This window comes from Cynocephalus volans, chromosome 16 (genome assembly GCF_027409185.1).
Source record: "Cynocephalus volans isolate mCynVol1 chromosome 16, mCynVol1.pri, whole genome shotgun sequence".
NCBI lineage: Eukaryota > Metazoa > Chordata > Mammalia > Dermoptera > Cynocephalidae > Cynocephalus > Cynocephalus volans.
Window position 1 is genome coordinate 41,351,849 of NC_084475.1, and position 288,358 is coordinate 41,640,206.

The window sequence follows — 288,358 nt, forward strand, 5'->3', positions numbered from 1 at the left end:
CTCTAAATCTCCTGCTCTCTGTCCATACTTTCATCATCTCCCTCCTGCATTCTTATGGTAGTTTGAGGTCTTTCCACTTCCATCCATGTCCCTTCCAAGCATTCTTCTATACGGCCTTTGAGTTACCTCTCTAATCATATTTCTTGTCATGTTATTCACTGCTTACAGCTTATCACCCCCTGAATAAAGTCTTTTCTTCTGCATGAGATACATGACCTTTCATGATCTGGCTCCTGCTTTCCTCTATTGCCTCAGATCCTGTCATTTCCTGCCATTTTCCCAAACTATAGGAAATTTCCAATATGCATCCAGCCTCTGTGGCTTTTCTCTAACCATTATCACCGCCTGGAATTCCCTCCTCAGCCTACCTTGTCCCATGAACCCACACCTACTTTCTTTTAGCCAAATCTATATTTGCTCTGAATGTGTCCCTCCTTTTTGAAAAGTCTTCGCTGGCCTCCTCTAAGACACCAAAGAACATCTCTAGAATCCCTTTGCTTTTGTACACATACCTATTATAGCAGTTATCAAAATATATTACAGTTGTCTGTTTGTAGGTCTGTTTCCCATATAATCTATGGTTTTAGAGACAGGCCAGACCCTTCCAGCTGCCAGTCCTAGCTGTTTAATAAATACTTGTGGAATGAGTGATTAAATAAGTGGACAGCATACATTTCTAACAGCAACACAGCACTACAAGGTCCTCAACTGGGAAAAGTGTTTACTATTCAGAAATTATTTATAGCCCATATTTAAATAAATATCAAAAAACACATTGGCTAACTCTCAAGTTCAACTGTCTTCTTTTTTACTGAAACATAATATACATATCAAAAGTGAACACATTGTAAGCTATAGTCCAATAAATTTTCACAAATGAACATAGTGTGGTAACTACCACCCAGACCAAGAGAAAGAGCATTATGCTCCCTGAAGCATCCTTAGTGTTTTTCCCGTCACATCCCCCAAAGATAACCACCATGTCAACCTCTAACATTCTAGATTAGTTTTGCCTTAATTATATGTTTTGAACTTTTAATAAATGAAATTACATTGTGGAGCCCAACTACCTCCTGACTTTTCTTTTTTCTACCAGATTTTTTTGGAACCACCAAATTTACTGAATTTGTATAGAAGTGTTTTCACCATTTATAAATAATCTATTTCACCTAAGCAATTTAATTCATTTCACAAGTTTCACATCACAAGGCTTGGCTACCAATATCGGATATCACTTTTCTGTAACAATTTCTCAGCCAGCATCTTTAGGTACCAGCACTCATCACAAACACATTTTTTTTATGTTTAAAAAAAACTTTTAGTTTTAAAAATAGTTTTAGATTCATAGAAAAGTTGTGAAGCTAGTGCAGAGTCCCCATAAACCCTTCACCCAGTTCCCCCTATTATCAGCATGAGTTTGGTTCATTTGTCACAATTAAAGAACCAATGTTGACACAATATTATTAACTAAAGTCCACACTTTGTTCCTTTCATTTTTACCTAATGTCCTTTTTCTGTTCCATGATCCCACGCAGGACATCATATGACATTTAGTCATCAATACTCAGGCTCCTCTTGGCCATGACAGTTTCTCAGACTGTCCTTGTTTTTAATGAGCTTGAAAGTTTTGAGGAAGACTGGTCAGATAATTTACAGATTGTCCATCAACTGAAATTTATCTGATATTTTTCTCATGATTAGACAGGAGTTGTGGGGTTTTAGAGGAAGACCACAGAAGTAAAGCATCATTCTCGTCACATTGTATCAAGGACACATACTATCAACACAACTGATCACTGTTGATGAAAACCTTCCTCCCTGGCTGAGGCAGTGTTTGTCAGGATTCTCCACAGTAAAATTGCTCTTATTCTCCAATTTGGTACCCAAATATGGTACTCTTTAGAAGAAAGTCACTATGTGAGGCCAACACTTTAACTAATTGGGAATTATGCTCCACTTCCTGAAGGGTGCAGTTTTACATAAACTGTTTGAAATTCTTCTGCATAGAAGATTATTTGTCTATTCTCCCCCATTTGTGTATTTATTCAATTATTTATTTCCACCAGTATGGACTCAAGATTATTTATTTTCTACTTTGGATTATAATCAAATACTATGTTATTTATTTTGTTGCTCAAAGTATGTTTGATGATGAGATGCTGCAGGCTGTCTTGTATATTCCCTGCCGTCCCTTAGAAATAACCATTTCTCCAGGGAGCCCTCTTACCACAAACACTTTTAAGTCAGGCATCACCTGCAGCTGAGCAGCCAATGCACATTTTCTACTGTTGAGTTCTAAAAGTCTAGGAATGTCTAAAATTTTCATCATTAGTATTTTTCCATGAATAATCACCACCTTTCATTAGCAGCATCTGAGAGAGGAGACAATCCATTTCTCCTCTACTCAGAAAAACTCCTTGCCCTACTCCAGGATGTCAATTGAGGTAAGCCCATCTTCAGAGAAATCTAGGACTCTTTAGCATGCCATCTGTTTGGCAATCTCTCGAGATGATTTTCTCTGCCTGATTTCTCTGAAGTGAGAGGCATTAACTTTGCCTCCATGCTCACTTCATCTGCTTTAATTTATCGTCTTAACAACAACCCATTTCCCTGAGTTTTTTCTTCTTTTTCACACCACTGTCTTGCAATTATTCAATAAAAACCAGAAAGGCCAACAGTTTCTTTTTCTATTTTCCTGCTTTATAAAAGAGCTCTTTGCACAATCTACTGGACTTGAAACTACTTATAAGAAAGAGAAGGAAAGAAATACTCTTTACTTTATGATTTTCCTATGTTCTTTTCTTCTGTCGAAAACAGAAAAATGTTTTTAGATTTCTATACTTGTATTTGCTTGGGATTTTTAGAAATATTTCTTTGTTTGATGTACTTTAACTTTTAAAAAGTCACCATGTACACTGCGCAGTTTGTTTTTTTAAGTAGTGACTATGGGCTTTTCTGTGACCAGCTCTTGGGTCTCATAAATCGCCGGTATCATATTAACTATCTTGTCACCATATTACCTGAATTAAATTTATTGAGGATTTTCATAAATTTTTCATTAAAATGTGCATCAATTGCATCCAAAGCATACAATATTGAAAAATACTATCACTTTAATCCACTCTTCATCTCTCCCTATTTTCCAATTACAATTTGAATGTCTCCTCTCCCAAGTCTTTCCAAATTTGCTTCAGATAATCCCTTTAAATTTGTTTTTCTACTTGGCAATTCTACTCATTCATATAGACTTAAATTAAGTTTAATTAAATAATTGTTTTTTTCTGATGGTTCTTGAGGTTAAGAACCTATCCTATAGAATCTCACATTCCCATAAATGAACACTTACCACTATAAATTCAACACATTAGATGTTTTGCTAAAAAGACTCTTGTTAAGTACTTAGTTTGCTGTTCCAATATAGAATAAAATAATTATAATCTACAAATACTATGCCTACATTAAAATGACAATTGAAATCACAGGCCATAAGTTCTAGCAGTATTTGATGAAAACCTTAGAGTGAAATGTGACACAAGCAGCTATGAGAATTTAAAGTACATAGAGTTAGCTTTTGTTGAGAAAGATAAGGGAGAAAACCTAGAATATGTACATGTCAATCACCATAACATTTAAGGTAAATTTATACTTCATTTCATCATCATGAAGTTGAATTTCTGTCTAAATCTGTTTACTAAAAGAAGTATTTAGGGTTTTTCTTATTAGTGGAACTGTATTTTTTTTTTTAAATCTACTTTACCTATGTATGTGGTACTTACTAGACACTCAATAAATATTAATTTTGTCCTCCACTCTCATTTAGAAATTGCTTAGATCAATGTTCTCTTTACTTTCTTCCATGAAATACTAATATCGCAGGATATATTAATAGATATTTCCTGAAAAAAATGTTTCTGTGATGAAATAGACCTGGGAAATGCTAGATGAAATAGGGTTTAACTGCTCTTTGTTCTACAGAATTTCTCAGGGTTTTTAATATTTGAACATGCATTGCAATGCTCCAAGATAGGGATTCCCCCAAATCATTTGGCCACAGAACACTTTTCTTCCAGGAACACCTATTAACATCCCCAGACCAAATTTTGGGAAGTGCTAGATTAATATAAAGAGCAAGGGAGAGAGAAATTTAAAGTGGCTGGTGGGGAATGATGACGCTGTTCATAGCAACCGGAAGCAGGAGAGGCGAATTTGGAAGGAAGATGACTTCAGTATTGAACATAATGAGTTTCCTTTTCTGCTTGGTGGAGATAAGCAGTTCATATGAGACTCAAACTCAGGAGAGAGGTCAGGACTTATTGATTACTATTGATTAGAAGGCCTCCACCACACGTCCCAGCACTCTGATCCATTACAATCACTTGGGAGATAGGTCACAAGTAGCCTTTTACCAATACTAGTTAAAATACCATTTGAAAAAAAGATATTTTGGGGGCCAGCCCCGTGGCTCACTCAGGAGAGTGCAGCGCTGGTAGAACTGAGGCCACGGGTTTGGATCCTATATAGGGATGGCTGGTGAGCTCACTGGCTGAGCGTGGTGCAGACAACACCATGCTGAGGGTTGTGATCCCCTTACTGGTCAGAAATAAACAAAATAAATAAATAAATAAATAATAAAAAGATATCATTTTTCAAAGAAAATAAAGGGTTTTATAGACTTTTATCTTTGTAATGAAATGAAGAAAATTTCTTTTATCAATAACTGGTGAGTGATGACTTTGATAAGTCCACTAAGGTAGAAGCTGGGCTTCCAAGTCCTCAAATTAACAGTAGTAGACAGAGCTTCCTTGCATGATAAAAGAAAAAGGACGTGAATTCACTCCTGAAATAGAAAAGGGGAGAGAGCTATGTATATTCAAATGTGAGGTGTATTAGTCCATTTCTGATGCTTATAACAAAAATACCTGGAACTGAGTAATATGTAAGAAAACAAAATTTATTGCTTATAGTTTCTGAGGCGGGAAGTCCAAAGTCCAGGGAACACATCTGGTAAAGGTCTTCTTTGGTGGTGGCTTCAGTGACACAAGGTATCACTTTGCGAGACTGTAGAATTAGAGAGAGAGAGGGAGCTCCTCACACGCTTTCCTTTCAGAGCCGTCAGAACCATGCCCATGACCAGCACTAAACCATCAACTTAATCACCTCTTTAATGCCCCATCTTTCAGTTTCTATAATAGGATTTCCCACCCTCAACAGTTACAGTGGAGGTTAAGTTTTGGGGGGACTTTCAATCCGAAGCATTCCGCCCCTGGCCCCCCAAAACTCATGTCCTTTTCATATATAAATACATTCATTTTATCCCCAAAGTCTTAATTTGTTTCAACTCAAAGGTCCAAAGTCCCATCTGCAAAATCAAAACAAGTTATCTACTTCCAAGATGCAATGATGGGACAAACATAGGGTACATATTCCCATTCAAAAAGGTACAAATAGGCCAAAAGAATGGCATAACAGGTCCTAAACAACTCTGAAACCCAGCAGGGCAGGCACTGAATTTTGAAGCTGGCAAATCATGTACCTTGACTCCATGTTTGACATTCTCTGCAAACTGGTATGCGGGTTGGATCCCCAAGTCCTCGGGCTGCTCCACTTCTATGGCTTTCCTGGTCTGAGGCCATGCTTCGGCTCTCTCAGGCTGGCTTTGCATGCTGGTAGCACCACAATTCTGAGGTCTCCATGGCAGTCTCACCTCTACAGCTCCATTAGGCATGGCATTGATGGGATTTCTCTGCCACAACTCTGACCCCATGTTTTCCACTCAGCACTGCTCTAGTGAAGGCTCTATGCAGTGACTCCACCCCTACAACAGATCTCTCCCTGGGTCCCCAGGCTTTTCCAAACATCCTTTGAAATTGGGATGGAGCCTCCCAAGTCTTCACAGCTCTGGCATTCTGCCAGCCTGCAGACTTAACACCACGTGGATGCTGCCAAGGTTTCTGGCCTGCATATTCCAAAGCTGCAGGTCCAACCACACCTGGGGCCAATTTAGCCACAGCTGGAGCAGCCAAAGCAGCTGGGGTTCTGGTATGGGGAGCAGCATCCCAAGGTAGCCCTGCACAGAGAGCCTGTGCAGGGTGCCTCAGGGCTATTCCCCAGACAATTCTGTCTCCCTAGGCCCCTGGGCATGTAATGGAAGATGCAGCCTCCCAGATCTCTGAAATGCCTTCATGGTTTTTGGTTTTTGGTTTTCCCCTTCTCTTGATAATCCCTTTTCTGTACTAGTCTCCTTAGCAAATGGTCACTGGGCTGCACCAGTGCATTTTTCTCCTGAAAATGCTCTCTTCTTCTCTACCATGACCAGACTGCAAACTTTGCAAATTTTTACACTTTGCTTTCCTTTTAACTATAAATTCTGGCTTTACATCATGCCTTTACAGTCATAATTCAGCGTAGGCTGTTGCAGGTAGCCATGGGGCTTCCTGAATATTTTGCTTAGAAATTTCTTGTCCCAAATACCCTGATTCAGCATCTTTAAGTTCCACATTACACAAAACTTTGGGGCATAAACAGAATGTAGCCAGGTTCCTTGCCAGTTCATAGCAAGGGTGATCTTTGCCCGTTTCCAAAAATCTCCTGCTCATTTCTTTATGAGACCTCCTTAGTATGTTCTTTACTGTCCATATTTCTATCAGCATTCTGCTCACCACCATTTAACCAGTATCTAAGAAGTTTCAAACTTTTCTTGGTTTTCTTGTCTTCTAAACTACCACAAGCATCTATGCTTTTTCTAGCCTGCTCCTGCAAATTCTTCCAGCCTCTTCTCAACCCCCAGTTCCAAAGCCGCTTCTACAGTTTCAAGTATTTGTTATAAGCAACACCCCACTTCCCTAGTACCAATTTTCTGTATTAGTCCATTTCTGTTGCTTATAACAAAATATCTGGAACTGGGAAATTGGTAAAGAAACAATAGAAGCAGGTGTGCACCACCCAAGTGGAAGGAGACTGGTGGGTGATTTGGAGGGGCAGGGTCAGAGGATGTTGAATACCCCCCACCCTGGCTCCAGCCTGTAGCACCCCCTCCAACTATAGCAACCTACCCTTGCCTGGGGAGCACCAGAGTCTCTGGTTTCCCATTAATGAGAGGAGAGAGGGAAGGCAGGTCATGAGGACATGGGGCTTACATGCTAGAATGCGTGACAGGCAGAATCCTCCTGGCACCCTGAAGCCCCTCCAGCCTAGCTTTCCCTCATCAAGCCTCCAGGAGGCAACCAGCCACTGCCTATCCCCAGTAACAAGTACATTTTCAAAAAACAATGTACTCAGTATGGTTTGGATTTTTTAAAAAACAAAACAAAACAATGTTTTGTTTTTGCAGAGAGACAATAGCATCTGTTTGCATGAAGAAAAGGCGGTCAACATCTGGGTGACCCCTATGGTGGACTTTGATGATTTCCTATCCAACATCTGTTTGCCATTTTCTTCCTTCCCACCTTGCCTCAGGTAACCACCCAAGAGCATCCAGAGGAAGCTAATGCCTTTCATGGCTCAGAAGGAGATTCTGGTTTGTGTAAGCTAAGTGTGGCATTCTCCTTGCCAGGATTGCTCTAGTAATGTGCACGTGAACCAGAACTGGCCACCAAGACCATACTGAGGCTTCTGGAAAAAGTTTCCCAGATCCTGAGAAACTTTAGAGGAGACAACTACACTCCTTCCTCTGGACATTTTCATGTCTGGACGTGAGGCCTGGAACAGCTTCACCTGTCATGCAGCCAGTTTGAGGAGGGCAGAGGCAGGAGAATCCCAGAGCCCAGACAGCACACTGGGGCCTGCCTACCTCTGGATGTCTTTATACGAGATCTTAAGGTGATCTTTGCTCAAACCAGTTTAAGAATTTTGTTTCTTGCAGAAAAAAAGTATGCAAACTAACGCACACATATAATAACGCCACTGTCAGTACCGACATTCAGAAAAGCTTTCCTAGGTGGGAGAGAAAGAAGTGTAGTTAAACCCAGACCAGCGTAAATATTTTATAATCTGTAGTCAATCTAATCTATTTCATACATTTGCAAAATTTGTGACTGTCATGTGTCATACCCACCCTTCCCCACCCCAGCCACACAAAAAAGAGTTCTGTGCACTGCTGTATTAGGATTCTCAGAAAAACAGATCATTAGGATGTAAATACAAGCGGTCTTCAAAAAGTTCATGGAAATTTCATATTATTTTTTAATTCTATTTTTCCACGAACGTTTTGAAGTACCCTTATATATAAAACATATATAAAACACAGAAAGAGAGATTTATTTTAAGGAATTAGTTCATGTAATTATGGAGGCTGGCAAGTCCAAAATCTGCAAGGTGTGCTGGTGGACTGGAGACCCATGAAGAGCCAGAGGCAATGTTGCAGTTGAAGTTGAAGGCCACCTGTTGCAGAACTCCCTCTTGCTCGGGGAAGTTGGTCTTTTGTTCTACTAAGGCCTTCAACTGACTGGTTGAGGCCCACCCACATTATGGAGGGAAATCTGCTTTACTTAAAGTTCACCAATTTAAATGTAACCCTCATCCAAAACCATCCTCATAGAAACATCCAGAATAATGTTTGACCAAATATCTGGCCACCATGGCCCAGTGAAGTTGACACACAAAATTGACCATTACAACCATTGTTTTATTTCCTAACAGTTTCTTGGGACCTCATCACACTCTGGGCACATCCAAGGCACTATGTCATACATGTGACTAGTTTCCTTCATGGGTGTTAAATTGTAAATAAAAGAATGGCATCACAGTTCTATGTAAAGGTGACAGCTGAACCCAAGACATTGTATACAGGGAGCAGGGCAAAGGCCAACCCTGGGAAATACCTAGATAATTAGAGGTAGGAGAAGGAAAACAAGGCAGTGACAGAGCACCTGGAAATGGGAGGGCAGCTCATCATGGCTCACAGAAGGAGTCTGAGAGTCAATGTTGCCAATGCATGAGAAATCAAGGTGTCAATGTCCAAAAGACAACTTTGGGACTAGATCTCTAACAGGTCATCTGTTTAGGTGTCCAGTGAGGAGAGAGATAGCATATTCAGTATGAGCTATGTGAGAAGCATTTAATAAAGGTACTACTAAAAGAGTGTGGGAGGTAAGAAAGAAGCAGGGAATCAATGAAGGATAATGCAGAACCCGGGCACTATTAAGAAGGGGCAAAGAGTGCACATGTTGGAGAAGTATTTGCCTCCCCTAGGTCAGAAGGAACTTGGGGAAGAGAAGAGGCTCCTGGAACCCAAAGATGGAGAGGACAGACCAACAGGAGCTGTGACCTTCTGTCAAGGGATGCATCAACCCAGTCCAGAGGGAACAGGGCAGGGAAAGACTCTACCCTCACTCTCCTCCCTACATCTCCTGCTGGTGCTCCCTTTGCCTAAACCAAAGGAAGCCAGAGTCGGGTTGCCTGAAAAAATATAAGACACACAGTGATATTCAAATTTCAGAGAAACATAAGTATTTATATGGTAGGGAACACATTTATACCAAAACATCATCCATTTATCTGAAATTCCAATTTATCCTGTATTTTTATTTGCTAAATCTGGCAACTCTAAGCCAGAGGGCAATGGAGTCTACTGAAGTGCTTCGAAGGCACAGCCTGTTGGGGTACAGAAGGGCAATATGGGACAGCGAGCACAGATGAATGCAGAGCCAGATGGGAAGACACAGTGGGCAGTCGGTGCAGACAGCAAGTGCAGTCCAGTGTGAGGAAGTGACGGTAGCTGGATGGAGTAGCAGGATTCATGGGTGGGAGTGGATAAGTGGTTTGGCAAGACCCAGAAGGGACCACCCAAGAGCACATTTGGAGCAGCCAGGGCCCTTTTCCTCTGACTTGATGGACGTCACCTATTTTTCTCTGCTTGGTGTCCTGGATGCTCTTTAGAAAACATTCTAGAAGGATAAAGATTTAGAAAGTAAAAATTGTAGTCAGACGATACTTTTAAGATTTCAAATTTAACTTTTAAACAGAGTGCTCATTTGTATTACAAACTCAGGAGAATAGAATCACCCTCTTTTTCTCACCATCTTTTTCTCTAGAATCTCTAATCAGAGTTGAGTTACTACATATTTTTTTATCATTCATCTGTTCCTTGCATTGCTGTACACCAAGACTGTAGACTGCTTGCCTTCTCTTGTCACAAATCACACTACTGGGCCAACTTCTACACTTTCTAAGAACTAGATAGTATTGTTAATATACATTAAGCTGTTATAAAGAGAATATAAATTTTAAAAATTATAATTTTGTCTGGAACATGGAAATCGATGCCCACCGTTAATTTTTTTCATTTTCATTGCAGTTCTACAGAGTATCTATTTGCATAGTTAATACTTGATATCATCTGTGGTACTGTAAATAGGCACACCATGGGTAAACCAAACTTGAATGTCATTCACACATCTCATTCTGGTTATTTATTTCAGCATTTTATTTTATTTTTTTTTTTTGGCTTGTTTTCATTCATTGGTTCAGCTGCTGTCCACCCCATATGGGATAGGAAATTGTCTTGTAAGAAAAATGTAGGGCTGAGCCCGTGGCGCACTTGGTAGAGTGCTGCGCTGGGAGCGCGGTGACGCTCCCGCCGCGGGTTCGGATCCTATATAGGACTGACCAGTGCACTCACTGGCTGAGTGCCGGTCACGAAAAAAACGACAAAAAAAAAAAGAAAAGAAAAGAAAAATGTAAAGAATTTGTGTTCAGAGGACTACACACAAATGATGCAGTTCTGTCCCTTATTCATAATATTTCTCAAGCCCATAAAATAAATGAAAGACACCATGAGTAGGGATAAAGTGAGCCATCATCCATGACCTTCAGAGAACTTATAGAACAATTGTATACTCTAAAATAAGAAATCCCAGTGAGGAGGGCTGGAGACAAACACCAAGAAGCAAATTATATCACTTTAAGTATTTATTCCCAAACATATAATTCAGCACTGTCATTCTCCAAGTTCATGGTCGCCATGGGCACTTGAGATAACCAAATCTGTATAAGAACTGTGGACCCAAGAAAGATGGTGTGTACAATGCTTATTTTTGGTGAAGCATGTCCTCAAAATAATTTTCCTCTTAGCTCTTCTTTATTGCCCTCTTTTCCACCCTCAGTCTCACCTGCTGCTTGCATCACACCTACTGTGCTACATTGTTCAATGTCCACTGTCTCCTGATCATGAGCAGTGTTTGTTCTGATTGATGCTCTGGCTAGGGAGCCATCATTATTTTACTTTAAGGAGGATTTCAGCCAAATGGATGGGTACTCTGGCAAACTCAGGCTTGCCGTACAGAATGTAAAATTTTCTTAGGCCAATTTTGCCAACTCCTTTCATTTCTCAAGATTACCACTGGAGTTCTTAGTAAAACAAACTTGATAATTATCTGAATCTCTTTAGCCAAGGCCATTCTGATCATACGGATTGCATTTTATCAATTACCCATGCATTTGCTCATACCAGCATATGATTATGACAGACATCTTTATGCTAATTCCTTCAGCATTTTTGAGTGCCCACTGTGTTTTAGACACTGATAGTTCCCTGATGAATTGACATGATTTCCACTCTCCAAGAACTCATGTGAAATGGCCATAAGACAACCAGATAAGTGTCACGAAAGAGAGACATGCAAAAAGCACAAATGGGAGGGAGAAACTAAGTCTGGACTTAAAGAGAGAACTAGGGAACATTTCAGAGGGTGGAGTATTTCTTAAAATAGTAAAAAATGTATAGTTTGCAAATATTTTCTCCCATTCTGTAGATTGTCATTTCAGCCTGTTGACTGTTTCCTTTGTTGTGCACAATCTTTTTAGTTTGATATAATCCCATCTGTTTACTTTTTCTTTTGTTGCTTGTGCTTTGGGGCTCTTATTCATAAAGTCTTTACATAGTCCTATCTCCTGAAGTGTTTTCCCTATGTTTTCCAGTAATAGTTTTATAGTTTCGGGTCTTATACTTAAGTCTTTAATCCAGTCTGAGTTGATTTCAGTCTATGGTGAGAGGTGCAGGTCTAGTTTCATTCTTCTGCATATGGATGTCCAGTTTTCCCAGCAGATTTATTGGTGAGGCAGTCTTTTTACCAATGTATGTTCTTGTTTCCTTTGTCAAAGATCAGTTGGCTGTAAATCTGTGGATTGATTTCTGGGTTTTCTATTCTGTTTCATTGGTCCAAGTGCCTATTTTTATGACAGTACCATGCTGTTTGGGTTACTATAGCTTTGTAGTATAATTTAAAGTCAGGTTTAATTTTTTGGTTGTTCAGGATTGCTCTGGCTATTTGGGTCTTTCATTGTTCCATATGAATTTTAGGATTGCTTTTTCTCTTTCTGTGAAGAACATCATTGGTATTTTGATGGGGATTGCATGGAATCTAGTGAATCTGTAGATCACTTTAGGTAGTATGGACATTTTTACAACATTGATTCTTCCGATCCAAGAGTATGGAATATCTTTCCATCTTTTTGTGTCTTCTTTAATTTCTTGCAGTAGTGATTTGTAGTTCTCATTCTGCAAACGAGATCATAGAGATCTTTCACCTCCTTGGTTAAATGGATTGCTGGGTATTTTATTTTTTTGGTGACTATTGTAAATGGGCTTACTTTCTTGATTTCTCTTTCTGTTATTCATTATTGGAGAATATAAACACAACTGATTTGGGGGTGTTGATTGTATATCCTGCAACATTACTGAAATTATTAATCAGCCCTAAGAATTTTTTGGTAGAGTCTTTAGGTTTTTCTATAAATAGGATCATGTCATCTGCAAACAGGGACAGTTTGACTTCATCTTTTCCTGTCTAGATGTCCTTTATTTCTTTCTCTCACCCGATTGCTGTAGCTAGTACTTCCAGCACTATGTTAAATAAAAGTTGTAAGAGTGGGCATCCTTGTCTTGTTCCCATTGTTAAGAGAAAAGTTCAGTTTTTCCCCATCATGATGGGTAAAAACTTATGGTATTCATGATGGTATTGGTAGTGGGCTTGTCATAATTGGCTTTTATTGTGTTGAGACATTTTCCTTTTATACCTAATTGGCTGAGAGCCTTTACCATAAAGGGATGTTGAATTTTGTCAAATGCTTTTTATGCATTTATTGAGGTAATCATATGACTTTAGTCCTTGATTTTTTTTGATATGGTGTATCACATTTATTGACTTGTATACATTGAACCTAAAGAATGGAAGAAAGGGCCAGCCCTGTGGGTTCGGATCCTATATGGGGATGGCTGGTGTGCTCACTGGCTGAGCGAGGTATGGACCACACTGTGCCAAGGGTTACGATCCCCTTACCGGTTGGAGAAAAAAAAAAAAGAATGGAAGAAAATATTTGCAAGCTATACATTCAACAAGGGATTAACATCCAGAATATAAAAGGAGTTCAAACAACTATACAATAAAAAAAAAAAAAAAAACCCACATGGCTGAATAGACATTTTTCTAAGGAAGACATACGAATGGCCAACATATACTTAAAAAAAGCTCTACATCACTAATCATCAGGGAAATGTAAATTGAAACCACATTGAGATATCATCTCACTCTAGTTAGACTGGCCATAACCAAAAAGACTGAGAATAATAAATGCTAGTGAGGACAGGGAGAAAAGGTAACTCTCCTACACTGTTGGTGGGACTGTAAATTAGTACAGCCACTATGAAAAACGGTACGAAGGTTTCTCAAACAACTACAGATAGAACTACCATATGATCCAGCAATCCCTCTTCTAGGTACATACCCAAAGGAATGGAAATCATCATGTTGAAGGGATACCTGCACTCCCATGTTTATTGCAGCTCTGTTTACAATAGCCAAGATATGGAACCAACCTAAATGTCCATTGACTGATGACTGGATAAGGAAAATGTGGCATATAGACACTATGGAATACTACTCAGACATAAAAAAGAATGAAATTCTGCCATTTGCAGCAACATGGATGAAGCTGGAGAAAATTATGCTAACTGAAATAAGCCAGGCACAGAGGGAAAAATACCACACGTCCTCACTCATAAATGGGAGCTAAGAGAGGAAGAAGGAAGGAAGGAAAGAAAGACCACAGTAGTGCATTGGACTTGCAGAGGGAGAGAACATACCAAGGGTTGCTGGGGGTGGGGAGAAAAGGGAAAGGGAGAGGGAGTCCGAGGAGAGCTTGGATGGGGGGCACAAAGAATAATTGTAATTTGTGGTAATGGACATGCTGATAGTATTGATTTGATCATCACATCTTGGGCACAGGTATGATGGTCAGCTTTGTACCCCATGAATATGCATAATAAATAATAAAAAAAGAAAATATAGAAAAAAATAGTAAAAACTGGTCACCATTCTATGTTTTGAGCCTCTTTGGATTCGGCACCCTAATGTCTTTAATACTTTAATTCTGGTTTATAAAAATAATGGTCAAAAAAAGCCATGGAAAACAAGGCTTTCACATGAATGTGACATCAAGCAGAAAGTGGTCAGACTATGAAAGAAGTACAGTGCTGGCCTTCTTTTGGGAGGATTGGGGTGGGCCACAGATTGTGTGGCCATTTGACAAACTGGCCACAGTATAAGACACCAGAAAGTCACATGCTAAATGAACAGTGTCTCCTTAATCACTGAGAGTTGAATCACACTGCCTCAACAGTGCAGACATTAGAGAGTACTGGGCTTGTTTTCAGGGGATCTCAGTTCTAATTCTAGCAAGTCATTTCAGCAATTGGAGGCTGAAATGCCAAAGAAAAGTAATAAAAATCATATGTACACATATGCGTATACATACACAAACGCACACACACATGCCACACATATACAAAACTGTGATGATGGTATGTTGTAAATATACTAAAAGTACTGGCACATGCTGATTCGAATAAGGCTCAGAACAAGCTACTTCAAAATACGGCACCAGGCATACTGAGTACTTTAAGCTGATTTTAAGCTCCTGAGAAAAGCACAGGAGTAGGTAGGTCCCTCTGACCTTCTCTCACCCTTCTCCCCTGAAGCAGATCATTAAACCCAGAAAGAATTTTCTGACCCTACCCTGAAGCAGGTCTGAAGACTCTCATTTGAGAGGTGCCCTCTCTATACCAGGAGGAAAGGAGCATCCTTATCTCTGAAGGTAAAGAGTCACAGAGAAGAATCGGAACAAACAGATCTTGCAAAGTTCCCCCCAGTTTATTACTATTAGATCAGACCCCCTTTGTCCACTTATATTTCTCCACAACGATCCACTTGTTCATCAGACTTATCATAAAAAATACACATTTTTCTTCTTGTCATTATTTCCTTATGAAATCTCCCATGTCACACAAAACTTATCAAAGAAATTTGTCATGCTTTTCTCCTGTTTTTGTCAGTTTGATTTTCAGATCGAGCCAGGGACCTTAAAAGGGTTTAGAAAAGCCTTTTCTCCCCTATAGTTCCCAGCTCTGTTAACTGACTCAACACATGTAAATTCTGCATGCTGGCCATTGACCTTTAAGACACTCAAGTCTGGCTCCTTACCCATGTCACTGTTGCTTCCCCCAACTTCCAAACCTGGACAACTTGGCTCCAGGGTATATGTAAACCTTCTGAAAAGTTAGGCAATATTTGGGGTAGATGGTACTGTCTTACCATCTGTCAAATTCAAGGTCTGACTTGCTCTCTAAGCTAGGCTACAAAACAATGGCAAGGTGACAATTTAGCTCAGTCACAGCATTTAAGTTCCGATCCCAACAATAAGTCTTTCCCAGCCAGAAAATTAATGGCAAGACAGCAAGTTAGTTCTGGTGCATCGTTTAAGTGGTGGTGGTTGCTATAAATCCTCCACAGATTGGAAAACAACTACAGGCCACAGATAATGTTCTGATATTGAGCAGTAAAGATCTAACACCACCAAAGAATACCTGCATGTATGGCCTGATTGTACTGCCTTTTGGCCTGAGAGAAGAATAGCATTTTGTATATATTCCACCAAAGCAGCTTAGAACCACACCCTAGATAATCATGGCAAACCTTTCACAACCTGAAAAATGTTGAAAGCAACCATTCCTATTTTTTTTTATTAAATTTTGCACACACACACACACACAACCCTGCAAAAGCTGGATGAGGTGGCGTCTCCTCAAATGCGCAAGCATCAACATAAAGCCACAAAGATTGAGAAAGAACAGAGAAATATGACACCACCAAAAGAAACCAACAAACCTCCAGCAATGGACCCAGAAGACTGGCAGATTTATGAAGTGTCTGAAAGAGAATTCAGAATAATCCTCTCAAAGAAGTTCAAGGAATCACAAAAAAATACAGGTAGGATCTGCTCTGATCATTTCATTGCAAAGAGATAGAACTTCCAGGACACGAGGAGATAGAAATAAGTCAATAGGTTTTTTTTCCTTGTTCCTTTATTCTGTACTTACACTATTTCCAGCTCTCTGGCAAAGGAGGGACTGTTCGCATTTTCCAGCTGTCCAGGACTGCTGAATGGAGGGTTCACTTTGTCTTTGGAGTGGAGAGGACCTTGCCCTAACCCGAAACTAAGCTCCATGAGTGCCACAATGACTGGAGCAAGACTGGTGGGCCTGAAGTCACACAAAAGCATCAAATTATGTTACCAATTTAAGATAAATGTGAAGGGTCCCTCTCTATTCTCTAACAGAAAATTACACAGAAGAAAGCATGATTCAGTACATAGAGGTATTTCTCATACAATGTGTGCAACTGTGCAGTGGTAGACTGTAAAAACAGACACAAATTGCCCCTCCTTCTATCCAAGCTCTGGTAGAGCCCACCCTACGACTTGCTCTGGCCAGCCTTAAGTAAACATGAAACAGGTAGACATTTAAAAAGCCCTTACACATGGAGGCTTTCCCCACTCACTGCTCCTGGGAACCCTGCCACCTCCACAGTGTCAGCAAGACCTGCCTCTTCCCCCACATGATGAACAACACATGGCCAGGGCATCCTTGACTTCCCAACTGACTGTGAGTCAACTGCAAACCATGAGAGCGAGACCATCCTAGACTATCCAGCTCCAACCCAACTAGCCCACACTAGAAAATCCACCCAGCTAACCCACAATACAAGGAGCAGCATTTGTTGTTTTAAGTCAATATGTTTCCAACTGGTTAGAAAAATCTAGTTAATAAAACTACATATTCTCTTTCTTGGTTGCAATATATAAATACATCACATATTATATATGTGTGAGTATATATACGAGGGGTCTTTAAAAAGTTTGTGGAAAAATTTTTATCATTTAAAAATTAATTCACTGTTTCTTATTTATCATTATACAATGTCGTTGATTTTCGTGGCCCTTTATCAATTCCTCACTTTTCCCCCTCCCTCTCTGTATTATCTTTTAATTCTATTTTTCCACGAACTTTTTGAGGTACCATCGTGTGTGTGTACACATACAGACACACATGCATACACACACACTTTGTCTTCTGGAAATGGGCACACATACCTTAATATTAACTTATTAAATATTCTGTTTCTTTATTTGATCTTCTTCCAAAAGGAAAGAAAAACTTTTATTACACAGTGATGTCACAATGTTTTCCAATGTTCTCCCGTAACAAGAGTATTTGACACTTTTTTAGGCAAAAGGTCTAGATTTCATTAGATTGTCAAAGGAGTTCATAAGCACAACATGTTAAGATTCGCTGCATAAAGGGGACATTTTAGCATGTGGGTAGAGTGCTAGAAAATGAGATGAGCTTGATTTCTGGAGAGCAAGTCTAAGTTACTAAACTGACAAATGGAAAGTAGAACTATGTGATGAAAAATTAAAGAATACATTTCCCCAGCACTTTATGAATAATCTTAACAATCTTTTATTGACTTACTGTCACCATTATTATCATTATCATTATCAAAAATATTGGCTGGCCAGTTAGCTCAGTTGGTTAGAACACAGCTTATAATACTAAGGTCACGGGTTCAGATTCCTGTACCAGCCAGCCGCAAAAAATAAATTAAAAAATAAGTAATAAAAATATTGATTAAACACATACACGTGCATTATAAATTTTCACATGGCAGCTCTTGCCTCCATGGTCTTCCAGGATTCTCTTCATTTTCAAATATTCCATTGCTTTGTAACAGAAATTCCAATGTTTGTATTCTAAATGAAATCTTCTAGACTGCTTCTCAAGCCCAAAACAAAAATCTCTCTTTTTTCAGATTGTATCCCAATTTTTTAAAAAAACAATGTTACAAACGGTCGTGATCTTAAAAGATAAATAAATATAGGCAAAGGATCTGAAAGAAGATTTCTACAAAAAAGATATAAAAGTGGCGAATAAATACATGGAAAGATGCTTATCATCAGCCACCAGGAAAATACAAATCAAAACCACGAGACATCAATTCACACTTACTAGGATGGCAATAACCAAAACAATGTTAACACCAAGGTTAAGGGTTCAGATCTCTATCACCACCTGCAAAAAGAAAGAAAGAAAGACAGAAAAGAAAAAAAATAACAAATGTTGGCAAGAATATGGAGAAACTGGAAGCTTCATATATTGCTGGTGGGAATGTAAAATGGTAAAACTACTTTAGAAAATAGTTTGATAGTTCCTCAAAATGTTAAACATAGAGTTACCATATGATGTAACAATTCCACTCATAACTATATGCCCAAGAGAAATGAAAATGCGTGTTCACACAAAAACTCACACATGAATGTTCATAGCAGCACGTTACTAATAACAACCAAAAGGTGGAAACAACCCAAATGCCCATAAACTGCTGAATGGATAAATTATGGTATATCCCTACAATGGAATATTATTCATCCAAAAGAGGAATGAAGTACTAACATATGCTACAACTTGGGATGAACCTTGAAAATATTACAATAAGTAAAAGAAACCAGTCACAAAAGACCACATATTGATAACATTCCAGTTACAGAAAATAGCCAAAATGGGCAAATCTGTACAGACAGAAATTAGATTAGTGATCACCTAGGACTGAGGAGACTGGGAGGGAATGAGGAATGACTGCTGATGGATATGGGTTTCTTTTTAGGGTGATGAAAATGTTCTAAATTGATTGAGTTGATGACAGCATAACTGTGAATACTCGTATACTAAGAACCATTAATATATACACTTTAAAAGGGTAAACTTTACGGTACGTGAATCACGCTTCAGTAAAGCTTTTACGATTTTTTATGAAGTTTGTGATCTTAATATTTGTGTTAGATTTTGTTTGGGTTATCCACATTGATTTACAATGGTTGCCTTATGCTTGTTCTCGGGTATTTGGAATGGGCTTCCAGCTATCTGCAAACTGACCTGATGCTCTTTCTGAAATAAAGTTAGCTGGTGGTCTGCACATCTTTTTGTTGTTGATTTGTTTTGTTGTTTTTTTATTATTTTAATACAGTGATACATTTTATATCCCTTTGGCTTGTATAAATATTTTACAATTAAAAGTTATAGTTACACTATTTGTTAAAAATGAGTAGAACATATTTCTCTCCCATGTATTTTTTTTTTTTCTTTTTAGGCTTTTAAGATTTTTTGTTGTTGTTTTATTGAAACTTAATCAATTGTACATATCTTTGGGGTACAGAGTTACATGTCAATACCAGTGATGGTCTACACATCTTTAAGAAAGATTTTTCCTGCTGCTCTATTCTTGATAGTGGCAGTGCCAGGCACTTCCATGGCCTTTTCCAGCCTGCCCCCTACACTCTGTGTCCCACAGGAAGGACTTTATCATTTCTCCTCAGGGTCTTTACAAATCTGGAATTTTTCTGTCCCTCTGGCATGACTTCCCTTTCTCAATAAACCACTGAACTGGTTGGGCACTGCCTCTTGTCTTGACGTGGCAGCTCCATATCCTAGGGCTTGGGTCTGGTATCCTCACTTTCTGTCTCCTCTCAAATGGATTCCCAGCATAAACCAGTTGCGATTTCTCTATATTTCTAAAGTGAAGTCCTTGTCCCACTCCCTGTCTCTATTTTCTATATCATCTACCTTGGGACCTTGATTCCACTTGAACTCAACCAGATTTGCTATACCCCGACTATTAGGATGCAGCCTCTGCCTTCATCATTCTAATCCCAGTCGCCAGAGCTGCCAATACACCATCCTTTTACCATCCCTTCCCCTTTGCCTTACAACTTATCATTTCACATTTGCCTCACCTCTCCTTAGGTCAGGGGTCACAATGCCTTTGTAGATGAGTGGAGTTTACCGGGGGGATTTGTAGTAAAATGATAAACTTAGCCTCCATCTAAGAGAACCTCTCCTCCCTTATAACCCTGGTGATTGTTGCTATGTAAAAATGTGGACTGATGTTGCAAGAACTGTCAATTGGTCAAGAAAATGGAAATCCAGATTTTTAAGTAAAATATCTTAATTTACAAGGCTTGGCTCAATTTTTTAAAATTAATTAAAAAAAATACTTTGCAACTAAATAGAATTTATCTGTAGGCCAAATTTAACTCAAAGACCACCACTGTGATATAGCTGCTTAAGATCTTCTCAACCAACCTCTCATTCTCCCAGCAGTTTGCACTCTGCCACCGGGCTCATACCCACAGTTCTGACACAGCAATGTGTAAAGACCAAAAGAAAAATATAGTAAAAGTGGAATGCAATGCAGGTTTAGGTGAAGAGATAGATATAGACCTCACTAACTTCATAAACACAGAAGAGATAGTGTTATTTAGGGGTCTCAGGTGGAATTCTGTAAAGTACACATGTGGACCAGTCGGGACACAGCGTGGGCACTTCCCACAGAGGACATTCTCCAGTGATCAAATCCAGGCTCCAGTTTTTCTTGTTTGAAATGGTCTTTGACACTGGTAAGAACAACCACTGAAGTAGTTATCTAAAGAATACTTTTACCTAAAAGACCTAGTTTTCAGAGTAATGTTGTAGAGTTCACAAGAGTCCAGTATTCACTCATTCACTCACTGAAGGCAACTGAATATTTGGCCTGAGCAAACTGTTGCTATAATCTTTATTTCAATGCATCATTTTACTTGAATAGTTTAAGTGCAATCTCTCTTATTTCATTTTCCTTCTAACCCAAACCAAAACTGATTTCTAAGTTGATGCTTCATGGCAGACCTAGGTCATTTATACAAAATGTGATATTAGTCATTATGACAGTATGGAATTTCTACTAAAGTAGGTCAATTATACCTTATTTTTTAGGTACCAGGCAGTGTTCAAAGGTAATGTTGTAGCCATTAAAACGTTTCCTCATAAAAAGAAATTATCAAACGATGAGTAGCTTGACATCCAGATTTGCATACTTCAAACAGCTTTGAACCACATATGCTAATGAGTGTTAGGAATGATTAAATGTGAATTTACAAATTCTGTGGAAGGAAAGGTAATCCTAGGTAGGTATACGCTAGAACAGGCAAAATATAAAGAATTAACATTATGAAGATAATATATATTTTATGTATATGTAATACACATATATATGCATAGATAATATACATATTTGTGTGTATATACAGTCATACAATTTAAAGCAGCAAGAAGGTATGGAAAGAAAGAAATTACAGAAAGAAAAGAAAAAAATATTCTGCTGATGAATGCTTACCTGGCATATCACATTTTCTTTATTAAGTATTATCTCTCCCCTCACAAAGCTTATAGCCTTTTCCATATTTTGTCAATCAAGAATTGGAGTCAGTGCTCAATTAGCATGTATCATGAAATGCTATTTTATGAATTAAAAATAATAATAATAATGACCATAAATAAAGTCTAGGTTGACCAAATAACTAAACCCATCATCAGAAGAAAGGAAAGCTCAAATGCACCTCAAAGATCAACCAGAATATGCTATTTATATAACCATAGACAACTGCTATGGACTGAATTGTATCCTTCCCAAATTCATATGTTGAAGCCCTAACCCCCAATATGACCATCTGGAGATAGGGTCTTTAGGAGGTAATTAAGGTTAAATGAGATCATAAGGGTGGGGTTCTAATCCAATAGCACTGTAGCCTTATAAGAAAAAAAAGAAAAGAAAATCTTCCCACCCCATCCCTGCAAACCAAGAAGGGAACCCTCACCAGAAACCAAACCCTGCCAGAACCTTGATCTTGGACATTTCAGCCTCCAAAACAGTGAGAAAATAAATTTCTGTTGTTTACGTCATCCATATTTTGTTACGGCAGCCCCAGGTACAAATACAGCAATCTATTTAAACCTCCTGGACCTCTGTCTGCTCACGTGTAAAATAGGAGGGTGAGTCAAAACAATTGCTAGTATTTCTTCCAAATCTAACACTAGATGACTATATTTCCCCTCAAACTCCTGAAATTTTACTAAGATTCTGTCTGCATCTCTGCTATTTCATATGCACAAATGATCTAATCTTGAATAAGGAAAAACATCATACTGAATAAATAATTCACAGTGCAATTAGCCACCATAGATAAATCAAAGTCTATAAAGGGACACACCCCTCCTCCCCCAAAAACCACACATGCACATTCAACATTATTATGGGCCAGTATTGCCCAAGCTTCAGCCATTTGAGTTTTATGTCACATCTGAGTACCACCTATATTTTTATTCACTTAACACTTGTCTTTAAATGGAATTTAAGTTGGTTAACTTTTTTTAATGAGCCATACCCTAAGCAATCATAATCTTGATTGTGCTGGTTTCATGCATTTTAAAAATAATAATTAAAAGAGGTGCACAGTCCATAAAATAAAATAAAATTCAAACACATACCATCTAGAATTGTGTGGTATACCCTCAGTGGTACACGTACTAAATTTTGGACAATACCAAAGCAGCTTATGAAAAGAATATAAATACTGGTCTAGAATGTAAGATTTTGTGTTTAAAGGAACTGACAATAGTAAAACTTCCATTGCATTTATTAAGGGAGAAGATAATTAACTTTTACATCCATTATTATTTTATTAGTCAGAGAATCCGACTCCACATGTTAGTTGCAAAAGGGGACAATAGGACCATTGGTCAACAAGTGGAGTTTTTGTTTTACATTTGAATTAGCATAAATCCCACTTTCATCATGCCAAGTGTTGATGCCAAATCTTTTGGAACCATTTAGATCTGTGAACTGAGAATGGCATTTTCTGTATACTATTAAATAATCATCTTGACAGGGATAGCCCTATGGGGAGAAAAAAGAGAAATAACATTGAATGACAGAAATATATAAAAAGGGGTGATCTCTAAAAGTTTAATATATTATTCTTATGATTAATTATTTTATGATTATGATTTATAATTAAAAGATTAATTTTCAATAATTGATGAATTTGGTCTCAAATGACAAATGCCTCAATAAAAAAAATGGCTATCACATGAATAAGCACTTCAAATACCGGAAGATGAATATAGTTAATGGTTGTTTTGTTTATAAAACTGAAAAGATAAGTTATTATACACATAAAAGTTTTCTAAACCATAAATACACAGGATTAAAAACAATTTCAATTTTATGATCATATAAATAAGACCAAAACAACTACAATTAACTACCATTCAACAACTTTTTTTGTTAATTTGTTATAATCATTCCAAAGTATAATACCTTGGGTTATAGTTTTAATAATTGCTACCAAGTCATATCTTCCACAACAATGGAAGCCCAGCTCTAAGATTCATTCCTATAAGAATTTACCTCATCATAACCTATTATAGTGCTTAAGATGTTTATCCTTAGGCTACTTCATAAAAGCTTCATTGCAATAAAACAGCACTATCATTGACCATTTCCCAAAGGAAATATCGATTCTTTCAGATTACACCAGGGGTGATAGTAGACAAGGAGCATAAAGCCTTTTAACTGATTATCTAATTTCTGCTTTAAATTGGTTCTAATTTTAAAGCAGTAGGACATTATTGAAATTAAATCACCAAAGCTATAAAACAACGAAAGAACACCAAAATAGTTCTAATCTTAGATTGGTTTTGTCGAAAAAAATTGAAAAACTTAACCATATGCTCAACCATAATAGTTTCTATTTACGTAAAGTCCCTATTTACATACTGGATGTTTATATCTTTTGATCCATAACTATTTTCTGAAGTATGAATTATTACTCCTACTTTACGTATAAAAAAAGACAATTTACTTAAAATCCCAGAAGGAGAGAATTTAAAGAAAGCCAATAATGGGTGACTAAGGCAGTACTACAAACTAGGTCTGTCTGACTTTAAAACCCACCATCCCTCTAAACCTTCATGAAACTCTTAATAATTAAGAGATGAAAAGAAATGTAACCTATAAAATCATAAAGCTAGATAATACCTGTATCACTATTCTATACAAGGCGTCTTCAAAAAGATCATGGGAAGATTCATATTCATACCCCTATATAGTCTGGGTTTTTGCTTTTGTCATTGGGTGCTATTTCTCTGGGCTTTTTTGCTGTTTGGCCGGTCCATCAGTCAGTCAGATAGAGAGGTCCTTTAAATGAGATTTGAGCTTCACCGGCCCAAACTGTCTCCTCAGGTGAAGGCAAGATCTCCTCATTTCTACCCTTGCACAGTCAACCAGAAGAAAGCTTCGAATGCAAGGCCGATGTGTTCCTTTGGCACCTCATAGGAGGATTTATTTTTATGAGGTGAGTGAAAGGATGAAATGTGGTGTTTTAGGAAAATGATTCTGGCAAGAGAAGTACTAAAGACTAGAGGTGAAAAGGACTAGATTCCAGAACTGTAGTTTGAATTGTATCTCAATAACTCACATGTCACCAGTTGAGGGGTGGATAAACAAATCTGGCCGATACATACAGTGAAATATTTGGCAACAAAAGAAATAAAATACTGATCCATGCTACAACATGGATGAACCTGGAAAACATTATGCTAAGTGAAAGAAGCTAAACTAAAAGACCACATATTGTATGATTTCTTATATGAAATGTACAGAACGGGCAAATCCACAGAGAAGGAAAAGTAGCGTAGTGGTTGCCAGGGAAAGGAAGGATGCGGAGGAAGGGGAGTTACTGTTGATGGGAAAGGGGTTTCTTTTTGGGGAGATGAAGATAACCTGAAATTGATTGTGGTGGTGATTGTACAACCTCATGGATATACTAAAAACCACTGAATTGCACACTTTAAGGAATGGATTTTATAGAATGTGGACTATATCTCAGTAAAGCTGTTATTAAAAAAAAGAATGAATGCATTGGGGGGAGCAATTCAGAAGTTAGAAAAACTAGTTAAGAGACTGTTGCCTGTGAACTTGTTACACTGAGTGCCTCCCATTATCACTGGTAATTGGTAAACTAGCTCTAAAAAAACAAACAAAAATTGATTTGTAACACGTGCCTGTTTCTGTCATGGAAATACTCCCACTGTGGCTGTCTTCATTCAAGTTCCAGAGTAAGGTCAGTGAACGCTGAAGTAGGAAGATGAGCATAATTAGCTCATGCAAACTGTTAGGAGCAGGCTCCAGTTCAGCCCTGAACCCCCTTCTTCCAGTTCCCAAAGTGTAGCAACCACGCAGTTTGAGTAGGATTGACTCCAGTCTCAGGTCTATGGGCAGAATCTAATCAGCCTAAGACAATCAGGAGAATTTCACCCCACCCTCAATGAAAGCAACGGGTTCAGTCTGAGGCTTGTGAATTGAATTCATCCAAACATAGTAAAGCCGAGGACTCTTGCTCAGTGATTGGGTGAAAGAAGCTCTTTGTCCACCATTGGACATAAAAATCTAGCCTAGGTTGCTGATGGCAGATCTACTCCAACCAGTCTAGCATAAAACCAACACCATAAAAGACAGACTTGAGAGTCAGTAAGAAACACATGGCATTGCTGTATCAACCCTTTCCTGAAGCCTGACTTTTCGAAAAACGTAAAGCAATAAATTGCTTTTATTGTCTGATCCAGGTTGAGCTGGGTTTTGTGCATCTTACTAAAAGCATCCTAACTAATGTATGCCTGAATAATTGCAATATTGGAACACTGAGGTACTTAGAGTTAGAGCAAGGATATGGGTCAAAACCAAGAGAGCAGGACATATACGAAAATGTACAAGTGAAGGCAACAGTAAATTTGTGACTAAGCATAGAACCAGGAATCAGACGGATGCAAATATGGAATAGGTGAACAAAGCAGGTATTCAAATATTGGAACAAATTATTAGGAACCTAATGGATATAATTATTATAAGAAAGCAGAGCAAGTATGCTTTTCAAAGTTTAATAAAAAGGCATGAAATAAATTAGAAAAAAAGCAGATGCACCAAGGATAACCTTAAAAGACCTTAATAATGACTGCAGCCCAGACCCAAGGCAAAACTGAGAAGGTGGGAGTCCTGTACTCCAAGTAATTTGGTGTACCACTCAAACCAATAATTTGGTAATAATTTGAAAATTATTATTGGTATGTTTTCCCCTTTCAGTGTGTGTAACTACCCATTTGCCCAAGAGGAGATTAAAATTTGTTGAGAAAAATACCAACCAAAGAGCAAAGTAATATCAGCTTCTAATATGCAAAGTAGGATTTTTCAGCCAGACGACAGCCACGTAATTCAAATCACAGTCTTGAGGACTTAAAAATATCAATGATCAAACCTAGAAGTCTCGATGATAGAATTCTCCAAATGTGTAGGGAAAATACCCTTTACCATCAAGGCTCACAGAAGAGTTGGAATGGAGAGAAGGCTGAAAGGGAAGAGTCTGTCTATCTGGGGAACTGTGGGAAGGGAAAAATAAGGGGAAAGGAAAGCTGGACAACAGAAAGAGCCAGCATATTTCCATTTCCCAATTTTCCCATCGCTGGGCTTTAGTCAGGCAGAGTCCCTTTGACCTGAACAGAGAGAAGTGCATTAGATAAATGAAAATAATGGCAGGAAGACACAGGGGGTCTCCTGGACCCCATCCTGTTGAGAACTATTGAAATAGATCACTTCTCAGACTGCCCTTTCATCTTCCCAGCATGGTCAGGCAGAGGGAGTCTCTAAGATTCATCAGTCCTAAGCCACTGCTGGTATCCTGTGATAAAATAAGATCCTGAAGTAGCTACAAGTCTGAAGAAGGGGCTACTAACAGGGGCTGCAGAGCTGAACATTGAAACTGGTACTGAACAGGTGTCACAGAAAGCTTCTGGATGTTCTGTGGGAGTGGAGATGAGACAGAGTCATCCCTGTCATGCCTTATGGGCTCCAACTGAGCCTAGAGAGAAAGAGAAAAGGGCTGCCAGTTACAACATCCACATACTTTAGCCACTAGTACCAGCAAGAAAAAGAGCAACCAGGTAAACTAGGGATATCACCCCCAGAGACCAGAAAAGGCAGAGAACTCCACAGATGAAACCCTATTCTGTCCCCCTGGCATAGGGATGCTAAGTCACATCCCTCTCTCCATATATCTGGATACCATCTTAGGGAGAGTTGTCATTACTATGGCTGTATAACAAACCACCCTGCACATAGTAGTGTTAAAAAAATAGCCATTTATTATGTCTCCAGATTCTTTGGGTCAGGAATTTGGATAGGGTAAAGCAAAGACAGCATTTCTTTGTTCCACAATGTCTGGGGTCTCAGCTGAGACAACTTGAAAGTTGGGGTTGGGTTGAGGGCTAGCAGCTGGAAACATCTCTCTTTTCAACTGGTAGTTGATACTGGCTGTCTGCTGGGATCTTGGCTGGGGATGTTGGCTGGAACAACCACACAGGTGCTCTCTGTGTGCTTGCTTGGGCTTCCTCACAGCATGGTGACTGGGTTTTGAGAATGAGCATCCCACAAAGTGAACCAGAAGGAAGTGTATTGCTTGTTATCACCTAGTCTCAAAAGTCACATAGCATCACTTCCACCAGAGTTTCAGTTTACCCAGATTCTAGGGGAGGTGACACAGATACTACCTCAATGGAAGAGGGAAAATATCACATTGTAAGAGCATGTAGGATGGGAGAACAAGTTGTAGCCATTTCAGAAAATACAATTTTTTCTTCTCTTTTCAGGTAAAAAGAAGGGTATTTTGAGATCCCCACACACAGTTGTATTCATGGCTATGATTTATTATAGTAAAAGCATACAAAGCAAAATCAGCAGAGAAAAGGCACATGGACTGAAGTTCAGAGGAAACCAGGTGCAAACTTCCAAGAGTCCTTTCCTAGGGGAATCACACTGGATGAGTGTAATACCCCCAACAATGAGTTGTGAAGTCCTGTCTACTGGGAAAGCTCATTAGAGACTTACTGCCCAGGGTTTTTATTGGGGCTGGTTACATAGGCATCCTCTGCCCAGCATGTAACAAAATTCCAGCCTCCCAGAATGAAAGCAGGTGTTCAGCATAAACCATATTGTTGGCACAAACAGTTAGGCACAGTGAGCCACTCTAATCAGGAAATTCTTATCCTGAAAGCCAAGATTTTAGATGCCAGCCAAGGGCCAACCTCGTAAGCAGGCCTTTTAGAGGACAGTAATCTCAGTTCTGCTACGTTAGCTCTTTTCTACACACAGGGAGTGGGGGAGGATCTCTGCGAAAGTGAGAGATTTTTTTCAAGAGATATTTAAACACTTTCCATTGGAACTATTTAAATTATGGAATTAGACTAAGCTTTAAATGGATTGAAGAGTTAGTGTTTTCTCACTGATAGTGGGCTTGGGAAAAAGGACAGTTATCAGTTAGATACAGTTCCTTTGTACACGTGAGTTACAGACAGTTGTTACATTTTCAAGACTCTAACATAATATTTAAGTCTTTGTTGAACATTTTTTTAGAGCGGATGGGAAAAAGTGTTTAGAAATTGTGTATAGAAACATATTTGTGAATCACCACACAATGTTGTTGCCTGGTTTTGCAAGCTTTTTCTGAACCCTTCAGGTAGGTGAAGGTAACCAGAAGAATTTGCCTGAGGTATGGAATAGATGGGCATTAGCATGCAATGGCTTATGCAGAACCAGATTGAAGGAGACATTTCACAGGAAGAACTTACAGGACTTCCACAGCTAACTGAGGATAAAAAACCAAAGATGATTCATAGCTTCAAACCTGGTTGGCTAGGAGGGTTACACCACCACTAAAAAGAGTAATAAAAGACATAGGAGAGGACATGTTTGGGGGAAAATGATGAATCACATTTTATACATTTTTCATTTGAGATAATATCAGTAAAAAAAAAAAAAAATGTTTATTTGGAAGGTGATGCTGTGGGCCAGATGGCCTGGAGAGAAGTCAGTGTCCTATGCACAGCAGTGATTATTGGCAGGAAAAAACAGCTATAAAGAACATTACTGGGACCACGGATGACATCTGAATATAGACTGCAGATTACATAATTGTACTGTATCAATTTTCCTGATGTTGAAAACTGTATCATATCTACGCGTCCTTGTTCTTAGGAAATACACATTGAACTATTAGGGGTAAAGGGGCATGATGTCTTCAGTCTGCTCTCATATGGCAAACAACTGGTGCTTCTCCATAATGATTATATGAGAGCTCTCTGTGCAATTCTTGGAACTTTCCTGTAGGTTTGAAATTATACAGTGATAAAAATTTACCCCCAAAAATGATGGTGCAGAGCCAGGGGAGTGGATGAATTCTCTGGATTGTATAAAATGAGAGGAGCCAGGCTCTGGAGCCCTAATGTTGGGGATGCCATGGTCGGGTCCATAAAGAAGCCATGAAGAACAGAGGAGAGAGAATCACCATGTCATAGGTTCTGAAGTGGGGGAGGATGAAGAATGTGGTGGTGGCCAACAGTTGCCAGCTTCCAAAGAAGCATGATAGAGAGCAAGACCTGACAAAACACAACAGTATCAATCAATCTCTAGTCATCATTGAGTGTGCTGTTTTAGTGAAGGGTTGAGGAAGTTCAATAAAACATGCTGGTAGAAGGTGGGAAAGAGTATCAGAGAAAGGAATACTGAGGGCAAAACAGGCCCTGCAGAAACAGGAACCACTAAAGTTGCTGCAAGAGAATCACTTACTATAGGGGAAAACTGGCCTTTAAGAAAATTGGTTAAGAAAGCATTCTTCCTTTTGCTCTCTTCCTCTTCCTTATTTTTCTTTTTCACATCATAACAAGACAGGTTAAGATGTTACAGGTGGACCCTCTTAGTGAGTGGGTCCCTCAGTCAACCTTCCTTCATTATGAAGGACAAACAGAAAATTGTTTTACCACTTACATCAGTCAATGTATTAATACATCTTTAAATGATGAACTCTCAGATGCCCGCTCCACTTTCATCCTCATTGCCACTTGGGTGCTATATTTTTACTCTGAGCATCATTATCTCCTGTACCTTTTGTTCAGGATAAAATGACACTATCTTAGTCAATTGTATACCAAGTCCTCATCCAATTCTTCCGAATCTTCTGGCAGGCTGTTCCTCAGTTATAATTACTCTTATTTGATTTCATCCTTTGTCTTTAGGACCTTTTATTTTTTACAGTTTTATTTTTCAAGGTCATTTTCAGTTTTAGGCCTGCCTTCTGGAACATCAATAACTCTGTCTAATTTAATATTATAAGATAATTTGAAAGTAAAGTCGCAATTCCTTCATCCAGATCATCCAATAAAACACATAATGGATTATGTTGCTCCTGGCCAAATCAGTCACTGTGAAGCAACCTTGTGTCCACCATTAAAGATAGCTATTAGCCACCTGGCATTAGAACAGCAAAGACCATTCTTCCCTAGTACGTCTATAAGTATGCTCATTTTGCGTATCCCAGTTACTCTTAAAAAGGTATTTGAGACAGCAAGCTTATTTATGTGAATGTCACATTGGATGGAATGAAAGTGGATATAAAAGTAGATTGCTTGATATTTTGTTTCATTGTTTTCAGTATACACCATGTAGAAAAGTCTTTACCACTTATATACACTTGACTAAAGACCTGCCTTTCTCTAAGAAGGTTGTCTTCTTAGCACACATGCAGAGTGGTATGAGAGGCATAGAGTACTTCCCCTGCAGCCAAGTCCACCTTACCAACCCTGGAGACCCCTGGGGGATCGATCCCGCCACTCATTCTCTTCTCTTAACTTCAAATAGAAGTTTATTTCTATAGGACATTTTTTTCTTCCAATAATTGCATTACAAATATGAGTAATTGGCAAGTATAGCTATAATAAATATGTAACTAGTGGGATATATTTTAGTTATATATTTAAAAAACATTTATTACCCCTATTTATTTGACAAAATTTTAGAAAGGAAAAGTATTTGAAACAAATACAGGTATTCAACCAAAGGAAAATAGTCACGGAAAACATAAAGAAGTTTAGGCTGCGGGTATAAATGTAAATATCTATTATCATTAATGAATCCAGTCTATGACATAGGTTTCATTACAAAGAAAAATATGGAGATCTATGTGAACAAACACTTCACAGAATAAACTGACTTTTAAAGATTAATATCACAAAAACTTTAGTTATGGCCAGCATAAAAAACTAAGCAATATGCTATTTTTTCTTTCTAATACACAAATATTGATTGGTCCTATCATTTCAATCATATAAAATACAAATATTTTTCTTATTCTTCAGTCTATATTATGTGAGGACATTTGCCTCTGCCACTGTTTTATATTTATAATGGTGTGATTTAATGGGTTACATATAAATTTGAGGCCTAGGGTTATCGATTTTTACAACTTTTGTTTACAGAAGTCAAATATATTCGCTGTAGAAATTAAAGGTAATCAAAAAGAAAAAAAGTAATGAAGACATATTATGTAGTCTGGAACATTACCTAGTTAAATTCCAGCCTTAATTTTCCTGGTAAAAGTTTGGCAAAACCATACTTTCTAGATTGCATGGTTATTCATTGGGGCCAGATTTACATTGCACAACTTTTCATGCTATTATTTTTTAAAACCAAAAAAAGGAAGAAATACAAGGACTGTCTATTCTGAAATGAAAATGGAAAAGATAAGAGGGACACAGAAAGGAGTAAAGATACAAACAGAGTGCCTTAAAAAGAACTGGGAATTGTTTAGTTCAGACAAGTGATGCTTCCTATAGAATCCCCACCCTGTTCTAGTTTCACTTTCTGTCCCAGCTCTGCCCATTTTTCAGCAAGTCATTCTTTCTCTTGTCTTCTTTTTAAGGCCTCTGGCAGGCATCCCTTCCTAGAAAGCAGAAAACTTAAAGCAATGCCAGTCTTTGGGGAGTTTCTTCTATGCAAATGAGTCTAATTAAACAATAAAGGGCTCCTAACGGTGCTGCCTCCACACCCACGTCTGACTCCCAGCCAAGATGCACTTTGGTCTGGGATATGACTCAAAATATTTATCAGCCAGTCCAATTTATCTAGTCTTTCAGGGCTCAGATCAGCCAAGTGCTGACCTGGCCTTAAGAGGTGTGCTTCGTAGGCCCCACGGATATTTTACTTAGAAAAACAAAATGGCACTTTCACTTGATACTGACCAAGCAGATGGTAGCTGCATGGCTGGGAAGAGCCACTAATCTCCAAGATGCTCCCCAAAGTTCACTGAGGGTTTCGTCATTTGACTTGCAGTCTTTGGCCACACCCTACTGTCCTGCCCTCATGTAGGTTGATCTCCAACACCCATATTTTGGATCTAGCCAACATTCTTGTTTCCCATTCCTTCACCTTATCACGTCAATGGATTTGATTCCATTCTAGAAATTTCTCTCCCATGGCCACACCCTAGGCTCTGTCACTCCCCAGAACTGTCCTCCCTCTGAAATAATAAATTCCAATACACTATCCTCTTATTGATCATTACCTCCTATTCTTCAAGCTCTCTCACTCCTTCACTACTTCATATTTGTTTTTTTCTTCAATCAACATTTTCGTTCCTTGACTCTTCAACTTCCTGGGTTTACTAGTCCCTGGCTGAACTAATGCTTTTCCTTACTCATCCTGAGTGTGTTCAGTCATCTTTCTGCCATTAACCTCAGCTCACTTCTCCCTTGTCCTAAAGGCTCACGTACCCAACAGGCTGCTTTGGATCAATCCTCTAGTGTACCTTCCTTGCAACTTTTCCTGTGTTCTGGTTTTCTGGGAGATGATAAAAAAGGATTTAAGAGAAGGTATCTTTAATTGGAATTGAGAAGAGCTGTAATAAGCAACCAGCTTGAGAGGTGGAGTTCAGAAGAAACAGCTTGCAACTCTCTTCCATTTCTCCCCTTGGAAATGACTTCATTGCTTCCTAATACTCTGTATTTCCTTATGTATGGTTAGAGCTACAGGGTGATAACCTGCATTTCCTTTGTTTTCTATAATACTGTCCCACTTTATACAAATATGAATTAAGCAAGTGTAAGACACCATAATATAAAAATAAACTCTCAATTTATGCACAACATTTGAAATAATATGAATGCAAATATTTTCAGATTTCTTCAAAAACTACATTTCTAAAAATTTTATTTTATATTTTTTTATTGAACCATAATTGATTATACATATTTTGGGGGTTCAACATTGGTGTATGTTGATCAAATCAATATTATTAGCACATACATTAATACAAATCATACTTATTCTTTATGCCCCTTATCAAATTTTTCCCCATCCCCATCTCCCTCCTCCTCCCACCACTGACAGCCCTAGATTTCTTTTCTCCTTCTGGAAGAGTAATGGTTACTCTGTTGATTTGTTGCCTAGATAATCTGTCCAGTGCTGAGAGAGCTATGTGCAGGTCCTCCACTATTATCATAGCCACTTCTTCTGTCACTCTGGAATGGGCTTTGTGGAGAGGGACGTCCTCTTCTTTTCTTTGGTCTCTGCTGGTGACTCTCCTTGGGTCAGTGCATGAGTGGCTGGAGGGCCATCTGTACACTGGTTGTGGTGTCTAGACACTTTTGCAGCAGCCATGGCTATTGTGGTGGATGTAGTGGGCCACCTACATAGAAGTGGTGTTTTGGGTGTGCTCCTTGCCTGGATGTGGGAGGAGGGGTCCGTCCCCAAATCCATGCCTCAGGACCCTGGGCAGGTCCCATGGCAGCAGTAGTGTGCCTAGTTGTGGGAGGAGGAGTCGGTCCCCAGCTCCATCTGTTTTCTGATTCTAACATGTTGTTGCAGAGCAACAGGGGGAGAGAGAAAGGGGGAAGGAAATAGGGTGGGAGAAGGAGGAAGGGGGGACCTGGTTGAGGCCCATGACATCCCCCTCATTCCTGCAGGGGAGACCAGGGGGCTTCCAGTGGTGGCTTTGTTGTTGCTGGGCTGAATGCAGATGTCGGGGGAGGGGGGGATGTGGCTGAAGCCCTTAGTCCCCCACTGCCCTGGTTCAGGAGCCTGGGCTGTTTCCAGTGGCAGCTCGGTGGTCGTCACTGGGCTGGGTGCGAGTGTCAGGAGGCATGGCTGAGGCCCTCAGTCATCCACCATCCTGGTTCAGGGGCCCAGGGTGCTTTCTGTGGTGGCTCAGTGGTCATCACTGGGCTAAGTGCAGGTGTCAAGGGTGCGTGACCAAGGCCCTGGGCCACCCACCCTCCCAGTTCGAAGGCCCAGGGCACTTCCTGCAGTGGCTTGGTGGTCATCGCTGGGCTGGTTATGGATGTCCAAGGAGCGTGGCTGGGGCCCCTGTCACTCCACCTTCCCTGGCTTGGGGAACCAGGGGGATCCTGATCATTCTAGGTTTTATAAGTATTCTTTGGTGAAGTGAGATCTTTACTAGTTGATACCAAATTTTGTCTCTGGTCTGTGGGTATTTTGTTTATTCTTTCAGTTCTATGTTGGATTATTTGCTGTTCCCAGCACTTAAACTCTGCACTGAAACTAAATTGTTGTCCTTTGCTTCTAAAATGGGGGAAATTCCTGTGAGGACCAGTACTCGAGCCATGTGGTTGAGCTAAATTGCTGCTTTGCTGCTGATTCCCAGGGGAAGGCTTTTTGTGCTGCTCAGATTTTAATGGTTGACTTTGTAGGTACTTCCAGGTCTTGTGAGATCCAGTACACCTGGGTTGTGTGAAACTCTGGTCTAGACCTGCATCTTTTCAGCAAAATGCACCCCTTGCAGTTCTATGTTCCTGACCAGTATCCACAGAGTGGTCCTGCGCTGATTGGAGGGCAGATCGGCTGTCCTTGATGTGCTCCAGTGTCCCACCACTGGGCCCATCTCCCCACTGCCTGCACTCCAAACACTTCCCATAGGATGGGCTATGCAACAGTTCCTTGCAGTGACTCATGGGCCTCTGACCAGCTTCTTTTTTCAGTTGTTATGGCTCCTCACTACTATGTGGGTCCATGGGAACCCTATTAGTGGTCTTGCTGGCCTGAGGGCCCCCAACGCTCTATTCTCCCCTGCTGCCTCCAAGCAACTTCATAGGAAGGGCACAGCTGCAGCTTTTACCATCTCCTGCTCCATGTGCTCAGCAGCTCCAGCCTTGAAGCGGCCGGGGCTCTAAATGGTTGGAGCAGTTCTTTCTTTCTCTCATTGTGGCTTCTCCTTTCTTCATGCACTCTGTAGGCCTCTCCTCCTCTTCCCCTGAGCTCTAGCTGCCCCAGCTTGGCTGTCATTGCTTTTTAATAGTTGTAAACTGGTTGGTTTGTGGGAGAGAGTGATGCTAGGGACTGTCTATTCCATCATCTTGACCTGAAGCCTCCAAAAACTGCATAATTTATGCTAAGGCCACATGGAGAAGTCTCTAGCAAGTAATCAAATATTCTCCTTCCTTTGTCAATATTTTGTGAACCACACATTTGTTTATGTGCATGGTAACTTCTATGTTAAAGAGTTCAATCACTATTCTGTTATGTAACCATGCACTATTATTATAATTTACAAAATTTTTGAATCTTATAACAATGTAATATAAGGATTCATTAAATGTGGGTGTTAAAAGCAGTGTTAAAAACATACCTGAAAATCAATTACTTTGGCAGGGAAATTAGAAGTGAATGAACAAAACTCTGCAAATAAAGCCAAACAACTGCCATGGTGTGGTGTGCTGTGCTGTTAATGCAGAAACCAGCAACATGAGAAATATTAGAAATAGTGCTGAAAAAATTAAAAGCATCTATATATAACACATGGTTAAAGATTGATGTGCCCTGAGAATACATCCCACATTCTTTATATTTATTATATTTAGTCCTTTGAATTTTGTGAGTTTTTAATTAGGTGTCTTGAAACTTCCTTTTATTTAAAGATAGAGTCAAAACCCATATAAATAAGGAAATGGCCTGAAATGTATTTTTAAATAATACACTTGTTTCCTTGTGCCTTTTCTGATTATAAATGATCATGTTTGTTGCATTGGAAAATTCTAAAAAGTGTAAAGAAGAAGAAAATCCCCTAGAATCTCAGCATTCAATGACCAACCTTACAAGCATTTTGGCAGTTTCTCTGGTTTTAATTTTTTTCTACACAATTTATATAAAATATATATGTAATTTTGTATCTTAATGCTTTCTTAACCTTAAATGAAGATTTATTAAAACACTAAGAACTGTCTATGAACATTATAAAGGCTGCGCAATATCTCATCCTATGATTGTAATGTATTTAATTAATACTACTCCTAATAGTAAATATTAAGGTACTTTCCAAGTTTTGCAATTATAAATAATTCAGTGATGAGTACATTTGGATATAAATTTTATCCCTAGTTTGGATTAATTTTCTTTAGGGAAGTTTCCTAGAAAGAGAATTATTAGGTCAAATAATGTCTTGATACATATTGCCAAATTCCTTTCCAGAAAGATAAAAATAACTTATAATCAGCATGGCAACTGATAAAAGTATCCATCTTACCCCATCCTCACCGCACTGAGTATTACTATTTTTAAAAATATTGCCAATTTTATTAGCAAAAAAAACCCCAAAAACTTTTGTTTTAAATCACATTGTTTTTTATTTATTTATAAATTGGGTATTTACCCTATATTTATTAGCTAATTATATTTTCTACTTTGTAAATTGCCTTTATATGTCTTTTGCTCATTTCTCTAGAGTCATTAACATTTTTCCTGCTGATATGTATGAGTTCTTTATGTATTAAGCATATTAATCCATAAGTTATCATATTTACTGTTTTTATGGCTCAAGTGCTATTTTTTAAATAAGAAAAACTAAATAAGAATATAACATATCATAAAGGTGGTATCATGAATCTTTTACTTCCCTAAATTGGTTCTGCCACCTTTTAAAAAAATTTCTAAATATTTTCATCTCTTTCTTCTTTCAAATAATCCTCAGAATCTCAGATTCTGATAAAAAACAAAATTCACTGGGATTTTGACTGTAATTATATTAAATTTATAAATTTAATTTATAATTAGTTTTCCAGTCTCCTAAAGTGGTGGCTATTCCCCTTTTATTTGAGATTTCTGTCTCAGTTATGTCTTGGTGCATATTGAAAAAGAAGTAATATTAATAGCTTCAACTTCTTCCTGTGGTCTCCCCTGGGATGCAGTCAGATGGCAGCTGGAGCTCAAGTCCAGGCTCTGCTAAGCCGAACGTCCACGATGGCTCCCTCCTTATTAGTCACACTCGCATGGCCTCTCTCTCCAGCAGAGTAGCCTGGATTTCTTACCTGGTGGCTCAGGACTCTAGCAGGTGGAAGCAGTCTTCGTAAGGCTAGGCTTAGAACTGGCACGGGTCACTTTTACCATATTCTATTGATCAAATCAGTCACCTGGCAGCCAGATTCAAGAGGAATGTTCACCTCTTGATGGGGAAGTGGCCTGAGCAATTAGAAAGGTCTGCCATCTTTGGAGATAAACTATCACATTTTCTTTTATTGACCTTGGTAAAATTTTCCTCATAAAACTATTCTAAATTTGTGTTGCTAGAATAATATGTATGTTTTTCCCTTTGTAATTTACTAACTGGTTAGTGCTGATACTGAGAGCTACCCCTTCATTCTTGTCTCTCCCTAATCTGTCTTTCTCCTTGTCCCTTTCATTCAACAATTTTGATTGGGTGAGAAAGGCACTCTGAGATGGCAATCGAGGAGGACTCCCTGTTAATCCAAACCAGTTTGGGCCGGATAGGGAAGTTTGCACATTAGTCCTAACTTTGCCTGAAATTATATCCTCTCTGACTACACAAGGCCAATGCCTGCATCTTAATACTTAAATCTCCACTGCCAAGTGAACATAAGACATGTGACATACATGACTGCACACTGCACATGTGCGCTTATCCCCACTTGAATATGCATAGAAATACCCTAGCCCTTGTAAAATATGTACGTTCCTGTAGCTAGATCCTTAAAAGCTATAATCCCCGCCGTCTCAGGGAGCTTGGTTTAGGTGCTGAGACTGGCCTGGCTCCTGGCTTGTGTAACCCAAATAGACTCCTTTCTGTGAGACGCTCAAATCCTTGTCTTTGTGTTTCCATTGGCATTCACAATAGACATGGACTCTGCGGGTGTTTACCCATGAGAACGAGACGATGCCATCAGTGTGAAGGAAAGCTATTGTCTTATTCATTCTAATTACATCTCAGTTTAATATCTTAGTCCTCCTAAGTAGATAATTATACTATTTGAAAATAAAAATGACTTTTTCCCCTCTTCTTTATCAATAGTTAAATCTCTTGTTTCTATCTCATGTATACTGTACTGGTGAAGACTCCCAAAACAAGGCTAATCGGAAGCAGCCTTGTTATGTTTCTGTTGCATCATTTTCAAAGCACAAATATATTCAAGTTATAAAGTGGACTTTTCTTATTAACATACACATTTCCGAGACCTAAATTAAGCATCTTACTTTTATGTGTCGATGCAATACAAATGAATAGAAAGATAGGCTCTTATTCTAGACAAATTGAATCCAGGGAGAAGGCAATAAAACAAGAAGAGGAAGAAAGTGACTAATATATTTTGGACACTGCAATATTTTCTCCCTGAAATCTATAAACTTCCAAAAATAAATCATAGCCATAAAACATTCTATTAACTCCCATAAACAGTTAATATCACTAAATAACTGTAAAACATCATAAATCTCAGCAATTTCTCCTTTCATACCAAGTTCAACTATTTATACTAGGTGTAAAGAATCACTTTAAGTACATAAACATTAGAATATGTCTCTTGTACTCACACGTGGCTGATAATCATATGCTGGAACATAGTCTTCAGAGTATGTTGTCAATGCACACCTAAGAGGGATAAGTTACTGTTTGAGAAAAGAACGACTCCAGAAAGAAAGACATTTTATATGTTTGGCATATACTTTACATGAAATTAGAAAACATTTCGGGAAGGACTAGTCCTAAAAAAAATATTCAAATCCCACAACTGTTCCAGGCCCTATAATGTACCTAGGGTACTTCAAAAAGTTCATGGAAAAATAGAACTAAACGATAATACAAATCTTTCCATAAACTTTTTGAAGACCCCTCATAGTGTTACTCACCACCACCAGCAGAGTACCCCTCCTTCAATTACTTACAATTTAGCAGCACCTAGTACTGAGCTCAGGTGCTCTGCATTTTCTACTACACACTTCCTGCCTCTGAAGGCTTTTTGACCCTGTGTCCCACATTCTCTGCTTGATGATAGCTGAAGAGATAATAGAAGACAACCAGGTGGACTGAGATTACCTAGTGTCCCCAACCCACGCCCCATTAAATACAAAGAAATGCTGGATGAAATACACTACCACCCTTCCAAAGTCTACAAGCATAGTCAAGCTCAAAAGGGAAACCCTGAGGTGCAAGAAAATAAGAGGATACACATTACAATAGGAACCTATAAACTCATGCCACAAGGCTAGAGGGTAGAGTGTGAACCACACTATAGACATGGCCTTAAGTTTACTTGAGACAAAAAGCTAAACTCCTATTTATAGTGAAGAATCTGTAAAGGTTGTGTCTTCATATAAAAGAGACCAGGGAATGGGCCAGTCCCATGGCTCACTCGGGAGAGTGCGGCGCTGGTAGCACCGAGGTCACAGGTTCGGATCCTATATGGGGATGGCCCATGAGCTCACTGGCTGAGCGTGGTGCAGACAACACCAAGCCAAGGGTTAAGATCCCCTTACCAGTTTAAAAAAATAAAAATAAATAAAAATAAAAGAGACCAGGGAAACCCCAATTACCAGTCTAGAGAAACTTGCAAGAAAGTTTCTCTCTATTTGGAGCTCAGGGTGGGGGAAAAATTATTCTCCTATGGAAAATTAAAAGCCTACTTCTATTGCGGGCAATATTATGGGGCTAGATGGTCAAAGAAACACTTCTGAGTAGGGTACACCAAAAAATGCTGGATAAAAGGACATTTTAGAAAGTTTTAATGCATGACCAGGATAATGGGAAGGTAAGAGAATTCAACAAGTATGCCAAAAATAGAAGAAAGGCCACTCAGACCAGCTATTGGGTAAAGGTGCTACTGTTTACACTGGTGGTAACCACCAATTCCTGCAGGGCTCTCAGGTGTGATTTTCAGAGTAGTAGCAGCAACAACATCTGGGAACTCAATAGGAATACAAAAATTTGGCTTCCACCCCAAACTGACTGAATTAGAAACTCTGGTGTGGGGTGCAGCAATCTATATCTTTACAAGCCCTCCAGGCATTCTGAAGCACACTAAAGTTTGAGTACTGATGATTAAAAGAACAAAAATTGGAAGTATAACTTTCAAACCAGCAAATGGGATTTTTTTTAAACCAATCTAATAGAAAGCAGGAAAGGAGAATAAAAGGAATAGGGGGAAATTATTTCTGCTCACAAGACAAATTAAAACCATAAAAATAAAATTAAATATCTTAGCAATCACAATGAAATAATAGTACATAAAGTATATAATTGTATATATCTATAGGGTATAAAGAAACTTTCATATATATTCAAGGAGATGTATATAACTGATGGATCTTGGGCGTGACCAGCACCATTGTGCACACAATAAGCACAAAATAGCTTCCGGCCTTGTCTTCCACTCCAGCACCAAACCCCTCCCTGCTTCCCTTTAGGAGAAGCCTTGTGACTTCTGCAAAACAGAAACCCTTTTGCTTCCACAAGGGCACAGTTCTCCACCCTGGTTGCCCTTCCTTCATGGTATCAGCCAACCCTCGGCATGCTATATAAGCTCTTTCACGCCCACATCTGGGGCTGTGCTCCATTTTGAGGGCAGCCCCGGGCTGCCTGCCACTTTGAGCGCACCCTGGCAGATTCCTTTCCTTTAATAAAGCTTAATCAGTACCTGACATTTTGGCTCACTTTCTTTCAATAAGGATATTCATTGTAGCCTTATTTGTAGTAACGAAAATTTGGGAGCTAATGTCTTTCAGTAGGGATGTACTGAATCTATACAAATCATTTTCTTCAGAAAATATGAAGCAAATATGGTAAAAATATTAACTTATGTTGTAACCAGGTAATGGGTAGATGGATGTTTGAAGAGTATTTTATATAATGGAAATATTCCATAATCTTAAAATATATTTAAGTGTTAATAGATGACAATGAACTTGTTTCCCTACCCTCTTCTTACCCAAAGTTATGACTCAATGATAGGATTATCAGGAACCCCAGTCAAACACTGGAGAGTTGCTTTGGGCAGGCCAAACTTGCAAGTCAACATTAGTGTGTCTCTCTACTAACTTAAAGCAGGCAGAAACCTATTCCACCTATGTTTAGGCCCTTTTCCCCCTCCCAGCACAGAGTCTAATAAAAGGTAGGCAATGAAAAACACTTATTGAATAAATAAAGCAATAAAAGTAGTTTACTACATTGTGAATGCAAATAGAGGTGAAAGATTAAAACATTCAGTTATCTTTCTAAAAAGGCAATTTTGCTCAACAAAATGGAAACTTGTAGTATTGAGTGATGACTTTCAGTCAGTTATTAATAAACTGTCTGTGATTGTCTCCCCCCTTGCCCACCCACCCACTTTTTTAAATCTGAAGAACAGGGCACCCATCCTTAAGAGATAGACAGGGGATCCTAAGATGGCGGTGGCTGCGGCGGTTGGCGCGGAGTAGCTGAGGTGGAAAAGGTGGCCACTGGGCCTCAGGCAGCCGGGAAACTTGTGGACCTTCCTCTTGCCGTCTCTTAAGGGAGGACCGCTGCTGGTGGCCGGTCGTGGGGGCTGACTGCCACTTTGCCCTTGGCAGGAGAGGCTGCCTCATTTACAGGCAACAGCTTTGAAGTATGGAGCAGGAAAAGAACTGTTTCTTAGCTGCAAAAGCGAGTCTCTAAACAGGGAACACGGCGCCGGGCCGCTGTTGACGCTGCCAGGATCCCGGAGGCCGGAGAGGCGCTGAAGGCGGCCAGCTGCCCTATTGAGGATTCAAGGTTTCAGGCTGGCATAAAAGACAATTCCTGGGAGCGCCCGAGCCACGCTGCGGGACCGAGTGAGCAGCCCGAGGCGGCAGCGGCTGAGAACGGGGACGGTGACGACACAGAGGCAGAGAGGGAGCCACCCGGCCCGGCACAGCCCCGTGAGTGACCCCTGGCCCGGCACTGCCTGGGGGGCGGACGCCCTCCCGGCTTCCGCCTGCCCCACCGGGCCACTCACCGGCCCTGGGGCTGCCTCCATTTTCTCAGGTGGTGGGGGCTCCGGCCCAGCTCGCCCAAGCCTGTCCTCTTCGCCCGGCTCTGCTCCTCACTGAGCCTTCCCACTTGCTTGCCCTGGCGCGGGGCTTCCCGAGGCCTGTGGGCCGGCCTCCCCCCCACTCCCTCCATGGTTCTCTGGTGGGGCTGGTGGCGTGGGGCGTCCCTGGCCAGCATCGGGAGGGCAAGGAAGTACGGGCTAGGCCGACTGTCACTCCACCGCACCCTGGGCTCCAGCCCCCGGTAAACTTCCTGTTACCAGGGAGCAGATACCATCTCTGCGGCCACCAGTTCGGAAAAATGCCTAACCGATTTCTGGTTAGGAATGGTGTGGTCAGAGAGTTCCCAAGTTCACTTGAACCTGCTGGAGAGCTGACTGTGGGCGGGCACTGGAGTCGGTCCATGCTGGAGGGATTCAAAGGTGAACCGTGTGCTGCGGGCTCATCCCCCAAGGAGCACACACTCTGGTGTGGGAGATAAGACAAGTACATGAATAACGGCGATACCAGGAGGAAGGTGATAAGTCCCGAGAAAGATCTACACAGTGCTACAAAGGCACCCAGAGCGACCGGTCATCTGCGCCTAGCAGAAACCTGGCAGACTTCCTGGGCGAGGCGGAGCCGAGCAGGGTCTTGAAGGCCCAGCTGATAGACGAGGGTTGCAGAAGACACGTCCCAGCCCAGCCCAGTGCGCACAGAGCGGGGAGACGTCCGGCTAGGGAGGCAGAGACTAGACAGAAACCACACACCCTGTGGGGCCGCCACTGCACGATCCAGCAGCCCGGGCCAGAGCACAAGAACAGGGAGAAGTTCTGCATGGGAAGTGGAAGCTCAGCAGAGACCACACACCCTGCAGTACCACCCCGTGATCCAGCAGCCAGGCAGAGTCCAAGCTGACCAGAGAGGTGGCTCCCCGGAGAGGCCCAAGACCCGAGACAACCACACACACAAGGCACTAGAGGCCACCTGAGCAGTCACGGAGGTAGCCATATCAAATTGACAACCACAGCAACATCTTAGTTAGTCAATAGTCTCAAACCAGTGGACTGTGAAACCCCCTGCCACAATGAATAAACATCAAAAAAAAGATACCAGAAATACAAAAAACCAAGAAAGTACACCACCAAAAGTTAATAAATCTCATACTCTAGATCCTATAGAACAAGAAGCCCTTGAAATGACTGACAAGGAATTTCGAGTGATAATTCTAAGGAAACTGAATGAGATACAAGAAAACTCAGCTAGACATCATGATGAAACGAGGAAAAGTATACAGGACCTGAAAGAGGAAATGTACAAGGAAATCAATGTCCTGAAAAAAAATGTAGCAGAACTGGCCGAACTGAAGAAGTTATTCAGCGAAATAAAAAACACAACAGAGAATTTAACCAGCAGGCTTGTTGAAGTTGAAGAGAGAACCTCTCAAATTGAAGAAGGGCTGTTTGAAATAACACAAGCAGACAAAAAAAAAAAGAAAAAAGAATCAAAGACATTGAAGAAAATCTGAGAGAGATATCAGACAACCGTAGTGCTCAAATATCTGAGTCATGGGTATTCCAGAAGGGGAAGAAAACGGAGATTGCATTGAAAACGTATTCAACAAAATAGTGGCAGAAAACTTCCCAGGTATAGGAAAAATCACAGATCTTCAGATCCAAGAAGCTCAATGATCTCCAAACGTATTCAACCCAAAAAGACCTTCTCCAAGACATGTTATAGTCAAATTGGCAAAACTCAGAGACAAAGAGAGAATCTTAAAAGCTGCAAGAGAGAAGCATCAAATCACCTATAAGGGAGCCCCAATCAGGCTAACATCAGACTTTTCATCACAAACCCTAAAAGCCAGAAAGGAATGGGATGATATATTCAAAATACTAAAAGACAAAGATTGCCAGCCAAGAATACTCTACCCTGCAAGGCTATCCTTCCGAAATGAGGGGCAAATAGTATATTTCTCAGACAAACAAAAACTGTGGGAGTTATACGGGCCGGCCCGTGGCTCACTCGGGAGAGTGCGGTGCTGAAAAACTGTGGGAGTTCACTACCACACAACCACCCTTACAAGAAATCCTCAAGGGAATACTGGGTTTGGTTCCTGAAAAATAACTACCACTGCCATAAAAACCCAAGGAAAATCAAAACCCACTACTATAATAAAAATGGCATTCATGAAGAGAAAACAAACAAACAAAAATGCTATCTACAACCTAAGGAACCAACAAATACAGAAACCAAACAGTAAATCAGAAAGCAAGGAACAAAAGACACCTACGACAACCAAACAACCAATAAAATGCTAGGATTAAATCAACACCTTTCAATAACAACTCTTAATGTAAAAAGCTTAAATTCCCCAATCAAAAGACACAACTGGCTGACTGGATTAAAAAGGAGGACCCAACTATATGCTGCCTACAAGAGACCCACCTCACCCATAAAGATTCATATAGACTGAGAGTGAAAGGATGGAAAAAGATTTACCATGCAAACAGAAAAGAGAAACGAGCTGGAGTAGCTATTCTTATATCTGACAAAATAGACTTCAAACTAAAAACCATAAAAAGAGACAATGAGGGACACTACTTAATGATAAAAGGACTGATCCATCAAGAAGACATAACAATCATAAACATATACGCACCCAATGTTGGAGCAGCCAGATTTATAAAACAAACTCTAGTAGACCTAAAGAAGGAAATAGACACTAATACCATAATAGCAGGGGACCTGAACACCCCACTGTCAATATTAGACAGATCATCTAGGCAAAGAATCAGTAGAGAAACACAAGATCTAAACAATACTCTAGACCAATTGGAATTGGCAGATATCTACAGAACATTCCATCCAACAACCTCAGAATATTCATTCTTCTCATCAGCACATGGATCATTCTCCAGGATAGATCACATATTAGGTCACAAATCAAGTCTCAATAAATTCAAAAAAATTGGAATTATCCCATGTATTTTCTCAGACCACAATGGATTAAAACTAAAAATTAATAACAAACGAAACTCTGGAAACTATACAAACACATGGAAATTAAACAGCATTCTACTTAATGACATATGGGTCCAAGAAGAAATCAAGCAGGAAATCAAAAAATTTATTGAAACTAATGAAAATAATGATACATCATACCAAAACCTGTGGGATATTGCAAAAGAAGTATTAAGGGGGAAATTTATTCCATTAAATGCTCACCTCAGAATAATGGAAAGATGGCAAGTAAACAACTTAACACTTCACCTTAAAGAACTAGAAAACCAAGAACAATCCAAACCTAAAGTTAGCAGATGGAAAGAAATCATTAAGATCTGAGCAGAACTTAATGAAATTAAAACCCAAAAAACAATACAAAAGATCAATGAATCAAAAAGTTGGTTTTTGAAAAGATAAATAAAATTGACAAACCATTAGCATGGCTAACAAAAAAAAGAACAGAGAAGATTCAAATAACAAAAATTAGAAATGAAAAAGGCGATATTACAACTGATTTATCTGAAATACAAGGAATCATTCAAGATTACTATAAACAACTATACGCCAACAAATTTGAAAATCTGGAGGAAATGGATAAATTTCTGGACACACACAAGCTCCCAAAACTGAACCATGAAGATGTAGAAAATTTGAACAGACCGATAACAATAAAGGAGATTGAAGCTGTTATCAGAAGGCTCCCAACAAAGAAAAGCCCAGGACCAGATGGTTTCACAGCACAATTTTTTGACACCGATTCTTTACAAACTATTCCAAAAGATTGAAACAGACGCAAATCTCCCAAACTCATTCTATGAAGCAGACATCATCCTGATACCAAAACCAGGTAAAGATATAACCAAAAGAGAAAACTACAGGCCGATATCCTTGATGAATATAGATGCGAAAATCCTCACTAAAATACTTGCAAACAGAATACGGCAACACATACGTAAAATTATTCACCACGATCAAGTGGGATTCATCCCAGGGATGCAAGGTTGGTTCAACATACGCAAATCAATAAATGTGATACACCATATTAATAAAGTCAAACACAAGGACCATATGATCATCTCTATAGATGCTGAAAAAGCATTTGATAAAATTCAGCACTCATTCATGACAAAGACCCTCTATAAGTTAGGTATAGAGGGGAAAGTATCTCAACATAATTAAAGCCATATATGACAAACCCACTGCCGATATCATCCTGAATGGGAACAAGCTGAAAGCTTTTCCTTTAAGAACAGGCACTAGACAAGGATGCCCACTCTCACCACTCCTATTCAACACAGTGTTGGAAGTACTAGCCAGAGCAATCAGAGAAGAGAAGGAAATAAAGGGCATCCAGATTGGAAAAGATGAAGTCAAACTGTCCCTGTTTGCAGATGACATGATCCTATATATCGAACAGCCTAAAACCTCTACAAAAAAACTGTTGGAATTGATAAATGATTTCAGCACAGTAGCAGGATACAAAATCAACACACAAAAATCAGTAGCATTTCTTTTCTCCAATAGTGAACATGCAGAACGAGAAATCAAGAAAGGCTGCCCATTTACAATAGCCACCAAAAAAATAAAATACTTAGGAATTGAGTTAACCAAGGAGGTGAAAAATCTCTATAATGATAACTACAAACCACTGCTGAGAGAAATTAGAGAGGATACAAGAAGATGGAAAGATATCCCATGCTCTTGGTTTGGAAGAATCAACATAGTGAAAATGTCCATACTACCTAAAGTGATATACAAATTCAACGCAATCCCCATCAAAATTCCAAAGACATTTTTCTCAGAAATGGAAAGAACTATCCAGAAATTTATATGGAATAATAAAAGACCACGCATAGCCAAAGCAATGATGAGCAAAAAAAATAAAGCTGGAGGCATAACACTACCCAACTTTAGCTTTACTACAAAGCTATAATAACCAAAACAGTATGGTACTGGCATAAAAACAGACACACCGATCAATGGAATAAAATAGAGAATCCAGAAATCAACCCACACACTTACTGTCATCTGATCTTTGACAAAGGCACCAAGCCTATTCACTGGGGAAGGGACTGCCTCTTCAGCAAATGGTGCTGGGATAACTGGATATCCATATGCAGGAGAATGAAACTAGACCCATACCTCTCACCATATACTAAAATCAACTCAAAATGGATTAAGGATTTAAATATACACCCTGAGACAATAAAACTTCTTAAAGAAAACATAGGAGAAACACTTCAGGAAATAGGACTGGGCACAGACTTCATGAATACAACCCCAAAAGCATGGGCAACTAAAGGAAAAATAAACAAATGGGATTATATCAAACTAAAAAGCTTCTGCACAGCAAAAGAAACAATTAACAGAGTTAAAAGACAACCAACAGAGTGGGAGAAAATATTTGCAAAATATACATCTGACAAAGGATTAATATCCAGAATATATAAGGAACTCAAACAACTTTACAAGAAGAAAACAAGCAACCCAATTAAAAAATGGGCAAAAGAGCTAAGTAGGCATTTCTCTAAGGAAGATATACAAATGGCCAACAGACATATGAAAAAATGCTCAACATCACTCAGCATCTGGGAAACGCAAATCAAAACCACACTGAGATACCATCTAACCCCAGTTAGGATGGCTAAAATCCAAAAGACCCTGAACGATAAATGCTGGCGAGGTTGCGGAGAAAAAGGAACTTTCATACATTGTTGGTGGGACTGCAAAATGGTGCAGCCTCTATGGAAAATGGTATGGAGGTTCCTCAAACAATTGCAGATAGATCTACCATACGACCCAGCTATCCCACTGTTGGGAATATACCCAGAGGAATGGAAATCATCAAGTCGAAGGTATACCTGTTCCCCAATGTTCATCGCAGCACTCTTTACAATAGCCAAGAGTTGGAACCAGCCCAAATGTCCATCATCAGATGAGTGGATACGGAAAATGTGGTACATCTACACAATGGAATACTACTCAGCTATAAAAACGAATGAAATACTGCCATTTGCAACAACATGGATGGACCTTTAGAGAATTATATTAAGTGAAACAAGTCAGGCACAGAAAGAGAAATACCACATGTTCTCACTTATTGGTGGGAGCTAAAAATTAATATATAAATAGGATTTCCCTTTCTTAATAGACACCAATGGGAAAGAGAGTCACTCTTCTGTGACAGGAACCTAGGGATGTAGCATTCCCCACAACACGGAAGAAGCTGGTTCTCAGAGGGAGCAAATGAAGCCAACAGGAAGAGAATCCTGGAGGTTTTTCCAGTCCTTATTCCAGTCAACTACGAAGCAAGGCTCTTCCATGGACTTTCCCATAGAGTACTCCAGTGCTCTTTTAATAAACTCCCCTTTTTGCCCAAGATAATGTTAATTGTGTTTCTGTCATTTACAACCAAAAGAGTCCTATTACAATCAGGCAATCCTAGTCTAAGGCCATTAATCATTGTAATCATAGAACCAACTCCCCTTGCTCCAAATCCAAGCACTGTACAACATTCTGATTACAGTTTGGCTTCCTATATCATTTTCTATGGAGAGAAAATGCTTTTATTAGCCTGACTTGACTGTCTGCTATGCTTGAAATTTTTATTTCTCATCATAAATTAATTAGTTAGAATTCTGGCTTTTCTTGTGAGTTTAATGAGCACAAGTCAAACTCCATGAGTCAATAAATCCCAAAGCACAGACAAAATGGTCATCCTGCAAATGTAAAACTGGAGACCAGACACTGCTAAAGTTTCCAGGATAATGCCACACTTTACAGTGGTTGGAGGTGGGAGACCTAACTTTGACCCTTCACAACCCACAATTTGCCTCGCATGCCCTGAAGACTTGTAGTCATAAGACACTTTGTAAGGTAGAGAACTACTAATGATGTTTTGTAGATGAACAAAAAAAGGAAGTCTGATATTGAAGTTATCATTAAAGCCATGATATTAGTTAAGGCATCTATATCCGCACTAACATCATTGGTAATGCGTGTGAATCGATGACAAGATGATGTGCCCAAACCCACAGAACCACAGTCTCTTACACTTGGAAGAAAGTTATAGGTCAACTGTTTCTTTTCTGTTTTGTTTGGAGGAGGGGAAGATATTTTCTCACCCAGCTTCCTAGCAGCCAGAACAAGGGCATGGGATATATATATATTCACCAAATCAGAGAGTCCCATCTTGGAGTCTGAATCTGAGTAAGAAACTCTAAGAGGCAGGGAATTAATTTGGAATTCATCTCATCTCTGGCCACAGCAGAAGTAGCATCCATTATCAAAGACAAATCTAGCCACAGATGGCCATCAATTCTCCCTGACCCTGTACTGTAGGAGGGGAGTTGGGGAGCTTATGACCACTCTGGGAAATTGTCTCATTCATTTCTCATTCTTTTTTTTTTTTTTTGGTGGCTGGCCAGTTGGCCAGTACGGGGATCTAAACCTGTGACCTTGGTGTTATAAGGCTGCACTCTAACCAACTGAGCTCACCAGCCAGTCTTGTCTCATTCTTAATAGAGCCATCATTTTTTGAAGAAAAAAAAAAAAAAAAATCTTATATTGAGCTGATACAGATATCCCTGCCATTTATTCCTACTTCTACCTACTGAATGAAGTCACACAGACAAAACCTGACGGTTCTTCCACAGCTGCCAAACACCAGGCCTATTTTTTAGAAATCGGCTTCTAAGAATCTAGTGGGTAAGAGGCTGAGAAGAAAGATGAAATGGAGGACAATTTGAACCTGCTTTTATTCCTGATCCAAGCCAAGCACTTGCTAAGATCCCTGGCAGCTTTGCAAGCAGTTCTCTCTTCCCTTCGAGAACACAAAGATTCTAGTTTCTGCTTTGCCACTAAGCAGTCATGGAGCCTCGAGAAGGTCACTTAAACACTCTGCATCTTAACTTTCCCCATTATTATCTGCCCCATAAATATATTTACAGAATAGACTGATGGATTAATTAATTAATGAGGAATCACATTCCTTTATTATAACGGTGCTTTAATTTCCTGCTCTGTGCATGAAAATATCCACCCAAATGACACTGTATGGTAGGTGAGGAAGAATGGAATACTGGATAATGCATGTGAAAGAGTTCTGAAGGAAGGATATGGAGCACTTTATACATTTAAGCACGGAAGACAATGCAATGTAGTGGTTAATGACAGAGGTTCTGCAGTGAGACAGACCAGACAGGAGTTTAAAACCCAACTCTGGCACTTGCTAGGTAAGGAAATTTTAGAAAGTTACTTTACCCCTCTGAGCCCTTTTTAATGTGGATAGTTGCTGTATCTATCTTTAAAAAATGAAAATTAAATGAAACAAAGCATGTAAAGCCCTTAGCAGTGCCAGATACATAGTAAGTGCTCATTAATGCTAGAAGAGAAAACAAAACTGTAATGATACTAATTAAACTGTGGAAGGGCATGGTTCTCTTTGCATTCTAAAGAAGTTATTCAAGCTGCAGGGTGAAAATGATTGAAAGGGACAAGACAGGAGGTCGAGAAACCAGTTAGAAAATCTGCATTAACAATTGGGACTGGATCAGTGATTTCTCTCATGCCCCAGTCCCAAATATCCACCAGCTATCTGACATTTGCTCTTCCTCCCACTTCACCACCTCAGTGAATGGCCCCCTCACCCTCCAGCTGCCTAAGCCAGAAGCCTATGAATCAACCTTAAGTTTTCTTTGCCCCCGTAAGGAATCAATTAAGTAAATGTCAATTCCTCTTTCTTAACATGTCTAAAATCTGTACCCTTCTCTCTTCCACACCACCGTCGCTTGAGGTCAGGACCTTAATATGTCTTGCCTTGTTAAATTCAAGAGTCTCCTGGCTGCGGTCTCAGTTGTCTACCAATCTGTTCTGTTTTCTAAACACAAATCTTACCATTCCTACCCCATGACTGAAAACCTTTACTGTCACCTACATGATACGAAGTCCAAACTCCTTAACGTGGCTTCCAGGCCTTGCTTGCTTGGCCCCAACATCTCTCTCCAACTTTGGCTGTCATCACTGCAAACTTGTCCCCTATGAACTAGGCATGCCCTCCATAGGTCCCAGTCCTCCCTGCCTTTGCACGTCCTATGTTCTCTACCAAGGGTGCCCTTCCTCCTGTTGATCTACCTCACTCCAACTCACATTTAATGATTCGGCTCAAGCGTCCCTTTTACCTGGAAGCTTTTCCTAACCTTCCAAATCAGAGTTCTGTGCTCCTCTTGCATTTTAGGTTCACGTCCAGCATGTTGTAGCATGTAGGTTGGCCCATTCAACACCTATTCCAACCTCCCTTCTTCCTTGTCTTTCTCTGCTTAGAAGCTGAAAACAGTCTTGTTGCCAAGGGTGGCCATGCCATAGTCTACACAATAGATGAAGGATGAAGATCTTGGGGAGGGTTTCCCTTTACCTCTTTACTTTCTCTCTTCCTTTCTGGAATAGATTGGTGTTTGCAGGCATAGCAACCATCTCAAAACTATAAAGGTGAAAGATATACAATAAGACTTGTACAGAAGAAACAAAAAGACCCTACATCCTTCATGACAGTGTTTAGGTGCCATCCCAGTCTTGGATGCCCTATCCTTATATTTCACACCAAGTTACCAAATAAATCCCTTAACTATTCAAGCTGCTGTTAGGTTTCCTATTTCAGCCAAGCATATTCCTTACTGATACATGAGTATTGATTGGCTATTCTTCTGTCTCACATATTAGACAAATGAGCTGGCATCTTTTGTCTTTATATTCCTAGTGCCTAACTTTTCCTAGTACATAGTAGGTACTCATTAAATGGTTATGTTAATTTATTTAGATATGTGTTAATTAATTTAGATATGTGGGACAAATGTAATTTCCTCATTATTCCTTATTATTATATTTTCCTTATTATTCCTAATAATTTTTGGAAGTCATTTGAAAGAACAATATAAAGCTTATATGTTAGGGTAATAATTTAACTATTATGTGCCCCAAACAGATAAGATTAAAAATACCACCTCTGTGACTCAAAGATGCCTAGTATAGTCTATCCACTGAGACCAGCTGTAGTAGATGGAATTATGTCCCCCCAGAACTCATTGGAGCTTGAACCGTGTTCCCCCAGTTTTATGTAGAAACTTAGCCCCCACTGTGACTGTTAAGAGGGTGGGAAATCCTATTCTGGTAATTGAAAGGTGAAGCCTTAAAGAGGTGATTGGATTGTAGGACTGTGCAATAGCAAATTGATTAAAAACAGTGGACAGGGTGTGGTTCTGAGGGCTTTAAAAGAAGAGGAGAGTCTGTCTTTCCTTCTCTCTGCTCTCTCTGCTTCCACCACCTTGCAATGTGAGACCCCTGGGTCACTGTTGCCACCATCAGATGGACTTTGGACTTCCTAGCCTCAGAAAGTGTAAGCAATAGATTTCATTTTCCTTATAAATTATCCAGTTCCAAGCATTTTGTTATAAGCAACACAAATGGACTAATACACTAGCTGAAGACTTTATTTGAAGTAATGATAAATAATATTTTTATGACAACTCCATAAACTTTCAGTATTACGAAGAGTAATACCAGTAATACTGGTTCATCATTAATGTACATTGGATAAAAGTAAATGTCAGGTTTAAATATAAATTCCACAATCATGACATTTTGAAAATTTTTACCAGTCAGTTTTTGCTGTTGTTTTAAATAAAAATTTTGTATTTTAATGACATGATGTTTTGATATACATATGCATAGTAAACTGATTACTACAGTCAAACTAATTAACATATCTATCTCCTTACATAGTTACCTTTTTGAGTATGTGTGGTGAGAGCACTTAAGATCTACTCTGTCAGCAAATTTCAAATATACAATACAGTATTATTAACTAAAGTCCCCATGCTGTGCATCAGATCTCTAGAACTTATTTATCCTGCATGACTGATATTCTGTATCCTTTGACGAACATCACCCATGTCTACCACCACCCAGCCCTTGGCAACCACCACTTTACTCTCTGCTTCTATGAATTCGACTTTTTAGATTCCACATATAAATGAGACCATGCAGTATTTTTCTTTCTGTGTCTGTGTATCACTTAGTATAATGTCCTCTAGGTTCATTGATATTATTAAAAATGGCAGGATTTCCTTTTTTTCCCCCAAGTTGTAATAAAATTTTTATTTTAATTTTTCCTTAGCCTGCATGCATTTTGATTTTTAAACAATGTTCTGACTGTCATCACATCAGCCAGGTTGAAAATTGAGCTGCATCAATAAAGCCAGTTGGTCTTTTTTAATCTTTAATTTTTAAATTTATTTTTATTGTGGTAAAACACATATAACATAAGGATTGCCATTTTAAGCATTTTTAAACAATGGCATGGGATTAATTACATTCACAATGCTGTGCGACCACTACCCCTATTTCCAAAACTTTTTCTTCATCATAAACTCTGTACCCATCAAGCAATCACTGCTCATTATTCGCATTATTTCTGGTAACGCCTAATCTACTTCTGTCTCTAAAATCATTTTTCTTTTTAATTTAGTTTTTCTTAATTGACCCATAATAATTGTATATATTTATGGAGTACAATGTGATATTTGGGTACATTTATGTAGTGTGCAGCAATCATGTCAGGGTATTAAGCACATCTATTACCTTAAACATTTGTCACCTCTTTGTGTGGGGAACATTAAAAATCCTCTAAATTAGCTACCTGAAGTTATACAGTAATTTGTCGTTGGTTGTAATCTCCCTATATTGCTATAGAACACTACATCCTGTTCTTCCTATCTCTCTAAAATTTTTTATCCTTTGATCACACTTTCCCCATCCCCCATCGCCTCCTCTTACCAGTTTCTAGTAACTACCATTCTACTCTCTACTTTTGTGAGATCAAATTTTAGCTTCCATATGTAAGTGAGAACATGCAGAATTTCTCTTTCTGTGCTTGGCTTATTTCACTTAACATGATTTTCTCCAAGCTCATCCATGCTACTGCTAATGGCAGAATTTCACTCTTGTTTACGGCTGAGTAGTATTCCATTGTGTATATATACCATGTTTTCTTTATCCATTCATCCATTGATGGACATTTAGGTTGGTTCCAAATCTCAGCTATTGTGAATAGAGCTGCAATAAACATGGGGGTGCAGGTATCCCTTCCACATGTTGATTTCCTTTGCTTTGTATTTATACCCAGAATAGTAGTGGGATTGCTGTATCGTATGGTAGTTCTATCTGTAGTTGTTTGAGAAACCTCCATACTGTTTTCTATAATGCCTGTACTAATTTATATTCCCACCAGCAATGTATAAGAGTTTCCCTTTCTCCACATCCTTGCCAGCATTTGTTATTTTCTCTTTTTTCATATAGCCATTCTAATTGCGGTGAGATGATAGCTCATTGCAGTTCTGATTTGCATTTCTCTGATGCTTAGTAATGTTGACCATTTTTTCATATACCTTTTGGCCATTTGTAAGTCTTCTTTTGAGAAATGTTTATCCAGCTCCTTTGCCCAATTTTTAATCTGATTATTTGGGTTTTTTACTATTGAGTTGTTTGAGTTCCTTGTATATTCTGGATATGAATCCATTCTTTGATGCATAGTTTGCAAATATTTTCTTCCAAGCAAATATTTTCTCCCATTCTGCAGGTTGTTTCTTCATTCTGTTGGTTCTTTCCTTTCTGTGCAGCAGATTTTTAGTTTGATATAATCTCATTTGTCTATTTTTGCTTTTGTTGCCTGTGCTTTTGAGGTCTTATTCATAAAATCTTTGCTCTGTTCTATCCTGAAGCATTTCTCTGGTGCTGAAGAAATTCTAGAAGTTTTATCATTTCAGGTCTTACATTTAAGTGTTTAATCCATTTTGAGTTGATTTTTGTATATGGTGGGAGATAGGGGTCTGATTTTATTCTTCTGCATATGGATCTCCAATTTTCCCAGCACCAGTATTGAAGAGACTGTCCTTTCCCCACTGTATATTCTTGGCTCCTTTGTTGAAAATCAGTTGGTTGTGGATTTATTTCTGGATCTCTATTCTGTTCCATTGATCTATGTGTCTGTTTTGTGCCATGCTGTTTTGACTGCTATAGTTTTGTAGTATAATTTGAAATCAGGGATTTTGATGCCTCCCACTCTGTTCTTTTTGCTCAGGATTGCTTTGGCTATTCAAGGTCTTCTGTGGTTCCATATACATTTTTGGATTGTTTTTTCTATTTCTGTGAGTGTGTCATTGGTAGTTTGATGGGCATTGCATAGAATCTGTAAATTGTTTTAGGAAGTATGGTCATTTTGACAATATTAATTCTCCCAATCTGTGAACATAGGATGTCTTTCCATTTTCCATTTAAAAAAAAAAATTCTTTAATAAGTGTTTTATAGTTTTCATTGTAAGGATCTTTCACTTCCTTGGTTAGATTTATTCCTAGGTATTTTAATTTTTTTGTTGTTGTTGTATTGTAAATGGCAATGCTCTTTGATTTCACTTTCTACTAGTTTGCCGTTGGTGTATAGAAATGCTACTGATTTTTGTATGTTGATTTTGTATCCTGCCACTTTACCGAATTTGTTTATCAGGTCTAGAAGATGTTTGGTAGAGTCTTTAGTATATAAAGTCATGTCATCTGCAAACACGGACAATTTGACTTCTTCCTTTTCAATTTGGGTGCCTTTTATTGCTTTCTCTTGCCTAATTGCTCTGGCTAGGACTTACAGTACTATGCTGAATAAAAGTAGTGAAAGTGAGCATCCTTGCCTTGTCCTAGTTCTTAGGGGAAAGTTTTCAGCTTTGCCCCATTTGTTATGATGTAAGCTATGTGCTTGTCATAGATAGGCATTATTGTATTAAGGTATTGCCTTCTACACCTAATTAGTTGAGAATTTTTCATGAAAAGATGTTAAATTTTACTGAATGCTTTTTTTGCATCTATCAAGATAATCATATGGTTTTCTTTCATTCTCTAGATGCGATGTATTATATTTATTGATTTGCATATGTTAAATCATTTTGCACCCCTTAGATAAATCCCACTTGGTTGTGGTGTATAATCTTTTTGATATGCTGTTGGATTCTGTTCCCTAGTATTTTGTTGAGGATTTTTGCATTTACTTTCATCAGGGATATTGGTCTGTAGTTTTCTTTTTTTAATTGTGCCTTTGCCTGGTTTTGATGTCAGGGTAATGCTGGCCTCATAGTATGAGTTTGGAAGTATTCTATCCACTTAAATTTTTTGAAGTAGTTTAAGAAGTATTGTTATTAGTTATTCTTTAAGTGTTTGATAGAATTCAGCAGTAAAGTCATCTGGTCCTGGGTTCTTCTTTGTTGGGAGACTTTTTTTTTTTTTTTTTTTTTGTCTTTTTGTGACCGGTAAGGGGATCGCAACCCTTGGTGTGGTGTCGCCCACACCGCACTCAGCCAGTGAGCGCATCGGCCATTCCTATATAGGATCCAAACCTATGGCGGGAGCGCTGCGCTCCCTAGCGCTGCACTCTCCCGAGTGCGCCACGGGGCCGGCCCTGTTGGGAGACTTTTTGTTACTGATTCAATCTTGAAACTTGTTATCGGTCTGCTCAGGTTTTCTATTTCTTCTTTGTTCAGTCTTAGCAGGTCATATGTGTCCAGAAATTTATCCATTTCAAATTTTCAAATTTATCAGCATATAGCTATTCATAGTACTCTCTAATGATCCTTTGTATTTCAGTGGTATGAGTTGTAATGTCTCCTTTTACATTTCTGATTTTGTTTATTTGGGTCTTCTCTCTCTTTTTTTTATTTTTCTTGGTTGTCTATCTAATACCTTGTCAATTTTGTTCATCTTTTCAAAAACCAACTTTTCACTTGATTGATCTTTTTTGTTGTATTTTTAATCTCAATTATATTTATTTCTGCTCTGATTTTTATTATTTATTTTCTTCTACTGGGTTTGGTTTGTTCTTGTCTTTCTAGTTACTTGAGATGCACTGTTAGGTTGTTTATTTGAAATCTTTCTCTTTTTTTTTTTTGATGTTTGTTACTACTATAAAATTTCATTTAAATAATGTCTTGGCTGTACCCCATAGGTTTTGGTATGTTGTGTTTCTGACTTCATTTGCTTCAAGAAATGTTTTGGTTTCCTTATTAATCTCTTCTTTGACCCACTGGTCATTCAGAAGCATGTTACTTAGTTTCCATGTACTCGTATAGTTCCTTAAGTTCCTCCTGTTATTGATTTCAAGTTTTATTCCATTACAGTCAGAAAAATGCTTGATATGATTTCAATTTTTTTTAACTTGTTGACACTTGTTTTGGGCCTAATATATGATCAGTCCTGGAAAATGTTCCACGTGTTGATGAAAAGAAAGTGTATTCTGCTGCTGTTGGATGAAATGTTCTGCAAATGTCTGTTAGGTCCATCTGATCCATGGTGCCATTTAAATACAGTGTTTCTCTTCTGATATCAGTCAATGTTGATTGTCTGTCCAATGCTGAGAATGGAGTGTTAAAGTCCCTAACTATTATTATGTTGGCATCTATCTCTCCCTTTAGATATGATATTTGCTTTGTGCATTAGGGTGCCCCAGTGCTGGGTGCATATTATTTATAACTGTTAAATTCTCTTGCTGTATTGATCCCTTTAGCATTATATAATGCCCTTCCTCATTTCATAGCACAGATTTTGATTTAAAGTCTGCTTCATCTGATATAAGTATACATACTTCTGCTCACTTTTGTTTTCAATTTGAATGGAATATCTTTTTCCATTCTTTCACTTTTAGTCTATGTGTATCTTTATAGGTAAGGTGTGTTTCTTGTAGGCAGCATATGGATAGGTTTTGTTTTTTAATCCATTTAGCCAGTATATGTATTTTAATTGAGGCATTTAATCCATTTGCATTCAAGGTTATTATTGATATGTGAGGTCTTACTCCTCTCATTTTGTTGGTTGTTTTCTGATTGCTTTGTGCATCCTTTGTTCCTTTCTTTTTGTTTATCCTTGCAGTTTGGTGTTGTTCTGTATTCATAAGTTTGATTCCTTTCTCTTTCTAATTTGCATATCTACTTTACCAGTAAGTTTTATATTTTGGGGCATTTTCATAATGGTTGTTATCATTCTTTCTCTTCTAGATGGAGGACTCCCCTATGCATTTCTTGTAAGGCAGGTCTGATGGTGATGGATTCTCTTAATATTTGCTTGTCTGAGAAAGACTTTTTCTCCTTCAATTCTGAAGGATAGCTTTGCTGGGTATAATATTCCCGGCTGGTAATTTTTTACTTTTGTTATTTTCAATATATTCTCTCTCCTGGTTTGTAGGATTTCTGCTGAGAAGTCTGATAGTTTAACAGGGATTCCTTTACAAGTAACCTGATGCTTTTCTCTTGCTGTTTTTATAATTCTCTTTTTGTCTTTACCTTTTGAAAGTTTGACTATAATGTGTTTTTGAGAGAGCCTTTCTGAATCTATCTGGGGACCTTTGAGTTTCCTGGATTTGGAAGTTCCTAACTTTCACAAGACTAGGGAAGTTTTCAGCTATTAGTTTATTAGATAGGTTTTCAATATCTTTTTTGTTTTCTTCTCCTCTAGAATGCCCATAATTTGAATATTTATTCACTTAACAGTATCCCATAAATATTGTAGGCTTTGTTCATTCTTTTTTTTGTCTTCCTGTGTTATTTCAAAACTGCTATCTTCATGATCAGAAATTATTTATTCTGACTGATCTAATCTGTTGCTGAGACTCTCAGATGTTTTTTGTTTTTATTTCATTCAATGAATTCTTCAATTCTAAGATTTCTGTTTGATTTTTGTAATGGTATCTATCATTTTGCTAAATTTCCCATTCAGATCATGAATAGTTTTTCTTATTTCATTGAATCATTTGTCTGTATTCTCTTATATCTCAGTGAGTTTCCCTAAGATTATTAATTTGAATTACTTTTCAAGCAAGTCAGCAATTTCCAATTCTTTGGGATCAGTTATGGGAGCATTATTATGTTTCTTTGATGGTGTCACATTACCTTATTTTTTCACGTTTCTTGTTTCCCTGTGTTGATATTTGTGCATCAGGTGGAACAGCCACATCTTTGAGTTTTGTAGGGTGGCTTGTATGGGAAAGGACTTTCACCTAGAAATACATTTTAGTATGTTGATTGGGTAAGGCACAGTGGCTTTGTTCTGGGTGAGTGCAGTAGTGTAGACCCTGGGCAGTTTATACAGCTATAATCCACTTTCTCTATGTCTGCAAGTGACTCAGCAGCCTATGCTTGGGAGCTTTGCTACAGAGGGCTCACTGGGTTGGTTCTCAGTCCAGGGTATGCACGTGCACACTGTGGGTCAGTCATCTCAGGAGCTGGCTCAGTGGGGATGAGGTCGCTGGAATGATTCTCAGGCTGAGGGTACAGGCATGTGGCATGGCTGGTTCTCTGAGACTGGTTTGTTGGTGGCAGGGTCCCTGTGTTGATTTTCTGACTTGGGGTGGATCTGAGAGGCTGTTTCTCACCCAGATGCATGTGCATGTGGTAGCAGAAAGACTCAAGGGTGGATTTGCCAGGGCTATGACAGCTAGGTTGTTTCTCTGAATCAGGAACATAGGCAAACTTTGGCTCATGTAGATGGGTGTGAGTGTGCCAGTGGCCCATCCCCTGCACCACTTCTTGCTCTGCCAAGGGTGGGATTGCTAAGCTGCTTCCTGGGTGGTCAGTGAGGCCACTAGATGGGCCTGCCAAGAGAGGACTGGCTAGCCCCTTCTTGGTTGGTAGGTGAGATTGCTAGGCAGGTCTGTTGAGGGCACAAATGTGCTTCATTTCTGCTGGCCCAAGGACATATTTGTTAGGTTAGGCATTGTGAGCTGTTTCTCTGGGTTGGGGGCTCAGGAGCACACTACTCAGCCAACTGGCAGGGTATAGGAAGGAAGTGGAGAGTGCTGAAGGGGACCAGTCTGCCAGAGGCAGACTGATCCCATGTCCCCAGCCAGAGATCAGAGATCAGAGTGAAACAGTTCAGCAGGCCTGGGGTTGGCTTCCCAAACATGGAGGACTAGAGCCACAGCTGCTCCTGGGGCCAGGCTTTAAGCCACTGGGATCAGGGCATTGTATCCTCTTGTATGAGTGCATTGGATGATGGCAAAGCCTTAAGGTTGGGGAAGTGCAGTGGTTACTGGCCCCCAGGGCAGGGCATGCTCCCACAGTAGCCCTGGTTTCAAGACTGTGCCATACTGCATCAGCTTAAGTCACAAAGGTGGGGGGTGGGGAGTGCACAGTATGTGCTCCTGTACTGGAGCAATGCAGTGCATGTCTTGTAGGCAGCTCCTTACACTTGGTTTGAGGCTTGCAAGGGCTGTGGAATCCTACTGAAAAAGGAACTGCAGGCCTCTGTAGTGGACATGGGGTTTGGTTTCCCTGCAAGGGAAAATCCCTGCTGCACCAATCCCTGTGGTGGAGTCTTGGCAGCTGAGGCCATTCACCTCTCCTCTCTATGATGCCATCCTGGGCTTTCGTGCTCTAGAGGGATCTTGCCAGTCTTCTGTTGCACTTCTGCACTCTCCCAGAGTGCACCAATGGTTAGGTGTCTGTTAGTTGTTCTCATCCTTTCTTGTGGGAGGAATGCACTCCGGGCACTTCTAGTTAGCCATCTTGCCGCACCTCCTCTTTTGAGACCAGAATTTCCTTTTTTTAAGGCTGAATAATATTCTACTGTATATGTACATCACAATTTCTTTACACATTCATCTGTCAATGGACACTTTGGTTTATTACACATCTTGGCTATTAAGAATAATGCTACAATGAAGAAGATGGGAGTACAGACATCTCTACAAGATAGTCATTTCATTACCTTTGGATATATACTCATTAGTGGGATTGTTGGATCATATGATAGTTCTATTTTTAACTTTTTGAGGAACTTCCATAATGTTTTCCATAGTGGCTGCATCATTTTACATACCCACCACAAACAATGTACAAGGATTACAATTTCTCTACATCTTTGCCAACACTTGTCATATTTTGTCTTTTTGATAACAGTCACTCTAACAGGTATGAAATTATATCTCATTGTGGTTTTAATTTGTACTATCCTGATCATTAGTAATGTTGAGCACCTCTTCATATACCTATTGGTTGTTTGTATGTCTTCCTTGAGAAAATGTCACATTGTTTCCCATTTTTTAATCAAGTTTTTTTTGCTATTGAGTTTTATCAGTTTCTTATATATTTTGGATATTAACCCCTTATTAGAGTTTTGGCTTGCAAATGTTTTCTCCCAATTCATAGTTTGCCTTTTCCTTGGGTTGACTGTTTCCTTTACTGTGCAGAAGCTTTTTGATTTGATGTTATCCTACTTGTTTATTTTTGCTTTTGTTACCTGTGCTTTTTGTGTCCTATCCAAAAAATCATTGTCAAGACTAGTGAAGTCCCTATGTTTTCTTCTAGGAAAACATAATTTCTGGTCTTACATTTAAGTCTTTAATCCATTTTGAGTTGATAATTGTGTCACATTGTTTTATTAGCTTGTCAGGATTAGCAAAGGCAAAAACTATGCCTATAGGCCTAGTATTGGAAGAAGTAACAACATAAACATGGTATTTAGAGATAGGAAGGTTGTTTCAATTACCTATGCTGTGGCTTAAAATTTAGTAGCTTAAAAAAACAACCATTTTATTTTCTCTGATTATTCTGTGGGATGATTGGGCTCAGCTGGATGGTTTTCTGTATTATGGGAGGTCAGTTAAAGCTACAGTTATCCAGTGGCTTGACTGGATAACTTTAAGATAGCTCACTCACGTGGCTGGCAGTTTGTTTTGTCTATTGTCTAAGAACTCAGCTGGAGCTGTCAAACACAGTTCCTTTGTTCTTCTCCATGTGGTCTCTACATGTGTTTTGGGTTTCTCATGGTATATCAGCTGGGGTCCAAGAATCAGAAAGAAGCAAGTGCCAGTTCGTTTAAGGTATATACTCAGGAGTTCCAGAATATCACTTCTGCCAAATACTATTGATCAAAGCCAGTCACCAGACCAGCCCAGGTTCAGAGAGCAAGCAAATAACCTCTGCCCCTTGATGGGAGCAGCAGCATGCATGTACAGAGAGGGAAGGGATTGTTGGGGGCACCTTTGGAGACTAGCAACCACAATATGTAAATCACACAAGCCTATCTTCATAATTTTATCTTGAGAGCCTCACCAAGCACACCTGAAAGCACAAAGAAACTTGACTTTGAGCTTGGTAGATGTAACTTGAATGGTGACTCTAATGAAGTTAGATCCAACAGACTTACAGGGAACCAGGATGGTCTGCATGAGCCATCAGTCCACTGTGATGCCAAAACTTTGGATTTAACAGACACTATACCATGTGCTTTCACATAAATTTTCTTATCAAATTATTTAAACTATCATGCAAGGATAGGAATAGAGCAGGTTATTACTTCCTGCCATTAAAACAGTCATATGCTGAGGCACACAACTTAAATTACAAACCAAACTCAGGCAGGACCTGACTCTTACTGAGCTGGGACATCCATTCTTTCTTGCTCTCGGATATCAGAACTCCTAGTTCTCAGGCCTTTGGACTCTGGGACTTACACCAGTGCCCTCATAACCCCACTCCACCAAGTTCTCAGGCCTTCAGAGTTGTATTGGGAGTTACACCATCAGCTCCCCTGGTTCTCAGGTCTTCAGACTAAAACTGAGTTAGCACCACTGGCATTCCTGGTTCTAAAGTTTGTAGACAGCAGATGGTAGGGCTTGTTAGCCTCCGTAATTGCATGAGCCAATTCCCACAATAAATCTCCTCATATATATCCTATTGGTTTTGTTTTTCTGGAGATCCCTGACTAATACAGTGCTCAAGGCCTAGCTTGCCTAAATGTAGCAATTAGTATCTCCATGTTTACAGAGGAAAGTGATGTTCAGAGAACTTAAGTACATATCAGAGTTCTGCTCGTTGGCCAATCATTCAGAGGCAGCATGGAAGAGTGGCTAAGAGCATGAGCTTTGGCATTAGACTGACTCAGTTCAAATCCTTGCTCATTATCATTTGCCAGCTGTGAGAGCCTGGACATGTTACTCGACTTCTCTGTGCCTGTTTTTCTGCATTATCTGAACACAGATAATGACAGAACCAACTCACAGAGTTTTTGTAGGGAGTAATGAGTTAGCATATGTAAAACACGTAGAGTCGTTCCTGGCACATAATAAGCACCATGTAAGTATTTGCTTTTATTGCTCTTACAGTTATTAGTTATAGAAACTCAACTCAACCGCGATTAAAAAAAAAGAAAAAGAAAAATATCAGCTCACGTAGAAAGAATGCCATCAGAACTGTATTTTTCCACATCTCTGCTTAACCTCACTTACAGATCGATGCGCGCTCAGAAGCAAGATGTCCTAATTTGCAACCTGGAGCAGAAGAAGGACACCTTCCCCAAAACTCCATCCGAAAGTGTTCTCTGATCGGCCTGGTCAGAAGCATGTGCTCAACACCTGGGCTTGTGGGAGGTGGGAACGGGCAACAGAATCAGCTCGTCCATCATGTGGTCTAGTCAACTGACACACAGTGGGGGAGGGGATGTTGTTCAAAAGAAGAAAGCTGGATACGCAAAAACAAAAGGTCCTACAACAAACAAGATGGCGTATCAGAAACTGAATGCGGGCCTGTTTCACTCCCAGTCCACAGTCTTTTCACCACACCACTCTCCTCTTCATATTTTCTTTGTTGTTCTCCTCCTCATCATCATAGAACAACTTCCTAAACTTCATTTTCTTCTGGAAAAATGCTCAAAAACTGGATGCTGTATCACCAAGAGACAAGCCACCACACAAGTGCCTAAGTAGAAACGAAAGTAAAAGTCTTGCACTATACTTTGCAAAAGGGAAAGAAAAGAAAAAAACCTTCTTACTGCACATATGCAGTCCCTTTTCTCTGAAGAGTGCCAAAGGTTTTACAGATGCTAAATGCCCCAGTGAGAGGAATAAGTTGAAAGAATTTAAACTGTGGCCTAAGCTTGCTACTGCTACTCTGATGTGACCATTCTGCACACATAAGGATAAGTGCTCTATGCCAGCAATGGAAAGTTAACTACCTGAACTACTCCTTGGCCTCATTTAACTTGATCATTTACTCAACTGTATATGGCCTTCTCCTTAGAGCCATAAAATTTTAGAGCAGGAAAAGACTTCACAGATCATTTGGTTCAACCGCTTCATTTTCCAGATGGAAACAACCAGAGTCCAGAGAGCCAGCACAAGGTCACATAGCAGGTTTACTACAGGCCCAGAAGAGGAACCCAGGTTTCCTAATTTCCATACCACTTTCTGAAAAACCACACAAGGTCCAAAAAGCTACCCAGTGATCCAAAACACTATTAATTTCTTTCTTCTCACCATGTGGCTCACATCAGTGTTTGAAAGAATTCTGGAAACAAGACACATTTATCATAAAATTTCAACAATATGCAATTGTCACTACCACTAGGAGGCAATGAAACTTGGTAAAAATGACAGGATGCAGTCGTTAGTGCTGACTTTGTGTCTACCTGGGGTACTTCTCCATCCTCCAGCAGGTGTTCGGTGCTCCTGGGCTGCCCTCCAACTGACCAAGACTCCCACAGACCTGCTTCTCACACAGCAAATACTCTGTGCCAGAACTGGTTTTTCCTATCAAAAAAACTGACTTCTATGGAGCACTGTCCCAGGACCACAAATTATTGTGTGTATGTAAAGGGCTTCTGAGAAATAAGACATTAACAAAAAGTCATATTTATTCCTACATTTCCCTTTCAAATTTGGATCTGCTAGATACAGTTTTTGTTGTTTGATTTGTTGATTTGGTTTCTGGTTGTTTGTTTAATGGTCACAGAAACAGTCCAGATATTCTTACATGGAAAACCTTACTTCTTAGAATGAATTAGCTACAGTCGTCTGGTTCTATGGACAAATCATAAAATAATTTGGTATTAGATATCAGATACACAGGGGCCATCTGATAATTAGTAAGTTAGTTTTCCATGCCTCATAAAGAGGACTTCCAAATTAAGTGGAAGTTACTTAAGGATGCTTGAGAATCAGGTAGAAAGGCAAACAGGGACACTTAAAATAACTTACTAACTACATTAGTGTTCCCATACACTTTTCTTACTGCCTTTAAGGAAATATGCCTTTCATTACTATTCTGTGCCTTAACTGTCTCTCTCCATGCAATAAAAGTAATGTATGTTAGAGATTCCCTACACATGCAACTGTGTCATTGTGGGACCAAAAGAGCACTGTTGATGTCTAACAGATCTTTCAGACTCCTTGACTCTTACCCCTGTCATCATTGGCAAATGTCAATTCCCTGGAATCTCATTCATAGGAATGAATTTCATAGGAATGCAACCAACTCTCCTCAAGGGAAACAATAGCTCTCGTTATAGATGAGCTCAATCTAGCCACAAAGTCTCTAAATCTCATTTTTAAAGTTTAAGTCTTTGATATCACTTTTAGTCTCAACCCAACAGCTCCCTGTATTACAATTGTCTTCATTTATCTCAATCTGTGACATATGTGAAAGGAATTATTCACACAACCCTTTTCTCTAGTTAAAATCAGGAGTGATAAATCCAGAAACGTAAAACATTCTACTTGTTCTGATTTTCAAAATGTGTCACTGAGATGTTTGCTACCAATTTGTGGAGGAAATGTGTTGTGTCTTCTTCACATTTGTTCAGAATATGGTAGATGGGCCGTAGGTTGAGTTATGAGAAAAAGCCAAATGCCATCACAACATAACGTATGTTATCTAAAAATTAAGATAACTGCATTGGACTAATGTCTCTTAAATAACAAAGGTGTACCTTTATTCTGATTTTTTTTCCATAAGAGGTAACCTGAAGTTTAAATTTACATTATGATTACAGCCTTTTTTTTTTTTATGAGTTAAAGCACATTATTTTGGTCCATTGAACAAACTCATTCTTATTCATTGCCTTTTAAAGTTGACATTTAACTTCCACAGCTGTACAGTTGGCAAGTAGCAAAAGAAATTTTAATATTCGGGAGAGCAGATTCTAAAACACCACAGCATTCTATTGTATAAAACATCCTATAATTAGTGTACACTAAAAGAAAAATATGTACATTGAAAGAAAATTACCTGTGAAATTAGCAGAGAATGGTTGAAAGTGCTCATGTATTTATTTCCTTGCTATTACTCATAAATCAAATAAAACAAACAAGCAATTCTAGCAATTCAAACTAATAAGGGCTGATTTTCTAAAAGACCATGTCTCCTGATGTATTTACTGAAATAGAATTGAGAACAACTTTTGTTTTTACAGGCCTTGAATCCCTAAATCAAATAAAATAGAAATTAGCTATACCCCCTTCCATTATAATTTGAGTTTGACATCAGAAATAATCTATTCATTCAGGATATAACCATGGTGCATCTGCTGTAGGTCAGCCTCTCTGTTGGGCCCTGGGGACAAAGCTGTGACAGTCTCACCTTTCAAAGCACTGAATTTAGCAATAAAGACAAGAATGCAAGTAATTACAACAAAGATGAATAGGATAAAAGAAGTACACAGTGCTATGGACACCCACAAGGAGAGACCCAACCAAGCCATGGTGAGTGGGGGCAGCAGTAGCCTGGGAATGTCCTCTGGAGGAAGTGGCATATCAGATGAAACTTGATGACTTCATGAGACAGTAGGTGCTCGATCCCCCTTGGATCAGGTTTCAGGCCACTCTCCTGGGTCTCAAACTACTCCCCTAGGACTCAAGCCTGTAGCACCTATTTTTGGCACCAGCACATGGAGATCGAGACCATAGAGAGCAGACTTAGGTAATCTCAGTGGCTGAGCATGCTCAGTAAAAAGGAGTTTATCCCTTAGATGACCTAACACTGGATATGATAGAGATCACCCAGAATATATTTGAATATATTTGGTGCAAGTGATTGATCTGACCAATGAGCATGCTCCAAAGAGACCAACTGAGCATGTACAAGACTAGGTTACACAACTTGAAACCACCCACTTAGCTGAATATTCATTAGATATCATGAATATGTATAGATAGCCAAAACTATAAAAGTTGAATCCAAGAAGAAGGCAGGGCTGTTGCTCACTCTCCTGGAGCCAGCCCATACTTCACTTTTGAGGTGCATATGTCTTACTTTTTGTATCAAACTTGCCTTTAGAGCTTCTGGTCAAGATGGCAGAATAGACAGTCCCAGTGTCACTCTCTCCCACAAATCAACCAATTTACAACTATTAAAAAGACAGTCAAGCTGGGGCTGCTAGAGCTCAGTGGAAGAGAAGGAGAGACCTACAGAGTTCATGAAGGCAGGAGAAGCCACGGTGAGAGAAAGAAAGCATTGCTCCCACCATTTCGAATCCCAGCCACTTCAGGGATGGAGCTGGTGAGTGCACAGAGCAAGAGCTGGCAAAAACACAGATGTGCCCTTCCTATGAAGTTCTTGGAGGCAGCAGGGGAGAAGAGGACCTTGGTGGTCCTCAGACCAGCAAGACAACTAACAGGGTTCCTATGGATCCACATAGGGGTGAGGAGCCACAACAACTGAAAAAAGGAGCGACTCAGAGGCCAGTGAGTCATTGCAAGGGACTGGCACATGGCCCATCCCATGGGAAGTGTTTGGAGTATGGGCAGTGGGGGAGATGGGCATGCCAGAGGAACACTGGGGCACAGCGTGGACAGCTGATTTGTCCTCCAAACAGTGCAGGCCCAATTGCCCTGTTCACTCCAAGAACACAGGCACCAGCCCTTCATCCTTCAAATGGGATACTGGGGACCCTCGCATGGGAATCTGACCAGCCCAAGAGGAAAAACTAAAACACTGACACTTGGGCTTCGTTGAAAAAACGACCCACCTAGATTCCTCCAATGCAGCTCTAAGTCAACAAGCCTCGCTCATAGGCTCAGAGCTCATCTCTTAATCATGAGGAGAAAACCAAGTACTGATTATCAGACATCTGAGGAAAATGCCTGCAGCATGGAAGATGGATACCATACAAACAAATAAACAGAAACAAAAACATCTTGGAATAAATAAAAGGTATGCATGGGGAAGAATAATTTTAAAAAACAAACTATCACTAACATCCCCAGAGAGATAAGAGAAGGTGTTGCAGTCATGAAATCAAAAAAAGTCCTATAAAAACAGAAGAATTCAGAAAACAAAAAGAGAATTCAAGAGTAGGGCTGAAGAAACAGGGGAAAGTAGATAATAAAGACAAAAAGAAAATAGGAGAGAAAAGACCAAAAAAATTAGAGGACCAGGCCAAGCAACCCAATAACCAAATAAAGGATTTACAAAACAGAGAACAGAGAAAATGCAATAAATTAAGAATGAGATAAATGAAATAAATCAAGAAAATTCCCTTTAACTCATATGAGTTTATAGACTGAAAGGGTTCACCAAATGTCCAGCAGAGCATTTACTATGTATGCATCATGGTTCTAATTGTTTTACATATATTAATTTCCTTAATTTTCACAAAAACCCCTTAGTGCACAATCCAATACTTAGAATTTTGTCATGCTTGTAAGTATATTTCCACATCACTTATCAATACATTGTGAATGTTTGTCTCTAGAAAAATGAGTAGATAAAGAAATTTCTTTTTTGTAGTAACAATTCATGTTGCCACCAAAATAAATTTATTTATTTTATCAGTAAAATAGTAGTCTCTTGCTGTACAGTCAATTCTCATTGTGCACAGTAATGCACTATAAAGTTGCTGTGAACACTGAATTAGCAAATATTGAACCATCACTCTTGGGGGAAATACAGGGCTAGGTTTCTGCAAGCCTGTGATCACAACATTCTCCCCAATCAATCAATATATAACCTTGTTTTATGTGTGTTTCTGTTTAAAGACACCTTGTTTAATGTGTATTTTTGTTTTACATATATTTTCAACTCATGTCTAAATGAAGCTTATCTAACACAATGTCTTTTCTCTGAAAGGCACATCACAGCCTTCTTGCACTTAGGAACATGACATCACTTCAGAACTATGCTTGGTGGACATTTTACATAGTGAGATCACCAACAAGATGCATAAACGTTTGAAAAACATGGCACTAGGTAACTGTGAAAAGGACACTTCATAGTGTGAAAGCTGAAACAAGAAGGCAGAACATCAACTTGTTTGACCTCAGCTGAGAGTGTGCAGGTCAGATGACTCAAATTCTTTGCTGTTCTGTGCATGTCCACTAATGACCACAACAGCATTGCGAGTATTGACTTGGGGTTACAAATAAATATTAGCAACTAGGAGAATTTGCCAGTATGTACTCTACATATAATGAGGATCAACTGCTTTATTATTGTTATTATTATTATTATTATTACTACTATGCATATTGATGGAAAAAAAGTCTTTTGTTAAAGGAAAGTCTTAAAACGCCACTTCAAGGGCATTTCATTGACCTCAGCACACCTCTCAACACCTTCAGCCCTGCAAACAAACCTCCTGAATCTAGAAACATTTTGTACAATCTGCAGCAGTTTGGGGACTACTAACATTTTGCTCAGATCTGGTGGATGTCTGGTAAAGAGAGCTCCAAAGCCTGTGGCAGGCAATCCAGTGTCCCTGGAAACAAGACAACAATTTTTAGAAAATACGTCAGACTGCCATGTATATACACTTTCAAAGCAACACAAAACTAATTTGGGGCTGAATTTTTATGATGATTATTTTAAAAAGAGTTTTATGTTTGCAACTTTTACGCACTTTGCAAAATAAAACGTCACAAGTAAATGGAAATTTTAGCATATTGTCATTACTTTAACTGCATTTTTCAATAATTACAATATAAGACAAAGTCTATGTCATGAACTTTCATAGAGAAGCACTGTGCCATGTTGCAAGACTACAAATATGGCTAGGAAACTATTCCTACCCTCAAGGAACTTCCTATGTCTAGGAAACACATACATATAAATAACTAGGATGTAAGTCCAACCATTATGTAGAACATAAAATACTCAGAGGGCAACGATACAAGAGCAATTAATTCTAATTAGTGACAGCTTACCTAATTCTTACTGCATGTGAGGAAATATTTCTATGCACATTTCAGTTTATTTCACCTAAACTTCAGAACAACCCTATGAAGTGAATACTTTTATAATTCCTATTTTACAGGCAAACAAACTGAAGATTAGACACGAAATAACTTTCATAATTAAATTGTGGAGCTGGGGTTCAAATTCAGGTAGTCAGAACCCTAGGCCAGAAAAAAAGTCTAAAGAAGAAACGACATTTTAGCCCGACTCAGAATAGACTGTTGATTAGAAAACAATTAAAGGAAAGGAAACTCCAAACAAAGGGAACAGCATGAGCAGAAAGTATAGAAGCTTGAGAGAAAGGGCCTGATGTGTTCCTATAATGTGTAGTTGGGACCACTTTACCTCTTTGCTACTTACACAAATCCTTTCCTCCATGTGCATGTTCTGTAAGCAAAGGAAAGTATTAAGAATACCTTTCAATAATCCCACAGCACATTGTTTCCTCATTTAATAAGGCCTTGCTCTTTACTGTAGCCAATTCTGTGTTTAAACAAACTTGTGACATCTGTTCATGTGTTTCTGATATCCAAATCTGGGAAGATAGAAGCCACATATAAGAAAAATAAATTAATCACCAAACATAGTTACTAAAATATATTTCTACTGAAGTACATTCTGACTTTAATCATTAACGCTAGTTGACGTTAAAAAAATAAATATCTCCCAGCCGTCAACTATTTTATGGTAAATATGAAAAAATGGCAATTCCTTACCGCACATTGTTGAAGAATAAAAATGAAATTGGTCGTTTCTATGAAATGGAAAGTGCTGCATTCAACTAAACACTAACTACACCTACTTTCTATTTTCTTCTTTATCCTTCTCGGGGTTGGTATATTTTAACTTCCCTAAGTAAGAAAATGTTTGTAGCAATCACTTTGTAAATCACAAAGGACTTCAGATATCATTATTGTTGTCACTGCCCTCATCATTATTATTATCCATTCTCTGTCACAGAGGATAATTCAGTGAATTATCAAGCAATTATTACTGTGGGGGACAAACTGAATTATAAGATGCACTCAAACAAGTTGCAGAAGCATCATGGGTAGCATCTATGGGATTTTATGAACAAAATAGATGCAAAGGATTAAATATTTTCTACATACAAAACTCTAGAAGATCCTGAATCTGGAGCTTCAGAGCAGAGAACCAGAACTCACCACCAAGCGATCCGGTTACTTTCCCTGAACCTGACGACTAGGTTCCCCAGGTCTTCCAGTGAAGCCCCAGAACATGTTAATCCCATTAAATTTCCTGTTTAGAAAAGCCAGACCACTCTTCAGAAGCCTGTAAACTTCAACTGAAAGAGGGTCACAGCTATAGTCAAACACCTTCAGTCCACTTTGGGTGAGTACCAAGGCGCTGCTATAACTAGGAATCTACCCTACTTAAAACGATTTTAACCACAGTTTCTGGTCCTGGTTCCCTGGTCTACTCTATGGCTCTTTAAAATGCTTGGCCTCTCTGACCACTGCTCTCTAAGACCTCAGTCTCCTGAATCACTAGCCTCCCAGCCCAATTTCCCTGCCCTGGCCCATATACCCTTAGCACAGCTAGTCTTCCTCTTTGATTTCCAGGTTCACAAGTCAGTGGTAGGGGACCCTGTATTACACCTCATATTATATATTCTAACAACAAAAAAAGAAAAAATATCTTTGGGGAAAAAATTAGCTGCCACCATTTTGTTTGAAGGTTGATAAAAATTAGGTATGTGCTTATTATTTTCAACAGTAAAAAAAATTATTTTTTAAAATTTTATTTTATTTTGTCAATATACAATGTGGTTGATTATCGTGGCCCATTACTGAAACCTTCGCCCTCCTCCCGCTCCCGGCTCCCTCCAAACAACCTCATATCTGTTCGCTTGTCATATCAGCTTCAAGGAATTGTAATTGTTGTGTCTTCTTCCCTCCCCCCTAGTTTATTTGTGGATTTATTTATTTATTTTTAGCTCCCACAAATAAGTGAGAACATGTGATATTTCTCTTACTGTGCCTGACTCATTTCACTTAATATAATTCTCTCTAGGTCCATCCATGTTGCTGCAAATGGCAGTATTTCATTCTTTTTTATAGCAGAGTAGTATTCCATTGTGTAGATATACCACATTTTCCATATCCACTCATCTGATGATGGACATTTGGGTTGGTTCCAACTCTTAGCTATTGTAAATAGTGCTGTGATGAACATTGGAGAACAAGTATACCTTCAACTTGATGATTTCCATTCCTCTGGGTATATTCCCAGCAGTGGGATAGCTGGGTCATATGGTAGATCTACCTGCAATTCTTTGAGGAACCTCCATACCATTTTCCATAGAGGTTGCACCATTTTGCAATCCCATCAACAATGTATGAGAGTTCCTTTTTCTCCGCAACCTTGCCAGCATTTATCATTCACAGTCTTTTGGATATTAGCCATCCTAACTGGGGTGAGATGGTATCTCAGTTTGATTTTGATTTGCATTTCCTGAATGCTGAGTGATGTTGAGCATTTTTTCATATGTCTGTTGGCCATTCATATATCTTCCTTTGAAAAATGCCTATTTAGCTCTTTTGCCCATTTTTCAATTGGGTTACTTATTTTTTGTAAAGTTCTTTCAGTTCCTTGTATATTCTGGATATTAATCCTTTGTCAGATGTATATTTTGCAAATATTTTCTCCCACTCTGTTGGTTGTCTTTTAACTCTGTTAATTGTTTCTTTTCCTGTGCAGAAGCTTCTTAGTTTGATATAACACCATTTGTTTACTTTTCCCTTGGTTGCCCGTGCCTTTGGGGTCATATTCATGAAGTCTGTCCCCAGTCCTACTTCGTGAAGTGCTTCTCCTATGTTTTTTTAAGTTTTATTGTTTCAGGATGTATATTTAATTCCTTAATCCATTTTGAGTTGATTTTAGTACACAGTGAGAGGTATGGGTCTAGTTTCATTCTCCTGCATATGGATATCCAGTTATCCAAGCACCATTTGCTGAAGAGGCCGTCTCTTCCTCAGTGTATACGCTTGGTGCCTTTGTCAAAGATCAGATGGCGGTAGGTGTGTGGGTTGGTTTCTGGCTTGTCTATTCTATTCCATTGATCAGTGTGTCTGTTTTTATGCCAGTACCATACTGTTTTAGTTATTATAGCTTTATAATATAGTTTAAAGTCAGGTAGTGCTATGCCTCCAGCTTTATTTTTTTTTTGCTCAGAATTGCTTTGGCTATGCATGGTCTTTTGTTATTCCATATAAATGTCTGGATAGTTTTCTCTATTTCTCAGAAAAATGTCATTGGACTTTCGATGGAGATTGCATTGAATTCATATGTCACTTTGGGTAGTATGGACATTTTCACAATGTTGACTCTTCTAATCCAAGAGCACGAAATATCTTTCCATCTTCTTGTGTCCTCTTTAATTTCTCTCAGCAGTGGTTTGTATTTCTCATTATAGAGATTTTTTCACATCCTTGGTTAACTCTATTCCAAGTATTTTATTTTTTTGGTGGCTATTGTAAATGGGCAGGCTTTCTTGATTTCTCTTTCTGAATGTTCACTATTGGAGAATAGAAATGCTACTGATTTTTTGTGTGTTGGTTTTGTATCCTGCAACTTTCCTGAAATCATTTATCAACTCCAAGAGTTTTTTTGTAGAGGCTTTAGGCTGTTCGATATATAGGATCATGTCATCTGCAAATAGGGACAGTTTGACTTCTTCTTTTCCAATCTGAATGCCCTTTATTTCCTTCTCTTCTCTGATTGCTCTGGCTAGAACTCCCAACACTATGCTGAATAGGAGTGGTGAGAGTGGGCATCCTTATCTAGTTCCTTTCTTAAGGGAAAAGCTTTCAGCTTGTTCCCATTCAGGATGATATCGGCAGTGGGTTTATCATATATGGCTTTCATTATGCTGAGATACTTTCCATCTGTACATAACTTGTAGAGAGTCTTTATCATGAATGAGTGTTGAATTTTATCAAATGCTTTTTCAGCATCTATAGAGATGATCATATGGTCCTTGTGTTTGGTTTTATTGATATGGTGTATCACATTTATTGATTTGCCTATGTTGAAACAACCTTGTATCCCAGGGATGAATCCTACTTGATCATGGTGTATAATTTTGCATATATGCTGCTTTATTCTGTTATCTAGTATTTTATTGAGGATTTTTGCATCTATATTCATCAAGGATATTCGCCTGTAGTTTTCATTTTTGTTGTATCTTTACTTGGTTTTGGTATCAGGGTGATGTTTGCTTCATAGAATGAGTTTGGGAGAATTGTCTCTGTTTCAATCTTTTGGAATAGTTTGTAGAGAATTGGTGTCAATCCCTCTTTGAATGTTTTGTAGAATTCTGCTGTGAACCCATCTGGTCCTGGGCTTTTCTTTGTTGGGAGAATTCTGATAACAGCTTCAATCTCTTTTATTGCTATTGGTCTGTTCAGATTTTCTATATCATCTTGGTTCAGTTTTGGTAGTTTATGTGCATCCAGAAATTTATTCATTTTCTCCAGATTTTCAAATTTGTTGGCACATAGCTGTTTATAGTAGTCCCTAATGATTCCTTGTATTTCAGAGGTGTCAGTTGTAATATCACCTTTTTCATTTCTAATTTTTGTTATTTGGGTCTTCTCTCTTCTTTTTTTAGTTAGCCATGCTAATGGTTTGTCAATTTTATTTATCTTTTCAAAAACCAACTTTTTGATTTATTGATCTCTTGTATCATTTTTTGGGCTTCAATTTCATTAAGTTCTGCTTGGATCTTAATAATTTCTTTTCCTCTGCTAACTTTGGGTTTGGATTGTTCTTGTTTTTCTAGTTCTTTAAGGTGAAGTATTAGGTTGTTCACTTGCCATCTTTCCAGTCTTCTGAAGTAAGCAGTTAATGAGATAATTTTCCCCCTTAGTACTGCTTTTGCAGTATCCCACAGGTTTTGGTATGATGTATCATTGTTTTCATTAGTTTCAATAAATTTTTTGATTTCCTGTTTGATTTCTTCCTGGGCCAATATGTCATTAAGCAGAATGCTGTTTACTTTCCATGTGTTTGTACAGTTTCCAGAATTTCATTTGTTATTGATTTCTAATTTTAATCCACTGTAGTCTGAAAAAATACATGGGATAATTTCAATTTTTTTGAATTTGTTGAGACTTGATTTGTGACCTAACATGTGATCTATCCTGGAGAATGATCCATGTGCTGATAAGAAGAATGAATATTCTGAGGTTGTTGGATGGAATGTTCTGTAGATATCTGCCAAGTCCAATTGGCCTAGAGTGTTGTTTAGATCTTGTGTTTCTCTGCTGATTCTTTGCTTAGATGATCTGTCCAATATTGACAGTGGGTGGCTCAGGTTCCCCGCTATTATGGTATTAGTGTCTATTTCCTTCTTTAGGTCTAATACAGTTTGCTTTATAAACCTGGCTGCTATGACATTGGGTGCATATATATTTACGATTGTTATGTCTTCTTGATGGATCAATCCTTTTATCATTATGTAGTAGCTCTCATTATCTCCTTTTATGGCTTTTAGTTTAAAGTCTATTTTATCAGATATAAGAATAGCTACTCCAGCTCGTTTTTCATTTCTGTTTGCATGGTAAATCTTTTCCATCCTTTCACTCTTAATCTATTTGAGTCTTTATAGGTGAGGTGGGTCTCTTGAAGGCAGCATGTAGTTGGGTCCTCCTTTTTAATCCAGTCAGCCAGTCTGTGTCTTTTGATTGGGGAATTTAATCCTTTTACATTAAGAGTTGTTACTGAAAGGTGTTGATTATCTCCTAGCATTTTACTGATTTTTGTTTGGATGTCTTAAGTGTCTTTTGTTCCTTTCTTTCTGATTTACTGTTTGTTTTCTGTATTTGTTGGTTCCTTGGGTTGTAGATGAACTTTTTTCTTCTCTTCATTGTTGGCATTTTTATTTTACTAGTGGGCTTTTTGATTTTTCTTGAGTTTTTATGGCAGTCGTAGTTATTTTTCAGGTACCAAACCCAGTACTCCCTTGAGAATTTCTTGTAAGGGGGGTCATGTGGTAGTGAACTCCCGCAGTTTTTGTTTGTCTGAGAAATATACTATTTGCCCTTCATTTCAGAAGTATAGCCTTGCAGAGTAGAGTATTCTTGGCTGGCAATCTGTGTCTTTTAGTATTTGAATATATCATCCCATTCCTTTCTGGCTTTCAGGGTTTGTGATGAAAAGTCTGATGTTAGTCTGATTGGGACTCGCTTATAGGTGATTTGACGCTTCTCCCTTGCAGCTTTTACGTTTCTCTCTTTGTCTTTGAGTTTTGCCAATTTGACTATAACATGTCTTGGAGAAGGCCTTTTTGGGTTGAATACGTTTGGAGATCGTTGAGCTTCTTGGATCTGAAGATCTGTGATTTTTCCTATACCTGGGAAGTTTTCTGCCACTATTTTGTTGAATATGTTTTCAATGCAATCTCCTTTTCCCTCCCCTTCTGGAATACCCATGACTAGATATTTGAGTGCTTAAGGTTGTCTGATATCTCTCTTAGATATTCTTCAATATTTTTAATACTTTTTTTCTTTCTTTCTTTTTTTTTGTCTGCCTGTGTTATTTCAAACAGCTCATCTTCAAGGTCATAAATTCTCTCTTCTGCTTCTGCAAACCTGCTGGTTAAACTGTCTTTTGTGTTTTTTATTTTCTTGAATGAATTCTTCAGCTCAGCAAGTTCTGCTACATTCTTTTTCAGGGCATTGATTTCTTTGTACATTTCTTCTTTCAGGTCCTGTATACTTTTCCTCATTTCATCATGTTATCTAGCTGAGTTTTCTTTATCTCATTTAGTTTCCTTAGATTTATCACTTGAAATTCCTTGTCAGACATTTCAAGGGCTTCTTGTTCTATAGGATCTAGAGTTTGAGAGTTATTATCCTTTGGTGGTGTACTTTCTTGACTTTTCATATTTCTAGTATCTTTCCTTTGATGTTTAGTTATTGTAGCAGGGGATTTCACAGTCCACTGGTTCAACACTATTGTCTGGCTAGGATCCTACTGGGGTTTTGAATTTGTCATGGCTGCCTCAGTGTCTGCTTGGTTGCCCGCTGGTGCCTTGGGCACATGGTCACCATGGGACTCGGGCCTCTCCAGGAGGGCACCTCTCTGGTCAGTGCACGCTCAGCTGGGCTGGGGATGTGGTCTGGTGGTGGTGAGGCCTACCTGCTCAGTCATGCACTGGCTCCATGGGGTCCATGGTCTCCATGGGTCTTGGGCCTCTCTGGGGAGGCGCCTCTGGTCCATCAGTAAAAAATTTTAACAAATGAACCAAAACTTTGAAAATTATATGAAACAACAACAAAAAAGAAAATTATATGAAACAAAGATATTGCCAAATATGAAATAATGAGGAGTAAAAGAAAAAAGACAAAAATAGCATTAAGGTGCTTATGTTTATTGAGTGTTTATTCTGTGCTAGACACTGTATAAAGCACTTTACATACATTATTTTATTAAATACTCAAAGCAACCCTTTGAGGGTTAAGTATCAATAATGGTCTCAGAAGGAAAAGAATAATCCATGAAGAACTGAGGAGAATTTAACAAAGGATATGTTTATAAAAGTGTGGCAAGTATTAAGAAAACCAACAAACACTGAAGCACTGTGAGGACAGCAATAGTGCAGAGACACAGCGTAGAGCAGTTACTGGAACCCAGGAAAACCTACAGCTGTAAGGTAGTAGATTTCACCTGGTAATTGTGGCTTCCAGAACAGACACACAGCCACTGCCAAACCATGGCCCTGAAAGGAGGAAACCACAGGAATAAATGGCCAAGCTCACTTGCCTCCCACCTCTGATTGCCTGCTGATGTCTCTCACAGGCCAGTCCCAATAGGAAGCCAAAAGGGAAGGGAGCTCATTGATGCAATCCATAAAGGTCAGCCTCTTTGGCACAGAGAAGATTGAGAAGGGTGGAGAGTGGGTCTGGAGGGGCAAAGGAACAACACCTGGCATAATTTACTCCAGTTTAAGGAAGGAAAAACTGAGGCTGAAAGGGATTAAGTAATGTCCAGATAAACCAGCTAGAAAGTAGAAATTCTAAAATTCAAAACTCATACAATACTGAAGAGATATCTGTACCACCATGTTTATTTCAGCACTATTCATAGTAGTCAAGATATGGAATCAACCTAGGTGTCCATCAACAGATGAATGGATAAAGGAAATGTGGTATGTATACACAATGGACTACTACTCAGCCATGAAAAACAATGAAATTCTGCCATTTGCAGCAACATGGGTGAGCCTGGAAGACATTATAAGTGAAATAAGTCAGGCACAGAAAGATACATACCACATATTCTCATCCATTGTGGGAGCTAAAATAAAAAGTTGAGCTTATAGAAGTAGAGAGTAGAATTGTGGTTATTCGAGAAGGGGGAGATAGGGAGAGGTTAGTTGTGGATACAAAATTACAGCTAGATAGGAAAAATAAGTTCTAGTGGTCTACGGGAGTACTATAATTAACAATAATCTATTTTATGTTCTCAAGTGACTAAAAGAGAGGAGCTCGAAAACTGTCATCACAAAAAATGATCAATTTTTGTGGTGATGAAGATGCTAATTACCCTGATTTGATCATCACACTTCATATATATGTATCAAAATATAACTCTGTACCTCATAAATATGTACAATCAATACCCATCAATTAAAAAATAAATTATTTTAAAAACTCATGGAGTCTGACTCATTTATTCATCCATCCATCTACATCTGTGAAGTTCCAGGCATCATACTAGGTTCTAGGGCTACAGTATTAAATAAACTCCTAAAGCTGTGATTGGTTGTAGCTTACTGAGTCATAGCAAATCATGGAGATAATGTTATAACAGTAGCAATTGGCCAGACACCATTGTAAATGTCTGCACATTAAATGCTCATGACAACTCTACTATTCTCACTTTGCATATGAGGAAATAAAGACATGAAAAGTTTTAAACTCTTGACCAAAGTTACAATCTAGTAAGTAGCAGAGAGAAGAATCAAAGAGAAGCCATCTGACTCCAGAGCCCACTCTTAATCTCTGTGTTTCCTGTATCAGAGACAAAGGTTGTACTCCAGTATGAGATCTTCCTTCTTTCTCAGAATAGAATCCCCAAATTTTGGCTGGACATGTAACATTGCAGATCACATTCATAGCCTCCCTTATACTTAGATATGACCAATGACTAAGTCTGGAAAATGGGGCATGAGTGGAAGTAGTTTATACAAACTCCAGGAAAAGTCTTTTCTTTTTCTCCTCCTGCTGCATGGAATGTCAACATAATGACTGGTTCCCAGCAGCCATCTTGGGCCCTAACAAAGGGATGGCAGAGCAGAAAGCTGGAAGGAGTAGGCCTCCTATGGTCTGTGGAACTTCCATACCAGTCCTGGCCTGCTATGCTACAGACTTTTTACATGAATAAATAAAACCTTATGTGAACAGCCTCTGTTGATTTGTGGTTTCTGTTGCATGTAGGCAAACCTAATTCTACACTATCTTGATGTGAAAAATCACTTTGGTTTAGAAATGTTCATAACCTGACATAAGGGCGGGTAATTCATAAAAGAACTTCCATATGTTCCAAAGTCTTTTTGGTTTTATATGTGAATATATATATATCACAAACTGGAGATAGGCAATTTGGTATGTGAGATGGCTAAATTAACACAGCACAAACTCACAGGATAATCACTAAAATTTCCATTTAATTTGCATAATAAAATCTAGTCTGAGTCAAATGGTTATATAAAAAATATCTAATGTGTACAACAATGTGCTCATTTCAAAATATCATTCTTATTCCCTGTTTTCCTACGTATCAATTTTTTTTTAAGTCCCAATTTTTAATCTTCCAGAATGAGCTCTTTCCGTATGTGCTGCATTAAAGAAAACCCAGTAGACGTATAACCTGGTACAAGGAACAAGGTAACTGGTACAGGGAACAAGGAGGTGACATTACTTCCTTTCAAATTACACACTTGAGGGTAACCAGCCCCCTTCTGCTGAGGATAACTTACCTCCTGGCGGAATCTCTCTTGGCAAGATTCATTTTAAATGATTCACAATTGACAATTTCTTCCTGGGTTCCGTATAGGGCCCCCAGAAAGCATTCTCCTTTTATCCACATTAAAGGAAGAGCAGGTACTTCCCAAATCAAGTTTTCCCTTTGATGCCACAAGCTGCTTCCGGAACCCTCTAGCCTGCAGGCTTTTGTCAAGCATGAGTGAGAGACCCCAGTCCATCAAGTTCCCCAACCTCCAAGAAACACTGATCACATTCCCTGGCTAGTATCCTTGAGGCTCTGATCTGAGGTCTGAAGTGAAGGAAACATACTTCCACACCTTCCCTTGGGGACAAAAGGGGTGGGATTCACAGCATACACTCTCTCTTCAAATTCTAAATACTTTTGGCCAGTTCTCTTCAATTTCAATCTTTGTTTTTTAGTTTTTAACTCTTCAAGATAATGAGAGACCAAGCAGATCAAAACCAGTTACTGCCCAAATGCTTTACATGTTCTACATGAGTGTTTTGGCACTTCAGTTAGGAATAAAGAAGTTGGCATCTATTATCTTAGATCTTCAGTCATAACTAAGAAAGGCTCTTAGTTTAGCCTATTAAACAGCACTCTTACTACCAAGCGTAGCTTTTTTGCACCATTGCCAAACAAAAGTCATCATCATCAACATCAACATGTAATACCAAGACTTTGTTAATAGTCTTTATCTTTAAAAATCATCAAAAAGGTCGTTCTTGTTTCTCAGCAGTAGTTTTGCCCTTGGAAATCCTGGCTGTTTTCATGTCCAGGTTAACTCAGCAGTACCACATACAAACTCTAAAGGATCCCAGAGAGGTCCCCACAAATATAACCATTATTATTTTGAACAACTGGGACTCATAAGGTAAAATCAAAAAAATAATTTCATTGTTTATTCCCACTGCCTGTTCACTCAAGCTTTTATGGTATGGTTCTGTTCCTGCCCCTACAGGAAATAAATCTTAGACAGGTCTCATATTTTTTTCTGATCACTCTCAGATTACAAAACCATTTCTCGTCACAAAACAGTCTTGGTTAAGTAATTAATATTAGAAAAATAATCTCAAAAGGGCCTTCTAATTCTCCAGTTGTCTGAATGAAGGGAGGAACAGAGCAGGTGAAGGAATAGAAAATCTGCCAAGCCTTCTTAAATGCCATAATAGGAGAACCACTTAAACCAGGAAAAAAGAAGATGTTTGGGGACAGTGGGCTGATGAGCCAGGGTCCCCTCTTGCTTCCTGTCTCCATAGTCTCTGAGCATGGAGTTTGTGCTGCCGATTCAGCATCCTCTCCTAGAACTATTTTGGATCCCCTTTTCCATTATCAGCACAATTGCATCTGCCTTTCCTGTCTCAAGAATTCTGTATAAATTCCCCATCCCTCATCCCCCACTTCTGTCTGCATACTTCCCCGGTCTAAAGCAAGCTGTAGCTGGAGGAGGAGAAAAGCTTCTTAAGTGAAATTCATAATTTTGATGAGATATTATAATTATTGAAATGTGAACAATAGACTTTTTATTATCTGAGAGTGACCAGAAAAGTTATGAAAACTGCACAAGATTTTATCCAAGTGTAAAAAGAAAGAAAGAACTCCACAAAGCAGAATAAATAGGCAGTGGAGGCAAAGAATGCAGATGTGTGTGTGCGTGTGTGTGTGAGTGTGCATGACTTAAGTCCCATTTGTTCAATGTAACAGTTGTACCCACTTAGGCAAAGTAATATACATGAAAAATTAAAATCTAAAATCTCTAAATTAGGGCATGATTATTAATGTAGAAAGGGAGCAGCAAAGGAGAGTGATTGGATCAAAATGGCAGGTGGCTGGCTTTTGTTTCCTGTCCCAAGTCCCTAGAAATGACAAAGATACTTGCTAGAATAAATAAACCTACAATCACAGGAGAAAACAAAGAAATTATACCTGGTGGGCCAAAGTTTATACAGAATTCTTGAAACAGGAAAGGCAGATGCAATTGTGCTGATAATGGAAAAGAGGATCAAAGTATTTCTGGAGAGGATGCTGAATCAGCAGCACAAACTCCATGCTCAGAGACTATGGAGACAGGAAGCAAAAGGGGACCCTGGCTCAACAGCCCACCATCCCCAAACATCTTCTTTTCTCCTGGTTTAACTGGTTCTCCTATTATGACATTTAAAATTATTCTGTTTACAAAAAGTTGACCCATATGCCCCTTTCAGGTACTTAGATATGAATGCAAGAAGTATCTATAAGATTATACTGGTCAAAGTGCTGTGCTACTATGTCAATCACAGAAAAAAAAAATGCCTGAACCCATTAACTAAACGATAATTGAATTTCTAAGATCTGGTATAATCATGTCCTTTTATATCCCTTTTAGGGTCGTTAATTTTTGAATGTCATATTTTTATCCACTGAAACAGCTCATATTTAGGCCTATTTAGCTACTCTTAATCTATTCATAAAATGAATGCTAGCACACTTTTGTACTCTTCATTTATTTGCCATTTTAAAAGCCAGAATGACTGTGATGCTGTTAATATTAGTCTAATTTACTTGCCAATGTTGTCCTCTTAGTTCCAAAAATGGCTTGGCATTGATCTGTTAGCTGTATATGAAAACCTGTTCAATGAAATTGCTCATGTTTCCTTTGTTTCTTTATGGCTGAAAAGTTCTCACCTTCCGTGACACAGAGTCGTTTGTGCTCTTAATCCTTCTAAGTTTATGGGATTCAACATGCACCACTTCCTTGGAAGTGGTCTTTCTTTAGCCTCGCAGTGGTTCTCTCTAATATCTGTCTAACGTGCTAGGAGGGTAACATAAGTGTTTGCAAGGAATTCACTCTGGTATGGTTATGTAGCATCTAAATAAAGTCCAAATAAAATACCAAAACAAAATATTATAGTTTAGTATGTTATTACCCATAATCACTTAGACTAAGACAGTCAGGGAAACTGCAGTGGCTTGAATTACTGCTCCCCTGTGAATCTAGATCCTCCATGGCCCCATTTGGCCTCCTGAAACCTGAGTGACCTTCAGAATAAGAAAATGATTATCCCACCATTAAAACCTGTTTCCAGACTCTGCCAAAAGATGGTTTTTTTAAGACTCAGCTCGGGAGCCTCAAAGGAAGCCGTGCCTGACCTTCCCCCAACCTCCTTCAGTTCAGGTGCCCCTCACAGCGTCCTGATCTCCTTTCTATCACAGCACCCAACCTACCCTTTGCCACTGTGGTGATATGTCCCTGTTTCCCCTATGACTTGTGAGTTCCTTATGTACAAGGACCTTGTTTTGAATTCTATTTCTTACTCTAACACTTAGCATAATGCCTGGCAAAATAATAAGGCCTCAATAAATATTTGTTGAATGTAGTCCTTCTTCCTTCTTTTCTTCTTCCCTTCCTTCTTTTTTTCCTTCCTTCCTTCTACAAATATTTATTGAACACCCGTGTGCCAGGTACTTTACTAAGAACTGAGGAAACAAGAGAGAACAAAACAGACCAAAGTTCCTACTTTCATGGAGCTTGTATTCTGGTATAGAGAGGCAGACAATTAACAACTAAGTCTAAAATATGTCCAGTGATTTAAGTGTCATGAAGAAAAGTAAAGTAAGGAAAGGGGATAGAGAGGGTTGATGAGAACGGGACACACAATGGGTAACTAGCTCATTGAACAAGTGGCACTTGTGATCATAGTCATTTGGAGGAGCTAGTCCTTTCTCATGCTCCCTGATGAAATATAAAACAGGTCTCAGGACTTTTCTGGCCATTCACAGATAATATGAAGATTCTATGGCTACTTTTTCCCAAGAAGAGTCTTATTGGGTTAATAAAAATACCAGTCCCAAATAACTATCAAACTTCAAACCTAACTTAATGTTAAAGATTCTCATTCCTCCTCCTTGGGCCTGCTTTGGGCTGGCCTACCACAGCAAGAACAGGCAGTGAGGTTGGCTTCTTCTCAACTGCCCTGCTTGGACTTCTTCCCTACTTCTTCTCCTTCTGTCCCTTTGGGGGTTGAAGACAAGGGTGTGGGGACATACGGAAGGAAAAAGAGGTAAAAGCAGGAAAGGCAAAATATAATCTAGTTTGGGTTTCCTCTCGGCATATCTGTCTTTGACTCTCTCTCGCATTGACGGATGCTCAAAGCTGACTTTCTTGGGATGTTCTGGTATTCTTTGGCATCCCCTCTGGAAATACTCAATGGCATGTCCCACCATACGGGCTGCATCTAGCTGATCTTAAATGTCCTGCCTCAGCCCCTGGAAATCCAGCCATCCCCGCTCTCATCCCTATATGATATACCCTTGGGCAGGCTCTGAAACAGCTCCATGTCATCTTTCTCTTCTGCTTGGCCTGCATCTGATCCTCAAGAGCCACTCTGGGCCTGACCCTCACACATCCTTGCCCCACCTCTGGTGGACACGTAGCTGCCTCCCTCTTTCTGCTCTGCTTTTTCAGATGGATCTACCAGAGCCTCGTGTCTGTAACTTTACCAGGAACCCAAGGGGCTTTGCAGATGAGGCTTAGAATACACCCTTTCCAAAACCCTCTCTCTACTCTCAAACTCCTCTTTTGGCTTCTTGCATTTCAACCCTCATATCTTTCATGCAAGTGGGGGCCTGATGGCACATATTTTTTGAGATTCTCACATAAGGGACCTAATACTTCCCTTTGGCACATGGAACTATTGTTCTGTTCTTGGCCTTTGGGAGCCTTAGCCAAAATACAAAGAATGTCCCATTTTAAATCCTCTTATAAATAAATGATGCTCACAGTAGCCCCAGCAGCAACATTTATGGTCAAGGAGACCTTCAGTCAGCTAAACAGAAATGCTGGTGGACGCTAAAAGGAGCCACTCAGCAGCAATCTTGCAAAAAAACAAAAATGCTAAGAAGGCATTCAAGAGGGGAAACAGATAGGAATAGGTCTTGCCAGCACATGTGTGGACATAACTCAGGAAGCAGGACAGAATTTCTTACAGTTAGATGTAAGAAATCAAAGCCTCAACATATATGCAGTGAGATATATACAATATTCAAGCCAGAGCAAAGAGTAATCACGTTTATTCTCTGCAAGGAGGATGTATTGTACGGGGGTAAAAAGGCTGTTAGATTAAAAGTGGAGAAGTTTGGCACTCCAAAAGCCAGTCTGGAAAAGTATTTAAGATCTTAGACTTTAGAGCCAAAGGAGAAAAATACTTTAATTTTTAATACACTTTCTAGTTATTTGACTTTGAACAAGTGATTAAGCTTCGCTTGGCCTCAGTTTCCTCAACTATACAATCAGTGAGAGTCACATGAGGTACGTGCTTGAAGAAGAGTTGTCTAGAGCATGAAATAAGGCACTTTTAATGTAACCACCTTACTGAATTGATCCTAACGCATCAATAGGACACAATCACAAAGCAACTATTTTAATCAAATTGCTTCTTCCATCCTGCACAGACAGCTAGTCCTTCCCTTTTGCTTGATAGACATCTTAGGAAAACTTCATAGCTTTTCTTGGTCCCTTGAATCCCAGAAAGGATCTCATTCCAGTTATTAAAGTTTCCAGTCCAGTGAAATAATCAAAGCTTCTAACTATATTAGATGTGAGTTTCTCACTTGCTTTAGGCCTGGAAGCCTGCATTGGGTGGAGCCTTGCTTGTCAGGGGCTTCCCTTCCTGCCTATTTCTTCTGCTCACGGACCCCTCCCAGGTCTGGCTGATGGGAAGGGATGGGGTGAAATGGCATGGAGGTAAGTGGCCCTTGCTCTCTTGACCTGCACTGGTGTCCCTGGGCTTGGAGAACATTGGAAATTGACTCCTTCTTTCCTCGGGCACTTGTGTAATTGTTTCCAGGGATCTATCTCCAAGTGCAGCTCACTGGAAGCAGGCAAACATCTCCTGGCTGACAGAACTCCTCTACCTGAGCTTTGGGAATCTCTGATCTTGTGCTGGATTTCTTTGCACCCTCCTCCCCACTCCTACCTCAGGCAGCCTTTTTTAACAGGGCCCTGGCAGATTCTCTCCAGTGGACACCCCGGGTAGACTCACACACTCACACTTCCTCGGCCACCGCCATCCCTGCACCAAGGTCAGCTCTCTCCTTCTCTCTTTCTGCTCTGCCATATCAGGCATGGCCTCTCACATTCAGGTTCTCAGGCATGTGCCATATACCTTTGACCCTGTGTCTTCTAAATTATAGGACACACATATTAATCTTTCTGAGCGGCTCCCTTGAAACCACTCTTAAGTGGGGACTAAACTCATGACTAAATAAGTCCTCTTTCAACTCTTCAGCCCCTAGTCTTCCAGAACATAACCACTTGTACTGGTTTAACCTAGCTAAGAGTCTCTTTGCAGGTTCTGCCGAGGTGGTCTAGCCTCTTGCTTTAGGACATGTGGTTCCCACCAACTGTTAAGAACACTCTTAAAACTCTATTACAACAGAAAGAGATATTCATTCATCTTCCTGCAACATCCAGCATTACACCTGGCACGTGAAGGTATGGAGGCTCCATTCTGGTACTGCCCTCCTTCTCTTTACACCTAGGACCTTGGGTGAGTCATTTAGGATCGTAAGTTTAAGATTAGAACTAGAGCAATTATATCTTTCTTGCCAACTTTATAGCCCTGTTGTGAAGAACAAGAAACAAGATGAATGGGCCAGTGCTTTATACATAAAAAGTCTATAGAGAAAAAAAAGTAACTTACGATTAAGATATGAGAATAGCAGTTTCATCACAAAGAGTAACTCCTCTGGCTATTTTCCTTCCTATCTAATACATACTCCTAACCTAGTAGAGGAATGGCCATCAACAAAAAGACACAGAAAAGGTAAATATTACTCTTTACACATTCTCCATTAAACCTGAGTTTCGTCCACTGTAATGCATAGAATGTAGAGGAAGGAATAACTGAGGTTCCTACACCACATATTTCACTTCATCTCACTTCTTCCCACAGCCCAGAGATCAAGAACATTTTCATATAGGAATCAAAACTAAATGTTTTTTAAGGGCCAAAGACTCTAAGTGTATGCCAGGCAATGCCTGTCTTGCACAACTATCTCTTGCCCTGACCACAGCCCCATGCTCAAGAAAGCAAGGTTAAGTGGGGTTTGGGGGTACAGAGAAGGGGACTATTTAAGTTCGGCATGAGACTCAAGAGCTCCATCCATAAGCTAGCTAATAACCAATAAGGCAGCCCAATGCAAAGGGCAAGAAAGTCAGGTGGAAACTGAGGAAACCATCAGATTGCCCCAAGATTTGGGCTGTGGGGCAAGAGGAAAACAAACCAGAGAGAAACAGAGATGCCAAGAGAGACTCTCTCTCTCCCTCTGTGTGTGTGTGTGTGTGTGTGTGTGTGTGTGTGTGTGTGTGTGTGTGTGTGTCTGAGAGAGAGACAGAGAGAGCAGGGTGGGGAGGGTGATGTCTTGCTTTGAAGCTGTCTTGGTTCTTGTAAGTTTCCTGGTTCCACAACCAGGCAGCTGTAACTTTAAAATAAATCCCCATTTTTCAGGCAATTCTTATTACTCTCCGTCCATTGCAACTATAAGAGAAAGGGCAGAAACAACACTGCCATGCTAAGCTAATTTATTCTGTCACTCAGGAAAACAAGAATCTTCTAGAACAAATTTCAGTGTAGGATTATGGATCTTTTTCAGCCTGCGCTGTTTCAAAGCTTGTCTGAAACTAAAGCTGGTTTGCCCAGCTTTGGGGGGCAGAATGTGACACAAACCCAATTTTATCAGACCCCCAAGCCATCCTCTAAGGCTGAATTGAGTTTTCAGCTAGCCTCAAAGCTCCTGACACTATAGGACACAATGTGGGAGTGTTTCAGGAGTTGAGCTCCTGCCTCACACTGATTGGGAAGACACCCAAGTAGCCAAGCAGTAACCCACTCACAGCAATTCAAGCAGGAATTATTTATGCGGTGAATATCCCTTTTGTAACTGGGTTGTACAAATACTACGAAAATATGAATAGCGTGTTTTAATTACTCACAACTCTACCACCTTAAGACAAGTACAAAAGACTTGAAATCAAAGACCTGGGTTCAAACTCTCCCTCTTCCACTCCCTAGCTGTGTGACTTGGAATAAGTCACTTAACCTTCGAGAGTCTCTTTCCCCTCCTTTGTAAAGTAGAGATAATAATGCCTACTTCACTGGGTTACTATGAAGGTTAAGGGGGACATCTCACAAGATGCTGCTGCAGAAGCAACAGCAGCATCATAGCAACAGCAATGATTTCTTGAGCACATGCTATGTGCCAGGTACTGTGTTAAGCACTGTACTTGCCTTATCTCATTTAATTCCCCCATAACCTCAGGAAGGATGTACATTTTACTGGTAAAGTTGCTGAAGCACACAGTGGCTAAGTCACCTGCTTAAATAACTAACATAGCTAATGAGGGAGTGGTGCTGAAAAAACGCTCCTCCCTTTACTTTTCCATTGACTTTTTCACTACGACACAGATTCCCAGACTTAAAAAAAAGAAATTCACAGCAATTACTTACTGGGGGTTCATCGGTTCCAAGCCGCCAGTATGTTGAATTACACAGTTTTTTTACTTGTTCGGGACCCTCTATATCATAATTTTTGGGAAAAGCTTCTCTGTCGTGGTGCCTTAAGAAAAAAATTAAGAGTCCATTAAAAGATAAAGCTTATGTATCATGTATTCCATTTAAATATTTTTAATTTATCCAATAAAAATTTACCATATTTGTGGCATTATTTCCATTATAAATTTACTGGATTTGTAACACAAAAAGTGTTGCTTTGCCTCCCACGGATTTGTCACCCCTTTTCCCCTGGGTGACGGAGATGCCAAAGATTACTCAAAGCCCATCTCTTTTGAGCAGTAAGAAGCCCCAGAAAGGGGTTAATCTCCCAGAACTTCCTCAAGTATGAGGCATTTCTTCCATTTGGGAAATTAACCATGAATTGGGGTTCTCTTCCTTCATTTATTCTCCAGACCAAGAAGTTACAGTAAGAGACATAGGTGGGGTTTTGCTAAGTACAGTTTAACAAGTTTTATAATAGAAGCTGGTAACATTCAGTAAAAACAAGTCAGATGACATTCTGTTAGGCAATCAAATGATCCACTAACAAAGGCTTAATTTAGCCGACATTCCTTTTCCCTCTAGCAACTTTTTAGTAACTTTACATATCAATTAATAACTTTTCTGTCTTTGAACCAGCAGCCTTGCTGTGTTACGATTCTTATCTTGCAACAGAGATTCAATAGCCTGGGGGAAATTTCCTGTCCTTTGCAAGGTCAATATTTGAAATTGCAAGGCTTTGGAAAACCAGACCCTGTGAGGTACATTTGCTTTATGAATCCTCTACAAAAAAGTATTTTGCATTTCTTTTCAAGTAATGGCTACCTAAAAGCAACTTAGCTCATGTGATAAGACTAAAATTGTCACAAAAACAATACTTATCGAACAGCAATTATTCAGTGACTCCAATGAACTGAATCTTATTTAATAATACAAATTAGTTACTGACAGTAAATTCTAAAATAAGGCATGTTAATATCTTAGAAAAGCAACTTGCCACTTTGGAAATTCCTTCTACCATGAATTTTAATTTCAATTTTTTTCAAAATGAGACAGCAAAGTATTTCCACTAACGTTGATTTATAATCTGTACTTCCTGCTTCTGAAGAGGGTCTAAAGGAAGCTGACAATTAAACATAAGCTAGAAGAAAAATAGTTCTTAAAAATGTAGATGGAAGAAGAAAAAATATTCCAAACATCTTGACTAAAAGGGTGATTAGGAATTAGGAATAATAAGAAAAGAGAAATTTGGGGCTAGGTAGGAAAAAAGACGTGAAGTGGCTGGCAACAGAAGTAATTGTTTCATAGAGCTTTCTTAGGTGAACTAAAAGAAGCTGAGATAAAGTGCCCTTGTTAAGGGACGTCCCAACCCCTACTGACCTTAACATATGCATTCTGCTTCTGTACAAATCACTTGCTAAAATAAATGGGGGAATAAACAGAGTAGCATGGCCAACGCCATTTTAGATGGCTCTGCCATTTTAGCCTGGAAAGTCCCTATGGGGAATCCAGGATAGGGAGGGGGCTACAGGGCTAACCACAAAATTAGTTTATGTACCGCGCTGGCTTGCTTGCATTGGCTAGATTGTGTCAGGTGTGAAAAATTCCCGCCTAGCTAAAAATAAAAGCTGCCAGAGGTTTCAACTCGGGGCTGCGCACTTCGATTGGCCTGCGTAGCCCTGGGTGCCAGAAATAAACTCTTTTCCTTTTCCTATCACCGGGTTCTCGTGGGCAAACTTCTTTTACCCATCGGACGTTGGCCATAACATTTGGGGGCTCGTCCGGGATCCCTTAAGACTCTTGAGAACTGTCCTTTTGGCCCTGGGACTTTTTGGATCTCTAGGGGGCAATTCCTGAAAAGACGTTCTTCAGCCCCAGAGAAACAAACCCATGGCAGGCGCCATCGAATTTGGTGAGTCAACTCCTTGGTTGGGAAAAGGCTAGGCTGGACGCAGCCATAGACGCCTCTTTCCCTGGATCAAGTGAGACATCGTTCTGATCCGTTGGGACCTTTTTTAGGTCGTTGGAACTTTCGTTTTGACTTTAAAATCTTTTATTATATGAGTATCGTTTGTTAGTTTCGGTCTGTGTTTAAGTCCTTTTGTTCATCTAGTTTCGTTTTGTGTCATCTGCTATAAGTGTAGCTTGGCCATTTCAGCTCCACAGGACATCGTGGGACAAGGATCCTCCAGACCAACTGTCCTCCAATGTTTTCTTATGAACTTTAACACCTTCCAAGAGACTTTGGGGCCTCCGTGGACCCTGAAGACTTTGGGGCCTCCGTGGACCCCGAAGTCTTGCAAGTCCTTTGTGAAATTGATTGGCCAGCCTTCAGTGTCGCTGGCCATCAGAGGGCTCTCTTAGCCGCCTTTAGCTCAGGCTGTCAGACGGGTCATCTTCAGAAAACCCGGACACCCTGATCAGATACCTTATATTCTCATTTGGATTGATATTCTGTCTTACCCTCCTCCTTGGTTAAAAAGATGCTTTCCAGGTTTAAAGAAAAATGCTCAGCACTGAGAGATGGCCGCCATTCTCCTGACAAAGCTGCGCCCTGATTCTGCCCCTAAGCAAGTTTTATCAACCGCTTCAGAGGGGCCGACCTGACCTGCTGCCCTCCACCTTATGCAGAGGACCCCACCCAAGTGTCTAACCCACTTATCTCTCCCCCACACCCACTCTGGGGCCTCTTATCATCTCCAGAGTCCCACCCCACCAGTTTCCTCTCCTTCCTCTGCTTCCCCTTCTTCACCTTCCTCAACTGCTTCCCCTCCTGGACTCTTCCCCTTGCGTGAGGCCACAGGGGCAAATGGCCCTTTTATGGTATATGTTCCCTTTACCACCAGTGATCTTTACAACTGGAAAAACCAGAACCCTTCCTTTTCCGCTGATCCACACGGTCTCATTTCTCTGCTTGAGTCTGTCTTTTATACTCACCAGCCCACCTGGGATGATTGCCAACAATTGTTACAGACTCTGTTCACTTCTGAGGAACGTGAACGAATCTGCCGAGAGGCCCAATGGGCTGTCCTGGGCCCCAATGGTCTCCCCATGGATGACCCTGAGCGATTGGCTGCTGTTTTCCCACCCGCCGCCCTGATTGGGACCCAAATAGTAATAGAGGTAAGGAGGCTCTCGATTGGTTTCACCAGGTCCTGTTACGAGGGGTTCGAGCTGCAGCCCGAAAACCCACAAACCTATCTAAGGTTAGTGAAGTAATCCAACAGCCCGCCCAATCTCCAAGTGCATTCTTAGAGCGCATCCTAGAGGCGTACCGGATCTATACACCCATAGACCTGGAAGCACCTGAAAATCGAAGGGCAATTAATTTGGCCTTTGTAGCTCAGTCTGCACCCGATATAAAACGGAAGTTGCAGAGATTAGAGGGATTTGAGGGCAAGGTTCTTTCAGAGTTGGTAGAAATAGCCCAAAAGGTTTTCGCAAATCGCAACCCACCTGAAGATAAGCAGCTTAAAAGACTAATTAAGGTTCTGCTGGCTATACAAGGCCAACCCAAGAAACATCAGGCCTCTAAAGGAGCAGTCAACACGGGGGCAAAAAAACACCTACCGTTGGATAAAGACCAATGTGCCTACTATAAGGAAAACCAGTATCATTTCTGGTGGACACGAGGGCTACCTACTCTGTACTGAATAAACCAGAATTGCCTAGTAATAAGCCCCCCATTGCCATTCAAGGGGCCACAGGAAAAACTAAATTTTGTTCAGGGACAGAAGGGCAACTCACCGACTTAGGCAAGAACACAGTCACTCATTCGTTCATTTTAATGCCTGACTGCCTAGTGCCTTTATTGGGCAGAGATTTAACTCCACTAAGCTTGGAGCAACCTGCCACCCTTTTGGTGACACTGCCTTTGTGCAAAGAATATAAGCTCTTGCCAGAACAATTGTAGGAGGATAAAACCTTCAACTATCCAAGAATTGCTAGCTTATTACATGAAACTTGTGCCCCAGATCTGAGCTGAATCTAATCCCCCTGGGCTAGCAAGGCACCAACCTCCAATAGTGGTCCAGCTCATGGCAACTGCCACCCCCATCAGAGTAAAACAATACTCTCTTCTATTAAAGTCATGACAAGGGATAGAACCTCACATCAATAAATTAAAACAAGAAGGGATACTAGTGCCTTGCAAGTCTAGCTGGAATACTCCCCTGTTACCAGTCCAAAAGCCAGGGCACCCGACCAGGGTTGCAAGACACTCCTCTCAAGGAGGTAGAGCTAACTCTTTTCACAGATGGCAGCAGCTACATGGTTGATGGAGTCAGGTATGCAGGTGCCGCGGTGGCTACTCCTGAATGAGTACTATGGGCAGAAGCTCTCGGGTCCCAGACCTCAGCCCAGCGGGCAGAACTTGTCGCTCTCACAAAGGCCCTTCAGCTTAGTGAAGGTAAGACTGTAAATATCTACAGTGACAGTAGATATGCCTTTGCTACTGTACATGTACATGGGGCCCTCTACAAAGAAAGAAGGTTACTCACTTCAGAAGGAAAGACAATTAAAAATGTTCCTGAAATTCTTGCACTATTAGAAGCTATTTTAGCTTCCAACCAAGGTTGCAGTTATTCATTGCAAGGCACACCAAAAGGGAACAACTGTAGAAACTCAAGGAAATAAATAACTTCACTGATAAGACTGCTAAAACAGTGGCACTCCAACCAACCAGGACATCAATCATAGCACCTTTACTACCACAACCTCATTTGCCACTAAAACCTGAGTACTCTCCAGAAGATGAGAAAAAGGCTAAACCGTCAGGATACCAAAAAAATAAATAAATAACATAACATAACATAACCACTGGGTGGTATGAATCAAAGGACAAAGCCACATTGCTACCAGAAGAAATGGGTCAACGCTTGGCTCATGAAATTCACCAAGCCACCCATTTAGGGAAAACAAAGCTATTAGAATTAATTAGACAATCATTTAATTTTAATAACGCATCAAAAATTGTTGAATCATTAACTAACCGATGCCTTGCATGTACTCAAGTAAACTCTAAACAGGTCACTCATCAATGGTCTGGAGTTCAACAAACAGGTAATACTCCAGGAGAACATTGGGAAGTTGATTTCACTGAAGTTATGCCTGGAAGGTATGGATACAAATACCTGCTTGTATTAGTAGATGCATATTCTGGATGGGTCAAGGCATTTCCTACCAAGTCTGAAACAGCCTCTATAGTAGTAAAAAAATTAATCAATGAAATTTTACCCCGGTTTGGGCTACCCACAACCCTCAGGTCAGATAATGGACCTGCCTTTACGGCACAAATATCCCAACAATTGGCCAAATGTTTGGGAATAAAATGGAAGTTACATTGCGCCTACCGCCCTCAAAGTTCAGGACAGGTTGAGCACATGAACAGAACTTTAAAAAGAAACCTTGACTAAGCTTCATTTAGAAACTGGCAAAAACTGGGTAGACCTCCTTCCCTTTGCACTATTAAGGGTACGAAATTCCCCCTTTAAACAGGGATATACACCTTATGAAATTCTTTTTGGTCGCCTCCCGCCCCTATTACCCAGGGTGCCAATAGAGGCTGACCCCCAAAAGCTGCCTGCCCCTATTTTGGGGGGACTTCAAACCCTACAACAGATTTGTTCACAAATCAGAAACAAACTAAATGCTAACGCTTCCCTTCCAAAGCAGGAGCCACCCGGACATTCCTCAACCCAGGGACTTGGTGTACATAAAGAAGTTAACTGCCTCGTCCCTCCAGCACTGCTGGACTAGACCATACCCAGTGATCCTCAGCACGCCCACAGCTGTAAAGGTTGCCGGAAAGGACGCTTGGATACATTGGACTCACGTCCAACCGGCACCGAACTCAAACCCCAGCACCGACTGCTGGAGCGTCCAGACCACCGGCCTCCCAACTAAGATAAGACTAGAGAGACTTTAACATGCTTTTTAAAATTCAACCCCTAAGATAGCAATGATTTGCTATAGCTACAACAACAGGGGGGAATGTTAAGGGACGCCCCAACCCCTACTGACCTTAACATATGCATTCTGCTTCTGTACAAAATAAATGGGGGAATAAACAGAGTAGCATGGCCAACGCCATTTTAGATGGCTCTGCCATTTTAGCCTGGAAAGTCCCTATGGGGAATCCAGGATGGGGAGGGGCTACAGGGCTAACCACAAAATTAGTTTATGTACCGCGCTGGCTTGCTTGCATTGGCTAGATTGTGTCAGGTGTGAAAAATTCCCGCCTAGCTAAAAATAAAAGCTGTGAGAGGTTTCAACTCGGGGCTGCGCACTTCGATTGGCCTGCGTAGCCCTGGCTGCCAGAAATAAACTCTTTTCCTTTTCCTATCACCCGGTTCTCGTGGGCAAATTTCTTTTACCCATTGGACGTTGGCCATAACACCCTTCAGAAGGGGCCTTGCTATTAAGGATACAGGACTAGGATTGCTTAAAGGGACACTCAAGTACCCAAGAATTCATCCATCCATTCGTTTGTTTATTCTGAAAATATTTTTAAGTACCCACTATATGCCAGGCATTTTGCTAGGTGCAGGGTTGCAATGGGGAACAAGCCTGAGGGAGTCCCTGCCTTCAGTCACTTACAGTCTGGTCAGAGAGACAGACAATGAAATAAGAAAAATCCACAATGTGGTGAGTGTGGACACAAGGCTGTGGCAGCAGAACAGCTGCCTTAGCTGGGCCCCTCACTGCATTGCTGGAACAATCCCTGCCTCCCCACCCCCAAGCAAGCAGGCAGAGCTCTGTAGCAGAACACAGCAGCAGCAGCAAGGGAGCCCAGGGTGGAGCAGCAGGCAGAGTGCCCCCCACTCACCCTCTTCCTTCCTCACATCTGAGCATTGACTTTCAAAACACTAAATGCTTTTTCATAACCTACTAGCCTTTTATGAGAGTCTGACAGGAAGCTCCCACTTAAGTCCTTGGGGCAGATATTGAACAACATCAAGAACCAGGAGTGGTAGAGTGAAAGGAGTCGTGTGTTTGAGTCATTGATCAGCCAGGTCCTAGCTGTGTGACCTTAGGCAAGTCTCTTAACCTTTCTGTGCTCCTATTTCCACGTGTGTAAAATGAGGACAGAAATAATAATACCTTTTAAGATTTTTATAAGAAATAAAATGAAAAAACTAAAGGCAGAAGGTCCTTCAAATCCTGCAGAGCATTATAAATACCTATGTACAATGGACATTGAGTTTCAAAATCTGGCATACAGCAATTACAACCTTGTTTTTCCATAATTGAACTTAATTTGTCTTCAAACCTCTCATTTTGCAGGTGACAAATCCTGAATGTTGGTCAATTCTAGATTTCTTCCAGCTCTGAGGGTCTATGTGGTGTCATGGTGCCGAGAATCCATCTTGGTTCTCTTTGCTTCTCCGTGCCTGCCTCTGGGGAGTCATCCTCATTCCCCTGTGGTCTTCCATTATGGTTCCACGCAGGTCTCTGTCCTGGTCTTGCCACACACTCTTGGGTAGACTGGTGCTATGCCACAAGGGTGCCACTCTCTAGAACCCCAGAAACCTCCTGGTGTCCCTCTCTACCCACAGTTCCTGGAAACCCAGATATTATCCCTGTGATTCATTTCGCTCACACACTGAGCCTGGGGACATGAGGGAGACCCACCCTTCAACAGTTCCACAGACATTACCTTGGAAATGTGGGGGAGAGGGTGGGAGAGACAATGATAGGTCACATCTGCTCCAGAATTTCCAAGACCTTAATTCAAATTCGGGACCCCAGACAAATCCAAACATTCTCCACTTCTCTGGCCTTGTCCTGCCTCTGTCCGAGACAGTGTGGCCTGGCTCTTCATCTATTCTTCTAAATATATAGTGCTCATCTGAGACTCAAGTTTTTAAATTCCAAATCCAAGAATTTGGCTCTTTTGTTGCCTGCAGGTCATTATTCCCCAAGGCAATAAAACCAGAGCACCTCCCCATAAGCATTCAAAGAAAGGGGAAAGTATCAGTTAATATTTCAGTGTATCATCCCCAGGGCCCACCTCTTTATTAGACACTGAAGAAGGCACAGTGCCCAGGGCCCACAACACTTTTAGGGGCCCACAAGAATATTTTAATTATTTTTAAACCAGAAAAAAAAAAAAAATATATATATATATATATACACACACACACATTATATATACACATATATATAATTCAGCTTGGATTATATCTGTCTTTATACCATTGTAATCATAAACTATCAGTTTTAACTTTTTTTTAATGGAGGAAGGGGCCCATGAAGGCAAAAGTACTTAGGTACTTAGGGTCCATGAAAGTCAGAATGTGGTCTTGATTATCCCACCGTATAGTTTAAGTTTTATTATAACTAGATTCTTACAAAAGATACAGATATGTTCCTTTCATAGCAACCCTAGGTAGCAGCCAAAAGCCCAGCATTAAAGACATGAATCCATAATGAAGGTGTTTCTTTGGAGGACTGAGCTAATGTAATCGGCATTCCCTAAAGCCTTCCGGCTGCCCACACACAGTGTGCCCACAGCCTGCTAGGCTCTGAGAGATTCATTGCCAAAGAACTGCCCCTAATTCAAGAGGTTGCCAGCCTAGCAGATAGAAATATACATTTTTAAAAAGTATAAAATGTGTAAAATATACTATATAAGATATAGTAAAATATATGATAAAAATATAAAATATATATTTACTATATATAAAAATATCATTAAAATGATTAAGGCATTATAAAGAAAAGAGGAGGCCTAATTAATTCCCTGACTTTATTATATTATGTCAGGTGAACATTGGCCCATGCCTCAGTTTCCCTGAGAATCACACACTAAGAAAATAAATGAATCAGTGGCTTGAGAGTCTCAAATGAAAAATGACATATAAATGCAAAATATTATTATGTGTAATGATATTTGTGTCTATCTACATACAATATGCTTTAGTTGGCATTTTAAAATAATTTGCCCAAACTAATTGTCTTACAGCATCTTTGCGATACAAATATGTATATAAATAACCAAGGTGTAATACTATATATATTTTATATAGCCTCATTCTTCTTGCTACCTGCATTTATTCACAGTCACCACACAGCTTGCCATTATTTGTAATTTATTGCAATGAAAAAATTTTTATGAGAAAAAAATGAGTATAGCAAAATAAAATTTAGAAAGTCTCTAGAGCAGTAACTTTCAAACTCAATAAGAAAAACGTTACAACTTAATCTAGAATATGTGTATGTATTTTCATACATAAAAGTAAAACCAAAATTGACAAAACAATATTTATTCTCATATGAATTTGGATACTTTTTATTCTCTTATATATACACATACATTTTTTAATGCTGCTATTAATTCACTAAATTGAGCTCACAGTGCATTAACAGGTCAAGACCACAATTTGAAAAATACTACTCTAGACCAGTGGTTCTCATTGACTAGGGAAAGGGGTTCAATTTGCTCCCACCACTCCCTAACCCCACAGATATTTGGCAATGTCTGGAGACAGTTTTAGTTGTTGCACTTGGGCATGATGGGTTGATGCCAGCAATGCTGCTAAACTTCCTACAATACATAGGACAGCCCCCCACAGCAAAGAAATATCCAGCCCAAAATGTCAATAGTGCTGAGGTTGAGAAAGCTCTAGAAAACAGTGTCCCAGACGCTTACCTCAATGGTTCCCAAACCTGAATGCTTCATGGAGCAGCCTAACTTTCCCCCAAAATGGGTGGGACCAATATAAAGCTGCCAACTTTTTTTTTGACAAGAACGTTCAAAATAAAATAATCATCTATCACCTTTAATAAGATCTCTAACACTAAAAATCAGTAAAAACAATCTGTCTTTCAAACTAATCAATTTAGCTATGCAAAAAACTTGCTACGTTTTTACAGTTTGTATATCACCTTGTGTTAGTAAAAAATTTGTCCTTGACCAGCACTGGTCTAGCCTATAGACTGGCTTCTGCAGGCATTAATTCACCTAGACATGAATTTGGTAGGAGCTGGTCAACAATCAGCTCAAGGCTAAAGACACATGAATGTAGGTATTCCATGCTGCTGACTAAAGGAAGAGCTGTATCTTTGAGGCCAGGCATGCAGCTACAGGCTGACATTCTTTTTTTTTCTTTTTCTTTTTTTTTAATGTTTATGGCAGCTTTATTCATAATTGCCCTAAACTGGAAATACCTGAATATCCTTCAGTGGGTGAATGGATAAAGAAACTGCTACATCTATACAATGGAATACTATTCAGCAATAAAAGAAGAAACTGTTGACACATGCAACAACATGGATGAATTTCCAATGCATTACGTTAAGTGAAAGAAAGGGACATTACTCTCTGGTTATTCCCCCATGCTTTGCCTTCTCCCAGCATGTTAAATAATGAAATTTGTTATGGCTTGCTTCCTACTGCAAAAAAAAAAAAAAAAAAAATTAAAGAAGCCAGATTCAAAAGGCTGTATACAGTGTGGTTCTGAAAATGGGAGGCTATTGGGACAGAAGACAAACCAGTGGCTTCTGGTGGCTGGAGGGGAGGAGGGGTTCACGACAAAAGGGAACAAAGGAATTTTGGGTGGTAATGGAAATGTTCTATATCTTGATTATGGCAGTGGCCATACAATTGTATGTTTTTGTCAAAACCCATAGAACTATACACTAAAAAGAGTGAATTTTATTGTATATAAATTATACCTCAATGAACTTCACTTTTAAAAAAATCTTAAAGGAGCACACACGGGGTCCTAGGCAGGAGCCGATGGCAGCACAACCTCCCCCTCCCCAACTGCCTAGAAGCAGGCAAGGAGCATGCTGAAAACACCACTTCTACAAGGTTGGCTCACCACAGCCACCATCACAGCCATAGCTGCCACAAAAGCAGCTCATTGCCACAGCAGTAGCCACAGCCACTGTGCAGGAGGTCTGCCAGACACTCAACTGCATTGACACAATGAGAGTCACCAGTGGAGACCAGAAAAAGAAGAGGAAGTCTCTCTCCTCAAAGCCCACTCCAGAGTAATAGAAGAAGCAACTGCTCTACCTGATGACCAGACATTGATGTAGAGATACTAGAAATACAAAAATCCAAGAAAATATGACACCGCCAAAAGAATACAGTAATTCTCAAATACCAGACCCTATAGAGCAAGAAATCCCTAGATGACTGAAAAGGAATTCTGAGCAATAATCTTAAGGAAACACTGAGATATGAGAAGACTCAACTAGACAATATAATAAAATGAGAAAAAAAAAATCCAGGATATGAAGAAGGAAATCTGCAAAGAGATTAATACCTTAAAAAAGAAGGTAGCAGAACCCATGTAACTGAAATATTCACTCAATGAAATAAAAAACAAAATGAAGAGCTTAAGCAGCAGGCTGGAAAAAGCAGAAGAAAGAATTTCTGATCTCAAAGATAGTCTTTTCAAAATAACCCAGGTGGACAAAAAAAAAGGAAAAAAGAATTTTTAAAAATGAAGAAAATCTAAGAGAGCTAGCAGACAACCTTAGTACACAAACATTCAAATCATGGGTGTTCCACAAGTGGAGGAGAAAGGAAAAGGCATGGAAAACCTACTCAATGAAATAATAACAGAAAACTTCCCAGATATCAGGAGAGACATGGACCTCCAAATCCAGAAGACTCAAAGATCCCCACACAGATACAACCCCAAAAGATCCTCTCCGAGACACATTAGAGTCAAACTGGCGCAGCTCAAAGACAAATAGAGAATCTCAAACAAAGCAAGAGAGAAGGGTGAAGTCACTTATAAGGGAGCCTCTATCAGACTAACAGCAGACTTCTCAACAGAAACTCTACAGTTGTGTACCTTTGAAGCCAAATCTAAGCTGAGTGAGACCAAGCCTCAGGATCCAGCAACCAATCATCAGGAAATGCAGGGGATGGCAGAACATGTTAAATGACACTACTGGGAAGGAGCCAGCAAATCCAGACCTTGGGAAACTTTATGGGGTAAAGGGGAAAAAATTAGATGAAGGGGGAAACTATAGATTAAAAGAAACTTAACAGACAGATGACATACCAACCAAAGAAACCAGCAGAACTTGTTTGGATCCTGATGTAAACAAATCAATTGTAAGAAGGGTGGGGGGGAGAGAATTGGAGAAATTTAAACATGTCTAATGTTTGATTCTATTAAGGAATTATTGATATTAAAAATGTGATTATATACTGTAGTTATATCTTTTATAAAAGAGTTCTTATCTTTTAGAGACACATACTGAAATATATGCAGATGAATGCTATGATACAGGGATTTACTCAAAATAATCAAGGAGGAAGGCAGAAAGTGGGTGGGGGGTACAAATAAGATAAGATCGGCTATGATTTATTGTATATGTATTAAATTTTTCATAACAAAAAGTTTAAAAAAATAATTAACAAACTATCTCTTATTAAGATTTGTTTCAAATATCTTGGGTTTTCTATTATGCAATTTTAAGTCATTCACAAATCTCAAAAAAATAAAAATAAATTAAAATTTTTAAAATCTTATCAGTAATTACAATTTTCAAAAGTGGAGCTACTTGGCAGCCCCCCACTTTTATTTACGTATTTATGTATTTTTTATATTTTATGGGAGGAAAGCTTACAGGCTTCTTGCCAGCAGGGCCATAATTTCCTTGAGAAACAGACTTGCTTCTGCTGAGGACCTTGCTCTATCAAACCAAGAGCTAAATGCCACAACTGTTTCTTCATATGAGAAATCCTTATGTGAGACACCCTAATCACAAGTAGATGAATCTTGTTTTAACTACCCTTCTGTGAAAAAAAATAGTATGACTATGAATAGAATGAGAAATAGGGAGAGGACTGATGGGACAGAAGCTGAGCTGCAAACTGTACAAAAATGAGCTTGGAACCATGACCCTGTTGTCAAAGATGTCCCCTGGAATAATTTAAAGAGGGTTAAGGTCAATAAAGTCCAGCAGGGTAGAGGATGGCACAAGCAGGGCCCATTCTGGACAAATGCCCAACATACCCAGTTAGTATACAACTTTCAGCCACCAGTCCTTCACTCACCTGAGCCCTCTAAATCCCAGTCTTCCTATTGTAGTGTAGTCTCAAGTCTTGTCAAGGGGACTTGCTGAATCTGTTTCTGCAGCTCTTTGGGAGCTTGGAGCTTTCACCATAAGAGCTGGGTGATTCTACATCAAATCAGATCTGTAACCCCCTTGCCCCTCAATTGAGTTGCAGAACTGAACAAACTCAAGTCCAGAGCTGCAGGTCAGGCAAGGACCTGCAGCTCCCCCAGGTGGCCCCAGACCAGAGGAACCTTTGTGCCAGTCAATGGAGGACAGGGTGGGAGGGTGGAGGCAGGCCATAGGATTCTCCTCACAGGAAAGGTGACCAGGTAACACTCTAGGGTTTCTGTTGTCCCATGTTTAAGTGGGGGAAGCAAGTGGAGTTTGCAAAGAAACCAGTATCTTCATCACTGCCCCACCCTTCCCATTGTTTTATAACTGTTTGTTAATGTATCTGCCTTTTCATTAGACTGAGAGCTTCTTAGACGCAGAGGTTATTTTGTATTCATCCTTGTAATCTCAGTGCCTGACATAGTCTGACACATTGTAAATGCTCATTAAATCTTAAATGATTGATTGATTGACTGAATGAATATTCTTACATTTTGTTACTGTCATCTTAATGTAAAAGCTGAAAGCAAAGGCTTTCAAAGGTGTCCATAAAAATAAAGAGTATCCTAGTTCAGTCTGCAAAAGTGCACATAAAGAGGGAGTGATTATGCATATAGAGATGCTAGTCTTTTGCAACACTAACTTGTCTCCAGAGGAATTATAAATCTACTTGCTGAATGGGGAAAACTCTCAACATACATATGCATAACACTGATTGCAAAGGAGTTTGAATCTGAGCAATATCTGACACGAGAACAATGACAATCTGAGCCAAATTCTAGCTTACTTGACAAGAGACACATTTTCTTTGCAGATTTCAAAGATGTTAAAAATGTTTAGTTAAGATTCCAGATGGCAGAATATATTAATTTTAAATTTTAGAATTATTAATGTAGTTCACAACTACGCTGTCAGCAATTGTATTTTATGATTTGAATGTAACCCAAGTGAGAAGAGAAAGATACCTTTTCTATTAAGTTTTATAATCATCTGCTCTCTAGGACTTTAAAAGACAATTACCCTTGAGAGTCAGCTATATTCCCTAATACATTAGAAGCATAAAACCAATAGAATCTAAGACTGTAGGCCGACCCCGTGGCGCACTTGGGAGAGTGCGGCGCTGGGAGTGCAGCAGTGCTCCCACCGCGGGTTCGAATCCCATATAAGGATGGGCCGGTGCAGTGACGTGTGGCCGGTCACAAAAAAAATAAAATAAATAAAATAAAATAAAATAAACCCCAGCTCTTAAAAAAAAAAAAAAAAAAAAAAAAAAAAAGAATCTAAGACTGTAAAAAGACACTTGACGATGCTCTTTAAAGATTTCATGGGCAAATGATTTACATGCCAAAGTAGTGTTATTTAGTGGCATATACATCAAACTGACAAATGAGGACTTTTAGATGTATTTGCAGAGTCATAAAGACAACCTTATGTTCTTGGGAGAAATCGTGACATTTCAGACTTATGAAGACGGACTTTGTTTTTCAACATGTCTCATGCTGTATGTGATTTGTGCATCTATAACTTCAAAACCACAGAATTTGATGCCTAAACTGCACTCAGAAGAAAGCCATTTGGTGGAGATAAATAAGTGAAGTCATTTTCTTTTCTCAGCATATATTGAGAGGCATGTAATAAGACCCATCATTATTATAAATTTTCTTCATAGAAAATCTTCAAAACAGAAGGTCAAATGGAGAATATTGGGAGCAAACAAAAGCAATAAAGCAGTCAGAGGCTTTGTCTATCTTAATAGTTTAAATATTAAATGAATGTTGCCAGTCTGATTAACCACCAAACACATAAATGAAAACAGCTGATGGGACAAGTATTAACTAGGGTGACCCTATATATGATTATCCCACCTGGGAAAATTTTGGAGGGAAATGCAGTGCTAAGTACACCAGGAGGAGTGGTGAAAACCAGGACTGTCCTGGTCAAACCAGGATGAGAACATTCTGTCACCCTAAGTTTAGACAACTGGATCTCAATTATCTTTAAATCCTAGGGTATTTCTTAGGGTATCTTTGATCCTCCCCTCCAGAAACAGCTTATATTGGCTGGCTAAAGCCATTCTGGGTGGTGGAAGAGTATGACAAAAGAGAGAGTTTTTAAAGTGTGTTATACATTAGCATTTATTGTATTCCAAAGAACACCTTGACAGTTTACCTGGCATAGAGGGGCATGGAGATCAGTTTGCCCCTCTCCAAAACAAAAAGCAAACACCAGATTACTTGTGTAAGCTTTTAGCCCTGTAGTCCTAATATTACCCACTTAAATAATTTGAATTAATTACTCCAGAATAACATCAAATGATTTTATTATGTGAGCTTAAGGCTCATTTTAATGCACACGTCTGTGACTCCATGAGCTATGCATACTGAGTAGTAATACAAGGTTCTTTGGTTTCTGAGGAATTAACTTCACTTACATTAGAAACAAGTAAATAAGGGCTGGCTGGTTAGCTCAGTTGGTTAGAGCTTGGTGTTATAATACCAAGGTCAAGGGTTCAGCATCCCCATACCAGCCAGTGCCAAAAAAAAAAAAAAAGAAGAAACAAATAAGATTTTCTTCATAGAAAATAGAATCTAGAATTAAAACAAACTTCCATTATGAACTTCCATTTTCCCCTTTTCTTCCTAGAAATCATTTAAAAGCAGCAAAGTAAATGGAAAAATTAAAGCAAAGTAAAATTTTGACAGAACTAGAAGTTATAATCTCCAGATCATATTGCATACATGGGTTACTGAAAGCAGCCAAGATTCCAAAGCCAAGCGTAAGAAGTGCAGTCAAGAGAGTGTGGCGAGAATCACAGTCGTGAGATTGCCAAGAGGTGAGAATTTTAGAGTGTAAACCAAATTACATTTCCTGTAGTTGTGCAGATAAACTCTCACAAAGAACAATGGGAAATGCTAGGTAAAATGTATTTCTTAGCATTCCAACCCACTAAAAGTAAGAGCTGAAAATCCAGTGGGGAATTTCCAGGCCAATTTTGGATAACAAGTGAGATGAGCAGAACTCCAAAACACCAAACCTGCTGATGCCCTCAGTGTGTTTGCCGATATTGCACCTGGGCAATGTCTTCAGGCTAAGGTTCAATGACTGCAGGACTAGAGGGACAAAAGTCTAGCCCCAGAGCCCATCCTACGAGGAGAGTTTCACAAGAAAGTCTTCCATATGTGATAAACATTGGGTTCACCAATACAATTTCTCTTGCTTTCCTGGGCATACAAGAAGTTAAAATTCCCAGCCTTTGTAGTTAGTAGGGCTGTTTGACTAGTTCTGGACAATAAAACAAATATAAGCATAAATGATATGTCATTTCTGGACTAAGACAGTGAAAACAATTCTTGACTCTTTCTTCTTCCGCCAGAGCAATAGATGATTTTCCAGGTAATGGAGCCTCACTCAATCAGCCTGAGTCCTAGATTATCTATGCAGAAGAGTGCCCATCCCCCACCAAAAACCTACAGCAGACATTGCGTGAGCAGGAAAATAAACCTTTATGTAATAAGCCACTGAGATTTGACGGGCTGTTTGTTATCAAAGATTAAGCCTAGCCTAGTCTAACACAGAAATTAGTACTAGAAGTGGGGTGGGTGCTGCTGTAGCAAAAATCTACAATATATGGTGTTAGAGACAGGCAGAAGAAAATAGGAAACTGCAAAGGACAGTTGGTTACCGCAGTAAGTGCAAAGTCAAATTATGTACCTAGTAAGACTGAGAAAGAGATTAGAACAGTTTATTAGTTCTGTGCGTAAATTGCTTTTGGCTGTTTTTGCCAAGGTATTTTTAAAAAAAGAATGAGATGAATTCAGGAAATAATTGGTTGGTGTACAAGAGAAACTAAAGGGAAATAATAGATTTCAGAATTTGGGGTCCTTGAAATGTTAGAAGGGTGAACAACTTTTAGATCCCAAACAGTAAGAGAGAAAACCTAGAAAGACTTTTTTGAGGCAAAGGTCCATTAAATCTCAGTCTTGCAGCAAAGTTCATCCTGTTGTTAGAATCACCCAGTAAACTAAGTTGAATTACAGCCGTCAAAAGACAAAATTACAACAAATTTGGTTTAAAGACCTAATTCGCTTTTATTTGCTATTCTAGGATTAGGCAACACCTCATTCTACAAAACAATGAGCTGAGCAGAGGAGGCTGGTTTTATAGACAGAAAAGGGCGGAAGAAAGCAGAAACAGAAAACAAAAGCAGACTGGTGATTTCAAAGTTACTTTCCTTATAGGGTTAAAACAGAGAGCTTCCTTATTACACTGACTCGGGTTGACTAGAATCTCCTGTGTTTTGGAAAACTGGTCTGTTTGCAAGTTCAGTGGCATTTAGCACATGTGACTCCATTCTGATTTGGTATAGTCTCCTGGGGCGTAGTGCAGCAGGTTAGTCCTAAACAATGGCTCCCATAAACTTTCACAGAGCCAATATCTGATTAAGGAAATGGCCAGACAGAAAATCCTAGGGTTTCTGAGTCTCAAAGTAACATTCAGGGTGCTATGAGGAGAAAACGTAAAGAAATATAGCCAGTCTGAAAACTTTGTCTACAAAGAATTGAGGGTGAGGTTGGTTATTAGCAAGTGGAACTAACTGGATTCAAATAGATAAGAAACTTACTTTTTAAGTTCTTAAGAACTGTACTTCCAAATAAGCCAGGAGTTTGTATTTTAAAATCCTTTAACTGTTCAATATTTAAAATATCCTTGGCCTCCAAATTTCTGGGAGCAGAAAATGAACAGATTGGGCCACACTCAAGAAGGCATATTCTATAACACCTGCTGCAGGTATGGCCAAGGAGAATGATGGAAAAGGAAAGACCACACTCAGAGCAGAGCCAAGGACCACAGCGAGCAATGGGGAAGGGAAGGAAGCTGCTCCCAGAAAGCAGAATCAGGGTCTAATCATGGAATGCTCCTGATAGCAGGGTAGGGCTCCTAACAATGCCTGCTTGACAGGATTTCAGAATTACTATGGACAGATGACAGCCTTCACTCCCATCCTTCTTTCTGAGCAGGAATGCTTATTACAGTTATCCTGTCCCTGTCTCACTATTGTATATTGGGTATGGCAGGCGGAGGGGGCCCACATAATTTGTCTTTTTGCTTTATAGGCTTTTGAATCAAGAAGAGTCACAGGTAGACTTGGTAGAGAAAACATGGCACAACATGAGCAGACCCTGGACTTCTGACCTGTGACTAGATGGAATTTGGGTCATTTTCCTGAGGTAAATGGGTAAAGACAGACTACACATGGAAAGAGTGAGACCAATATTTGATGATCTGCCTATGAATGCTACTTCAAAAATGAATGGAACTTTCACAAAAATTAAGAAAAAATATTTTAATACATTTGAAAAATATAAATGATATTCTCTGACCACCATGCAAAAAACCTAGAAATTAATAACATTTCTTAAGAGATCATTCTTCAAACTGGAAATATTTAAACACTTTATCAAACAGCTCTTGAGTCAAATATCAATGCAAACTTAAATTGCTAAATTTCTCAAAAATATAGGCAAATGAAAATACCATTTATAATTATCCATAGGATATAGCTAAAGTAGTACGTAGAGAAAAATTCAAAGCTTCAAGTATTTGTATCACTTAAAAATGAAACAAGGAAAACAAATAAATGAAAGTGTAATTCAAAAACATAGAAAAAGAACAAGCAAATGAAAAGAAATCAAGATGGTAGAATAATTAAATAAGACAATTAAATGAGTTAGAAAACAAAAAAAAAGTAGAACAAAAAATAAATAAATAAACAAAATAGAAAAACTCCTACCTAAGAAATCAATAAAAAGCTCATGGGGATACAAACAAAATAGAGGAACATAATATCCATAAAATGAAATATTATTAAGTAATAAAAAGAAATGAAATACTGGTAAAAGCTACAACATGGGTGAATCTTGAAAACATTATGCTAAGTCGAAAGGACCATATATTGTATGAGTTCATTTACATGAACTATCCAGAATAGTCAAATCTATAGAGACAGAAAAATAGATCAGTTGTTGCCTAGGGCTTCAGGGCTGAGGACTGGAAGAGATTTTGGGGTAAGGGCTAAGGGGAACAGGGTTTATTTTGGGGGTAATGAAAATGTTCTAAAACTGATTGTGGTAATGGATGCACAACTCTGTGAATATACTAAAAGCCATTGAATTATACACTTTAAAAGAGTAATTTGTATGGCATGTGAATTATATCTTAATACAGTTGTTAAAAAATAAAATATAACCATCAAAATAGAAGAAATACTTTAAATCATTAAAGACTACTTTCCACAACTCTATTCCAGTATATTTGGAAGGCTAGATGACATACATAACTTCTTAAGAAAAAAAATTTATCAAAATTGCCCTCAGTAGAGACAAAAAAATTTAAACAGATGATTTCTAAGGAAGAAATAGAGAAAGTTGTCAAAGAGCAAAGAGTTATTCCCCCAAATAGTACTAGGCCCAGATGGTTTTACAGTGGGAGAAAATTTCTTACTTGTACCTGAATGTGTGGCAGGACATTTGCTGTGCCTTGACCTGCTCATCTCAGAGCCACATGGGCATGGGCTGGGCCAGTAAGACGCAGCACGTTCCATTCACCACACTGACTTTGAAGTGTAAGCACACCAGAGGTAGCCTTTCCAAATTACTTCTACTTATTATAGGATTGCCATGGGTCAAATGTGTCCCCCAAAAGTTCATGTACTGGAAACTTAATCTCCATTTAACAGTGTTAAGAGGGTGGGAAATCTGATTATGGTATTTGAAAGATGGGGTCTTTCTGAGGTGATTAGATTGTGAGGACCATGCCCTAGTGAACGGATAGTGCCATTTGTGGAGTAATGGGTTGATGGTTTAATGGGTGGTCATGGGTACGGTTCTAATAGCTTTACAAGGACAGCAAGTAAGCAGGTGAGCTCTCTTGCTCAGCCCATTTTCGACATGTGATACCCTGTGTTGCTATAGAAGAAGGACATCCATTGATGAAGGCCCTCACCAGATGTGTTCCCTGGACTTTGGACTTCCAAGCCTCCAAAACTCCAAAAGAAGTAAATTTTATTTCTTTATAAATTACTCAGTTTCAGGTATTCTCTTATAAGCAACAGAAAATGGACTAATACAAGCATTGTTTAACATCCTTGTAAAAAAAAATCCCAATTAAAAAATCATGCAATCTATCCAGACTAAATTTTTCTAATAATTCATATAATACATAAAGATTTTTTCCAACATCTGGGTAGAAGGTCACAATATCTGAACCTCTAGGAGTTTGCCTGCAATGGTCTATTGGTTGCTCTACTGGCATGCACTTCTGTAAGGAAAGCCGGTGTCATTGACCTCTGAAAGCTCAGGATTCTTATATATAATGAATGGAGAATTCCCTTTCTGAGACTTGATCTATGACTGGATCTATTAGGAGTGTTGCTGTTCACACCCTTGTTATGAATGGCCATATGCAAACTAGCTAACCTTAAGGTGTTGACCCTAGATACATGTTAGCTCAGTTGTTCCCACCCATCTGGCTGTAGGTTTATGTAAAATTGGGCATCATATCAATAGATGGATAAATGTTATTAAGATGCTATGGCCGTGGCTGGCTGGTTGGCTCAGTTGGTTAGAGCATGGTGTTGATAACACCAAGGTCTAGGGTTCAATCCCTGTACCAGCCAGCTACCAAAAAGCAAACAAACAACAAAAAATGATGCTATGTCTACTCCAAGACTAAGAGTTACAATTCTTAATTCACACACTCTACATCTCAAGATACCAGTCATTATGTGACAAAAAATGCCCACACATCTTTCCAAAGACTCTCAGGAAATGGATAGTGCTGCCCTCAGTTGAAAATGCATGTGCCATACTTTAGTTCTCCTTGTGGATCCTAGAGGCTAGGTGAACCTCCTCTTGGAAACTTTCCCTGGTCCAACAGGCCTAAGTTAAATGCCCTTCCTGGATGCTCCCAGAGCACACTGCTTACCCCTAATCATAGCACATACCACTGTGCGTTGCAATTGCTCTCTTAGCCTTCCCTAGTCCTGTCTCTGGTCACAGTAACATCTGACCTCCTAAAGGCAGGGGAGGATGTCACGGTCACTGTCAAATCGCCAACCCAGTAGAGTGCCTATGACATAGCAATAGATCCATAAATATATTTTTAATAAATGCAACTCAGAAGAGAACTCTTCATCTGGAAAGAAAAAACAAAAAAAAAGAACAGTGATTTTTTTTTTTTTTTTTAAAGCTCATTTAATGTCTCTGGTTCCTGGCTGGGTAATTCAGAGCTTTTCCAAGTGCTTAAAAAATTGTGACAAGTCATTCATTCTCATATTTTAATTGCAAAATACTCTTCCTATAACTTACTATAAAAGTAGGCTAAATTCTTTGCAATAAAATTTACTTTGCAATAAATAAATGATATTATATTAATTCTCCCATTTAATTGAACCTGGAACAATCTGATTAGGAATCTAATATCTTAGCAAAGAAACATATTATAATATTTCTGCTAATTAATTATCTTTGTAAATGCATCAAAACTTAGTTAAATCAGAATTTAAAAAATACACAGTGTAACTAATAACAATTAAAATATAATTGTATTTCAAAATGAAATTAAGGAAACAGTAATAAAAGGTTAGTGTCTATTAAAAACAATAATACTATATTCAAATTTATTCACAACTGACTTTTTCAAAGCACCACAAAAATATGTTCACCTAATCTCTACACGAGATTTCTGTTTTCTGCTCATTACATCTCAGGTCAATTTTTTTAAACTGCATTGGGTAGGTACAGGATGGGGGGGAGGAGGAGTTTATAATCAAAATAACGTCAAACAGATGAAATCCCCAATATATTAATGGGTTATGTTCTAAATTTTTGCTGTAAAACTGGGTGTTTGGCATTTGGAATTCCCTCTCCACTACAGTAGCTATCTGCAGAACTGCCAGCCCAGCAGTCCCTCTTTCTCCTGGGTAGGTTCAACTTGCTCCATGGCTACTAGAGAGCTGCCGTTTTCCCATTTGACCTTGCACAATCATATGACCGCAAACAGATAGTTGGCCCAAGGATAGACATCTGACCTGAAATTTTATTATCCAGAACTGAAAATACCTTAAAGCCAAACTTTCTTTGTGAGATGAAGATGTAAGCTATATGTTTCAGATCTGCAGCAGCCAAGTTTCCCACAGTCTTCCATGTTAAGATGAAGCAAACACACAAAGAGCAGAAGAGAGAAATGAAGTGAGACCTGGTAGCATTTACATCCTTGTTCCAGTTGTTCCTAAGGTCCATCTGTGTCCCTGCCCTTCCTCTTATCTAGTAATCAACCATCCATGAATATCATGAGTTAATGCATTCCATTTGCTTAAGCTAGTGTGAGCTGAGTATCTGTTAATTGCAACCAAAACAGTTCTGACCACATAGAAAATAGTACACACAGAAAATGGTACCTTGGGGGTGAGTTCCCAGGGCAACTCAGAGGTTTATCTAACAATTCTAGTGCTATAAAAAAAACCCCAGAGCTCTGCACCTGGGTTATCTGGGTGTCCATACACCAAACCTCTCCTCATCAAAATGTGACTAAGCTCCACAATTCTTGTCACCTCCTTCCTCAACCACGACACCTTTACCTAGAAAGAGATCATCAGTGAAGTAAAAGAAAGCTTAGTGAAAAAGTACTTGAGACTCTGTGAGAGGGAATGCTACAGCAGCATTACAAGGGTCTCCCACAGCCCGGTTAAGAGATGGTTGTAAGGGTAGGGGTTGGCTCATGTCAGAGGTACTTGTATACAGCAATGACCTTTCCTAATCCAACTGAGCCCATGTGGGGAAATGCCTCTTCTGTATACTCTGCTTTACAAGGGCTCATCTTGCACGCAAAACTGTTTTATTTTTGTAAATGCCAGTTAAGTTGAGCAAACCTTCATACAAAGGTCATAGCACAACTATCTATAACCACTAGTTTTCAGGAAAAGTGTTTTATTGGAATTTCATAAAAGAGAATACACTGAAAGAAAAATGTAGTCAGGGCAAAAGAAGGCAGGGTCTCATGGATTTCATCTTGAAAAAGTGAAAACTAAAATTCTTCCTCCCCCAAAACAATTATATTCAAAAGCATTTGTGGGTAATGTGCGTATGTTGAGGAATAAGAACGTACGACTAGGTTAAAAATAACTGTGGCGTAGGATCTACCATTATAGAACACAGACAAGAATGAAAGGGTGGTTAAACCAAATGAATGTGAATAGCATCATCCTTTTTATCCAACATAAACTAGCAATTAAAAAGATATTTTAAAAAGACTCATAATAAACCATGAAGAGTGACTCAGTCTCTGAAAGAAAAGAAGTATTATGTCTAAATTATGATCATTTAGAGAATGTATGCTTTGGGGGGAAAGCTGTAGAAAATGATATAAAATTATTTTAAGTAATTTTACTTTATTCTTATTATGAAAATAATACACATTCCCTATGGAAAACATAAAAGTTGCAAAGAGAAAAAGAGGAAAGGACAAATAATCCATAAATCCACAATCCAGTAATACACATTTCATGTTATATGGTAAGTATCAGTCTTTTTTCAATGTCTATAGACACATATTTTTCAAGCAAAGAAAGGATCCAGTATATGCTTTTGTAAAAAACTTACTTATAATGAGATTATATTTTCAAATATTAATCTTTGCACTTATCTCTTTACTAAATCCTCTTTAAAATAACCTTTGCTTTAATAAATCAGAGGCATCTGCATTTGCCTTAGGATGAATTAGGACTGCTTCACTAGAAATATGAAGAAAAATAAAACGTTGCTTATTAACTTCTGACTAACACAATGAAATTTTTGAGTCCTGAGCGAGATATTTTTCTGGAAAGTCAGGCATTATTGAGAAAAAAAAGGGCTTCTAAATTCCTTAACTTCTATTAACAACTAGAAATGGAAGCTCCCAAATACACCACAAATAGGTTATATAACTTATCTTCGAAAAAGGAAAGGACACTTTGGAAAGTGGAAGAAGGGCTCTTGGTAAGTCTCAGGCCAACAGGAATAAACTATCTCGGGCAAACCACAGCATATGCTCACCCTCTCTACAGTACATTTAGATGGAAGCAGAGTTGAGGGTCATTGGGCCAGCTGCAGGCTACCATGTTGAGAGAGGATGTACCCCTACAACAGTGGCTGCAGGGGACCAGCCTAAGTCAGAGGCTGGGGGAGGACAAGCCTGACTTTGCAAGGATCTGCAGTACCAGTGAGAGCCAAAGTGGGACTGAATCTTTATACAGAGACACCTCAACAAACCAAGAGGATTAGCTACAAATTTACCAGCAGCAGGACCAGGATGAGGTGTGCACCCCCACATAGATCTGGAGACCTCACTCCCCTACCACCAAAATATCACACAACCTCAGTCCCTCACATACACACAGATGGCATTGGGGGAAGGAGTAGAGGGAGGAGGAAGGACTCAGAAAGAGTGGGCACTGTTCCAAAAGAGATTATTTTAACCTCAGACAAGCTGTTTGAACTCAAAGAAACAGAGATCAGCTTTCATTGGCATGTTTGGCTTTTTCTCTAGTTACCAACAATTGAGAAGTTATGAGGATCAGTTTTAGAAAATAAATTTTATATATGTATCTGAGTTGTATGCAAATTTCTTACTCTGCTACCCACTAGATAGTGAATATATTTCCATGTCCTTAGTCTACTATTACATCATCTTAAATGCCCACAAGTTATTATAATTTGGAATTTCTTAAAAGTATGAATTAAGAAATAAAAATATCTCCTTGAAGTGCAAATATCATTTGTCCCTACATTAATTGAAAATCTCCTTAGTACCTGTCAGTCCCTGATGGTATGTCATGCACTGCAACTAGGAACAGCACAAGTTTGGCTCTCATTTTTAAATTCTCTACTATTCTAAACAGAAGTCTAATGTGTTATACCCTTCCATACTCACTTATACAGAGGTGATATGCTTCATGCTTCAATGTTGTCCTGTTGCATCAGGATCATGGCTGTGAAAATCACCTCTGGTTTTATTCTAGCTGGTCATTTGATAAACATTAACTGAGCACCCTCCGTGTTCTTATCCCTTGTCCCGAGGCTTGCTCTTCTCACTTCTCACTATTGACCAAAAAACCCCTTTAAAGCCTCTTCTCTTCCCAGCTCAAATTATATGCCGTATGCATGGAAACCATATAACCAGACTTGTCTTAAATATGCATGTAGTAAGAGTCAGCAAGCCTTCAACTGAGGGCCTCAGTCTATATTAAAGGTGGGAGGGCTGGTAAAAGGGGAAGCCCTTATGGATTTCAGCAAAGGGGCAGGCTGCTGCATGTGGTTACTAAAGGGGCTTTGTTTTTTTCTTTGCTTTTTATCCTAGATCTTGAGTGTGTGTTGAAGATGTAGGAAGACAGGGTTTCTGGCTAGCTAAGATCTACATAACTCTAGCCTGGTCCTCGGTGATGTGAAGTACTCTAAATACTCCCAGGTTAGTACCCAAGGAAATTATTGATTAAATACAGGAAGAATGGTACAGCAAATCAGAAAATTCAGACACTATTTTCTGCTTAAGTGCACTAATGGTGTTCTGGTGCCTGAGAAGTGGGTTCTCCTCTGAATGTGAAGTACCTTAAATACATATGACCTCCTTGTCCAAATAACACAATAGGGTGCAAATCTGAAGAGGTTTACAGAAAGATTCATTTTCCCCTTTAATTTTAATTTATTACCCTGCACATATGAAGTTCCTTACCCCACAATTTTCACCACATTTTGTTTTTCTTCCTTTTATTCCCTTTCTCTTTCTGCTTTCTTCCTATTATGGGGGATTGCAGGGAAGAGTAAAACACCCAGGCTCATTAATTTAGGGCTTAGGCAGGAAAGAAGAGTAATTGAAATTACAAATACATAAAATTAACTTGAGTCCTTAAAACTAAGTATCACCATGGAGACCAGAGCAGGAATTGTCTCCATGGAGATCTGAATGAATTTCTTTGCTCTAAATTATTATTACTTGTTACCAGATGTTAATTTGGCCAAGGAAAAGATGAGAATGAATGAATGAATGAGTGAATGAATGAATGAGTGAGTGAATGAATGAATAAGATCAAGCCTCACATTAAAGAATTTATTAAGGGCAAGTCTAAATTGTTCTGATTCTTAGTATTCCATTATTCCAATGAGTGGGAAGATATCCCAAGAGAAAATTTCCCCTCAATTCAGATTTTCTAACGAGAGCTTGATGATATGGCTCCATAATTGCTACAGGAGTGAGGAAGGAAAAGATAACTTCTAGAAAACTTATCTCTCACTCAAAAACATCAAGGTGTGATTGGAGTGATGTGGCTCTATTGACCTACCACTCCAGCTGCAAGGAAGAGATGGGAGATGGCTCTTTGGCAATTTCTTATCCCACTTATGGAACAGAGATATCCCCTAACAACCATTCTGAGTATATCACTTTATCATGGTTATCATACACAACTGTTTTTAATATGTGCAGTGAGGTCAAACAGACTTGTATTAGATGCCAGATAAAGAGAAACACAGGAAACATCCAAATGTTTAAACTATAAAGTCAGAGGTAAGTCAGAATATCTCCCAGTTACAGATTTTATGTTGTAAGTATAGGTACTGTCACTTAATTGATCAAATACTCAGTTGAGAGACCACCCAAGTGGTGTATTATAGATATTTGGTGTTCATCAATTAAAAAAAAAATCACTAATAAAATATATTAAAATTCAGTAAAAATTGTAATATATAACAGAATAGATCAATAGAAAGCAAACAATTATGACCAAAATGCATATAAACAAAGTGTTCAATGACATTATTCATTTAGAAATTTATACAATCTGAATTTTATGCAGATTTTCTAGGATAGATCTTGGTGATTGGTTGGATGGAGAAGAAAAACAAGAATCCCAGTAATACAGCCAGCTCAGAAAATGCTAGAGTTTCTCAAATTTTAAAGTTGATTCTTATCATTTGTATGTTCTATAAAGTCACAATTAGCAAACACTGAACAATTGCTCCTAGCGAAAATATAGGCTTAAGTTCCTGTGAGACTCTGGTTTATTTTTGTCAACCAATCAATACATAACCTTGTTTTACATGTGTTTCTGTTTAAAGACATCTTATTTAATCTATGTGTTGATTCACTAACATTGAACTTGCTGCCAAAAGCACTATAACTTACATCTGAATGAAGCTTATCTGACACATGTATTTTCTCTGTAAGGCACCTCACAGCCTTCTTGTGCTTGGGTACACTAGACAGCACTTTAGCACGATGCCTGGGGGCCATTTTAACAATATCATCAACAAAAAGCACAAAAATGCAAAAACATGTAGCATTAACTACACCGTGAAAGGGATGTTTACTGTATGAGAAGTGAAACAAAGAAGGTTAAGTGTCATATTATTGGATCTCAGTTGGGAACATGCACGTTGGGCGACTCAAATTTTTTTTCACCACTCTGCACATGTCTGCGAATGACCACAAAAGTGCCTCAAGTATTGATTTTGAGTTACAAATACATGTTAGCAAGTAGGTGAATTTAGAAATACCAAATCCACAAATAATGAGGATCAACTATATTTGCCAGCTACAGAGAACCACTTCTAATTTCTGTGGTGCTGCTTCCCACTATCCCATCACACTTGCCTGTTCTCTTGGGTCCATGTATGGAGCACCTATTCTTCCTCCAAAACCCTGCTCAGGAAACCACATACACACACACACACACACACACACACACCATTACCTATGCTTCTTATACTCATCTCTATTTTGTACAAATCAGATGAAACTCAATTTATTAAAATTATTCTCCTTGAGGAGGGTATTTCACTGGCCTATGAAATTCCTTGAGGTCAAAGACCATGTCCTAATACTCATACATATAAATAACCTTTACTGTGCTTACTATGTGGCAGACTATATGTTAAAAAGGGTGCTTCACATACTAATACCTCATTTAATCTTACAATAATCTTATCCTCATTTTACAGTTGCAGAAACAGAGGCCTAGAGCAGTCAAGTCACTTGCCATATCACATAGCAGTAGAGTTGGTATTCAAACCTAGAGCCCAAACTTTTAACCATTATGTTATATTGAATAAATAGTATTGGCTACCATACTATTGACTGCATACTATGTTCCAGGCATGAAGCTAAATGCTTTACACGCTTATCTCATTGAATTTGTTTTTCCATCTCTGTATTCCCAACACGTAGCAAAGTGAATGACACATAAATGCTTGCTGGGTTGAGTCTAAGTCTTCCCGTTTTCAAATTTTCTTTCTATAACAAACAGCATGAGAGCCCTCCACATTTTCAGCAGTGGCTGGAATGATTTACAGAGTTCCGCTATCTTTCTCCCCTTACCAGGTTCGTCACCTCCTTCTCATTTATGTTCTTCTGTGGTTTTGCTATTGATGTCTATAATGTTCACAGGCAACTTTTCAAAGCAATTGTAGTGCAGCAGAGAGCAGAAGCACTATCCCTTTGCAAAAGGTCTTTCTCTTTAACAATAACTTGCAGTGGTGATTTACATTACAACCCAAGTCAGAGTAACAGAACCACAGAAGAGCTAAGTGTTTTGCTTGAGGGCCATGAGGTAAGCCCTATATGAGGCTAAAAGAGGATTTTCTGTTTCTCAGCATAGCTTTGAATTCCAAATCTATATAACCTCTCATACTGAATTCAAAGTAGGCAGAGTCAGTTTTAGGGATGAGAAGTAAAAGGAAGTAAGTTTGTGGGAAAGCAGGGAGTAGGCTTTAGAAAGTTTACAAGACAGAAACTGCAGGTCTAACATACATTACATGAATAAATGGGATCTAGTAAGGCTTAGCTCTAGGGCTAGCATCAAAATCATTCATCTCCTTTCAAAAGCAAAAGTATAAAGTAGATAAAATGTGTGACTTCTTTTCATATCTCTCTTTCTGCCCACCTCCCCCAAATATTCCAAATTCTCTGAAACTAATTACTGTCAACAGTATAGCCAGGAAAGTTGACCCAAAGAAAAGAATCCTAACTGCCCTAAAAGTCCCCACTTTTCTCCCAGTTATAAGTCATGGTGTTGCTAATGGTCACTGTGACATTTAGTAAAAAAGAGAATCTCTGAATGAATTCCAAGCCCAAAACCTAAAGCACAGGAAATAAGCCAAACGCTTCCTGGGGCCAGGCAAGTACTACGTTTCTGAGTGAAGTTACTAGAGGGAGAACAAGTACCATCTTAAGGAGTGGCCAGCGCTCAGCTCCGGTACGTTCATAGCTCCCAGGAGGAATAAAATCCTCTCTTGGCATGCCTTTCAACATTTCAGGAGAAGACATACTCTGATTTTTATGTAAATTTCCTAGTTTTTAATATGGCCAACTAATTAAAAAGAAAAAATGTAAACAGTACAGGCCGAACAAACTATGTCTGTTGGTCTTACCCAGTGGGAGATGCCAGTTTGCAATCTGTGGCCAGAAGAGTCCTGGTAAGTAGCGTAGGGGATATTTAGGAACCTCTTCCAAATCACTCGGTGTGCCCTCCCACCCCCAAGAAATGACAGCCCTGGAAGCTGGTCCTCTGAACATACATCTCCCTCCTGCTGTGCCCCTGGCCTTCTAACGGGCCCTGCCTTTCATGAATAAGTACTTGTCTCAGAAACATGATTTTCAGGACTCTGCAAACACCCCCAACTCCTTCCCCTGAGTGGATGACCTCAAATCTCAGCTGTGCAGGGATTCGGCTGCAGATCTCAGGGTGAGCTGGGGAGCGGTTTCTGCAGGGCTCTCCTATCCCCTCTTAAGCTGCCCCAACTCTCACTCCCAGCCTCTCCATCTCTCCTTCCAAGGTCTGTTTTCCTTTCCTTTCTCTCTTCTCTCCTGTCCAGTTCCTCTCTCCTCTCACCTTTTTCTCTCTCCTCTTTCTTCTCTTTTCCTCTTTCTCTCCTCTTCTCCCTCCTTTCTCATTCTCTTCTGCTGCTTCCTTACTTCTCCCCTGTCCCCTCTCTACTACTCTCCTTTCCTCCCCTGTCCCACCCTTTCCCCTCTCCTCCCTACCCCAGTACCTCAAGGAGAATAATTAGCATTATTATCCCGAGAACTTCGGGGAGCTCTCTCACCAGGAATACACCAACACTGGCTTCGAGTATCTCTTGTGATGGGAGCGGAGGGTCAGGGAGCCCTTGCGCTGCAGCAGGTCCGTGGGTCCGAACTCATACCAGCGTTGCCTACTGTCGCACCAGGCCTGGCAGGAGTTGTCATGAGTCTCCATGGACGCCCTCGAGGTACAGACCTCGGAGGATTTCCCTCTACACCTGTCCTGCCCCGCACGACTACAAGGACCAAGATTCGGCGTCTCTTATCTCCTAAGCAACCTGGGGCGGGGTCAATGAAGGGGCGGATCCCTTCAAACTAATAGCCCTGGTTTCCTACACAGGGCAGTTACTAATGAGAAACTACATTTCCCAGAATGCAATGAGGGTAGCAACCATACACTACAGGCGTTCGGAGGGGGAACTGCGTCCTGGGATTTGTAGTTTCTTCCATCCACCAGCCTAATCCTCGAGGAGTGGCTGGGCGGAGTTAAGGGAAAGCGGTGGGTTCATTAAGGACTAAGGGGATAACAAAATCCCTGAGCCCGGAATGGGTCTGTTCGGGCTGTCCTTGTGGAAGTTCTTTTTACCACCTATCATCTGTTGCCACCACACCTTTTGCTTACAAGTTATTTAAATTTGACTGAAAAGGAGCAAGAGAACACCCCTTCAAACCCCAAATTACGTCACAGCTATACAGCTTTCCTACCTGCGAAAGAGGAGGAACAGAATCATCCAGCAAATCAGCTAAAAATTTTAAGGATCAAAAAGCCTGGTTCCAGTTTCAGCCGCTCTCTTAGCCTCTCTAAGCTTTTCTTAGTTTCTTCCTCTGAAAAAGGAAGGAGGGGAATGGGACAGTGGAGTGGGGTGGACACAAGAATCTGAGGTCCCTTCGGGCTATGACACTGAAAGACTACCCGTAGGTACAGTTTAGGGCTCCAGGAACTCTGCTCCCCAAGACTTGCCAAGTTCTCCTCATTGTAACTTTTGATATTTTGTGACAACACAAATCCATCACCTTATTGTATTTTCAGTTATTTGTGGGAAGATTTCAAAAAGATTATGGCATTGCCTTCAAGAAGTCATCGGAGAGATGTGTTATAGTAGGAAAGGTGCCTATTCCATTTTCGACTTTCCAAGAAAAGAATATTTAACACATCAGAATTCTCCTTCCCCACCCCAGCTGAGCAACTTAAGGGCATAAATGGACTTATTCATGGCCACCACTCTTACCAAGCTTCGTACTTAGTATATGGCATCTTTTCAGAGTGTTGAATGAATGAATATTATGCTTGATTACCTTAAATTTGCTGAGGTTTCCATTAATTTCAGAAGTGTCTTACTTTAAGAAGACCACATGTATACGAAAATTCAAACTTAAAAAGACAAATTAAGAGATAATTCACATTACAAATAAATTCTCTAGTTTACAAAAGATTTATTATAGTGCTCTGATAAACAGTAAGATGCTCTTTTGGATCAGATTTTACAAATTTGATTACACACAACTACTAAGTGCTTTTCTGTGACCTGTGTTGCACATTGTGGGCACCTGTGGTATGCTAAGGTTCCTATTTTACTGACAGCCACAGTTAAAACCAAATAAATAGCCCACCATCACCAGCTAAGTGCTAGTAAAGTGACTACTGTTTTAGCCCTTTTCTTCTTGAAGGAATGAAAAGAAAAATATGTTAACTTTAAAACAGTAAACAAGATCCATGTCGAATTCAATTCTCTCTAATCAAAGCATAGCATATTGCTGTTGCTCCAAAAATGTTACCATCACTACTATCACCTGTTTGTGTGTTTATTTTACTTGTACTTAAAGTGGTAGTGACATAATATATGTGCAACCAATATGTCAGGTCTCCACAGATGATTTAACTCAAGCATGGAAGCTGCCCAGAGCCAAGCTCTTTCCACAATGCATGAGTGTGGCAGAGATTTAAAAGTTTTTCAGCACACCACATAGTGGTAAGCTAAGAAAACAAACAAAACATAGCCTGCTATTTTAGTGTTCCATAAGCCAAGCTGACCACTTATTTGAGTTTGAGAATATGCTTTTTGTTATACTCTTTTTTTAATGTCAACTTTATAAACTTTATTGTCTTCTGTGTCTACTAAATACTTTTCAACATCCTTGGACTGGACATAGATTAATTCCCTGATATCCTCAAGTTCAGATGCATTCTATTCCCTTTGTGTACATCAGTGCGTTCTATAGAATTTTTGGTTTCTTGATTCCATATCAGTAAAATAGGAATAGAACAGCACTTATCACAGAGAGATTTTGTAAGAGTGACATAAGATAATAAATACATTTAAAGCAGATAGAACAGTGCCTAACAGATGATCGGCCCTCAATTAAATTTCAGTTACTACTGCTATTATTACATCCTGACTTTGTCTTTATCATTGGGAAAAAGTACCCTAAAATGTGGTTGTTATTTGTGTGGAGTTTCCTAAGTATACTCACTATGTTCCAACCTTTGCCTGTTTACAAGGTCTTTTGAATGAATATCTTTTTTTTTTTTTTTTTTTTTACCATATATAGAAGTTAATAGTCTGAATCAGAAAAATGTTGGCAAGATCTTTGGATATGTTATCAGTGATAACGATGGTTTTGTATTCCTATAGAATTTTTTCTCTTCAAGACAGTAAATAAGCTATATGTTTCGTAAATGTGATATCACTGATCCTCAACACACTTGACTGATTCCTATTTTCCCCAATCTTCATTAAACCAATGAAGTACAGGGCTTAAAGCAATGCTTTCTATTTATATTAATCCCTTTACAACATAATATCCTTGGGGCGAGAAAATTAGAGCTCAAGTGGATGAAACAGGACTTTTACATAGGATAAGTGCAGGCAGACTAACTCTGGAAGAGGGAATCCATCTGAGCCTACTCATTTCTTTATTAGCTTTACCAGAAGAGGTTCTCAAGAAGAACAGAGCAGGACAGCAAACCTAAAACACATGTAAACCAACCACATGTAAGTGGCCACGGGGGCAAACCTCTTCACCACCCTTTTTTCCTTCAATCTTAACAATTTCTGCTCAATTCCCAAAAAAATCCCCTGCTCAGGACCTTCCAAAGCCACCATCAGCCTGTTCTCCCCCATCATTAAAATTACTTCTCTCTACTAAATATCGTTCAATTAATCTAAGAAAAGAATTTTAAATTACTTAAAAATTAGTTTATATCATTTCTATGTTGAATCATTTATATTAAAAACTCGTATTTAAATTGTATAGCACTCAGAAGGGAAAAACTAAGTATTGGCGTCTTAATCAAGAATTGGATAGTATTCTTTTTTCTAGTTTTCTAGGTATAGGGACCTCCCATCACCCACCAAATGTACACGTATGGGTTCCCTTTTGGATATTGTATATAAAGAAGTTGGAGTCCACCTGCTATGTCCAAATGAATAAGAGGTTCTTACTTTCTTCTTCCTCCCTCTTATTTCTCTCTCTTCTCCTTCCATCCCTCCCTCTGTTTCCTTCCTCTCTTCCTCCTTTGAGAAATGATAGAGATTTTGGAGTCAGACTCTATGCTGGATACCCAAGATAATCTGGTACGATTCAAAGTTATATAAAAAATATGAAAGAAAAATAATCAGACTTAGAAACCAGAGCCAGAATTTACATGAACAAACTCATGCCTAAGGACCCAGGAACTCTCAAAGGAGTCAGCTCTGGCAAAAGCTGCAATTTTCTTTCCTTTAACTATTCATAACTACCAGTGGTTTTTTCTTGGAATGATTCTAACCTTGAATGTGGTTTCTTTATGCTTCTAATCAGGATCATGAACCAATTATGCATCCACTTGCTCTTTAACCATTATCATCAACCAGTATTTATTAAGTGCTGACATGCAACAGGCATTATTTATGGAACTCTTACTATCAGCATGGGAGATTAATTTATTAAATATTCAGTGTATAGTATTCTATAATTCAGCATTTCCCTTATTTTAATATCTAATCCAACCAATAAGTGAAATGCTTTGGAAGAACTGTCCATACTATTAAGGTAAAATTTTAATATCCAGGATTAGTAATGACACGTTCTAACATAAATGTAGATTAGGGACTTCTTTAATATCCTCTAAATTGGATATCCTTAATTATTCAAAGATATTCAAATATCTATTTTCAACACATGTCTAGGCCCTTGGTTTCCTCCTCTTCTCCTTAGTGCTGCTTTGCTTTTTGGCACCTTCACTGCTTATTAGCAGCAAGAATGAGATGATTTAGCTACCAGTTAGCAGTTCTTATGAAAGGAGTGGAGCTTGAAGTTAATTTTAATGTTGTTGGAGATTTTTTGTTCCTCATGATTTTTAATCTGAATGAAGGAACCTCCTCACTTAGGAAAGAAACTCCAAGGAAAGAGTAGGCTCCTTTCTGCTTCTGGGTGGTGCTGAGCCTTTCTCCATATACGTGACACGCCCTGTCCTCCGCTGCATAGTGAGCAGGCTGGTAAGGAACAAACTGAGAGGCTTTCTCCTGAGTGTCAGGTGTATTCAGGTCGTTTCTGGTTGTTGAGTTTGAGTGAGCCAATCACATTGCTGAGGATGCCCAGTCACTGCTCTGGGGGTAGCGGTGAGGGGGCTCAGAGAAGAAGCTAGAAAACTTCCTGACCCTGTCTTTAAAAAAAACAGTACAGAAGGAAATGAAATTTTCACTGCTTTTGGGGTTGAATTTGAAGTCATCATCTAATTGCTTTAATATAAATTAGGTTCAGGGATTTTCTAAGCAACACTAATGATTTCTAGTTGAAGTTTTTCTAATAGTAGTGACTCAGCTACCACATTCTTTTTTTTTTTTTTTTTTTTGGCCAGTACAGGGATCAAACCCTGGACCTTGGCATCATGCTCTAACCAACATGGAGCTAACTGGCCAGCCCCAGCTAGTACGCTCTTGATGACAATTGACAGAAAGCTGAGTCAAACCAGTTAGGATAATAAACAGAATTTTGGATTCATACAAGTGGAGATTCTAGGAGTACATCCGGTTTAAGCACATCTGAATCTCAAGGCTTGATGATGTCTTAGGCTTTTAAATTTTATTTATTTATTTAATTTTTTATTTGTATTTTTTGGCAGCTGTCCCATTCATGGATTGAACCCTGGACATTAGTATTATCAGCACCATGTTCTAACCGACTGTGCTAACTGACCAGCCATTTGATGATGTCTTTGGGATGCTATTTCTCTACCTCTTGGTTCTGCTTTCCTTCTTGGGTTAGCTCTCCTCAGCTAAGCCCTCCCTGAGATGGCCACTGACTTACATTGTTCCCTCATTCCCCCACAACATAAAGTGTTTCTCTTTTCTCTAGCTCTAACAAAAGTACTGGACATGATTGGCCTGACTTGACTCACATGATCTGTTCCGAAAATATCACTAGCGCCAGGCCTAGAGGTGATGTGGTACTTTCCCCAGCTAGGTATGTGTCATGGATTCCCCTCCAGAGATGATGTCCATCCCTTCTGAACAATCTAGACTGCAAGTATTAGATCAGACTAAAGGGCCTACAGGGCAAAGTAGGTTGCTATTTCCAAAATAAGGGGAAAGCATGCCTGATAGGCAAAAAACAACAGATGCTCACTGTAGTAGATGGTAATAATAAAACATCCCATCCATACATCACTTTGTGGAATACTTCCACATATACTCTCTTACTTGGCCCTCACAAAAATTATGTAGGGTATTATATTAGTCAGGGTTCTCCAGAACCAGTAGGATAGATTGATGGATAGATAAGAGGAGATTTATTATGTGAATTGGCTTGAGTGATTACAGAGACTGAGAAGTCCCAATATCTGCTGTCAGAAGCTAGAGAACCAGGAAAGCCAGTGGAGTAATTCAGTACGAGTTCAAAGGACTGAGAATCAAGGAGGGCCTGTGATGTAAGTCTCAATTCGAAGTCTCAGAAACCAGGATCTCTGGTGTCTGAGGGCAGGAGAAAATGAATGTACCAGCTTAAGAAGAGAGAGAATTTGCCCTTCCTTGGCCTTTTTGTTCTATTTCATTCTATTTAGGCCCTCAATGGATTGGATGATGCCAGCCCACATCTGTGAGCGTGGATCTTCTTTACTCAGTCTAGTGATTCAAATGCTAATTTTCTCCAGAAACACCCTCAGAGACAGACCCAGAAGTAGTGTTTTACCAGCTATCTGGTATCCCTTAGCCCAGTTAAGTCAATTCATCATCACAGTAAATATTGTCATTTCTATTTCTAAGATGAGTAAACTGAATCACATCTATTAAGAGGCAAAGCCAGTCTCACATTCTTATCTTTAGATTCCAAAGAATCTGTTTGCAGGAATCTGTCTCTAGGACTACAGGACTATTTCCTCAGCTTAGCCATTACCTCTATAACTTTTGTCTCCTCTGGATATGGTATGATTTTCCATCTATGGTAGTAGGTAGCTGGTCAATTAGTAGTATGTTTCCAAAGTTCCTCCCTTGTTAATTTCCTTTGAAATTATACAATTAAATTCCCAAAAGCTGTCATAAAATATGGTCAAATAGTTTGGGTTTCTTGTTCCTTTGGCGTGTAACTGGTATCAAATTTCCTTTTTGTCCTAAAGAACATCTGCCCTACAATTTGCTTTGCTTTTATTCTTATTGTCTCTGTGTCTAGATTAATTTTCTTTCTCTGGGTAACCCGATCCTTCTGGGGTGTATGCATTGTCCCTTGTAGGACTAGAGGGCTCCAGTCTTTCTTCCTCAGTCTTTCTTCTGTTGTTACCCTAAAATCTAGAGATTGAAAAGAGTATCTGGATTTCTCAAATACTTCAACATAAACTTTTATTCCACAGTGGAAGATTAAAAGCTTTGTTTCCCCCAAAGCTGTGATTTTAGAACAAGTATGATCTTATTTTCATGTAAAATTCTAATGAAAAAAATGACCAAGATCTCAATATCCTTTACAAAATATTCAAAAGCCTATATCCAGTTCTATCAAGAATTACAGTTTTAAGGTTAAAGGAAACTATCCTGAAATATAAATTTCATTATACAGCTCATGCTGTGTTATTCCTTCTTATTTAACAGCATCTGTTCTATTTAGTTTAAGATGAACTGAATTCCTATTTCTGACTGAACCTTATTATTATCAAAAAATGCATCATATTTTCTTCCAGTATGAGAATATTTTGCATAAAGATTAATTGCCTTTTTTTTCTTGGCATATTACAAGGAGGACTGTTTCAGAAGTAAACTATATTAATGATTATCTGATTTGCCAATTTGAAGGAATTTTTCAGTTCTATCATACAAAATTTCCTTCCACAGAAAACATAGGGGAACCACTTGAGGATGCAGAACTGGGCAAAGATTTTATGAATAAGACCTCAAAAGCACAGGCGACAAAAGAAAAAATAAACAAATAGGATTATATCAAATTAAAAAGCTTCTGTATAACAAAGGAAACAATCAACAGAGTGAAAAGACAACCTACGGAATGGGAGAAAATATTTGTAAACTACACAACTGACAAGGGATTAATATCCAGAATATACAAGGAACACAACGATAAAAAAATGAATCTGATTAAAAAATGGGCAAAGGAGCTGAAGAGACATTTCTCAAAGGAAGATATACAAATGGCCAACAGAACATGAAAAGATGCTCAACATCACTAATCATCAGGGAAATGCAAATCAAAAACATATTGAGATAACATCTCACCCCAGTTAGACTGGCTATTATCAAAAAGACAAAGAATAACAAATGCTGGTGAGGATGTGGAGAAAGGGGAACTCATCTACACTGTTGGTTGGACTGTAAATTAGTGCAGCTGTTATGAAAAATAGTATGGAAGTTCCTCAAACAACTACAGATAGAACTACTGCACAATCCAGCAATCCTGCTACTGGGTATATACCCCAAGGAATGGAAATCCTCATGTTGAAAGGATACCTGCACTCCTGTGTTTATCACAGTTGTATTTACAATAACCAAGATAAGGAACCAATCTAAATGTCCATCAATGGACAACTGGTAAGGAAAATGTGGTATATATACACAATGGACTACTCCTCAGCTGTGAAAAAGAATGAAATTCTGCCATTAGCAACAACATGGATGAGCTTGGAGAAAATTATGTTAAGTGAAATAAGCCAGGCACAGAAAGAGAAATACCACATGTCCTCGCTCAAAAGTGGGAGTTGAATAATAAATAAATAAATAAATAAACAGAGAAAAAGAGAGAGCGAGAGAGAGAGAGAGAAACAACAATTACAATAATACGTCAAATTTCAGGAGAGAACAGAACTGTGGTTACTAGAAGTGGGAAGGAGGGAGGGGAGAGAGGTTAGTGAGAAATTGGTTAATTGACAAAAGGAATGATTATGTTTTGTAATGATGAATATGGTAATTATGCTGATCTGATCATCATATATTGTACACAGGTATTGATATTCAACTCCATATCCCACAAATATATATAATCAATTATGTTTCAATAAAAAAAATTTTTTTTCCACTATAGTCAGAAAGTGGGATAAATACTACTTCCAGATGGCTACAATTTCTTACTGTATGTCTAAATATAGAGAGAGTCATGGAATAAAGTAGCCTAGAACCTGAGCACTGGGAGTGTTTAGGTTATTTGGTACAGCATCTTAGCCAAAGTGGAGATGCCAAGGATACTTATTCTGCATCCACATGAGCACAGAGAGGGAGCTTACACTTCACAAAGGCAGCCCACTCCTGTATGTAAAAGGATGAGTTCCATCTTCTGTTGAGCTGAAGTGAACCTTCTTGCTAGATTCACCTGTTGGTTTTGTTTCTGGAAGACAAAAGATAAGTCTTATTTCTCTCTTATGAGGTCCTTTCAGGTATTTGAAGAGAGTTCCCATGCCTTCTCTTTTTCCAGATAAGGTAAACAAACCTACTTGTTCTTCATCTTCATTATGGCTGACACCTTCACATGCACATCACTCTGGCCATGTACCCCTTAAAAAGTGTTACTAGGAAAAGAACACAATGTTTTACTGAAGCCAACCCTGAAGACAGTGGGCCTACTGTCTCCCATACACTTGATTCTGTACATTAATTAGCAAGGCCTAAGCAGTGAGAAAGGAAGAAAGAAAGGATGGGAGAAAGGAAGGAATATAGGAAGGAAGAGAAGGAGAGTGGGAGAAAGGGAAAATAGATTAATTGAAACAACATCAGGGAGAAATAAACAAATTCAAAATATGTATATTTGGAGGGTAATACTAGGATCAGAACTAGCACCTGGAGACTAAGCCCTGGACATCTGGTAAGGTTGGAGAGCTTATACCAAGCCTCTGCGTCAAGCCAGGGAACTTTGAAGGGGTATATGAAAATACAAATCCTATATGAAGCAAAAGATCCCTACTTTAGGCTCTCAGGATTTCCCCACACTAAATTCAACAAATGTGAGCTCACAAGAAAATATTGTTAAACATAGAAGGAAATAAGCTAGGATGAGAAAAATGAAAATAACAGATTTCAATCCCCTTCTCTTCCCAACCCAGATGTATGAATTAGACACAGAATGTGAGATAACTCTGAATGGAAAGTCTAAAGAAACATATCTTGGATTAATAAAGCAATCTGATTAAGGAATAAGACACTATCAAAAATGGTCAGAGAAACTTTCAATGTGGACATGGATGCATCAATCAGCAGTTTCCTTCTCATCGTGGAAATCTTCTGAAAGACATAGAAATGTGGAAAACAAAGATTTTAATTTTGGTGAAATTAAGAGAAAGACTCTAAAATATTCATAAAGACTGCTGAGTGATTGTTTCCTTTAGTAGTCATGTGGCAGTAAGTGGAGAGAAACCTAACAGTGACATAGTAGGCAGGATCCTAAAATCCTCTCTACCACCCCCAAAATTTCCTGCCCTAATATGAGGGAATATGAAAAAAAGGATGAATGTTATATATTAGAGACTTTTTTTTTTTTTTTTTTGTCTTTTTTCGTGACCGGCACTCAGCCAGTGAGTGCACCGGCCATTCCCATATAGGATCCGAACCCGCGGCGGGAGCGTCACTGCGCTCCCAGCGCGGCACTCTCCCGAGTGCGCCACGGGTTCGGCCCTATATTAGAGACTTTTGACTTTCACTGCTGCTTTGGGCCAAGAAAATGTTCAGCTCTCTTGTAATACATGGCGTGTTTTGTTTTGTTTTGTTTTAAATTTAAATAAATTTATTTGCAAGAAAAAAACATCTGAACATCAGGTACAGTCTGATTCACAATGATCCAAAAGTATGTCATAACTCATTCTGGGAGTACTGTTATGTGTTTTACAGGAGAAATTCCATGTGGAGCATCAGCTGAACATTTATTTGTCAAAATTCATAAAGCCATCTAACCTGATTATTACACAATAGTTAATGACCATGGTACCGCAGTAAAAACATAGTATCAAATACTCACTACTTTGGGAGTTACAAACTACAATAAGGACAATTTAGGCCCCTTTTTAAAAAATAAAAATATTTCTATTACAGATTTATTTTAAACATTTTCAGTTAGATAAGGCCTTATGTATTTTCACTCACAATAGACAATAAAAGTGCCTTAAGTATCTGTAGGTAAAATATATGACTTGTTTGAATGTTTGTAGTCTGAAGTATACTTTGTCATGTATGATTTCAAATAAGAGAATGAACCGGTGCTGTGGCAAAATCCTGGCTGATGATCCAGATTCAAATAGTTTTCACGTTTGGTTAAAAAAACTTTACATCAGAGAAAAAAGAAGCGAGGGCGTAGAGAACCATCCTTCTTTTTCAATGAAGCAGTCTAATTCCAGAGAATGGGCTTTCCATTTTGAATTTAAAGTGTGTGGTCCTGAAGTTGTGTTCTTTCCAGTCCAAGGAGCTGCCTGCACTGTGAGGCAACACATAATAGTGAAGTGAGTTAGTTGGAAAGTGTTAACTGAACTACAGAGATGGTCACTGATTAAACAAGTTCCTGGAAGTCCTTGGGCCCACCCGGAGATGAAGATGAAGGGCAGCCACAACTATCAATACAAAAGAAAAATGTGCTCACCTAACTGCACACATGGAGCTTCTAGGGGAGTTAGTTCTTGACACAGGTCCCTGGTTGTAGTTTACAATATCTGCTTTCACTACTCTATGACTGTTCTATTTCTGCTTTAATTTGATTCCAAGGATTTCAGCAGATAGAATGAATATGATGTATGCAATATCATACCTGAGATTATGTCACATTACATGACAAAGGGGATTTTGCTGATGTAATTAAGAGTACTAATCAGTTGACTATGCATTAATCAAAAGAGGAATTATCTTAGTGGTACTAATCTAATCATATGAGCTCTCTGAAAGCAAAGAGCTTTCTCTGGCTGATGGCAAAAGGGAAAGTCAGAGAGATTTGAAATACAAAATGATTCAAGATGCTATTGCTGGCTCTGAAGATGAAAGGATCATGTGAAGGACTGGAGAGTAGCCTCTAGGAGATAAGAGTGGACTGTTGAGCTAAGAGTGGACTAGCAGGAAAATGAAGTCCTCAATCCTACAACTGTAAGGAACTGAATTCTACCAACAATCAGAATGAGCTTGGAAATGATTTCCTCTCCAGATAAGAGCTCAGCCCAGCTGAAACCTTGATTTTGGCTTTATGGGACCTTAATCAAAGAACCCAGACAAGCCTGCACAGACCTCTGTCCTATAGAACTGTGAGTTAATAAATGGGTGTTGTTTTAAGTTGTTGTTGTGGTAATGTGCTATGCAGCAGTAGAAAACTAAAATAATCATATTTCAGAAACTACTACTTAAAAAAATTCCTGAAGATGATGAATTACATCTTGAGGTGCAGAAACTATCCCTAATGAGCAGCGAATGGATTGGAAAGAGAATGAGGTGAAAGTTATCAAATGGCCCCCTTATGTTGATATAGGCTGAAAAGAGTCTACTAGTTTATATACTGCAACAGTATGAACGAGCCTAGTTCCTACGATCTTTGCCAAAAGATATTTTGATTGGTATTTCCATGAATATAGAATTATGTCCTTTGTTCCATTTTAATTCTTTGACCTTGAATTATACTTGTTTGATAATAATCTTGCAACATCTACTCTTTGACTATTTGTGTTTTCCTGGTGCACTTGGCTTATTTTTTATACTTAGCCATTTAGAGTTATTTAGGATGAGGTTCATTTACAGTAGAATATAATTAATCTTTGTTTTTAATAAGGGCAGTTTAAACCAATTCCTTTGGTTGTAGTAACTTATATTTTTAAATAATGACATTTTTTTTCTTTTCAATATTTTCTTGCTTTCCTTTTATTTCTGTCCAGTCTATTGACTATGCTTTATGTGCTATATTTTCCATTAATTTTTAAAGCACACATTCTGTTTTTATTTTTCTAGTAGTTCCTATGAAGCTATTCCAACATTTTATTTAACCTGTGTTTCCCTATTTATCAAGACCAGGAATGAAATGTTACCTTTTGACATTACGTAAGATGACAGTGCTGAGAACAAGGTACAACATCAACAAAGGTTTATTTGATTAGACTGAGTTGAAATTAGTTTATTCCCCAATCTCATTTGATATTATTTGAGACACGGGATTCTCAATTTCACTTTCATTATTGTTACTTATTACTCTTTGTTGAGAGCCAACAAAATGCTACATTTTTTTATACATGTATAAAAATCAATTCAGTAGTTGACAATCAATCTCCTTTCCTCTTCAAACAAAACACAAGAGAGAAAAATTGGTTCATTTACCTTTAAGTGATTTTTGCTTCCTTCTAATCTAAACTCCCACACTGGAAATGTAGAAGTACCTCCACAATTCACAGAAAGGGTCTCTAACTGACTGCATGTGGTATCATGTCCAAGGACAATTTGGCCGTCAGAATATATCATCATAAAGCCTTTCATCAGGTTGCTGAACTTATCACTACAGCACCACAAATAGCTTTATTTGGATGACACAGTCTTATACCACCCAAATCTGAGAGTGATGGAAAGCAGTTTCAAAGACTCACACAATGGTGCATTAAGGTTTATAGATAAAATGTGATGGCTGTGAAGGTGGTTTGGGAGAAAAAACAGTTGTCAGTTCTGTTTGCCTAATATTTCCTGACCAGATTACTTTTCCAATTTCAGGATAAGCTTTATAGCTGACCTAAGGGTTTTATAGCATGAGTCTCAGAAACTTCTGGGAAACGGACCCCTATTCCAGCTCTGCAGTGCTTCATTTGACTACGTATACTTGGACCAGGATGCAGCAGTCTAGAGAGGACCAAGGGTGACAAACGGTGACTGTTCATGCCTAGGTTTGCTGTACTGTACTGTATAGCTTCCTATAACTATATTGTGTGTTGTATTGAGAGACTGAATATACAAACAATGGTCAGATCACATGTAAAAATAGAACTTGATCCTCAACCTGTAACAACCTGCTCAGGAAATCAAACAGCCCAGGAAGCTAGACTGCTGTAGTCAGACTTGTAGGAAGTCAGACTTGTAGAAAGTCAGACTGCTCTCTCTAGTGACAGTCCAGGAAGCCAAACAATGACCCATATAATAATCACCCCCAAATGGCCAGGACTTGATTATTAACTGACGGCTTCTTTAGTTTTTTCTCTCAGCCTGTCTACAGCTTCCCTGTGTAAACAGCTTCTAGTAAGAGAATACTTGAAGCCTATTTTTCCCATGCCTCTGTGTACCTTTGGGTCTCCACCAAAATGAAAGTGATGGCTGGCTCCCTTGCTACAGCAAGCTGTGAATAAATATCCTTTGCTTGTTCTCGTTTGGTTGGTCTTCATTTATTTCCATAGTATAAAGCTGAGTTTAATAAGGTGCTTCTGACTTTGATGAGGTAGTCTCTAGCACTTATTCAAACTAGCCTACTTAGAGAACAGATCCAGTGTTGTGTATATAAACCTAGATGTAAACAGAAGGACCATTTAGCCTCCAGAAGGACTGATTATGACCTTTAGTCAGATGTTATCATCTGTAACTATGCACCCTGGGATGAGGATTTCAGAAGACTGAACCTCCATCTGTCCTGAATGATGTTGCTGATCTCTGGTGTACATCATGACTGTGCTGATTTCCTTTTCTATCCTTTAGGTAATTAAATCTTGTTTGATCTATTCAAGGGCACGTGTCCAGTTTTTCCATCATCTGAGCTTACAACTGACAATGGTCAGTACAATGGTCATGTACTTCCCACTTCTCAGATTGGGTGGGTAGGGGTTATATATTTTGGAGATCAATACAGAAATTCCTGTCTTTTGTCCATGGCTAAAATTTATAAATAAATGACTGCTTATGGTAGTATTTCCTAACCGGGGGCCGGGTACCATTTAGGGGAGAAAGGACATTCTAGGCAGAGAGAGCAGCATAAAAAAAGGCGAGGAGGCAGGAACGCATAGAGCAATGTGGTGCATCTCACAGGCCTCTGAAATATGCCACATGGTTTACATCCAATTTCAAATACAGACTTCCAGCTTCTACAGGCAGAGGGATTAGAGGAAGGAAAGACTCTGAAGAGACCCTTTTTAAGACCTCTTATTCCCAGATTCTCTTGTACTAAGGAGGGCAAGCAACATCCATACAGGCTTGGCTTAGCCCCCATGACATCTCCGTCTGGATGTTGTTCTCCATTCACACTGCACAAGGACCGCAGTTACATTTGACTCTAACTGGGACTTCGACACAGTACAGATGTCCATTTGCAATCACTTGAGACTTAAATATATCAACAAATATTTTCAGAGGAAACATTAGACAAAACAATTACTTGCCAAATATGAATGTCCACTTCTTTCTCTGCACTGCCAATTCACTATTTGGCATTAATCATAGTTTGTTAATATTCATGTCATCATTTCTAATAGAGCTCCCAATTCTATCAATTTGCAATTTATCATTCAATAGCAGCAATTTTCTTGTTTTTTTTTTATCTTGTATATGTGCATTGTAGAAAACAGAAAAGAAGGAAGAAAAGAAGGAAAAAAAGAAGGAAGGAAGAAAAGAAGGAAGGAAGAAAGGAAGGGAAGGAGAGAGGAAGGGAGGGAGGGAGGAAGGGAGTGAGAGAGGAAGGGAGGGAGGGAGGAAGGAAGATCACAATTAATACAAACACCTCTGCTAATATTTTGGTATAAAACCTTCCAATATTTTATTGTTGTTTTTATCTAATTACAATGTATACACCATTTTGTAACTGTCTTTGCTCAACAATACCTTATACTGTATTCCATATTGATAAGTTTTCCATGTCATTAAACATTACACAATGTAACAGTTCATGATAAGAGAACATTTCATTGTGTGAGTAATCCACAAAATGTCCCCTACTGTTAGATATTTATTGTTTTGTTTTCTTCATTGTTATAGGAAATGCAGCCATTAATATCTTTTTCATGCATACACAATGATTTCTGTATGAAAAAAATGTAGAAATTAAATTCATGGCTTATAAGCTAAGCCCATCTTTATGACCTTTAATCTCTGTATCAAATAGCCCCCCAGAATGGCTGTAAAAATCTATACTCCCTCCAGGAGTGCCCGAGTGTGCTAACTCCCCCATATTCTCTTTGTTATGAACATTATATTTAAGAAGGTCTTCTCCTCCACCCCTTTGGTCCTTCTTTCCTTTCTACCTCTTGCCAACTGATAATACAATATACCATATTTCCGCTCAAAGAAATGTTTGTTTGCCTTATAAACATTTCACCAAAAGGCATCCCAAGAACCAGTGATACACTGAATCTGAAGAATGTGATTCAGCCTCTCTAGGATAGATCAGGGACTTTGGGGGAAAAGCAGAGTAATAGAAAAAGATCTGGGTGGGGACAATGAGAACAACGAAAATTGACCACTGGATGAGAAAGACTCTAGTGATACGTTGATACAGTGGGAGAAGTAAATCAATGTTTTGCAATATCTGGATAATATGTCCAACCCAGACTTTATCCCTGAACTCCACACATACGTTAACCACATATTTTGAGATTTTTCACTTATTTGGCTATTTTTCTCACCACCACACCACCAACATACAGTCCATTAGAAAAACCTATGCATTTTACCTTCAAAATATATTTTCGTTTGGTCCACTTTTCTTGAAATTACTGCCATTAGTGCCACCTCCCATCTGGCAACAGACCCATAATTGTTCTCCCTGCTTCTACTACAATCCATTCTCCTCGCAGCAGCCACAGAATGACAGTCACATCATGTCATCTCCCAGGTTAACATAATGGCTTCTTATGGCCCTTGCAATAAAATCTCAACTCCTTAGGTGGGTTACAAGCCCTTACACATGAATGGGATCCTGCCTACCTCTCTCCCTCTATCACTCTGCACCAACCATACTGGCATCATTTTTGATTCATAGCATGCTGGGTTCTTTTCCACATTTGAACTTTTGTTTTGCTGTTTCTCCTCCTTGGCCACTCTTCTCCTCACGTACTACATGGGCAGCTCTGCTCATCTATCATGTTTCATCCCAGAAAGAGCCTCTGTGACTACCCTATCTAAAGTTGTTCCCACGCACCAACCCATTTACTCTCCATCACACAACCATATCATTTTCCTTTGTTAGAAAACCAAAGCCACCTTTTTTTGTTTTTCTTTGCCTACTTGGTCATTGTCTTCCTCTCTAGAACGTAATCTCTTCGAGTCCAGTGACTTACTTGTCACAGACCCACTGTCTCCCCAGCACCTAGTAGAATGCCTGGAACATTGCTGATACTCAAAAAATGTTTGATATATTTTTGATACCCAAAAAATGTTTGGGAAGATATATTCATGATCAACTAAAACAATTTCTTTTCTTATACTGTAACAGGTTTTCTTGCATGCACATATAATCATTATGAGCATGACAAAGGGATTATTTGATATTTAAATTATTTTTAATTTGGTGAAAAGGAGTATGGCATTGTTTAGATATTCCAAAATCTACTTAATCGTTGTGCATTGTTATTGGAAATTTAGTTTTACCATTTTTCATTATTATAAACAATATTACCAAATATAAACTTGAAACTAATATATAATTTAAAATTACTAAAGTGGCTTTGCTAGATGACTTTGCTAAACAAAGTCTTATGTTTTATCAAATTTCACTCCAGTAATATTAAAAGAATTAATTCTCCATCAATAATGAACTAAAGGTCTTATCTATATATGGCATATCAGGTTGCATTCAGCTAAAAGGAACAGAAACCCCCAGTAGAGACTGGTTAATGAGGAAAAACAACTCATTTAACAAGAGACCAGTGGTAGAGCAGTCTTTAGAACTGCTTGCTTGATTCAATGGCTCAATAATGTCAATTTTCTTCTCTCTACTGCCCTGAGGCTGACTTCTCTCAGGCTTATAAGACAGATGAATCAGTTCTGTGCTGTAAGAGTACGTCCCAGAAAGACTATAATCAGAGGTAAAATGGATCATGTCTTCTGGTATCTCCCTAGGATGAGGAAATCGTTCCCAGAAACCGCATAACAGACTTCCCTCAGGTCTCCTTGGCTGGAAATGGATGACATGCCCTCTCCTAAGCCAATCACTGACAAGGGGGACAGGACTACCATAAATTGTTTATATCTAAGCCTTAAAACATTATAAATTTTACCCTAGAGCTAAGTCACATGGGGACTCTATCAGTTAGGAAGAAGTGGGGTGAGGTGGATCTTGGTAGACAATCAACAGAATCTGATAATATTGAGTCTTAACATTAAAAAAAAAATCTTTGACAATTTGTTTGGTGAAGAACTATTATTTAAAATTGCATTTCTTTGACTACTAGTTTGCATGAACATTCTCTGTTTTGCTAACCTTCTATTCTTTTTTAACTCCTTTGGGAGGACTCAACCCTTCTTAGTGGCAGCAAAAAGGAAAAGAAAAATAATGGAAAAGGAATCCAAGCAGTAGGGTGACATCATTACTAAGAACTCAAGCTAGTTTCCAAGAGCCACCATTTTGGGGGAATTCCCTTCACAGCTGCCAAATCCATGATTTTCCTCCAAGTACACTGATCACTCAGTAAAACAGGTGGGCCAATACAGATTCACAAGACATTCATTCTTTGCACTAACCACATATTCATTACTGGGAGAATCAAGACGACTGCATCTTCCCAAGAAGTTTCTTAAGTTTTATGAGAACTCAAGACTATTCTCTTTTGATTTCATATTATAATTTATGTCCCAGACTTCTTGCAACCTCTTTCTCACACCTTCCCTTAAGGCAGAACAAGTTATATGACACATTGCTCCAACTCCAGTTATTCTGACTTGTTTGCTTGTGGATTTTCTATTATAATATCACTAACTTGAGGAATAATTTATGCCACTGAGAATGGATTACAACAATTTAATGTAACTGAACCTTTGGCTCCATAAATTTGAACTCCAAAAAATACTCTCCAATCTCTCATCTTTATGTTTTCCTCCAAAATTTCTATTTTACTCATTAAACATACATTAACAACTAAATAATACATTTCTCTCTTTAGAAAAAGATATCCCTTTTTAACAATAATACTCATTGTCCATTTATTGGATTATTTACCATTTGCTTATTGATAAGTGGGTTATATATCAAGAATATTGAAAATATGTCACATGGATTACCAAGTCTTTTTCTTATTTTTTGTCTTTCAAACTTGATTAATGTGATATATGTATATATATGTGGGGTCTTCAAAAAGTTCATGGGAAGATTCGTTTTATCTTTTAATTCCATTTTTCCATGAACTTTTTGAAATAAATAAGTAAATCTTTTTTCCTATCAATCATTGTTTTTTTGTTTCCTCCCTTGGGTGACATGTTTAGGAAGGCCCCCCACCCTGTAATCAGGTATGTATATCATTCTTTCCAAGGATCTTAAGCCTTTTAATTTTATGATTGTCAGATTTATGTATATATTTATATACTTAGCTAAGGGAAACTGTTCAAATGCCAACAAGAAAATTATGTGGAGCAACACATCATAATGACATGAGAAATGAGGACTCTGATGCAGGGCTTTATCCTACTGGTGGCACTCTTCTCTTTCACCTTTACTCACTCTCCATGGATGACAGCATCATCACTCACGGCTACTATATTTATCCTGATGACCATCAAATCCAAATTTCCAGCCCACATGTAAAGGAATTCTCTCAGCCCAAGCGAAGTAGAAGGGAATCAAAGAAGGGCAAAGAATTGAGACCCAGGGGCAAAACAACTGAAGGGGAAAGGTGCAGTGAATGTTGTGCTGGCTCTGTCATTTCGCTCTGCTTCATCAATCTTCTGTTTGCTCTGACCAAGGTCAAAGTGATTCCAGCTTTAAGCCACTGCTGCAAGAAAGAAGGATACTATTTAGAACCATAAAATAAAGAACTGTGCAGAAGACTGAGGAAGAAAATATTATTTACGGTTTCTCCTCAAAATACGCATTAGCAGGGAAATCAGGAAATCATAACAACTAAAGAATGTGCACCTACTAAACTGTCATAACTATCATTCATGAACTGAAAGGAAGGGGAAAGGTGTTCAAGAGTCATTTCCCTCTGAGTATGTCTTAAATATCTACTTTTTACATAAACAGATTGGTACACTTCTAGCTATTAAAAGAAAAACTATCTTCTATTCAAAAATCCAAACCTACAAATCCAAAAAAGAGAGATAAGTTGGGAAGGTGAAAGGTGTTCAAGAGTCATTTCCCTCTGAGTATGTCTTAAATATCTACTTTTTACATAAACAGATTGGTACACTTCTAGCTATTAAAAGAAAAACTATCTTCTATTCAAAAATCCAAACCTACAAATCCAAAAAAGAGAGATAAGTTGGGCTTAATTTTCCAGAGAAAAGATAATGAAATTTTAAATATATTCTTACACAGTACTCTGAGGGTTTTCTTAGAAGTTGATTTAAAAGTAACAGAATTCAGGATATGGGTATTTGGGTGGCTTTGCTTTGTTTTTAAACTAATTGGTTTAGAATCTTCCATATGTTCTATGAGGAGAGGAACAGGGGCAACTGTTTTTGACAAGTTAAAGTTAAGAAAATAGACACCTCAAAAAAGTTAAAAAGGGTTGACCAAGGATACACAGCTAGAAGAGAGCAGAATTAGGACTGGCAATCAGGTTTTCATATTCTAATTTTGGTGTTCATCTTACTCCTTTTATTATAAAATTCTCATCTTTTAGGATTTATACTAAGGCTAAATAATAAGCTGATTACAAACAATTGCAATGAGCACTAAGAAAATAAAGTTGAGGAGATGAGGAAAATAACAGAAGAAACTAGTTGTCATCATACCCCTTCATTTAATCAGGGTGGATTTGAGCCAAAGAGGGATGAGCGACACTGTAAAAAACTGATGTGTAACACAAAATTCTAAAACGACTATCCTAAATCTTTTTTCAACAAACAAAATAACTATTTCTCTTAGAGGATGGCATGCCCTGTGTGTGGAACTTAACAGAAGGATGTGGGCTCTGTCATGGGTTCAAGTCCCAGCTCTGCCACTTACTGTGCAACTTTGGGCCAAGCCACCTATCTAAGCCTTGCTTTCCTTATCTAGACAATGGAAAAAAATAAAGCAGCTACCTCATAGATTTGCCGAGGATTAAACTCAATAACATATGTAAAGCATTTAGCACAGTGCTGGGCACAAGGTAAGCAGGATAATGATCTCTTTCTGTGGTTTTGTCACAATAAGGAGCACAGATAGTTCCAAGAGGCTTCATCACGGTGGCCTCCAGTTCCAGAAAATGGAATCTCATTTCTTTCCACTTTTTTGCTTAGATCAGAGAATAAAGCCTGATGTTTTATCCATGATGGTCACAGAATTTGGAGACAGAGGGAAGTGTGACTTAACTTTCTGTGTAATCTTGAGTCAGTAATTTAATCTCTTTGAGTATTACTCCTTATCTGTGAATTGAGGATACCAGTAAGATTTCACAGGGTTGTTACGAGGGCTAAATAAAATAGACACATAAGAGAAGGTATTTTTGCATAAAAGCCTCTGTAGCCTCCAAAACTCCATCCAACATCGGTTAAAATTATTCATCACTCGTCCTGCATACCTAACTATCAGCAGAGCCTCCTCCTCCTATTTTTCAAGGCTCATTTTCCTAGTACTCATCCCCAGTTCCTAGGGAAATGCTAGACTTCCTTGTTTTTATCAAAGCAGGCAACATATGATCAGCCTTTAGTTGTTCATTGGACAAAATTGCCCAGGATTCTGAAATGCCATGGCGATTCCTATTCTCTGTGCTAATCAATTTCAGCTACTGAGCAGCAGCACCAGCTCACAACGTGTGGACTCCCCAAGGTTGTAAGATCCATTTCTCATTTTAATTTGCAACCCTAGTACAGGGTCTAACATTAAGAAATAACTCTGAAAACGGTGGGTTGGATTGAACTATGAAAGCCTTGTGTGTCATGAGTAAGAATCTGGATATTTCTTTAGTTGCTCATAAAGAGCAACTGAAAGCTTTTAAGTATAGGATTGACAGGATCATTTTTGTGTATTAAAAAAATCACTCTGGACATTGTATAGAGATTAGGAGGAGGCTTGGCCTGGAGGTATGACCTGTATAACCAACATCATCAAGAAAAGGGGAAATAGGCTAAAAATTCTGCTTAATGAGTAAAGCAAGTTTAAATCTTTAAAACATTTTCATCAATATCCTTAACATTTGACTTAGTTATGTTCAATTATATAATTGACACCTAATAATCATTGAAAAATAAGAAAATACTGAGAAACAAAATAGAAAAAGCTAATTATCCACATTCCACCTCTCAGAGATATACTATTTATATTTTGGAGTACATGTATCTTTTCAGATTGTTTCTTGTATGTGTGTTGTATGTATGGAGACAGAGAAGGGAAGAAGGGGTAAAGAGAAACTCAAAGATGAAAATAAATAAAACACTAAATAAAAACACTAAAAAAAAAATCAGGAAAAAAAGTAGCCAGGGATGGAGGTAAATACATAAGGAAGAATTCTCATAGGGGATTAACAGATACAGTTGAAAGTTAAATCAAGGACCCCCAGAAGAACTAAAAGTAGATACAGTGGGAAGTGGGCCAGGGGGTGGGAATAGGATATAAATGGCAGACTTTGCTCTTCTAAAAAAATAGCTTTTAAAAGACATAATTCACACGCAATACAATTTACCCTTTTAACATATATAAATTAATGATTTTTAGAATATTCACAGTTGTGTGTCCATCACCACAATCAATTTTAGAACATTTTCATCACCCCGCGAAAAAAAAACCCATCTTCTTTAGCTATCACCCTCCAAAGCCCTCATCTCTCTCCCAACCACAGGCAACTTCTATTCTACATTCTGCCTAAATAGATTTGTGTATTCTGTATGTTTCATATAAATGAGATCGCACAATATGTGGTCCTTTGTAACTGGTCTCTTTCATAGCAAAATATTTTCAAGGTTCACCCATATTGTAGCATGAGACTTTAAAATTTTTCTGTACTAGTTTACTTGATTTTGTATGTATCATTGGCATTTATTGTTCTTATAACCTAAAAACTTAAAAAGAATAGAAAAATATATTTTACTCATATTGTTAAATACTGATGGGATAACACTTTTTACAATTTGTATTTTTCACTTAAAACTACATGGCAAATGAGTAACTAAAACATATGAAGACAGGTATTGTGCTAAGTACTTCCATGCATTGTCTTAGTTAATATGCACAATAAATCTCTGAAGTATTGTACACATTTTATAAAAGAGGAAACACATTTTATAGAAGAGGTCAGAGTTGTTAAGTTGTAGATCCTGGATTCTGAAACCAAGGAGTCTGCCTCCAGAGCCTGCATTCTTCAGAAAATAAATATAGATACCTTAACATTGTTTAAAAGTGTTAAAACTTAGAAATGTAAACCTCAACTATGTAAAATAATTCTAGTTTATGGAGCACCTTGTCTTTGAATAAACCATGATTCTTTGCATATAGTATCAATAATTTAAAAATTCAAAGCCCATGAGAGAGAAAAATTATTAGTGATTCTATATACTGCAAAAGGACTCAATGACAGGTTGTTTTTAGCTTTCCTACAGTATACTTAAGATGTATTTCAATATGTAATGGTTGATTTACATGCAACCCAGATTTTCAGAGATTATGTTATATAAAGCAAGTTACCCCTGAATTTGTATAGCTGTTCTTTTGCAAAGTACAACACTAGAAAATTAAACTGCCTTTTCCTGGCTACAGGGAGAAGCCATCCTTAGGCATACTATTTCTTAACCGCTCAAAATGGAGAGATATTCATAGATATTGAAAGCTCTCTCAAAGCAGTAATGTGTAGCCCAAAACATAAGTCAAAATATTTAGCAGTTCTGTGTGTATTCATTATTAATACATATTGTTCCTGTTAAGACTTCCCTTTTGGTAAGACTATTAGAGACTGAAGAATGAGCTGCTGTTCATGAGTGACTCCATATGCCAAAAAGAACCACGTTCGAGGGATAAAATTAAGACATATGTGGTGGTGTTCATTTTCTTCTTTTAAACTGGTCCATTTAATGGTAAATTATTGAAATACATAAACATATTTCCCCTTCATTGTATGTCTTCTTCAATAAAAAAAACTATGTAATCTGCAAAGGTAGCATAGTAATTTATATATTTTACTTTTTTTTTTTTTGTCTTTTTTTTCGTGACCGGTATTCAGCCAGTGAGTGCACCGGCCATTCCTATACAGGATCCGAACCCGAGGAGGGAGCGTCGCTGCGCTCCCAGCGCCGCACTCTCCCGAGTGCGCCACGGGCTCTGCCCTATATATTTTACTTTTTGATGGATGTTCATGAATACTCAGCTGCTTCTCTTTCAAAAGAAAAATGCAATAATAATAAGTAATAATATCATCAATTATATGCCTATATCTTTACATACAGAAGCTGAAAATGTCATTGTAGGCTTTTCCAAGGTTTTTTTTCCAACTGGTTTCTGTTAAATCTTATCAGTGAACAACAAAAGACTGAGTTATTAATTCCGGGCTCATCACCAAAGTGATGGAGTTGTCATTGCTGAGAAATGGTCAAGGGACACAATGCATACAAGACCATGTTATTAAATAAAGACATTTAGAGAACTTATACAAAGTAGGCATTCAATAACAATGCATGTTCAATGAATGAGTAAATGGATGAACAAATGAAGTAGAACCAAGATTCCTAGATCCATATTTTGGTTTTCCTTTATTCTTGAGAAAATCTATTTATTGAACATTTAAAAATTTCGGAATGTTATGTTGATCTGTGGAGCAAGTACAAAAGGTATAGTATATGCATAATGTGAATACCAGAAAGAGAAGAGAAAAAGGAACACAGGAAATGTTTGACATGATAATGGCTGATGAAGAGAGCATACCCAGGGTCCTAGGCAGGAGACAAGGGCAGCCCCCTCTGCCCAGAAGCAGGTAAGAGAGCATGCTGAGAACACCACTTCCACGTGGGTGGCCCAGCACAGCCACCACCACAGCCATGGCTGCCACAAAAGCAGCTTGACACCACAGCAGCGGCCACAGCAACACCCACCACACAGGAGGCCCACCAAACACTCAACTGTGTTGACACAAGCAGAGTCACCAGTGGAGACTGGAAAGAGAAGAGAAAGTCTCTCTCCTTAAAGCCCACTCTAGAATAAGGAAGGAGCAACTGTTCTACTACATGACCAGATATCAATGTAGGGATACTAGAAATACAAAAACCCAAGAAAATATGACACCAACAAAAGAATACAGTAATTCTCAAAGACCAGACCCTACAGAGCAGGAAAACCCGGAAATGACTGAGAAGGAATTCTGTGCAACAATCATGTATTAGTCTGTTCTTGTTGCTTACAACAAACTACTTGGAACTGGATGATTTATAAAGAAAACGAAATTTATTGCTTATAGTTTCTGAGGTGGGGAAGTCCAAAGTCCATCTTGTGGTGGAAATAGCAACCCAGGGGTCTCACATTGCAAGATGGTAGAAGCAGAGAGAACAGAGAGAGGGAAAGACAGATCCTCCTCTTCTCTTAAAGCCCTCAGAACCATGCCCCTGACCACCATTTTTAATCCATTCACTACTGCAGAGTCCTACTACCCAATCACCTATTTAAGGCTCCACCTTTCAATTACCATAATGGGATTTCCCACCCTCTTAACAGTCACAGTGGGGGCTAAGTTTCTAATACATGAAACTTGGTGGACATAATTCAAGCTTCAGTGAGTTTTGGGGGGGACATAATTCAATTCACTACAAATCTTAAGGAAACTCACTGAGATTCAAGACTCAGATAACATAATGAAATGAGAAAAAAAAATCCAGGATATGAAGAAAAAAATTTACAAAGAGATTAAATACCTTAAAAAAGAATGTAGCAGAACTCATGGAACTCAAAGAATCACTCAACAAAATAAAACACAGCTGAGCAGGCTAGAACAAGCAGAAGAAAAAAAATTTCTGATCTTGAAGATACTCTTCTCAAAATAATGCAGAAAGAGAAAAAAAGAAAAAAGAATTTTAAAAAATGAAGATCTAAGAGCTAGCAGACAACCTTAAGTGCACAAACACTCGAATCATGGATGTTCCGGAAGGGGAAAAGAAAGGAAAGGCACGGACAATCTATTCAACAAAATAATAATGGAAAACTTCCCCGGTACAGGGAGAGACAGGGACATGCGATCTAGGAGGCTCAAAGATCCCCAGATTCAACCCAAAAAGATCCTCTCCAAGACACATTAGAGTCAAACTGGCAAAGCTCAAAGACAGAGGGAGAATCTTAAAAGAAGCAAGAAAAAAGCATCAAGTCACCTATAAGGGAGCCCCTATCAGACTAACAGCAGACTTCGCAACAGAAACTCTACAGGCCAGAAGTAAATTGGATGATATATTCAATATACTAAACAAATAAACAAACAAAAAAACCCTGCCAGCCAAGAATACTATACCCTATACCCAGCAAGGCTATTCTTCAGAAATGAGGGGAAAATACTGTATTTTCCAGACAAACAAAAAGTGCAGGAGTTCGCCACCACACAATCAGCCCTACAAGAAATCCACAAGGAAGTACTGCACCTGGAATCTGAAAAATGATATTCACTCGTACAAATACACAACTAAGAACAAAACCCACTGTTAGAACAAAAATCCAAACAAGAGAAAGAAACTAAATCTTACTCTCACCACCATAAAAAACCATAATGACAATGTAATAATGCCCCTAATTTCTGACTTTAATAATTTTGGTAGATATTTTATTCCTCAAAATAGCTCATTAAATGTTTTTGTACCTTCGCTTTGTGTTTTCTTCAGAGCTTAATGTACACACAATATGCCTCATATGAGATCTTTAGAAACAAAAAGAGAAATTAAAGAAATATTAGGGCATAGAAAGAAACATGTTCAACTTTAACCTTCCTTTCCATTAGTTCTCCATATTTAGGTGTGGAAGAGTGAAGGTCAATGGCATTAAACAGAATTTCTCCTGTATCAGTAATCTTAAAATACACACACACACACACACACACACACACACACACACACACACACACACACACACACACACACACACACACACACACAAATGATGCCTCAAAATACTACATGGAGATTGTGAGTTTCTGTATTTTTCTTGCAGAACATTCCCTCTAAATGTTGGTAGGAAAGGGAACAATCTAGAAATTGAAAAAAACCAGTTTTCTCTATCCAGGCAAATCATGGGTTTCCAATGTAATATCTATCAACAAATAGCTATCTAAAATAATATTAATTGTTTTTGGACTTTTTCCTATGCTAGTTCTTGAAAGTTTGAAATGTCATCGGCTGGAAAAATTACTCATTCTAGAGACATAAAGCCTTATCTTAAAGTGAGTATTCAGAATGGACAGAGAGCTCGCTTAAAAAACCTTGTGCTAGAATTTAAAAGAACAAATCTAGATTTTTAAAAAGGTATCTTAACTTTAAAATCTATATTTGGCTGTTCATACAATTAACTACCCTTAAAAACAAAGGAATTAAATTGCATGGCATTCAGTTCCAATTCTGGTTTATAATTTAAAATGAAAAAGTCTAAGTTATGCAGTAAAAAAGTGTCAGAGAACAGTTTAAATTTTTCCAAATATAATTTCTGAAATAAAAATCTGAAATATATTTTGTTTAAACAAGTTACATCTCCTTTATTAGGATGGTACTGATTTAGAGCTTTTGATCTTTCAATCAGTGGATAAGCAAAAGTTTTCATTTGCTTGATTTCAAAAGAAAATCTTGATATGCAAATTAGGTTTGCATCTAAATAAGACTGTAGGTTGATAAGATTAATCTGCTTTAGAAAATAAGTTTCTTGGGAACAGGGTCTAGTTTATAGTCAACTTTGTCACTCCCATGGACATGCCATGCCTATAGCAGATACCGAATAAATGTTTGCTTGATTGAAATATTTCATCAAATAGATTATTTATGTAAAGTAGATGCTGTTAGCTATAAACAAACTCATCTTTTTCCTGTGCCAAGCTAAAATATTTACATAATAGTTTCAGCTACCAAATATAGAGTACTTGAAAGATATAATACCACATTGAAATTAATTCTACAATTTAAAAATGTTTATCACTAGTCAGATGGACTCTCCTTAAAAAAACAAATTTTCTTTTAAGTTTTAAAGAAGGTTGTCAAACTAATTTTTTAAATGATTTCACTCATTTTTCTTGAGAAAAATATTTATAAAATAACACTTTTCTTGTTGAAATGGAAGAGAACTGTCAGCTCTATTAGAGCCAGTAAGAAAGAACAATCCTTTCTTGATGTTGGTATTAAGTTGTAACTGTCTCATGGATTTACCTAAGGATTTTAATAGTGAAAAAAATGATTATAAGACAGCTTATATTAGTTGGTTCTATTGTTGGGGTATGGTCTAGTGGTTCAAATGTATGTCATCAATGGCAACCAGAACCCTTACTCACTCTGACACAGATATAAATATATGTGGACCCTGGGGGGCCTCCAGGCAATGTGATTAGAAGTACTCTTGGTCAAAATTAAATCTCATCAAATATTTGAGAGAAAAATATCAAACCATTTTAACTGAAACACGTTTTTAAATATTTTATGTGAACTTTCTTATAAAGAACATCTTCATAAGCACAGTATTAAATTTGCTCAAATAACACATTTTAAATAGGATTTATGAAATACAGGAAGATTTTTAAGTAAATAATACTCATGAGACTGTATGATTTTGTTAGCATTCACTAAGATTATTTCTGTGTATTAAAAAACTGGCTGTAAGCCAGCTTGCAACCTTACATTAAAAATATAAGACGCACATGAACACAACAGCTTACATGTTTAGTTCAATATTCATTTCACTGCTATAAGGCATGCTCATGTACATGTTTAAAAAATGGAAGAAAAAATTTTATAAAGTCATACTATACTCAATATTCATGATTTCTATTCATTATTACTAAACTGTAGAAACTCTTCATATTTTCTCAAAACCTTTTCCCCAAAAGTATTCTATACTCCTATGAGAGGTTTTCTGTCTGCTGATTTTCTCTTTTATTCATTTGAGAACCATGTGGACACCATTTCCATGATGCCATTTTTGCCAATCCACCATGTGACAAGCTAAGCCTCACTACATTCTCTGTAACTTGGAGAAACCACAATCACACGATACAATTTAGCATGGTAAAAATAAAGGCTTTTATAAAAGAGAAAATAGAATGCTAAAATGTCTTTGTAAGTCTATCTTACAATAAATTTTATACAAATTAACTTCCTATAAAGTAAATTATAGGGAATTAACAAGATAAAATGTAATTACAAATATCTGAGCAACACTGCATGTATTGATGGTAATTTTTGTAACTCAGCCTTAAATGGAATAATAGTATAAGAATCTCAGAATTCTACATTACAATTTTCTTTATGATGATTCATTATATCATTAATAAAATAATTTCAACATATTTTAAGAAATTTCAACATATTTTAAGAATATAAATAAATTAACATTCCTTTTTATAATATCTCACCAATAGCTAATAAATAGTTACTTGGGTTAAAAACTCTATAGTTGCTAATCACTGCTTATATTTATTATACAGCAAAGAAACATTATCTCTATTCATTTATTGCCCAAAATTCTTGCGTGATCCGAAATATTGCTAAGAATGAAAAATCTTTTCTGCAAATAAAATATGGTGTTATAATGCAGACACAAAAATTGACTTGTGTTTAGTTAATAAGTGAATTACATCTAACAAATCTAAAAACATCTCAGTAAAGGTTTTGCATACATTCTGAATAAAAATCTCTGCTGTCTTTATGTGGTGTATGTGAAGTTTCTTACAGTTAACACCTCATTTTCTTTCTTAAAGTTGAAAATTCATTAACTAGTGATTCGTGGCTTTGTGCTGAGTTTTCTTTTCATGTATACTTCAAATGAACCATTATACCTAATAACAATAGGACTTCATAAACTTGGCAAACACAGAAGAGAGTGAAGACCAAAACCAAAAAAAACCAACAAATTTAACCTGTCTATAAAATATAGTGTCCCCTAAAAACATGGAAAAAGTTAATACTTTCTTTACCTATAATGCAAAACTGCCTTTCCCATCACCACTCCTAGCATACTTCAGAGCATGGAGGCTAAGGGAGTAAAGAAAAAACATCCCTGATAACCTGAGGCCATGGGCTGGCCATAACACAGATATTTAAAAGGTTCATATCCAGGGAACCTAAACTATTAACTTGGTTTAAGGTGGTGACAGACTGGTGGTGGCTCAAGCACCTGGCAGAAGCAAAAGCAAAGCCTTTTATAAGGAAGGTACATTCATTGTAGGCATCAAAGACTCCCCCAAAATATTTCTTTAGGGATAATAAGCACACGGGGAAACAATATCATGAGCAAGAAGTAACAAAAACAAAAATTTAAGGAAAGAGAATATGCAAAGAATTCAGATATTAGAATTATATACAGCTTATAAAATAACTATGCTTACTCTATTTGACCAAAAAAAAAAAAAAAAACCCTAAAAGTATCTGCAAGAAATAGATAATTATAAGGAAATAAACCTAGCATGTTTGTAAAAGAACAACAAAGAACCTGTAAAAATATAAAAAAAGAAAAAAAATTTAAAACTCTAAGCATATTAAACATTGCTAAAAAATAATTTAGCAAAATAGAAAACAGATCATATAAAATTATCCAGAATACAGCAAAAGAGACAAAAACATGGACAATATGGAAGAAAGACTAAGAGACCATGAAGAAAGAGTGAGAAAGTCTAACATTCTTTTCATTATATTTCCAGAAGGGAAGGAAAAAGAAGAGGAGGGTACACAGACCATATTTTAAAATATATAAGCAGAGATTTTTCCAGAACTAATTAAATATACTATTTCTTTAATTCAAAAAGCCCAGTGGTTCCCAAGCAAGACAAAAAACATTAACAACAATAATAAAACCATAACTAGAAATATCATACTGAAATTATAGATTACCAAAGACAAAGGGGAAAATACTAAAATCAGCCAGAAAGAAAAACAACTGGCAGATGACTTACAAAGGAGTAATAGACTGACAGCTGACTTCTCAACAGAGAAAATATGAGCCAAAAAGACAGTGGAATATCTTCAATACGCAGAAAGAAACCGACTGCCAAACCAGAATTCTATTTTCTATACTGAAAATATCTTTCAAGAATAAAGATAAAGTTAGATGACAGCAGCAGTGAAAATATCAGAGTAAGGAATTCCAAAAATTCTTTCTCTACATAAAAGAAATGAATGAGGCATAAATTGACAGAAATTCTGAGATTTTCAGAATTCTATAAATTAACTCAATGCATGCAAAAATCCAGGGTCCATTTATTCAAGAAAAAAACACGGAATCTTGGTAAGATCAGTGAGACTTGTGCTGTTTTAACTTACTCTATCCCCTCCCTCCTTCCCAGCTATTCAGTAGCCTTGTCATGTTGAAAACCAGCAGCCTGTCAGCCACTGGGGCGGGGGTCGGGGCGGGGGTCGGGCAGAAGGGCACGGAGAATGAGGCTAAAGCTCCTTCAAAGTCAAATTCTCAGAGAATTATCATTAGTTGACCTATTGGTAGTTCCCTAGAATCCTATTCACAAGTTTGTCTTTACTTAACTCAAAGCTCATCTAGTGTAAAGTCTTCTCCTTGGGGATGTTTTGTCAAAAACAAAAGCAATTGTCAATATGACAGATGCTGGCTGAGGCCAACAATAGGCTAGCCAAAAAGATTAAAATAAAAACCTGAAAAATGAGATGTCCATAAGAGACTCTGAAAAGCTTCAAAATACTCCTGACAATCTAGAAGGCAGAGCATATGTATAGGACTGTGTGCATATTCAGGAAAAACCTGAGAAGGCTCAAACCTCTCACCTTTGGCTAACCTTGAAGCTCTGTGCAAGGAGGAAGTGAAGGCTGAGGCAGAGTTGTCAACTGCCTGGCTGAGTGCTGAAGGCAGGCCACAACATGCACATACAGCCTCTCAGAAAAAGAGTGGGAGCCTTATTGGTTCCAGACGTTTAAGGAAATCACTGTCTAATCATTACCTGACCACTAATCTAACTAAGCAGTGGCAACACATGACAACGAATACAAATTTTACCCTATCAATTCAGAAAAGTCACTAAATAAACAATCACTACAACAAAAAGAAACCAACAGCAAACCCTGAGGAGGAGAAAGAATTTGATTTCCAGAGTTTTCACATTATATATTTTAAAATATCCAAGTTTCAACAACAACAAAAATTATGACAATGCAAAGAAAGAAGAAAGTACAGCTCATACATGGGGTGGTAGTGGGGATAGTAAAGCACCGTTGTCAATGAGTAAGACCAAATGCTGGTGTTATAAGCCTGTGCTCTTACCAACTGAGTTAACTGGCCAGGCTTAGACATAGACTTTAAATTAGCTATTTTAAATATGTTCAAAGAAATTTAAGAAACAAAAACCATGCTTATAGAACTTAAGAAAAGTATGTGAACAATGTCTCACCAAATAGAAAATATCAAAAAAAAGATAGAAATTATAAAAAGGAACAAAATAGAAACTTTGGACTTGAAAAGTACAATAATGGAAATAAAAAATTCACTTCTGAACAGAAGATTTAAGTAGGCAGAGGAAAGAATCAGTAATCATGAACATAGGACAACTGGAATGATCAAGTCTAAAGAACAGAAAGATAAAAGAATAAAGAAGTGAACAAAGCCTCAGAAACCTGTTATAATCCCTATGACAACCAACAAGAATATAACTCAAAATACAAATCCAGTAAAATAAATGACAAGATATTTAAAATGTCACACTATAAGATATCTATTTAACACAAAAGAAGGCAGTAATTGAAGAATACAGGAATAAAAAGACATGACATATATAAAACAAATAGCAAAATGGAGACATAAATCATTTCTTATCAGTAGTTACATTAAATGTAAATATATTAAACTCTCCAATAGATTAAACTTTTAATCTGTAAATTACAATGCAGAAATTAGCAGAACAAATGTTTTTTAAAAAGCCATTATCCAACTATATACTGTTTACAAAACAAGTACTTCTGAATAAAAAATCAAATAGTTTGAAAATAAAAGGTTGAGTAAAGATATGCCACACAAACTATATCAAAAAGAGAACTGGAGTGGCTATACTTATACCAGAAACAAATACACTTTAGATAAAAATTGTTCCTAGAGATTAAAAAAAGGACATTTTACAAGGATAAAAGGGTCAACCCATCAAGAAGACATAGTAATTATAATTATGCATCTAACAACAAAGTCCCAAAATACATGAAGCAAAAACAGACAGAATTGAAAGAGAAATTGCAAGTTCAACAATAATAGTTGGAGAATTCAATATTTCATTTTCAATAATGAAAAGAACAACTAGGCAGAAGACAGACAAGGAAACAGAAGATTTGTACAACATTATAACATGTATGGACCTAACATATACCATAGAACACTCTACCAACAGCAAAATACATATTTTCCTCAAGAGCACATGGGACATTCCCCAGAAGAGATCATATATTAATTCACAAAACAAGCCTCAATAAATTTAAGTTACTGAGATCATACAAAGTATGTTTTCTGACCACAATGGAATAAAATTAGACATCAATACAGACAGAAATTAGGAAAATACACAAATGTGGAAATTAAACATCACATTCTTAAATAATAAATTGGTCAAAGACTCATCACAAGGGAAACTGGAAAATACTTTGAGATGAATGAAAATAAAAACACAACGTACCAAAACTTATAGGATTCAGCTAAAAGAGTACTTCAAAGGAAATTTATAGCTATAAACACCCATTAAAAAAGAAGAAAAATCTAAAATAAGTAATGTTTTGGGCTTGCTACTGGGCCCTCAGGACTGAATATTGACTATGAGACACCAAGTAATCATGTGACATGAGCCATCCATAGAGAGCTAAGACCACAATAGTGATTCACAGGACCACAAAGATCTGGCTCCAGTAGTTCCCAAAGGCAGAAACTGCATGAGTAAATGGCTCAGACACCCACAGTACTTACTCCTGAAGCATTGATACCTCTTCTTTCATCCACATCAATGGCCTAGGGAGATATTCCCTATGGTATGTGACTGAGTAAGAGAACATCTAGGTCTGGTTTCCAGATAGTTTTCCACAGTTGGTACTACCCAACAGTGGACAGCATTAGTATTATAGCCTTATTCAAGAACTGCCCTAAAGGACTGAAGAGAAGGAGATTCTTCAAGTGGGCAGAATATCTAGTTGTATATCAAGTTGTTCACTTGGACTAAAAGGATGCATGGCCAGAGGAGTAGATCTACACTGATTCACAGACAGTGGCAAATAGTTTGATTAGGTCAGGGACTTAGGCATATGAACAAATTACACAAAAATTATCAAAATTTAAAAATCAATGATAAAGAAGTTTGGGGAGGAGATATGAGGAAAGACCTCTCTAATAGGCATAAATTCTGGTATTATTGGTGTTCCATATGAATGCTCACCAAAGGGTAACCATTGCAGAAAAGGTTCTCAAAAATCAAGGGGACAAAATTCTCCAATCTATGGCTAACAGTCAGCCTCTTTTCCTCATCATGACGTTTGCCCAATAGAATCATGAAGAAAGTAGCCATAGAGATTATAACTAGGCTCAACAACATACGTTTTACCCCTCCAGAAGCTGATCTGGCTAGAATTATTGATAGGTGCCCAACCTTTCAACAGCAGAGACCAACAGGAACCAACAAGCTACCTGATGGTAGAGAATTTACAATGGACTCTTCCATCACAGAGATATCAATTTTACCTTTTCCTGCTCGAATTTCTTTTTCCACCACCACTATCCATAGGCTGGCTGAATGCCTTATTTACTATCAAGGCACTCCATTTAATATTTGTGGTAGTTGTTTTTTTCTTCTCTAAAGATAGCCAACATAGCATCTTCTATTTCATATTCTCTTCTGCAATGTGACCTTTGCACTCTTCCATGAGACTTTCTCCATCTCCATCTCGGCAAGTGTTGTAACAGGTTTGATCAATTTCAATTTGCAAAACTGGTGCCATGCCCTTAACTGGCCTGCATTCCCACCTCCTGCCTCTTGGGAACCAGCTGCCGTGTATGACTTCCTGAGACCAAGATTCTGGGAAAAGCCCTGGAAGATGAAATGCCAAGTGAAGAGAGGGGCCAAGAAGCACCAGGGTACCAGACATGTGAGTAAAGAAATAATCTTGGACATCCAGGCTAGTCGGTCCTTCAGATGACTTCAGCCTCATCCATTATCTGACTGTGACTACATGACCCTCACTAAAAACCACCCAGTGTGTCCTAATCAATCCACAGAAATGTGAGAAATAATAATGTTGTTTTAAGCCACTAAATTTGAGGTTTATTAGTTATATAACCATAGATAGTGTACATAATTTCTGACCAAGGAACTCATTTTGCAAAAGGAGAAAGGGAATAGGCTTCACTCACCCAGGCGATTCACTGATCATAATATATACTCTACCATTCTGAAGCAGATTGCTTAATAAAACAGTGGAATGACATATTAAGACTCAATTACAGTGCTAGTGGTGTAGTACACTATGGGTTGCAATACTATACTACAAGATAGATATGTAACCTGAAGCACCATCCAGTACATGATACCATATTTCTCATGACCAGAATACCAAGGGAAAGTGGCTTTTCTTACCATCACCCCTAATGGATAACTCATAAATGTTTTTTCTCACCCAAGCAAAAGAGGTGAACTGAACTGCATTGTTTGTTGGCAACTTGGTATCCCACTTTTTTCTTCTGTGGACATGTATTATAATTTTTCTGACATATTTGTCTGTTTACTTGAATATTGTCTATCTCTTCCATCAGACCGTAAGTCCCACAGAAGGGAACAAATCATGTCTGTTTTTCTCACAATTGAATACCCAGCAACCAGCACAATGTCTTATACACAGTAACACTCGTTAAAATTTAAGGAATAAATGAGTAAAACTGCTTAGAGACTAGTCCTCTCAGGGATAGTATTTAGCCTCCTCCTCCTATAAACCCAATACATCATCTTTTGCACTGTCCTTTTTACACAATGATGATTTGAAGGACTTACTATACAAATTAAAGTGCCTAAAGTTAGAAGACACCAATTGAGGAGTTATTCTTTGACTGTGCTTCCTAAAACCCAGATTATCAGTCTCTAAAAATATTATACTGCAAGTTAAGAGCATAATTCAACATTTAACAAAGTTCATCATTTCCTATGAGTAATTTTGGCCTGACATTAATTTTGACAGGTCTCAGAGGTGGCTTAAAACATGGAAACAGGAAGAAACTAAGAAGTAAGGTATATTTTTATATGAAATTTCTGAATTGAAAATTGACTTTAGAAGGGAGATGAAAGAACAGGAGGGATAAACTTGTCTTCCTTTTAGACAGCTACGGAAGGTCTCAGACTGAACCTCTTCCACAGGTAAAATGAAGCTTCTACTACCTTTCTAAGTTTTCAGTTATGATTCTTGAACCTAAGTGTACAGTTTTCATCTCTGTCATAGTCACACTGAAAAATAAGTGAAAGATAAAGCAGAATAAAACCCTAAGGATGTACTTCTATTTGGACACTTCTTTTATTTAGTCATCCATTGAAAGGCATATTACTAAGAAAATTCCTATGGGAGTTTGACATTTTCATCACATGAGAAACACTCATTGTATTATGGAGAGATATCCACCTCCCCATCTGTTTCTATATGCAGGTCCTAGATTGGCTCTATTTCTCTCTAGACATTTTCTCCTGTTCTTTTCTAAAGATCACATCATGGGTCTCTTGGGCCTCTGCGGTGGGAAGAAAGAACAGGGAAAAGGAAAAGGATGATATTTTGGAACTACCAAATGCTAACAAAAATAAAATATCCCTTACTCAGCAACAAAAACCACTTATGTAACTAGTATTCTCCTGTATCTTCATAGATTCTAACATCAGCATAAACTGATAATTTAAAGTCATCTATAATTCTCTTTAGAATGTTAAACAGAGTTTCATAGTGAAAGTTAGTTTTTAGCTTAGTCTTAAGTTACTACTATTTTAATACTGATTTACTAGTTAGTAATGATGCTTTCTTTATTCACAGAGATAAATAATAATTTGTATAGTGTTTCACAGTTTAAAGATGCTGTATTAGTTTTCTGTTGCTTATAACTGATTACCTGAAACTGGGTAGTTTATAAAGAAATAGAATTTCTTTCTTACAGTTTTGGAGGATGGGAAGTCCATGGTCAGGGAATACATCTGGTGAGGGCCTTCTTGGTGGGAATTCTCTAGTCTTGTGGTGATGCAGGCAATCACATGGTGAGAACGGGATAAGCAAGAGAGTTAATGTACTAACTTGCTCTCCTTTATGTAGCCAGCAGAACCATTGCTGATAACCCACTGAACCATTAACCCATTCATTAATGGATTAACCTATTCATTAGGACAGAGTCCTTAGGATCCAATCATGTCCTAAAGGCCCCACTTCCAAATACCATAATCAGATTTCACACCTTCTTAATACTGTTACAATGGGCATCAAGTTTCCAATACATGAAATTTTGGAGGACAAATTCAACCCATAGTAGATGCTATCACACATAATTTCTCATTTTTATTCCAGCAATTGGAATAATGAAGTGCTAGAGATATCAACTAGGTATAACAATAGATGGCATTAGCATTCATGGGTGCTTTTGTGATTTTTTAAAATAGTTTTTAAATATTTATGAAGTCTTGCATCTGGGGAAACAAACACACCAAGACAAAGTGTATACCAAATGTCCCTAAGTTTAATGTACATGACTTTTAAAATATTTTTATTAATTTATATTTTTTCAAAAGTCTTCAATAAAAACTTTAAAGATAACAATTATTTCTGTTTACTTTTAAGAATTCATAAAAAGATATCAATATTGTGGCTTCTAAACTAATATTATGTTACTTTTCTCCTATTTCTTTGGAGTAATTCTTAGATCTTAGATTTTAAGATAGTAAATAGGGATGAGGTCTGGCATACTATCAAGATATAGTCCATCACAATGGCAATATTACAATGAAGCATTTCAAATTGGGCATTTAATTTTTTAATGGAGGAAATTAGCTGTTGTTTTTGTGATAATAGCTAGTACATGGTAAGAACACATTTAGTAATATTTGAATTCTATCTTGTATAATGTTATCAGAAAATGGACTTCGAATACAAATAAATGGAGTATATAAACAACATGTCATAGTGATGTACGTAGAATAATACAGAGCAAAAGTGGAAACATTACAAGGTCATCTCCATCGCTTCACAAAAGTCACTAAAACCCTTGGTGTCCTTCCCCATACATTAGGTTTTTTGTTGTGGAAAGTTTGGAAAATCCAGAAAAGTATAAAGAACATATATTTATAGGTCTTAATTATCTCTAGTAATTCTATCAAACAGAGATATCTATGTTAACACTTTAGGTTATATACTCCCAATTATATATATGTGATTATATTTATAACACGTATAATTTGTATTGTATATATGAAATTAGGATTGTACTGTTTAGTTTTTTGGTAACTGTTTTTGTCATAACATATCTACATCTTCCCCTATTAGGCTTCTAAAATATGAAATGTGATATTTTTGGGGGGAGTGGGAGGATTGACAAAATATATTCACAACCACGTGAACAATAATAGGCATGGTCACTATAGTGGATTGAATGTCTCCCCAAACTCACCAAAGCTTGAATTGTGTCCCCCAAGTTTTATGTATTCGAAACTTGGCCCCCACTGTGACTGTTAAGAGGGTGGGAAATCCTATTATGATAATTGTAAGGTGGAGCCTTGAAGAGGTGATTGGATTGTAGGACAGTACAGCAGTGAATGGATTAAAAATGGTGGTCAGAAGAGTGGTTCTGAGGGCTTTAAAAGAAGAGGAAAGTCTGTCTATCTCTGCTCTTCCATTTCACAATGTGATACCCTGCGTCACTGAAGTCACCACCAAGACCCTCACCAGATGTGTTCCCTGGACTTTGGACTTCCAAGCCTCTGAAACTGTAAGCAATAAATTCCACTTTCTTTACAAATCACCCAGTTTCAGGTATTTTGTTAAAAGCAACAGAAACAGACTAATACAGTCACTTAAAAAAATTGAATACATCTTTAAGAAAATTAATGTGCATGAGAAGTTGGCTAGTTAACAAATGCATACTATTTCTTTATTAATACATACTTTTAAAAACTTTTCTTAAATCACAAAAATTATGTTTTGCTCTTGGCATTACTTAGAAAGTAAAATTCTCCTATGAATATACGTCCCCCTAACACTTTGGTATATATTCTTCTAGTTATAATGTAACTTTTAAATGGCTAAGTAGTATTTTATCGTATAAATTTGCCATAATTTAATCAACCCCCCATCACTGGGCATTTAAGCTATTTATCATATTTCATTATCAGCAATAAATGTGTTTTGCAGATCCCTGAACATAAATCTTATAGTCCTTCAATAAAATCATGCTAAATTGACCATACTCTATCCTACTCTTATATACATATTATTAAAGGCTCGTGAATTTCAATTCTTAAATATTAGCTTTGGAAAATAAAGGCCTTGGAAAAAATTTATATATCTGAGTGTGCTACTTTGAGCTCTGTCCCCAGACGTCAGGATTTATTTCCTCCTGCCAGTAGGAAAGCATGTAAGGTCCTGATTAAGGGAAGAGGTGGATAACTTAGTTAACTCAAACCATTTGAGAACTGGTATCACATTCTTAAAGCAGCCAGGATGTCTGAAGTTGTCCTTGGCCTTGGAATCTAAACACACATTCCATTCATTTCATTGCTTCATTCTAGAACTTGTCAGAGTTAACGTTTGTTTCATTTTACTAATTCTTCTTAAGCCTGTCCCATCTTGCTTCCTACAATTTTGTGAAACTTTGATCTCGCTTCTTTTAAAACCAGAAGGCCAATATCCACACGATAGATCCAGCCTTTACAAACATACTCACAGGGACTATTGACCACTGGGTAAATTTACATTTCTCATTCAATTAATTTTACATCCAACAGTTTTTATTTTCAGAATCATAAACCCAACTTTAAATGCGTTCACATTAAACACACCATGAGCTTGCTTTTTAAAAATGTTTTTAAAACATACATGTTTCAAGGGCGGAAGAAAAAAAGAACTGAACCCAAAGGCAGCCAGATTTTTCCATCACTGAGGGGCAAAAGATAACTTGATATATGAACATTTCAAATATGGAATTTCAAAACCTGAATGGACTAAAAATCTCGTTATTCCTACAAAGATTATTTGGAGCATGATAAATAGCTATTATGAGCAAATTCTGTCAGGGCCTTGATTTAACAGAGGTTAAAGGCTACCAAACGTGCAAAATGAAGTACACTCAAAGTAGGAAATCTAAAAAACATTTTACTTCTATTCCTTATATCCAGACGGCAAATAACTTTTCCATTACTTTCCTTCGTCTCCGTTTCATGCATTAATAACGATTTTTAAATTAATTCTTTTAAAAGGCTGGTTTCAATTTCATGAGGCTGAAATTGGGTTGAGTCATAGTACAAAAGGAGGTCACCAGCACGGTTAAATAGGGACTGACTCTGCCTACAGCGTCTCTGGACCGCCTCATCCCTCTGGCGGGGACAATAAAGCACCCAAACTCTCTCTCAAAACGTCCAGGGACTAACTGTTCAAGAGGATCTGCTCTCTCAGCAAAATGTTCCTCCAGAAGCTCTCGAGAACTTGGCCAGGGGGTTCAGGCAGGCCTCCGGTTCTTGAGGAGAGTCTGAGGACCCGCTCCCTCCTCGGCCCGAGTGCACCAAAAATTAAAAGAAAATGAGTAAAACAGTTGCCTGAGGTAACTTCGCAAACGAATCAGAGGCATTTTCTCGGACGCTTACAAACTCGGTACGGGCGAGGAGACGAACCCAGACACCTACCAGGATGCCGCCAGGCCCGGCGGGCGTCATGCCCGACCGCGGGCGGGCTGACCCGGAAGTACTCGGCGGCGGCCGCGGCGGCTGGGGCGCGGCCCAACCGGCGCACACGCGCGCGCTCCCCGCGGAACTCCCGCCGGCGGCTCGGCCCTCCCGGAGGCGCGCCCGAGCCGCCGCGGCCGCTGCCAACATGGCCGAGACGAGCGAGGAGGTGGCGGTGCTGGTGCAGCGGGTGGTGAAGGACATCACCAACGCCTTCAGGAGGAACCCGCACATGTGAGTCCCGCGCCTGGGCCGCCTGCGGTGGGTCATCGGGGGCGGGCGGGGGCGGGGCCAAGCCTCCAGCCGACCTCAGGCGGCGGGAGGACCGCGGGTCCCGGCCCACGCGCCCTTCCGAGGAGGAGGCGGGCGAGGTCGGGGCGGACCGCTGTCGGCCGCCGCGGGGCCGGCTTTCCGCTCCCAGGACGCGCTCGCGGGCCAGTCCCTGGAAGTGACCTCGGAAAATCAAAAACGGCACGACTTTGTTTCGCTCTCCCTCCCACCCTTTCCCGGGAGTTCACGAAACTTGAAAGACCTCGCCTGTAGGTCCACATCCTACGTCCATGTGAGGTACACGGGCACACACGACAATGTGGCTCTGTCTATGCTCTGTTAAACACAACTCTTTGGAGGCTCATCCCGGACGTTGGTAAGAGGGGGTTATCCATCCTCTTGTCCTGAAGGGGCCAAAACCCCTTAGTTGACTAACTAAAGGTAGTTGCAGGCTGTTTTTGACTTTCGCCTTACTTGTCACAAGGTTGTAAAGTGACTTCGATAAAGCGTTGTGTTTTGAAGGTTAACAGTGCATTCTTAAGACTGTATCTTCTAGGCACCGTGTGGGTCTGGGATAAAACGGAGGAAACCTCGACACTTTTTAGCAGAAGCTGATTCATAGTTACAGGGAGCATATTAACTCTTATTTCAAGACTTCTGCCCTCTTTAATAAGACACTACAAGACTGACACATGTATCTCTTCCTTCTTCCTTTCCATTTCACTTGGAGTACTCTAGGGAGATACCGCAAAAGTCTGTACTCTTTCTGACACTTTTCCTTTTACTATGTAACGAATGAAAAGGAAGCAATTAAAAGAGAAAGATATCTGCAACGTTATTCAAAGGAGTAAGGAAGAAGCAAGAGGTGTAGCTCCTTTCCTATCCCTCCTCCTCCCCAAAGGAAAGAAACAGACAGTTTTGTATTATTTTGATTTTATCTAATTGTTTATGGAGGTTTTTAAAAATATTTTATTTTTTAAACTGGAACACATGAATTGTTCTTTTTAAGCATTCCATCCCCTTCAGCTTTTCTGCCTTAAAGAGGTGCCAAACCTACATCTTAACAAAGTGTTCTTTTCCTCCAAGGTGATGCTTATGAAAGAATTAAGAAGCCCTCAGATGTCTTGCTCCCTTGTGGCACACAATTGGAGACCTGCAACTCTGCCTCATTAAAAACAAAATACTGCTGTCCTCAAAACACACCTGCCTCTTCTGACAGCTTCCACTTCCCTTCCCCTTAAGACTGCTGCCTTTTTCAAAATGAGAGTGTTTGGAATGATTTCCTGGCAGTAACTAGAGTGGTTGCTGGGCCTTCTAAAGAATGCTTTGGTGCCTTGTTGTATATCAGCCTTTCAATTCCTTTTTGAGAATGGGAGCCTTAGTGCAAATAAGAGACATCCTCAAAAAAAAGTTGGACAAGTGAAGGGCCTGTTTTCTCATCATTGGTGTTATTTTTCTAGAATAAATTATAGCACAGATTAGACGAATAAAAAATGCAATAATCTTCTTAGTTTCTCTTCTCTGAGGTAGACTAAAAGCGCATCATTATATTTAAAGAACAGATCAAGTGTTCATTGGCTTGGCGGGTTGACACAGTGCAGTTCGGAACCTGTCTCAATTCTTCTGGGTCACGTTTATCAAAACTCATGAAGGACTTTAATATCCCTCCCTTAACTGTATTTTTATTGTGAAATTTCATTAATATATTCTCTATCAATGTATAATTTATAATTATTTAATAAACATTTGGGTCATTCAAAATTAAAAAGTTTGAGATAAGTTGGACATTTGAAATAATTTGAAATAATGATATGTATTATGGGTCTGAAACATTTAAATAGCTTAACTCATTATTTAGTATTAGTCACCAGGTATTAGTACATAGTCCTCAAAGAAAAAATACTGTATCTTCAATAATATTACTATGCGTCTTTTAAAATGTCTTATAATTTGAGCTTTTCAAAATTGCCGATGTTTCTCCCCCTAGTCTAGAGCTTTTACTCCCCAAATAAAGAGGCCATTTTTCTAGTTAAAAGGAAAAAAAAAGTATTGTTTACTTTTAAAGTTAGTATCTAACTTTATTGTATCTAATTACACTTTCATTATTATAAAAGTTTTTCGTCCTTTACTTTTGTTTTCCTTCTTTCTTGAAATGCAAAATAGATTGCAATTTTATTAGCCAACGTTTACTCCATTAATTGTATTGACTTTGTAGAAGTATCTAGTCTAAGATGAAGTGGGTGAGATGTGGATTTTGTTACTGATAGATGTGAATAGGTTGCCATCTTAGCCTCAGTTTCCTCTTAATCTTGTGAGGCTGATGAGAACCCAGGAAAATCACCTCACACAGTGGAACTTAGTGGTTACTCAGTGAATGTTAGACTTAAGCCGAATCCCTGTGTTCCTCGCCAAAAATACATTGGCCAAATGAATGATGGACATGAAGCCCTCTGTAAACTGGAAAATACCGTATGTATTAGTCCGTTTTGTGTTGCTGTAACAGAAATACCTGAGACTGGGTAATTTTTAAAGAACAGAGGTTTGTTTGGCTTATAATTCTGGGACAGCTGCGTCTGGCGTGAGCCTCAGGCTCCTTCTGTTTATGGCGGAAAGCAGCAGGAAAGCTGCAGACAGCCGAGGGGTACAAGCAGATCACATGGCAAGAGGAAGCAAGAGAGAGAGGGGAGGTGCCAGGGTCTTTTAAACAACTAGCTCTCGTGGGAACTGATAGAGTGAGGACTCACTCAGGCTCCCTGCCCCCCAGAGAGCGCATTAATCCATTCATGAGGGATCCGCCCCTGTGACTCAAACAGCTTCCAACACTACCACATTGGGGATCAAATTTCCACGAGTTTTGGAGGGGACAACATCTAAATGTCGTTTGTATGGTTGACTCTTAGAGAATCCAGTACAACTGAAGCCTTGACCTAGGGACAGGCATACATTAATTAGCTTAATGTATAGACCCTGGGCTAATGTGGAAGACACTGTTCACAATGTAATTGGGGTCACATTGAAGTTCTCTTATCCAGCAAGTTTTTTGGTACTCTATTAAATATTTATTGAACTCTCACTGTTTATAAGGTGCTGTAGGTACTATCTTGACTCTATGGTATAGGAAGAAGTATAAAATACAGTTCTTGTACTCATGGCACTCACAGAAATTTCTGTGATGATAGAAATATTCTGTTTCTTTGCTGTTCATTATGGTAGCCAGTAGCTATATATAGCTATTGAGCACTTGAAATGTGCCCAATGAGAATGAAGAACTGAATTTTAAATTTTATTTAATATGCATAATGACCACGTGTGCCCACTGACTGCTGTATTGCACAGTGCAGGTCTTCCTAGAGACCTAAATCCTTCCTGAATGAATAGTAAATTAACCCTGCAGAGCGATTTATGGTAAAGGCTAGATTAGCACTATGGTGAGCAGGTGCTGTGCTATGAGAGTCTAATAGAAGTAGAGGGGAGGCTGGTAGGGCTAGGCCAGGGCTGTTAGTGGAGGTAGGTTTTAAGCTGAACATTGAAGTCTAGGTAGGCGATTTATAGTCTCAGAGGGAGCCAAAGATCTCCACAGGGAGGAGAGAACTGTCCAAAAGTAGCAAAATGTGATTAAGCAGGTACAGCAGGGCCAAAGTATGAAAGTCTGACTGTCTGGCTTAATTTCTTTCATTCCACTCATACATTCAGCAAAAAAGCACCTCTATTTGACAGGCACGATGAAAATCTCTGGGTATACAGGGCTAGGAGCTGGGTCTATGTAGAATGGTGAACAAACTAGATAAGGTTCTTGTCCTAATGGAACTTTAAACAAATCAACACAGATTATGAAAAGAGCCAGAAAAGGTAAGAAGGGTGCTTTGAAAGAATAATAACAGAGAGGCCTAATTTAGATGAGGTCAAGATAGTTCTTTCTGAGGAAAAAGCATTTAAATTGAGACATGAGGGATGCAGAAGTTGGCTCAGGTAAAATATACTTCCTCGGCAGTGGGTGGGACCCAGTGAAAATTTTTGAGTAAGGAAGTACTAATGAAAGGTACTTGTAGATTGTCTTCAAGTTGAACTGAAGAATAGGAAACCATAGACTCTAGTAGTCCTCTTACACTTGATTTTTATTTACTTATTTAAACTATAGCATAGTTGTAAAAGTTTGAATTTAGAGTTTGGCAGTCCTGGATTTGAACATTAGCTTGCCATCTACTGGCTGGGTAGACTTAGTCAAGATTCTTTCCTCATCTCAAAAATGGGGTTAGAAGTCCTACTTTGTAAGATTATTGTGCAGAATAACCAGTGTGTGTAAAACCTAACACAGAGCATGGCATATAATAAATAGTAAACAGTAGTAATTTGTGTAGCTTATGTAGCTGTTTTGTAAATAAGGTTAGTAATGTAATTTCAGTGATACACAAAGTTGATAGTCTGGAATTAATGAGAAAGCCTATGTGGTCTCTGAAATATCTTAATCACCAGTAAAATTTTAATTATCAATATATGAGGATCAGTTCCTTTAGATATTTTACTAACTTTCCTTCTTGGTAATTCTGGAAAGAATTCCAGTTTGGGGGGGAAAAAAGAAAAGCAAAACCAAAATACCTATTAGATTAAAAGCATAACTATTAGATTTGTACCATTTCCTGAGTCCTTGAGCTGTTTTCTGTTCAGTTGCTCTACATTACAGGGTTCAGTTTTAGTATTTGGAGACCAACGATCCCTCCCAGAAGGGAAGCTGGTTGATACTACTTTTGTGAATAATAAGTAGATCTATTCTACTTGATGATGTTTCTGAAAAGTACAGTCAAGAGAAGCTGTCTAAACATGAGGAACAAAGTCAACATCTGTGTTATATGAGCCTTAAACTTCATCTGGAAGCCAATGGATCCCCATTGTGAAGTGAGGCACTCAAAGAGATGTATCATGCTGTGTATGACCTTAGGTAAATGTGCTTGTTCTTTCTATTTGCTATGCCTTTGGAGCGGCCTGCAAAGGTAACCTAAAAAGTGATCATCGTAGTAGCTCTTTAAGAGGATTAGAACTTGATCACTGTCCCAAACCTTCATATCTTTAGAAATTCTATGACCTTCTTGGTAACGCAGGTATTAACTTGAGAACCTTGTTAAATACCAGGAAATCTAAATGGCCAGAAACTTAATAATGTAAAAGGATGAAATTTAGTGGTGGTGAAAGAGCCAGAAATTCCTCTTACAAGACTATTTTGTAAGGGAGTAACTGGAGATATGTTTGATATTTATAGCACATTTATTGCAACTATTAAAGATATCAGAATTATGTAGGAAGACATTAAATGTGAGTTGCTACGTTTTGTTTTTTTAAAAAAGATTATAGAAGAGTATTCCAATATGATCCCACTTTTATAAAATACTTAGGAAAAAAGGATGTATACCCAATCACTAACAGTGGTAGAGAGATGACAAATGACTTTTAGTTTGTTTTTTTTCCCTTAGTTTTTCAGCTTTTCTTGAGTATGAAATTAAAATTTAAATTGCCAGAAATCTAGAAGGAATTGATCTAAATCCTGTTTTGCTCTTCGCTTTGATGTCAAGGGTTTTGGGCTAAGTTTAGAAGGCTCAGATTCTTAACTTATTCACCAGAAATATGACCTTAGATAATCCCCTTAACCTCATTGGACCTCAGTTTCCTCATCTTATAAAATGAGAGACTGGAGGAATGAGGTCCCTTCCAGTTTTAAAATGACTCTGGAATCCTATTCTAAATTGTCTAAAAAAAGTGGAGTATGACCTAAGGGACTAGGCACAGAAGTCTGAAGTCAAACACACTGTTATTTGGAATCTTACTGACCTACCTATCTTTATAAAGTACATGTTATATTTTTTTAGGAAGCAGCAAAGCACTGTATCTTACGTTCAAATAACTTGAGAAAAGCTTAACATACTTTGCCTCAGCTTCCCATTGTCTATTAACTAAGGAATTTTACTGGCCGACCTCAGGCTCTTAAATAAACTAATGATAATATACTTCATCTTTGCCTAGCACTTTATATTTTACCATATTCTTCACATTGCATTATTTGGTTTTCATAACAGGAGGGGAGGGTATTATTATTATTGCTATATTTCAGATGAGGACACTGATGGCAAATGACTTGCCAAATTCACAACTGAAGTCTATAAAGACCAAAGTGACAAGATATATATATATATATACAGACATATATATATGTCCATCCAGGACTTGGACCCATGCTGGTTTTGGTACACACATGTATTAGTCCATTTTGTGTTGTTATGACAGAATACCTGAAACTGTAATTTATAAACAACAGAGGTTTATTTGGCTTAGATTCTGGGACAGCTACATCTGGAGCGGGCCTCAGGCTGCTGCTTCTAATGGCGGAAAGTGGCAGGCAGCCAGCGGGTACAAGCAGATCAAATGGCGAGAGGAAGCAAGGCAGGTGGGGAGGTGGGGGGGGGGGTGCCAGAGTCTTTTAAGCAACCAGCTCTCACAAGAACTGGTGAGATCTCACTCAGGCCCCTCTCCCCTGGGGAGAGCATTTAATCCATTCATGAAGGATTCACCCCCGTGACTCAAACTGCCACACTGGGGATCAGATTTCCATGAGTTCTGGGAGGACAATACCTCCAAACTCCATCAACACATTAGAAGAAAATCAGAAGTAATGTACTTCTGGAGGGTTAAGAAGTGATAACCTTGGAAAACTTTATTTGAATATTATCACTGAAGTACAAGGATAATCAGCCTTTCAGTAAGCAGTAATTAAGCACCTGCTATATCCGAAGCATTCTTGTTTTTTTTTTAAATGTTTCTTGGAAGAATGGTAGCCAACCAAAGAAATGTTTTTTAATTGTGCAGATGGCTCTGTCCTGTAATTTAGGCACCACATTATTAGTTGGGCATTTTATTTCTGATACAAGTAGTGAGCAAGACAGGTTTTTACATTGTGAATTTAAGTAACAAAATGTTCCCCGCAAAATCAGACCATACCTGGAAGCCAGGATTCTTTTATTCTTGCTACTGCAGTTCTTTGAAGTGTTGTATGTGGTTATTAGATCTCAGAGAACAGAATTTCCTGAAATAATTACGTTGAGTTTATTTATTTACTTGTTTTACTAATTTTAGTTTATCTTTTAGATGTTCTACTTAATATCTTTGAATGTTCAGTAAAACCTGAACACCAGAAAAATGCCAGAGATTCCATCATATATTAGTCAAGTATAGCTAGATGTGGCTAGTTGTCTTAATAGTGAATTAGATTTCAGATTAATTTCACCAAATATAAATGCAAAAGTGTATTTTGAAATACTGGACATTGACCTCAGATGTTTTGTCAGCATTGCCCCCATTCTACAGAATTCTATTTATATTACCAGAATGGCAAAGTGTAACATTTTATAACAGGTATTGGCACAACCTCCAAGTAAAACTCTTTGAATTTTGACACCACTTTGTTTTATTCATTTTTGCATTTTCAGAATCTAACAAAATACCCAGTATATTGTAGGTACTCAGAAAATGTGTGATAGTATTGACATGGTATATTGAAACACCTTTGAACCAACTGAGCCAGTTGTCAGGATAAAAAGCTTCAGGTCCCAAAATCTACTTGAGAGTTGAACTAACTTGAAAGAGTTGTTAGTGACTTGCAACCCCTCAGATACCCTTGTTTATTGATATATCCCTGTGTCACTAATGAATTGATCAGTAGAAAATAGGTTACCTCTTAACTGTCTAGTTTTGAATTTCCAGGAGAGACTTTATTTTAGATTCACAGCTTCCTACCAGTTTGTGGTGGTGGCCTAACTGAAAAAGAAAATTTTTAATAAGCTGTAATTGAACAAGTTTCCACCCTTTTGCATCTATCAAACTACTGTCTTCTTGGCAAAGGAATCCCAGGGACATAATGATGTCACACACAAACTCTGTGAACCATTTCTTTATTCTATTTCATAAAGACACATTTAAAAAAAATCTATGTAGACATTCTAAAAATATTAATTTTGACGTGGATTGAGAGATATAAATGCTACCAGAGGTGAAAATGATCAAATTCTAAAATGTATTTTGTGTTTTAACAACACTTATTAGGGTGTTTTTTTGTTGTTGTTGTTTTTAGTTCAGAAAAGTATAAAGAAGAAAAAAAATGGCCCCAATCTCATTAACAAAGCTTTTATTGATAATTTGTTTCTGCTTCACATGCATTTCGTATGTTTTATTAAACATTTATTAAACGCATTTTATTAAACACATTTATGTATTTATTAAACACATTTGTTGACATTTTTTAAAAATGGAAATAATTCATGCAAATGATTAGACAATCTTCAACACCTTCCTCACTAAAAGTTTCTTGATATCTTTCTAAGAAAATTTTTAATGCATCTATGTATCTTTTAAAGAAATTATACAAAAGGGTTTGTGCTGTACATTGTGTTCGGCAATTTGTGTTTTTTTGTTTGTTTTTTCATTTAATGTATCTTGGCAACCTCTCCATTTCCGTACCAACATATGGAGATCTACTTCATTTTTTTTTTTTAACAGCTTTATCACATGATGGGCCATATTCATTTTACCAGTCTTTATTCATAAACATTTAGATTGTTTCTAGTTTTGTTGCAGTGAATATCCTATTTGTATATTTTGGCACAGGCTAATTACTGAGCAATAAAATTGCTGGGTCAGATGGTATGTATGTTTAAAATTTTGAAAGACACTTCCCAATTGCTGTTCAAAGATAAGACCAATTTTCAGTCTCATCAACAAAGAGTGTAAGCATACTTGTTTTCCCACATACTCGCCAGTGTTAACAAACCACTCTTATTTTCTACCAGTCCAGTAAGTGAGCTAAGTAATATTTTTAAGAAAGGAAAATATGTGGGCTTTTAAAAATATTCTGTAGGATTAGAAAAATTTTGAAGGAGTTACTATTCTTATCTTTAATTCTTTTTTGTGTTTTACATATCAAGAGATGAAATTGGCCTGATCCCATGTCCTGAAGCTAGGTATAACCGGAGTCCCATAGTCCTGGTTGAAAACAAACTTGGTGTGGAGAGCTGGTGTGTCAAGTTCCTTTTACCATATGTCCACAACAAGCTCCTTTTGTACAGAACGAGAAAGCAATGGCTGAACAGAGATGGTAAGTATGAACCATACCCTCCTCCTTTGGTTTTTAGAAGCAGCATGGACTATAGTGGGAGGAGCCCTCATCTGGGCATTGGCATTTTTGGGTTCTAGTTCTGCCTCTTCCATTCACTGCTTGGGTAGGTGCTTAACCTTTCCGTCAAATGAGGAGTTTGGACTAAATCAGTAGTTTGCGAAGTTTGCATCTACAGTGATTATATGGTAGTGCCTCAAGCAGGATTTGAGGCCACCTCCTGCAACCAGAGCAATTCTGATTTTATCTGTTTATGTATTGGGGTTATTTATAAGACATTATTTGAAGAAAGCATCCTATGGCTTAAAAAAAATTTTTTTTTGACTGTCACTGAAGAGGACTCTGGTTCCTATAAGCTTAGTCTCTGATTTCTAATCCTTTAGTATTTTAGGGGCAATAGAGCTCATTTTCTTATCGAAATGAGATAACAGAGGCATGTTGAGAGTAGTAGTGCTGTGAACCAGCCCAGCAATTTATGAGTGTGCAATTGCACTGTGAATCCCAGTTGAGTTCTGGCCCCCTCTGCATTCTGTTCCTGTGCTGAAATGAGCAAAAGAAAAGCATTCCAGCATTCGCTTCTTCCATTCCTCTGAGACAGTTTTTTACTGCATCAGATCATCCCACTTTGTCTCTTAGTGTTCCCGCATATTAAGTCTCCATGTGCACAAATTCTGTTGATCCTTTTAGGCTCACTTCAGTTCTCACTTTTTGGGGGAGTCTTGTCTAAAACCATGTACTGTACTGTTTTTGTTAAGCTTCTTCCCCCTTCTCACATATAGCAGTACCTTCAGAAATGCTCACTATGCTTGGAGGCTGATTTTGAATAAGAATTTTGTTGCCTGGAGAATTTTAATTATCAGTTTGATAGCCATTGCCAGTGGCCTACTCATACCAGAAGCTGTTCTGAGCATTGTGGGGAAAAAGATGAATAATACATGCTCCCTTTATTCAAAAAACTTACGGTTGAATGACAAACAATATCTTTGGGGGAGGGAGACATGGAGCAGAGTGTTGACATCGATATGACATCCTGATTTCCTTGAATTCCTCTCAGCACTGTGCTTTAAATACTGTCATAATACGTTAATAGCACTTTTCCCTGTTTAGACCATAGAAAAGGAGTCTGATTTGAAGGTGTAATGAGAAATGTTTCTGTTTTCTGTGTGATTGTTTCATTCTCTGATACATATTTCTTAATTAGAAGGCTATGCTTAAGTTTAGGCATAGCCTAACTTTATGGCATGCCTAGGTTATGGCATAAACTTTAAGACATAAATTTTGGTGTAGACTTAACTGTAAGGGTATTTATCTGTTAGACCCTTTTAATTCTCCATTCCATCATCATGTCATAGGTTTCAGTAACACTGAGGTAGAAAGTAAAACCATATTAATTGGTCAAGTTATTTTTTGCCAAACAAAGCTGTATTGTTTGTATTCTGGTGCACAGAATGTATAATTGAGCCGATACATAACTAACTCTGGGGGAAAGATAGAATGATTATTTTGCAGAGAAGAAACAATATGAATTTTTTAAGAGTGAAAGGCTATAGTTGTTTTAAATCATTAGCTTTTGCCCATTTATGTATGCTAGCCCAACCCATCTTCTTCCTGTGGCCTTCCAAGTCCTTCTCTCCATTTCCCTGTTCCTTGTCCTTCTCCTCTTCACATAGTTTTAGTTTTGATGGGTCCAGAAGGACCCATGCTGAAGATCAGATGGTTAAGCTCATTCACACGAATAGCTGGCATTTAAACTTTGAATTCTGGTGCGATTGTGCATGTATACAGAAGCAGCATTTGATTTTATCCTAAACTGTATCCTCATAGCACTTTTCAATTTCACTTTTTTTGAGAGGAGGATTTGAGGAGAGAATAGTTTAGTGTGATGTCATATACTACTCAGGTTGTATATTGTTTATCTGTAAAAATAAGGAAGTGAATTTCTGTTTTAACAGAAAAAGATACCTGAAAATGCTAGCTAATATAGAGTTTTCTGCCAAACTTATGAAATGAGGCAGTTAGAACACAAAGGTGAATCTTGCTTTAAAAAAAAAAAAAATTTTAGAAATATTAGGAAAAAGCAGCTGTTTCATGAAAATGCTATGCCTTTAAAACCATTTTTGTAGAAAATATTATATGTAGAAGAAGAGCCAAGTGAAGAAAGCTGACAGCTTAAGAATAGTTTCAAGATGTCTGTCTGCAATGACTGATCATCCCAGAATCCTAGGCATCCGCCCATGCTAAGAATGTAGCCTGTAAATGAAGGTGACTTTATTCTTGGGTTAGATTTTTTTGTGTGTTCATGTTTTTTGACCATACTGAATTCATGTTCTCGTTAACATGTGGAATTCCTCAGATGTTTGGATAACATCCCTATTTAGTTAGTTAGAGACTGATATTTTTTAAAAGTCTGCTTTAGTAATAGCCATATTTGGATTGGAGAGGAATGATAATTCTAATTTTTGAGAAATCCATGACAGATACAAAAAGTAAGGGAGAAGACCACAGCATTGAAGTCTTGATTGGGCAGAGCTCTCTCTCACACTCTCTGTTTTCACGTGTGCCCTCCTGCCATCTTTTTTTGCTTGTCTCTCTTTCTCACAAACTCCCCTCTCAGTCCATAACTGGGCTGTCTCTTCAAAAGCCATCTTCTGCTCTCCATTTCTTTTGCTGGCCAGGCCTTCATTGTTTCTCACCTGGACAAGTGTTACTTCCTCATAACTGGTCTACCCCAGGCTCTGTGTCCATCATGCCACTAGCCAATCATTTCAAATACTTCCCAACAACACTTCTTGAAAACAGTTTGAGAGATGCTTTTCTGAAATATATACCTCTTCATCTTACTTCATGATGCCTATGGGGTTAATGTAGAGTTCACACTTCTTAGCAATGTAGAGTTCACACTTCTTAGCAGGGTATTTGAGGCTCTTCACAGTCTGTTTCCATCTTTTTTCTGTGCATTATAATCAGCATCAGTGGTTGCACATTCTCAACATGTCTACAGATACATTTTGTTTTGTCTTATATAATGTTTTAAAAATTGTTTTTAATTCGTTGGATAAATGTTTAAAATCAGGATGAAAATATGCTTTTTTGTCTTCACATGGAAGATCAGAAGGCTTGGGTTGGGTATACAAGTTTCTTTCTGCATGGCATCAATTGACTGGGGCTCATAGCCTCTACATTTCTTAACTGGGCAAGTTTGTTCCAGTTTACTGCGATATTTCTTACCTGTTAGACACTGAGACAGTGTCAGTTGCCACTTCTCATCAGGTTTGCTTTGCTGCTTTTTTGACATTCATTTAAACCCTACAAGCATTTGCTTTTGCAGCCATTTGGTATGCATTCCAGCCACAACTTACATTGTTCCATTCTTTGACTTTGCTTTGCGCTACTGCCTTACTTTCATGCTTTCGCTGAGGCCAGGCTCATGTCTTACATTGTCATCATAGGTGTGCTTGCCATGCAATACTGTGAAGCCTTTTTGACTGCTTCAGGAAGCAGTAATTATCTCTCTTTACTCTTATGGGAGTTCTTTGTTCAGACTGTTTGCTTACTAGTAACACTTGCCACACTGTATTATAGTTGATTATTTAAACAGCTTTTTTCCTGTCTGAATTGTGAGTTTGTTAGGAACAGGTATTATGGCTCATCTTTCTTTGTTTACTCGGCACCTTTGTGCGTTCCATAGACATTTATGAGATGAGTAACAGGAGTTTGGTAATTAAGAGTTTTTAGCTTAGTATAGCTATCGATTCAGTGACTGTGTACCTTAATGAATAAGACCTCTCTGGTGTTTACCACATAACTTTACCTCTAGCCTCTCTTGTGGAAGCCTGAATATATTTTGGAGGGAGAGATTAACCAATCCAAGCTGACCTTGAATTTATTTCTAGATGCATGAAAATGTTTTTCTTTTAGAGACACTTCTCGGACCTGGTGACCATTACCAGGTGACTGCTTTCCTTGGGCCTTGTCTAGAGTGCAGCGTAGCAAACCAAGCACACTGATCTTTCTCTGGCTTCTCTAGCATCCTTACGTCTTCTCCTTGTTACAGCTGGAATTTAGCTACTTTCCTGTATATAGTGTACCCTGATGCATTTTGTCCCTGTGATGTGATGATGGGTTAGTCATATATCGAGTGTGTGTGACAAAGGAGCATTTGTTTGCTGGTGTATGTTCTGGTGTTTGGAGAGAGACCTGTTTAATTTCAAGAGGCTGTAGGGATTTCAGTAGCTCATATCTTTTGGGTGAACCTGCAGAGAAAATGGTATGTGGTTGATAAAATTGACAGAGTACAATAGTTGCAGTCAGCTGTTGATTATGCATGTTTATCTTTATGTCTTTGGTTCAGTTCTGACCTGCAGAGGCAAAGTATTTGCCTATAATGCCAGAGTGGGAAGAGCAGTTTCTTTGCAGGAAGACAGACCTGGGTTCAAATTCAACTCACCAGCACACTGAAGTCAGTTAGCAGTGACATTAGACAAATTACTTAACCTCTTTCTTCCCATTTTCACACCAAAAGAATGGAATATTAATCAAGACCTCAGAGGGTTGTTGTGAGGCTCTAATTCTTTTATTATGTTTGATATTACTAACCTAGTTACTTCTTGATTGGCCGTTTCGCATTTCTGACATTCCACTTCACCCTGCCTCTTGCATCTGACTGGAATGCTTTCTAAAGGAGGTTCTGTCTGCACTTGAGTCCTGAATCAGGAAGAGTTAGCAGTGTGTCAAAAAGGAGGCGAAAAGGGCCAGTGGTTTTATGTGTTACTAGGCAGCCCTGGTGGTTGGTTAAGGCTGTTGATATATTTTTTTTTTTTTTTGTTTTTTGTTTTTTTCGTGACTGGCACTCAGCCAGTGAGTGCACTGGCCATTCCTACATAGGATCCGAACCCGCGGCGGGAGCGTCGCTACGCTCCCAGCGCCACACTCTCCCGAGTGCACCACGGGCTCAGCCCAAGGCTGTTGATATTTTAAATCCTGAGATGCTTAGACATTGAAAAGTATCTCTTTGCTCAGCAGTCACTGCTAAACCAGTTTAGGTGATTCTTTTCCTCCCTCTGGAGGCATCCATTTCCAGTGTCATTTGTGGAACTGAGCCAGGAGATACAGGCTTTGTAACAGGAATTATCATTCAGTATTTACTGTATGTTGGGTACTGTCCTAACACTTCATAGGTTTAAATCATTTAATACCCCCATGAGGTGGCACTGTTATTAACTCCATTTTACATATGAGGAAGACACTAAGGCACAGAGAGTTTAAGAACTCCCAGTAAGTGGTGGAGCTGGGCTCTGAACAAACAGCTGTTGTTGCCATCCTGGGGGGGAGACAGTCCAGTGGAGGAAGGGTTACTTTGGTCAGCTTTCCTCTGTTTACACCGTCACAAAATGTAAAGCGGGGACATAAGTATTTGTTGTGTTTATTTGTTAGTTTTTGCCTTGTGCTGCTGTACAGAAGTCACTCTCTCGTGGAGGATGAACTTGTCTTCAGTTATGGGTGGGAGGAAGAGAGTTGCATTAGAGGTACAAATAGCAACTACTGGTGGTTACACACATTTTCTTTAAATGTAGAAAGTCAGGATTCAATTTGTGTAGTAAGTCGTATAATGGCTTTCTGAAATTTCAGAGACTTTCCCATCATGCACACACCTTTACATATAGCTACTTGACTTAAGTGGGGTTTTTTGTTATTATTGCTTATTTTACAAGTTTGAAAATTTAGACAGTTTCACTATAGGAACAGCTGCCTCATTATTTTTGACTTCAATTAATGTTGAAAATATCCATTTTGGGGTTGGTAACTAGCAATGGTGTTTAGTTGAACAAATGTTTATTGAGCACTCACTGTGTGTCAGACAGCTATGGAGAAATGGAATGAATCTCATTGCTTACAACACAGGTTGATGATGTCATCCCCATTTCACAGGAAAGGAAAGAGATTAAGTTATGTAAGTAGTAAATGGAGAGCTGGGATTCAAACCTGGATGGTGTAGCTTTAAGGCCTGTGCTCTTACCACTTCTCTATACTGTGGGCAGACACGGAGCTTCTTTTGGGTAGGTGTCTTACCTTACTCATCTTCACCCAGCTCAGTACCTGGATTGTTGTAGATGCTTACAAAATTTGTTGAGTAAGTAATCTGAAGATGTATTAGGGAGGACCTTCCTCCAAAATATTTATAATCTAATTAAGAGGATAATATTATAAGGTAAGTAACAAAGTAAGATACACACAAAACGTAGAGATGACACATTTCTTCCAGCTACATAGGTCAGGAAAGCCTTTATGGGGAAAGATGCATTTAAGAATTCCTGAGAAATGAAAAATTATTATGATTTTAATATTCGGAGATGGGAAGACATTTCTGGCAGAAAGAATAGCAAGCAGGTAAATCTGAGTCATGCCCAGAGAAAAGAAGGTAGGCAGATAGGAGGCATGTTCAGAGGATGGTGGGGTTTGATTCGGGTGGAGCATAGTGTGTAAATGGAAGTAGCGGAAGGAGATTGGGACCAGGTTTTAGAATGCCTCTTTTCCTAGTACATTTCTCCAGCACCCTGTGATGTAGTCAGGCCCTGGTCCACATAATCTCTTGCAGAGCAGACTGTTGAGGTTCCATGCCTCTCTACCTTTGCTCATACTTTCCCCACAGTCTGTGCAGTGCCTTTACCACCTTATTCATTTATAATCTTCCATGAGTATTCCAGTAAGAATTAATTGCAACTTGTTTAGTGGGCCCCAAAATGTGGTATATGCTTCTACTTCATAATTATTTCCTTTTGCCTTATGTAATTATTTGTTCATATGTTCTCTCCAGCAAAAGGGTAACCATTTAGAGGGCAAGATCAGGTCATTATATCCGTTATATCCATTTTCTTAGTCTTGAGGGCAGTTTAGTCTTTGCCCGTAGTCAATATTTGGAATATTGTGGAGTTAAATGAATAGTGGTATAGAACATTATTTTTATTTTCTTGGTAAATATTAAATTAGTGCCCAAAATTATTACCACAAGTGAAAGAATGAAGAGGTTAATTAGATTATTCTTTATAGGCATATTTTGTTTATGCATGTGATGACTTGTAACAGGGAGATGGAAGTCAAAAATAAATGTGTGCTGATCCTTCCATTTTTTGCTCATTTATTGAATGTTATAGTATGTTTGGTAGTAATGAAATCATGAGCTCAAAATAAATGTTAATCTCTTATTAAGATGGTGTGAGTAATTGATTTTGTTAACTAGAATATTTAAAAATGACTATAGGATATATTTATGGCTATGTATTTTTAGATTTTAAAAAGATTATCTTTTGCTTAAACACTGAAAATCTCCTGATTATTTATTGCAAACAGACATTTCAGTTGCAGTATTATTGATTTGTCAAATGCAGTCAGACGTTGACCTTGCCATAAGCTAACTGGATGACTATGGGCAAACTGCTTAAACTTTCTAAGTCTGTTTCCCTATCTGTAGAATGGGATAAGAATATCTTGGACTGTGATTATGATAATTCAGTGAAATAATGTAAATAAAGTACCTAATACCATGCTTGGTACACAGTAATGCCAAATAATAATTGTCCGGTTCGAATCGGCAGTGATAAGTAACAAAAGGAGCCAGGCAGTGGGTTTGAGGCAGGCTTTAATGGAAGTGCTCTAGGGCGAGGTTCCGTGGCTCTCAAGGGAGTGGCTCTCAAGAGAGTGAAGCTGGGAAGTTGTGCCCAGAATAGATACAAACAGGTATTTATAGGGGAGGGCTGTTGGTGAGTTTTTTGCCCATTATCTGGTAAGGAATTGAGCCTTTCAGTTTTTGGTTCCCGCCTACCAGGGTTGACGTAATTCCGGGGAGGGGAAGGGGGAAGGGGTGGAGTTAACAAGATGGAGGCTCCATCGCTCCATTGTTGCCGCTTTCTGGGCCTCCCAATCTGGCCGGCCCAACAATAATGATTGTTTTTGTTATTTTATTTACTTGGCAGTTAATATGAGCTTAGTAGGGTTACCAAAATTTAGTATTATGCCCCTATATTAAGAATCTTAATCCTAGAATTCTCGTTTCAATTTTAGTAAACAAAGACAATATGTCTAAATTTACTGATTTTCTTCTTTTAAATGTAGCTTTATGGAGCTTATTTGAATACGTAGGCATTCTATCAAAACTATGATAGATAAATAGCTAATGAATATAAATAGGCTGTTTATAAGATGAACTTAAAGTGTTGTAAACAAAAATGAAAAAATGTTCATATTAATAAATGTAAATTAAAGATGTAACTTAAAACAGAAAAAAGAACAATTTTTTTATCTGCCACATTGATTTTTTAAAATACAATTGTATAGGTAAGAGTTACAGGAACATAAGTACACTCATGTTACTCTTGACAGTATAAATAGATACAGTTTATTTGGAGGACAATTTGAAAATGCTTAGTAGGAACCATACTTATTTTGGTATTGTTTTGACATAGTAGTTCTACCTCAGGAAATATCTTCTAAGAAAATAATCTTTAAGCCAAAAAGTCTGTTTAAAAATGTTTGTAGTAATATTATCTATTGAGGTAAAAACAGGAAGCAGCCGAAAGAATGAGGCTATATTAGTTAATATAGTTAGTGTAATTAACGTATTACAATAATTATAAATGATAGTATATTAAACTAAGGGATTGTTATGCAGCTATTAAAAATACAATACTGCAGCAATATAGGAGAGTATATGAAATAATACTGAGTGAAAAAATAGAACAAAATTGTACATTTATCATTGTTATAGCTTGTAAAAATAGGGGCAAGAAAGGATAATTTTTGCGTGGGAATGTAAATGGATTATGTTAAGTAGGCTGGATTATGAATTTTTTTTTGTTTTTTTGTTTTTTTTTCCTTTTGAAAATTTGCACATAGTCAATACTTGAGATATTTGTGGAATTAAATGAGTAGTGGTACAGATACTGTGTTTCTTTTCCTTGGTTAATATTAAATTAGTGCCAGAAACTACTAAAAGAATGAAGAGGTTCATTAGATTATTCTTTCAGCTTATTGTAAAATTGTTTCAGTGTCAACTTTTAAAACAGTTATACTTATCATAAGTAGAAGAAAGTCTTGAGGATAATCTTTATATCCCTGACAGCTTAGAACAGGGTATCTATCATTAAAATTAGTATGACATGACATATAACATTGATAGAGAGAAAATTCCTTAAAAGAAAGACAAGCTAGGCTTTAATGGATAGGACTATTTGCTTTTAATATGACTTCTCTTTATTTTAGAGTTGATAGATGTCACATGCACCCTGCTGCTTCTAAACCCAGACTTTACCACTGCATGGAACGTGAGGTATGTCATTTTCATAAGTGATAAAATGAAATTTGTCCAAATTTCTGAATAAGCCCCAAGAGTCGTTAGCTTTTTGAAAAATGAAATATAAACTTTATGTTCATGGCATCTTACACTTATTTCTTCTATCCATTCTTTAGAATATCTCCATTACAGTTCTAACACATATACTTTGCCCCTTTTCATATGTCTGTGTCTTTTCATAAACTTTCTTGCCTGAAATAGAAATTGTCGTGTTGAATTATAGTGTACTGTTTGATACTTGCGTTTATTTTCTTTCCTTTTTAGAGGGGTACGGGCAATCAGCATAATTGGTTGGATCATAATGCGTGGGTTGATATATTTGAGAAGCACTGCAGTGCATTGGAAAGTGTGTGGGATGAGGATTTAAGGCCACAAGCTTTAGTCTCAGTTTCTGACCCCTGTGGGCAAATCTCTTGAAATCTCTGACACTCAGTACTTTGGAGAGGGATCACATTTTATTAATATCTTAAGTTATTTGATTCTGAATATTACAGCTTTTAAACAAACTATTTGATAGAAATATTAAAATTTAGGCCAAATTCACTTTCTTCGTTGAAGTTTTTCCAGTTAAACAATACATATGTGGGTTTAAACAAATTGGCATTTCCTTAGACTAACACAAATTCTCTTAGAGAACAGGACACAAATTATAAATAAGTAAAAGTGAAGACCCATTGAACACTCTGAATATATTTTAAATTTTCCTGCAGGAAAGAGCATAGATTATAACTTTTTATCTATAAAGATGACTTCAATCATACTTTATTTAATTTTCTGTGTATTTTAAGCAAGATTACATTTTGGCTTAGTGTCTTATAATATCTACTTAATTTTGTATTTGAAGTGTCTTAAATAATTGATGATCAGATATTTAGGTTAAAGGGTAAGTCTTTTATGGAAAGCACTGTAGGGTTAGGGAATAAACTAATGTTTATTGAGTGGCTACTCTATGCCAAGACTGTACTACAACTTTATACATTATCTCATTTAAACCACACAATACTTGACAACATTTGTTCATTCATTCATCAAATATTTATTGATTACTATGTGCTGGGTTTTAGGCACTGGGAATAGAGCCATGAACAAAACAAAAATTCCTGTTTTTGTGGGATTTTTTTTCTAGTAGGGGAAGAAAGGCAAAAGGACATTAATAAGTAAAATATATAGTCAATCAACTGGTGGTAAGTCCTATGGAGAAAAAGTAGTAAGGGAAAGTAGGGAAGGCCAGAAGGAGGATGAGAAAAGTGGTATTGCAATTTTAAGTAGGGGACATTTGAGCAAAGACTGACATGAAGTCAGGGATCAATCCCTATGGATTCTGGAGTAAGAGCTTTCCAGGTAGAGGAACCAGCAAATGGAAAAAGCCCTCAGTCATCCCTAAAGTGTTCCTGGGTGTTCTGGGACAGCAAGGAAGCCAGCTTAGCTGTAGTAGCATGAATGAGGGACAGAGTAATAACAGATGAGGTCAGAGAGTAATGGGCCAGATCTAATAGGGTTTTGTAGATCTTCATAAGCTGTTGTAGGAACTTTGATCTTTTACTCTAAGATAGTAAGTCATTAAAGATTTTCAGGCTGAGGAGGGACAGTATCTTAGGTTTTAAAACTCTGGTTCCTGTGAGAAAAGTAGACATAGGTGTGCAGTGAGTAGTTAGGAAGTGGTCGCAGTTAATTTAGGTGAGAGATTGCTGGTGACTTGAAGAAGAGCTCTTCAGTGGAAGTGGTAAGTAGTAGTAAAATTCTGGATAGATTTTAAAGATATAGGTGATGAATTGGATGTGTTTGTGTCCTAGTAGTTGTATATTAATCTAAAATTCAGGTAAGAGGTCTGGCCCAGATAGAAATTTAGGAATTACTAGCTTATAGATACTTTTAAAACCATGAAGATCCCCAAACTGGGGTTGGGTGGGTATAGATAGAGAAGAGAAACAGTCCAAAGACTGAGCAGTGGGACAGTCCAGTTTTCTAGAGCTGCACAGTACAACACAGTAGTAGCCACTAGCCACATGTGGCTAGTGAGCCACTTGAAATATGACTAGTCTCAGTTGATATGTGCTACAAGTGTAAACTCCACATCAGATTTTGAAGACTAAGTAGAAAAGAAAGTGAAATATCTCATTAATAATCTTTATATTATTTGTTGAAATTATAACATTTTGGATACATTAAACTAAATAAAATGTATTTATACTTGTTTTTAATATAGCTGTTAGAAAATTAAAAATCACATATATGGCTCACGTTTGTGACTCACATTATATTTTTGTTGGACAGCACTGTTCTAGCGTTTGCCAGATGAGGAAGAATCAGCAAAGGAGACTTTTAGGAAGGTACTATGAATTTAACATTTGAGAGCATTCTTAAGGGTAGGGAGTGTGTCTTTTTGTTTTGTTTTATTTTTTGTTTTTATTTCCCTAACATCTAACTCCAGTGCCTGGCACATAATAGATAAGAAGTTTGCATACTGGGCACTGAAAATAAATCAAATTCAGTGAAAAATAAATGAGAGTAATAGGGAAGTGGGAATACCATTTTTACTCATGTTCTCACATTCCTTATCATTAGAGAGGAATTGAAAATCCTTCAGCAACAAATTCTTATTAGCATAATATATATACATATATACATCTGTATATACACTCACATGCTTGTATACACACACATACTATTCATGGTATATTGGATACATAGGGCAATTCAGTGTAGGAGAAAGAACTTAGTCTTAAGATCCATGGAACTTATTACTGTTTCATCAGTTAAATAGAGTTGACTTTGGGCAAAACCTTTAATTTCTCAAGAGTTTTAGTTTCTTTATCTGCTAAGTAAAAGATTGGAATTAGGTGAATTGTTATTACTCTTTGGAAACTGACTGTGTTTTGATTTTGTGTAATTTGGACTTATGAAGGGAAATTGTTCCATAAGTCTAACTTCAGTAGAGTTCCAGTCAAGATGGCGGAATAGATAGTCACTAGCGTCACTCTCTCCCACAAATCAACCAATTTACAACTATAAAAATGTAACAGCCAAGCTGGGGCTGCTGGAACTCAGGGGAAGAGGAGGAGAGACCTACAGAGTACATGAAGGGAGAAAAGCCATGATGATAAAAAGAAAAAACTGCTTGGAGCATTTTGGGCCATGGCCACTTTAAGGCTGGAACTGCTAGGCACATGGAGCAGGAGCCAGCCAAAGCCGCAACTGTGCCCTTCGGATGGAGTTGCTTGAAGGCAGCAGGGGAGAAGAGGGCCTTGGTGGCTCCCAGGACAGCAAGACCACTAATAGGGTTCCCGTGGACCCATGCAGGAGCAAGGAGCCAGAACAACTGAAAAAGAGTAGCCATTCAGAGGCCAGTCAGTCATCACAAGGGACTGACACAGGGCCTGTCCCATGGGAAGTGTTTGGAGCACAGGTGGTAGGGGAGATAGGCCCACAGGGAGAATACTGGGACACAGCAAGGACAGCCAATCTGCTCCCCAATCAGCACAGGACCACTCAGAGGAAACTGTTTGGGAATGCAAAGTTGCATGGGGTGCAGTTAGATGAAAAGATTCAGGCCCAGATTAGAGTTTCTACACAACCCAGGTGCACCCAGTCTCTGGAGAGCTGGAAGTACCTATAAAGTCAACCATTAAACCCCAAGCTGCACAAAAATTCTTCCCTAGGGAAACAGTAGTAAAGCAGCAATTTAGCTCAACAACACAACTCAAGTACGGGTTCCCACAGGAAGTTCTCCCATTTTAGAAGTAACCAAAGGACAAGAAATTAGTTCCAGCCCAGGCACACCACCAGTGCCTCGGGGCCCAACAAGGGACCCGAGGCATGGATCTGGGGACCAGACCACCTGCCCACAACCCCATGGAGCCAGGGACGCCCCCCCCCCCGCCCACAATGAGGCACACCGCCAGCACCTTGGGGCCCTGCCTGGGAGCCCGGGGTATGGAGCCGGGTACCAGAATCCCCGCCCACAACCAGGCACACCACCAGTGCCTCAGGGCCCCACCTGGGGGCCCAGGGCATGGAGCCAGGGACCAGACCCCTCTACAACCAGGCACACCACCAACACCAAGGAGCATGCCAAAAACATCACCTCCATGTGGATGGCCTACTACAGCCACCACAGTAACCACTGCTGCCACAAAAGTGGCTAGACATCACAACCACCACTCAGATGGTCTGCCAGCCACTGGAGTGCATTGACCCAAGGAGAGTCACCAGCAGAGACCAAAGAAAATAAGAGGATGTCTCTCTCCACAAAGCCCATTCCAGAGTGACAGAAGAAGCATCTGCTCTGTGATAATATTGGGGGACCTGAACACACCTTTCAGCATCAGACAGATCATCTAGGCAACAAATCAATAGAGTAACCATTACTCTTTCAGAGGGAGAGAAGAAATCCAGAGTTATCAGTGGTGGGAAGGGAGAGGGAGAGAGGGATAGGGAGAAACTGGACAAGGGGCATAAAGAATAAGTACAATTTGTAATGATATACATACTAGTAATATTTATTTGATCAACATATGTCAACATTGAATCCCAAAAATATGTATGATCAATAATGATTCAATAAAAAAATAAAATAAGGGGGAAAAAAAACCTTCTGCCCAAGAAAGGGAACCACCAACACAGTGAAGAGATAACCTATGAACTGGGAGTATGTATTTTCAAGCTATACATCTGATAAGGAGTTAGTATCCAAAATATAGAAAGAACTCAAACAGTTCAATAGCAAGAAAACAAATAACCTGACTAAAAAATGGGCAAGGGATGTGAATAGAAATTTCTTTTAAAAAAAAAAAAGTGGTCAACAGCTATATAAAAAAAGACTCAATATTACTAATCATGAGGAAAATGAAAATTAAAACCACAATAAGGTATCACATGACACCTGTTAGAATGGCTGTTATCAAAAAAATAAGAGTTTGTGAGGACATTGAGAAAAAGGGACCTTTGTACATTGTTGGTGGGAATGTAAATTAGTACAACCATTATGAAAAACTAAAAAGTAAACTACCATATGTTCTAGCAATTCCACTTCTTGATTTATCCAAAGGAAATGAAATCAATATGTCAAAGAGATATCTGCACTCTCATGTTTATTGCAGCATTATTCACAATAGCCAAAATACAGAATCAATACAGTGTCCTTCAACTGATGATTGGATTTTTTAAAATGTGTATATACACAATAGAGTACTACTCACCATGGAAAAGAATGAAATCCTGTCATTCACAGCAACATGGATGAGCCTGGAGGACATTATGTTAAGTGAAATAAGCCAGGCACAGAAAGATAAATCCTATATGTTCTCACTCATACATGAAAGCTTTAAAAAATAAAAAAAAAGTATCTCATATAAGTAGAGAGTAGAATAGTAGTTACTAGAGTCTGGGAAGGGGAGAGGGAAGGGATGGAGAGGTAGATCAATGGATACAAAATTATAGCTACAAAGGAGGAATAAGTTTTAGTGTTCTGTAGCATTGTAGGGTGACTAGTTAACAACAGTTTACTGTGTAATTTCAAATACCTAGAAGAAAGAAAGTTGAATGTTCCAAAAACAAAGAAATGACAAAAGTTTAAGGTGATGAATATGCTAATTACATTGATTTGACCATTGCACATTGTGTACATGTATCCGAATATCAAATTGAACCTTATATATATATATACAACTACTATGTGTCAATTAAAAAATCAAAAGAAATATAATCATTTCATCAGATGCAGAAAAAGCATTTGACAAAATTCAACATCCTCAATAAAACTCTCAATAAGTTAGGTACAGAGGAATGTACCGCAACATAATAAAGTCTATATAAGACAAGTCCACAGCTGACATTATACACAAGGGTGAAAAATTGAAAGCCTTTCCTCTGCTATCCAGAATAAGAAGGATGTCCACTCTCATCACTTCTATTCAACATAGGATTTGAAGTTATGGCCAAAGCAATTAGACAAGAGAAAGAAATAAAATTCATCCTAATTGGTAAGGAAGAAGTGAAATTCTTGCTGTTTGGTGACACTATGATCTTATATATAGAAAACCCTAAAGATGCCACATCAAAAAAAAAAAAAGGTTAGAACTAATAAATGAATACAATAAGGTTGCAGACTACAAAATCAACACACAAAAATTAGTAGCATTGCTATACCCTAACAATGAACTATTCAAAAAGTAAAATTAGAGAATCACCCCATTTACAATAGCTACAATAGAAACAAAATACTTGGGAATAAATTTAACCAAGGAGGTAAAAGATCTCCCCAAGGAAAACTATAAAACAGTGATGAAAGAAATTGAAGACAACACAAATAGAAAGATATCCTGTGCTTATACATGGGAAGAATTAATGTTGTCAAAATGTCTACACTACCCAAAGAAATACACAGATTTAATGTAATCCCTATCAAAGTACCAATGATATTCTTCAGAGAAATAGAAAAAAAAAACCCTAAAGTTCATATGGAACTACAAAAGACCCTGAATAGCCAAAGCAAAAAGAACAAAGCTGGAGGCATCACACTGTCTGACTTCAATATGTGCTAACAGCATGGTACTAGCATCAAAACAGACACATAGACCAATGGAACTGAATAAAGATCCCAGAATAATTCCATGCATCTACAGCCAACTAATTTTCAACAAAGGCACCAAGAACACATTAAGGAAAGGACAGTCTGTTCAATAAATGATGCTGGGAAAACTGGTATTCACATATAGGGAAATGAACACTAGACCCCTATCTCTCACCATATACCAAAATCAACTCAAATGGATTAAAGACTTAATTACAAGATCCAAAACTATGAAACTACTAGAAGAAAACATGGGAAAATGCTTCATGGCATTGGTCTGGGCAAGGATTTTTTGGTTAGAACCTCAAAAGCACAGGCCAAATAAGCAAACATAGTCAAATAGAATTACATTAAACCAGAAAGCTTCTGTACAGCAAAGGAAACAACAGAGTGAAGAGACAACATGCAGAATGGAAGAAAATATTTGTAAACTATGCATCTGACTAGGAGTTAATATACAAAATATAAAAGGAACTCAAACTCCAACAACAATAATAATAATAATCCAATTTAAAAATGGGAAAAAGATCTGAATGGACATTTCTCAAAAGAGAACATAGAAATGGTCAACAGGTATGTGAAAAAATGCTAAGCACTGCTAATCATCAGGGAAATGCAAATCAAAACCATAATATCACCTCATGCCAGTTAGAGTGGCTATTATTTAAAAATGTAATAAATGCTGTTAAGGATGTGGAAAAAGAAAACTGTTTGGGGGAGTGTAAATTAGTGCAACCATTATGAACAAGAGTATGGAGGCTCCTCGAAAAATGAAAAATAGAAGTACCATATGATCCAGCCATCCCACTACTGGGTATATATCCAAAGGAAATGAATCAGCATGTTGAAGAGATATCTGCACGCCCATGTTTACTTCAACACTACTCACAATAGCCAAGATATAGAATCAGCCTAAGTGTCCATTGGTGGGAGAATGGATTAAAAAGATATGGTATATATACACAGTGGTATACTACTCAGCCATAAGAAAGAATGAAATGACATTATTTTCAACAACGTGGATGAACCTAGATGACGTTATGTTAAGTAAAATAAGCACAGAAGGACAAATACTGCATGATCTTGCTCATATGTGAAATCTAAAAAAGCTGGTATCGTAAGTGGAGAGTAGAATAGCAGTTTCCAGAGGTTGGGGAGGGTAGTGAAGAGCGGGGTGAAGAAGAGGTTGGTCAAGGTGGACAAAGTTACAGTTAGGCAGGAGAAATAAGTTCTGGTGTTCTATTGCACAGTAAGGTGACTATAGTTAATAATGTATTATATATTTCAAAATAAGTAGAAAAGAGGATTTGAATGCTCCCATCACCAAGAAACGATGTGTTTGAGGTGATGTATATGCTAATTACCCTGATTTGATTATTACATAATGTATGCATATATCAAAACATCATACTGTCTTCCATAAATGAGTACAGTTATTATGTGTCAATAAAAAACAAAATAAAACTTTAAAAATTAAATTTTAAAAAATCTAACTTCAGTGATCTTTATAGTAGTTAATCTTACAAATTATTCTAGTAAGATGATTAGTAAAGTTTTGTCCTAGATGAGTAGAAGGGGAATGTTGATTTTTTAAAAATTTATTGTGGGTATGTATTCTAGTACATTTTGATTGGTATTAGTAAGATTGATTGACATGTGAAGACATAGAATCACGGGTACCTTTTGAGCAAAACAACAACCAACCTTGGAAGTAAACTTCTCTAACCCTGTAAGGTCACTATTACAAATCAGATACTTGGCATTTTACATTTATGTTTAATTGTTGATGTCTTCCTTCTGCAGTAACTGTGGAAAGCACAAGTGATTTTGACATATCCTCATATTTTACAAACTACTAAAAGGCTGTATAATACACCTGTAGTTCAATTTGTGGGTGTTTCAGTCTTAGGGGAAAAAATAGGGGCAAGATTAAGCTTTTGAGTTGATCACCTGTGTTTACAGTGAGTGATGCAAATGATTTAAAAATCCAGCTAGTTATTTAAAAAAATGACTTACTTTTGCTTTGAGTTTGCTGTGAGAATTGGTGAATTGATGAAAGAGATCAACTTCATAATGTCCTATTTTTTTCCATCAGTCTATGAACTTAGAGTAAGCAAAACATCTTTGAGCAACTAGAATAGCTGACAGCAAACTCCAGTGATTTATGTCATTTACTCAAGAGTCTGTTGATTTAAATTGGTTATTTTGTTTTATGCAGATTTGTTGTTTGGTTCTGACACATTGAGCTAGGAAACCTTGAGCAACTTACAGAACCTCTCCAAGACTCAGTTTTCTCATCTGTAAAACGGGGTATCAAAAATGATTTGCACCCAGATCTTAGTTTCTAACACCATTCTCTAATAAGAGGAACTGAGTTCCCTGGAGAAATGGCTGATTCTGGGACCAGGGTAGGAACTATACAAGATGAGCCTGGAGCATCTTGTAGAGCCAGAAAATAAAGAAGTGCTCAAAAAGCAGTATGGTGGGGATATGTCAAAGGGACTTGGGAACCAACTGAAAGAACCTCCAGTGGCCAAAGCTGGAATGATTTGTGCAACAAAATAAATAACATAGTATTGGATTATATCCCAAAGTATAAAATATATATCCATAGGTCCATACCAACGTGAATGAGTGAATGAATGAATAGGAGACACTAGACAAATGTCCTGTTATCTAGATAACCCCTCTCAAAGAGGTGGGGCATAACTCCCTACTCCTTAAGGGGAGCTGTGCACTGAATTAGAAAATCATAGTGACTTTCTTCTAAAAAATAGTGAAGAAAGCTGACATACACATTATCCCAGCCAGGTAATCCAGCTCACGTCATTAGTGTTAAGTAATGTTGATAGTATGTGCCTGTATTAGTCAGTTTTCTGTTGCGGATGACAGAATACCTGAAACTGAGTAACGTAGTAAGAGAAGTTTATTTCTTACATTTTTGGAGGTCAGGAAGTCCAAGGTCCAGGGGGCACATCTGGTCAGAGTATCACATAAAGAGGGCTGGGCACGAACACTTCAACATGCTCACTTGCTCTCTTCATAAAGCTCCTAGTGCCACTCCTGTGATAACCACTTATTCATTAACCTGTTAATTCATTAATGGATTAATCCATTCATGAGCACATAGCCATCATGGTTCAATCACCTCTTTAAGGCCCCACCTTTCAACACTGCCATGTTGGGAATCAAGGTCCCACATGAGCTTTGGAGGGGATGAACATTCAGACCATAGCAGTGCACCTGTTATGATCTGATCTAAATGGCACTTTACCTCTATGGTCTTTCTCCCCAAAACCCATAAGCCCAGTCTAATAATGAGAAAAACATCAAACAAAAATCTTGACCAGTACTCTCAAAACTTTATTATTTGAAAAATCTGCTATGTGGAAGACTTCATTCCTTTTCTAGTTCTACTTTTTGTTTTTTAAAAAATTTTTCACTCTACTCTTATCTTACTTTTTAAAAATGGCAGCCCTCACTTACATAAATTTCATTCCGCAGCAAGGTTGCTCATGCAGCATGGTGTTGTTCCTTACAAACCCTGCTCTCTAATCCCAGAATATAACATGCCTTTTCCTTTCCTAATTAGTTTTACCCACATCTATTTGATGACCCCCTGCTTCATTCCTTCTTCCTCTCTTAGCAATGTGCCACTTAAGTCTTTTAGTGTGAAAATAGAAGCTAGGCTTTTACAATATACCTGAAAATGAAGCCATCTCAAATTTAAGGAAGTACCCCCCTTCCCAGTAAGAAAAATCTTTAAAATTTCAGGTTAATATCAATATGTAAGCAAGGGATGTACATGAAATAAGTAAATCCCTTCTTATGATATTTATTCCAATTTATCGCATACCTTTAAAATGACATGAAATATTTTAATTTATAAATTCTTCATTTTCCTACTTACATATCATTAATCAATTTTATTCAGACTCCTTACATGACTTATTAGTATTAGTTACTTTGTCTTCCCAAGAGCCATTTTTTGGAGTTATCTAGCAATTTTCCAGAGCCCATAATATTATATCTAAGTTGTTTGTGCAACAGCACTTTTTGAATCCATGTGTGACTGGAAATTTTATCACAAGCCAGATTCCCATTTAAATACAGTAGAGCAGTAAGTTTTTTAATTGTATCTCTAGTTTATATGATTGCCATAACTTAACCACTTACCATATTTCTTTTTAAATTCACTTTAAAAAACTTTTTTACGGGCCAGCCTGTGGCTCACTCGGGAGAGTGCGGTGCTGATAAAAAACTTTTTTACAATATCCAACACCTACAGATGTTCAGTCCTGCCCCCAGAATGTTTATTAAATTGATATTAAAATTTTGCTTCATTTTTTATGATTCTATCAGGTGATCTTTTTAAGCATTCATATATACCATTAATTGAGGTTGTTTCAGGCTAAAATGTCTTTCCAAAATACTACTTTGTTGTTGGAAATAAAGAAATCAAGAGAGTGCCCATAATTTAAGGAACTTTGTAAAGACTCAGTTATAAGGTGACTTCCTCTTTTCAGAAGAAAATTTTGACTGCCTCTCTTTATATATGGATATATGAGATCAGTTTAGAACATTTGTGGAAAAATAGAATTAAAAGAGAATATGGATCTCTTCATGAACTTTTTGAAGTACCTTCAAATATGGGAATAAAGGAAGGTATTTGTAAATAAGGAGAGGCCTTACATTCAGTAAGTGGAAATTAAGCTTAATGCAATAAATTCTCTATAGTAGTGGTTTTTAAGCTTTCATGTGCATTACCTGAAGGGCTTGTTAAAATGCGGATTGGCTGCCTTAGTTTCTGATTAGTGGGTCTGGGGTGAGGCCAGAGAATCTGCATTTCTCAGAAGTTCCAGATGATGCTGATGTTGCAGTCAGGGGACTCCAGCTTGAAAAATACTGCTCTACAAAGTAGTTAAAATCATATAGAGCAATCGTTTGCCTCCTTTTACTTCATAGGTATCCCAACTTATTGTATAAACACAATGTTCTGATTTCAGAAGAAAAAGGATCCAAGACTGCAAAAGCAGTTCTCTGTTGCATTAAATGTCTTTTTAATGACAAATAGGTTTCTTGTACATTGAAAAGAATATAGTCAGTAAATCCATTCATTTAAGCGACCATAAACCTAGGAATCACTTCAGATTATTAGAGTGAAGTTACTAACCTAAAAATTATTATAAAATGAAAGTATTTATTATCATTAGTATTTTCACTAAAAAGTTATTTTCCTTATCAAATAAAAATTTAGAAATAGGGAACAAAAAAACTTAGATACAGTACATTGCTGCTGAAAATAAGCTGTATTGTGGTATTTAGGATCTAAATCCATCTAAATATGTGAAACATAAGAGTTGGGCTCTGATTTTGTTGGGTTTAAACTTCTCTAAAATAAATGAATAATCAGCCCTGCCACAGGAAGGACATTTTAAGATTAATAAATATTAGCCAATTATCTAGTTTTATTATAAAATAATAGATACATTGAGAATTAATTGGGAGTGTAATCAGTAATATCAGCTTTTTATCAAAAATGTATTTGAGAAATTAAATGTAAATTGTATTTACCTGAGAAATAGGTAGAAAGCTCCTGCAGGACATTCTTTATAATTGTATTGAAGCTTTGGTTGGGCTTGAACAGTTTTAAAAACAACAAAAACCTTCCATTGCTATTACTTCTGCTGCTTATATTTCAAAAAGGAATGGACTAGTCAGTTGCCATGCAAGTATTTCACCTGTTAATACCTCTTTTGGAAACTTACCTAAGTGGTGATAGTACAAAAGAAAGAGATCCTAAGTACAAAGCTTTTTTCCCCCAGAATTCTTTTATTGTTTTTGTTGTTGTTAAATATATAGATTTAAATACCTTTTTCAGAAAAAATATCGAAGAACAAAATAATCGTAGAAACAAAAATTGGCATCAAAGTAATTACAGTGAGTGGATAGTTCAGTTTTAGAAGAAAATAGAATACTTAAGTACTCATGAAAAAACCATAGTGTAAAATTTTTCTTAGAAACACACATGTGTCTGCTTATTCAAAGTGCAAAGAATATACTTTTAAAAATGCAGATTTTTTAATTGGTCACAATGTTTTTTTTAATGAGTGATCCATTATGCAGCAGATATTCTTTACTTTTTTTTTTCTTTTGGGTCAAAGAATTCTTTACTCCCCTTAAACTGAGAGGAAGTAACACAAGCTGTTAAACAGGTTTTTAGGTGATTGCTTGGATTTTTAAAAAATTTTTATTGTACATATTTATGAGGTACAGTGTGTTATTTTGATACATGTATGTAGTGTGTGAAATTCAAATCAGGTAATTAGCATATCCATCATCACAAACATTTATCATTTCCTTTTATTGAGAACAGTTGAACTCCTCTCTTCTAGCCATTTGGAAACATACAATAAATTATAGACATCTAGTACTACTCTAGACCACTAGAAATTATTCTTCTATCTAGACTTGATTTCGTATCCATTAACCAGTCTCTCTTTATTCATGCCCTCCCTCTCTAGACTGCCCAGCATTTAGTAACCACCGTTCTACTACTTCTATAGAAAGCTCAACTTTTTTTTTAGCTCCCACATGTGAAGGAGAATGTGCAGTATTTATCTTTCTGTGACTGACTAATTTCACTTAATATAATGACTTCCAGGCTTATCTATGTTGCTGTGAATGACAGGATCTCCAGAATTCTTTTAGAATAGCAAAAAGCTGGAAGCAACCTGAGATGTCTAACGACAGGGGAAAATGTCATTAAATTACAGCATAGCTACTGACTGAAAACTATTTGATCATTTAAAATGTTCATTACAAAGAACGATAGGTAAATTCTTAAGATATAATGAGAACAGGATATAAAATTATGTATTAAGATATAAATGCATATTGGGAAAGGCAGGAAGGACAATTCAAAAATAAATATAGTAATTTTGTTAGGGTAGTGAGTCAATTAATGATTTTTTTCCTTATATCTCTATCATATTGTGTTTGTCGCATTTCTTCATTTTTTTATTTTTGTTTTTTGTAATGAACTAGATTATATCAAATCCTGTTTAGGAAGGTAGAGCAATTCTTGATTGACATTGGATCCACCCTGCACATACTTCTATCAGGTCATGTAACTTTTGGAAATGACACCAGAAATCCCCTTTGCCCTCTCCCAAATAATTAATGTTCCATTGTTAATTTATGAACTTCTTTTTCTGCTTATTTTGACATTATGAAAATACATTCTTGATGTATGTATAAGACGTTTATGAGAATTATATATACCACTGTTTGGGGTTTTGGCTTTTTTTTTTATTCTTGGAAATTCACTTCACAATAAGGTTATATTAAAAACCATGCAGACTGTTTGTACAGAAGGATAAAGTAATTAAAAAAATTTTTTTTTTACAGGAAAGAGCTGATCCTTGCTGGCACTTTAAATCCAATTAAGGACTTACATCTGGGAAAACTGGCCTTAACTAAGTTTCCGAAGAGTCCAGAAACATGGATTCACAGGTGTGTTTAATTTACAACATGGTACTCTTACTTAGGATCCGGAATGGCTGGAAAAAGAGACACAGCATGTGAGGCAGGGTCACATTTTGGTTCAGAGCATGAATTCTAAAGTCAAGTTACCTACGTTTAAGTCTAGGGGTTATCACCCAGTACCTGAGCATTCATGGGAAAATGTTTAATCTCTTCAAGCCTCAGTTTTCTCATTTGTGAAGTGGGAATAAAAATTACACCAATCTCATAGAGTTAATGGTTGAGTTTATTTGAGATAATACATGTAAACAACTACCACAGTGGCTGGCACATATTAAATACTCAATAAATATTATCTGTTGTTATTAACTATCTGAAGCAGTTGTGGAGATGGCCTTTAGATACTCGACTATAGTGAACAACTGGGATTTTTAAATGCATTTCGTTGTGTTCCTGGTAAAGATGGTGGTGGTGATGGTTGTTAACTTACAGAGGAAGCTAAGGGCAGCTGAAGCAGAGCTAAAGTTGCTAAGACCGTAAATGCAAAGAACACTTTTAGGTAAAAAGCCTGAGACAGATAATCAGGATGCACATAAGGACTCTTAAAATCCTGGCTGTCTAGAAGCATATTCCTCTTGGACCCCATGTAACTACTCTTATTTGACCAAAATGGGATCGTGTGGGCTTGCTGGTCGGGGACAGTGGAGAAGTTACTCTGAAGAAGTCTGTTTGTGGTTTATTAAGCCACTCAAATTTGTCTTAAATCAAGGGCATTTTTAGTATCTTATGTCAGTTTCAAGGTGTCTTAGCTGTAACCTTGTCTTTGCCCAGCATTGCAAATCAGCTCCTGCCAAACCACATAGTCACTTGTATACTTATATTTTCTTCCTTACTAGAAATTTGAATAGTAGGTGTCAGAGAGGTATATGATTGTGTGTATGGATTTTAGAAATAAGTGGTGGCAGGAGAAGGGAGTATTAAATATGTGTCCATTTATTGGCTTGTCTAATTCTTTTTATAAAGCAATATTTTGTTAAATAAAATCTTCTATTATTTAAAAATGAAAAATGAGTTTTCTTACTCAATTTCCTATTTGGTTGAAAAATTTTAGTCTAAAAGACTTTCTATGAGGAAATATATGTACAAACTAAAGACATTAAATAGTTAGAAACATTTTGTTAGTGCTTTTGATTTAAACATATGCTAATGCAAATCTTAAATAGACAAAGGGAAAAATCTGGAAAAACACATTTTAAAACCTCCTTGATAGTTTAATTACATGTATTTCTTTCCAGGTTTTATGTTGTAATATAGAAATTCTGCTTAATGAAAGCTGTCAAAATGCAGCTTCTTGTTTGCAAACAAAACTATGACTTCTCTTCTAATATTTACCAGCCATTGATTAATACCCCCTCATCACCACACACACACACACACACACACACACACATACAAGCACAAAGACCAGTTGCTTTTACATTTGCTGTTCAAATGGAGTTTTTTGGAGTTGTCAGTTTGGAATTGATGACATTCTCTTTTTGACAGATCTTAAAGTTTTAGAAAGATTTTTCTTTCTCATTTGTCCTTTCCCCCCCCCTTCATCCATGCTGCTGAATTTAATTATCTTTAAAAACAGCAAAATGACAACCCCTCCCCACTTTGCAAAAAACTGGGCTTGTAGACAGGTATTATTTTGCATTGTCTGTGAACAGAAATTAAATTAAAAACAAAGAAAACTGGTTATTTTCCTCTCTAGTTTATGTTCTTTCTTCATTCTCTTTCCCACATGCTACCTTAACAGGCGATGGGTGCTACAACAGCTAATTCAGGAAACCTCCTTGCCTTCCTTTGTGATGAAAGGAAACTTGGGAACAATTCCTGTAGAAAGGACACAGCGACTAATACAAGAAGAGATGGAGGTCTGTGGTGAAGCAGCAGGGAGATACCCAAGCAACTATAATGCCTGGTCCCATCGCATCTGGGTTTTACAACACATGGCCAAGCTAGATATCAAGGTAGGGGTATTATTCAGTCTCCCTGGGCAGACTGCCTGTCTGCCCTTAAAATCTGCTAGTAGTTCATCCTCAGAAGAGCTTTAAAGAAGTAAAGTAGAGGAACTAATGATCCTGCAGCCCAAGAGGATCATGACAGCTAATACCTCTAGGGAAACCTTAGCAATTAAAAAAAAGTTTGCGTTCCCCACCAGTGCAGTTTTTGGCACTCTTAAGGCTGGTGCATTTGTAGAACAAAGGCAGGTTTAAGTAGTCGAGGAAGACTGATTATAATTCGTTTGCCCTGAAACAGAAAAGGATTATTAAGCCTTATAGAATTAGAATTGTTGTTTCTTGGTAGTCTGGTTATGTGACTTAATGTCCTGAATCAGCTGGCTGTCTTTTCAGTTTCCTCTCCTGGAAGTGGGGCAGGGACAGAAGATCTCACCCAGATGTTTCCAAACTTGGCTGAGTGTATAAGTTACTGCAGGATTCCCAAGTCCCACTCCAGGCCTACTAAATCAAAATGAGGATGAGATCCAGAGATTAGGATTTTCCACAACCTCAGGGGTTTATTTGGATGCACAGCCAGGTTGGAAACTCTCTCAGCGTAATTGGTTTAGTTTAGAAATGAGATGGAGGCTTCCACAGAATTTTAATGGCCTAGATTTATCCACAGCTTGACCACTTATTATTCATCAGTGTGTGAGCCAGATAGATATCCCATGTGCTCCTTCTTATATACTACAGTGTCTCCATTTTTTCTTCTCTTCTTTTGGTATCACAGTGCTGTAAGAGTATAGAGGTGTCTTCTAAAAATCTTCTCAGGCTTGGGGACAATGAAAAGAAGTGAAGTTGAAGGTTAAAGTGCCCCAAGTGGTGCTTTCAGATTAATGGAGGAAGCATTTTGTAATTTTAGCTTATTTCCTCCTTCTTACATCTCCCTTCCCAGGTTCCCTCTCCCCTGTTTGTTTCCTAGCTTGAGATTCCTCTAGTGTTGTGAGGCTGCTGCATAGAAAAGGAACCAGGATACCCAGTTGAGAATTTAAAAGGGGGTCTTTATTGGCCAGCCAGCGACTGTCCCTCCAAGAAAGTCTCGGAAGAGAACAGTCCTGACTTGAAGTTTAGAGGGTTTTTTAAAAGGCACATTTTTACATTAGTCACACAGTTAAAATTATCAAATAGTCACACACTTATAGTTGTCATATAGTCACACACAGACACACATACCCTCCTGGCGTGAGGAGGGGGTTTGGCGAGGCCTAGTGCAAGCTGATAACAGAAGCTGAAACAAGCCAGTTAATCACTCAGGGGCAGCTTGGGTGGGGAAGAGCAAACAAAATTCAAACTTCTCTAAGTACAGGCTAATATTTAGCTTTTAACTTCTATCAAGGGGGCTGAAGAGCTGAGGGGATTTTTAAACAATAACATTTTTAAGCAATTCAAACACTATTTAAACTTAATCAATCTATCTTGTCACACAGTAAGCAGTTTCACAGAAGCGAATTGCGTGTGTTGTAAAAATGGGGGTCACCCTATCTCATTAGGACAAATAGGAGAGTTTTTACTTCCGGGGGATTTTAAGCCCACAATTCTGGAAGAGTAGCCTTTTCCTTTCCAGTTTATGTGCCTAATCAAGTAGAAAGAGCAATGGTTTAGAATCACATTGACCTGGGTTCTGATTCCAGCCCTACTAGCTTGTATGGAAAGTAAGACTTCAATGTTTTCGTTTATAAAATAGGGACTCTGCTGCCTACCTCAGCAGATTATTGTGAGAATTATTTGAGTTAATATGAAGTACTGGGCACCTAATATAGGCTCACTAAATTTTAGTTCCTTTCTCTGCTCCCCCATAGGTAGAAAAGTTAGGTGAAATTATCTACCAGTTTGCTTGGTCAACTCAGTATAATTTATTTATGAAAAAGTACTGCAACCCTATCATTGCTAGCCAGAGTCCTGTATACTGGGTGTGGCAGTAAAGACAAAGAGCTTGCTCTAAACAAATTGAAAATTTGGTTGGGGAAGCAGACCAGCAGTTACAGAACAGAGTGACACTTGCAGGAACTGAAGGAAGCTCAGGCCACAGTGGGAGTGCAAAGAAATGGCTTTTTATCCAGACTGGACTCACTGAAAATGGTTACCAGAGGGAGCTGTGATAACATAGTCTGAGTCTGGAGAAGTGACTACAAGTTATCTGGTGGGTTATCGGGTATGTGGAGTGCTTTAGAGCCAGTCATCTCAAATCCACAACTTGATAGTGTGTGGGAGATGAGGAGGGTTGGCCATAAAAAGGATGGCAGAGTTCAGGTAAGCTGAGAGGTCTTTGTCAACTTTCCTGCCGTGATGTGGATTTTCACGTGACATTCCCATGAAATCAGGCATGAAAGACCAAGCCTGGTTACTTGAGATCATCTTATGTGAAAGATGACAACTCCTTAATGGTGTGTTGGCTCAGTTGCCTGGGTGCACTCCTGGGCTAACCTGTTGTCAGCCTTCCTTGACCTGCCAATGGGGGAACTCACTTTTCTTCCTGTCACTACCATCACTGAAGTATCTCTCACACTACAGTTTTCAGTGAAGAGTGCTGAATTTGCAAAATCTCCTTTTTATTGTTATAAGCCACTGGGCCCAGCTAGTAGAACATGTTCTACTGTGCTTTGTGTATTAGAGGAAGTAATCACAAAAATACCAGTAGTGTAGAGCAACTTCAAAGTACATAAAAAATGAGCTGGCATTTTTTTACTTAGAAAATTAAAAAGGATTTTTTAAAGTGCTGTTATCTGGTATCAGGGTATAAAAATGAGCATTGTAGAAACTGTTACAATCTTACTGAAGGGCAGCAACATGGCAGCATTTATCAGACTTTAAAAAAAAAAGGGGGAGGGATGTTATTTTTAATCTAACAGTTCTGCTTCCAGGAATTAATCCTAAAGAAATAATGGTGCATCTCAATTTAGTGGTCATACAGACCTAATTTGAATCCTGGCTCTATCACTAATTTGCTGTGTAGCCTTGAAGAAGTTCCTTAGTCTCTCTGACCTTTTCCTCATCTGTAAAGTGGGTATGATGATAATTCCTGTCTCATCAAGTGATACAAATTGAATGGGAGGGTCCACATAAAGTAGCTATCACGGTGCTGTTACTAAGTATTTGGTAAACACTGGCCATTATATTAAATCTGAAAGTTTGGGGCCGACCCCGTGGCGCACTCGGGAGAGTGCGGCACTGGGAGCACAGCGACGCTCCCGCCGCGGGTTCGGATCCTTTATGGGAATGGCCGGTGTGCTCACTGGCTGAGTACCGGTCATGAAAAAGACACAAAAAAAAAAAAAAAAAATCTGAAAGTTTGATGTATAAAAGTAGCATTTATAATAGTGAAAAACTAGAAAGAATCTCACCCTCCAATAGTGAGGGATTAGTTGCATTACAATCCATCACAAACTGGGATATTTGTTGTGACCAAAAATTACATTTAAGAAGATTATTTAAAGAAAAATATTTACAGTAGGTTAAGGATATAAAATTAAATGTGCAGTGGACCTAACATAATTTTTAATATATTTATTAGCATTGAATGAGACAACAGACTCTTGAAAGTGTTTGGAACGGTATTTGGCACATAGTAAGTGCTCAGTAGATATTTGTACATACATGCACACACAGTGTTGTTATAGATATTTTGTGTTGTATTTTGTTTAGTAAGCATGTAATAGTTTTCTAGTCATAAAAATAGAAGCTAGAGAACAAAGAATGGTTAATGGTGCTTTGGGGTGGAATTATGAGGCTAATTTTCTGTTTTATGTTCCCTATGATGTTTGCATGTTTAAATGAACATATATATATTTAAGTGAGTTTTAAAATATTCTCACTTGTGAAGGTAGGGTGGGAGAAAAACTCATAGTTGAGCAGAGTTTATTACTACTAGCCAATTAAGAGTTGATATGGTATCACAAAGGAACATTTCTCCAAAAAAGGTTTACAAATGACCAGTAAGGAAATGAAAAGATACCCAGCATCATTAGCCATTAGAGAAATGTAGATCAAAACCACAGTGAGTGAGATACCACTTCACACCAATTAGGATGGCTAAAATAAAAAGACAGACGATAACAGGTGTTGATGAGGCTGTGGAGAAATTGGAACCCTTAGATATGGCTGATAGAAATGTAAAATAGTGAGCTGTGGAAAACAGCTTGATATTTCCTCAAAAAATTAAACAGAATTTTCATGTCTGGGGGAAAAAAACTAGTTAATAATATATTGTATTCTTGGGGAAAAAGAATTACCATATATGACTCTGCAATTGCACTCCTAGGTATTATATACCCAGGAGAATTGAAAATAATGTCTATACCAAAATTTGTATTAGAATGTTTATAGCCACGTTATTCATAATAGCCAAAAATTGGTAACAACTGTCCATCATCTGAGGAATAGAAAACAAAATGTGGTATATGTAGACAGTAGAAGTTCGGCTATAAAAAAGGAATGAAGTACTGATACATGCTATAACATGGATGAATCATGAATCTTGAAAACGTTATGCTGATTGAGAGCAGCCAGATTCAAAAGGCCCCATGTGTGTATTGTGTGATCTCATTTAAATGACATGTTCAGAATATGCAAAGCAAATTAATGGGTGCCAGAGGCTGGGGAGGAAGAAGTGGGGAGTGACTCCTAATAGAAATGGGGTTATTTGGTTATTTTTTAACGTCAAAAATTGATTCTAAATTTTATTAGAAAGAATAAAGCTTCAAAGAACAGCTAAGAAATTCTTGGGAATAAATTAAGGAGCATTATACTTTATTTAAATGTCTGTTAAGACAGAGTAATTAAAATTATTGTACTTTTTCAAAAATAAACTGAGTAATGGAAGAGAATATAAACACCATAAACAAATAATAATATATAATTTGTACAGATTTCATTAAAGATGAATATGGCATTTTACATAATTAGAAAAAGAATTGTTTGTTCAATTTGTGATGTGGGTAGAATTGATTGACTTTGTAGAAAATTATTAAGTTAGGTTTTTTTATATCAAATATCAAACTGAAATCTAAGTGGAATAAAAACCTATATGAAGAAAAAAGAGACCTGGAGGACGTTGTGCTAGCCAGGCACAGAAAGACCAATATTTTATGATCTTACTTATATGTGAAGTCTAGAAAAGTTGAACTCAAAGAAGTAGAGACTAGAACAGTAGCTTCAACAGTAGGGGTTGGGGTGGGGAATGGTGAGTTGATGGTCAGAGGGTACAAAGTTTCAGATAGGATGAAGAAGTTCTAGAAATCTATTGTACAGCATAGTGATTATAGTTAAAAATAATGTATTATATGCTTAAAAATTGCTAAAAGAGTAGATCGTAAGTGTTCTCACCACAAAAAAGAAAATAACTGTGAGGTGATGGATATGTTATTTAGCTTGGTTGTGGTAATCATTTCACAATGTATACATAAAAACATCATGTTATACACCATAAATATATACAGTTTTTGTCTTTTATGCTTCGATACACCTGGGGGAAAAATAATTTAAAAAATCAAATTGTGGTAATGTATTGAGAAAAATATTTACAACATATATGACAGAGACTAATACCTTTAATATGTAAAAATCTCATACAACCCCATAAGAAAAATGACTATCACAAATATTAAATTAGACAATTTATAGAAGAATTAAGCAAAATAAGTAATTCATAAATGAAGAAACAAAGGAAAACTAAGTATATAAGAAAAAGATGTTTAGTCTTAGTGATAAATATGAATTAAAATGAAACATTTTTCACTAATTAAATTAGTGAAGATTAAAGTATTGACGAGGAATTTAGGAAAAAGGCAATTAGCACATACTTCTGATAGGAATATAAATTGAACAGCCTTTCTTATTAGAATAAAAATACTTTGACAGTATATTTCAAGAACCTTGCAAAGATTTTTCTCTTTGGTCCAGCAAGTGTACGTCTAGAAATTTCTTCTAAATAAATAATTAGATAGGTACCTAGATACATATAAAAAGGGTGTTACTTATATAAGAGTAGAACCAATTAGGGGAATGATTAAATTTTGATCTTTAAAATGAACTATTATGCAAGAGTTAAAAATTGTTATAAAGTAGTATTTAATGCCATAGGAATATGTTTGTTTGTTTATTTTTTGCGGCTGGCTGTTATGGGGGATAGGGGATCCAAACTAGTGACCTTAGTGTTATAAGGCTGCGCTCCAACCAACTGAGCTAACTGGCCAGCTCCTGTTTATAATTTAAGTAGAATAAAATTAGTACAAAAGAATATCCCAAATTTGTGTTAAAAATTAATTCTGTGTATAGGCATGCATAGAAAAAAAACTGAAAGATTGGTTATATACCAGTGTGTTAAGAGCATGGCCAATAGGGTAATGGATGATTTTTGTTTGCTATTTTATATTGTTTTATGTTGTTGTAATTTTCTACTACTTTGTATCACTTTTATAATCAGAAGAAAAACCAAATGTTATTTTTAAAAATTTGCAAGACTGGTGATGTGTATTTTCAGTAGTCTTTATTTTAAACCTATTACCTCTCTGTTTCATGGCCTTGCTTCTGTGGCTTTTTTATAGCATATTTATTCACTCATTCATTTTTTATATGGAAGATGGAAAAGAATATGGACATTTAAGATATATCATACAGAGGTCATTCATTCTGTCAGTTCCTTATATTTAAAACATGTCTTTATATAGTGTCTTTAAGGTCACTTAAAAGTAATTGCTTTTTTTTTTTTTTTAATAATCATTGCTTTTATCTATGTACCTTTTTATTCTAATAAGAAAATAACCTGATATTTTTGTCAAAATTTTCTTGTTTGGTATGTATCTTTATATGTATCTTTATATCTTAGGGAAAAGAATATAGTAGGTTTTTCTCTAAAAAGGTTTAAGAATTGTTTTTAAGAAATTAAATGGATTTTATTGAAAACCTTTTATATACATGCTATTTTTGCCTAAAAATCAAGCATAAACTTTAATTTTTATGTGTAGAAATATTTAGTAAGAAATCATCTAAAGGTTTTTTTATGTTATATAAGTTCATTTTAAATAAGTGGAGCACTCTTTTCAATCTGTATTAAGAAGCTGTACCAAAATAAAAAAGCTGCTGTATCATAGCTTAAATGTCCTGCAGGTTAGTTCTTCAAAAATGTAATAACCTTAAGATTAATTTTTTTTTTCAAGTAGAAGTTCATCTGGTGCTATTTTTGCTCACCTTTTAAAATCAAATGATCTAGTTTTCCATTTCTCAGAGACCCAGCTATAGCCTCTGGAATAAATTTAGTTGGTTATGAATAAACTCTTTAGAACTTAAAGGAAATGTTTAAAACATTTCATTGATACAACTTGACCCTCTTGGCTGAAAGTAATCTTATTCCTTTGTGTTAGTCACCTCATTCATTAAATTGCTCGTTTGTCCATTCATAAAATATTTATGTATCCACTCTGATGCCAGTGGGTACAATAGGATGGAAACATCAATTAGGACTGAATAAATATCTTAAAGCACTTGCCAAGTTTAGTGGGAATGAAGTGATGCACAAAAAATTCTTTAATATATATGGTGGAACACACAAGTACTATGGAGGTTCAGAAGAGGGAAAAGTTTCCTCTAGGGTAATAGAGAAAAGGGTATAAGAAGTGGAGAAGGATCTTGGTACAGTAGAAGGCATTTGCCTGGGCCCCTTGACAAGCAAGGAAAGGGGTCATTTGGCGTTGTGCTGTCTGTGTTGTTCACTGTTCACAAGTGTATGTCTTTTTTCCTTAGCTGGTCTGAAAATCCTCTGATGGAACGTGGAAGGCCTTCAGTGAACCTTTCACTGATCAAAATTCATTTATATTTGTTACCTGTCCAAGACACTGCCACGTAATTAATTTTTTTCATAAATGCTGCTTTTTACCATTCCATTTGAAATTCTTTAGTTTGCAGGATTGGTAGCACAAAGATTTCAACAGTTTCCTGCTGAATATCATCTATTTAGAAAACCTATTTTTTATTAATGTTAAATGAGTTTGGGATGAATAGTAAAAGTTATGAGCTCTTGAAAAATCCTGTTATTCATGCATCATGTTTTTGTGCTAAGTCCTTAGAATTTTAAGTAGTGAACAAAACATAGTCTCTGCTTTCATGGTATTTATAGTGACGAACACCGAGCCTGTTGTCGCACAGATAATAAATTCAATATAGTACATATTAATTAAATGTAAAAGAAAGTTTATATCAAAGTAACCTCTGAATTTATATTTTTCCTTCTTACATCAGCACTACTTGTAAATGAACACCCTAATGTTCATCATTATTTTAGAATTTGGTTTTTCTCTGTGTGTTCCAATCAGAATGTGATTAGTCAAGATTTAGGGAAAGAATGTCAAATAAGTCCTTAAATTTTGTGGCTTAGGAAAAAAAAATCTCCTATCACTTTATAAGGGAAAGGGGAAACTAGCATGTATTAAGCTTCCACTAAGTGACAGCACTATGCTAGACATTATATACAAAATATTGGTGAGAATGGCATTGTTCAAAAAACAAGGAACAAGTCAAAGAAATAGAGGTATTAATGGAGAAAGAAAAACCTTTGGTAGTTTCTCGTCTCACTTCCCTTTTTTCTTCCTACAAGATTCTTCTTGATGAACTATCTTCTACTAAACATTGGGCATCCATGCATGTTTCAGACCACAGTGGATTTCACTACCGCCAGTTTTTGTTAAAGTCTTTGATTAGCCAAACTGTGATAGACAGTTCTGTATTGGAGCAAAACCCTTTGAAAAGTGAGCCTGCCCTAGTTCCTCCAAAAGATGAAGTAGGAGCAGCTTCGACAGAGAAACCAAGGATAAATCTTCCCCATCTTCTAGAAGAAGAAATTGAATTCAGCACTGACCTTATTGATTCCTACCCAGGACACGAAACTCTTTGGTGTCATAGGTAAGAGAAGGGAAAATCCACTTTCTGCATGAAACTGTGCATGTCCTTATGAGTGATGCAGATGGTGTTACATCTGACTCCTTCCTTCTTGGGTAAATATGGGCATCTGATTGTGGAGCTTTACCTGAGTGAGTGAGAAAGGGTTTTTGTTACCATATCATCATTGCCATCATCATTAATATGAGGTTTCTCACACAGATCTTTGCCTGTGGCTTAAGATGGTGATATTCAACCTTGACTGTGCGACAAGATAACATGTGTTACTTCCAAAATAAAACAGAAATAAGGGGGAAAAAAAAAACTAAAACAAAAGTTTCCGGACTTCCTCCTTGGAGATCCTAAATAAGCACATCCGAGATGGAGTGCTGACATCTGTTTTTGTTTGTTTGTTTGTTTGTTTAACTCTGGCAGATAATTTGATGCACAGTCAGGATTGAGACTATTGGTTAGACCCTGAGAGTAAGGTAAGCTTTATCATTTTTCCAACCTTGATGGTCTGCAAATTAACTTACCTTAGGTATAATCTCTTGACACATTTTGTTTATTTAAATTAAAGTGTAAGAGAATTTCTTATTGAGATTGGGGGAAAGACTAGTAGGGAGGAGTAAAAGAGGGTTAGCAATCTGTTTACTTGAGTTTTGAGTACATTTGACAGTAAAGTAAATTTCATGTTGGAATGAAGTCCAGGATTGTGAATTCCCCTTTATTTTGGATCTTCCTCTATTTGGAGGCATCTCTGTCTTCATAAATACAGAGTCTGCTTCAGGCTGTAGGAGTCTGTTTGTAAACAAAAGACTTGCCTGTGCTAAGCAGGAGGGTGGCATTTTGAAAGTTTGTGTTTTTCTAAGGTTATTGAGATTTTTCCTTCTTTCTCTTGTCTAGTCTTTCTTGTAGGCTATTTGAGGAGATTTGGTCAGCTTCTGTTCCATGTCAAGTATATTCAGAAGATATAAGACAATCTCCCCTCTTTGGTACCGTTGTGAATAGAGAATTCTCTTTTTCTCTTAAAACCAGGATACTCTTACTCCATATTTTCAAGAGAGAAGATAGATCTTAACTTGCAGTTTATTTTGGTGTTACAGATTTTTGTTGCTGTTTTGTATTTAGGCATATTAATAGCAAGGCTCAGGAGATTTTTAAAAATTATATGTGTGTTTGAGAAATAGCTAGATTAATAGAGCAGAAGCTTTCCTTTGTTCTTCGTATAAGCATTAAAATTAGAGTTTGAGGGTGGGGCGAGGGGAGGAAAAAAGTTGGGATAACCTCTTATAACACAGGAGCTGCTGACTTATTGCCACGAGGCAGTTTGTCCTTTAAGTTTTGCCTTTTAAAATGGGTGTATTATATGCTTCCTGTCTACTCCAGAATATGTGAAGAAAATGAACAGAATTACCTTCTAAGGGCTTAAAGTTGCTAATATGAATGATGGGATACAACAGCTTAGAACCTGTGCAGTTTAATTTATTGTGCCCCTCACTGAATGAAAATTTTTGGACATTAGGCCATGGATCTTCATCTTTGACAAACAATTCCAGGTGATTCTAAGGGCAGGAAAACTCTCTTTAGAGGAAGAACAAGAATTGTGTCTTTTAACATGCTTTGCTTAGAGCATGTTAACATTCACACTGCATGCGGATGTTTAAGACTGTAGTGATAGATTTAGGAGAAAGTTTGGCCGGTTTGTAGATAATAAGACCAACTGCAGCAGGTCTTTTATTCTTAAAGTATTGGATGGAGGCCATGGACTAAGCCTCTAGAAGCACCATTTAATCACCTTGTTTCCGAATCCTGGTCTTCTAGGATATCAGTGGGGTTAATTTTTGTTTGGATTTGTGTTATAATTTAGAGCAGAAATTGGGCAAAGATCTGTTTTTACTTTCATGTTAAAGTTACCAGCGAATAACAACTCCAAGTTATTGTTATCATCTCAGTAAATGCTTATTGAAAAACCTTTAGGATAATATTCTTTCTTACAAAGAAACTAGTAAGCCAGGAATATAAGGCTTTCTCCAAATACCAAGAGACTTCATCATCACTGTTTTTCCTCCTTCCCCCAGCTAACTCTGGGTGGGTTATGAAGTGGGCAGTGAACTGAGTACTGTATGTTTTGAAATTATTAAATTTTTCTTGTTGCTTTTTCTGCAAAGCTTGACTTTGTCATGTGATTTTTCTTTATTTTCTTCCTCTCCCTCCTCCATCACAGGCGGCATGTTTTCTACCTTCAGCATCACTTAAATGGTAGGTTTCCTCATAGCATGACCCAGTTGACACCTGGAGACAGCCCTGGGGTGACTTTGAATGACTTGCACTTCATTCCAGCAAGCCCCCAACTGTCTCAGGCAATGGAGGTGGATGGACTGAATGACTCTAGCAAGCAAGGCTATTCCCAGGAAACCAAACGCCTGAAGCGGACCCCAGCTCCAGACTCCCTAGGCCTAGAAATGGAGCACAGGTTCATTGATCAAGTGTTGTCCACTTGCCGGAATATAGAGCAAGCCAGGTTTGCCAATGCATACAGGAAATGGCTGGTTACTTTGAGTCAGTGAAAGAGGTGGATTAGCCCTCCAGGGTTCCCCCTTTAGTGCAATATTGCTTTCCTTTCTTACTTACATAGTTGCATGTACTGTTTGCTGTTATTGGCTAACTGTATGTTCTTCACCTTTAGGTTAAAAGTTCGTAGTGAACTTTTTGTTGTATTTATTTTGTTAAGAACTGGCATTCCTTTGGGGATAAAATAATTGTATAGTTTCCTCCTGCTAAACACTGAGTCTTAAATTTTTTTCTTTTTAACTTCTCATTTTATATACTATACATGAGGCTTCTTCTCATTTGGTTCTGCTAATTGGTTAACACACACCTCAACCCACCTCAGTGCAATTGCTGTATAGACAAATTCTTTATAAACTTAAAAATTTATGTGGCAGTTCAGCTTAAGAACATTAATACAAAGGCAGAATGACTTATATAATTGTTGTTTTGAAAATCAAATGGCTAGATGGATGGATATGTGAAAATACAAACCTGCATGTGGATGTGAAAACACTGCATGTGGATGTTTAAGACTATAGTGATGGATTTAGGAGAAAGAGAAAGTTCTCTTTCTCTGTTCTACTCAAGTTATAGACTACCATAAACCAAAGTCAGAAGTACTGGAATTTATATGAAAAAATGCTTCAATATATTCCATTTTTAAAATGGTTATTTAAAAAAAAAAAAAAACAACAACTAAGAGTTTATGTAATTGCAATACTGGAAAATTATTTTTCTTACTAGTTTTGATACATTGTTTTTATCTCAAATTTGGTATATGCCAAAACACTCAACTTAGCTCTTAGAAAATCAGTTTTTTTCCTAAAACCTTGGAATGCCATTTTTAGTTATTGTTATTTTTTTCCTTCTAAATTCACTCATGAAAAATGACAGAAATATACATACAAATGTATCCATAAAAATCTTTCTTTTTAAAAATTTAAGCTATTCAGGATGCACTGGATAAACCCCCAAATTTTTGTGACGTGACTATTTAAAATAGTTTTGAAGATTAGTTCCTCAATCTTTGTTCTAAAAACTAAACAAAACATTTTGATATTGAATTTATCAGGCAGGGGTAAAGTACCAAAGTATCCACATTATAGCTGTATCTTATGTTTTCAATAACAAGGGCTGAGTTTTTCAGGTTGCTGAGGCAGGGGTGGGGAAAGGGCCAGGTACAATAATGTTTACTTTCTTATTATATTGCCCCCTTTGTAAGTGGTCTGTGTTTCTTCGTTCCACATACGTTTCTCTTTATTTTACCAGTCTGTTTCATGTTTTTTGTCACTTTCACTTTTGTGTACTGTTCCTTATTTGTCTTATTTCACAGATGTGTACTGAAGATACTCTTTTCCCTATTTGCAGTGAATTTCATGCCCCATGTAAAACACACAGACACACACGTGTGTGCACACACACAAGAAATATGAACAAGAGCTGCCCCTTTGAAAGTTCCCCTAATGATGGAAGCTGTTGTTCTGTGTGTGTGCAGAATATGAGTTACAGTAGCAGAAGTAAGTGTGACCACCATACTTTGCCTGTTCTTTCTTTTACTTGCTAGGTAATCTGTAGGGTGGGGAGAGAGATGTAGGGAAAGGCAAACCTCTCCTATCTCACTATGGAAAACCTGGACGTGAGTAAGGTGCATTGCCTTAGGGAGAAATAAATAGGTCCTTTACTTGGGCATCATGATTTTGTTGAGTGGCAGACTGTTGAACTGGATGAGACTTAGGAACACCAGAAAAATTGCCTAGCCTGGTCCCAGTAGACAGAAGTTGCTCTTTTCTCCTGGGGTAAAAATTACCCTTTTTTAGCTTTTATAGTATTTAGGTGAAAAAATATTTGCCATTATGAGCATGATTCCATAACCCTTTATGTATAAAGCTTATTTTGAATCAAATACCTCAAGGTCTATGTAAACCTCTTTAGATAAAACTATTAGTTTGTGATTTTCAGCTCCTGCGGAGGTTGGGGTGGGGAGGGAACTACACAGAGAAGACATGGGAAGTTAAACCCATTCCACTAACATATGTTGCCAAATTCTGGCCTCACTTAGTATTACCTTTTTTCAAAGCATTATTTTTAGTATCCCAAGTAATAGGGCTTCTTATGCTTTGATATGAGAGAGTGTCAGGACATGAGTGTAGACAATACCCTGTTGAAATATTAGCTAAACTTTTTGTAGTGCCCCATGCCTTTTTATACCTTCCACTGAGTATCTTGCTCATCTTTGGTGTTAACTGCCTTCATGTCATCGAAGGCTCTTAACCCACTCCTTTTTGAAGCCATTTAGTCCTTTAATATATCTTGATCTCTTGTTTTCCTAATAACGTTTTAAGTAAGGAGTGAAAATACAAATATCCAAAGGATACTGTTAGTTTTTGACTTTTGTGTGCTACTTTATGTCTAAAATTTGCATTTTTTAAGTGTTCATTCACAGAAAAGCCTAGTTTTACCCCATATGGTTGTTGTTTTCCCTAAGTGGGCATCATTTAAACTCACTAGCTGTGACATGATAATATCTCTTTGACTGGAAGCTCTCATACAGTTGAAAGGATGTGTCTATTTTAGGGGTTTCTTAGTTGTCTCATATTTTTCTATAAATATCTAGTTGTTAAAAGGAAAAGATGGTTTATATTGACACACATTCCATCAAACTTTCAGTTGAAGAACAGTAGGTCATCTTACCATCCTGTGTATCAAGAATACTACTACTGACAACCAAAAAAGCAGTAAGATCTGTAACTATCTCCATCACCAACTTCACCCCACCTTTTTTTTTCAGTATACCTATTTTGGTAATGTGTTTCCAGATTCTTTGTGCATTGCACAATGTAAAGACTCATGAAATATTTATTAAATTGATGAATGATTAACTGTTTGAAAAAGGGAAAGATAAGTCATGAGTGAGCAATGATTGAGAAATTGGTGGATTAGTGCAATGGATTGTGAATGAATGATGCTTTCTACTTTCTAGCTTTATAATAGTTAGGGAGATGTTATCACATATAGAATAAGTTCATTTAGATTTTTTTTCTTCATTTCATTATCTTGTTTTAACTTGTTAAATCCTAGCCAAGAAATGCAGCTCTCTAACTATCGATTAACTATAATATATATTAAAAATTTATAGAACTAAAGCAGCCACTTGGAATTAAGAACATGACATTCTGTTCATTTATGATATTGGGGACAGATCTTGCATGTAGAGCCAGAGCCACTTTTGGGCATCTGAAGAGATTATTTTATTTCAATGACTTGTTGATCTGTGTATGTACGTTGATAATCATGTTATGCTTCCACATCCACGTCCCCATTTGAACAGTGGACCTTTTAGATATTTCTTAAACCTGAATGAGTCATTTTTAAGCTTAAGGATTTGATACATATTAATTTCTCCTTTTTCTTTTGTAGGTTTTAGCGTTTTACTACCTCTTTAGAAACTCTGGGCCCAGACTTTCAATGATATTTCTTATTCCTATGGTACAGTTCTAATTTAAATTAAAGGCTTTATTAATTATCAATAAGATTAAATGTACATGGGTACTTCAAAAAGTTCTTGGAAAGAGTCATATTCCATTTTTCCATGAACTTTGTGAAGTACCCTCGTATACAGGTTGTCACTAAAAGCCACTTATATCTTCAGGTAAGGGCTTATGTGACAGAAGATGTGGAAACAAAAGTCTTTGGATTTTTATGGAGCAGTTTGTAAGAAAGCGTATATGATAGACTTTGTGTCATTTAGGTATGGTCAGGTCATGCCATTCGTGCCTGTTGAGTCATACATGTTTGTGTGTGCATGTAGAGGGAACTTTTAATATTGTGAATAAGTTGTCAGCCTAATAATTTTCTCATATAATACAAGATAGTATCTGACATGGGCTAAATGCAGTTTAGGAGTGCAACTACCACTTGCTGTACACAAACTGATCTCTACCTTAGTCCCCCTGAATTGTAGAAGATGCTAAAGATTTAGTTGTTAAAGGAAGTAATATGATCTTTTCTTTCTTTTTTTTTTTTTTTTTTTTTTGCAAAACTGTTCTAAGCCTACTGTTATTTTATTACTAGAAAATTGTATTTTAAAACTTTAAGGTATTAAAAGTACGCTAGGAAATTTGAACAACATTGTAACAACTGAACCTTTTGGTCTTTCGAATAAATTACTCAAATGGAACCGTGCAAACCCAAACCCTAGCACTTGATGTGCTGTGGCCTCCGCACACATAGGTATGCTCGTAAGTAGCTCCTATTTAATGGAGAAGTGTGTGGAGGCACTGGAAAGTTTAGGCAAATTTAGTGTCATGAGGCAGTGTGCAAGAAAAATCAACCCTGAGAATTCTGCTTACTGTCACACGGTGTCTTTTAAAACATAACTACACATACTGTGTTAATTCTAGTGCCTTTCTTACTTTTGGTGGGGGGCGGGGAGGCAGACAGGCAAGGTTTTGTTTAATTCTAATGGTTAGGTGGAAAACAGAGGAATGGAAGTTTTACCAAACAGTTGATTGTGACTCTTATTTATTCTCATTGCTAGACATGGTCCCATGGGGTAGTTTATCTTTCAATGAGATGCCGATGTAAGCAGGAAGTATGCTTTGATTTGTATTTCATTCAATATCATTTGTAAGCACCCTACCATGAGTGAGTTCTTTCTTCCTGACAGCTAAGGTTTTGGGGGTTGGAGGCATCACATTTAGATTATGTTGTGTGCACAATTAAAGATCAGCCAGAAACTTGTGCTGCCTGTGTTCAAAAGGAAACAATGGCACTCCGCCCTAAAATAAAGGCCAGATAGTTGTCCTAAATGAATTCTTTGCCTTACTTCCTTATCTCTCAAATTCAGGCCTAATGTAGATAGTTGAAAGGGTGAAAGAAAAATACTATTTTTCTTTCAAATATTGGAGGGAAAGAAGTAAATACTGAGATAAAATGTAAGCGAGTCATTTTATGTATTTGAGTATGGAGAGGAGAGGGATAGGAATTCCATATTTCAAGATAGCAAATAATTATTCATTGTAAATTCATAAAAATATGTAGTTAAAGATTCCAAAGTGCTTTACAGAGAACTGTTGAATAATATATTTTTAAAGGGCAGCACTATGCTGTGTTCATAGTGGAGACAGAAAACCAGTGTGTCACTTGTGGACCTGGGGTGGGAGGGAAAACCTCAGGCTCCCAACTTTGACTTCTCTACTCTCACCAGGCCATGTTAACACTGTATAACCAAACTCTGCTAAAAAAGTATAGGGCAGTAGCTTAGTCTGCTGATGAAACTTTGTGCTTCCAAGAATATTAGCTATATATAGTTGTGCTTTTTGGACAACAATATGGTTCACAAAGCTAACCCTGACATTTTATTAGTCTGCTGTTATTCCTCAGGGTGTAGTAGATTTAGTAAATTTAGGACAAAATTTTATATTCAGTGGCAAAAAAGAAAAGGCAAAAATATGCTAAATATATTACTAGCTCTTCCAATTGTAGTGTAGATAGTATTTTTTATAAAATACTTTCAGTAGCCAGTAGATTCTCTATGACTGCCTCATTGTTCACCTTGCTGCTTCAGTCCCTATGGCTCTATTATGAACATCTTCTTATGTGTGTCTTCTATGGAAATGATTTGTGTATTATATCCATGTTTGGCAGAGGTTGGGCGATTGTATTTTGTTTTAGATGCCATCTTTCTCAATTTTTAGAAATACTATTGAGGAAAATGATTACTGTTGGTTTTTGGATTGACAACTATTTTGCTTGCCAAGACTTCAGTTTCCTTGGGAGTGTTTTATGTGCAGACCTGTACATTTTCAAGACATTGCATAATCCCTTGCATGCTGTAGGAATTCAAAAGGTCAGAACTGATAAAGGCTAGAAAGGTAAAACTAGCTTATCTCTGTCTTATCATTGTCCACATTCTTAACTTCAGGAGAAATTCACCATATTGCGTAAAACACATAATCAGGTTCAAATGCACAAGACAAAGATATACAGTTGAACAACATTGCAAGTGAAATTTACAAAGGACTTTTATTTTTGCATTTGCTTAAAGTGCTCCTGTTTAAGGCAGTTTTCTTTGTTGACCAACCCTCTCCAGCAAAATTAGAAACATAACAAAAGTGCCCATTTACCCAAATTAAGCAGATATCTGTGTAAACTATATTAAGTCTTTGGTGGTTTATAAGCCATGACATTCTGGCTTTTCTTCCATACTTTTAGGGAATCAGCCTTAATTTATGTATGGCAATCACTTTCCTCAAAGTACTATGCAACATACTTTAAATTGTTTATTTTCATAGGGTGATAGATAATAAATTTGAAGTTTTTTTTAATGTCATTAGGTATACAATTTCACATGTCCAAATGTTGACTCAAACAGCAATCCCTTAGAAATGCTTATATATTATCTCCCCTCACAAAAGTCATCTTGCATTTGGAGCAGGTATTTTTTTCTTACTGGTTAAAGGTTGGTTGTAGACTGAGTGCAATCATAGTAGGTGCTCAATAAATATTTAGTTGATGATCTAACATCACACTAACAGTTTTCAGAAAGGAGACCATTGTCATCCTTTCACTGAGGAGTATATATGTAGAGTAATATATGTATGAAATTTAAAAATTATATCATTTGACATGAATTATTAGGCTTATTTAGACTGGAGTTAGACACATATAATAAAAATGTTTGTTTACAACATGGTCTGAAAATAGGAAATGTGAAAAGTTTATGTAGTATCTCCTTGTGCAAGGCACATTAATAAATGAGATTAAATGTCTTAATAAGTAAGTGGCTGAACTCTAGAGAGAACTATTAGTTTTCTACAGTCAGTTTTTGTATTGGATATCCATTACTGTCTGGTTTAGGTTTTTTTTATTTCTCTCTAAATCTTAGTTGTTTTCCAAATATCTGAAAAGTGGTAATGGTAGAATATGAAGTTACATTAGATAACCTTCTTACATGTTTTCTCAGAACGTCTTTGACATGAGGGAGAAATCTTTATGAATGGTACAGCAATTTCAGCATCTGTAAATTTGTGGCTTTCACAGCATTTTTGACAGAGTCTTCACCTAATATAAAAAGATTAAATACTTTTTAAAAAAACAAATATTCCTACCTGAGCTATAAGGAACAGTGTGTGTAGTACAGGTGTAATTGGGCATTGTCTCCTGGCAAGATTCTTGATGCATGACTGTGATGCTGGCTTCTGACTGAGGTGACCAATGTCAGTATTGTATTTTAGTGTATGTTGCTCCTTAGGAAAATAACAGAAGGTGTACTAGATTAACTTATGATTTTTGATTTGGATGATTATAAGCATGTCAAATATTTATATAGTCTACTACAAAATGTTTTTAAAAGGAGGATAGGGAGAAAAAGATAAGGTCAGATTTTTTTAATAGCTTCTAAATTTTTTTTTTTAAACCCAAGTTTCATGGACACTAGTCAGATGTTTGGTTTAACATTGAGGGGCTTTAATTTAAGGGAAAGTTTTCAGAGACTATATTCTGCTGTTAGCGTTCACCATACATGTTAATTTTACATTTCTTGAAGATTCTCCAAAAAATGTACTATTTAAGTAAGTTGCAATCATTTTTGTTTTAAGACTTTTTTTGTATGTTTAAATGGACAAGTTACATCTGTGATTGGTGGTGCAGGATCAGATCCTGGGCATTAAAGATAAGTTTGGCTAACTTATTTTACTGACGGTAGTCGTTGTCTTCACTCTGATTGCACTGCTGTGTTTCTTAAACTGTCTTCCCCAGTGTGCACTGAAGTTCCTTTAGCTCTCACCATATATTGATTGACATTTTTTAAGGACTAAATATTTTGTGAATTCTTTTTACACTTAAAATGTATACCTTACATAGGGAGAAGAATAAATTTTGCAGTAAGGTATATGCAGATGTGCTTATGATATTCAAGGAGTTAGTACCCTAGAATGCTTAAAGTATAATGCTAACTTCTATGGCTAAAATAATGACTATAGATTATCTATACCCATGCTCTTCAATAGAAATGCAGTGTGAGCCACAAAGTAATTTATAATTTTCTAGTTGCCACGTTTAAAAAAGAAACAGATGAAATTAACTTTAGTAATATATTTTATTTAACCCAATATTTAAAAGATACTATTATGTCAACATGTAATCTGTACAAAAAATTGTTAATGAGACATCTTACCTTCTTTCTTTTTCCATTCTAAGTCTTCAAAATTCAGTGTGTATTTTGCACTCACAGCACATCTCAATTCTGACTGGCTATGTTTCAGGTGCTCAGTAGGCACATGTGATTAAGGGCTACTATATTTGACAGTGCAGATTCATGGGGTACAAATTATGACTTTAAATTTGTAGATGGTGAGGTAGGCATGAAATTATGGTACTTTAAAAATTATTTTAAAATATTTAGAAAATTATCTAATAGAATTATCCACTTGTTTTCCTTCGTCTTCATTTTTAATTTGCTCTAGAAGTAGGGTCAACTTGTTCCAATTTGCCAAACATTATTTAAGGAGGAAGAAATTCCATGCCATGTAAAATACCATGATAAGCTGATTATAACAACACATTATTAACAACACATTTTTCAGTTCTGTTCACTAAATTCTGTCCCATTTCCTCAAAATAATAGCTTAAATTGCATGTTAATTGTATATCTGTACCTATTTTGATTTTATGTTATTCTTATAATGTAATGATGTATATTAACAAGCAGCTCTAGGATTCTAATCTTCCTACGCAGCTGTCTTCCAGTACTTATTGGTACACTTACTAAATTGTGATAAGTGGCAGAAACGTAGAATGAACCATTCTTTTTTCCATTAGATTTGTCTTTATCATGTGACCATGTATCAAGCCAGCTTAATTTATTGTATTTCTGTAGAATATGGAAAATACTGTTTGTCTTATCTTTGCTAAATATTTGCAATTTCTAAGTAAACTTTTCATCTCCTAAAATGAGTGGTAAGTGTGATTTTATTTTTACTTGTGGTAGTGCTTTAAACTCATCTCCAGTCTACCAGGCTGTACAATTTATTTGCTTTGAATGGTGGTAGTAGGGTAGAGTGAGCTGTCATCTAAGTGAGACCAATAATTTGATTACCTACATTTGTAGAAAGAATCTAAAATGTCACAAATTAGAGAAATTGCTTTAGAATAGTTGTCTTTAGATTGCATTAACAGTGACTAACTGACTTATGACAGTCATTAGGACTAGATATGCTTTTTCCCATATATTTCAAATGAAGGTACAGAACAGAGAATTACTTGGTTATTTCAGTGTTACATCCCGTTTTTTCAATCCCGAGTCTCACATATATATGTTATAGGCCAGATAGAGCAGAGTTACTTACACAGTATCGTACATAAATAGATTCTGAAAAGTATTTTTTGAAGTGATTACCTTTTTTACTCAGATTTAAAATATTTCAAAAGCATATCTAGTCCTAATTTATTTGTCCTGTGACTTTTTAGGCTTATATTTTAAATACTGAACTACAGGATATAGAATTTATTTTGCATCATGTCAAAGAACCACACAAAATGTTTAAAATTGCAGTAGTATTTTTGCACTGATATGCTAGGGAAAGAAGTTTGTTTACTAAAGACAGTGTTATTTGATTTAGTAAGCAAATTATTTAAGAAGTTTGACAAAAATTAATATTGGCAAATTGCTTCCCTGGGAAATTGCTTTGCTTAATAGCATGCTTCTTGAAAGATTAACAGTAATAACATGCAGGATGAAACACGAGCCAATTAAATGTATTAAATATGATAACTCTTTTATCATTGGTCTACATTTAGCATATATCACCATTTTCTGCATGGTGGAAGCTGTTTTGCTTTTGATGCTCTATTATTTAAAAAAATAATAAAAGGACAAAGAAAAAGAAGAAAAGTTATTTTTAAAAATTCATATTTAAATGGCTCCTGTCTGCTAGTAACTTACCCCAAAATGGCCAGAGAGGGCATCAACTTTGTGTAAGTTACAGTGTGCCCTTTTCTTATGAGAAGTACATTGTCATTATGTAAGTCCTGTGTGACAGTTGTAGAAATTGAAGGGCTGCTTTCCTCCCCACCTGAACTTTGAAAAAGAAAGCAGTAATTTGCATAGTATCTTTTGTTTTACAGAAAGATTCTTAGACTAATCCTGGCAGCCACAATTCTGATTTCCTTGCCTTTTCTTAACCGTATAAACAACAGGTAGCTAATGCTTCTGAATTTACACTTTTAGTATCGTAATACTCTGACAAAATACAAAAATATCTTGTGATATTTTTATGAGATAAAAATATCTTTTGAGATTCCTCATATACCTCTCACAGTAGTATAGCATGATCAGTGAGAAAGGTTTGCTTTCTGTGTAGGGGAGGAACTGGGCTGAAGTAGCCCTCCATATTTTTTTGTATTCTCATATTTCTTAAATAGCTAGTGATCTCACCAGACACATTGTTGAGAGAATACTGAAAGGTAGATGAGTAAAATGGGATTGATGCAGTACCAGTCACCCCATTTATTTTATTTTCAAGCAAATTTTGTAGTCTTACCATCTACTAAGCTTCTTTGGAGGAAAAAAAAAAAAAATCACCATTTCTCTCATTTATAACTAAGTGGGGACACATAATTGGTGACTTTGATTTAATATGAGGCTTGACGTCAGTTATCTCGTGAAAAAAAAATTAAAGCATCTTGTGGCATTTATTGTAGTAGAAAATCACAACTTGAATGTGCAACAATAGATTGAGTAAATTGATATTTTCCTACAATGGTATACTGTGCATCCATAAAAATAGATCATCATATAATTAACTGAAAACTTATAAAAAGTTAATTTTTAGAGTAGATTATAAAACAGTCTGTAAAGTAAGATTCTAATTTTATTTAAAATCCTTAAAAATTTTCCATTATGGCAGGACCAACCTTCCTACTGAACACAACACAATTAAAAATGTTAGGAAAAAATACTAAAGATATTTTTCAAAGCAAGATACATTTTTAAAAATCCACATCATACTTAAACTGCAGAATACCAATAGAAAAACATAGTCCTCACAATCTAATCACATCTTAAAGGTCCTACCTTTCAAATATCATAATCGGATTTCCCACCCTCTTGTTACAATGGGTATCAAGTTTCCAACACATGATCTTTTGGGGGACACATTCAACCCATTGCACCATTCGATGAGGAAAAAAAAAATACTCTTTTTAACAAATGAATCTGGAACAACTGGATATCTACATGAAAAAGAGTTAATATGGATGTTTACCTCACATCGTACACAAAATTTAATTCAAAGGATTAAAGACCTAAATGTAAGAGCTAAAACTATAAAATTCTCAGAAGAAAACAGGTGTAAATCTTTATGGCCTTGTATTAGGCAAAGGCTTTTTAGTTATGACACCAAAAGCACAGGTAACAAAAATAAATAAGTAAATTGGACTTCTTCAATGTTTAAGACTTTTATACCTAAAAGGACATCAAAAAAGTGAAAAGACAACCAACAGAATAGGAGAAAATATTTGCAAATCATATATCTGATAAGGGACTCATCTCCAGAATATGTCAAGAACTCTCACAACTCAATGATAAAAAGTAAATGACCCAATTAAAAAACAGGCAAAGTTTTGAACAGACATTTCTGCACAGAAGATATAGAAATGTCCAATAAGCACATGAAAAGATGCTCAGCACCATTAGTCATTAAGGAAATGCAAATCAAAACCACACTGAGATACCACTTCACATCCACTATGATGGCTATAGTAAATAAAAATAAATGTTGGTGAGGATGTGGAATTATGGGAGACTTTATTTTTCCATTTTATCCTCCCTATGATATTCATGTGTTGAAATGAAAATGTATTTAGTATTTTCTTACATATTCCCGTTTTTCAGGGTTGGATGAAAGGAAAGACTGTCAAGCAGAGTTTATTATCACCAATTAAAAGACGATATGTCATTTGAAAAAGCACAAAGGGTTATATCTCCAAATAAGGTTATAAATGGCCATAATTATCCAAATTAGACATCAGGGAGGAAGATGAACATTGTGGGGAACCATACTATAAATTTAAAATATAAATAGGAATAAATACACTTTGAGATTTTATTGAGTTGCTTAGGTCTCTGCTAAAAAAGGTAAAGGAGTATAACTAAATATGTATCAAAGTTGAAGTAACGGATTGGGGGAAAAATCTAAATCAAGGTACTGAGACCACATATGTGGCTTCTGTATTGGCCTTAGACTTGAGCAATGACACAATCTCAAGTGACTACAGGAGTGTGCATTTAGAGTAAACATGTAAGGCTGGCTAGATGTAAAACTACATGGTAAACTTCACATTTTTGCTTAGTTACAACGTCTTTTAAAATACACTGGAATTTCAGGTCTAGACATTAGCAAGATGGTGGAATAGGAATTTCCAGCATTCATCCCCACTGCAGAAACATCAATTTAAATATCTGTGCATGCATGAAAATACCTTCACAAGAGCTAAGGAAACCAGGTGAGAAATTACAGCACCTGGGTGTAGCAAAATAAGAAAAGACACACTGAAGATGATAAGAAGGACAATTTTGCATTACCTATGTCATCTTCCCCTAACCTCAGGCAGCACAGCAGGGACAGAGATAAACTACACATAGGGGATGGAGAAGGAAATTATCACTGGACTTTACCTTGGACCCCAACACCAACCTGTCCCAGTAAAATCCAGGGCTAGCAGGGCCCCCTAGCTGCAGATACCAGGTCAATACTAATGAACTGAGCCTTTAGGCGTGCCACAGTGCCAAGCCAGATACTGCAGCCCCAGGCTCCAGACCTGCATCAGCACCAGGATGGTCTTGGTGACCCTAGGCTCTGGAATACACCCGGAATGGGGATGACCCCCATGGCCCCAGGCTTCAGGCCTGTCTCAGCACCAAGCAAGCCCCTGCAGCCCTAGTTATCAAGTCAGCACCCATAGACCCAGCCTCCAGGTAATCCCCTACAGATATAGGCTCCAGGCTCACCCTGCATGAGGCCGACCCCTATGATTCCGGTTTCCAGACCAGCCCAGAGCCAGATCAACCCACATAGCTCCAGGCTTCAGGCTCACTCCAGCACCAGGTTGGCACCCCTAGCCTCAGGCACCAGGCCCACACTAGCAGACACAGGCTCCAGACCTGCCCAGTGTCAGACTGGTCCCATGCTCTAGCAGACCCAGGGTCCAGGCCTGCTCCAGCAGACCTAGTGTCAAGGCCATTCCAGTAGATCCCAACACTGGGTTGGCCTCCATAGTCCCCAGACTCCAGAACCACCCCTGAAGACCCAGGCTCCAGGCCAGTCATTATGGACTCAGAACCCAGGCCCATCCCCACAAACAAGCTCCTGACCTGCCCCAGAGCCCAGGCCAGCTCCCATGGACTCAGGCTCCAGGGCTTGTCCCAGTGGATCCAGGCACCAGGCCTGCCTGCCTGAGGACTCCAACAGCAAGCCCACCTGCAGACCACACCAGATGGTCTACCAGAATGTCTTTAAATGCATCGACACCAATACATGTTCACTAGGGTCAAGAACAATCAGAGAAACATGACACCACCAAAGGAACAAAATAAAGCACCATTAACCAACCCTAGAGAAATGAAGATTTATGAACTGTCTGACAAATAATTCAAGATAATTGTTTTAAGTAAACTCAGGAAACTTCAAGAAAATGCAGAGAAGTAATTTAATGATATCAGGAAAACAATAAAAGACCAAAATGAGAAATTTAACATTAAAATTTTTTTAAAAAATCAAATTCCGGAGCAGAAAAATACAGTGAATGAAAAGTGCAATAGAGTCAATACTCCATTGATTAGTCAATACTCTATTGATTAAGTAGAAGAAATGATTAAATAGAAGAATGAATCTATGACCTCGAAGACAGGCTATTTGAAAATACACAATCAGGTGAGGAAAAAAAAGAGATGAAGAAAGATTACAAAATTTATAGGAAAGTATCCAAAGAGCAAGTACTTGAATTATAGGAGTTTAAGAAGAGAGAGACAAAGGGATAGAAAATTTATTTAAAGAAATAATAGAAAACATTCCAAATTTGGGGAAAGATATAAATATTCAGGTAAAGGAAGGTCAAAGGTCTCCAATCAGATTCCATTCTAACAAGATTACGTTAAAACATATTATAATCAAACTGTCAAAGATCAATGACAAAGAGAGGATCCTGAAAACAAGAGAAGAGAAGCAAATTACATATAACAGAGTTCCAGTAAGGCTAGTCGTGGCTTTCTCAGCAGAAACCTTACAGGCCAGGAGAAAGTGGATGATGTGATGCTAAAGTGGTACGCAAAAAAAGAAACAAAAAAACCTGCCAACCAGAAATAACATACCTAGCAAAGCTGTTCTACAGAAATGAAGGAGAGATAGGGACTTTCCTAAACAAAAGCTGAGGGAGTTTATCACCACTGAACTGCTTTACAAGAAATGCTAGAGAGGGTTCTTCGAGTTGAAAGAAAAGGACACTAATTAGTAACACGAAAACATATGAAAGTATAAAACTCACTGGTAAAAGTAAGTTCATAGTGAAATTTGGAATCTTCTAATACTGTAATGGTGATGTGTAAATCACTTAATCTTTAGCATAAAGGTTAAAAAATATAAAACTTAAAAATACTGATAGCTACAATAATTTGTTAAGGGATATGAGATGTAAATTGTGAGATCCAAAACATAAAATAGGGGGAATGGAGTAAAAGTGTTGAGTTTTTTGATGTGATCAAAGTGAAGTTGTAATCAGCTTAAAATAGCACAGAAATAAATATATGCTTTTATGGACAATTAATTTTTGACAAAGGTGCCAAGAACAAACAATTTGGAAAAGACAATCTCTTCAATAAATGGTACTGGGAAACTGGATATCCTCATGCAGAAGAGTGAAATTAGACCCTTACCTCATACCATAAACAAAAGTCAACTAAATGGATTAAAGACTTAACTGTAAGACCCAAAACTGTAAAGCTCCTAGGAGAAAACATAAAGTAAAACCATGACATGGGTCTGGGCAATAAGTTTTTGGATATGACCTCGAAAGCACAGGCAACAAAATTGAAAATAGACAAATGGGATTACATCAAACTAAAAAACTTCTGCATAGCAAAAGAAACAATAGAGTGAAGAGAAAATCTGTTTGTTTTTTGTTTTTCTTCTAAGAATTAGCCATTGTTGTCCTTTGTTTCTATTAGTTTATCTTTTCTTGTTGGTTTGTTAAAGATCTTTTTATATAAGGGAATGTAGCCCTTTATTATGTGTTATATGCATAATTTTATAAGATTTTCTTTTGACTCGTTTGTTTTCAATTTGCGTGTATAGAAATTCTTTAATTTTAATGTAGTTGTATTGATCAGTATTTTCTTTTCTAATTTTGGGTTTGTGTCATGCTTAAAAAGAACTTCTCCACTCCAAGATTGTAAATAATATTATGTTTTCTTCAAGTATTTTTATGGTTTCATTATTTTACGTTTTTATTTTTGAAGCAAATGGAACTCATTTTGATGTAAGGAGTGAGATGGAGATCCAGCTAACTTTTTCACAAATGTCTAGTCAGTTGGCCTAATAACACTTACTAAATAATTCATCCTTTCCACACTAATGCCACATTTATGATGTACTAAATTCTCCTATATACCTGGTGTATTTCTGGGATCCATTTGCTTTGCTCCTGAGCCCAAAAGTGGTGATTTATTTTTGAGTAAACGTACTCTCAGTAGAGAAACAAAATACTGAAATTGAGCATTCCTAGATTATATGGAAACTTCCCTTTTACTAATTTATCTTTCAAAATGTCATCAGCCTTTGAAACTGTGGTTAACGTGGCTAACAAAGTCAAATTTGATATCATGCCCAAGTCACTGTGAGCATTACTCACAGTTCTTTAACTTTGTTTGTCAAAGAAAGATTAATAATGTTCCTCTCTCAGTATCCATGGACAGTGATTTCATTGTGACAAATTAATAAAACCATCAATTGAAAGTGTTGCAAATAATAAATATTGGTGACATCGAACTAAGCTATAGAACTCCTCTCAAAGATGCTCTGAGTATGAACAGATGTTTAGATTCGTATGTAGAAGTGAGTAACTAAGAATCTCTTTTTCCAGCCAGTGTATCTAACCCTGTGTAGATATACGTTGAAAACATTAAAAATAGTGCTATGGTCTGAATGTTTGTTGCCTCCAAAGCTCATGTGGAAGCTTGATTCCCAATGTGGTAGTGTCCAGAGGTGGGGCCTTTAGAAGGTGATTAGATCATGAAAGGCTGTGCCCTCCTTGCCATGTGATGCTCTGCACCACCCTGGGACTCTGCAGAGAGTCTCCACCAGGAAGAAGGCCCTCACTTGATGTGCCCTTTTGACTTTGGACTTCTCAGCCTCCAAAACTGTAAGATACAAATTCTCCTTCTTTATAAATCATCTAGTGATAAGCAATGGAAAACATACTAATACAAATAGATACAGTATTTTAGCTTAAGAGAACATTCTGAATGGGTAGAGTTCACATAGAATCAATAATATGGAGATTTGCCACAGCCTACTGTTTTGCCATTGTGTGTGTGTGTGTGTGTGTGTGTGTGTGTGTGTGTGTGTGTGTGTGTGTGTGTGTGTGTCTATGTGTGTGTGTGTCTATGTGTGTCTGTGTGTGTCTGTGTCCTATTTCTTCAGTTACCAAAGCATGAAGGAAAGGAATGTCCCTGAATCCCACTCCAGATTCCAATTTGTGGGTTTTGTGCAATGATGCACTCCTCCTATGTAACACCTGGCCCCAGGGCCAACTTACCTATTAGAGTAGGTACAATGCCTAGAGTACACAGTACTTCCAGCACTCCACAAATTTTGTTTGAAAATCAGAAGTAAAAGGAAAATAAACTTTTAGGTCAAAGAAAATGCTTTATTATATTTATATTATATTAACACATTCATCTTTATACCAATACAGTTATATTTAAAATATAATCTTTAATATTTGTTTATGGAGGAAGGGGCCCACAAAAGGGGCCTTGCCAGTTCCTCAAAAGATTTCTTGCAAAAGAAACACTAGAAGTTTGGTATATCCTCCATCTCTAGCCCCCTCCTGGAAATTCACAATTAAAACCTCATAGAAGCCCTGCAATTTAAAAACAAACAAACAAACAAAACAAAAACAACAACCTGGAAAACTTAGTTTACTCCAGAGTTCTCTGGATTTTTTGTTCCTGGAATCTTACTTTTTTCTTCAACATAACTACTGCCTCCCCTCAGAACCAGTGATCCATGGAAGAACTTGGGAAAAACTTGACTTCCTATTATATTAAGATTCAACATTGATCAAGAGGGTCTATAGCTGAAATCTCTCAAGACCCCCTTCCTTTTTTTTTTTAGCAGATTATACAGAAGGCTAAGGGATTATTCTTTGTTCTATGCAGATAGAATTAAAATGCATACCTGATGCTCTTTGAGAAGCATGCTAGCAACACAGCCCTACCTACTTGCACGGCAAGAGAATTTTATTGTTGCACAAGTTTCAGATTTATGCTACACAGCTCACTGAGACCCATTTCAATTCAGTTTACTTGATAGTTTGCAGCAGCGTGAGGATGAAAATAATTCCCAAATGGTAAGGGAGGGTAAAAAGCTGCTTTCCTGAATCCCACAACATGTTATTCCTTAACCTATCAGACCTTATTAAGAGTGACTTAAAATCTGACAGCTCTCAAAAGGTTTCTCCAGTAACAGATTTCTTGGTTCCATCTCAGTTCCTGCAGTTCCCATAACCACAGTCTATTCACTCTAGCAGTGCTCAGCTGCCTGAATGCTGAAATTAAAATGTGCTTTCAAAATTCAATCCATAGCAAAACTGACCTAACTTAGAAGCATCTCCACAGTCAGATTTAATAAAATGATAAGAGTTTGAGGTAGAAGGTAGAAGAAGAATAAATTTCTCTGAGAAATAAAAAGGAAATTGTTGTTTGTATATGTGAGTGTATGTGTATTTTTATAGTTTATGTTGACTAGTGTCCCTTTTTTAAAAGTCAGTTTTCTGTTTGACGGAAAATGTCAAAGACCCTAAGTCCTTCTTTTTCAAATTTCAGGAGGCTCATCCTTTAGGAAGATGATCTATATTCTTTTCCTGGAAGCAGACATGTTTGTCTGCCCATAGTGTTTTCAAATATATATATTTCTCACCTGGAAGAAGCTCACAAGCCTTCTGGTTAAATGAAAATCATCAAATTTAGGTGATCATAATATCTTTTAAATTAAGAAATAAAATTCCTTTTAAGGAAAAAAAAAAAAACCTGCACATTTAACTATAGACTTCTAGAAGATAAGAGAATTGATTTAATTCCTTAAACACATGTACTTATCAAAACAAACAAATGACAGCAACAACAAAAACTCCATTTGGGCAGGCCCTTTTTTGGGATATCATTTATCATAGCCAGTATACTTCACTGAAATTATTTGTTTTCAGTCCTGTAAACAAAAAGAAAAGTCCTTGAGGATAGAGCTCGTGATATATGGCTTGGACTGGACCCTTAAATGGCTACCTCAGTAGTTAGCACATGTGAGGATATTAATAAAGTTTGTGGAATAAAGATCAAAATATTTGGTGGCTTTTTAAAAATAGTATAACCTACTGGAAATGTTCAATATGGTCATGATAATCATTTTGTAATTGCTCATCCTGAATATTAATACTATGCAAGCATATAGGGAAAACTCCCAAGGAGTAGTGCTTAAATGAAATAGAATTTCAAAGAATCTCCCGTATGCTGCATGTATATTGTGTGTGCACGAGAGGGGGTGGGGGAGAGAGAGAAAGAGAGAGAGAAAGAGAAAGAGAGAGAAAGAGAGAGAAAGAAAGAATATGAATTCATCCCCCTGGGCTGACAGAGGGGATGAAGTTCTGATAAAATTGCTGACACTGATTTTATTTACTATTAAAGCCTTATCTGGCTCCTTACTTGTGAGTCAACAGACATATATAACTTTTTTCAGACACTACTGAATACTAATAAAAGTAGTAACAAAAGAAAAGGAAATCATTTTAAAGGCAAATCATTTTGATAATCTTCTTGAACAACCAAACTGGAGTAATTGGCAAGATAACTAGTAAATATGTCAATCAGCCAACAAATATTTGATGAGTACAGTCACGCATCACTTAACGATGAGGATATAGTCTGAGAAATGTATCATTGGGTAATTTTGTTGTTGTGTGAACTTCATAGAGTGTACTTACAAAAACTCAGATGGTGTAGCCTACTACATGCCTAAGCTATATAGTATAGCCTCTTCAGCATGTTACTATACTGAATACTGTAGGCAATTGTAACACGGTGGTATTTGTGTATCTAAACATATTTAAACATAGAAATGCTAATGCTTTGCACTACAATGTACGATGTCACTAGGTGATAGCAGTTCATCAGCTCCATTTCAATGTTATGAGACCATCATCAAATACATGTTGCTATTCGGCACATGACTGCACTTCCTAGGTACTCTACAATACGGCAAATGTTTGGTGGAGGAAATACCGAGGGAATATAATGACCTTGGTCACTGATCTTCAGGGCTCATGAACTACTTGGGGAGGTGGTATTAACATACTTGGAACAAAATGCCTAAAAGAAAACAGGAATAGAGCAGTGATTTTAAATAATGCTTCCATATGTCAGTGCTATTTCAGAAACAGCACCAAAGTGGTCTCCTGCCAAAAATGAATGGCAGCCAATTTTTCCTTACAAACTGAAAAAACAAAAAAATTGATTATTAGAATGTCCTGAATTTCATATTTCTATCCTAGACATCTTCCTTAAGCCATTGGTGTTTACTACCATTTATCTATTAATAAGACAGCAAAAAGATACAACTCTGTAGCAAACACATTTTGAGAAACAAAATTCTGAAATTGCTGAGCACTTAATATCACAGTTTCTTATTTTCAAGAAAATATACTCCTGATTGTAATGTTATATTTTATATAGAAACACATAGTCATGTCTTCTTCTGGTAAAATTGTCCCTGGTTTGTAGGACAAATTAAATATATTAATATTTTATGGTGTTCCTACCAGATGACCATAATATTCAGGTACTTTAGTAGGGAAACAAATTTGGAGACACCCAAGTATGTAAGTAAGTGTTTAATGGAATGAACAACCAATTTTATCCATTTTTGTCTATTTATATCCTGGTATTCCATAGAGGCTGTGAGGCCCCTAGTACTAGAAACAAATGATCAAAAAATAAGGTACCTCAATGAGAGCAACTTTAGTCTCAAAACGTTTTCTTGAAGTATGTGGTGTTTGAAATAAACTTTGAAGGATACATCAAATTTGGAAAAAAAATGCTTTAGAAATGCAAAGGAGACCTATAGTTATTTCTATGGCATCTAGTGATAATGGTGTTAATTTTTACAGCCATATTTTTAATAACATTATTTTTTTTTTCAAATTAAGGTCATCTGTACATTGTTAAAAAAAATTTTAAGGGCCGACCCTGTGGCGCACTCAGGAGAGTGCGGCACTGGGAGCGCAGCGACGCTCCCGCCGCGGGTTCGGATCCTGTATAGGAATGGCCGGTGCGCTCACTGGCTGAGTACTGGTCACGAAAAAGACAAAAAAAAAAAAAAATTTTTTTAACTACCAAAACATAGAAAGAGGAAAATAATCCTACTGCATGAGTGAACTACTAGTAACATTTTGCTATACTTTTTTTCTGTACAGTTTTTAAAGTTGTGACCATTCATACATACAATTTTGCATCCAGAGTTTTTCAGTTCAGATGTGAACTTAACTTTTTTCATGTTATTAAAAAATGTGTGGATATGGTATTATTAAAGGCTGCATAACATTTCGCTGTAAAGACATACCAATCTATACACCAATTCACTTATTGCTGCACATTTAATTTCTAGTGTTTTCACTTGTATAAGCCTGAGATGAACAAGGTAGTTGATGGATTTGTTCCCCTCTGTGCATTTCCCTCTCTTTGTGGTACCCAGATCTTGCTCTGTCTTCAGTCAGCCACGTGGCTTGGGGAGGCTTGATCCAGCTCCAGGACTGGGAGCTAACTGGTTTAAGTTAGTCTGTGTAACCCATGCCCCTGGCCATGGAGGTTCAGGGATGGGCATATAACCATTAAAGGCAATAGGTCCGCATGACGCTCTTCACTTAAAAACTTCATCTTCAGAGGCAGAATTACTACATGTGGCACCAGAATGTCTTCCAAAGTGTCAGATAAACACATTCATAGTTCAAAATTCTGGTTGGAATCATGAAAGGGTACAGTGAGTGTGATTCCAGAAAAAAGAGAGGGAGCCTGACTTGTTTGGGGAATAGAAAAAAGAAAAGAAGGGGACCTACTGTAGCCAGGACAGAATTTACGTCCAGAAAAAGTTGATGAGATAAGAATTGGCATATAAAGGCAAATTTATTAAAGTTTAGGACAGATACAATTCATAATTGTATATTTCATTCATACATTTTAAATCCTATGACAAAAATGGCCATACCATACATCAGAAAGGATGCTGGACTACCAAATGGCAGAACTGAAATCCTTAAGAAAAATCCCATTACCAAAGGTTGATGTGTGTTTGTCCTATACACAACCTCAGCTCATAAGATTTAAACTCAAGGACTGAGATAGAAAAGAAGGTAATCACTAAAGAACTCAAAATCAAGGAAAAGTACTGTTATCAGAAGAGGCCTGTCCAGTTTTGACTCTCCAGACCATATCAAAGGCTGAAAGATATAGTCACACTCTTATGCGTTTGAATGAATTTAGTAAATCCTGGAATCTTCAGGTCTTTGCTAACAAAAAGAAACCTAAATGAATAAAAGTTCATGTATCCCTGCCCTCGTACCAAGTGACAAGCAGTGCTTGTACCTGTGAGATATATTTGTAGGTACAGGGAGGCTGATTGAGTTTGGGACCTCAGAAACCACACTAAAGGAGGTTATCTATGAGTCAGTTGGAGACATACTGGAGTTTGCTATAATATGAGGCTTTAAACTGGCATGCACAGAGACTTCTGATCCACATGCTACGGTGGACAAGGCTTTAATTGAAACCCAAGTCACTTGGCACAGTGTCGATAGTATTGTTACCTGCTGCGATGGCTGGCAGGTATTTTATATACTGCCAGTATTTTATATACTGCCTTCTGAAATACTGAATAGCAGTTTTGACCCTTGTTAATAAAAGTAGGTGGATACAAATATTGGAAGTGCCTTATAAGAATATCTATAATAAACTAAAAAAATACCAATAAAGCAGGCATAGGAAATCTATAGAGTAGAACAAGACCAAAGGAAGGGATAAGACATAGATATGAATGTCATATTGATACACCCATTTCCTACAATGATCTGCAAATTTGGTTTTGAGTTTCCTGCCAGCCAGGGCACAAAGAGTAACAGGAACACTTAAGACACTGATTTGCACTATCCAGAAGGTACAGAGGTATCTGTGTTTTTTGTGGGGGGCAGGGAGGGAGGGAGTGATTTTGCGCTGTCCAGAAGATACAGAGGTATCTGTGTTTTTGTGGGGGGCAGGGACGGCATATGAATATTTGGCAACTAACTAGTTTGGGATGTCTCTAAGCTGCCGTTATATCAATTATTACTTTCCTTATATGACACTTAATACTTTGCTGAGTAACTTCATATACATTCCTTAATTTGTACAGAAATCCTGCGATATAAGTTTCGAGGGTAAGGTATTATTAAAGTAACAATGTATCTCTCACTCATGCATCTAGGAACCTTGTCTAACTGGGAATATAACAGAAAAAGTAGAAAATAAACAGAAAGAGTTCTGAGATAGCAAACCAAATGGTACCAAGTGAAATATAAATAGAAAACAGCCTCGCACTCAGAACCTGTATCCTTTTATTTAACTAGAAATTCTAACAAGGTTAGTTGATTTCTTTTCTAAAACCACAGTGGAGTAAAAGTAACGAAACAGAAATTAATACAGAGAGGCACTCTGAAAGCCCCCAAAACAGCTACATAGGAAAGCAGAGGCAACAACCAAGAACAAACAAAAGAGCAGTTACTGTAGAAACTGAAAACCCTAAACACTCACCAAGTAGGATAAGCAAGGAGGCATCACTGACCCTCCATGAATCAGTTCTTCACACAGCTACCTACCATCTTTCAGGAACTGAAATGTGATCTGGCTTGCCGCTTTCGACTCTTGAAACCGTACAGTGGCTCTGCAGGCTCATAAGATCCCCACCTAAGAGGGCCCACGCGGTCTCCTGCAGGTTCTGGCTGCCGCCTGCACTCCAGCCTCACCTCACTTCAGCCCCACATGCTTAATTAAGCCTTTTCACGTCTCCTTCTGGCCATCTGGGAGTGTCTCGCTGCTGCCTCTTCTGGGCAACCTAAAATGTTAGTTCCTTAGAGAGCCTTACCTCTGCAGTCTAGATTAGGTTTCCCTGTGCAATCTTTAGCACCCTTGCAATAGAGGACTGATAACAGTAGCACTTAGTCTGATTGTTTAATACCTATTTCCTCACCGTGTTCTGTGAGCTCTGGTGGAAAAAAGACCATGTCTGACTCATATATTCGTATATGCTGAATAAACATTTACCGAAAAAAATCAAGTAATATCACAGGACCAGCATGATACATCTTCTTGGTATATAATATTTAAATTTTACTAAAAGATATTTTTGGGAAGGGGCAAGCTATTTCTTTATTAAAGCCCCAAAAGAGATTTCATTATTGAGTGGAATGCAAAATTCATATGAATTTTAAAGCTAAAGCAAGACTTCCAGAATGCTTCAGGCTACGCCCCCAGATTTTTCTGGAGTCACTGTGCTTAAAATATGGAAACACGGCATGGTAAAAAAAAAAAAAAAAAAAATCCATTTCCCAAGAGATCTGGATAACCAGGGCTCTTCATTTTACTGGATGAGAACATGAGTATGAAAGGGCTTTGCAAACTATAAGGCTTCGTGCAAATATAACATTATTATTATTGAGAAATCTGTGTCCCAAAGAGAGGGAATGATTTAGCAACTACATCGCCAATTCCAGGTGGGGCTGGTGCCAGAACCCAGGCCTCCCGGGGCCTGTCCAGACCACTGCTTTTCATGAACGCACAGCTCTTGTTACCTGGTCCCTGCTACAAAGGGTCCCCACCCTCCCCAGCTAGAAGCCATATCTGGAACAGATGGCCGATGCCAGGCTCAAAGACACTTTAAGTTCCGATCAACCAGAACTGAGAAGCGCGTAGGAAAACCAAGCCTAGGATCTCCCGGCATCATCATCCAGAGGCTTTCTGCTCTCCCTGGCAGGACGGGGCAGTTCCCCTGGAGGGTTGCAAACCCGGCCAGCTTCGCTCTGGCCAGAGCCCCCACAGCTGTCCCCCTTGCGGCGACAACGCAGGACTGCAGCGCGTTCCGGAGACACCGTCAATCTCCTTTTTGGAAGCGCAGGCAGTATTCAAGTGGCTTGGGAAGCGGGAAAGCTCGGGAGTAACTAAGGAGAGCGAACGCGCTGCAGGGTGCCGGCTTGGTGGTCCTGCAGCGTGGCCGGTTCCTACTCGCTGAGGTTGGCCACAGCTGCTGGTTAAGAAACCAGGTCCCCCTCAGGCTGCCGGCGAGAGCGGGGAGGTCCCCGTCAGTCCCCCGGGGGATGCTGCCGCGTTTCCCCCTTCGTACAGCTGGCCGGGAGCCAGAAGAAGCTCAGCGCGGGCCGGACCCGCACGCTCCCGGGCGCCGGGGCTGGGGCTCCCGGCCGGCGGCCCGCGGAGGGCGGAGGACGCCGGCGCCTGCGCCGCGCGCGCACGCGGGTGGGCGTGGGAGGCAGGGGCGCCGCTAGCACGCGGCGTGCGCGCGCTCCCCCCGCGCCCTCCCTCGCAGGGCGGCCCGGCTCGGCCCCGGCGCGCGTCACGAGGGGCGAGCGACCGGCGGGAGGGCGGGGGGTGGGGCCGGGGACCAGAGGGGTCCGAGCGGCGGCTGCGGAGCCCTAGCCGGAGCTGGGCGAGGGTGGCTGCGGTCCCGGCGGCGGTGGCGGCGGTGGCAGCGGGAGAAGATGGTGGCGCTGGAGGTAGGAGCGGCTGGAGCAGAGCTTTATTCCCAGGCTGGGCACCGACGCTGTCATTAGCGCCGCCTGCTCCCCCGGGCCCGCGGACCCAGCTGTCAGGCAAGGTACCACCGCCGGAGAGAGGTGGGTGAGCGGGGGGTGCCCGGCGCTGCTGCCGCCCCCGACGGAGCCCCGGTCCTCGCCGCAGGGCGCCCCTGGGCGCGAGAGGAGCTGCCTGGAACAATAGTGCGGATGAGTGGGGACAGCAGGCGACATCCAGGGGGCAGTGCCTTGAGCCACCGAGCCAGCGAGGCGGGGGCAGGGGGCGCTGGGGCAGAGACGCCTGGTGTCCGGGGCGCGCTGAGATACCGGGGCTTTAGAGGCAGCGGGCGGGCCTGATGACAGCCACGGCAGGAATGTGTGTTTAAAAGGTACAGCCAAGGGGAGGGGGGTGGCGGGCCAGAGGTGTTGGGGATGACACTTCCAGGAATCCCTGCTAGGCTCCTGCATCTCTCGGCTGACTCTCCAGGAGAAAGACTGTGACGCTGGAACCGGTGAGGTGGGCAGGATGCACTTGGTGTGTGGAGTGTGGACGGAGGCAGCGGGGTAGTGGCGGGTTTGTAAAAGCCGCGCGTGTGTGTGTGTGTGTGTGTGTACACGCGTGTAATTGCATCCACGCTCCCCACGCTGCGCTCCAAACCCGGAGATCTGCCGGTGCCCTGGCTCGATGTCACCAGCTGAGACTGTGGGACGGTGTTTGATATTTTGACCCTGCAACTCTGAGTACAGTCTCTCTTCTGCTCCTGAGTGTGGATGGCCCAGTGCAGGGATTCTCACTTCTCCTTTCTCTGCCCTCATGAAACAGGGATGTGGAAGTGGGCATGTCGCTTTGGGGCACATGGCAGGGAAATTGGATAATGGTTACACTTTCTGGGCTTGCTGATGTCCCCAGTATTGAAGGGAGCGTCCATCGTGTGACATTTCTCCTCTCCTCATCCCCTGTTCAGTGAGGGTCTTGGACTCCCTGACTCTGCAGTTTCTATTGTTTATCTGTCGTCTGACCTGAAGGAGGAGGGTGTTTAAATGGTCATGTTCCTCTCCCTGTCCCCACAACTTTGAATGCCAACTAGACCTTCTCCTTCCACATTTAACCACTGAAAACCTTATGGCTGAAGGATGGGGCGTCTTTGTGTTGGTTCTTTTGAAATGAACTCTGGATGTGTACAGAGAAATAGATAGAGGTAGTCTTTTAAAAAGAAGAAAAAGATCATACTGAGAAATGCCTGATGCTTCCTCTGTTAGCATCACACAGCCAGGGCGTTTTCCTTAGAAAACAGGATACTTTATTTCCACTGCTGGTGAAATCCACTTTCCCAGCTTTCACAATGGCTAGGTGGTGCCGTGTATCATTTGGGAACTGAAATATCCCAAGACGCATGATGATAGGGTTCCAGGCGTGTTAAGTTACCTGCTTTCCTACCCAGTGTAGCCCACTGGTAGAGATTTTGGAAAATGTCAGGCTGGCAGTAACTCACCCAGTGGGAGCCAGGACACATATGCATCCAGAGTCTATAGCTGTTTAATTGTCTCTGCGTAATAAAGATAGGCTTGTGTAGGGTTGGGTAAAGAGAGATAGGAAGGGAGATGGCATACTCGTGCGTGTGTCCATGGCAGTGTGACTCCTTGGTGTCTGTATTTCTTCTGCGGTATTGATAGGAATGAATGTACCTTTACACTTAATATCTTGATACTTCGTTGTTAAAATGTTGTATGACTAGATTAACCTGCTTAGGACATGTTTTAGTCATAGCCCCTTAAATTCTACTGCATTGCTGTCAGAATCCAAACTGGCTGCCCTGGTCCTCTTTGAAAAGCCTGTAGCAGTCATAGCTATACAGGTAAATACACAACATGTTGGCACCAGAGGTTTCTTTTTTTCTTTTTGAAAAATTTTTATTTTGTTTTTTGGCAAGGTTGCATGATATTGTCATTACGCTGAAAATGATAGAACTAGGGCTATACACATACGTGTTTTTCTTCCCATTTATTGTCTCTTCATTAATGAAGACCAGGTGCTCTTGAAACTGTCAACGTAAAGTAAATTTCTCCATGTCCTTCAAGTTAAACCTTCTAAAATTTTAATGTGAGGTTGTTGGATCTCATCCAAGATTTAAGGATAGATTTATAAAAATGAATTTTGAATATTAGTTCTTTATTCTCTTATTAGTTCTGCCAAATCTCTTTCTGAGAAAAGTACTTACAGAATTTAAAAGCCATTCTAGGAGGTTTTGCTAAAAAAAATAAATTAAAAAAAAAAGTTATTATCTTTATATTTGCAAGAGAAACCAGAGATGTAAATGTCTTACAAGAAGTTTAAGAAAATTAGGAATGACCAAGGTAAATAAACTGCTTAGAGAGAGAGGAATTATTCAGCAGCACAATTGATGATTCGGGAATTAGTGATTTCCTTTTTAATGTCAATGTGATTTTTCCCCCCTGCTCTGGTAAGTTCTTTAAACGTGATAATTCTTAAAATGCAATACCTGGCTTTTCTAAAGATTGGACTGGTAAGGTTAGTGATACAGTCTGAATCCTGTAATTCAGTCTGGTAAACAATTGTACCTTTTGCTGTAGCCTGCAGCAAGCCATTTGTTTTGCATGAATGCCTTTCCTTCACTTAAAGTAACATTAATGCTTTTCTTTTCCATTATTGGGCCTCTTAAAGAAGTGTGTTTTTTCCCAAAGACTTGGGAGTATAAAACGTTTGAAAAATGACTTGTGGGGCCAAAAGGAATAAACTATGGTACCATGGGGAGATAGGACTTTTATCCTAGGAGGAAGAAGTAATTGTTGCTAAAATCCGAAGTTGACACTCTGGATTACAATCATTAATTTACAAATATTTAATTGCCTGCTATGTCTCAGGTACTGTGTATTTTTGGATAGGGGTTAGGGAATGTCGAGAGGGTTGGAGATTGGAGAACTGATGAGATTTAGATCCTGCCCAGAGGAAGTTTGTGGTCTAGAAGGAGAAAAGAGGCATGCATGTAACTAACCATAAAAATGGTGAAAAATGATTAAGTGCTGAAAAGTGGTATTTCTGCAGTGCTGTGGGAGTTCACAGGATAGAAAAATGACTTCTAACGGAAGAATCAGGGAAGGTTACATGGAAGATAGAGCATTTGCACTGGGATTATACAGGTGGCATTTGGGCTGGCAGAAAAGGTAGGACATGCTTGGGGGAGGAACAGGGTAGCAAAGGCCTAGTGGTGGGAAGGTGTGTACCTGCACAGGAACAGAGAATGGTGTGCTTTGGCTAGAATGCTGGCAAGGCCAAGGGATGTAATGAGAGATAGAACAAGAAAGAGGTTCCTTGGAGGTTATGGAGCACCTTGTATGCCAAGCTAAAGAGTGTGGATTTTATTCGGTAAGTACTGGGGAGCCATGGGAGGCTTCTGAGAGGAGGAGGTTGGAAGGATCAGAGCTGTGCTTTAGGGCAATAATCTTGTAGCATTCTGTTGGACAGAATGATATGAGAAAAGTCTGGCAGCAGGGAGACCAGATAGCCCCTATTGCCAAATTGGGGGAAAGAAGAAATGAGTGAAGAGGAGGGGATGGACCTAAGATATGGTGTGGAAGGATCTGAGGAACTTGAACACTGGCTGGAAATAGGGAGAGGGGGAGCGAGGAAGTCAAAGGTCATTGTCAGGCTCAGCTGAGAGAATGGCTGTGTTGTTGTTAGAAAGAAGATTCAAAGGAGGATGAGGAAGAGGGGGAAACAGTTTCATTTTGGGCATGACGGGTTTGCCCAAGTGAAGGGACTAGAATGCAGGCATAGAGCTTCAGAGAGAGGTTAGAGCTACAAAGAATGATTGGAAGTCATCTACTTAGGAGCAATTCTGATGTCCAGGAATCATCAATAAAGAAAACGGAGAGAAAAGCAGCAAAGGGTAAAGGTAGGATCCTTGAGAAATATCTATATGTTGGAGGGGAAAAGAGAAAAAAGAGGGCAAGAACCATATTAAAGAAGAGACAGTTGGAGAAAAATTGTGGGAGTAGAATAGTCCAGTGTTGTGGAAGCTGGGAAGGGTGAAGGGAGTCCCTGTCACTCTTGCAGTGTGGCCCACGGGTGAGGGTCCCTGTCACTGTTGTGGTGTGCCCCACGGGTGAGGGTCCAGCGCAGTCAAAGCCGTTGAATTCGACTCTGGCTTTCTTTGGTTATCTTGGAGATGGGTGGACGCAGCAGTCAAGGGGTTGGGGCCGGGGGAGGGAATGAAAATGGAAAGCAGCGAACACAGACCTCCTTGAGCCTATTCTATAAGCTGAGAAGAATCCATCGAGGGGAAGAGACTGGACATGGAAAGGAGAGGCTACACTGGTGGAATGAAGTCTTCAAGAAGATGGGAGGAGACTGTACGAAGGCAAAGGACTCCCTTGAGACAGAAGCATGGGGATTTTGAGGTGAAAAGAAAGGTATTTGGCCACAGTCTTTAAAATCAAAAGAAAAGTGGGCAGGTTGAGGCCAGGAGTCGAATGACGAAGACTTGTGTGCGCTGTGGAAATCTAGCAGTGAGTCGATGAGGAGTGAATGAGAGATTATCACCCGACTGTGAGGGCCTCCTGCGTTGGAAGAGCTTGAATTTGTAGTGGAAACAATTAGCCCTATGGAAGTGGTTTCACAACTACGTAGGTAATTTTTGTGATAGTGAGCATTTAATGTTACTAAATGTAGCAGAACTGCCCTTAAACTCAATGAAAAGAAAGGAAGGTTTCCCTTTAAAAATTATCTGAATAAAGGACTCAAACTGAAGTTATTTCCTGTGAATATTCTCTCTCTCTCTCTCGGGGATCTCTGAGTTAAATAATCAAAGCTTATAATAAAATAATGGGAAAAACATAAGTGTTTTAAAAAAGATGAGCTTTCCCTATCTATGATGGCAAGATGTGGATTTACACTGAAGTGTAAAGTCATCTTTTCAAAAGAAAAATCAAATATAGCACCTCACTCAACACTATATCTATCATAAGCACTCAATATAAATTTGTCACATGAATACATGAATAAATTTTTTTCTAGTAACCTAGGTATAGTATCTAAGATCTAAAATTTCAGTATTTCTTATTTACACAGTAAACATTGAATGAGTTGTATTCTATGCCTTGTACAATATGGTAGAATAGAAACTATTTTATTTATTCATACCTGCTACATATGTTGAAGCTTTACTAAAAATCCCACTTTTTTAACAAAATAATTTTGCACCTTTTAGACCTTGAGTTGTGGGGTTGTATCATGATTCCAGATAAGTTTATGAAACTTCAGCTGTGAGAGTGATGATTTTAATGATTTTGAAGTTCAAATGATGACGTTTATTTGTTCTTTTAACAAGTATTCATTGAATACCTTCTCTGGGCCAGACACAATTCTAGGTGCAAGGGATACAGCAGGGGAAAAAAAAGGTCCCCGATATCATAGAGCTTTTAGAGGGAAGAGATTAAAAATAAGTAAGCAAATACATAATATGTCAGGTGGGGTTAAGTGCTGTGAAGAAGAATAAAACTGGGAAGGCAATAGAACGTGATAATGTAGGGGTGATGTTATTTTATATAGGGTCAACAGAGAGAGCTCACAGATGGAGAGGAGTGAGCTATGCAGATATTTGAGAGAAGGGACTTCTAGGCAGTGAGACTATCAAGAGCAAAGGGCCTGAGATGGGAATGTGTTTGGCATGATCAAGGGACATCAAGGAAGCCTTCACGGGTTTCCTTGGTTCACCTGGACATGTGGTATCACACCCAATAGATGAAGAGGTCACTTAGGAATTCACAATGAAATACTTTGCCTTTTGCTATTGAATCAGTCCCCCATTACACCGAATCACCATGTACTATATTTGGACTGACCTGTGAATCAGTGCTGGGTTTATAAAAAGACAGATGTCCTCAATAAAACATATTTAAGTTAGAAAACTTGAAGAGTGATTCTGTCTGGGTAGTGATGAATGACTAGTCAGTTGTAAGTAGTCCCTCTCCTTAGAACTGCCACATCACTCATCTGTGGTCTGAAACTTCTTTAAATATCGGGTTTCTTTTCCTCCTCCATGTTTCATGTCCCATTCTCAAGTGTAAGGTCCTTGAGGCTAGAACGGTGTTTTGTTCATCTGGGTATACCCTATAATACACAGAAAGACTCTTTGCATTAGTAAGGGATTATCAAATACTTACTGAAAGGAATAGATGAGGCATTTCCAAAGATTTAAGAAATTCAGGTGTAAAGAAATAGGATGAAGCTCTTTTGCCATAACTTCTGCAGACAGCTAGCTGTTTTTCAAAGAGGATGCAAAATTGCCACATGCTGCTGAAGTGGTTTATGCATGTAGACCCTGAAAGAAGGACTTGGGTCCAGATAGTTTATTTAGGAGGTGAGCCCAAGAAGCACAAGTGAGAGAGTGGACAAAATGAGACAGGGCAGGGAAGAAAGCCAGTAAGAGGTGGGTTAATGAGCAGGTTACCACTGTGGGCAATTGAGGCTTGGCTTTGTCATGTGGACTGCACCTTAGAATTGTCCACCAAGCAATGGACAGACTCCAGTATTTACCCATCGTTTCCCCTGGGGGCATTAAATTCTAGCACTTTGCTAGAGCAAGCTCCAGAGGCACCAGAGAAAGCCCTTGAGTAGAGAAGCAGAGAGGCGGAGAGCCAGCGGGAGGTGGGAAGCTTTCAGTGTATGTGGGAACTGTCCATCAAAGCTGCAGGTGAACTCAGAAGTGACATGGGCCTCTGTTCCAGATGCAACAAATATCATAAAGGATTTGTTAACAGGTAAGAGTTGGTTTGATAGCAGTTATTGGTATTTTAATTTAGGAATTTTAGTGTACTGCAACAACTGCCTTAAGTTCGGTTCTCTCACAGGCCAACTATTGACAACCCTCAGTTATCTGAGATGCAGATTACCATATATGCCCATGTATAAGGTACCCTCAATTGTAAGGTGGTCCCCAATTTTCCAATGAGGTTTTTAAAAAAGTTTTTATGTAAATTTGAACATGCATGTATATTCTAGGAGTATGGGTAATGAGTGAAGTGTCTATTTAGATTTTACTTATTAATTTACCTGCATATATTTAAAATAACATGGTTTAAAATTATCAATTAAGAAATATGACATTCTTCTACTCTCACATTTTATGAAATCATTTATTCAAATATTTCACATGCATCTTTGACTTCAGAGTCTTTGTCATCATTAGGCCACTTTTGGCATATTCATTTCTGTCTAACTTGTTTGCCATATGGTACTTCTTGAATTTCTGTGTGATGTTGCCACTATAAACTTTATTCCAAACCCTGTGTGCCCATTCACATAACTCAGGAACATTTGTTTCTTTCCTTTCTTCCTATGTATTTATATATATGAATATTCAGATATATAGGAATATATGCAGAATACATTGGTATATGGTAAAGAATATATATATAGGAATGAATATATATAATATAATTAATTTCTATATATATATATTCCTATATATATATTCTTCCTGCATATTCATAATCTCCACAAGCCAGCATTTCTGTATGGCTGTTACAGGACATCCAATACAGACAATTGCAAAGCCCCTCCCCAGGATTATTTACTTAAATTGTTGTTAAAATCTTGGCCTCCTTTACTTATTCAGTCATTTAGCTTATTTCAATCACGATCTCCTATCTTGTATTGACTGTGGTTGTTTTAGGCTATCTTCTCCAAATAGTTCTCAAATAACCTCCCTCTGAAACTCACATCCCCTTTTTATTAAATCTGCAGTCTTGCCAGGTAATATGTTTTTGACATGGTTTCTCCCTTTAAAATGAATTGCCATCATATCCAGCATTAATGAATTGCTTGATTTTCAATTCCTGTTATCTTGGAGGTAACAGTTTTTCTGCTTTTTGGCATTCAGAAGAACGTGATTAAGAGAATGCACCATCATATGGGAGACGTTGTGAGCATTCAAACATAAAGCAACTTTCTCTTTTCTGAAGTACATTTTTTGGGGGAACAGATATCTCATCTTATTTTTGTATATGTAAAGTGATCGTGGGAGATTGTCAAGGTATGGTGGTAAAACTATCCCTGCCCAATAAATTTCCTCTTCAGCCTCCTCTTCTGTTTCATGGTGGATTGATTAGTGTACAATTAGTGTGAAAAATATAGCAGTGGTTTATTTTAGAAAGGAGTTGATTGACCATTATTCCAAATAATGTAACCATTTATGTTTCTGACTTTTGATAAATTTTGTATCTCGAAATCAATTCTGTATTAACTGACAGGCACACCTTATTTTAAAGAAGCAAACTTGACAATGCATGCATAAATCCTTTTCCCCTATAAATTATAGCATATTTCAAATGTAGAGGAAGAGGTTTTCATTTAAAGAAATTCCACTTAACAGGAATAATTACCCGCTAATTTGGCTATTCAGTGAATTTGGGTTTTTATTCTGGATTTTATTAAAGTGGATCATACACTACTGCAGTGGCTTTTAAATATTTTTGACCATGATTCCTAGTGAGAATACCATTTACACAACAGCCTCGTTATATAGATGAGTGTGTGTAAGTGCACGTACACACACACACACACACACACATCACTGAAGCAAGTTTCACTCAACATACTTGTCCTTTGCTATGTGTAATGCACTCATATTTTCTATCCTATTCTGCTCTTTTCTATGTTTGCAACCCACTAAACTGATTTCAGCACTGAGTCTTAACATCCAGTTTTAAAAATTCTGCTGTATTGTATTATATCCCTCAGAAGCGTGCTTGTTTTCCTATAGTATGAACTCTTATAGTATGAACTAATTTCATGTCAGAAGGTTTTTTGTTTGTTTGTTTCAGAACATTAGTATCTTGGGATATTTGGTGGTATGGGTATACAATGTCACAAAAAGTGAAAATTTATTTTTCAGTAGACATTTCCCAAATAAGAAATTATTGGTGTGGAAAATGGAAAGTGGGATAAGACGAGTGGATTTGTTCTTACATCTCATGGCTCTCCTGGGCTGTGTGGACTGTGCTGGTCACCAGGCCTGGCCTCACCTCGTTGCTGGGCTGACTCCTCGTGGGTCTGGCTACCCTCTCCTCACAGTCCTTTCCTGCCTCTCTTTCTTCTTGCCCCTTTCCCTCACCACTGCTCCCTAGCCTGGAGTTCTGGATGTTCAGTTCAATTACTTAATTCTACCTTTCAACCTATTATATTTCTTCCCAGGCATGAAAATAGTTTTTACACCCACTTCTCTACCAAATAACTTGAAAATACAAGAATCATTTTTCCCTGAGCTAATGCCTGGGGGAGTTTTGTCCTAAAGGAGCTAGAAATTGTTCCACAGATGGAATGTTTCCATAGTGTTGGGTCATGTGAAAGTCTAACTGACTCTTATGTTTAGGTATAGTTGTGTCCTTTATGGCTCTCTAGTTTTCTAATATAAGTACATATCAATTTCTTTTTTAAAAGCTCAACAGCTTCCCATCCAGTGACTAAAAACAAGTTAACATTACAACTACAAAGTGCCAGGCATTGCCCTAAGTACTGTGCACAACTCACTCATTACTTTTCATCATGATCTTATTTACCTTTCATAACCACATCAGGAGAGAGCTTACATTGCAGGTGGGACTTTGAGGCTCTCAGTGACTAAAGAACAAGACAGAGGGGATTTGCCTTAGGTCCAGGGATAGGAACAGGCCTGATAGCTTCTGTTCCCAAAGTCCCCTCTGTCCCCTGGGCCCAGCAGCAACCTCCCACCCTACCTGCCCCAGCCGGACTCTTTTATATCTGATGCCCTCTTCCCACTTGGGATGTCGCTGTGTGTTACTGTTGTACTGACATCTCTACAGTCTCGGTACCATGGGGTGGAAAGGGCTCAGGATGAGCTGGAATATGGTGCTGCCATAATTAGCCACCATCAGTGAACAAGTCTCCAGACTGGGCTGAACCTCAACTTCCCCAATTGTAAAAGGGGACATGATGACACCTGCCTTTCCCATCTCTTCTCATACAGAGCCAGTGGGAGGGTAAAATGAGATATAAAGGGCTATAGAAAAGTAAGGTAGATGTGTCACTTCCTTCATAACAACATTGACGAAGTGATTCCCTAGTCCTATTCCCTAGCGTTTCCTTCCTCTAAACCAGGGGTTGGCAAACTTTTTCTGTATAGGGCCAGATAGTAAACAGGTTTTGCAGGCCCTACATGTCTCTGTCGCAGCTTCTCAACTCTGCTGTTGTAGTGCAAAAGCAGCTGTGGGCAATATGTAAACTAATGAGTGTGGCTGTATTCCAATAAAAGTTTATTTATGGACACAGAAATTTGAATTTCATGTCATTTTTATATGTCACAAAATTTTGACTTGTCTTTTGGTTTTTTCCAACCATTTAAAAACATAGAAACCATTCTTAGCTCCTGAGCAGTACAAAAACAAGTAGTGGACTGGATTTGTCCCATGGCTCTCAGTTTGCAGACCCCTGGTCTACACTCCCACATCATCCTGCACCACTCTGGACTCCAGCAGCTCTTGTTCTTTTCTCTCTCTCTCTCTTGTCCTTCCAAAATGTACACCCGCCCACCCACAGTTTTTTCATTTCCCTTAACACTGGGAAGGATAATAATATATATACGAGGGCACTTCAAAACGTGTGTGGAAAAGTATAATTTAAAGATACTATGAATCTTTCCATGAACTTTTTGAACTACCCTCATATAATATGCCCATACTGATAGATATACTATATGCTGAGTAAATGGGGATAAGAAAATCTGTTGCTCTTCTCAGTATCCTTTTTTTTTTTTTTTTTTATTTAAAATAAATTCTATCCTGTAGTAAGCCATTGGGAATGATTGTGTTAACATTTTATGATTAAATTTAAGGGCTTTGAGATTCTTGCCTTAAAGTCACCACCCCCCCAACCTCTGCTATTAACCATAAAAGGAAAAGAATGTCAGGAAAGAAAAAAAGGGAGAAACAAACAGACAAAACAAAACCAACATTTCAGCATGGAAAGGGCTTATTAGAGAATAACTAAAGTGGCCAAGCATTTAGCTTTGGTCCCTTGGGCTTTCTGACATTATAGAGAACTCTGGACCAGCTGAAGTGCTTTTGTGCCTCCGCTGCCAGCAGCCCTGCATTTTGCTATGCTTTCCCAAAACTTTAACACAGGGTTTCAGAACTCTGTGCATTTGGGTATAAATAAAGAGGACCTAGTAGAATGTACTTTGTCCTTTTATCTGTATTTCCCCAATCTGTGTCATGTACAGGAGGAACCACGGGCCTCTCTCTGAAGAGCAAAATCTTGAACACAGCTTCTGTTTTACTTCTTAATAAGTATGGGCTTGGAAGTTGAATTATTAGGAAACATATAAATGTTAAATATTCTCAAAATGAAGTGGACAGAATCTGGGTGCTGGAATTTTAGCGGGGTGTGTATGTGCATATGCTGTTATTCCAAATATTCTATGATGAATATGTTACTCTATAATAAGGAAATTGTGTGTGTATTTAAGGGATGGGAAGAAAGGAATATACAGTACTAGAAAATAGGGACCAAAATCATTAATGGTATGTACTCCTTATTAAAGTTTGTTAAGGAAAAGAATAATTCAGGCAACTTTCCAGGAAGTACTTAACTATTTTAGGCTGCTAAAACATTAATTTGCTGTAATCTGGAAAAAAGATCCATGGCACATGTAAAATAAATCATAAAGTGTCCTTTTGACTCGGCATGAATTGTTACTGCTATGATAGACAAGATCTAGTCTTGAAGGCTGAATGTTAAGCCAGTGTTAAAAGTGCATATTACATTTAAGTCATGTGCGGTATTTGAAGCCTGCTTGGGAAGAGGAGGAGGATGAGAGGCTCAGGATTTTGTTCCCTATTATGTCTAAGCTGCTCAATGTGAGACACAACATAGTACTTACTAGCAGTTCAAAGATTGTTTTCAAAATTACTCTTGGTGGATGGATGCAGAGGGGGCGGGGGAGGGGGAGGGCAGGCTTAGGGAGAGCTGCATGGTGATGGGAGGTAGTTATCCATCTGTCTCCAGCTTCTTATGTGGACTGAGGCTCCCCTTGATGGAGTAAAGAGAGTGTGCTTATGAAGCAGATGATTCCGGTTTCATTTGTTATGTTGTGTCAGCAGTGAATCTTACCTTTTCTTCTTTCTGTGTGATTTTCCCCGTTCTCACCACCCTCTCCTCTTTCTTCCACTTTGAAATTACAGTGGACTTGTTTACATCTTGTTGTTTATTTTGATTGCTCCCTTCCATGCTGGAGGTTTTCAGCAAATGTCTGGTTATCGTTGACTGTCCGTTTATACGTAGGACTGTGACACTGAAGCTGGCCAGAAGGTGTATATTAGCTGGCATGGCTGGTGGATGTCTTAGGTCAGACTCCACAGAAACAGACACCAAGAAGAGGGTTCATGTGAATGTGTGCTGCTTTGTTAAGGAGTTGCTCCCTGGGGGAAACTGGGAAGGGAAGGGGAAGAAGTCGAGCAAGGTCGTGATCTCAGAGTGCCGCAGAGGGTGATCTCAGCCTGGTCCCTGGGGTGGGAGTGGGGGGAGCTCTGGAGTGTAGTCAGCCTCAGAGTTGCCTCTGCCTGAGTCGATGGGGTTGGCATTTCAGGCTCCATACCTGTTGGAGCATTGGTTAAGGGCCCCCAGAGAGGGGGCCATAAATTCTCAAGTAATTTTGGCTCTCCACATGACAGTTCTCTAGTTCACCATCTCTAGTTCTTCTCTCACAGCTTCCTCTTAACAGACTTGCCTTCTCTTCTCCATTGGAGTAAAGTCTTGGGCAGTTCCCTTTGATTTCCCAGTTATTGAAAAATCAATCCGGCCTATCAATCACATAATACAGTCCAGTGTGATAATAAAAATTCCAAACTCCTGTCAAATTTTTGATTTTTAAAAATTGCAATATAACTCAAATACAACAAATAGCAGAAATATCAAGTGTATGGTTTGTTGAATTTTCACATAGCTGAAAACCCATGTAACTAACACTTGGATCAAGATAGAGAACACTTCCCACCCCCAAGAGGCTCCCTAATGCTCCTTCTCAGCCAATATCAACCTCTATCCCAAAGGCAAATACTACTTTGACCCCTTTCACCATAGAACAGTTTTGCCTGTTTCTAACTTCATACAGTATGTAATCTTTTGTGTCTGACTTCATTGTTCAATATTATTTTAGAGATCCATCCATGTTTTGAATGTCAGTAGCTCATTTCTTTTTATTGCTATTTAGTAATCCAATGTGTGAATATACTGAGTTTATCCATTCTTCTGTTGAAGGACATTTAGGTTGTTTCACTGTGAACATTCTTGTAGGTTTATTTTGGTGCACATATACACTGATTTCTGTAGGGCATATACTCAGGAGTGGAATTACTGGGTCATAAGATAGGCATATATTTAGCTTTAGAGATACTGTCAAACAGTTTTCCAGGGTGGTTTTACCAATTTACTTTCCCACCAGCAGTTTAGGATAGTCAGTGCTGTTCCATGGCTGGGTCAGGACCTGGTATCTAACCATCTGTTTAGCTCTAGCCATTCTCGTAAGTGTGTAGTGGAGTTAAGCTTGTCTCATTTGCAATCTCACCTCCTCCAGCTCAAGCAGGCTGCTTCTGTGGGGCCCACATTACGACCACAGAATATGCACACCCTTGTTCCATTGGCAGTAAAAGTGCCTTTCGTGTTCTCCAAACACAGCCCACCCCATCTCTTTGCCCTGCTATCTCTAAGTAGGCTTTAGATTTCTTCCAGCAAGAGTCAGATACCAACCCCTGGGTCTCATAAACTCCAGAGGACCTGTGTCAAGCTGGAGTTCCTCTCGAAGCCTTCTTTACTTGGTAAGTGAGTCTCTTCGGGCTGCCATAACAAAACACCACAGACCAGGTGGCTTAAACAACAGAAATGTATTGTCTTACAGTGCTGGTGGCTAGAAGTCCAAGATAAAGGTGTCGGCAGGTCTGGTTTCTCCTGAAGCCTCTCTCCTTGGCTTGCAGATGGCTGCTGCCTTCTTGCTGTGTCCTCACATGGTCTTTCCTCTGTGTGCCCATGCCTGGTGTCTCTTCCTATTCTTACAAGGACACCAGTCATATTAGATTAAGGACCGACCCTTATGACTTCATTTTACTTTAATTGCCCCTTGGTAGGCCCTAGCTTCAAATATAATGGCTTTGGGGTTTAGGACTTCAATATGTGAATTTAGGGGAGGACACAATTCAGTCCATAATACTTGGTTTGGTGTGTATGTGGGCAGAGCCCTCTGCCAGCTCTCCAACAACACATGAAGTAATCAACTGGAAGTCAATTTTGTTAAATCAAAGTACAATCAGCCATGATTTAAATTACTAGCTGGGAAGATTTTTATTTTATCATAAAAGTAAAACACATGCAGTAAAGTGCATAAAGTGTACAAATCCAAAATATACAGCTTGATGAATTTTACATATGTATAAACCAATGTAAACACCACCCAAATCAAGATACAGAACATTGCCAGCACCCTGTAAGATTCTCTCACATTCCTTCCCAGTCTACCCAGAGGTAACCACTATTGTGACTTGTACCTTTATTGATTAGTTTTGATGATTTTTAAACTTCATATGAAGAGAATCATATAAACATTCTTTTTTGCCCAGATTCTTTTACCTGTTATAGTATCTGTGAGATATATTCATTCCTGTTATTACACGCATCAGTTTGTTCATTCTCCTTGATATATGATATTCAGTTGTATAAACACACAATAATTCGTTTATCCATTCTCTTGTTGATAGACATTTGGATTATTTCAGTTTTTCACTATCATGAACAATGCTACTATGAACACTCTTGCATATATTTTTCTGTCTTCATTCATATTACTTGGGTATGTAAGAATGGAATTCCTTGGTCATAGGGATAGGCATGTGTCTAGTTGGAAACATTTTAGTCAAACTTTTTATAATAAGTACCTTTCTGTTTGATGTAATCTTAGCATGTATTCTTCACAGCTCAAGGATAGATGTAGGTATACATGCTTTGCTTTAATACAGTGATTTGTTTTTGTTGATTTATTTTTTATTTTATTTTATCATCCAGCTCAGTTGACCGAATGTGATTTTGTTACTTTATATAACAAAGGTAAACAAGGCATACACTTGTGAATTCACTGGATACTGAACAGGGTATTCATGCATATTTGAGGAATATTTTTGTTATACTCAAAATAACAAAGAGAAGCCAACAGCCGTCCACTAACAGGCATTTTGCATGTTTTATCTGGATCAACAAGTTTATGCATTCAGAAAATTTTCATTAAAAATAGTTTTATGTATAACAGAACAATCCAGTGCATATTTTAAATTTAACATATTAGTTTTAAACATTAATTGAGTTCCATTTTAACCAAAATATAACAGTTTTAGCCAGAATGCTGTAAAGCACTTTTTAAAAACATCTTATAATACAGGTTGGGTATCCCTTATCCAAAATGCTTGGGACCAGAAGTGTTTTGCATTTTGACTTTTCTTTGGGTTTTGGAATGTTTACATTCATACTTACCGGTTGGGTATCCCTAATCCAAAAATCCAAAATGCTCTAATGAATATGTTTTTGAGCGTCATGTTGGTGATCCAAAAAGTTCCAGATTTTGGAGTATTTGGGATTTTGGGTTTTTATAGTAGGGATGCTCAACTTATAATAAAATGGCAAACATTTGGTAATGCTTATTATAAGCAACATAAAACACTGGTCAAAGCACTTAATATACATTAACTTGTTTAGTCTTCACAAATAACTCATTTAATTATCCTCACTTTACTGATGAGGGCACTGAGGCATAGAGAGGTTAAGTGACTTGCCCGAAGTGGCATAGTCAGGTGACAGAACCAGGATTTAAATGCAGGTAACAAGGGTCCAGAGTCTGTGTACATATAACCATTGTACCACACTGCCTTTTAACTAAGTCTTTCACCTTCCTGTTTATTCATGGGGGAGGAGGCTCTAGGACAGAGCATTCCTGCTTTCTCATTTCTTAGACATTTTCTCAGTTTAGATTGCACCTATAGCAGTTAAAATATTATTACTTTAATAGATTCCATTAATCAGATGCTTAAAAGATGCCAACCTGCTGTTACCATCCTCAGAAATCATATTAAAACAATACTACCCTCCCCCTCATTTTAAAGCCTGGAGGTCATATTGGGGAGATCTGTTAGGGGGAGAGATTAGATGTTCCTCCAGATCCTATGAGACCCTGAAAAACTGACCTTATGTGGCGAAAGGATGATCCTGAGCAAGTTAGGTCTTAACCACTGTAATCTGAGTCCTGACTCCTTTCTCCTCAGTTGTTGTATTAGTCCTTTTTGTGTTGCTATAACAGAATACCTGAGACTGGGTGATTTATAAAGAAAATGAAGTTTATTGCTCACAGTTTCTGAGGCTAAGAAAGAAAATGAAGTTTATTGCTCACAGTTTCTGAGGCTGAGAAGTCCAAAGTCCATCTGGTGGTGGTGACAGTGACCCAGGGGTCTCACATTGCAAGATGGTAGAAGCAGAGACAGCAGAGAGAGCAGACAGAGAGACAGACTCTCCTCTTCTTTTAAAGCCCTCAGAACCATGCCCTTGACCATCATTTTTAATCTGTTCACTATGGCATTGTCCTACAATCCAATCACCTCTTCAAGGCTCCACCTTTCGATTACCGTGATAGCATTTCCCACCCTCTTAACAGTCACAGTGGAGGCTAATACATAAAATTTTAGGGGACATAATTTAAGCATCATAATTCAAGGAGTTTTGGGGGGACAGGGGTTGTGTTCATTCTAAACATTTATCTCTCAGTTGTGTTCATTCCGAAGGTATTTACTCTGCATCGACAGTATGCCAATTCTGTGGTAGGCCCTGGGGATTGTCGGGAACAGAGCCCATAGAGCCCCTTTCCTCAGGGAGCTTAAGTGTCGAGCCCCAGAGACAGGCACTTACACAAACCACACAAGTGCCATTACCCACTGAGTGCTGTGGAGGAGAAGTGGGGGTGCTATCGTGTGGCAGGGAGACCTGATCCTGTCGGAGCTCAGTCAGGAAGTGCTTCTCAGTGGGAAAGTGACTGCAGGCAGAAGGTAGAGGGTACGCCAAGGTCCTGGGAAGGGGAAGGATCTCTGGAAGGGATAGTGGGGTCAGCCTGCTGGAGACTAAGCCAGGGCCTGGTCAGGCAGGAACTCTTGGTCACCTTAGGGATTTTGCTCATTATTCTGAAAGCAATAGGAAGCAATTTTAGCATTTCAAGTAAAAACAAGATCAGATTTGTGCTTTTCTGTGATCCTAGATTGGAAAGAAGGCAAAAGAGAAGATGTGTTTACACTTTTCAAAACGGAAGGTGATACCTTCTCGTTAAGAAGCTATTACAGAGCTCCAAAGCGGGAGGTAGTTGTATGGAATACAACTGGCAGAGCACTGGAGAGAAATGGACAGATTGGGAAGATATTTAGCAGGTAAAGCCGTCAGGATTGGGAATGGATTGGGTATGGGAGGTCAGCAAATAACAGGCATCAAAGATGACTCCCAGGTTCTGTTTTGTGCTGCTGGAGAGATGACGTTGCCAGTCACTCACATGAACGATGGAAAGTGGAATCCCACTCGATTCGGGGTGGGCGGACAGGAGGCAGAGAAGACATTGACTTCATTGTGTCTGTTGGACCCACAATGAGGACTGCAATATGGGCCCTTGGATATAGGCTCTAAAACTCTAAGGAGAGTTCTGGATTATGCTAATCAAGCGTCATAGATTTGTAAATTAGATTCAGTAATTCTTGTGGATGCTTTGAGCTTTGGTAGATCAAGTGCTTTAAGAAGGCAGCATGGATGCAGGATAGAGCAGGGAACCAGGAGTTAGAATAATTGGATTTGCCCTTGTTCAAAGCTTCAGACCTTCTCTGAAAGGCATCTGGGGCTCACCTCGGAGTCCTAAAACTGTAGAGCTCTATAATAGCTGGGTGGTCTATGCTGTTACATTGAAAATCTCTGTATGGCTCTAAAAATAATGATTTTTGCCCACTGTGAAGTGAATAAATAGGTTGAAAAGAAAGGGCTTTAGATATGGTTTACCAATTTTTAAGGATTTGATCAGTTTTTATCTTTAACGTAGGGGAGTGGTATGTGTAAGATGTTTATAAATGAGTTTACATGTAAACTTGGCTAATAGTAACATTTACAGTATCAACTGCTGATTCCTTGGAAAGGTGACTTCTATGTCCAGTGCTTTCGGTGTGTCAGGGCAGCTTATTCAAGTGCTCCTTGTATCTTCACTGTGAAGTTAAATCCATTTATATATTCTGACCCAGTATCTAGGATAGTTTTATTCCTAACCCTCCCTCATCTCCCTTTGATGCCCCCCGAGGACACTGCTCTTGGTGAGAAAGGATAGAATCTAGTGGTCAGGGGCTGTGAGGAGCTAGCACAGAGGCCACTGAAGCATGCTCTTCACTTCCTGGCAGGTGACCAGCCTTTCATTGTCCAGACACTTAAACAGGGGCATCTGAGATACCTTCCAGCTCTGACCCAGAGCGCAGAGGGGAGCTACAGTGTGGCCTAGTGTGGGCAGCAACATCTGGAATTTGCTAGCCACATAGTTCCTGGCCTTCAAGCCCCAGCTTTATGAATCCATTGTCCAATCCCTCGAGAGGCCAGACACCAAAACCCCAGTCAACAGTCTACCCATTTCATTAAATAAAAGGACTAATCAGAGCTTCCCTGTTCATTAAGCATTTTTAATTTGATTTCCTAAAAAAGTGCTGTTAGGAACATTCTAGCTGAAGATTTTTAGATACTCAGTAGGATTCTATTTTTGTATATTTTTGTGTGCTCTTGTCTTTACATTTCTTTAGCATATGTTCTGGTGTGTTAGAGAAGTAACTTTTAAGAATGGGTTGTTTGATGAGGTTTGCTTTTCTGTTTAACGGAATATTTATCTTAAACTATTGCTTTTATGACCTTGAATTATAACTTCAGAATAAATTGGAGGAAAATATAGTCAGGAAACCTGAGAAAGAAGTGATTGACTTTGTTATTGTCTACCCTGAAAGCTGTCAGATAGAGATTATGTATAATAATTGGAATTTGGCTGGCTATTTTGCTGTGGTTTTTAAAGCACTTGCCATATCCAGCTACTTTGCAAAATGCTGATAAACTCTTGGGAAGATGGGTGTGTTTTATGGCTTGATTTTAAGTGTAGCGATTTATGAAACTTAGATACTGTATCCGAGGGATACAAGGAGTAATAAAATAACAGAGGTAGGACTGCTGATTAGAGATTCCATGATTTGCTTTCTTTTCATATATTTTGTGAAGGGAAAGATCAAAATCAATGGATAAGCTTTCTAGGCTTGAACAGTGTTTGTTTTCTTCACAAAAAACAGCTTTAATCCCATTGAAATGACTTGCTGCTAATGAAACCTCAGGATCCGGCTTCAGATACTTTATTTGGTGATCAAGGTTTTATGCTGCTGTTACTAAGGCACCGGACCCTGGTAGCGGGGTTCTGAATATTAACTGTGATGCATTTCCCAAGGAGGCAGTGTAGAGACTGCAAACAAGGTCAGCAGCATGTCAGGGAGCTGTGTGTCTTCTCCCCAGAATTAAGATTGAGAAGAGCCACCCACCAGCCTGTGTTCCCCTGTCCCAGGACTTATTCATGGAGGGCACTGAGAAGCCTAAGGAAATAGTGCTAATCACAGGTCCCAGGGTGTGTCTGGAACCACCAAGTCACTTCCCTCAATTCCCCCCAACTTTGGGAGAAATAAAACACAGGAGACAAATGGAGCTCTGTTACTGATAAAGCCAGTTGGAAACTGTGACTTAGGTGTGCAGCCCCGAAGGACTGTCCCCAAGGAATTAGGGTCACTCATGCTGTCCACCCTGGCACAGGAGTAGAGCAGACAGGTATGCACCCTCCCCTCTTTTGCCCTGTTTGCAGACAGGGGAAAAGAGGGGAGGGAAGCATTGAAGCTGGCATGCCCAGGACTTCCTCCCAAACCGTCCATGAGGAGGGGTGAATGTTGAGGAGTGGAGTGACAGTGGGTGGGGCTAGAGCGTTACTCCTTACAGGAACACAGACTGTGGCAAGGAAGTTGCTCCTAAAATGTTCCAACAGAGATGGGAAGTAATGATCAGCATACCTGCAGAAGAAAACAGATGTGTTTCTATATGTTTTAAAAATTTTTTATCATGCAAGAATGACAGGTGCACAGTAGAAAATTTATCAACTGTATATAAGCCAACTGAAGGCAATCAATATCACTCATCACCCCCTAGCACAAGATAATGGCTGTTAATATTTTGGTATAATCTTTTCCTTTCCATATAACAAAAAGACAGCATACACACTATTTTGTATCCTGCCTCTTTTAAAAAATTTAATATCATAGATAAGTTTTACTGAATCTAGAAAATGATTCCTGAGTGCTTATCAAAATAAAGCTTTTCCTGTTTACAGCTTGCCTATATGTCAGAGGACTTACTTTCAACTGGTTGTAGATTGGTGAATGGATATACACATGTGGTATTTAAAGTAAAATAAAACATTCATGGCATTAATGTGGATCAGTTAGCGTTCTTAGATACAAGCAACAGAAAGTGATTCCAGCTAACAAAGCAAAAAAGTGACTGGGCAGCTGGAGAATTGGGAGAATCAGAGAGCCCAGATGAGGCTGAGCTTCCTGGGATAGCACCCAGTGCCAAACCCAGAACTGGTCTGACGAGAAAATGCCACCTCTGCTGAGCTTTCCAGGCCACACGACTTCCATGCCAGGGCCTTAACTGAATCACAGTGGCTGGCCCCACATCATGAAAGCCACCCCTGTGTCAAATCCTCAGCTGCACGGCCACTGCCTCTCCTGCCATCACTGAAGACAGAGTGAGCTCCCTCCTCCTCTTTTACATCCAGAGCTCCTGAGGCCACCTCTGTGCAGAGCTACCTGGTTGGCAGAGTTCAGGGTCCCCTCAGCCTCTTCTCTAGCTGCAAGGGAAACTAGGCAAACAAGTAACTAGTTCTTGTCTATTGCTTTGCGGAAGCAATCTTGCCTCGCCTAACCTGGACTCATAAAATGGTGAACTTGCCAAACACAGAACACAGTTCAGGCAGTGGGTAGCCAAGTGAAAGAAAAATGTTTTGCTTGTCATGTTGTTATGAGATCTTGACTTAACTGATGTTTTCAAATAACTGAGCAACTTCGTGTCCTGATCATGTTAGGGAAATTGACTTCAATTCTTTCGGCTCATGTGGCTTGGACAAGGTGGTCTTTCTTACCTGCCTATCCCATAGGCCAGTAAGGACCAAATAAGATGAAAATGCTTTGGAAACAGTAATGAACATATAAGTTACAGTTTTTCAACCCCTTGACCAATTCCTTCGTATCTCCTTTCCTTTCCAACCTCCATCTGAAACTGTTATTTTGAGGATTACCATGGATCTCCAAATAAACAATCCAGTGACTTCTGGTTTGACTCCTTGGCAGCATCTGACACCTCTCCCACCCTTGTCCCCCTATTTCCATCCCCATACATATTCCTAGTCACTTGCCAAAGTGTATAGCTTCTTTCCCCTGTGTTATTTTCTGAGGCTGTCATTTCCTATTCAGACCCTCGTCCTCTTTTATCCTGAACAATCACAGTCACTGTCATTCTACTCACTACTACCAGGCATCTTCTTGAAGCACATCTCTCATTACCTTTCCCTGCACAGAAACCACCGATGGCTCCCGACTACTCACAGAATAGAGTTTGCTTCAAAGGGGCTTCACCCCTAGGACCCAGTGTTACTTCACAGTTCTCAACAGACGCCCCCAACTTCCTCATCTCAAACCAGTTACTTGTGGTCTCCCAAACACGCCCACCTCCAGGCTTTGCTCACAATGTTCCTGGACTGCCCTCCCCTCCTCCGTCTGTCACAACATCAAAACATTCTCCACTCTTCTATTCCTAAACCTCTGTTCTATCTACACTTGTTTCTCCTTTTTCATTCCGTTTTTTTGGAATCTTCTCTCTTTTCTCTTGTTCAGTCTTGGCAGATGTCTCTCTTGTTAAACCTGTTTGAAGGACCAGCTTTTGCTTTTGTTATTGTAGTTCTCTAATTTATTGATTTCTATGTTAATTATTTCCTTCCTTTTGTTTCTTTCAGTTTGCTCTATTTTCATTTTTCCAACTTTTGGATTTGAATGTTTAGCTTATTTATTTTTAAAATTTGTTTCCTGATAAATGTATTTAAAGTGATAAATTTTCTTCTAAATATTGATTTAGCTGCATCTCCAAATGTTTTAACATGTAATGTTTATATTCTAATTCAGATCCAGATATTTCTCCTCTGCATTCTTAAGGCCTTTTCTTAATATTCTACTTCCTCACACCTGCCTTTTCACGCATACAGGATCTGTTTCACTGCACTCTCCTTGACTTTGAGAATTTCTTTTCCTCTTAGTACCCTTCTTATACTCTCCCTTATGAATTATCTGTGTGGATGTTTTAATCCCTGCACTAAAGTCTGTTCTTTGGCATGCGTAGGGACTGTGTACTGTTCATTGCTTCTGCTCTAGCCCCTAGTACAGTACAATAGTAGGTGCTCACAATTAATAAATTGTCTGGAGCAGAGGTTTTTGTTTTTAGCTCCCATGTACTGAATGACCAATCAGTAAATCTCAATCCACATGCATTAAGCATCTTCTGTTTATAAGTCACTGTGCAAAGTCCTGTGGGTGGGTTTAGAGAAGTTTAAACACTCAAGGTCCCATCTAAGCCATGGCCAAACTGGAAAGAGAACAGGGTTGCAGGACCTCTGTAGGGCTTCTTAGAGATGGAACTCTGTAGTGAGAGCATTTGGGTCTTATGGATAGGGAAAGCCAGACTGCAGCCAGAATGTGATTGAGTTAAAGAAGAATTGAGTTGAGCCTCTTATTAAGAGGTAACAAGTAGAATTTTGGGGAATGGGAAGAAATAGAGTCAGCATTGAAAGAATACAAAATACTGGCCTAGGCATGGTGGGAAATGCCCCACCATGGGACATTATCAGTGGGGATAAATAGACTGTGATAGTGGTCATTCAATTAGTAGACATGTAAAACAGGCATGTAAAAATTAATTAACACTTTATTCAATAAATATTTATAGAAGTCTACTCTGTGCCTGATACTGAGGTCCTGGCAATACAGTAGGGAACATAACAGTTCTCAGGGTCATGACACTTACATTCTTGGGGGGAAAAGCAGTAAACAGATTAACAAGTAAAAGCATATCATGTCAGGTTTTTACAATGCTCTGAGGAAAAATAAAGCAGAGTAACAGCACTGAGTGTGGCACAGGAGTTGCTATTTTCTATTTGGTGGTCAGGGAAGGCCCGGTGAAGTGAGGGAGCAAGCCCTGGAAATATCTGTGGGAAGAGCCTTCTGGGTGATGGGAACAGCAAATGCAGAGGCCCTGAGGCAGGAGCGTGCTTGGAGCCCGTGGGTAATAGCAAGAAGCTGAGAAAGTGCAATGGTATGAAAGGTGGTAGTCAGTTCAGCTCAGGTAGGGTCTCGTAGGCCAGGACGCTGATCATTTCTTTCCTGCTTCATAACCCCTTTCTAGGGAGTTGTCCCCTAAGTCAGCTGCTGCTCACTGGATATTGGGCCTTGGGATATGAGCTCTGTGTCCATGGCTGAATGAGCCTCAGGATGAATCAATCAGGTTCCTTCTCCTGAGAGTTTGGATGTGAGACTTTATAAAGTGATAGGCCAGGCACGGTGGGTTGGGGCTGGCCATGTTTGGCTCACATAGGGAAGTAGCCTGGAACAAGAAAGGGGAAGAGGAATGAGGCAGACATGAGGGGAAAGAAACAGATATGAGAGCCCATGGGGCCTTGAGGAGGAGAGATGTGCCAATTCCCGGTCCCAAACCTTCCTGAGACCCAGCTGTACTTCCTGCTCTTGCATTCCGTAAAATTTCCACATCCTTGTTAGTAAATTCACACGTACTTAAGCCTGCTTGAGGGAGCTCTTGTTTCTTTCAACCAAGTGGTCACTGACTCAGACACCACTCTGTGCCAGGTGAGAGGTACGGAAAAGAGGCTGTTGACATTGAGTGGGGAGAGGTCACTGGGCCTGGTCAGGTGACCTTATAGGGAGCTCTTGGGTCTTAGGAATGCGATGGCTGTTGGCACCTAGGGAAGTATTTTCAGTTGTCTTAATGCTTACTTTGCAACTGACTGTTATCCTTTTCTTTTTTTTTTTTAACAAAAACGAAGGTATAATTTACATACAATGAAATTCATCTTTTTAAAGTGAATTTTAAAGTTTGACTTTTGACAGACCTCCACACAATGAAGATACAGAACGTTTACATCATCCCAAAAAGTTCCCTCGTGTCCCTTTGTAGTCAATCTTGTCCCCTTCCCCTCAGCCCCTGGCAACCACTGATCTGTTTTCTGTCCCTATAGTTTTGCTGTTTTTAGAATTTCATAGAAATGAAATCATACAGTAATATAGCCTTTTGCATCTTACTTTTTTCATTTAGCATAATACTTTTGAGATTAATCCTTATCGTTGAGTGGATCAGTTTGCTTGTTTTTATTGCCAAGTAGTGTCCATTACATGGGTGTACCACAATTTGTTTATACATTTACTACTTAATTTGCACTTTGGCTGTTTTCCATTTTTTACTATTATGAATAAAGCTGCTATTAATATTTACATGAGGTCTTTGTATAGACGTTTGTTTTGGGTTTTGGGGGGTAAAGCCTTAGAAGTGGGATTGCTGGATCATATGTAAGTACTATATATGTTTAATTTGATAAGAAACTGCCTATGTTAGTAGTCAAGGTTCTCCAGAGAAACAGAATGAGCAGGATGTGTGTGTGTATGTGTGTGTGCATGTGTGTGTGCGTGTGTGTGTGCGTGTGTGTGTGTGTGTGTGTGTGTGTGTGTGTGTGTGTGTGTGTGTGTACAGAGAGAAAGAGAGAGATTGATAGATTGATTTAGTGTAAGGAATTGGCTGACATGATTGTGGAGGCTTGGTAAGTCCAAAACCTTCAGGGCAGACTGGCAGGCTAAATACCCAGGAAAGAGTTGCAATTTGAGTTCAAAGGCAGTCTCCAGGCAGAATTCCTTCTTGCTTGGGGGAGGTCAGTCTTCGTTCTACTAAGGCCTTCAACTGATTGTATGGGGCCCACCTACATCATGGTGGATAATCTGCTTTACTCAAAGTCTAACATTTAAATATGAATCTTATCTGAAAAATACCTTCACAGAAATATCCAGAATAATTTTTGACCAAATATCTGGGCACCATGGCTCAGCCAATTTAATACATAAAATTAACTATCACACTGCCAAGTTGTTTTCCAAAGGGACTGTACTTTTTTATTTTCCACCAGCAGTATATGAAAATTCCATTTCCTCTGCATCTTTCAATTTTGGTCTTTTTAGCGTTAGCCGTGCGAGCTAGGTTATAGAGCTAACACACTGCATTTCCCTAATGGTTGATGAACGTGAATATCTTTTCATGTACTTATTGGCCAGTCATATGTTTTCTTTAGTAAAGTGTCTGTTCAGATCTTTTGCTTATATTTTTGTGGATTGTCATCTTATTATTGGGTTGTAAGAGTTATTTATATATTCCAGGTACATGTCCTTTATCACATGTGTGTAGTGCAAATATTATCTCCTAGTCAATGACTCCTCTCATTTTCTTAACAGTGTCTTTTGAAGGATAAAAGTTTTTAATTTTGATTAATCCCAAATTATTAGGTTTTTCTTTTATAGTTTGTGTATTTTTGTGTCCTATGTAAGAAATCTTCACCTAGCCCAAGTTCACAAAGATTTTTCTCCTATGTCTTCTTCTAGAAGTTTTATAATTTTAGCTCTGACATTTTGATCTCTGACCCAATTCAAGTTAATTTTTGTATAGAGTGAGGGGAAAGATCAAAGTGCTCTTTTTTTCATATATGAATATGCGGTTGTTCCAGTACCATATTTTGAAAAGATTATCCTTTCCACATTGAATTATCACTTTTGTTGAAAATCAATTAACCATATATGGTGGGTCTATTTCTGAGCTCTGTTTTGTTCCATTGACTTGTATGTCTATCCTATGTCAATACTACACTATCTTGATTACTGTAGCTTTATACTAAGTCCTGAAATCAGGCAGTATGAGTCTTCCAACTTTGTATTTCCATAAATATTTTAAAATCAGGTCCTTGGCATTTCCATATAATTTTTAGAATCCACTTGTCAGTTTCTACAGAAAAGTCTGCTGGGATTTTGATTGGTATTATGTTGAATCTGTAGATCATTTGGGGGATAATTGACATCTTAACAATATTGAGTCTTCCAACCCATTAACATGGTATATCTCTCTATTTATTTAGTTCTTCTTTAATTTCTCTCAGCAATGTTTTGTAGTTTTCAATGGACATATTTTGTTAAATTTATCCCTAAGTATGTCATGTTTTTGGTATTTTCTCTTTAATTTCAACTTCCAGTTGTTTATTGCTAGCATGTGAGAATGAAATTTATTTTTGTATATTGATCTTGTATCTCGAGATCTTGCTAAATACAGTTATTTGTTTTATAACTTTGGTATATTTGTTGGAATTTTCTGTGTAGATGATTATGACATCTGTGAATAAGGAAATTTTACTTCTTTCTTTATTTCTTTTTTTCTTGCCCTATACTGGCTAGGACAATCAGTACTGAATAGAATTGGTGAGAGAAGAATATTCATCAATATTGAGTAAAAGTGACAGAGATCATTTCTCTTTGTTAAGTATAGTGTAAGCTATAGATAGGGGCTTTTTGGTTATTTTTTGTAGCTGCCCTTTATCAAGTTCCCTTGTGTTCCTAGTTTGAGAGTTTTTATTATGAGTGGGAGTTGAATTTTTGAAATGCTTTTCCTGTATGTATTGAAATGATTATATAGTGGTTTTTAAAAATATAGCCTTAGGAAAGGTACTTCTTCTTTTCTAAAAAATGGGGATAATTACCTCTTCCTATGGTTGTTATTGCAATGCATACAATGTTCAGCATAGAACCTGGCATCTGGTAAGAAATAAAGAAATGTTGACTCTTCACAATATTATTATATACATTAGATAATTTTTAAAAATTTTATTGAATCATAATTGTTTATACATATTTTGGGGGTTCAATGTTGATATATGTTAGGTATTTTTAAAGTTTTCCAAATTTTAACTTTTACTTTTTTTTTTTTTTTTTTTTTGTGACCGGTAAGGGGATCGCAACCCTTGGCTTGGTGTCGTCCGCACCGCACTCAGCCAGTGAGCGCACCGGCCATCCCTATATAGGATCCAAACCCGTGGCGGGAGCGCTGCTGCACTCCCAGCACCGCACTCTCCCAAGTGAGCCACAGGGTCGGCCCTTAACTTTTACTTTTAATCAAACTTTTGGAAATTATATGACTCTCAGCAATTCAGAACTTCTTCTAAGGGGTACTTTTGCCCCAGATGAGTATTATTGTCCTCAGTTTTCCAGATTTTGCTTTATTTCTCAAGTGTGAGGGCTCACACTATTTTATGATATCCCCATCATAAAATGCTGTATTCTAGAATTATAATGGTTTCTTAGTAATTTTTTAAAGCAACTTTTTTTTTGTTTACATGTGCCTATAGCATGTGTGAGTATATATGTGTGAGTGTAGTGGTTTTAGGAGTTGTACATGTGCAAAATAGATTGACATAAAATCTGAATAAACTTATTTTCATTAATATTTCTGTTATTTCTCTCTTCCCTTTGAAATTTATTTGTTGGGGGGAAAATGTCGATTTTCATGTAGGATGTCCCAGTCTGGATTTTGTTGATTGTCCCCTGTGGTGTTATTTAACATGCTCTCTCTTCTCTGAATTTTGTATAAATTGGTAGACCGATCTAGAGGCTTCATCTGACTCAGTTTTGATTATTTTTGGCAAAATTATTTCATGAATGGTTTTTCTAGATCTATTAATTAGTGGTGATTTTAAAATGGCATCCTAGTTTTGCCATTCCCTCATTTTTTAGGTAGACTATGTCTATAAAGAGAAATTTCCATTCTCAACTATCTGGTTACCCTGAAGTATAATTCATACTAACAAGGCAGAATAAATCCTTGATTCTACCTCTTTGTCTACCAGTTTTCAAAATAAGGAGTTAGTTTGCTCACATCCTCCAGATGTAATTAATGAGGAGGAGTTTTATTGTTACTATCGAATTTAGTGCAATGAATTTAAACACATCTGATGTGCTTTAATCCTTTCTAGTTTAGCCAGTAGGAGACTATTAAAGTTGGCTCCTAAATCCTTCTGATGTACTCCTAGTAGTCTTTGATAGCTCCCTACCTTCTGGTGTGATAGGATGTTCCAGGTTCATCTTTTATATTTCCTGCTTCAGACCTGGCATCAGCTATTTCCTCTAAGAACCCTTATTTCTTTATACATTACCCAGTTTCATGTATTCTGTTATAAGCAAAAGAATCAGACTAATACAGAGAGACCCCAATCCATTGAGACTACTGAGTTGCACATTATTTCTAGGCCAATTTTAAAGGGCAGAGTTAGGAAATATGTATTTTTTTAAAGACAAAATGTATCAAGAGTTCATACTAACCCTTCCTATTCAAATTCAGTATGACAGGATTATAACTCCCTTTTAAAAGAGGAAAATTCACATAGACTCATGTAACTCCCATGATCTGCAGACCTCAGTTGAGAATAAAAAATAAAAATAAAGCTATAAAAAAGTCTTGTAATTGTAAACTCTCCATGAAAAATAGAAGCTTTCATATTTCTGCCTAATAAGATAATTTAGCGCAAGTGATAGGAGCAGAGGATTGGACAAGCACAGAAATCAAAACCTATGTAGATTGTCCCACAGTTGTAGTGGCCCTGAGAATGGGGCATGGATCCTCCTGTTTGAGAAGTCCTGTCCCAGTCTATATCTCTGTGTTGTTCTCTTGTGATTGCATCAACGGTTACACCTTGTATCTTTTTTCCATTAACCTTCTGAATGGGCACTGAATGCAAAAGATCTGAATGTAAAAGATTTTTACATCTGAATGTAAAAGATTTTTCATATCTTTGCTTAGATGGACACCAAGATTGCCTTTTCTTAGCCAACATTTAATGTGGCTTTTAATCATTTCAGAATCTTTTGCTGACTTGAAACCTGAATGATTCTTAACTATGTAAGCATGCACATACCTGCATGTGCACATACATGCATATACCCCAACCAACTGTTTAATCTCATACACATAAACAAAGAGAGGACCAGGAGCAAGGGCTTTTATTCATTTTACAAAATACTCACTTGAGCTCCTTTTGTCCATAAAGCTAGATCCCCTAGTGTGTTTGAAATATGATTCTCTGTTCAAAAATCTGATTTGTACACAGCTCTTCAGCAACATATCTCTTGAGTAAATAAACTTACAGTTCATCAGTTGTGTTGTGTTTCAGAAGAAACAACATCATTTTCAAAGGCTGCTAATGCTACTCAGTTGTGGATTCTAAAAGAAGGCATTCATGGTAATGTTATGACTTATGAATTATGTGTCACATTTGAACAATGAGGTCATCCTGATTTTCCTGGTTTTTCTTTCTTTCTGTTTTGTCCTGCCTCTCTTTTTCCTATGTTGATTATCTCCTATCTGGACCAATGTTTGGACATTATCCATTTTCCTGCTAAAATTTAACTTCAGCATTTATTGTTCATAATTGTGATTTTTGAAAAAATACCATGGTAGTTTCGAAGATCTTGCTCTTACGTGTTTTGAGTTCATATTAATTTGACAAAAGGTGCTATATATGACCAACACAACTTCTTTGCATTAGAATTTCTCCTTATTAGAACTGTCTCTTAGCTTGGGTCTCCTATGCCATGGTACTGAAATATGCTTTGTCCATTTTATTTACTTGGGCTGATGTTTTATCGCAGCCGATGGCATTTAAGCAGCCCATGGACATTTATTGAATAACTTTCTCATATAGAGTATGACCTAAAGATGCAGTTAATGATTAATTCAGATTGTGAAGCTGAAAGCTGATGCTTGTGTCACCTTCTAAAATTAAGCTTCTGGTTATAATTAAGAGCTGAAGCCCTGGGCGTTCAGTATTACTGATGGCTTGATTGCTAACGGGGAGAGCTCCAGCATGTTTCTTTTAACTCCAGGTCTGCTAGGCCAGCTTGGAAAAGGTGAGGTAGCATTAGAGAAACTTGCATTTGAACTTGTTCTGAAGGGCATGGCAACAAATGCATCAGTGGATTGAATGTGGATGGGGAGGAAACTCTTTGATTATTTGAGAGATGGAGTACCAGCAAGTTCTCTCATCCTGCAAGTTGTCAGAGGAAATAACATTTACCTGAACAGAAGGTCAGTGAGGACAGCAAATGCTGAGGGGGATTAGAGGCCCTCACTCTGCCCTCCCAGTGTTGCCCAGCTGCAATGACAAAAGAGTTTGAAGTGGAGTGCTTTGGGAGAGAGCCTCAGCCTTCTGGCTCAACTGCTGTTTTTCACTTACGTAAAATATTCAAGGGTTACTTTTCCTTTATGTTTTGTATATCTATGCATCACTAACCTTGACCTATGTATCAGTCTGGGTTCCAGCAGGAAACAGTCAGGTAATTTAGAAGGGTTTAATGAAGGGACTATATAAAACCATATGTTCAGGACTAAGTAAAAGAGCAAGAGGTGGTGAAGCTTCCTGGGGCTGGCATCAGTGGGGTGCCTTTACCCCTGCTAGGCTGGAGGATTATCCACGCCTGGAGAGAGGAGTGTAGCTGTAGGGAGGGCAGCCTGGCAGGAGCTGTGGCCTTTGGGGGAGGCCACCCAACTGTGGTGACCCAGCAGAGAGGAAGCTAGAGGAATAGATATCCAGAACTCACTTTCTTCCTTCTCTCCTATTTCCTGCCAATGCCTCTCATTGGCTGAACCCAACCAGAAGCCAGAGGACAAGGAAGCCCATTGAAACAGAAGGTCATCCTCCTGAAACACAAATTAGAGGGACAGGAGATCCAGGCAAATTGAAAATATCCAAGGACATCTCCTTCCTATACAAATGTGGATTGCTTTATACAGGAAAATGACAAGTATGGACAAGTCATTCAGATATCTGATTTCAAGTGAGAACTCCAAGGATATTGGACTAATGACAGTAGTAGTTGTCATCATTGGTGCTGTTTTCATATTTACTGGGAGCTTACCTTGTGCCAGGAACCATCCTAAATACTTCATCTATATTAACTCGTTCAGTTTGCCAAACAAGTCCATGAGACAGGTACTATAATTAGTCCCATGTCACAGCTGAGAGAGTTGAGGCCTAGGGAGCTTAGGTCCTCTGCACAGTCTTACAGCTCAGAAGTGGGAGAGGCAAGGTTGAAATCCAGGCTCTAGTGCTATGTTCCGACCCCACACTTCCTCTCATTCAATGCAGTTGAGGGGAGGATCTTGGAGTGTTCAGTAATGATTAATATTTGCTTCCGGTTGGTAATTAGATATTTTAAGAGATTTGATGTGTTTGAAATCTCTTCCCACACTTAAGAATTTTAGGTTCATAAGGCAAAAAAAGTTAATTTGTTTGTGGACCATTAACAGTGACTCAACCCAGAACAGTTTAATGATACCTTTTATTTCTCTCCCCTTTAATGTTATTTTTCTTTCCTCCATCATTCAGACAAAAGGTGCTTTTTCTGAGCCTTAGGAGGCCAGTAACAACAGCATAGCATCTACGAAGTACCGGCCATTAGCCAGAGAACTTGAGAAGGATGTTATTTAATCTTCATAATAGCCTTGAAAGGCAGCTGTTAAAATCCCTATTTTACAGGTGAGAGACTGAGTCCTGGAGACAGGGTGTCTTGCCCAAGCCTAGGCAGGTTTCACTTGCTCTGAGGCTCTCTCCTCCACCATAGTGTCCTTTCGAAAGTAAGTGACTTGCCCTGCATCAGGGCCATCAAGGCTGATGGATAAGCTTACATTTATTCACGGGTCATTCCTAAGAAGAGAAGCTGAGGAGAGGCCAGAGATGCAGGAGAAAATAAAGACAGCTGTAGTGTCATAGAGAGAGGAGACCATTTCCAGAAAGAGAGCATGGTCATTTATGCCAAAGGCAGCAGAAAGTCAAATTAGTTAAGGAGAACTGTCCCTTGCATTTGAACGTGTGGAGCTCATTGGTGACTTTCAAGAGCAGTGTGAGGGAGGGATCCAGGTACAGTGAACTGCAGAGTACGTGGGAGGGCCAGGAGCTGGAGGCGGTATGTCTGGACTCTCCCTTGCAGAAACTCAGCTAGGAAGGAAGGAAGGAAGAAATGGAGTGGGAAGCAGGAGGGTAGGGTGGTTCTTTTTTTTAAGATAGGTGATATAGAACATGTTTGAGACTATGAGCAGGGTCCATAGACAAGGAGAGGATAACAGTGTAGCAGAGAGTGGAAGCTGCTGAGGATCCAGGCAGGCCTGCAGGACTTAATTCTGCATAGTCTGGCCCCTGCCCACATCATTATGCCATCACTCCACTTTTCTTTCCATTCTTCCATGCCAAACTCTGTCCTGTTCTTAGTGCCTTTGCATTCGTGTTTCCCTCTCCCAGGCATGCTCTGCCCCCAGACTTTGGTATGTCTCGCCCCTCCTTGACATGAAGATCTCAGTTAAAATGTCACCCTCAGAAAGGATTTTCCTAGGCGAAAGGATTTTCCTAGCCCCTCCGCCTAACGCAGTCCCCTCCAGTTGCTCCATCTCATAACCCTGTGGATCCCCCTTCAGTACACATTTCCTCCTTAAGTCTGCTCGGATGTCACTTTCTTTTTGGTGCCGACTCTGGCTACCACCATTAGAATTATGACCCACTGACCCTCCATATACACACTTCAATCACGTTTATCCTGCTCTTCATTTTTTAATATAGCACAAATCACCTTTAACACCTACTTATTAGTATTTATATAAATTACCTACTTATTATGATTCGTGTTATTGCCTGTCTCCCCTGGTGGAATGTGATCTCCAGGAGGGTCGAAATATATATCTGCTTTGTTCACTGGTGTATTTCAAGCACCGGAACACTGCCTAGCAGGGAGTAGGACCTTACTAATATTTTCATTTGAATTGACTTCATTCTGCTATCTGAAATTACCTTGCTTGGTTCTTTGCTTGCTTGTTAATTATTTGTCCCCCAACTAGGTTGCAAGCAGGGACCTTGTCAGTCTTATTTCCTGCTGTAACCCCAGCACCAGAACTGTGCCAATACGTAGTAGTGCTCAGTGAATGTATGTTGAGTAATTGATGGTTACATCCCGTAATTGACTGAACTCCCAGACTTTAGACCTTTGGCCCACCTTAAGTACAGCTGATCCAACACTCTCAACCTGGACTATCAGTTTCCAGACCTTTCCCATGGTTTGTTCTTCTGGAAATTTCTGGAACTTCAACATCTGCAACAACACAAAATATGGATTCTGACTCCATATTATGCAGGTTGTTGTCATCTTTATGTAGGTGACATATGTCTGTTTTTACTTCATGTGAACTCAGTGTCTGTAGATGTTTAATAAATATTGCTCAAAAAGTAAGCTTGATCATGAACTATTAGCACTAGAAGGAATCTTAGAGGTTATTTAAACCTGTAGCATATATCATGGTTGACATCAGGAGTGGCTCATATCAACATCAGCTGTCTAATCATAACATGAAGTAAAAATTCAACTAAGAACTAAGTATTTCAACTGTTAGCTAGTTAATATGAGGGTTCTTCAAAAAGTTCATGGAAGGATTAGTATTATCTCTTAATCCAATTTTTTCACAAACTTTTTGAAGTACCCTTGTATTGTCATTAATGAAATACTTCATAGTGGCATCAGACAACTGAAGGGGAGGACTGAAGGAATCCTGAATATATACTGGATATGTTTAAAAGTTATAATTGGTTTCTATTCAGACTTTAGCTTCCCTTATTATAGGGGTCACATATTCTGAAGTTACCTCTTGTATAGTTTTATATGAGCAATGTTATGTGGTTAATTTTTAAAGTTGTCGTTCTATTAAAAAAACTGAATAAATTGTTGAAAGTCTAAGAAATGTAATTAAGAGTTAACATAGGAGATTAGCACATGAAGTATTTTACAGCCTGTAAAAACACCTTCAGTGTAGAAGGTCACATTAGGCATTTTTTTCTTTTTAATTCACTTTTATTCCAGGACTATTATATGAGCTCACAGGTATAGAGATTTAATGGAAACTTCATTGCAAAAACATGAACTATAGGCAGATGAAGACAAATTGATTGTCTCTCACTGTTCTGCATTTCCAGGGATTTTAAGTAAAGCTACTTAGAAGTTTCCTGTATAGTATAATAAGATTTCAGAACATGTCACTATACCCATTATTTTTCATTATCTGCTTAAGAAGTTCCTCTGGTTAATAAGCTTTCCATCGTGGAACCCGGAACATCTAAGAAGCTAATAGAAATCCTTTGGAATGGTTGTCACAGCACTCAGCTGGATCTGACCGATCTGAATGTTTTTTCCTGTGTTTATTTGCAGAGGAGGAGAGTTAGCAAAGAACACTGCAGCCAAACTTAGACTGACTTTGACTCACTTTGAGGATGGGAAGAATGGACTTGTGACCCTCATTTCTTCCCTCAGTGTATTAGTTTTCTGTTTCTGCATAACAGATTACCACAAACTTAGCAGCTTAAAGCAACACACTTTTCTAATCCCACAGTGTCCATGGGGCAGGAGTCTGAGCATGGCTCAATGTCTCCTAAGACTGTGATCAATGTGTCTGCCAGGTCATGTTCTTATCTGGGGGCCTGACAAGGGAAGAATCTGCTTCCATGCTCATTCATGTTGTTGGCAGAATTTGTTTCCTTGGGGCCATATGATTGAGGACTCAGTGTTTTTGCTAGTTGTAGACTGGTGTCCACTCTCAGCAATTTGCCATGTGGACCTCTCATGTCACCAAGCCACCAAGGGGACTCACTCCAGCTACTAAACCAGAGTCTTATATATAGCCATGGGAGTGACGTCGTATCGCCTTTGCTCTATGCTGTTTGTTAGAGGCAAGTCACACACCACACCTGCACCCACAGGGAGGGGGTTACACAAAGGCATGAACAGGAGAAATTGGGCCATTGGGGTCACCTTGGAGTCCGAGTGATTGATGGTTACATCCCCTAATTGACTGTGCCCAGGTTTCTCATTCCCCCACCAGTACTTTTGCCTTTTAGCTATCACATCATATCTTTTGCTAAAGTCACTGGTGACAAAAAAGGGAGGAATTTGGGCCTTTTTTTTTTTCCTAGTTGTGGGACTAGTTTGTGTTCTGTTCTCAAGCTTCTTTGTGTGTATGGGCTCTCTCTTGGTCACTCTGAGTCTGAGAGAGAGCCCCTGAAGACAGTGGAGGGGAAACAGAGAATTTGCTCTTGAGGAAGTTTGGTTTCAGAGTTTTTGAGTAACTGTCATCTGTGTTTCATTTGGTATTGTGGTGCTACGGCAAGGCTAATATCTGGAATTCTGTCAACATCACCAATTGTAGCGCTCTTAATCCTGTTCATGACGCCAATCGTCTAGCTACATGACCATGCTAACTGTCAGGCTCTTATACCTGCCAGTAATCCTGCCCCAACTGGGCCGATTGTTGAGCTAGGGCTGGGTCTGGAGCTCTCAGACCCCTCAAGCCCTTTCACAGACTGGGTCACAAACTCCTCATATGCCAGGCTGGGTCACCAGACCCCTTCATGCAGGTCTATGAGCTAGGTAACTGGCCAAAAGGTCCTTGGAGCTGTAGGTCTGAAAGCATGGCTGCACAAGGCAGCCCGAGGCAGACGCCCGCCCGCCTGCTTCACTCAAACTCTCTCTCTCTCTCTCTCTCTCCTCCACCCTCTACCTCTTTCTCTGTCTGTCTGTCTGTCTCTCTCTCTCTCTCTGAAGAACACAGGAATAGCAACAAAACTAAAAAGATACATTGGCGCACATGTGCACTAACTCCACACACACACACACACACACACACACACACACACACACGCAATTTGCTTACAAAGAATGTGCTAAAACCATACCCAACTGACCTGAGGCCAGGGCCCTGACCAAACTATTCTATTTTTCCAACAGGTATTAACACTTTCCACTTGGATTCTCATTATGTCACCCAGGAAAGTCATTTAGGTTATAACAACAAATTGACACCTCGATGGCACATACATTGTCAAGGGAATTCTACAGTCAGGGTGGGAGCAGGTCCAGATAAATTCAACGAGCATGTCCCACCCACAAATTTTCTATTTTTGCTATGAAATTAGAAAGTCTGCCCTCCTATGCAAGCCAGCTAAGGAAGGATATATTCCCCAGAGATCTAGTTAATGGAAGAAATGTTTTTCAGAATCTAACTGAGAGAGAAGGAAAAATAGAAACCCCAGGGTGAATCTTACTGCTTTGAATTATAATGAACCTAAAGATAGTGTTTTTTGATAGCCAACCCCCCCCCTAAAAAGCCCTTCACAGTTGAAAAAAATATTGAATTTTTGAGATATTTGAAAAATTCTCTCATATTTAGAGTGCTTATATTTGTGGTAATTATTAGGTAGCGTGTTTCTGTTTATATTCTCACTAATGACTTGCTTTGGAAATGCTTTAAGAAATGCCCACAGAGTGCATTAGTTTAAGAATAAGAATAGGTCAGAGTGTGTCACATTGTATGGAGGGTTTTGAATAGTGACTGGAAGGCACTTTTAAGCATTGACAGCCAGAATTACTGAAGTAGAAATCTGCAAAAATAAAGACATTATTTTAAATGGTAACTCTGAATTTATCCAAGTTTATGTCCCACCCTCACGCCCCCCCCCCCACCATAAGTGCTGTTTTTTCCCCACTAGCATCAGGATTATAAGCTTTGGAGACTTACAGGCTGAACTTAGTAGGTAAATAAGTATGAGAAGAGACACCATTGGCTTTTATGGATAGCAATATGCCTTAGGGTGTGAACATTAAATCATAATATTTCTTCGTTTCTTGGGTTTTAAAAGCATATATCCTGATTCCATTCTCTCCAGGAGGTTTGGCCAAGTCAATTTGTGTAAACTGACAGAAGTGCCAGGTGCTTCTCAGAAATCTGTTGACAGATAAACAGGGCAGCACGTTTCATTTTTCCTATTTTATATTTTTCAGGAGATGTTCATTTATGTAGTTTAGATTACATTACTTTCTTAGTCTTGTGTATTACAATAAAAACTGAGAATCCTAGTCTTTAATGGGAAGGGTGGGATAGCATATTAAAATGGAGAATATTGACTTAAATTTTATTTACTGGATCCCCACTATTGGCTTTTATATCATCCTTTAAAACTACCAATAGCTCCTGATGTACATTTGTCAAAAAGCAGTTTATTCCCATGCAATAGAAAGACCTCTATGGCCCAAATCTGAGCCAGAACAGCTGCTCTTTACTTTTTGGTAGATGCTTATGGCTGAAGCCCAGTTTATCTTCAGCATAACCACATCCATCACTGATATGCTTGGTGTTCTTCGCTGACCTTGTCAGCTTGTGAACTATATTTAGAACCTACCAATTGGTTCTAGAAAAATAGTAACCTCATCTAAAGCCTTGGACAAAAATTTGACATGACCCATACTTAACAAATTGTTTTTTCCAAGACCTCGAATGACATTTAAATGGTAAAGTTTGAGTCTCCCCCCATATCCAAGTTAATCCCCTTATCAAGTAACTCAGATAAAACCTTTTCAGATGATATGGGTAGCATTGGATATACTGCCCCAATAATGTGCTTGAGAATTAATCTGCTGAATTTATTACCAGAGATTAATTTGGGCAGTGATGAAACTCAGGCCAATGACATATGTTACATTCTTGTACATTCTAGGTGATGATTACTGTACATTGAGTCAACCTCTCATACTCACTGGGATATGTTTACAGATTTTAATAGCACTTCTGTAATAATAATGATTAATGTTAAATTTTATAAAGAACAAATGAAAAGTTTGAATTATGTTTTAACTAAATTAGCCTCAGCAGAGGACAGTGATTTAAACTAACTAATTGGGTCTGTGAGTAAAGCATCTCTAAGCCCAATTAAAGCTTAAGCCCTAAGATTCCTCAAAGACAACATTAATCAAACAACCTCAGCATTTCTCATGTTCACTGATATAACAAATATTTGTGACCCTACTATGTGCTGGGAACAGTTCTAGGCAGTGAGAATACCTCAATGGTCAACACAGACAAGATCTCTATTCATACGGAGCTTACATTCCATTTGAGAAAAAAGATAATAAGCAAAAATGTAAATGTTCAAGGAAACTATCAGCTGGATATAAGTCCTATGCAGAGAATTGATTAGGGCAGCATGATAAAGAGTGATTGAACAGCTACTTTACATCGGGTCGTCCAGGAAAGTCTCATTGAAAAAGTACAAACTTTAAACGGAGATCCCAGTGTCAAAAAAGAGCAGCCCTGGGAAAGATAGGGGCAAAAATATTCCAGATGGAACAGCTATTACAAGATTGTTGTGTTTAAGGACAGGTAGAAGGCTTTTGTGGCTATAGTGCACTAAGGAAGGGAAAGGTGGTAACGTCCCTAGAATGTAAGCTCCATGAAGGCAGTACGGAGGCAAGAAACCTGTTAGGAGGCTATTGCTGTGGGCTGGCTGTTAGCTATTACGTATCTGTAACAAAGACTGGCCATGGCCTATTTCACTAGGAAAAACTTGGAAAAAAATGTCCCAGTTTGACAGTGGAGAAAGAGAATTTGATGCATTTTAAATTTATTGCTGCTGTCTGTCTAAACACAATGTTGCATCTGAGTTTCTCTGCATTTGTGAAAACTTGAACTGCTTTGTTGTAAGGTCTTTGCCGAAGAACCAAGCTTTGGTCGTATTGTTCTAATTTTGTTGCAAAGACTGATGTAATTTCCTGGAAATTTGACTTCAGTGGATTGCTCTCTAAAATTCAGAACATATCTTAATCTTCATATGAAGCTGATCTAGTTCAGGTGAGAGTGTGCAACCAGTCCTTTTCACCTCCTGGCACCTCTCCTGAGCTCTGCGGGTTGTGGTGGGGTGGCCGTATTCAACTTCTGGTCAGACAGCAGCAGGGACTGAGCAAGGCCCCTCCTGCTCTCAAAGGAAACTGCTGTTTGGTGGGCACTTTCTTTAATAATTAATAAGGGAAGAGAATTAAAGAAATTATTGGAACTATAAAAATTGTTAAAAAATTGAATGTGTTTTTCACTTGGGATCTTGCTTTGGTTTGAGCAAATTGTTTTACACAGTAAGAACAAACTTATTTGCTCTACAGTGTGTGGGATTTTTTAATCTTAAGCATACCCTGTCCTTCATTTTGCTGATCTTATGCAGTGTGGTCACCCATTTAAAAATTCATGCTGTTCTTTATCAAATTTAGAGGGCGTTTGATTTTTACTGAAAACTGACTCGTTCTGCACAGCATCCTAATTTGGGCCCCCAGGAACTTTTTATTTCATGTCCAGAATCCCTCAGAAGCAGTTTGCCTGCATGTTCTAAATATAGGTTATAAAGGAGTAAAAATGAAAAAAAAATGGATTATGATGATTTATGTTTTGCATTTTATATTGCTTTACACTTCTAAAAATGCATTCACACCTACCTCATGTATATCCCTGTGAGAGGTGTCACAACACACAAAGAGAGAATTAGACACTAAAGTGACCCACTCAAGGTCACAAAGCTAAAAATAACAAAACTGGCCACCAGTTTTGTCTCAAACATTGTGAAGTGTTGGGAATATGTTCCCCAGTGTTGGGGCCAACTGCGTGCATCCGAATGGCCAGGGGTGACTGTTAGAATGCTGGTTCCAGGGCCCCATCTCAAACTTCTTGAATCAGACTCCCTAGGTTTGGAGTCCAGGAATTTGCATTTTTAAAGCACCCACTCTCCCACTGACTTTTATGTATGTTAAAATTGAGAACAGGTGGTATAAAGAACAATTAGATCTAGGCAGGGTCAGCCCTTGGCAAAACTGTGAGGTCAGGGAAGAGTTTCTGTGACCCATCCACCTTGTGCCCTAAATCTTGTTCTTCCCTTTGTGACTTCATGCTTGCCTCTGTTGTCTTTTATCAGACCCCCTCTGAGAAGAGTATATGCAGAAGCTCAGATTACCATTCCTCCATAGGATTTCTGCCTTTTAACAGAGACCAAGTCTTAAGCAAAAAGAAAGAAAAAGTCTATTGGAGAAGTGAAGGAGGCCTTTGGGAACAGAGGAAAATGAGGCCCTCCTTGAACCTACAGAACCACCTTCATGTCGTCTATTTCACTGTAGCCTCCGGACAGTTCTGTGAACAGAACTAGAGTAAAATGAAACACAGAGACTCCCAGCACTCCCCTACAAGATGCATGTTCCAAAACAAGAGTAGGTTGCTAGTGTAGGTTTTGGTGGGGTGCTTACAAGCCACTCTTGAACTTGCTGTTGTCCAGACTTTTAAAGCACAATTTTGCCATTGGAGCAAATGATCATGTCAGACATTGGCCTTTTGTTATAAAGCCTGAGCCTTATCTTTCTAATGGGACCCCTGGATAGTCTTTGGAGAGGACCCTGGCTCTGCCAAGGGTGTGGACACTTGAGTTATGAGGTCATTGTTGCTGATTCTGTTGCTGCCTGTGCTAATCACGAAGACAACACATGCCGTTTCTATGGGCTGTCATTGCCAAAACCACAGCTGACAATGAGTTACTTTCCAAACATTAGAAGGGTTTATTGTGAGAAGCTAAGAAATCATACTTCTCATCCCTACTGAAACTTCCAGGGAGAATTCTTTATCTTAACAGGAATTTAGTTCACGGGCTCTGGATAGATTGTTCTTGGTCATTCAGAACACATTGCAAGAAGATTCCCAAGGACTACTTGGAATAAAAGGTATGAAAACAGGCTTTGGTTTAATTTGCACTAACCTTAGATGTTCTTGTTACTGAATGACTTCACAGGCCAGAAGCATCTTTCAACAACACTTTATGTCTGCAAAAGGAAGAACCCATGAAACCTAGCCAGAGCCTAGCTGCTCTTGTAATGAACTCAACAGACATGCCCACATGTAATCCCTTTGGATATTAAGCCCCGAGTGTGAGATTCATTTCTTTGTTTCTCTTTCTAGAGATGATTTGGCTGGAGGAGACGTGTGTGGCATGTGTGAGCTTTGTTCTGCCTCTCACTCTGAGATGTGTGGCAAGTGGGCTCATTCTGCTGGGTCTTAGTTTCTTCATCTTTGACAGGAAGGGAGTGGACTGAATCAGTGGATTCCAAATGTGAATGGCATTCCCAGATGCCTGGGACCCATGCCAGATCTACTGAGACAGAATCCCAGAGTCTGGGCCCTGCAAATCTGTTTTTTGAAAAGCTCCCCAGGTGATTCGGGTCTTCAGGTTTGATGGCCACTTTGTCAGATGATCGTCAAGACCCCTCTGGCTCATAGGTACTAGGAGGCAACATCTATCTTGTTTCTCAGGTTGCCATTTGGGACAATAGAACATGGTTTGCTGCTAATCATAGCCAACATTAGCTTCCAATTAATTGCTTCATTTTTGCCAAATGTCATGGTTTATTCACTAGCAGAAAGCAGATTAAAAATCATAAAACATTTGCCTAAGAAGCCCGCTGAGCCTATTTCATTCATATTGTCCTATAATATTCGTGAAGAGTTATAATGGTGGCCAGTACACATTTAGTGCACCAGTCCTCCTCTTCTAAGTACTTCATGTATATATGAACTTCTTTGATTCCCATAACCACTATCATGGGCTATTATATCTATTTTACATATATGGAAACTGAGGCACAGAGGGAATAAATAACTTGCCCATGGTCCCACAGTTAATAAATAGTGGGGCCAGGACTTGAACCTGAGCAGTCTGACTCAAGAGCCATGCATTCAGCCCCTGTGCTATAACACAGATAAGAATTTGTTGCTGGCTTTTCTGCTTTTACTCTGGATTTCTAGGTTGGTTGACTGGAAGGGTGGTTGGGCATTAATTAAGATAGGTCAGCAGAGTGACCACAGGTTTGTCAGGGAAGGATCCATTTGGAAAGTTGAGTTTGAGATATATCATGGACATTGTGAAAAGTTGAGTGTCACACTCAGAAGAGAAAACATGGCTAGAAAAGCAGAGTGGGAAACTATTAGAGCAGACAGCATGACATGGGTAAGGAGCAAAATATTAAGTGCCAGGAGTATCAAAGAGAACAACCCTGGGAGTTGCCTCCCCTCTGGTCCAGGTGGGAGAGCAGCCAGGTAAGGGAGAGAAACAGTCAGAGAAGTAAGAGGAAAACTAGGAGATGCAATTTCAGGAAACCAAGGGGACACGAAGATTTTCTCAAAGTAAGGAAAGTTAAACCGTGTCAACTGGTGTGGTAGCAAATAAGTGGAAAACTAGAGAGAGATGGTAGAAATTGGGCAGCTAGGACATCATTGGTAGCTTTTCAGAAGGAATTTCAGTGATATTGAAGTACCAGATGACAAGGTAATGAAATAGTATCCACTTGCTGTATTTAATTTAATTCATGTAATCTTACATGAAGTGATACCTGTGGAGTTAACACTTTAAGAGAATCCCACTTGCATGAAGATGACTAGATCGTCAGGTAGTTGGCACCTTTAAAGTTTCAATATCTTTAGTTAAACTCATGTTGCTGGTGATGATAATAACTACCATTTGGTGAATGCTTGCTTTGTGACAATCACTGATCTTTACCAAAAGTCCCGTCCATCCCCATTTTACAGATCAGGACACTAAAGCACTGAGAGGTTATATAACTTGCCCAATGTCCCACAGGTAGCAGAAGGCAGAGCCCAGATTCATTCCCAGCTCACGAGCCTTTGGACTTAATCCCCCTGTGTCCTGCCTCGTTCTGCCACCATTCGCTGCTGCAGGTTCAGGCTCCTTCTGCATTTCTGGAGCCTCTCTGTTGTTTGCCTGTGCAGCTCCCTGGTGTGGCCACACTGACCTGAGCCTGCACACTTTAACACCTCCCCCACTGGTGTTTCCATGTGGAGATGGAGTAGGGATAAATGACTGGGACAGGGCCCTATAGCTACTTTCTGACCCCTGGGTTTTCCCCTTGCCAGCCATAGAAGGCAGAGGTGGTGCACTGTCTCACTTACAAACAGTCTCTGGGGACAGGCTGTCATTCTTACTGCCACACTGGGTACCACCCATTTTCTTAGCTTGGTGTCTACCTTACCCCCTCTCATTTTCTTGCTGAAGACTGGTAATGCCAATTTACAGGGGGAAGATGGGGCTAGAATGTATGTCAGATGTTGCCCTGGCTTAGAGAATAACAGTGATAATAATAACAATGATAATAAACCCACCAGGCCATCCTCAGGAGAAACTGGACACTGCCAGTGCTCACTGCCAGATCTAATTTGGTGAGAGAGGTCGAGACAATGCTGGTAACTAGTGCCTAGTTTTCCAGAGACAGATGGGGCTTTGAGACCAAGATGTCAAAAGAAGACTATTTTCAGATCAGTATTTCATTGCATGTTTTCGAGTATTGGGAATCTTTTTTTTTCTTTCTAGTGTTCTAGAGATTCCAGGCAACTTTTCACACAAAAACATGAAATAAGAATTTTTATTTTCATCACAAAATTTTGTTGGCTATACAAACATGGAATGGAAAAATTTCTGTTTCTATCATCGAGCAGAACGCAATATATGTGTGTGTCTGTTGCGTGTGCAGGGGCAGCCGAGTGCTTCTGTCCACGTGCATTAAGTAGGTCAGACCACATCCATTAATATCCAGAATTTAAGAGATGACTGTATGTCAGGCTCAAAGTTTTTCATAAAGCAGGTTTTATTGTGTAAGGGATTAAAGTTCCACCTTGGTTTTTCTGTTTGTCCAGTCTAAGCACAGAGGAGAAGGGGAGGGAGCCTTGGTTTTAATAACTGAGAGATTTCTCTTGTGCTTTTTGTATGGCCCTTGATTGGTGGCAGAGCTCATCCATGTACAGAATTTAGTTTGTCTCACAACACCCACGTGAGATAGGCAGGAGAAATATTATCTGTTCTTTATGGCTGAGAAAATGGAGATTCAGAGAGGTTAAGCAATTTGCACAAGGTCACACAGCTAGTGAATAGTAGGGCTGAAATAGCAAATGTGTTTGTGGTATTTATGAGTCTCATATTTCCTTCCCAAATTTATAGAGATTCTTCCAGTTGCTTCACTGGAAAGCCTTCACAAATGACTGTTGTGTAATCACTCAGAGAGTATATGTTTCTAAGTAACGTGTGTGTTATGGGCTCATTTTCATGAGTGTAATTTCTTTTTTTATGACTTCCAAAGATATTTATTTCCTTCCCTTCACTACTACATGAATAATTCCTTGAGAGTAGGCACTAAGACTTGAATTTCCTTTGAATTGCCTCAAAACAATAAATATTGTGCTTGTTTCAGTAAATGTTGATGTAGTTTTGAGGTCCTCTGTACTACCCAAGTAGCATAAAACCCCCTTATGTCAAAGGAAAAAGAATGTTTTAGTTACATGCCATATGCTGAATACTTTGTTAGCTGCTCCGCACACTGCGTCTCAATGAACTTTCACACAGCCCATGGAGTAGACAGACATTATTATACCTGTTTTGGAGATATGAAGTTTGGAGAGGTTGAGAGGCTTACCTAAGTTCCCCCAGCTAATAGGTGGCAGGATTAGGATATGAACCCAGCTCTTCTGGCTCCAACACATTTATACCTTTTCCTCTACGTAATATACCACTGAAAACAAAGGCTGAAAATATTTTGCTAAGAATTTCTTATGATACGTCTTGAGCCCTGTCCTCTCTCTGTGTCAGGAAACCCACTCTCCACCTCGCTCCTGCATCCGGCCTGAGGCTGGATCCCACACCTTTCTCAACCTGGATCTGCCCTATCTGTCACCCTTGTCTGCTTCTAATTGTCACAACCTTCTGATTTTTCTTAACCCAAATCAGCCTTAGTTGAGCAACTGGTGATCTTGACTTCCTTCCTACCTTCATTTCACTTCTCTCTTTCTGTGGAAAGTATCATGTCCTTTCTCATAACAATTATTCAACTACCTGCCTTAACCTCCTTCCATATTCTGTGCTTTTAGGAGGTTGGAACTTATCCTACTTATCATTTAATCACTGCAGCGGCTAGAACAGTGTCTCTTGCACATAGTGAGAATATGCTAAATGTTGAGAGAATGGAATTGAGTTGAGAGAAGCTGAATAGTTTCTAGAAAAGTAGCTGGTTTCAGTGGCTTATGTCAGCAGACATTGAAGAGTCTGAGAAGTTCTGGGGATGCTCCACAAAGCTATTGTCTATGTCTGTGTGCTTGTCAAAGAGCCTGAGCTCTGTCCCATTTCTATGGACCTGTACCTAAACAACTAGTCCAAGGATGATAAATATGTAGCATGCCTGCTGCCATTACCCATCCCACACCTGAGGCAAATTTCACTGTTCAATCATGGTGCTGTTCCCACACAGCGTTCCAAACAGACAGTACCAAGCAATTAAGGTTGACATTTAAGAAAATATATTTGCTACTCTGGTGTTAGTCTACCTAAGGATGTGTGTATGTGTGAGAGTGTGTGTGTGTGTGTGTGTGTGTGTGTGTGTGTGTGTGTTTAAGCTTGACAGTAAAGCACTGGGAGACCAGAGTTTTAGCATTGCTAGCTTTAAGTATGGCAGTAAACACCCAGACTTGATCTTCTGATTAGCAAGAAAGCAAAATTTAAAAGGAGGTATATTTCCACAACAATGCAAATGTACTTAATGCCACTGAATTGTACACCTAAAAACATTTAAAATGGTTAATTTTATATTATGCACATGTTAGCACAGTATTTTTTAAAATAATGTATAAAACCCAAATATTTGGTGTTGACAATTGTACAGCTGAACAGTAGGGGTGGATAGAAGTTTGGGGGAAGTGGAAGTGTAGTCCCCATTTCTTCTCCATGATATTCTCATAGTCTCAACAATTTCCCATGCCCACAGCAAATATGTATTATTATCTGGGGTGAATTTATTATTAAACTAAATTTCTGGCTCTTAAGATAGAGCTGTACAGAGAATAGTCAATAAGTATTTGTTGATGATGGTAATGATCAAATTTAGGCTAAACACACACACTCAATTGGATTAGCCATTATTGGTTAACCAGGATAGATAACGTTGCTCAGTCAGTTTCTGTGCTGTGCCATCGTGGTAGTGTATAAGCTTCTCCTCCATCTGAATTTAGGCTCATGTAAGTTAACCACTAGAATATGAATATTATGGGTTTTTTATTAAGCATCATCTCCCCACCCCACTCCCCAGTATGGAACCCAGCAAGTATTAGTGTAAGCATTTCACAAAAGTTGTTGAATGAATAAGTAGAATTAACATCTGATTTGTTTTTATATTCATTACAGTGCCCAGCCCAGTCTATCACACATGGTTTTTGGTTAAACTGATGTTTTAGATCAAGAGCAGGTCCTGTACCACATTAGGTATCACCTAGTTGCACATAATAAGAGATAATTAAAAACTAATGATTGTTATTAGATTACGTCTATGTGAGGAAAGTGGAGACAGAATGGTCAGGCTCCCTCACCTCATAACCAACTGAGCATGACTCAGCATGTCTGTTGTAAATACGTTATGTAAGAGCAGTATAACTGCGCATGTGCACACATGTGTTCCTTGGCTATCTGACTCTAACATAAAAGACAATGGCTCTGACCCACTGCAGGGGAAGGAGCAGAGTGGGGGGGGGTGGGGGGTTTGAGCTCACATCCAAATAAAGCATGTCAACCTTGCCAATGGCTCCCAGAATCTTTTTCCAACTACCTAGCTCACGACCTGCACAGGACGGGTTTGAAGGGTCTGTGACCCAGTCCCACAGTCTAGAAAATATTAAAACTAATAAGGTGGCACAAGGGCAGAAAAAAGCCACATCTGCTATGGAAGAGGGACAGAGAGAGAGAGAAACATCAGAAAATTGGGGCTCAAAGTTGAGAAAATATACTTGATGGGAATGGGACCAAAATCCAGGTTCTCAGCGTGGGTGCTCTTTAACTCAAATTGCTTTACATAACCGAGTGTAATTACCCTCTAGATCTTTATCACCACTTCCAAAGAGAAGAGAACGCAAAGGGGGCCTCTTGAAGATAATGGTGTTTATGGATGTTTCTGTGCCCTCTCTCTCGTGTGTATGTTGGAGTAGCATGTTGGGACAAGTGTCTTCGTGGAGGCCAGTGCCTTTCCCTTCCTGACCTGTCATCACTCTTCATCTCTCCATTTCCTGTCCAGCCCTGTTGGCATCTGAGTGATCACAGTGAGTACAGGTCAGAGTTCTGCTCTCTGCAACACCAAGGGCCCTTTTCCTTTTGAGTAATTTGATGATGGTATAGATTCAAAACTTCCTTTCAATTGAAGAAAAAAAAGAGTAAAGATCAAGATGTACTTAATCTGGTGTGGGCAAATTAATTTATCACTGTAGCAGTTTCCACCTTGGTAAACACTTCTATTTTTTAATACTGAGTTTGCAGCCAACAGTATTCATCACGGTAATTAAAAGGATTCTGTGATTCCTTTTCCAAATATAGTACTAAGTGTTCTTAGGGGAATACCACTGCTTATAAAAAGGGTGAGTTGTAAGGTAGTTTACACTATCACGCACTTCCAATTTAGTACATATGATAACCTGTTGTGATCAGAGTAATCTAAAAATAGCAGATGTGGCCTGTTTCCACCCTATGCCACCTTGTTAGCTCTAATATTTTCTAGGCATAATCTAATAATAATAACTAACATTTATTTAGTTCTTATTATATGGCAGACACTGTGCTAAGTGCTTTACATGCACAACTTCACAAAAACCCTATGAGAGAGCTACTGGTAATATCCCCATTTTACAGCTAAGGAAACTAAGGCTTAACCAACTTAAGAAACTTGTCCAGGGTCAAACAGCTTATAAGAGCCCTGCAATTCCAGCCCACGCAGTCTGACTCTAAACATTTGTTAGTCCTACCTCCTTAAGCCGTTGGTCAGCTCAAACAGACCAGTTTTTGTGCCATTGATGTTTTACTTTGGTAAGTCAAAAGTTAACACAAAACACTTAGGAGGAGCATAAGAAAGTATGTGGTTTTATTTAAGGATGGGTACTACAGTGTGTTATTTCAGACGTGTAGGGTAAAGCTTAGCTTCAAAGGTCTGAGGCACCTTGAATTAAAGCTATAAATGTGTCACCAGTTTAGTAGTAATGGGGGTGCTGCCGTCTCTGCCTGTCTTTATTCAGCCCAAGAGATGATCACAGATAAACTTAAGGCCAAACTTTTCATTTTTGAAGCAAATAAAATTCTGCTGTGATTATAGGGGTTTCTTTAATAGAACTTCTGCTGTGTTTTTTTAGAAACAAATGGGATAGTGTAATTTTATTTTTTTAATGGATCCATTTACCTTCAGGACAGGAAATATTCTTTTCATCTGCTGTGTTATCACTTGCTTTCCTGCCCTGTCACTGCCATGCGTTGCTTCTTTTAGGAAGCCAGAGAGTAGTGTAAGGACTTTAACTGGAGAGACCTAGGTTCAAAAACCAACTTTCCCACTCACTCACTACTGTGTAAGCTTTAACTTCTATGAGCAGCAATTTCTTATCTGTAAAAAAAGTAAGTAATGCAAAAAAGTGTACTTCATAGAGTATAAACTGAGCAACAGATGTCAAGCTCCTATCCTGGTGGCTGCTGGCCTGCAGCAGGTGCTAACATAATACATTCCGGTCCCTCCTCTCTTCTCATCCTTTTCTCTTACTCAGTTGCACCGCCATTTGCTGGTGTTGGATTTTGTTAATGAAAAGCAATTTTTTGCTAGTGAACAGAGGGCAAGAAGCCCTCTTTGGCTGCACTCGTGTTCTTGAGGAAGACTAGTGCATTTGCTTGCATACCAATGCTTTTTTTCAGAGTGTCTTGGATATAAAATACAGTGAGGGTGAGAGTAGATTCTTTTTGTATGTGTCATACAGTTGTTAAGCCTGTTGGAAGGACTCTGCCTGTACTCTTTCTTCAGGTTCCAGGAGACTGCAGACCATGAATATATTCTTATGGTTTTACATATTCTTATGGTTGAAATTCTCTGAGAATTCTCCATGCATTCACTCAGTCATTAATTCATTGGATAAATATATATTGAGTGCGTACTATGTGCTAGGTACTCTGCTAAGTGCTGGGAATATGTTGACCACAGTCAACAAGACAGATCTTCATCCCTGACCTTATGGAACTTAGAATTCTAGTAAAATTCATTTGATGATTTTAAAACAAGTTTAGTATGAGCATGCTCTAGACTCTCAGGTTGACCACCTTGAAACTTAATGCTGCTTTGAGGTTTTAGTGCCCACACACCATGACGTGCGTAGCTGTGGGTGCCCTGGCATCAAATAGTTTTTCTTTAGTAGTCAGCGGTTCAAAGGACAGAGGTGAATATAACTATAAATGATATCCTCCAGCCAAAGCAAAGCTGCATGACAATATGGGGCAGAGTTTGTGACAATGAAAGCTGCATATAGAGCCTGAACGGGAAAATGTGGTCAGAGAGTTGAGTCATCACACGACATACAACAGAATAATGAGGCCAGACTCGAAAGAACCAGGCTGCAGCGTGGAATCTAATTTCATACATATCAGATTAATTAATGTGGTTCATTTGGATTTTATTGGCTTTGTGTGTTTCTTTGTATTATCCGTTACAGATTTGTACTGATTTTACAGCTATGTAAGTACTTGAAACATAAGGTATTTATAGCCTTAAAATACTTTTTTTTTTAGATAGCCCTGGGGGGGAGGCCTGAGATCATTTTTTTACTGTAAAGGAGGTCAGTACCTTTATTCAAGGGCAGAAACCTTGTTCCAGAGAAAGGTTCTCTACAGATAAAATTCCTTCTAAATATGAACATAAGCAAAAGCTAGTTATATCCTTGATTTATCAGGAATTCTTTTTAAAAGACTATGAAGAAAGTACCTTTTGTTTTTACCTAAAAATCATTCTCTTTTATGTTTTGTAGTTCTGAGCTGTTGTTTTTATGTTAGTCATGAATAAATTGTCATGTGTTTAAGTATTTCTCATTAATTCTTTTAAAAGAAAAAAATTAAACCAACCCCTTTCTTTCTCTCCATCCCTCTCCACCTGCATGTGTGCACGTGCATGCACACATGCACACTCATGTCACCTTGCAGCCTCTTCTGATTAACATATACTCATCCGGCCTTTATTTTGGACCCGTCCTCACTATACATTGCTTGGTGCAGAATCGCAGGATTTGTTTTAAAGAAGCGTTTAGTATTAAATGTAATTTGAGCCTGTCTGAGGAGTAATCAAGAGCAATTGTAAGAGATTATCTCTTTATAATGATTAGCATTTTCTGCTATGTGATATAGCAGCATATGATCTCTTCTCTCCTTCAGATTCTAGGTTCTAGGTCAGGGTTGAGGAAGCAGCTCTCCATCCGGACCCAGTGTGATGCCCATTGTAGGATGACTGCACATCTATCTTCATTTGTCTGGCACTGTCCGGGTTTATGTCTGCTGTCTCAGCTTAATTGTTAATGGCGTCCCCTTTGACTCTCAAGATATCTCATTTGGATGATAAATTATAAGGTCACTCTAGTTAGACAAAACACTTTGGCCTTATGGACCTACTAGGGCCAAACAAAGAAGTTGTTTCACAGACTCAATTACTAATTCTCTCTCTTCACTTACTCCTAACTGTAGACCTGTGTTTGAATTTGTATAATTGAGAAATGTTGATATATAAAGATATGGTGATATTCATGTACTTTTTGTAATGTCTCTCTTAGGGATTACATCAAGTTTATAATAGAAATGGAAGGGATCGGTTACTTTGGAGCAGTGATTATCTTAGCTTCAGCAAAACTTTTTACAATGTGAGCTGGTCAGGACATTTCACACCCTGGAAGTTAAAGCCTGCAAATCCTGTGACAATGAACGTCTAGGATTTATGCACATTCTTCCTTCAAAAAATTAAAAGCAAAATTGCATTATTGTGTTCTGCCTTAAAGAAATGTATGAATGACTGGGACTCATGTTTTGGGTGTAACCTGCTTTTTTGGATGATGATTTTTGCCTTTGTCAGAAACTTATTATTGTGGAGTTAAATCTGAGGCCTTAAGCAGTGATAGAGCTCAGATGGTGGTTTGTGGCATGAGGCATGTGGACACAGATGAGAAGGAAAACACTTCTGATTGTTCTGGAGCTAACTCCCAGGCCATGCTTCACCTCCAGCCTCTTGCTCTTTAGCTGTTTGTTTGATCCATACAACCCTCCCAGAGAGCAGGAGGAAGAAAGAAGGGGGAAATTCCCACATATTAGTTTTCTAGAAAAAGTCTTTCAATAAGAAAGATGATCTTATCAAATGAGATCATCATTGTTTTGCATATTTTCATGGTATCTTGTGCATGTGTGTGCACGCTCATGCATAGGTGTTATCTTTTCTGCTTGCCAGACTAAGCCTATTCTATTATATGCATTTCCATATCACTAAATATGTAATATTTTTAATTTTGTGAAATGCATGCAGGAGAAAAATTTCATTAGGACAGACTCATAGACTATTTTGTTCACCAGTCTGTCCCCCAGTGCTTAAAGCAGTGCATGTACCAAGAAGGTGCTCAAAAATAAGAAGAATAAATGAGTGTCACAGGGATAGGAAGTAGACTCATTTTTGCCAGGGACTGGGGGAAAGAAGAATGGGAGTGGTTGCTAATGGGTACAGGATTTCTTTTAGGGGTGATGAATATATGCTGGAATGAGATAGTGAAATGAAAACGGGCTAGAATAAAGAATGATTTCAGGCCTCCCCAGGGCGATCCAAAAAAAATATTTTAAGGCTATAAATACCTTATGTTTCAAGTACTTACAGAGCTATAAAATCAGTATAAAATCAGTAATAGGTACAGGATTTTTTGGGGGGGTGTTGCAAATGTGCTGGAATGAGATAGTGGTGATGCTTGCACCTTGTGAGCATATTTAAAAACCTCTGAATTGTACATTTTAAAAGAATTAGTTTTATAGAACATTAATCCTATCTCATGTTTTAGTTGCAAAAAAATGAATCGATGAATAAATTACATGCCTTACACATTGTCATAGTTTCTACTTAATAAATATCTTTTGGATGAATAAGTGATTCTTTTTCTATACCAAAATAGTCTAAGTAGTGTTTCTCTCAAAGCATGGTGGGTGTGTCACTAGTTGTATGGCTTGGTAATTATCTGGAAATTTGGGGTTTACTGTGGAGCCTGAGTACTGTTTGAGATTAGAGGTAGTTGGAAAATGTAGTTGAGTCTCTTGGAGAAAGTAGTTTTATTTGTGAGTCAGAGATAAGAGTAACTGCCTGTCTGTTGAGAGTGTTTGATTCTAGCACTACCAAAGGAGACTGCATTGTGATGCTCTTTGAATATATTTTTTTTAGTATTGGAGGAGAGAGCCCTGTTTCAGAGGTAGTCTCAGTTAAAATTTTTCCAACTCTTTTATTCTATGCTCTTGTTAAAACAGTTTAAAGTCCCTATGAGTCTGTTATTCTTCAGAGAACAAAATCTGTCAAAACAGATTAATGCCATCACCCAAAACATTTAGCTGTCCTGTGACAACTAATCTGGAAGGATTTATCAGAATTTATATAATTTAGCCAATTAATAGTTGCCAGCAGGTGGTTATGTAGTCATTCAAGTCAGCAAAGGCAGATTATGGAGGTGGAGATGGTTTTATATCTTCTTTAGCACAAGGTCATTTAGAATTCTAAAAATATATCTTCCTATACTTCAGGTGATTTTCTTGTATTACCTTTTCTCTCAGGTAATAGATATGAAATTAGTTTGAAAAGACTATTTACTATTATATGAATATTAGGTAGTATCATTTCTATTGTATCTGAAGAACTGTGTTGAAAGAAATAAGAAACCAACCCCCTGATCAAAAAAGGAATTTAAGATTCTTTGGGTTTTGAATATATTAACTTTCTGTGTTTGGAACTCTTTGTGGATGGTGAATATTCTATTTTGTTCACATTAAAATAATGATCTCAATAGCTCACATCTTTTTTGGCATCAATAAATTATGTGAATCTGCTGCACATACTATTTATCATATTATCAACTTTCCTTTTTTCTTTCCTTTTTGTACTCTAAAATTATACCAGGGATACCTGGTATTTATAGAGCTATAAGTTTTACTGCTACTATTATGATTAAACATTTATGATTTATTTTTTATATGTGTTAGGAAGTGTGCTATGCCATTCATTTAGTATTATCTGATTTAATCCTTGCAACAACCCAGTGAGGTGGAAGATGTTTATAGTCCTATTTTAAAGATGAGGAAACTTGCCTAAAGTTGCATGTAGCTGGTAAGTGGTGGAGCTATATTCAGACTGTGACTGTGGGGCTGCTTTCTCATAAAGGGCTTTCACTTATGTCTTCTCAAATTCTCACAAGAAACCTGCATTTTACAGATGAGGAAGCAAAGGCTTGGGGTCACGTGGATAGTAAGAGATAGAAGCTGGACTTGAACCGAGGTCTTCTGACCCAAAATACATAATGCTCTTTCTCCAGAATCCCCTTAAGCACGGTCAGTGGCAACTGCTGGTGACCACAGCCTGTGCTCTTCCTGACCTTCTTTGCACTTCCACAAAGGCAGAGAAAGGGGAGTTGACAGGAGTCGTGATTTTTATCGTAGCCACAGGTAAATATCCTCTTTTCCTGGTCATTACCAGGGAGTCAATGGATCAGATAAGAAGGGGAAGGGTAGCAGCTGCTGCCTGAGACAAACCAGCAGGCCAGTGAGGGGGAGCTTTGTTCTTGTTTCCTGGGGGTTGTCAGATGAGATGTTTGCAGAAGTACCACCGGCTAGAGAGCCTTTGACCTGCCCTTATCAGTCTTCACAGAAAACTTATGAGGCCCAGAAAAGAAACTCACAGTGGCCTGCTGAGTGTCCTCTCCCTTCCAGTGAACGTGCTGGTTCTAAACATTTGGAGGTCACAGACTCCTTAGAGTAGTGGCTCCATACCTCAGCAAGTGTCAGAATGTTTTAGAGGACCTGGGAAAACAGAGTGCTGGGCCCCACCCCCCAGAAGATCTGATTCAGGAGGTCTGCACAGTGCCTGAGAATCTGCATTTCTAACACGTTCCTAGGTGCTGGTGCTCTGGGGACCACGCTTTGAGAACCACTGTTATAGAGAATTTTGGTGAAAGTTCTATATCCCATCCTTGGGTAGATACCAGGTTGACGAATGATCAGTTTATGAATGATCATGAGTGGTTTGGCCTTGGAGGGAATGTGTGAGGGCATAAGTTACAGAACAACTTGGAGTTGGTTTGGTGAGTCAGTCAGGAGCAGTGCGCACTTAGGACGTTGTGGGAGGAGCTTCGGGAGGACCTGCAGGGAACACTGGCATCGTGGGTGAGTTTTAAAGCAATGCCTTAAAACCATTTCTAGTATTTGCAAAGTTGTCATAGGCTATGGTGAAAATACTTTTTCAAATATTGACAATTGGAATGAAGTACAGTTCTCTAATATATGCAATTAATATTTAGACAAGTTTTAAAGATTGTGGTAAAGTATACATAACATAAAATCTACCATTTAAACCATTTTTAAGCGTACAGCTCAGTGGCATTAAGTACATTCACATCGTTGTGCGACCATCCACACCATCCGTCACCAGAATGTTTTCATCTTGCCAACCTGAAACTGCAAACCCATTAAGCAACTTCTTTCCATCTCCCCCCAGCCCTTGGCAACCATCATTCTACTTACCGTCTCTATGAATTTGACTACTCCACATACCTCATATAAGGGAATCATACAATATTTGTCCTATTGTGACCGGTTTAGACTAATTTTTGACTAGACTCTGAAACAGTTATAAAATGCAGTCCTAATAACCCTAACAATGAATGTAATATGAACTAAAGTTGAAGTTAGAAAGCTTGATCTTTGGGCTTTAGGGAGTCCTCCTTTGCTGTCCACTGTAACTTGAAACCTATTTTTTGCTACACTCTAGGCCCAAGGCTACTCTGGACACACAGACTTTCCTCTCCCCACAAATGAATCTTGCTACCAGTTGTTACAATAACCCTGTCCTCTTGAAGACCTTTAGACAGACTTGGGTCTCAGCTCCTAACCTCATCCACTGATTTATTAAATCAGCACATACTAGGTGCCAGGTCCTGCTCAAGATGCAGTGACCTAGAGGGGAGCCACATTCCCTTTGCTTCCCTCTACTTCCTTCACTCCAAAGCTTTTATCAGGGGCCCAGAAGAATTTGAGCAAGAGCCACACCCCTCATTTACCTGCTGTAGAGCTAGGGCTCGGTCTGGAGCTCACAGGCCCCTTGAGCCCATTGTCCAGACTGGATCACAAACCCTTCACATGCGTGTCTCAGCTAGGTAACTGGAAGAAAGGTCCTTGGAGCCTTGGTTGAAGAAAGAGTAGTCTTTATTTCTGCACACACATATCTCAGAGGTAGGCAGTCCAAAGAGAAACTCAGAACTCAACTGCTACTAGCAAAGTAAACGTGCTCTATTTGTAGACACAAGCTCTCTGCCTAACCAGCAGTTCAGGGCCGCTGCTCCACACACCTCTCAAGAACACACCAGAATAGCAACAAATCTAAAAAGATACATTGGTGTGCATGCGCACTAACTCTTCTCCCCCACACACATGCAATTTGTTTACAAAGAATGTGCTGCACCACACCCAACTGGACCTGAGGCGAGGGGGCCTGATTAAACTATTCTATTTTCCTAACACCTGCCCACTCAGAGTGAGATATGCTGTGTCAAGTAGATTTCCCAGATGATGAAGCTTGCCACTTTAAATATCTTTTAAAACTTGTACCTGTGTTGATGGAATCTTTCTATAACATATCAGTCCTTCAATGCCTTAAGCAGAATGTGCCAAATGTAACTGAACTTTTCCTCTCTAACCAACGTCTGTGTTGCACTGTAAATATTGATTTGCTCCCTAACTAAAGAGCTCAGATCTGTGGCATGTAATTTCAGCAGCCACTGCTATTTCAGCTGTCACTTTTCAAGTTGTCTTCATATCCCTTTCTAATCTGCTAGTTCTAGGAAGATCTGTGGAAAAAATCAGATATTCCAAGATTCAAAGCAGTTGACTAGGATGAAGATAGGTTGTCCTTTAATATCTGTTGTCTACTTCTGGATGTATAGGATTCCCAATATTTAGTTGGGCACGTGACACCAGGATAGGGAAGACTGCATTTCCAGCCTCCCTGCAGCTATGTGTAGGCAACACAACTAAGTGCTGGTCAAGGTGATGAAAACAGAATGCATCTTCTGGGTATCGGGTGGTATGTTCTTAAAGGATGAGTGGAACAAGAATGTGATGGCTGGAGCTCCAGCTTGGACCATGAGGTTAAGAAAAACACATTTGGGGAAGATGGATAAGAAAGCTTGAAGCTGTATGGTCCCACATCACTGGTGCTATTGTACCAGCCATAATTTGGATTTTTATGTGAACTAGAAATAAATGTGTATCTTGTTCATTCACTGTGAGTTTGTATCTTGGTTACTTGTAGCTAAATCTCATCATAACAAATACACAGATAAATATGATGAAGGGATTTAGATGCCTGGAGATTTTAAAAAGTTCTACATCAGTCATTAAAAAAAATTATCAGCAGAACCCTAACATATAAATAGATTAAAAGGAAGTCACTCTGATTGTGTGGGGTGTCCAGAGTCCCACTGGTCAGGCTTCCCTCCAACGCTCTGATCATGAATTGCTATAGAATACAGTTTGAAAGCTGGTGTGTATTACCTCAAGGTTCCTTGAGAGCCACCGCTCTGACTGCTGTGATTGTTGAGCTCCTCTTGGGTGTCTCCTTAGGCATTCTGCCGTTATCATTTACCACTAGCCCAGTGGATCCAGGGTAGCGGACCTCAGTGTGGATATGACTAGATTTAGCCATAGGCCATTGAGATTTTAGCAACTTGGAACATCTGGAAATAATCTGTGAACCCATAAACAAACAAAAAATACCCTTGAATACAAAGGGCAGCAGTTATCACCAACCTCATACCCTTTATTGCATCAGAGACATACAGCCATCCTCAGATTGCTGCCAGTGGATACAAAATGGTGTGTGAATTAGAGATCCATTTGAATATTTCTTGAAAGAATGATATAGTCCCAAGCACTGGAGGACAGGTTGGTTTAGACAATCACAGAGGTCTTTGACATTCTAATAA

General features: G+C 38.4%; 2 protein-coding genes and 1 non-coding gene across 7 annotated transcripts; 2 read left to right on the plus strand and 1 right to left on the minus strand.

Annotated features, from left to right (window-relative positions):
- Window positions 1-9,342: 9,342 nt before the first annotated feature.
- CFAP95 (cilia and flagella associated protein 95) lies at window positions 9,343-159,713 on the minus strand. Of its 4 annotated transcripts, none has more exons than XM_063081062.1 (7): window positions 159,671-159,713; window positions 127,868-127,968; window positions 88,879-88,987; window positions 70,795-70,913; window positions 69,834-69,902; window positions 38,916-38,973; window positions 9,343-9,884 (listed from the first exon to the last, which is right to left on the minus strand). In XM_063081062.1, the coding sequence occupies exons 1-7, from the start codon at window positions 159,698-159,700 to the stop codon at window positions 9,873-9,875; spliced, it is 498 nt and encodes a 165-aa protein (XP_062937132.1). In that variant the 5' UTR covers window positions 159,701-159,713; the 3' UTR covers window positions 9,343-9,872. The 4 variants fall into 4 exon arrangements, with proteins under 4 accessions (XP_062937132.1, XP_062937131.1, XP_062937133.1 ...); XM_063081061.1 differs by lacking the exon at window positions 9,343-9,884 and adding an exon at window positions 37,331-37,415; XM_063081063.1 differs by lacking the exons at window positions 9,343-9,884; window positions 38,916-38,973 and adding an exon at window positions 64,044-64,129.
- On the plus strand, window positions 109,665-109,738 carry TRNAI-GAU (transfer RNA isoleucine (anticodon GAU)). Its single transcript has one exon. It is a non-coding gene; the product is annotated as a tRNA-Ile (tRNA).
- Window positions 159,714-159,817: 104 nt separating the features above from the next.
- PTAR1 (protein prenyltransferase alpha subunit repeat containing 1) lies at window positions 159,818-206,233 on the plus strand. 2 transcript variants are annotated; one of them, XM_063080950.1, is made up of 8 exons: window positions 159,818-159,943; window positions 168,943-169,112; window positions 178,386-178,452; window positions 192,458-192,562; window positions 194,334-194,547; window positions 203,168-203,472; window positions 205,676-205,710; window positions 205,792-206,233. In XM_063080950.1, exons 1-8 carry the CDS (start codon window positions 159,858-159,860, stop codon window positions 206,016-206,018), a joined length of 1,209 nt encoding a protein of 402 aa, XP_062937020.1. In that variant the 5' UTR covers window positions 159,818-159,857; the 3' UTR covers window positions 206,019-206,233. The 2 variants fall into 2 exon arrangements, with proteins under 2 accessions (XP_062937020.1, XP_062937019.1); XM_063080949.1 differs by having other exon boundaries at window positions 159,819-159,943; window positions 205,676-206,233.
- Window positions 206,234-288,358: the final 82,125 nt, after the last annotated feature.

What these genes read in the sequence shown, in the direction of transcription:
- CFAP95 (XM_063081060.1), bottom strand. Translation starts at nt 119,347, where the DNA reads ATGGAGACTCATGACAACTCCTGCCAGGCCTGGTGCGACAGTAGGCAA. An exon ending in CCAGTGTTGGTGTATTCCTG is followed by an intron (nt 88,988 to 119,195) that starts GTGAGAGAGCTC and finishes TTTTTTCTTAAG; the next exon opens with GCACCACGACAGAGAAGCTT. An exon ending in TGCTGTGGGATTATTGAAAG is followed by an intron (nt 69,903 to 70,794) that starts GTATTCTTAATA and finishes TCTTGTTTCCAG; the next exon opens with GGACACTGGATTGCCTGCCA.
- PTAR1 (XM_063080949.1), top strand. Translation starts at nt 159,858, where the DNA reads ATGGCCGAGACGAGCGAGGAGGTGGCGGTGCTGGTGCAGCGGGTGGTG. An exon ending in CCAGAAACATGGATTCACAG is followed by an intron (nt 192,563 to 194,333) that starts GTGTGTTTAATT and finishes CTACCTTAACAG; the next exon opens with GCGATGGGTGCTACAACAGC. An exon ending in GAAACTCTTTGGTGTCATAG is followed by an intron (nt 203,473 to 205,675) that starts GTAAGAGAAGGG and finishes CCTCCATCACAG; the next exon opens with GCGGCATGTTTTCTACCTTC.